The 282,891-nt window shown below is 53.6% G+C and overlaps 3 protein-coding genes and 2 long non-coding RNA genes across 14 annotated transcripts; 2 read left to right on the top strand and 3 right to left on the bottom strand.

Annotated features, from left to right (window-relative positions):
- The first annotated feature begins 43,587 nt into the window (after positions 1-43,587).
- On the top strand, positions 43,588-154,746 carry DNAH17 (dynein axonemal heavy chain 17). 2 transcript variants are annotated; one of them, XM_059907878.1, is made up of 80 exons: positions 43,588-43,932; positions 45,111-45,304; positions 46,064-46,256; positions 46,437-46,536; positions 46,798-46,883; positions 47,087-47,212; positions 47,970-48,122; positions 48,249-48,338; positions 50,055-50,222; positions 50,621-50,737; positions 57,140-57,405; positions 58,149-58,344; positions 60,835-60,981; positions 66,171-66,279; positions 66,599-66,702; positions 68,545-68,685; positions 70,991-71,134; positions 72,980-73,162; positions 75,750-76,004; positions 77,580-77,749; positions 78,214-78,436; positions 80,068-80,184; positions 80,280-80,366; positions 81,759-81,911; positions 84,660-84,908; positions 86,606-86,728; positions 87,639-87,986; positions 88,087-88,178; positions 88,575-88,701; positions 89,468-89,620; positions 91,286-91,411; positions 91,555-91,662; positions 92,292-92,423; positions 92,755-92,915; positions 93,515-93,671; positions 94,766-94,870; positions 96,479-96,636; positions 97,101-97,239; positions 97,420-97,647; positions 98,011-98,148; positions 99,044-99,176; positions 100,795-100,922; positions 101,644-101,792; positions 105,541-105,823; positions 105,924-106,097; positions 106,347-106,554; positions 106,994-107,159; positions 109,604-109,706; positions 110,415-110,562; positions 110,935-111,026; positions 112,145-112,306; positions 112,803-112,967; positions 113,068-113,259; positions 118,457-118,723; positions 119,432-119,593; positions 121,477-121,710; positions 122,893-123,057; positions 124,676-124,771; positions 124,915-125,132; positions 127,490-127,697; positions 127,945-128,060; positions 128,847-129,039; positions 129,326-129,561; positions 130,202-130,324; positions 131,784-131,988; positions 132,562-132,726; positions 133,360-133,500; positions 133,707-133,877; positions 135,422-135,544; positions 136,118-136,311; positions 139,425-139,573; positions 140,374-140,501; positions 142,295-142,522; positions 145,567-145,758; positions 149,428-149,607; positions 149,981-150,163; positions 151,266-151,448; positions 151,841-151,984; positions 152,488-152,713; positions 153,789-154,746. In XM_059907878.1, exons 1-80 carry the CDS (start codon positions 43,588-43,590, stop codon positions 154,034-154,036), a joined length of 13,392 nt encoding a protein of 4,463 aa, XP_059763861.1. In that variant the 3' UTR covers positions 154,037-154,746. The 2 variants fall into 2 exon arrangements, with proteins under 2 accessions (XP_059763861.1, XP_059763862.1); XM_059907879.1 differs by lacking the exons at positions 43,588-43,932; positions 45,111-45,304; positions 46,064-46,256; ... (50 more) ...; positions 118,457-118,723; positions 119,432-119,593 and adding an exon at positions 121,275-121,344 and having other exon boundaries at positions 153,789-154,737.
- On the bottom strand, positions 127,211-192,546 carry PGS1 (phosphatidylglycerophosphate synthase 1). 9 transcript variants are annotated; one of them, XR_009499635.1, is made up of 11 exons: positions 192,390-192,546; positions 183,444-183,633; positions 180,408-180,485; positions 178,191-178,290; positions 177,202-177,391; positions 176,026-176,204; positions 173,491-174,012; positions 163,169-163,317; positions 158,648-158,776; positions 152,404-152,629; positions 152,044-152,313 (listed from the first exon to the last, which is right to left on the bottom strand). XR_009499635.1 is itself a non-coding variant. In XM_059907883.1 (10 exons), the coding sequence occupies exons 1-9, from the start codon at positions 192,527-192,529 to the stop codon at positions 158,657-158,659; spliced, it is 1,668 nt and encodes a 555-aa protein (XP_059763866.1). In that variant the 5' UTR covers positions 192,530-192,546; the 3' UTR covers positions 127,211-127,342; positions 158,648-158,656. The 9 variants fall into 9 exon arrangements, 7 of the variants coding, with proteins under 7 accessions (XP_059763866.1, XP_059763864.1, XP_059763865.1 ...); XM_059907883.1 differs by lacking the exons at positions 152,044-152,313; positions 152,404-152,629 and adding an exon at positions 127,211-127,342; XM_059907881.1 differs by having other exon boundaries at positions 152,044-152,629.
- A 4,067-nt stretch (positions 192,547-196,613) lies between these two features.
- LOC132356073 (uncharacterized) lies at positions 196,614-199,242 on the bottom strand. Its single transcript, XR_009499745.1, has 4 exons — positions 199,203-199,242; positions 198,770-198,870; positions 198,146-198,331; positions 196,614-196,804 (listed from the first exon to the last, which is right to left on the bottom strand). It is a non-coding gene; the product is annotated as an uncharacterized LOC132356073 (long non-coding RNA).
- Positions 199,243-205,429: 6,187 nt separating this feature from the next.
- Positions 205,430-208,669, top strand: SOCS3 (suppressor of cytokine signaling 3). The gene is made up of 2 exons (XM_059907006.1): positions 205,430-205,629; positions 206,191-208,669. Exon 2 carries the CDS (start codon positions 206,279-206,281, stop codon positions 206,993-206,995), a length of 717 nt encoding a protein of 238 aa, XP_059762989.1. The 5' UTR covers positions 205,430-205,629; positions 206,191-206,278; the 3' UTR covers positions 206,996-208,669.
- Positions 208,670-212,021: 3,352 nt separating this feature from the next.
- LOC132354940 (uncharacterized) lies at positions 212,022-220,938 on the bottom strand. The gene is made up of 5 exons (XR_009499472.1): positions 220,604-220,938; positions 217,532-218,800; positions 215,801-216,237; positions 214,122-214,389; positions 212,022-213,588 (listed from the first exon to the last, which is right to left on the bottom strand). It is a non-coding gene; the product is annotated as an uncharacterized LOC132354940 (long non-coding RNA).
- Between the last annotated feature and the right edge of the window lie 61,953 nt (positions 220,939-282,891).

Below are 282,891 nucleotides of genomic sequence, written 5' to 3'. Positions count from 1 at the left end.
AGTCTAATCTAAGTGGGAGTTTAGGGGAAAACCCATTGACACAGTGGGTGTATGTGGCCAGGCTATTTAAGATGGCGCTTTCTCTTGCTCTCTGTACATCCCCTTCTTGACTAGTCCCTGCTTCCCTCACGTGACTACCCAGTCCTCTTCATTCTAGGGCTTCAGTAGTCCCTGGTAACTCATGAGCCCACCTGATGTGAATTCCCCCAATAAACGGTAGCCTTCTTCTCCCCTGAGTAGCCAAGACTACCGCCATGTCCTGCCTGCCATCTGCCACACACAGTGGGGTATCACTCCAGGACCCTTTGTGTAAGATCCCCTATCCAATGAACCATTGATGTCTCTGTGCTCTCTCCAGACTCTTTCTTCAGTCTTGAGGCTGGGCAACTATTGGGTTGGCCAAAAAGTTCGTTCGGGTTTTCCATAACATCTTACAGAAAAACCCAAATGAACTTTTTGCCGACCCAATACAAAGCTTGCAGGCCTGTGGGGTGCAGCCCACCGATGGGTGAAGGACTTTATTTGAATGGATTGCTTATGGGAGATGCAGAGACTAGACCTGTCATTCAAATAATAGTCTGATACAGAATCCGAAATGCAGAGAAAATTCTAAAGACCTGTTGAAAAATGGTGAGAGCTAGAACAAGAATGCAGGAGACCATCTTTAGTTAATTTAGTTGTGGAAGCTGCATCTCTTGACACTGAGCATTTTGGCCACCAAGAGTTCATTGTTTTAGGTTCCTGCTCTCGGCTGCTTGGCTGGGACCATTGACTAAATACATTCTGGATGCTCAGAGTTGGTTCAGGTTCACGAAGAAGGGGACACATGCAAATGTTAGGCTGAGGGACATGGCATAATTGTCCTATCTACACAGTGCCAAAGTCTAAGAGATTATGTCTGTCAACTTTGCCAATCAACATATGACTCCAAGGTCGAATGAGGAAGTGTCTTCAGACGGGGGTGAAGAACAATCTTGTTTTTTTTTTTGTAAGTCAACCATTTATGGTCACTTTCATATGATTGTTCATTGCACAAATAATATTACCCATAAAATCGAACAGAGTCCTGAAATCTGTATGAAGACTATGGTCTAATTCACCAGCAAATCCTTTCTTGATTCAGGATGGAGAGGAATTGGTTTTGAAAGAGGTTGGAATAGTTCATGCAGGTGGAGCCCAGGTTAGCAAGGGGCATCCCAAATGTGTTGGGCCCTGCCTTGTTGAACATTCCCAAAATGCAGAATGACAGGCTGAGTGATAGGGTCATATTGTTCTTAAGAGGCGTATAACCTACAAGAGGCTTGGGTTGATGTGGTCCTAACCCAGCTTAACTCTGAGATAACTTCAGCTCAAAGCTGCATAAAAACCTTAGGACTTTTGCTCCAGTCACAAGAAAATAAGTGGGGCGAGGCTTGACTTTCCACTGCGTAAAGCTGGACAAATAGACGAGGCAGATGTCTGCAGGCATTGGACAACAGGCAACACAGGACTGTAATTTTGAGAGCAGAGAACACATGAGCAGAAACCACCATGCTTGTCTTGGCTTTCTGACTTGGGGGCATTTTTGTGCATGGTTTGGGGAGTGGGTCCCAAGCAGAATGGTGTTCTTGCTGAGAATTGTGTGATGCCAGAGTGGCTGAAATATGCAAATCAGGGTCCCAGAGAAGAGGGATCTGCACAGAGGGGGTGGTTCCAGAGGTCTGCATGGACATTCACTGCAGATCCTTGTGTCTTAGTCCATTTGGGTGGCTAAAACAAAATACAATAGACAGTATATTTACTTCTCACACTTTCAGAGGCTGGAAGTCCAAGATCAAGTTTCTGGCAGCTTTGGTGTCTGGTGAGGGCCTGCTTTCTGGTTCACAGATGGCTGTCTTCTCATTATATCCTCACATGGCAAGGGACAAGGGAGCTCTTGGGGATCTTGTTTGTAAGGGCACTAATCTCATTCAAGAGGGCTCTACCCTCATGACCTAATTACCTTTTATTTTATTATTTTTATTTTTTTAATTGAAGTATAGTTGGTTTACAATGTTGTGTTAATTTCTGCTATACAGCAAAATGATTCAGTTATACATATATATTCCTTTTTTATATTCTTTTCCATTATGGTTTATCACAGGGTATTGAATATAGTTCTTTGTGCTATGCAGTAGGACGTTGTTGTTTATCCCTAGTTACCTTTTAAAGACCTACCTCCAAATACTATCACATTGGGGGAATAGGCTTCAACGTATGAATTTGGAGGAGGCACAGATATTCAGTCTGTTGCACCTTGTCTGAGGGCTGGGCTGTACAGGTGCAGGGTAAGACTCTGTGAGGGCCTAGCAGAGATTGCCTGATGCAGGGCTGAGAACCAAACATGATACTGGAAGTATCATGCTGGGGAGCATTAGTTGGACTTTCAGCCCAGCCAGTGTGGAAAGACTTTGCATTCAGGTGTGACCCCAGAAAGGCCAGGCCTTAGGAGAACTGTATCCTAGGACTATGTTCAAGACAGAAATAGACATGCCCCACAAATGAGAAATCAAGCCTGATAGGACCAAAAGAATCTGCCAGTAATTTAACTACCTGCCAGAAAAAAAAAAAAACAACAACAAAACCCTTAACACTCTTTAAAGGAAGATAACCTAATCCAGATTGCCTACAATGTATTTTCATACTTTCCAGCATATAATCAAAAATAACTAGACTTGCAAAGAAGCAGAAAAGTGTGACTCATACTCAAAAAAAAAAAAAAAAATCAAGTAGAAACAGACCCCAAGATGAACTAATGTTGAAATGAGCAGACAAGGACTTTAAAGCAGCTGTTATAAATATACAATTAGTTGATGTTTAACAAAGCTAGGAAGGTAATTCAGTGGGGGAAAAGGAAAGACTTTCCAACAACTAGGACTGGAACAACTGGATAAACAATGGAAATAAATCAACCTCAACCTCTACCTCATAACATACACAAAGATTATTTCGAGATGGATCATAGACCTAGTCCCAAACCTAAAACTATAAAGCTAAAACTATATCATATAAGAATAGTCTCATGACCTTTGGAGTAAGCAAAGATTTCTTCGAGAGGATGCAAAAAAATACTAAACATAAGATTTTTTTTAAAAAGAATAAATCAGACTTCATCAAACTACAGCCTGGGGGGAAATATTTGAAATACATAGAGCTGGCAAAAAGTGAGAAATAATAACTCGTGGTAGTTTTGATTTGTATTTCCCTGACTCCTGGTTATGATGCACGCTCTTTTGCTTTGCCCATTTGAATTTCCTCCTCTGTGCATTGCCTGTTCATGCCTTTTGACTATTTTCCTTTAGGGTTGTCTTTAAAAAGTCAATTTGTAGGTGTTTTTGTGATGTTAAGTGATATTAAACTTATGCTTACGGGTGTACTACAAGTATTTTTCTAAGTCTAATATTGGCCTTTTGATTTTATTTGTGTTATGTTTTCCAAAATTTTAATTTTATAGAGTCCAATATGTCCATTTTTTCTGTATAGTTTTGAGTTTCTTGTCTTATTTAAGGAGGTTGCCTTTCCTCCAAAATAAATAGTCCCCTAAATTTTCTTCTAATATTTAATTTTAATTTTCTTTCTTTGACCTCTGGATTTTTAATCCATCTAAGGTTCATTTCTGTTTATGTTATGAGGAAAGGATCTAAGTTTATTTTACTCCAGAAAGGTAATTGATAATGCCAACACAACCCATTAATTAAATCATCCTTTTCCCACTGCATTGAGATACCACTTTTATCATGTGTTAAATTCCCAGATATTTTTGGAATGGCTTCTTTTCCTGTGCCAAGAATACTCTTTTCATTACAGTTGTTTCCAAAGGAGCTATTAATAGTTGGTGAGTAAACCTCCCTCATCATTCCTCAGCTTTGAGATGTTCTTGGCTATCCTCAGACATTTATTCTTTCTTAGAAGCATTAAAAATACTTGTTTCTAGTTTGAAAATCACAGATGGGGTCATAAGGCCAGAGAAATACCAAGGCATGCAGCCAAGAGCATAAATGGGAACTGTTGTTTCTCTTCACAACCAGTTTTGTCCATTTACCTGATCCAAGGGCCATTTAGGGGGAAATCCTTTGCAAATCAATTAGAGCAGCTTGCCAGAGAATGGCTGTAGTTGACTGACCACAGCTGATCAGTGGCTCTTGGACAGAATTTTGAGTGATGGTGTCATCCTGAGAGTCTTGGAAGAGCTGCTGGAGGCAGCTGGTGTGGGCAGGGAGCGGGCCTCCGGGCCAGGGACCTTCCTGGTGGTTCTGACCCCCGCCCTCTGGCAGGATCATGTTCTTGTGTCTCCTGGAGATGCCCCTGGGTGTCCTTCTTCTAACTGGACTGACATCAGCCCTCCAGCCCCTGGTGATTCCATCCTCAGCCCTGTTCTCACTACCCTGCTGTCCGGGCATCTCCCCTCACCCTCTGTGACCTCAACTCCATTTCACTGAGGCAGCTGGACGCTAAGATGCTCTTTAGAGCTGAAAGAGAAAAATAATTAACATCAGTCTGCATTGAGCCACGACTTCCTTCTGACACCACAGCCAAACACTGATCTGCGGCAGGTGGCCACTTGGGAACAAAGGGAGAAGTTGGCAGGTCCTTGGGGACAGAACAGGTGCTCCCGCTCAGATCGCCCTTTCTCCCACCTGTCCATCTGCATCTGGTGCAGAGTTAGTGAACAACGGCAGCCTGGCCTTTGTTTGCACTCAGACTCCCTGGTGGACCCGCCCATTTGGTGGCATTGCCTGGTCGTCTGTGCCCCTCATGTAGCTCCTGCACTTCATGGCTACAGCTTGGTCCACATCAGTAACGGAAACCGGGAGGGTCCACCTCCCTCCACTTGAGAACATGGAGTTCTTGTTTATCATCCAAATGACTCAGAATTCCAAGATGTAAGACCTTTAAATAAGAAGGAGAGAGAGCGCACCGGGGTCATAAGGATGATAGAATCCCTGACACAGATTAGTAGAACGATTCTTGATGACCAGTTCTCTTTATTCTCTTCATTGGGTCACTAATTCTCACCTCTCCTCTCTTCCCCCCGCCATGCCCCCGCTTCCACCACCCGACATGGACACCAGTTCCCTCTCCATCATCCTATCTACCCCACGTCACCTCCCCAACACGCACAGGGAAAGGCCTTGCCTTTTACGATTGTTTTCTTTTTTGAAAGAATTTCAAAAGTACAGAAAAGTTACCAAAAATTATTGTATAAAGAACACCTGTATGCCCAGATTTACCTGCTAATATTTCACCCATTTGCTGTGTTATTGTGCGCTCTCTCTCTCTCTTTACCATTTGAGAGGTTACTTGCATACACTCAGTCCTTTAGCTCTAAACCTTTCTGTGTGTAATTCCTAAGAATAAGAATATCCACTTACATAACCATAAAACCACGATATAGTTACCAACATCAGTAAATTTAACACGGATGCAACACTTTTGTCTGATCAACTGTTTGAATTCAAATTTGTCAGTTGACCCAGTACTATCCTTTATAGCATTTTCCCTCCAGTCCAGGATCCAGTCCAGAATCAGGCATTGCATTTAGTTGTCCTGTTTCCTTAGCCTCCTTTAATCTGGAATTCCTATGGCTTTTCTTTTTCTACTATGGCATGGACATTTTTTAAGAGTAACCCCTCACCCCCGCCTTTTAAAAAATAATAGATTGCTCCTCATTTGGGGTACGCCTCACGTTTCCTCATGAGTAGACGGGGGTTATGCATTTTGGGAAGGACCCTGTATAGGGAGTGCTGCATCCAGCAAAGGGCACCCCATCAGGAGGCACGAGGTCCAGCGCCCCTCACTGGTGATGTGGGTGTTGACCGCCTGGTCCACTGCATAACCGCTGTTTCTTTATTCTCCCTGCAGCTAATAGGCAATCAGGGAGGAGATACTTGGAGATGATGCGAGAAATAGAATAGAATATTCTATTTCTCATGAAACCTCCTTCTAGACTTAGCTTCATTGGTGACTCTCACCTGCTCCAGTCTTCACCTGTCAAGCACTTGTACTTTCTATTCTTCCCCAGGGAAGAATAGAAAGTAAAAGTAAAAGCCTCAAGGGCTGTGTCACGGAACTCAGGAGGATGCAGTCATCACCTGGTTTGTCCTTTTGAGGGTTAACTTCGTTAGGAAGTTTTCCCGACGTTGATACACACCCTGATATAACGCACTGCAGAAAAGACCAAGCTCTGGCACAGGCTGACTTGCTTGGATCATCTGAATGTGTCTGTGGTCCTTGGCGATTGAGGCTCTTTGTGTGTTTGCTAAAAGCTATGGGTAGCTTTCCCAGAATTTGCATACATCGTGGATCCACTAAACTTTCTTACAATTTCATTGATGTCCCTTCCTTAAAGCTGGTCTGTGGGCCCCACTATGAGGACCCTGCCAAGCAAAGATACCAAAATGTTTTTTGTCTTGAAGAACTGACGTGCCTTCCTTTTTCACATAGCCAGTATTATCCTGCTGCATTCCTATGTTGTCCTGGCTTCCAGGAAACTTGTAGTAAAATGCAATGTTGTAGCTCAGCCCCAGCCTCCAAAGACTGGGGGAGAACGGAACTTACCTTTAGGCTGGAAGTGCGAAGTCTTGGCACGATCATAGATTCTGTGCTGAAACTCTCCGATGGAACACAGAACATCACAAAATTCATGGTTTCCAGACTGTCAGAGGGAAATGGAAATCACCGGTATGGCCTTCTGGAGGGTGTTCGAGGTTGGAGGAGCTCTCTGCTGCTGGAAGCCCGTCTGCAGTGGCGGAAGCGCCGCCACAGCTACAGGTGTTTTGGAGGCTGGAATGCGGTCTTACGGGCCCTGGATAATCTGAGCATCACTGGGAACACCCACGTGCTCTCTCCCAGGAGAGGATGGAACACTTCGACTGTTGTTGTGAGTGGCTGTTCCCTTGAGCCCCAAAGCAAGAGAGGTGGGAGGTCCAATGTCAGCTGACAGCGCTGAGTGGCCTGGGCTGCGTTTATGGTGTCTGGTGCCATCATGCTTCTGCCTAGCCAGGTCGTGCACCACATAGAGTGTCTGCCACCATGTGAGAGTGAGCGTCAGACTTGGGGACCTAGTCTAGCTGAGGGTTTTCGGGTTCGGGGGAAACGTAGCTGTCCCCTGGTCTATTGATGCTCCGGGTGGCTGCACGTTGCAATGACTCGGGAATTTTTAAAAGGACTGATGGCTGAGTCCCAATTCTAATGTGAATTAAATATGTGAATCTATTAGAAATAGATTCCAATGTGAATCCTGGAAATGGGGTGTGGCCTGGGTTTTGGGGTTTTTTTAAGTCTATTTTTAAAAACAGCTTTATTTAGATATAATTAACACACGATTCAAGCAATTTCAAGTGCGCAATTCAATGGTTTTCAGTAGAGTCACAGGGTTGTATATCCATTATCACAATCTTATCTTAGAACGTTTTTTTTTGCCCCTAAAAGGAATCCCAGACTCATTAGCAGGCACACCCCATTACCACCCCCACTCTTCTCTCAGCCCCAGGCAATCCCCTTTCTCTCTCTAGAGATTTGTCTATTCTGGTCTTTCATATAAAAGGAATATATATGAAGTCATTTATAACTGGCTTATTTCCTAAACATAATGTTTTCAGGGTTCATCCATGTTGTAGCATTCCTTTTTATTGCTGAATACTGTTCTATTGTATGGATGTGCCACGTTTTATGTATCCATTCATCAGTGATTGACCATGTTTTATGTATCCATTCATCAGTGATGGACATTTGGGTTCTTTCCATATCTTGGCTATTGTGAATAATGCTGCTACGAACATTCACATACAAGTTTTTCTGCAGGCACATTCGTTGCCTTAAATTTTACAATTTCCTGTCAATTTATGAATGTCTCAAAAAAAGAAGTTGATTATTACCTCCCACTAATATAGGATAAACCAGCTTCCTCTTGGTAGTATTTGCTTCTCATATTTACTCTCGATCTTTCTGTAATTAAACAGAATCTCTTGTTATTAAAATGTAGCTTGATATCATTTTTTTGGTCCAATCTGATAACCTCTGTCATTTTACTGGCAAATTTAGTCTATTCACAATCATAATTACTATTCTGGATTTGTATCTACCATATTATGAAATTTCTTGTTCCACATTTCATATGTTTTCCTCTTTTCTTGTCTTTTTTTTAAAAATATTTATTTATTTATTTGGCTGCACCAGGTCTTAGTTGAGGCACACGGGATCTTTTAGTTGCAACACGCGAACTCTTAATTGCGGCATGTGGGGTCTAGTTCCCTGACCAGGGATCAAAACTGGGCCCCTGCATTGCAAGCGTGGAGTCTTAGCCACTGAACCACCAAGGAAGTCCCTTTTCTTGTCCTTTTAGTTGAGCTTTCTTTAGTTCATACCTACCACCACTAGTTTGGAAGCTACATAGATTTGTATTCTTTTTTTAGTTAGCCTTACATTGTGAATATTTAGCCTAAAAGGAATGAATATTTCTCATCTACTCTCAGAAAATAGAGGAACCATAGAATATTTCAGCTTCTATCATCTCTCCCATTGTATATTTTAAAAAAAAAAAAAACTTTTTTTGAAACATTCATAAACTGACAGGAAATTGTAAAGATAGTACAGAGAGGTCCTGTGTACACTTCACCCAGTTTTCCCCAGTGGTTACATCTTACATAATTGTAGTATAATATCAAAACCAGGAAATTAACACTCATAAAATGTATGGATAGTCCTCTCATTTTATCAGATATATAAATTTATGTAACCACCACAATCAAGATACAGGAGTGTTCCCTCACCACAAAGATCTCCTTACAGACATCCTTTCATAGTCACACCCATGACCTTGTCCCCTACCACCTGTAATCCCTGGCAAGCACTGATCTGTTTTCCATCTCTATGATGTTGTCATTTTGACAAAATTATATAAAATCACCTTTTATGTGACCCTTGGAGATTGGCCTTTCTACTCAGCATAATGCTCTTGAGATCCAGGTTGTTGTATACATCAGTAATTCCTTCCCTCTTTTTGTTAAGTGCTACTCAACAGTATGGATGCACGAGTTTGTTTAACCATCCTACTTCTACTGTAGGACATTTTGCTTGTTTCTACTTTTTGGCTACTATGAATAAAAATTGCTATAAATAATCATATAAGGTTTTTATGTGGACATAAGTTTTCTTTCTCTAGGATAAATGCCCAAGACTACAGCTGTTGGGTCATATGATAACTGTTTGTTTAGATTTTAAAGAAACTACCAAACTTTTTCAAAGTGACTATGCCATTTTACATTCCCACCAGCCATGTAGAAGGTATCCAGTTTTTCTGCATTTTCAGCATTTGGCATTGACATTATTTTTTATTTTAGCTGTTCTAATAAGTATGCAGTGATAGCTCTTTTTGGTTTTAATATTTCATTTCCCTAATGGTTTAGTTATGTTGAATGTATTTTCATGTCCTTATTTGCCATCCGTTTGCCTCTTCAGTGAACTATTTCTTCATTTTTTGACCTATTTTCTAATTGGATTTATTTTTTTTACTGTTGAATGTTGAGAGTTCTTGATATTTTCTAGATACTGGATACGTGGTTTGCAGATATTTTCTGCCAGTCTTAGCTTGTCTTTTCATCTTCTTAACAAGGTCTTTGAAAGAGCAAACATTTAAAATTTTGATGAAGTCCAATGAATTTTTTCCTTTTTTTTTTTCCCAAAGGTGTTGCTAATCTGAAAGCCATGACGCTGGATGAGTAAAGCCCTCTCCCTGAGCCCGTCTGTCTCCCTGCATCCTCTGACAGCCTGAGTCTGAGAAGAATCCCCCTCACGGGGGGCGAGCTGGCCTTCCTGATGCTTTTCCTATGGGCCCCATTCTCACTGTTTCAGCCATCGAACCAGCCTGACCCTGCTTCCTTTGAACGACTCTTCAGGTATCTGAAATCAGCTTTGTGAGGTTCTTGTCTCCTCTTTTCCAAAGGAAGGGGGTGTCCACTTGCTGGGTCATTAGTTGGTCAGGCTGGATGTGTCAGATGGGCTGGGGATGCTTGGGCCCCTCCTGGCCCCCTCCCTCCACTCAGCACAGCAGGCCCTGGTCAGCCCTGGGGGGTGGACAGAATGAGGAAACCAAGACCCCTTGGTTTGCCTTAAAGAGTCTCTGGTTGTTTGCAAGCTCCGTACATGTTCCCAAATCCTGGCTCATGTGCCCCAAGAGGCCTCGCGGGCAGGCGGGCCACAGGGAAGAGAAAAGCAGGGCCCTGCAAGTGTCACACCTGTGACAGGTGTGAGCCGGACAGGCCTCCATTTGCTCACTTGTGGAGCAAAAGAGGCAGAATCTGCTGTGCAGGTGCCATCAGGGGGACTCAGGAATGCCAGGCCTCCAGCCTACCGCTCAGCACAGAGGGACCTTAGTGACATCATGAGAACAAGGACAAACACGGATGGAGCTCATTCCAAACCAGGCCAGGCTCCAAGCGCATTTAACCTCTCGACAGCCCGGAGCCAGCTCTGCCCGGTGCCTCGTCCCCACAGCTGCAGTGCAGGCCCAGACAGGTGTAGTGATGTGAGCAGTTCACCCGGCAGGTAAGCGGCAGAGACTCTCCCGGCGATGTGGCTGGAGAGTGGGAGCCCGAGGGCACTGGGCTCACTGCCCTCCTGCGTCCACTCATGAGTAGAAGCTGCCTCCTGTCCCAGGTGTGTGTTTGGATCAATGGGTCATCCTGCTTTTCTTCTGAGAACCACATGCACAGACACCAGACCAATGAAGGTCCTGGGTTTGCATCTCTGTGGGGTGGTGTGACTCAGGCAACTCTGCTGCTGGGGCTGGTGAGGGGACGGCGCTCCCCCACGATCACGTTCATCCATCTGACAATTGGGAGACCAGGGAAGAATCTGGCCAAAATGGTAAGTCCTGAGGCTTGTTTGGGAACCATCAGGCCAAGCAAAACCAGATGGGAAACTGTATTTCCAGATCTGCATTCAGATCGCTGTCTTCGTGATTCCTAAAACTGAAGTGTAAACACACAGAAATCCCCACTTGAAGTCTAAAAATGCTGTTCTTATTATTCTTCTAAAGTCCTGAAATTGTGGAGTGTTTTTCTTCCTAGTTCCCCCTCCTTTATTCAAAATATTTTGAATCTTTGCCCCTGGGAATACTGTCTTTTTAAAATCAGAATCTTCAGTTTCCCATCTGGGCTCATGACTAGATAGATTTCCATGTCACTGGGGCCCAGATTTTTCATCTCTAATACCCTCTTCCAGGTGGGCGGCCCCAGACACTTGCCCAGGGCTGCTTTCCGCCCCCCATGCCTGGTCCTGGGGCAGGCTGATGGGTCCCTCCACTACACCTGGCCAGTTCTGGTCACTCCTGATGGCTCTCCCTTCTTGGGGCTGCCAACAAAGCCCCACAAACTGGGGGGCTTAAAACATCTCACACTCTGGAGGCCAGAAGTCCGAAATCAAGGCGTTAGCAGGGCTGTGCTCTCCTTGGAGGTGTAGGGGAGGGTCCTGCCAGGCCTCTTCCAGGCTCTGGTGGCCCCAGGCGTTCCTTGGCTTGTGGCCACATCACCCCAATTCTGTCTCCATCCTCACATGGCCTCATCTGGGTCTGTGTCTCAAATCTCCCTCTGCTTTTATCTTATGAGGACACCAGTCTTTGGATTTGGGCCCCACCCTAAATGGAGTTGGGTTTCATCTCAGAATCCTTTACTTAGTTACATCTGCAAAAACCCTTTTTACAAATGAGGTCATGTAAGGTTCTAGGCAGACAGGACTTGGACGTATCTTTTTTTGAACAACTTTATCGAGATGTAATTCACACGCCATATAATTCACTCATTTAGTGTGCAATTCAATGGTTGTTCGTGTATTACATTAACTTTTTAAAATTGCGGTAAAAACTATACACATATCTGGGGTCACCTCATCTCTCACCTGCTGCACTGGCCATGGGCTTGACTCATGGGCATGGGGTGGGGAGGGGGGCCATTTCCCTTCATTTTCAGTTACTTCCTTGGGTCAGCCTGTATGGCCCTTGGGCTGCCTTTGTGGGCATTGTGTGACAGCCATAGGGCAAAGCCCAGGGCTGACCATGTGATCAGAGGACTGAAGTCCCCCTCACCTCCGCAGGTCCTGGGCATACTTGTGACACCTGAATGGGAAAGGGGGTGATTCCTCAGCGGGATGTTTTGGCTCTGCCCATCTCTCACCCTTGCGGTCCAGGGTCCGTCAGGGGCTCCCTGGTCTGGCCTCTGCATTGTGGTCCCCTGTGCTGCATCCTTCCTGGTTCCCTTCCCTCTTCCTGGAGATGCACCTGGCCTGGCCTGTTCTGTCCAGATAGGTTTGGGCTGGATGGTCACTGATATTGCATTCTGACCCTTTCTGTAAGTGTTGCTCTCTGGGTGACTTATATATATGTTTATGGGGTTTCTTTTTAATACCCCAGGACGTTATTTAAATGATAAGAGACTGTGACACAGAGGCTTTTGCCGAGATTTAGGGCAGGTGGGCATTTTCGTTCCTTTGAAACCTGGCTGCCTCTGCAAGGGGACGGATGCGGCAGCTGAGGAGTAGCTGCTGAACCCCCCGGGGAAGTGCGGATGGGGTGGGGACCACGGGTCACAGAAGTGGTGCTAGGAGGCTGATGAAACAGCTGACAGCTCAGCCCTTCATCACCTGTGAAAATGGCAGGAAAAAAGCAGAATGTTCCATGTCATTTAGCCAGTCCCACATAGCTGATTTTCTGGGGCACTTTAGCCAGGAGGACATGCTCCCGCATTTGCTCTGAGGCCATATTATCTCATGCCTGGGGTTTCAGAAGAGCTGTCACCCTCTGGCTGTACCCATGGCAACGGGAGACCCAGCATCAGGAGCGCTCTCTCAGTGTCTGCATTCAGCACCAAGGGATGTGGAGGGGGGCCCTTTGGGAATAGAGTAGACCCTGGCAGTCATTGGGTCCAGACCCCTCCTTCGAGGGTGTAGCAGGGAGCCACCAACGGAAAGGGCAGGGCCGAGGGAGACCCATCTTCTGACTCCTTGCCGGATCCCCGCTAGTCCTGCAGCTCCTCCCTCACGAGAGGCTTCCGGTACTTTCTCCCTTGATCGGCATTAACTGTCAAGAGGTGCCAACAGCTAAGGGAAGGGAAGGAGAAGAGTCCATAAGACCATGAGAAAGGGGAACCAGAAGGGTTGGAGGAAAGCCAGAATGTTCCAGAATCTGAGGGAAGCAGGGGCTATCCAACGCAGCAAGCAAGTCAGGTTAGATAATTAGCAAATTCAGCATTTGTTTGGAATCCACCTAAAAGATCATCTCTAATTTGAGCTTATTTCTAGGCAACATTCCCTGGACCTAGTAATTCGGAAACAACCTTTCCCTCTGAGATTTTTGTCATTCTGGAGATGTTCTATTATGCAGACAGTGAAGGGAAGCAGCACGATGGATAGAACTTTTTTTTTTCCTAAGCCACGAACCATCCTTGGCTTCTGCAGTTTCTCCCTAGCATTGCAAGGTAGTAGCTCTTGTGCTTTAAGTCTTCCCCAGAAATGTTTAACAATAGCAAAAAATATATAAGCAAACAAAACCCAGACTTATAGCTACAGGCTTGATTTCTACATGGCAGAAGCTAGGTTTCCTTTGTCTTTTATGGCACGTTTCCAGGTCTACGTATTGTCTGGCTTGTGTACCATTGGTTTTTATAAGTTTTGGGATTTGACCTGTTGTGAAAACTATTGTTGCCACATACATACATGTAATTACACCTAATTACTACTTAATATTCTATTTGTTAATTCAACAACCATTTAAGTTTTTTCTGTATCCAAGGCGGTGTGCGGAGCAGTTACAGTTCAATGGGGAAAACAGTGTCCCTGCTCCCAAAGGCACCTGCACAGTATTCCAGGGCAGGGGAATCAGCACATGACGGGAGCATGTGTACATTGTGTTTAGACCAGAGGGGCCAGTGGTCACTTATTTGGAAGGAGTAGGAGGGAGGAGGTCAGAAAGTCTTCCTTGAAGCTAAGCCTCTCTCTGGCCATTCAACATTCTCAAATCCTTTATGCCGTGGTTCTTCTATATTTTATCAGAAAACCTTCAGCAGTAGGTCAGCACCACAAGCTGCCCATCTGCATTTCTCTACCCGGTTGCTGAGCCCCGTGAGAAGCCATCTCATCTGCTAAACATCCAATTTAATTGCTCATAAGTTCCACCTTCCATAAAACACTGAACACATTCAGCCAAGTTCTTTGCCACTTTATAACATGGATCACCTTTCCTCCAGTTTCCAAAGTCAGCTCCATCCCTTTAACTAACTGTCTGTTAATCCCATTCCTGGTCATTCCCCCATGAAAGCAACTTCATGCTCCTCCATCAGTGGCTCTCTTCCCCACTGGCCAGTCTTGGCCCCATGGGGGATTGGTTCATGCCCCTGAACCCCTAGATTTGCACCTGCATGAGTGCTGTGTGGTTTCCCACAGGTGTCCTTTGCTGTGTCTTCAGAGACTTCTCAGTGTGAGAGACACACAGTGCAGAAGAGGCAAAGCACCGTCAGGCTACAAGGCCATGAAGCTTGTGGCTGGAAGGTGGACCACCAGGATGTGAAGAAGACACCAGAGGGTGTGATACGGTCCACCCGTCGCACTGCTCAGATCCACTCATTCCTCACATGACGTCCAATCCATCTCAGAGCCCTCCAGGTGGTGGCAAGAATCAATAGCATTTCAGGTATCTTGGTGTCACCATCAGACTCGATATCCACCAGCCCTCAAAAGTCGGAGTGTCCCCCTTTTCCCAGTGAATACTCTGATAAACGGCTGTAAGTCCATTTAAGGAAGAGTTAAGGGACCTTTATCATAAACAGCTGTGGTGCCAGTGCAGGGGCCCTTTCTCAGGAGGACCAGGGTCCTCCCTTCATCAGTGGGCTCTTGGTCCATGAAACTGACCCAACGTGATTTTCCACTGAATGGCTGATATCAACCTTATGTTCACCAGCTCTAGATTTTTCTCTTAGTTCCACCAGTTCCCTGCCCATCCCAATGGCCTTTTAGCTTTGCTGTCCGTTATAGTTGTTATGTCTACCTGACCGCTGTCCGGTGAGGACTGCCACCTGCCTTCTCCTCTCTGTAATGACATCATCTTCACTGACGCTGGGGTGCCCAGGCCCATGGCTGGTCCCCCACTGTAAACTCCAGGCCCACAGAGGACAGCCAGCCTGGAGCCCCTCAGACATGTCAATGCCTCTCTCACCAATGCATTTCCTATTGCTTTTGTAGAGGGGGTGTCCTTTGAGCTTTGCTGGGGAACACAGGTGGTAAATTCTTTCATCTCACACAACAAAGTCATCCTAACATTGCCCCTTCCCTGAGCCCTCTGTCCCTTACCTCAGTGCTCTGCCAAGGCACTTCCAGCCTCTCTGCCTAATCTACTGCAGGTCATGACGATGCACAAGCTTCATGGACCCATTCCCGGCAGGGTAGTAAGGCAGGCTCCAGGCCTTCTCCAGCCTCTAAACTAAGCTGGTGACTAAACTAAGCTGGAGATGTTCAGTCCAAGTCTGAAGATCTGAGAACCGGGGGGCCGATGGTGTAAGTCCCAGACTGAGTTTGAAGGCCCGAGAATCAGATATCCGAGGGGAGGAGGAGGTGGACGTCCGCACTCAAGCAGAGAGCAAATTCACCTTTCCTCTGCCTTTTTGTTCTACTCAGACCTTCCACAGATTGGATGATGCCCACCCACATCAGGGAGGGCCATCTTCTTTCCTCCGTCCACCAATTCAAATGCTCATCTCTTCCAGAAACACCCTCACAAGACACACACAGAGATCATGTTTGACCAGCTATCTGGGCATCCCTTAGCCCAGCCAAGTTGACACATAAAATTAACCATCACAACAGGTAAACTCACGGTCTGAAGCCCAGAGTTTCCCCCTTCTGCCCCGGTTGGGAAAGAACATTGATAGGTGTTTTCTACTTTGGTTTTCCCCATTATCACTTTGCTGCACAAGGAAGTGGAGAGAGTTTGGGAGACTCAGAGGAACCACCCTCAAAGCACAAAATCCTTACGAAAAGACCAGACTGGGAAGAAATGAAATTTCCAGATCTCGACTCATAGGTTTTCCCCTGATTACTCAACCTAAAGCATTAACCACATTCCAGGTAGAAGAGAATCCATTTTTATTCTAAAGACCCAGCATGTGTTGTGTTTCTGCTATTCTCTCCCCTTCAGTTTTATAAACACCCTGAAAATGACTTACAGACGTAAACATCAATCAGGAACTCTCTCCAGCCTGTATGACAAAATCCAGGGCCGTCTGCAAAGGAAAGTTCTGCTTCCCCATTTTATCGTTGTTTTGATTTCCGAGGGGTCCCCAGGGCATCTGTTTTCCATAACTTCCTGCTTCCTCCAGATGGAATGACCCAGCCAGCCAGCTCCCTCCAAGGAGAGCGTGGGGTCGGTCTGGGGTTCCTTCCCTGCACCTCCTTCCTCACGTTTGGAAAGTTGGAGATTTCCTCTCTGTTTCATGGTTTATGTCAAATATCTGCATATTCAAATCAAACGGACGGCTTTGTGTATTTCAACATTCCTTATCCTAACTTGACTTATCTGACTCTTGAGAGTTGTGGCTGTTTTTGCAAATCACTGAAGAGGGGCAGAAGCAGGTTCTCTAGCTAATGGAAAGGGGAGGAAGGGAGAGCCTCAGACCCCTGCCACCATGAGCAGGCAGACCGCAGACCACAGTGTGTCTTGGGTCCTGGGAGGGCCCCAGGTTCGCTTTTCTGAAGCCCTTTCCCATGCCCACGTGCGGTTTGTTCCCATGTGAAAGAAGCCCCACTGGCGATCGGCAGCTTTCTGCAAGCTTTCCCATGGGGCAGGCATTTCCCCATGTTTCCGGGGCAAAGACAGAGTAAAGTGCCAGGTGCTGAGGTCAGAGTCGACTGTTGGTGCGTTTGTGCATTAGAGAGACAAACCCAGGATAAGTGTGTGAAAGAGCTAAAACCCAGCACTGGGAAAATATACCCAATACTGGCCCTTGAAAGACTGGGTCACTCCCAGCACCTTTAAATGTGAAAAAACGCTCCACGGTTTTAAGGCCCATGCTAACAAGAGCTGTGCTCCTAGGTGAGTCTTGAATCTTCATCAAGTCGATTTAAAATTCAGAGGTTCTCAAAGGCTGTTCAGCGATTCCAGGGTAGGACGCATCACAACAGGAATGAAGCTCACAGAATAAAAGCTCGCCGTCCAGACCAGACAGCTGCTGTTTGATGCCGAGTTTGGTGTCTCGTGGACCGAACCCCAGGATGCAGAGGTAGGAGGCTCTTAGGGATCATCCAGTCTATCGATAAATGAGGACTCAGCCCGCAGACCAGCCCCACCTCCCTGTTAGCTCAGTGCCCTAGGGAAGGGTACCCCATCGCTCTGTGCCTCAGTTTCCTCCTCGGAATCTCATTTCACAAAGATTTTGAGAAATGGACCTTCGTGGACTGCCCCTTCTTGAGGGATCTTGAACTCATGAATAAAGGAAAATGAAGCTGGTCAATATCTTCCCTTCTCCTTTCTCTAGGGAGGGGTCAGCCATAAGGTCTGCAGGCCAAATCAGGCCCCTCTGCCTGTTTTTGGAAGTAGCACTTTATGGGAACACGGCCACACCCATCATCCACATGTTGTCTGTGGTGGCTTCAGAAGTACGATGGCGGAGTTGAGCGGTTGACACAGAGACCATCTGGATTCCAAAGCCTAAACTAGTTACTCTCTGGTCCTTTACAGAAAAAGTGTGCTGGTCCCCAAGACCCCTAAGGTGGCTGTGAACTTAAAGGGGACTTTTGCAGCAGGCCTGCCTCTGTGAAGTCCTGGTAAGACTGGGAGAGGCCGAGAGCTCAGGGTTTTTGTATTTCAGGAAACCCAATCTCCACGGATGCAACCGCAGTGTTCCCAGCACAGCACATAATTGTGTTTTCCCCCCTCTCAGAAAACCATTTAACCAGGAGGCCTGTAAGTCACAGGTGATGAGACCAGCTCTGTCCCCACAGGGCCACGCCCTTGGAAAATGGGAAAGTCATCTCCTTCAGTGTCTGGGCAGAAGATCGGGAAAGAGACCAATTGGGCATGGCCGTGCAGGGCCCGGGGCCACTGGCAGCCAAGGCAAAGGCTTGGGGTGGGGATTGGGGGCTGCAGAAAGGATTCAGGGGCTGGGCGGTCTAGGTTAGGGGCAGGAGAAGGAAGCTGTTCTAGCTTCAACATCTGGGGGCGGCTGCACTGAATGAAGCCCAGAGGGTCCGGTGCATCACCCTTGGACCCTCACAATCCGAGGGGTGTTGGGGCGTACCTCAGTCTTCACCGATTAACGGTGACAAGGGCTCACCACCTACTGCCTTGAGGGGGCCGGCACACCCTTCCCGGCCCCCCGCCATCTCTACAGAAGCACTGGCCTCGCAGGATTCGGGGAAGCAAAGGCAGAGCATCGGCTAGTGGATAAGTGCCCAGCGGTGGGGTCCGTGCTGGTCCTCTGCAAACGCTCCTTCCCGTAGAAGCCAAACTGGCTGCCGAGAGGGGCTTACCATGGGCAGGAGCTGGTGAGTGTCCTCGGAGCCGGACCCTCCCCGGGTGAGCCAGGAAGCCCCGTACTCAGTGAGGAGGGGGCCAAGCCCCAGGGAGGAGCTGAGGAAGTGGCATTCCACTCCGGCTGGAGATGTATTGAGCCGCGTTGAGGAGTGGCGTGGGAGCTGGGCCTGCGTCTTGACTTTTGCTCCAGGAACATGTCATTTTCAATTAAGACCTCTTTGCTTTTACAGTGAGCTCTTTAAACATGGAGTTGTTTTTAATCGTGGCAAAGGGATATGAAATAAGCAGAAGCTGTAGCTCCCTTTTCCATCCCCTCACGACTGAGGGTCCTGAATGGAGCCAGGGAGGGAGAGCTGACCTTCAGCATCCCAAAATGCCAGGCAGAGAGGTGGGAGGTGAGTGGAGCTGGTGCCTGGTGAAGGCCACGGCCAGGAGTGAATGACGGCCTTGCCCTGCTGAGGAATGGGTGCTTCGGCTTTGGGGCATTTTTGGTGACTCTATGAGGGACAGAGTCATGCCTGGATTGCTGGCACAGGCTCGTACAAAGGGAGGGATGTATCGCAGTGATTGTGACCTGAGTGGGGTGAGGGGGCAGCCTGGATCTTGAAGGGGGAGATGGAGGGGCGTCTCTGGGAGCCGGTGCTCCAGTACCGAGGGAGGGTCCGAAGGGGAGCTACCAGCACTCAAATCCCATTGACCCTCACCGTCTGGGCAAGTGCCCTGGATTTACTTCAGTGTTTTCACACCCTCACCATGGAGGCCGCTTTCTCTCTCTCTCTTTTTTTAAAATCGTGGTGAATACATATCATGAAATTTACCATCTTAACTGTTTTAAAGTTAACCATTCAGTGGCATTTAGTACATTCAAAATGTTGTGCAACCATCTCCTCTATCCAGTTCCAGAACTCCTACATCTTCTCAAAAGGAAGCCCTGTACCAAGGAGCAGTCACCCGCGCCTTCCCTGGCAACCACTAATTAATTACTCTCTGTCTCTGTGGATCTGCCTATTCTGGGCATTTCATCCACATGGAATCATACACTATGTGGCTGTGGATTTTTTTAATATCATGTTTTAAAAGATTTCTCCTCCCCACTAAAAACTGGGCCAAATTTCTAAACAGACACCTCGTCAAAGAAGATACACAGATACAAATAAGCACATGAAAAGATGCTCCATATCATATGTCATCAGGGAAGAGGCACTTAAAGCAACAATGAGACACGACTACACGCCCATTAGAATGGCTAAAATCCAGAACACTGACAATACCAAACGCTGGCGAGGATGTGGAACAGCAGGAACTCTCATTCGTTGCTGGTGGGAATACAAAATGGTGCAGCCACTTCGGAAGAGAGTTTGGTGGTTTCTTACAATCCAGCAATCACACTCCTTGGTATTTACCCAAAGGAGTTGAAGACACTGTCACACAAAAACCAATACCCACATGTTTATCACAGCTTTATTCACAGTCACAAAAATTTGGAAGCAACCAAGATGTCCTTCAGTAGGTGATGGATAAATAAACTGTGGTACATTCAGACAATGGAATATTATTCAGTGGTGAGAAGAAGTGAGCTATTAAGTCATAAAAAGACATGGAGGAGGGAACCTTCCATGCATTTTGCCAAGTGAAAGAAACCAATCTGAGAAGGCTACTGTTTGATTCCAACTACAGGACATTCTAGAAAAGGCAAAACTATGGAGACAGTAAATAGATCACTGGTTACCAGGGTTACGGAGGAGGGAGGGATGAATAGGTGGGGGCACAGAGGATATTTAAGGCAGTGAAACTACTCCGTAGGATACTATAGTGGTGAATGCATGGCATCATACATTTGTCCAAACCCGTAGAATGTACAACAACCAAGATGAACCCTAGTGTAAACTATGGACTTCAGAATTAAGAATACTGTGTCAGTATTGACTCATCAATTGTAACAGATATCCCACATGAATACAAGATGTTAATAATAGGAAGAAGAGGGGGTTGACAATGACCTCATATGAATCAGCATGGAGAAGACAAGGACACAAACCGTCAGGATATCATACTTCAGACTGTGGCTGTTTCTCCCACTCCTCAGGACTATCCTAGTCCTCCTGTTTTCTTGTTTATGATGACTACTGGAGCTGAGCTCTTGGGCCTTTAAGTACTCCATGTATAACCTGAGAAACTCCAAGAAATTCCCTTTTTTATTATTTTTTTATTGAAGTATAGTTGACATATAATACTATATTAGTTACAGATGTATGGTATACTGATTCACAGTTTTTAAAGGTTATACTCCATTTATAGTTATTATAAAATATTGTTGTACAATATATCCTTGTAGCTTACTTTATACCCAATAGTTTGTACTTCTTAATCCCCTACCCCTGACTTGCCCCTCCCCCCTTCCCTCTCCCCACTGGTAACCACTAGTTTGTTCTCTATACTATCTGTGTGTCTGCTTCTTTTCTGTTATATTCACTAGTTGTTATTTTTTTAGATTCCAAATATAAGTGATATCATACAGTAAAAAAAAAAAAAAAAAAGAGGGGGTTGAGGGGGCAGTGAGAGGGTAAGAGGCATATAGGAACTCTGTACTTTCTGGTCAATTTTTCTGTAAACCTAAAATTCCCCCCAAAAAAGTCTGTTAATTTAAAAAAATCTCTCTCTGTCATGTCAGAGATCATCAATTAAATAATTGATTTGTTTTCCCGGTTTTATTCAAAGACACATGTAACTGCCCTTCAAAACTTGAAAAAACAAACTCTATCCAGAGCATAGGATCTTGCTATTTTGGTTAGCTTGGGCAGGTTCTCACTGGTAAATGTACTATTTTTTTTTTTTTGCATATTCTTTTCCATTATAGTTTGTTACAAGATACTGAATATAGTTCCCTGTGCTATACAATAGGACCTTGTTGTTTATCTATTATATATATGGTAGTTTTTATCTGCTAATCCCAAACTCTTAATTTATCCCTTCCCCGCACCCCGCTTTCCCCTCTGGTAACCTTAAGTTTGTTTTGTATGTTTGTGAGGCTGTTTCTGTTTTGTAAATAAGTTCATTTGTATCATATTTTGCTCTTTTTTTTTTTTTTTTTTGGTTGTGCCACGTGGCTAGCAGAATCTTAGTTCCCTAACCAGGGATGGAACCTGCGCCCCCTGCAGTGGAAGTATGGAGTCTTAACCACTGGACTGCCAGGAAATTCCCTGTATCATATTTTAGATTCCACATACAAGTGACATCATATGATATTTGCCTTGCTCTGTCTGACTTACTTCACTTAGTATGATAATCTCTATATTCATCCATGTTGCTGCAAACGGCATATCTCATTCTTTTTTATGGCTGAGTAATATTCTATTGTGTATATATATACCACATCTTCTTTATCCATTCATCTGTTGATGGATAGTTAAGTTGCTTCCATGTCTTGGCTATTGTAAATAGTGCTGCCATGAACATTGGGATGCATGTATCTTTTTGAATTAGAGTTTTCTCTGGACATATGCCTAGGAGTGGGATTGCTGGATCATATGGTAACACTATGTTAACTTTTTTAAGGAACCTCCATACTGTATTCCATAATGGCTGCACCAAGTTAAATATACCATTTTTTTGTGTCTTTCATTAAGACCATTTTTTTGTGGGGGAGATGGCTCCAGCCCCCCACACACATACCCCATTTCTATCTCCCCATCTCTGGAACAGGGCTTTGTCTTGAATCACCTGAGGATGGGGTAAATTTAGGTTCTGACGGAGTCACGGAGTGGGCTTGGAGAGTCTTTGTTTCCAGCGGTTTCCCAGGTGGTCCGGTCAGGGGATCACCCTTCAGGTAGGAGGCTCTGGAGTTTGAAGATCTTGAAATAAATCTTCGCGATTAAAGTAGTCCCTTGAGGGGCCAAGCCAGCAGCATTTGGTGAATTGGAATATCAGACTCCAAACATGGCTCCACTAATTACAAAATGGGCGGGGTCCTGAGAAAGTTCCAGACCCCTCTGAGAACCATGAAGGAATTCTTTTGGATTCCTGACAGGTCCCCGGGAACCAGGCAGCCCTGTCGCTTCTGCCGGCAACAACCAGGTTGCCAAGTGGTCTGAGTGTGCCCGGAACCTTCCTGGGTTTCCTTCAGAAAGTCTCAAGTTCTGGCACACAGGGACGGCTGACAACCCAGGATTCTTATTAGTGCTTTCCCACCAGCAAAGAAAGACACAAAAGATAAAAGTGAAACCAGCAGAACGTGTCTCGGTCGGTACTCAGTAGAGCATAGGTTCTTCTGTCTCGGAGCAAAAGGAATTCAGCGAGAGGCAGGGTGACAGGAAAGAGCTTATTAGTATAGGACGCTTGTGAGAGATATAAGCGGTCAGGCAAGGGAGTGCCGCACCGAGAACTTTGTGGCTACATTTTTATAATCAAAGGAAAAGTGGTGAGGGGAAAAAGACCGCCTTCTTCCTCATTCTTGAGTAGACGTCACGCTTCCGTCATCAGTTCCTCCTCCAGGTCGGGCGGGGGAGTTTTCTTGTCCTTACATGGTCAAGCTGACACTGTCATGGTGCAGTGGAAATGAGCGATAACAAATACTAAAATGTGATGTCATCTCAGGTTTCAGTGTAATGTCACCTTTTCCTTATATTTTTGTTTTTAGTGTGAGCAGAGGACCATGTCCTAAAAGTCATTAACTTACTGACCTCGCTGGGCATGATGTGGGTCTCGTGCCACCATTATGTTATTGTTTGGGGGCATGTCTCATGCTTCTGTTGCTAAGCAAGCCTGCTTGGTTTTGTGGTTAAGCAAACCTGCTTTCTTGAACGATCATTAACTTACAGGGGTCTCCCATACTTTTTCCTTTACTTATGATCCTTTAGTGGGATTAACTATTGAATCACCTACTCTGTCTCTTTACTCTGTCCCTATCAAAAGGACTGAGATTCATAGTGCCTTATTGCTTAAGAAGCCTTCAGGGACGGAGGCCAGGCTGGAGGTGACAAATCCCCCAGTCTCAGGAGAGACCAGAGGGGAGCTGGGGATGGCATCCACACAATCGCAGGCGGGTCTCGGCAGCCCTGCCCGTGCTGGTAGCCGCCCTGCTTCCCAGATTACCTGCCCACACCGTAGGAGTCTGGGGGACGCAAGGACAGCCTGGTCACAGCGCAATGACTATCCTTGGGGTAGATTTAGAGACAGATGGGCTGAGTCCAACCACAGGCAGGAAATTTCATTTCCAGACCTCCTTCAAATTCTTCTTTCCTGACTCACTATATTCAAAGAACGTTTTGTTTTGCAAACAAAGCCGAGAAGGCCTTCCAGCAGAGGCCCATCCCCAGGGCCCAGGTATCACTCTCCCTGCCCTGAAGTCTGGAGTTAAACTTGAATCTCAGGCAAACAGGATGATGGTCCGATGGTCGGTGGAAACACAGAGCGTGTGGGAGGAATGGTGCTGTTTCAGTGGTAAAGCCGTCATCTTGCAGCTTTTTGCTACCGTTTTGACTCCCATTTATTACTTAGGGCCCCTGACTTTCACCTTGGAGATATTTTTTTCCAGTATGAGATAATGTAAACTAAGTCATTGAACAGGAGACTACTCTATAACACAGTTTAATTTTTTTTTAGTATCCCAAAGAAAAGGGATCTTTGCACTTTTAAGAAAGAAATCTTTTCTATTTCCAGGTCTCGGGTGGAAGTTGAGCTGTAACGTTTTGGAAACCATTGGAGGGACGCTGGGTCTCTTAAAGGCAGCCTGTCCTTGAACGCCCCCTCCCCCCGAATCCAAAGTGTGCCCAAGTGGACGGCATGATTGATGAGCAGTTAGTGGAGAAAAGGATGGTAGGGGCGGGGCAGGGAGGCAGAGGCCACCTGGCCTGGGACTGGCCCTAGGGCCTCGCAGGACCTCTCCTGGAAGGACAGCAGGGGACATCCAAGGTCTGTCCCCTGAGGGGGACAGTCAGCATGAATGAGCTCGACTGTGAGGTTTTTGGGGTGAGAGCTGCTCTGAGTTCCGGGTCCCTCGGGTGTAGTTCTGCCGCGCGCCCTGCTGTGCGTGGACAGCGTTTATCCCTGAGTCGAATCTGCCCAAATTTCTAGTTTGTTTGTCAGCGACTGTTCCGCTACAATGGGCCAAGGGCGGCAAGACTCTCCTCTGAGGGGCACTGACCCCTCCCGGGCCAGGTTTCCACACCTGTCCACACTTAGACCCGAGGAAAGATGTGAATATCCAGGCGTTTGGCCCTGCCCGCCTGGGGGTGGGGCCAGAGCCCTGAGCTCGGGCAGCTTCCCAGGTGATTCCACTCTGCAGCCATGGGGAGAACCGTAGCCTTTGAAGCACCTGCTCTTCATGTAATCAGTGGGCTCGTTGAAGGGAACCCAGGCCCTGAGGGTGGGTCCTCCTCAAACGTGTATGACCCTAAAGAAAGGAAATAGAGGAGGGCTTGATAGCTAAGGATAGCTGGCTACTTCAAGTGAGTTTACTCGAAACAGAGACTAAAATTTTACTCTAAACCAGTGGTTCTCAACCTCTAGCGTGCATTAGAATCTCCTGGGGGCTTGTTAAAATTCGGATGGCTCCCCCCACCCCCATGTTTCCCCCTCCAGCAGGTCGGGGCGGGCCTGAGCACATTCATCACTAACACACTCCCATATGATGTTGACGCTGCGGTCCAGGGAGCTACTGTGAGAACCACATTCTAGAGAGCGGAAAAAAGTAAAAAGCTTGAGGGAAGCGATTCTTAAAAATGGAAATTACGGAGAGTTTATTTTATCGAACATTTAATGAAAACACAGATTGCAGGTGCCGTCAATTCTTAGAATAAAGGATGAATTAAGTGTGTGCGTTAAGGGGGGAGGGGCATGGGGGGAGGGGCATGGGGGGAGGGGCAGCCTGCGATGCTCCCGGGACTCGGCGGGGCCGCGGCCAGGGCCGGCGTGCGTCAGAGATACACCGGCACCATCCACAGCAGTTTTGAAGGACTCAGGGAGCTGGCAGGAGGGACAGCGCACGGGTCCCAGATGAATCGGAAATGTAAGTGCCTGACGTTAGGTTTTGGTTCCCGAGGCACCCGTTTCAAAAGAGGTCCGTCTTGAACGAACGTAGTGCCAGCTGCATGGTACAGCCGCCTGCCAAACAGCCAGGTAAGGATCAGGCCCCCGCTACCATGAAGCTGCCCTTCCAGAGGGCCCTGGAGGACCTAGATAACCAGGTGCTTAGTGACCCGGCCTCCGGTTTCCTGAGCCCTAATTCTCACCCTTATGCTTCGGTTAGCCCGTGAGTGACCCCTCGAAATCCCAGACACGCCTCCCTTGGACCCTAATAAAGGCAGAGCCTGGGGTCACCTCTCTCCCCACCACCTCGCTGTGTGGCGCCCTGGGCATGCCCTGTACCCTCCAGGACCTGTGAGGGATAAATCTTGTTTCCCCTCCCACCAGATGGAGCCATGGTGAGGGAACCCTCTGTCTGGAGCCTGAGGCTCAACCCTGCCTGCTCCCCAAACTCAGAGCCCCTCCTCAGGCTGAAGCCGGGCAAGGGCTCTTCTTGACCAAACCTTCAGACAGGTTCCCCTGAGCCCTCTTTTCGGCAGGGCTGGTCCAGGGCCTGCCTAAGCCAGTCTCGGCAGAGAATCCTGCTGTGTCACCCCACCCTTGCCATCTGACCAAGCTCCTCGTCCTCACCTTTGATGTCTACTCCTTGACCTGCCTTTAGCAAGAATCCCCCTCCCGTTGTCTCCTTTTAGTAATTTGCCACCTACGGACGCCCTCACTGCTCTCTGCCTGTAAACCCCCAGCTGTCTCCACTGCCCTCGGAGACGAGCACAGCTTTTTCCTCTATCACAACAGGACCGAATAAAACCTGGCTCTCTCGCCTCTAACCAGCGTCCGGGTCCTTTGAGCGCGAGGCCTGTCTGTCAAACGCTTGTTTTCACGGGAGCACTGCCCACGACCCCCTGCCCTGTGCAGGCAGAGGCATTGGGCTGCAAAAGCCTCCCGCTAACCCACTCCCAGCCTGGCTGGCTTGGACTCCAGGCACGTCTGTGCCTTGTGGGCCCTCACCCCGGGGCTTGCTGGACAGAGACCCCGGGCCTCCAGGGTGCCTAGCCTGGAAACTTTGTGGGCCGGAGACGTCTCTCTGGCCACCCTGCCGTCTTTGTGAAGCCCGAGGCCCCTGCTGAGCCAGCCTGGCCGGTGGGGTTCTGCTCTCCCTTTGTGCCCAAGGCCAGGGGCAAGGACACGGCTGGGCAGAGGACAAAGCTGCCTGTCCTCCTGTCCCTGCTGCCGGGAACTCAGCCTGAGGATGTGTAGCAGTGCCAAAGTAGACACAGGGAGGCTGCGTGTGGTGGGGACAGCGACGAGACCCAGATGGCCCAGTCTCCCGCCCACCGCCAGCATCCCCAGCCGAGGAGAATCGTCCTGCGGTTGTATTTAATGATGGGTCACGTCGGTGGAAACTTGTCTTCCAAGTTAATTCAGCAGGAGGAAGAGCTCCCAGGGGACTGTAAGTAGACGGTGAGCCTTTCAGCTCATCCCCCATGGCTGTGACTGTCAGAGCAAAGGAAATGAGGGAACCACGTGTCTCAGCTGGCAGGGTGGACGGTGGCAGAGGGGACGGTGGCCGGCCACCCACTGCTCGGCCCCAAATGCATTTCCCAGTTAGGAAGTGTCTCACGCCGCCTGGCATTTCCGAAGGGCCCGCTGTTTCCCCCACAGTGTGGACATAGCGAAAGCTAATTGTGCCACCTAGAACCTGGGGGTCCTCCCCTGGCTTCTCTGCTCAGGTGGGACTTCAGGTGGGACCCACTGGGCAGCACCTTCCTCCACGTCACTCCTGAGTCTCTCTACTCCAGGCAGGGCGTCCACCCTGAGCCCAAGCCTGTGGTTTCATGGCCAAGGGGACGTCTGCCCGACTCTCTGCCACGTCCACCATTTCACCATCTGATGTTTGGTCCTTTGTGTCTTGGGACACATAGACCCCGGAGGGCACAATTTTGGTGGAAGTTGGACCAGCTAGAACCTTGATCTACAGTTTCAAACTGTTCCTTGGAAGAGTGATGGGGCTTAAAGGAAAGAATGGTTTCATTCTGAACTAAGTTAGGGGAAACGCTGGGTTAGATGAGGTTAAACAGTCTTTGCAGCAGGACTTGTCAGAGCCTTTGTTCCTTCAGTGATGTTTACTGAAGGACTGCCGCAGGCCAGGTACAGGACCAGGTCCTGGGGTGGCCGTGCTCATCAAAAGGGATGGGCCCTAGGAAGAGGGGAGGTGGATAACTGATGCCTAATTAGTGCCTAATTGCAGCTGTCACGGTGATGCAGCGAGCAGTGCTGGGCGCTCAGCGAACAGAGACCGAGGGAGTGAACGGTCCATGGGGGACCCTTGCTGGGAAAGATGCCACAGCTGAGGGTGAGGAGGAATTAGGTGTTTGTGTGCACGTGTGAGTGTGTGTGTGCAGGCATGCAGGATTCTATGCCGGGCAGGAAACCCCTCTCGTGAGCGGGTGTCTTGGAGGAGCTGGAAGAAGCCAGCACGGCTGGGGCATGGGGCATTCGGGTCGAGACTGGGGGGAATGGTGTGAGCGAGCAGGGGCCAAATCCTACAAGGCCCTCGAGGTTTATTTGGATTTTCTCCTAGGAGCACTAGGAAGCTGTTGATGGGTTTTAAGTGTTTTGTTGACATGACAGTTGTCTTTTGTTTTTTTGTTTTTTGTGGGTTTTTTTAAATTTTATTTTATTTATTTTTTTATGTGGCAGGTTCTTATTAGTCATCCATTTTATACACATCGGTGTATACATGTCAATCCCAATCTCCCAATTCATCACACCACCACCACCTCCCCCACCAGTTTCCCCCCTTGGAATCCATACGTTTGTTCTCTACATCTGTGTCTCTATTTCTGCCCTGCAAACCGGTTCATCTGTACCATTTCTCTGGGTTCCACATATATGCATTAATATACAATATTTGTTTTTCTCTTTCTGACTTACTTCACTCTGTATGACCGTCTCTAGATTCATCCACGTCTCTACAAATGACCCAATTTTGTTCCTTTTTATGGCTTAGTAATATTCCATTGTATAGATGTACCACATCTTCTTTATCCATTCGTCTGTCGATGGGCATTTAGGTTGCTTCCATGACCTGGCTATTGTAAATAGTGCTGCAATGAACATTGGGGTGCATGTGTCTTTTTGCATTATGGTTTTCTCTGGGTATATGCCCAGTAGTGGGATTGCTGGGTCATATGGTAATTCTATTTTTAGTTTTTTAAGGAACCTCCATACTGTTCTCCATAGTGGCTGTATCAATTTACATTCCCACCAACAGTGCAAGAGGGTTCCCTTTCCTCCACACCCTCTCCAGCATTTGTTGTTTGTAGATTTTCTGATGATGCCCATTCTAACTGTTGTGAGGTGATACTTCATTGTAGTTTTGATTTGCATTTCTCTAATAATTAGTGATGTTGAGCAGCTTTTCATGTGCTTCTTGGCCATCTGTATGTCTTCTTTGGAGAAATGTCTATTTAGGTCTTCTAGCCATTTTTGGATTGGGTTGTTTGTTTTTTTAATATTGAGCTGCATGAGCTGTTTATATATTTTAGACATTAATCCTTTGTCCATTGATTTGTTTGCAAATATTTTCTCCCATTCTGAGGGTTGTCTTCTCGTCTTGTTTGTAGTTTCCTTTGCTGTGCAAAAGCTTTTAAGTTTCATTAGGTCCCATTTGTTTATTTTTGTTTTTATTTCCATTACTCTAGGAGGTGGATCAAAAACGATCTTGCTGTGATTTATGTCAAAGGGTGTTTTTCCTCTAAGAGTTTTATAGTGTCCAGTCTTACATTTAGGTCTCTAATCCATTTGGAGTTTATTTTTGTGTATGGTGTTAGGGAGTGTTCTAATTTCATTCTTTTACATGTAGCTGTCCAGTTTTCTCTTATTGAAGAGACTGTCTTTTCTCCATTGTATATCCTTGCCTCCTTTGTCATAGATTAGTTGACTATAGGTGTGTGGGTTTATCTCTGGGCTTTCTATCCTGTTCCATTGATCTGTATTTCTGTTTTTGTGCCAGTACCATATTGTCTTGATTACTGTAGCTTTGTAGCGTAGTCTGAAGTCAGGGAGTCTGATTCCTCCAGCTCCATTTTTTTCCCTCCAGACAGCTTTGGCTATTTGGGGTCTTTTGTGTCTCCATACAAATCTTAAGATTTTTTGTTCTCGTTCTGTAAAAAATGCCATTGGTAATTTGATAGGGATTGCATCGAATCTGTAGATTGCTTTGGGTAGTATAGTCATTTTCACAATATTGATTCTTCCAATCCGAGAATATGGTATATCTCTCCATCTGTTTGTATCATCTTTAATTTCTTTCATCAGTGTCTTATAGTTTTCTGCATACAGGTCTTTTGTCACCCTAAGTAGGTTTATTCCTAGGTATTTTATTCTTTTTGTTGCAATGGTAAATGGGAGTGTTTCCTTAATTTCTCTTTCAGATTTTTCATCATTAATGAAGAGATTTCTGTGCATTAATTTTGTATCCTGCAACTTTACCAAATTCATTGATTAGCTCTAGTAGTTTTCTGGTGGCATCTTTAGGATTTTCTATGTATAGTATCATGTCATCTGCAGACAGTGACAGTTTTACTTCTTATTTTCCAATTTATATTCCTTTTATTTCCTTTTCTTCTCTGATTGCCGCGGCTAGGACTTCCAAAACTATGTTGAATAATAGTGGTGAGAGTGGACATCCTTGTTTTTTTCCTGATCTTAGAGGAAATGCTTTCAGTTTTTCACCATTGAGAATGATGTTTGCTGTGGGTTTGTCATATATGGTCTTTGTTATGTTGAGGTAGGTTCCCTCTATGCCCATTTTCTAGAGAGTTTTTATCGTAAATCAGTGTTGAATTTTGTCAAAAGCTTTTTCTGCATCTATTGAGATGATCATATGGTTTTTATTCTTCAATTTGTTAATATGGTTTGTCACATTGATTGATTTGCGTATATTGAAGAATCCTTGCATCCCTGGGATAAATCCCAGTTGATCATGGTGTATGATCCTTTTAATGTGTTGTTGGATTCTGTTTGCTAGTATTTTGTTGAGGATATTTGCGTCTATGTTCATCAGTGATATTGGTCTGTAGTTTTCTTTCTTTGTGACATCTTTGTCTGGTTTTGGTATCAGGGTGATGGTGGCCTCATAGAATGAGTTTGGGAGTGTTCCTCCCTCTGCTATATTTTGGAAGAGTTTGAGAAGGATAGATGTTAGCTCTTCTCTAAATGTTTGATAGAATTCACCTGTGAAGCCATCTGGTCCTGAGCTTTTGTTTGATGGAAGATTTTTAATAGCAGTCTCAATTTCAGCGCTTGTGATTGGTCTGTTTATATTTTCTATTTCTTCCTGGTTCAGTCTGGGAAGGTTGTGCTTTTCTAAGAATTTGTCCATTTCTTCCAGGTTGTCCATTTTATTGGCATATAGTTGCTTGTAGTAATCTCTCATGATCCTTTGTATTTCTGCAGTGTCAGTTGTTACTTCTCCTTTTTCATTTCTAATTCTATTGATTTGAGTCTTCTCCCTTTTTTTCTTGATGAGGCTGGCTAATGGTTTATCAATTTTGTTTATCTTCTTAAAGAACCAGCTTTTAGTTTTATTGATCTTTGCTATTGTTTTCTTTGTTTCTATTTCATTTATTTCTGATCTGATCTTTATGATTTCTTTCCTTCTGCTAACTTTGGGTTTTTTTTTTTTAATTTTTTATTTATTATGTTTATTTTTGGCTGTGTTGGGTCTTCGTTTCTGTGTGAGGGCTTTCTCCAGTTGCGGCGAGTGGGGGCCACTCTTCATCGCGGTGCTCAGGCCTCTCACTATCGCGGCCTCTCTTTTTGCGGAGCAGGGGCTCCAGACGCTCAGGCTCAGTAGTTGTGGCTCACGGGCCCAGTTGCTCCGTGGCATGTGGGATCTTCCCAGACCAGGGCTTGAACCCGTGTCCCCTGCATTGGCAGGCAGACTCTCAACCACTGCGCCACCAGGGAAGCCCTAACTTTGGGTTTTGTTTGTTCTCTTTCTCTAGTTCCTTTAGGTGTAAAGTTAGATTGTTTATTTGAGATTTTTCTTGTTTCTTGAGGTAGGCTTGTATTACTATAAACTTCCTTCTTAGAACTGCTTTTGCTGCATCCCATAGGTTTTGGATCGTCGTGTTTTCATTGTCATTTGTCTCTAGGTATTTTTTGATTTCCTGTTTGATTTCTTCAGTGATCTCTTGGTTATTTAATAATGTATTATTTAGCCTCCATGTGTTTGTGTTTTTTACGTCTTTTTTCCCTGTAATTGATTTCTAATCCCACAGCGTTGTGGTCAGAAAATATTCTTGATATGAGTTCAATTTTCTTAAATTTACTGAGGATTGATTTGTGATCCAAGATGTGATCTTTCGTGGAGAATGTTCCGTGAGCACTTGAGAAGAAAGTGTAATCTGCTGTTTTTGGATGGAATGTCCTATAAATATCAATTAAATCTATCTGGTCTATTGTGTCATTTAAAGCTTGTGTTTCCTTATTAATTTTCTGTTTGGATGATCTGTCCATTGGTGTAAGTGAGGTGTTATAGTCCCCCACTATTACTGTGTTACTGTCAATTTCCTCTTTTATAGCTGTTAACGTTGCCTTATGTATTGAGGTGCTCCTATGTTGGGTGCATATATATTTATAATTGTTATATCTTCTTCTTGGATTGATCCCTGGATCATTATGTAGTGTCCTTCTTTGTTTCGTGTAAGAGTCTTTATTTTAAAGTCGATTTTATCTGATATGAGTATTGCTACTCCAGCTTTCTTTTGATTTCCATTTGCATGGACTATCTTTTTCCATCCACTCTCTTTCAGTCTGTATGTGTCCCTAGGTCTGAAGTGGGTCTCTTGTAGACAGCATATATATGGGTCTTGTTTTTGTATCCATTCAGCAAGCCTGTGTCTTTTGGTTGGAGCATTTAATCCATTCACGTTTAAGGTAATTATTGATATGTATGTTCCTATTACCATTTTCTTAATTGTTTTGGATTTGTTTTTGTAGGTCCTTTTCTTCTCTTGTGTTTCCCACTTAGAGAAGTTCCTTTTTGTTTTTGTAGGTCCTTTTCTTCTCTTGTGTTTCCCACTTAGAGAAGTTCCTTTTTGTTTTTGTAGGTCCTTTTCTTCTCTTGTGCTTCCCACTTAGAGAAGTTCCTTTAGCATTTGTGTAGAGCTGGTTTGGTGGTGCTGAATTCTCTTAGCTTTTGCTTGTCTGTAAAGCTTTTGATTTCTCCATCGAATCTGAATGAGATCCTTGCCGGGTAGAGTAATCTTGGTTGTAGGTTCTTCCCTTTCATCACTTTAAATATGTCCTGCTGCTCCCTTCTGGCTTGTAGAGTTTCTGCTGAGAAATCAGCTGTTAACCTTATGGGAGTTCCCTTGTATGTTATTTGTCGTTTTTCCCTTGCTGCTTTCAATAATTTTTCTTTGTCTTTAATTTTTGCCAATTTGATTACTATGTGTCTCAGCGTGTTTCTCCTTGGGTTTATCCTGTATGGGACTCTCTGCACTTCCTGGATTTGGGTGGCTATTTCCTTTCCCATGTTAGGGAAGTTTTCGACTATAATCTCTTCAAATATTTTCTCCAGTCCTTTCTCTCTCTCTTCTCCTTCTGGGACCCCTATAATGTGAATGTTGTTGCGTTTAATGTTGTCCCAGAGGTCTCTTAGGCTGTCTTCATTTCTTTTCGTTCTTTTTCTTTATTCTGTTCTGCAGCAGTGAATTCCACCATTCTGTCTTCCAGTTCACTTATCTGTTCTTCTGCCTCAGTTATTCTGCTATTGATTCCTTCTAGTGTATTTTTCATTTCAGTTATTGTATTGTTCATCTCTGTTTGTTTATTCTTTAATTCTTCTAGGTCTTTGTTAAACATTTCTTGCTTTTTCACAATCTTTGCCTCCATTCTTTTTCTGAGGTCCTGTATCATCTTAACTATCATTATTCTGAATTCTTTTTCTGGAAGGTTGCCTATCTCCACTTCATTTAGTTGTTTTTCTGGGGTTTTATCTCGTTCCTTTATCTGGTACATAGCCCTCTGCCTTTTCATCTTGTCTATCTTTCTGTGAATGTGGTTTTTGTTCCACAGGCTGTAGGATTGTAGTTCTTCTTGCTTTTGCTGTCTGCCCTCTTGACAGTTGTCTTCTGAAAGATGCTCTGGAGGATGTGCTGCTGGGACAGGAGTGGGTGTGGAGAAGGAGAGAGGGTGTTTGTAGACCCCAGGGTATGGGAGGGGGTAACATGGCTTGGACCAGAGGGCAGTAGCCATGGAGGAAGGTGGTCCTATCCAGAGACGTTGAGGAGGCAGAATTCACTGGTGTCGACAGTGGAAGCCAGGACCCCACTGGTGCCTGAGCAGCTGGCCGGTCATCCACTGGGTCAGCAAAGCCTTAAGGAATACCAGGTGTGGGGGTGTGTGGGAGGAGGTGGGAAGAGGGGGAGAGGTCAGTTTTGTGCACTCTGACTTTGAGGTGCTACTTCCAAATAGCAACCTTGAGCTCTGAGAATGGGTCTAGGCCAGCGTGATGGAGACTGGGTAGTGTCCACAGATTCCCTTCATCCATTCAGTAACCTGTCAACTTAAAAAAACCACACAGTTTAAGAACTGTGAGTTGAGTTTATTCAGTGTCTTATTCAGCAGACTATAACCTGGGAGACAGCCTCTCAGATGGCTCTGAGAAACTGCTCTGAAGAGGTAAGAGAGGAGCCAGGATGTATATGAATTTTTTGCTGGAAAAAACATGTCACATCAAAAGATGACTGCTAATCACAAAGAACAGACATCTCAAGTTAATAATTCTAGTGCTTTTCTTTCTTTTTTTTGGATTCCATCCACTTTATTTTCTTTCAGGGCACACTTTATAGCATTGTATTATAGGAATCAAACAGTATATCAACAAAAAATGTTTTTCTAGAACTTTTCTATGTATGGGAAGATTCAAGAATCTGGGGTGATTGAAATTTTTCTTTAGATATGCATCTTAACTATCTAGGGGCAGCTATCCAAAGCACAGAATGCTTCCTGTTTTTCTCCATCCTCAGTTCCCCTCAGGCATGCAGTCAGTGGGCAGCTACAGTGGCTAAGGGCTTGACCCTTGTAGATCTGGAATGCTGGGCAACCTTTTTCCTTTTCTTTACAAACCCAACCCTCCAAGTCTGGGGGACACATGGATGCCAGGTAGAGACTACACTTCCAGCCTCCCTTGCAGCTAGGTGGCTGTGTGACCAGGCATGGGCCAATAGGGTGTGAGCAGAGTGGCCTGGGCACCATCTGGACTAATCAGTGAAGACATGTCCCTCCTCCCAGTTCCGCTCCTCCTGCATCCCAAGCACAGTGGACAGAGAGAAAGCCAAGTGGGTGTCTTCACGGAAAGAAAGAGAGATGGAGACAGACATTCCAGGCAATTCTTTAGAGAAGGGTGGCCGTGAAGTGAGTGGAAGTAGAAGGCAGGGTGAGTTTGAAGAGGGTTTTCCTCTAAGATGGTAACGGCTTGTTCATTTCTCAAAGATGATGGCAGAAAGAGGTTCAGTGGCAGAGACGAGGATGGGCAGGAGGGGAGGGGACCCAGGGCACGGTAGCAGGGTTCACCTACACGAGAGAGGGCTACAACTCAGTTTTATCAGGTTTGATTGCAGACATTTTAGAAAGTTGGTTCCAATGGTTCCAGTTTTCTACCTGAGGTAAAAGGTGAGGCTGTCTGCTGAGGGGGAGGGGAAAGGTCAGGGACTTGAGAAAAATTAAGACTCAGAGGAATTGTCCTAGAGCACAGTAGAGTGAGCTAACAAAAGTTAATTGAAAACAAAAACAACCAGCAGCAGTCTGACAGTGCGTAGACCAGGTGAGTGTACAGGTGTGTGATTTTTTTCCCCCCAGCAGCACTGAGCCTGGGTACCAGTCCAACAAAGGGACATGGTCAGTATTACCATGGGGCGTAAGGAAAGGACCAGGGGCGAGGTCAGTGCAAGTGTGATACACGATGGCCCTGGGAATCAGAGAGAGGGAGGGATGGAGGAGAAGACAGCAGGGGATGATGGAGGAGGGCAAGCAGAGGCGCCCACAGGAACTGGAGGGACAAATTAAAGCAGGGCCTGGACATGCTGGAAGCAACTGAGGAGGCCAAGGAGCCAGGAGGCCAGGGAGTGATGAGGTTGTCTCTGTGGTCCCTGAAGTCCCCTAGGGGAGGTGGGAAATGAGGATGCAGAGGAATGCCTCCTGACAGTGATCTAGAATCCAGAGTCCTGCATGAGTGCAGATGTCTGGGATGTGGAGGGGGAGGCACAAAAGTGGCATGAGAGCCCGGGTCTCAAAGTGAAGTGGGGATTTGTGTGTGTGGTAAAATGGACTCTGTTGTGCTGGTCTTAGCTTATTAACCACCAGTGTTGTGGTTGGAAAAGCCCTGTGGTTCTTACTGTGATTGCAAGATGCCCTTCAGCAATAACCATCCAGAAACTTGGAAAGAATTAGAAGTTTACTACTTACAAGACCTGGAACATACACAGCACATGTGGGGGCACACAGTGAGGTCATGTGTGTGTGAGGGTGTACCTGAGATTGTGCTTTTATTGGGGTAGAGGGTGGGGGCCTAGGGTTCTGAGGGCTCACTCTTTATTGGTGAACTTAAAACGTTAAGAGTGGGAATTTAAAGCGCAGGAAGAGAAAAAATGAACAAAACCAAAAGCAAGTAGCCCAAATTGTCAGTTATTAAAATCAACCAAGATCTCTAAAACAAAGGAGCCTCAGTTGGGGGGTGGCCTGGCCCTTTATCTAGTCACGTGGCTGGCAATGTGTTGAAGGGGATGCCTCGGCAATGAAAGCTTAATTCAGGCGCTAGCACCACAAAAAAGAAAAAAAAAAAAACTGTCAGGGTTTACACTACATATACATAAAATAAAAGTTACCATTCTGACCATTCTTAAGTGGCATTAAGTACATTCACACTGTGGTGCAACCAATCACCACCCCATCTCCAGAAATTTTTCATCTTCCCAAACCGAAATTCTGTCCCCATGAAACACTAACTCCCCATTCTTCCATCTTCTAGCCTCTGGCAACCTCTATTCTACTTCATGTCTCAATGAATTTGACTACTCCAGGGACCTCATATAAGTTCATTTCCCTGATGAGTTGCATTTCCCTGAAGACTAATGATGTTGAGCATCTTTTCATGTACTTATCAGTCATTTGCATACCTTACTTGGAGAAATGTCTATATCCTTTACCTATTTTTAATTATGTTTGTGTTTTTATTATTGTGTTATGAGTTCTATATATGTTTGGAATACAAGTCCCTTATCAGCTATATGATTTGCAAATATTTTCTGTCATGCTGAGGGGTGTTTTTTCACTTTCTTCATAGTGTCCTTTGAAGCACAAAAGTTTTTAATTCTTCTTTTATTGATATAGTTGATTTACAATGTTGTGTTAATTTCTGCTGTATAGCAAAGTTACTCTGTTATACATATATACACATTCTTTTTAAAATTCTTTTCCATTATGGTTTATCCCAGGACATTGAATATAATTCCCTGTGCTATGCAGTAGGACCTTTTTGTCCATCCATTCTATATGTAACAGTTTGCATCTACTAATCCCAAACTCCCAGTCCAACCCTCCCCAAACCCCTCCCCGTTGGCAACCACAAGTCTGTTCTCTATGTCTGTGAGTCTCTTTCTGCTTTGTAGATAGGTTCATTTGTGCCTATTTTAGAGTCCACATATAAGTGATATCGTATGGTATTTGTCTTTTTCTTTCTGACTTACTTCACTTAGTATGATAATCTCTAGTTGCATCCATGTTGCTGCAAATGGCATTATTTCGTTCTTTTTTATGGCTGAGTAGTATTCCATTGTATGTATGTACCACATTTTTATCCATTCATCTGTCAGTGGACATTTAAGTTGTTTCCATGTCTTGGCTATTGTGAATAGTGCTGCTATGAACATAGGGGTGCGTGTGTCTTTTTGAATTATAGTTTTGTCTGGATATATGCCCAGGAGTGGGATTGCTGGATCATACGGTAATACTAGTTTTAGTTTTCTGAGGAACCTCCATATTGTTTTCCATAGTGGCCGCACCAACTTACATTCTCACCAACACTGTAGGAGGATTCCCTTTGCTCCACACCCCCTCCAGCATTTTTTATTTGTAGACTTTTTAATAATGGCCATTCTGACTTGTGTGAGGTGATACCTCATTATAGTTTTGATTTGCATTTCTTGAATAATTAGTGATATTGAGCATGTTTTCATGTGCCTATTGGCCATCTGTCTGTCTTCTTTGGAGAAATGTCTATTTAGGTCTTCTGCCCATTTTTCGATTGGGTTGTTGGTTTTTCTGTTGTTGTTGAGCCGTATGAGCTGTTTGTATATTTTGGAAATTAAGCTCTTGTTGGTTGCCTCATTTGCAAATGTTTTCTCCCATTCTGTAGGTTGTCTTTTCGTTTTGTTTATGCTTTCTTTTGCTGTGCAAACGCTTATAAGTTTGATTAGGTCCCATTTGTTTATTTTTGCTTTTATTTCTATCACCTTGGGAGACTGACCTAAGAAAACATTGGCATGATTTATGCCGGAGAATATTTTGCCTATGATCCCTTCTAGGAGTTTTATGGTATCATGACTTATATTTAAGTCTTTAAGCCATTTTGAGTTTATTTTTGTGCATGTGTGAGGGTGTGTTCTAACTTCATTGATTTACATGCAGCTGTCCAACTTTCCCAGCAGCATTTGCTGAAGAGACTGTCTTTTCCCATTTTATATCCTTGCCTCCTTTGTCAAAGATTAATTGACCATAGGTGTGTGGGTTTATCTCTGGGCTCTCTATTCTGTTCCATTGATCTGTATGTCTGTTTTTGTGCCAATACCACACTGTTTTCATTACTGTAGCTTTGTAGTATTGTCTGAAGTCTGGGAGCATTATGCTTCCTGCTTTGTTCTTTTTCCTCAGGATTGCTTTGGCAATTCTGGGTCTCTTATGGTTCTGTATAAATTTTAGGATTATTTGTTCTAGTTCTGTGAAAAATGTCATGGGTAATTTGATAGGGATTATGTTAAATCTGTATATTGCTTTGGATAGTATGGCCATTTTAACAATATTAATTCTTCCAATCCATGGGATATCTTTCCATTTCTTTGAATCATCTTTAATTTCTTTTATTAGTGTTTCACAGTTCTCAGCATATAAGTCTTTCACCTCCTTGGTCAGGTTTATCCCTAAGTATTTTACTTTGGGGGGTGTGATTTTAAAAGGTTTTTTTTTTTTTTTTACATTCCCTTTCTGATATTTCATTGTTAAAGAAATGCAACCAATTTCTGTATGTTAATCTTGTATCCTGCTTCCTTGCTGAATTCATTTGTCAGTTCTAGTATTTTTTGTGTGGAGTCTTTAGGGTTTTCTATGTATAGTATCATGTCATCTGCATATAAGGACAGCTTTACCTCTTCCCTTCCAATTTGAATACCTTTTATTTCTTTTTCTTGTCTGACTGCTATGTCTCAAACTTCTAATACTATGTCAAAGAGAAGTGGTGAGAATGGGCATCCTTGTTCCAGATTTTAGCAGAAAGGCTTTCAGCTTTTCACCATCGAGTATTATATTGGTGTGGGTTTGTCATAAAAAGCTTTTATTATGTTGAGATATGGTCCCTCTATACCCACTTTGGTAAAAGTTTTTATCATGAATGGTTGTTGAATTTTGTCAAATGCTTCTTCTGCATCTATTGAGATGATCATGTGGTTTTTGTCTTTTCTTTTGTTGATGTGGTGTATTACATTGATTTTTGCATATGTTGAGCCATCCTTGTGAACTTGGGATGAATCCTACTTGGTCATGGTGTATGATCTTTTTTATGTGTTGTTGTATTCAGTTTGCTAATATTTTGCTGAGATTTTTTGCATCTATATTCATCAAAGATACTGGCCTATAATTTTCTTTTTTGGTGGTATCTTTGTCTGGTTTTGGTATCAGGGTGATGGTGGCTTCATAGAATGTCTTTGGGAGTGTTCCCTCCTCTTCAATCTTTTGGAAGAGTTTGAGAAGGATTAGTAAAATTTCCTCTTTATATGTTTGGTAGAATTTGCCTATGAAGCCATCTGGTCCTGGACTTTTGTTTGTAGGGAGTTGTTTTGGTTACATATTCTATTTAATTTCTAGTGATTTGTCTGTTCAAATTATCTATTTTCCTTGATTCAATTTTGGTGGGCTGTATGTTTCCAGAAAGTTATCCATTTCTTCTAGGTTGTCCAATTTGTTGGCCAATAATTGTTCATAATATTCTCTTATGTTTTTTTTTTTCTTCCCAGTATCAGTTGATGTTTCTCCTCTTTCATTTCTTATTTTGTTTATTTGGGTTCTCTCTCTTTTCTTCTTGGTGAGCCTAGCCACAGGTTTGTCAATTTTGTTTATCCTTTCAAAGAACCAGCTCTTGGTTTTATTGCTTTTTTTTTCTATTTTTTAATCTTTATTTTGTTTCCTCTCTGATATTTATTATTTCCTTCCTTCTGCTGACTTTAAGCTTTGTTAAAAGTTTTTTATTTTGATGAGGCCTAATTTATCTTTTTCTTTGGTCACTTATGCTTTTGGTGTCATATATAAGAAACCATTGCTCATTCAAGGTTATAAAGATCTACTCCTATGCTTTATGCTAAGAGTTTTATAATTTTAGCTCTTACATTTAGGTCTTTGATCCATTTTTTAGTTAATTTTTTAGGTGGTGTGAGGTGAGGGTCCAACTTCATTCCTTTGCATGTGTTCCAATACTATTTATTGAAAAGACTCTTCTTTCCCCAATTGAATTGTCTTTGTACCCTTGTCTAAAATCAGTTGCCCATAATGTATGTGTTTATTTTTGGGCTCATCAATTCTATTCCATTGATCTATCCTTATAGCAGCCACACTCAGTCTTAATTACCATAGCTTTCTAGTAAGTTTTTAAAATAATTTTTTATTGAAGTATAGTTTATTTACAATGTTTCAGGTGTACAGCAAAGTGATTCAGTTATAGATACATATATCTATTCTTTTTCAAATTCTTTTCCATTATAGGTTATTACAAGATATTGAATATAGTTACCTGTGCTGTACAGTAGGTCCTTGTTGTTTATCTGTTTTGTTTTGTTTTGGTTTTTTAAATTTATTTTATTTATTTATTTTTGTCTGTGTTGGGTCTTCGTTGTGGTGCACGGGCTTCTCATTGCAGTGGCTTCTCTTGTTGCAGAGTGCGGGCTCTAGGCGCGTGGGCTTCAGTAATTGTGGCACACAGACTCAGTAGTTGTGGCTTGTGGGCTCTAGAGCACAGGCTCAGTAGTTGTGGCACACGGGCCTAGTTGCTCCGTGGCATGTGGGATCTCCCCGGACTAGGGCTCAACCTGTGTCCCCTGCATTGGCAGGCGGATTCTTAACCCCTGGGCCACCAGGGAAGTCCCTGTTTATCTGTTTTTTATATAGTAATCTGTATCTGTTAATCCCAAATTCCAAACTTATCCCTCCCCCCTTTGGTAACCGTAAGTTTGTTTTCTATGTCTGTGAGTCTATTTCTTTTTTTTTTTTTTTAATATTTATTTATTTATTTATTTATTTATTTATTATTTATTTATTTTTGGCTGTGTTGGGTCTTCGTTGCTGCGTGTGGACCCTCTCCAGTTGCGGCAAGCAGGGGCTACTCTTCGTTGTGGTGCACGGGCTTCTCATTGCGGTGGCCTCTCTTGTTGCAGAGCACGGGCTCCAGGCGCACGGGCTTCAGTAGTTGTGGCACGTGGGCTTCAGTAGTTGTGGCACGTGGGCTCAGTAGTTGTGGCTCACGGGCTCTAGAGCACAGGCTCAGTAGTTACGGCGCACGGGCCCAGTCGCTCCGCGGCATGCGGGATCCTCCTGGACCAGGGATCGAACCCGTATCCCCCGCGTTGGCAGGCAGACTCCCATCCACGGCACCACCAGGGAAGCCCATATTTCTTTTTGTAAATAAGTTCATTTGCATCATTTTTTTAGATTCTACATATACATGATATCATAATGATATTTGTCTTTGTCTGACTTACTTCATTTAGTATGATCATCTCTAGGTCCATCCATGTTGCTGTAAATGGCATTACTTCATTATTTTTTTAATGGCTGAGTAATATTTCCTTGTATATATACCACATTCACCTGTCGATGGACATTTAGGTTGCTTCCATGTCTTGGCTATTGTAAATAGTGCTGCTATGAACTGTAGTAAGTTTTGAAATTGAGAAGTTTTGAAATTGGGAAACTTTGCTGTTTTTTCAAGATTGTCTTTGCTTTTCTTGGTCCCTCAGATTTCCCTAAGAAGTTGAGGATCTGCTTTTCCATTTCTGCAGAAACACAGCTGGGATTTTGACAGGTATTGTGTTGAATCTGTAGATCAGTTTGAGGAGAATTGCCATCTTAACAATATTAAGTCTTCCATTCCATGAACGTGGGATGTCTTTCCATTTATTTGTCTTTAATTTCTTTTAATGATGTTTTGTAGTTTTCAGTGTATAAATCTTGCCCTTCTTTTAAAATTTTATTCCTAAATATTTTATTCTTTTTGGTGTTACTGTAAATGGAAATTGTTTTCTGAATTTCATTATCAGGTTGCAATGAGTATTATACCAGGGTAAGTCAGGATGCATGTTATAATGTCTATGTACCTCTAAAAAACAAAAAGTGTATAATAACCAAGATAATGGGGAGGGAATCAAACAAATCTAGAAGAAGGCAAGAAAGGAAAAGAAAGGGAATCTAGAAGAGGCAAGACAGATAATAAACACTTAATAAGACAATAGCTCTAAACCCCAATATGTTAGTAATTTCATGAAATGAAAATGAACTAAATGTTCAAAGGCAAAGTTTGTTTAATCCAAGAGCCTTTCCACTGTGGTGGGTAATTGACAGTTGTTCATTTGCTACACCACCACTGGTCACTCAGGTCCTGAGAAGGTTCTAGAAGTCCCATTTACCAGGAGACTTGCAGAAGTTCCATGGCAGTTGGTGCCCCTCAAGGGAAGGGAGCCATTTCCTTTACTGGTCTGGGAAAGAGCTGCCCATTGTTTGGCTCTGCTCGCTACCTGAGAAGCCATTTGCTGTCAGCTGTGAGTGGCCATGAATTGTGTGAGGGGTGCTTGGAGGCAAGGTTGAGGAGGCTCCAGAGGACAGAGGTAGAACCCAGGCTACCTGGGTAATGGGTCTACTCTGGTGGACAGAGTAGACCCATTACCCACCCCGGAAGGTGCTCTGTTCCCTGCTCGGGGCCGGTCAGGATTTTGGGCACCCCTTTAAATTTTATGCCCACAGGGAATGCCTCATTTGTCCTGGCCTTTTGGAGCTTCAAGGGTGTCCCCCCAACTCTCCAGTTAACCCTGACCCTACGGGAGAGCCACAAGGGATTCTCCCAGAGGAATGTGAGCAGCTTCTGTGGGGTCCATGGGCACATGATGGGGGCTGGGGGGTGGGAGAGGCTGAAGGGCTGGGCAAAAGTTGGGGTATACTATGGCTGGGGTTAGGACAGGGAGAGTGTGATGAACCCCACACCTGCACATTGGGTCCACCCCCTCCTGTCTGACTTTAGCCCATATCCTGGGGGTGTGATGTCACCTTCCTGGGATCTTTCAACCTGACCCTTTCGTTGCCTCATTTCACCTTTCCCCACCCCGTCACCTTCAGACTATCTTGCTATGATCCTTTCCTTTTCTCCTTTTCCCCAGAGCCCATCTCAACCTTTCCCAGCCTATTAACTTCCTGGTCACAGTTAACACAAGCACACACCACTGCCATGTGGCCCTGTTCCATGGTGATACCCACAGCGGGGCAGAGGGCAGCCATCCAGCCAGAGCAGACAGACACAGCCCCCTGGTCTTCCCTCACCCGCAGCCCACCCATGGCTGAAAACAGTATATTCACGATGACCCTTTCCTTTCTCGATTGGTTAGAACAGGGATTTCAGATGGTTCCAGTGACAGGCAGGAAATGGAGATTCCCCAGGAGACTGTGCTGTGTCCGTGTCTCTGTTCATTTAACAGGTGTAAGTGAACATCAAGATGATGATTACACCAGACGTCAGGTTAGAGTATTTGGAGAGTGTCGCTTCCATCGTCCTAAAGTTCAAGCCGGACAAGTGGAGTAAAATGGTCGGAGCAGAAGAGAACGTGGGTTTGTTCACCGAATTCTTTGAGAAACCGGACGTCCGAGTTCTGGTGCTGACACTCAACCCCGCCGGCATGATCATACCCTGCCTGGGCTTCCCGGCCTCCCTCAAGTCCAAAGGGATGTACTTCATCAAGAAGAAACCTGAGAACATCAGCAAGGACAACTACAAGGACCGTCTGGTCTATGGGGACATAAGCCCCACCCCTGTGGACCAGCTGATCGCCATCGTGGAGGAGGTGGGTGCATCTAGGCCTCGCTGGGGCGGGACAGAGGGCTTAGGAGGAGCAACACCTGTTTCTCATACTTTGAGTGAGTGGCCTTGAGCGCTGCTACCCAGGGAGCAGGTCCAGGGGCCAGCGGCATCTGCATCACCTAGAAGCCGGTCAGGTGTTCGAGAGCTCAGGCCCGGCTGCCCTGACGGCTGAGACAGATCCGCTTTCTAACCTGACCTCCAGCTGATGCTGTGCATGTGAGGGCTGAGTGGCCCTGGCCACCACCTGTCCTCTGTCGAAATCACTAGAACCTCCATACTGCCCTGGGGACATCCCTGCCCATAGCCTCAGAAGGCATGGGCCATTTGAGATCCAGTAGATGGGTTTCCTAGTTCTGAGACTTCAAGCAAAGAAAGGGAACAAGGAGGTGCCACTCTACGTATCTCTCCACTGTTGGCAGGCATGGCAGATGCAGCTCCCTCTGGAGAGTCAGACCAGCCAGAGTTCCAGTGACTTAGCTTTCCTAGTCATCGTTCTCCTCATCTGTGAGATGGGGGCGTGCGTCCCTGCCTTGTGCAGACTCAGGCCACAGGGGCCGCTCAGCCAGGACCCAGGCCAGCCTCCTCTCACATCCACCAAGGCAGCTGGCATGGCCCAAAGCTGGGGCACACGGGTGTTTGTCGTTCTCTGCTCGGGTTGCCCTAACAAAGCACCACAATCTGGAGGCTGCAAGTCCCAGATCAAGGTGTGAGCTGGGCTGGTTCCTTCTGAGGCCTCTCTCCTGGGCGTGTGGACGGCTGTCTTCACATGGCCTTGAGTCTTCATGTGGCCTTCCTTCTGTGCGTGTCTGTGTCCTCATCTCTGCTGAGGACAACGGTCATATTGGGTTAGGGCCCCCCCTTAATCACCTCTCGAAAGGCCCTCTCTCCAAATACAGTCACATCTGGAGGTGCTGGGGCTCCCACATGTGAACTGGGGACGGGGGCACAATTCAGCCTATAGCAGCACTCTGAGGCAGCGCGAAATGTTTGCTTTCAGCCACGAGTGTGCGCTCTTGGGGTCTGCCTTCATGGAGATGGCACAGGGGCTGGGCTGTCGTCACTGGCCTCAGCACCTCGACTGGCCCCACCTCCTTCTGCAACGGGAGAAGGGCTCGGTTCCCCCCGGGACCTGCGCACTGAGGACCCTGCCCCTCCTTTCAGGTCCTCTACTCCCTGTTAAACCAAAGCGAAAACATGAGCGGATGGCCCCGCGTGGTCTCAGAGGACATTGTGAAGCAAGTCCACAAGCTGAAGAACGAGATGTGTGTGATGGGCGGCAAGATCAAGGGGAAGACGCTGCTGCCCATCGCGGAGCACCTGGGCAGTCTGGATGGCACCCTTGAGTCCATGCAGAGGTAGGGACCCGGCCGGGGAGCTGGCTGGAAGGAGGGGCATCTGGTCCCTCACCACCAAGGATAAACTGTCTCACTGAAAACTGGTTTCGGAGCTGACGAAACCGAGGAGGGCAGGATGGTGCCTTTAGGTGCTGAGTCTGAGATCGAAGGCACAAGGACAGAACAGGACGAGACCCTGGAGCCCCCGAGACTCCAGCTCTGGCAACTGCTGGACACCTGTGCTCCAGCCCCTCCTCCGTCAGACACAAGGACTAGGCCAAGGACGTCACATTGTCACATGTCACACAGGAAAGGGGATACCCAGTTTTAGGACGTGGGTACTGAGGGGCAGTGAGGGGCATGGAAGGGATTTTCAGCAGGTGGAGGCTGGGCTTCTAAATCGAGGCTGGGGCATCCCAGTGGCCCACAGAAGCATGAGGACTCCGAGGTGTCGCCTTGCACCTGCCTGAGCGCCATTTGCAACCGCCCAGTGCGTGCGACGCTTGAAGCAAGTTGCAGTGACAGTGTGTTCCTTTACTCCCATCAGAGGGCGACCGCTCCTGCAGGGCTTATCACATGGCAGGTCCTCTAGGCCCCCAGCACATGCCCCATGGTGACCCCAATCAGAACTGCTGGAGGAGCCGTCATGAACGTGGGTTTTATTCCAGAGCTGGCCCTCCTCATCCTCTTTCTTGGGGGCACTGGCATCCCTGGCAACACCCAGCGTTGGTGCAGGGTCTCTCCTGGCTGACAGCCTCTCCCCCCGACTCTGCCCGGCAGGATCCCCTCCTCCCTGGACAACTCGCTGCTGCACGCCATCGAGACCATCGTCATCGACTGGTCCCACCAGATCCGGGATGTGCTGAGCAAAGACTCGGCCCAGGCCCTGCTGGACGGGCTGCACCCCGTGCCCCGAGTTGAGTTTGAGTTCTGGGACGCCCGGCTGATGAACCTCAAGTGCATCCACGAGCAGGTGACGCCTTTTCTGCCCCTGGCGACCGGGCGCCCACTAGAGTCCTCAGCACCCAGCCTCCCCAGGGGGACCCCTGAGGGGACCCGGGTAACCCGCGTGGATCCCTCAGCACCGGCGATGGGGTCAGGCAGCCTTCGTCTAGAATCTGTTGAAAGGTTAATTTTCTTCTTTCCTTCTCAGCTCAACAGGCCCAAAGTGAACAAAATCGTCGAGATCCTGGAAAAAGCCAAAAGCTGCTACTGGCCAGCCCTGCAAAATGTGTATACGAATGTCACTGAGGGTAAGCGGGTGGCCCTATGAGAACACCTCCCCCCTCCAAGAGGAAGGTATCAGCCCCTCCTGGGAGGGGCTGGGCAGGCCCCTTGCTGACCCCGGGGCGGGGGCGGAGCTTCCTCGGGCCCCGCCTTTTTGAGGAAGACCCGTTCTTGAGGCAGTGGGTGTCCATAAACACACAGAGCTGCCCGTCACCATTTCTGACCGTCGGGAGTGGGGTCCGGCTTCCGCTCCCCTGTGGATGAGCCCCTGTTCTTGTTCGGGGCAGGCCTGAAGGAAGCCAACGATATAGTGCTGTATCTGAAGCCTCTGCAGATCTTGTTGGAGGAGATGGAACAGGCTGACTTCACGATGGTATGTTAGCAAGAGAAAGGTCATTTGGCAGGGGCTGGGCTTGTGTCTTGGGGGAGCAGGGGCTGCGGGCTTCCTGGCTGTGGTCGGGCACGAGGGCCTGGCGAGTGCCTCTTCCTTCCCCTTGGGGGTCCCCTCCTGGAGCCGTGGGGAGGGGCGTGCTGAGGTGCTGCGACAAAGCGCCCGCCCGGCCCGTCTCTCCCCAGCTCCCAACCTTCATCGCCAAGGTGCTGTATACCATCTGCTTCATCTGGGCCACGTCCGAGCACTACAATACGCCCTCCAGGGTCCTCGTCATCCTGCAGGAGTTCTGCAACCAGCTCATCGAGATGGTAGCCCACCTGGCCCTGGCCACCTTCCCTGCCTCCTGATTGCCGCCCGCCCCATACCACCCCGTGTTCCCCAGCAGTTTAAAAACAGGCAAAGGTGCTGGTGCAGGGATTTACAGGCTCCGGGCTAAGGCTGGGCCCTCTGGGTGGCCACCCAGGGTTCTCCCAAGACCTGGGCAGTGCCAGCCCAACCTGCCCCACGCCGGGAGTGGGGAGGAAAGAAAGTGGGGCGGCCCACTGAGTCCCAGCACCCCAAGACTCGGCCGGGGGCTTTGTGGGATTTATCTGCTCCGACACCAAGCCTCCTCCCGTCTCCCTCAACACCGATTCCCTTTCCTTCTTCCATTTCACAAGCAGGGGTTACACAGCCTCCAAGGTGTGAGTTGCAGCCTTGTGCCCCTGGGCTGCCTGCGTGTGTTAGAATCATGCTCGCAGCCCTGTCTGCAGGCCCAGAGGGACCTAGTGGCCCAGGATCCCGCAGCCGTAGCAGGACTGCGTTTCTGGGCCCCTAGTCATCTGCCATCAAAATCTGGTTGTGCTGTGGCCTTAGCCCGGCGTGAGGGTCCCAGTGAGAGAAACGGCTCGGGCGCCTGCAAATGCCCCACAGTCAGCAGACGGGCTGGGACCGTGGATGTGTCAGAAGAAGTGGCCCAGGGGCCCGGGGCGGGTCATTCTAACCAGTGAAACAGCTGTGGACAGTGCACCCGGATGTCACCTCTCCGGCTGGTCCGAACTTGGGGACGCCTTCCCTTCTGCCCAGACTCGGACCTACCTGAGTCCCGATGAGGTGCTGAAAGGCCTGCAGGGTGAAACTGTGGAGGTGCTGAGCGGCGTCTCTCTGTCCGTGAACGTCCTAAAGGAGCTGTACCGAGCCTACGAGTTCTGCTGCACCAACATGAAGCTTTTCTTCAAGGTACGGTCTGCTTTGTAGAGAGCGAACCGGGGGAAAGAGGTCAGGGTGATGTTGGCCCCGGCGTTGGACCCCATGGACGTGTCGGAGGCAAACGCAGCCTTTTCTCTCTCTCTCTCTCTCCCCTAGAAAGACAAGGAGCCGGTGCCTTGGGAATTCCCTTCTTCTCTTGCCTTTTCCAGAATAAATTCCTTTTTCCACCGCGTCCAGACCATCGAGGTAATGGTGGAATTTGGCTCACCTCCCCCTGCACCACTCCGGCTGCCCTCACCTTAGGAGAGCCGTGTCTTCCGTCCTTATCTCGCTTGCAAATAGGCTGCCATTAGGGAAATAAAAGTCACACCCAAACGTCTGCGTCATGGGGAAACCGAGTCCCTGGGCCACCTCTGCCAGGCCTGGAGCTGTTAGCCCAGAACAAAGCGACCCATTTTGCTTGCTTTTCCCCTTTCTCCTGCTTTCTGTCTATGAGCAAGTTAATGACAAGGTCAGTGACCCTGGTCAGGAAGCCTGCAGGCCAAGGGGGAGAGAGTTAGTGGGACTAAGTTAGCCCAAGTGAAGATTTAAGAGGGACCCTATTTGGATACATGGAATGACACATGGCAAATTAAAATTTTTAAAAAGGTTCAAAATGGTTTCCTCTGGGGAGAAGAGGTGAGGGGTGAAGGCATGGGTAGGGCAAGAAAGTTTTCCTTTTTGTTTTGTAATCTTTATGGTCTTTTTTTTTTTTTTTTTAACTTTATGCACATTACATCCTTTAAAAAAAAAAAAGGCGGGGTTGGGGGGGAATCATCCTGGAACCATTCATTCACTGGGCAGTGATGTTATGATGGATGCCATCAACAGTGGCTTCAGGAAGGCGTGTCTAGTTCTCATCCACACCCTCTGGGAGGCAAAGCAGGAAGCCCCCTTAAGACTCCCAAATTCCAATCATGGAGTGTTTCTTCATGCCTGAAGGCTCGAGCCCAAGAACTGGAAGGTCCCAGCCAAGTTTCTGGCCAAGTAGCCACTGGTTCCTACATTATAGATTGTGAATCAGGATGACGCCTCTAAGAAAAGAGGGGCTTTTGGGGGTGGGGGAAATGGCCGTGCCAGCCACCCCCTGCCTGAGGGCTGTGCCACCCTCCTTGGGTGTAAGAGCCCCAGAGCTCAGGGCATGAGGATGCTGTTACTTTGCGTTAGGTTTGCTTGGGTTATAGCTCGATACATCTTGGACATCTGGTGGGGGAAGTGGCATCAACCTCGGCACTGGCTTAGGGGAGGGACACGAGTACCCTACGAGCACCTTCCGTCTAAGCAGCACCAGGCACTGGGTCAGGCACCTGGGGGATGCTTGTCATCCTCAAGAAGCCTTCGGGGTCTCGATCGGGGAATAAGAGCTACACACAGAAGCGTTAGATAACGTGATAGGACTGAATGGGGTTAAATGCCAAAAGGAAGAGCACAGATAGCAATTGGGGATTCTGGAAAAGAAGGCACCACCATGGGCTAAAATAGTTGGAACGGCTTCCAGGAGAAGGTGAGGTGAGACCCACACCTCGGAGGGAGTGAGGGAGTGGGATTTACACTCAAACATCCATCAGGCACCCTGTACGTGAGGCCATCAGGAACCACCGCTTGCCTTTCCAACTGCTTCATCCCACAGCTGAGGAAGTGGGGCCCCGGTAAAGTGTGATTTATGTAGAGGCACATTTCGCCCAGTGTTGGGTCAGGACAAGAGCCTGACCTTCACCTCCTCCTCCTCCACGATCACAACTTGGAGATGACTCATGGGACCCTTCCTTCCATCTCTTCTCTGCTACAGCAACAGCTTTGGAGGACATTAACACCAATACACAGAGGGCCCCTCCCTGCCGGGGTCAGAGCTGGATGAGGGACTGAACCGTTGGCGTAGTTAGGAAGATGAACTGACGAGGGTGCTGGGGTTTCCTCCACCAGGACCTTTATAAAACAGCCATCGAGTTTCTGAAGCTGGAGAAGATTGAGCTCGGGGGCGTGAGGGGCAACATCCTCGGAAGCCAGGTCACTCAGATCTATGATGAGGTCTTTGAGCTGGTGAAGGTTTTTGCCGACTGCAAATACGACCCCTTGGACCCTGGAGATTCGGTAAGTCGGGGGCCTTGGCAGGATCGATGGCAAATGCCCCGAGAGTGGGAAGGCATACGGAGGGAGCACGTGTGGCAGAGAAAAAATGGTGCAAAAGATCTGCCCTGGGACTTCCCTGGTGGTCCAGTGGTTAGGACTCTGTGCTGCCAACACAGGGGGCGAGGGTTCGATCCCTGGTCGGGGAACTAAGATCCCACATGCCGCACGGCGAGGCCGAAATATAAACACCAAAAAAAACTGCCTGTGGAGCAGCCTCCAAGACAGTGAGCTAGCTCAGCCCAGATGTAACCTGAATCCTGCCGAGGGGGTGGGGGTGTCCATGGGCATTAGAGTGAGCCCGCCCCCCTGCTTTGCATGCTGGTTACGATTACAAGGTTGGTGTTTTAATTTGCTTTCAGAGTTTTGATGACGATTACGCTGAGTTTGAGACCAAAATTCAAGATCTGGATAGGAGGCTGGCCACGATCTTTTGCCAGGGGTTTGACGACTGCAGTTCTATTGAGTCCTGTGCAAAGGTACGGGCGGGCGGGGACTCTGCATTGACTGGGAGTTCGTCACAGCAGCACCGCGATGCCGAGAACGATTGTAGAGATGGTCTAATCATGCAGCCTCATTCATAGGTGAAGAGCTAGGCCCAGAAAAGGCCAGGGACCTTTCTCGGGGCCTTAGCGCAAGTCAGCAATCATCACCTTGAGTAGCACTGCCACATCTTAGAGTAAGAGAGGAAAGTGAACACGAGGTGGTTATTTTACTGAGTCCTCTTGTGCTCCATTTATCCTTATATGATTCAGTTCCCCCACTACTTATAAGGAACAGAAGTTAGAGAGAGGCAAAATTGCTATAAAAATAAAACACATCCACATTTTGAGCCACTGAGCCACACTGACACTTTCTTCAACATTTGAGACCCAAGAAATAAACACAGTATCATTACGGGGGGCCGTCTCTAGGTGGTGGGGTGATGGCTAATATTTGTCTGTCTTCTGTGTACTTTTCTACAGTTTCCGAGTTGTGTGCATGAAGTGTGTAGTACTTTTACAGTTAGAAAAAAGCTTTGATGTTATAAAAACGTTTTAAAAATAGATTACAGAAAAGCACTAAAATCCCTAGAGAATGTCAACTTGAAAGAGAAACGCAAATGTCCAATACAGACATAGGTTGTTGGTTTAGCCTCTCAAATAATCAGGAAAGTGCAAGTTAGAACAGCAAGGTGCCTTTGTTATGGGTCAAGCTGGCTGGAATTGTGAGGAGCTAGACACTCGTCCCCACTGCTGGTTGGCGCGCCCCTCCCCGAGGATCCCTCAACAGCAGGCACATTGGGGGTCATAGAGACGGGCCCCTGGACCTGCTCGGTCCAAGCTCACAAGGCAGCCGACATTCAGTGCCAACACACCACTGCCAGTTCACCAACTTGCAGGCAGAACACTCAACACCAAGCACATCCTGTCTCTGCAGACAGACCTCTTTCCCTAGGGCACGCTCACCCTGCTATTCCCAGGACAGTCTGGTTTTGAAACAAAGTCCAGCATTTCAGAGAACCCCCCACTTCGGTCCCAGGCAAACCAGGACCCTCACCAAGCAGTCAGGAGGGGCTAAATAAGTGTGGGTGAGAACAGAGTCTGTGTGGTAATCAAATGTTTCGCAACATCAGCCTGTGTTACCTTTCCACTGCTGCCATAACAGATTACCTCAAGGGAAGCCAGCTAATTGAAATAGTAAACTCAGAAGAACATAATGAACAGAGTAAATTTGCAGACCCCTTACTCAAAATAGCAGTGCTCAGAAGTTATGCAGACGTGGTGATTATCGGACTTTCCAGTGTTTTGCATACATCACCGTCTCATCAAATAATTCGGAACTCGGGCATTTACACCCATTCGTCAGAGTCATGAATAGATGGCTTGGGCTGCAGAGACCACTGGTGGGTTTCTCCTGGCTCACGTGGAACTTGTGAGATATAGTTCACACAGCATACAATCCAGCTGTTTAAGGTGTACAGTTAAATGGTTTTTGGTGCATTTAGAGTTGTCCAGCCATCCACAATCAATTTTAGAACATTTTCATCACCCCCAGTCATTCCCCATTTCTCCCCAACCTCCCCAATCTTAGACAATCACTAATCTACTCTATCTCTCTAGATTTGCCTATTCTCACATGGCACTTCTCTAAAACCTTGAATTAGTCACCAGTATTTAAAAATTCAGAGAGTGCACATAAAAATCCAGGTTTTCACTCTTTCTTGGAAAAACAGACCTGGCCACACGGGACACATAGTCCCTCATAGTAACAAGTGGCTGCGGGGGCGGAGCTGTTCCTGACGATAGACAGCACGTCGGTGCTTCAGTTTGCCCCACCCCTCACCACTCCTTATTGCCCTAGCCCAGCATTCGTCATGCCTTTATGTGACCTGCCTTGCCCCTATGATTGAGAGGGGGGATCTCTGCAGGATGTAGTGTGTGTAGCCACAACTCATCTGGACAATAGATGTTGAGTATTTAAGTGGGCAATATATGTATATGCTCGGGCAGCTTTTTTATTTCTCTGTCTAGTTTTATGCATGTTTATCATCCATGACTCTCTGCAGGTCAGAACTATCTCTTCCCCTCACTTTGCAAGCCTCTGGGTTGCTGCCAGTAATGCAATGCCTGGAGGAGATGACCGATAATTAGCACATTACCTCATTTAATTCTCACAAAACCCAAGCTCTTTGCTAAATTCGTTACCTACATTGTCTATCCCATTTCACCAACTCAGACAGGTCAAGAAAGCTACTCAAGGTCACATGACTAGCCAGCAAGTAGGGAAACCAGGGCTCCAAACCAGCTCCAAGGTTCACTGCTGGCAGGATCCCTGTTCTAAACCACTCGTCTGGACAGGCTCCCGTGGCCGGGAAGGCAGTCGGGTTGGCCTAGGTAACATAGGGCAGTGGCCGCTCTTCCAGAGGATGCCGGGGCTGGGCTTCCTGGGGCTGAGTTGGGGACCCAGGAAGCCCGCCACCCCTGAGCACAAAGATCTCTCCTCATGCCAATGCCAGGCTGTCCTTTGCCTTTTAGATTCTTTCAAAAAATGCAAATGCTTGGGGATTTGAAGCTCTGCAAATGTAATGATCAATGAAGTCTTGGATGGAGTTGGTGCTCCAGGCAAAATATCAGTGAATGCAAGTTAATACAGTGCCCCCATGCTGTTCCCTTCTGTGGAACACCCTTCCCCTGGAGCTGCCTCGGGCGCCTCCTTGGAGAGGCCTCCCTCACTTCCTCCTCCAGGCGGGAGCCCTCCCCTCGCTCCGTGCTCCCCTCGCTCCGATCGCCAACACTGACCTGCTCGGTTTTTCTTCTTCGTGCTTGCCCCCTCCCCCGCCCGCCCCGGCATCTGTGGTGTATTGATCTCTATGAGTTTGTCGTCTTCTGAACTAGAATATAAACTCCCCGAGGGCAGGCGCTTGGTTTGGGTTGACTCAGAACCGAGCCCAGCACACAGCAGGTGCTTTGGAGCTTTCCCCGTGGAGGGAACTGGCCCCAGCCGAGGGAGTGGAGCTGTTAACCACTGCTCACTCCCGGGGAAGACCTTAGGCGGAACCGAGAGGCTCTTACCCCCAGGGCTACCCAAGCGCAAAGAGTCCCAAGTAGGGTTTGCAGCCAGTGCTTTAATGCGGAAACACCAGGTCCTCCCCTGTGGTGGGGTCTCCGAGAATTAAGACGATGCTGGAGCTGACGGACCGGGGTGCCAGGCGGTTAGTCCCTCTCGCCTCCTGTGCGGATGGAGCCAGGAGAAGAAGCGCCCCCAGGCCTTCCGCTGGCTGGGTGCCACGTTGTGCTGTCTTCCAGTGATGGGGAAGGAGGTGGGTTGATGTATCCAAACCGAGACGCCTATTCCCCTCGCGATCGAGAGACCGTAGGTCCCCCCTCGGAGGGGAGGAGCTGGTCCAGGAGGAACTCCGGGTGGCACCTGAGGGACTGAAGTCCACTCCCAGGTGCTCAAACTGGCAAACGCCCTTGTTCTACCCCCGGGCGTTCTTGTGAGGAACTTCCGCACTCCTGTCGTGGCCTAAATCGGCTTCTGTACTCCACAAGGTAAAGTCTGTTTCTAACATGGAACTTTATGTCTGTGCTAGATTAGAAAGAAAATAAGGTGGAAAACTCGTGTAAACCACTTCCATCTGCTCATCTTCCTCTCTGCACTGAAAAACATCTCCTTCCCCCTGGACAACCCTGTGCTCTAATTAGGGCAGGCCCTTGGGGTCCCCTCTCTGCCGTCCCCTTGATCCCCTGCATGTTCCCAAGCTGCCTGGATGCTCTTTCTCACTGTCAGTAATTCACACGCAGCCGGGAAAGTTCTAGAGCAATTTTCCACATGAACTCCTCCTGGCAGAAAATGAAATTAACCTCCTTCCTAGTAAGCCAGAGGCCAAAAATCATGTAAACGTGAAATTAAAGGAAGAGGAGTGGGAAGGAAAATAAGTCAAGGGGGTCAGCAACCAATAAGAGGAACATGTTTTTCCCAACTGTTACATGTCAGTTTTCAGAGAAATGACGCTGGTGACCTAATATGTCGGGAGCCCCTCCGCAGGGATCGGTGCTTAGCAACTCGGAGTTGCGGGGTCTTGCCGGCGGTCCGTGGCTGTTCCCTCTGGCTTTCGGGGACCTGAAAATCTTTCCTCCTTTCTCTGCAGCCATTATTCCACTGTTTCCCCAAAAGGCCATTTTTTAGGGACAGTGGTCTTGGTTTTCATACCAAAAACTAGGACACATCTGAGACTTGGGTCCAGCCCTTCCAGGCACCAAGGGCTGCAACCCATTTCCCAGAGAAAATGGGGCCGTGTGGTCTGAGCCCTGATGAATCCCCGTCTGTCTCCAGCAGTGCTCTGCCGCGGGCACCCCCAGGCTCAGGTACTCCTCCCCTGGTGACCTCAGGCTGGCTCGGAGCTGCCCTAACATGTCACGTGTCGCTGTCCAACCCCACGGCCTCTCTCTCCAGGCTGCAGTTAGGGCCCCTCCCTCACCGCTCAGGCTCAGCCCCGGCCTGCGCAGCCCCTGAGGCCTCCCTGGACACCCACCGCTGTGAGAGGATCTTTTAAGAAACTCTCCTCTATGGCCCAATTTGAGCCACCCTCCGATTCCAGCCAACACTCTAACTGAAACACCCAGGTAATTCTACCTTATTCTCTTCTACTAAGCTTTTCTTTTGTTTTACAATTGCCAATGTGTAGCATCCGCAGACCACAGGGTGATGAGCTCCTTACTTGCAGGGTGCTAGGGCATGTTTATGGTTACCACCCTCAGATATGTGAGGTGACGTCCCCCACTGGAGTAATCAGGTCAGGGCCCTCGGGCTGACAGGCCATGCAAAGGACACATCGAAGGGGACCCGGGCTGTCCCGGCTCCTGGGGGAACCAGGCAGCCCACTCTTGAACCCCTGGTGTCACGGCCTGGGAACGTGCCGAGCTCTCCCTGTAATTTCCTCAAACCCCCAGGAGCTGAACTCTCCCGGTCAGCTCTTCCCGCTCTCAACACCTATGCACGATGTCTGGGCCCCGTCCCCACCGCCACCTCCACCTGGTCAGCCCAAGGCTAAACACGGGCCCCTTTGTTGGTGGGTGGAACTGTGTCCTCCAGAGAGAGGGGTTGAAGTCTGGACCCCCGGGGCCTGTGCATTATTGGAAATAGGGTCTGTGCAGATGTAACTGAGATGTAAATTGAGGTCCCACCACAGCAGTGTGCACCTTAATCTGGGGTCTGTGCCAGAAGAAGAGAAGAGACACAGGGAAGGTGGCCCCATGACCAAGGAAGTAGAGGATGGAGTGACGGGTCTACAAGCCGAGGGTTGCCGCCCACCCCCAGGGACCCGGGGGCTGGGACAGACTCTCCTCTGGAGCCTTCAGGGTAGCGCAGCTCTGTCCACCTTGATTGTGGACTTGTTGCCTCCAGGCTGTGAGAGAATAAATTCTGTCGTTGAAGCTGCCCCGTTCGCGGTGCTGTCACGGCAGCCCCAGGACGCTCCTACAGACCCTTCCCCACAGCCAGCACTTGGCGACTTTAGTGCTTTGGGGACCCCACGTGGTTAAGATTGGCCTGCCTCTCACCTAGTTTGTTCCTGTTTTCCCCAGAGCATTTTTCAGAGCAAAATAAACTTCCCCATGGCGGTTTTTCTTGCCTGGGTGGGTCCTTGAGAATCAGTGTTCTTCCTAAAAGGAATAATTCTCATGACTAAGACATTTCTCCCAAGTGAGAGAGTAGCACTGACATATATACACTACCAAGTGTAAAATAGATAGCTAGTGGGAAGCAGCTGCATAGCACGGGGAGATCAGCTCGATGCTTTGTGACGACCTAGAGGGGTGGGATAGGGACGGTGGGAGGGAGGCTCAAGAGGGAGGGGATATGGGGATATATGTATACATATAGCTGATTCACTTTGTTATACAACAGAAACTAACACATTGTAAAGCAATTATACTCCAATAAAGATGTTAAAAAAAAATACAGAAAAAAAAAAAGACATTTCTCCATCTAGTTATAGCGTGTAAGCCCTGGTTATATAAGTGCAGTATTGTGGCTGCTTTTTTTTTTTTTTTTTTTTTCAATCTTTGAAATGGTATTTCTTAAATGTTTAAATCTTCTTTGCCCAAACCCTGATTTCTCCTGGGCCCAGAATAAATTTTTCCAGACCTTGGACCTAGTTTGTACTGTTGGTTTATAAGCTAAGTATGCAGGGACCCAGCGTACATCAACATGGAAATTATCGAGGCGCCCGGTTAGCCAATTGCTACACAGAGAAAGCTTCTTTGTCTAGAAGGCATGTATCTTCCTGCTCCTGAAGGTTGGCTGCACATGGCGTCCCAGACACGCAGCTGCGGGTGACACCGGGGATGGGGCAGGTGGCGGGCTTCGGCGAAGGCACCTCTCTCATTTCTCCCCAGCTCCTGCACATGTATGGCAGCCTCTTGGAACGGCCTCTGATTCTCCCCGAGGTGGTGCCCAGGTACTCGGTCATGCTGGAGCTGTTTGACGCTGAGCTGGACAACACCAAGACCCTGTATGACACCCAGATGGCGGCCTCGGCAGATGGGAACATCCCCCCTATCCATAAAAACATGCCCCCGGTGGCCGGGCAGCTCAAGTGGAGCCTGGAGCTGCAGGAGAGGCTGGAGGCACCCATGAGGGACCTCAAGCTCATCGAGCACCCGTGAGTGATGGCCCCGGGTGGGCAGCGCTCCTCCACAGCTGTGGAGTTTGCGGTGGGCTGCGGGGACGTCTGTCCCAGCTCTGAGGCAGGCCCACGCTCACCATCGGCCAAGCCTTTCCTTCCCAGGGCACGGTCCCAGGAGAGACCCTGACTGTACCTCCCCCTCATCTGGGTGCCTTCCCAGCGGGCATGTCGGGAAGGTGACCTTGGTGGTCACCCTCATGGAAATGAACAAAGACACCCAAATGAGAACAAGCAAAGGCTACTTCCTCGGTGCTGGCCAGAGCAGGGAGTCGGCCACTGTCGCTTGTGTTTGGCAGAGGCTGGAAAGCAGGCAGAGTGGAAGAACCCACAGCAGAACAGAGAAGAGGCTCCCAGTCTCCCGGACTGGAGGCCATCAGCGTGGGGACTGGAGGAGGGTGTCCTGTGTGTTTGGTCGGGAGGCATGTCTGGCTCTCTGGTTGGTCCTAAGTTGGAAGGGAGGACGGACATTAAGGAAGGTGGCAGTTATGAATCAAGTCCTGGCCATTCAGGGCCAATATTACAAGGGTTATCATTTGACTTTCTGGGCTGGTTGCTGCCTGTGAAGGGCATCATCTATGTGTACGTTCAGTGTCTCAGCCTGGAAGAAACAGAGAGCTGGCTGCCTGCTGCATCACCCCAAGGTCTGGCAGGCACGGTTGGGGTGCTAGCGAGGCCCCGAGGGAGACAGCACCTGACCCTCCTCCTAACTCTGATTCCAGGGTCATGTCCAGCGTGGAGGCCAAGCTGATCTACCAGAAATACGATGAGATGGTGGAACTGCTGAGAAGCTACCGTGAGAGGATCTACCAGCAGTGGGCGGCGGGGGTGGACCAGGACTGCCGCTTCACCCTGGGGCAGCCCCTGGTCCAGCGGGACCCCGCCACCAGCCTCGTCCGCGTCAACTTCAGCAAAGCGGTAGGTGTCGTCTGGCTGCAGCATCGAGAGGGTAGCTGGGCCAGAGGCTGTCCCGGGGACCTAGGGTTCCCCACGGGGCAAGCCCACGTGACCCTGAGGCTGACCCCCCCCCCCCCACCAACAGCATGGATTTGTGGGGTTGATGTTTATGTCATATTTAGCTACAGCTTTATTATTCAGGTGTTGCTTAAAGAACGCCCAGGATATATTTAAGATATGAGACAATCGTAGCCTCCTTGAAAATAGCTGGAATGAGGACGCTATTTTATTTTATTTTTTTATTTTTTATTTTTATTTTTTTAACATCTTTATTGGAGTAGAATTGCTTTACAATGGTGTGTTAGTTTCTGCTTTATAACAAAGTGAATCAGTTATACATATACATATGTTCCCATATCTCTTCCCTCTTGCATCTCCCTCCCTCCCACCCTCCCCATCCCACGAGGACGCTATTTTAAAGCTGGGCCGCCTTTCATGGGACCCCAAGAGGAACCATCAATTTGAGAATTTAAAAGAAAAAAAAAAGGTCTTTTCAGGATCTGAATAAGTGGACCCCCTGGTCAAGTCGGGAAGGCTGGAGGGAATCCACACCGTCCAGGGCTAAACCCCAGGTAGTTAACCAAGTACGCGGGCAGAAGCTGGAGCAGCCTGCATCTCTACAAGCACCTGCCTTACGAGAACGCATCTGCCCTGCTCTGAAGTCAGCGGTGATACCAGGAAGGCAGGGAACCCAGATGTGACTTTTCCTCTGAAACCTTCTTTCACCCAAATTCATTCTTTCATTCAACAAATAGTTACTGAGCACCTACTTTGTGTACGTGTTTGGGATAAATTAGTGAACCAACAAAGATCTCTGTCCTTCTGGAGCTTGCCTCCTACAGGGAGAGGGGGAGTGAGAGAGACAGAGAGAGGGGAGAAAGTGGTGGGGGCCCGGTGGAAGGGCCAGGAGAAGAGGGGGAGGGGACGATGAACCAGCATAACGTGTAACACATGAGAACGTGATGGTCGGTACCTCAAAGAATGGGAAAGGCAGGTAAGCGGGGAATGGACAGAGCCGGAGGAAGGCGGCAGGTTGCGGCTTTGGATTCGAGCAGAGACTTGCAGGAGGTGAGGGAGTTGGCCGGCAAAGATGGGAGGAAAGCCTTCGAGGAGAGCAAACAGCTAAAGCAAAGGCCAGGAGGTATGTGTGTGCCTGGTGTGTTGTGGGAGCAGCGAGGAGACCAGTGGGGCCGGGGTGGAGTGAGCAGGGGAGGTGCAGGGAAAGGGGGTGAGGAGAGGATGGAGCACAGAGAGCCTCACGGGCCCTGAAAGGGACTTGGGTCTTTGTTCCGGGCAAGATGGCAGCCGTTGCAGGGTTTCGAGCAGAGGAGGGCCCTGAGCTGATTGATGCTAGGGTCCCCCTAGATGCTGTGTGTGAGTGGACTTGGGGGGAGGGCAAGGCCAGAAGCACAGAGACCACTTAGGAGTGTTTTACTGGAATCCAGGTGAGGGATGATGAGAGGGTGGTGGCCTGGACCAGAGTAGCGGCAGTGAAGGTGCGCAGAAGTTAGATGAGATTTTGATCACAGGGCCGATGAGATCCTAGACAGGTTGGAAATCACGTGTGCAGGAAGAGAGGGGTCAGCCCCAGCATTCTGGGGCTGGGCAACTGGAAGGGGGGAATGGCCATCAGATGAGACAGCGGGTGGAGGCGGCCAGTGGGCAAGACTGCTCTGTTTCAGTCACGTTGAGTTTGACATGTCAACTGGACATCCACATGGAGACGCTGAGTAGGCAGGTAGATACAGGAGTCTCAAGTCAGGAGAGAGACCCGAGTTGGGGACGTGAGCACGGGAATCATTCACACATAGATGGTTCTTAACCCCGTGACGCTGGGTGAGGTCACCAACGTGAGAGCAGATCGAGAGGGACCCCATCCACGGTTCTCCAACACTTAAATCTCAGAAGCATCAGAGAGACTGGTAATGGGGACCAGGAGAGCCTGGTGTCCTGGATGCAAAGAGGGGACCATGTGCCCAGGAGGGGGAGGGACCAGCTGCTGAGATGTCACGTGAGACGGGGCCTGTGAAGTGACCCGTGGATTCAGCAATGTGAAGGTTACTGGGGCCTCCACAAGAACGGTGTTGGCTGAGCAGCGAGGGCAGAAGCTCTGTCGGAAGGGATGCCCTGCTGTTGGTCTCCTGGGCTGTAACCAGGGGGTGGAGAGGGACAAGGGAAGGTCAGACCCTAGGGAGGAGCCTTTCTTTAGACACCTGGGGGGTTAGAATGATGGTGCCCACCACGCTGGTGATGCCAGCACTTCTAGGCATCAGGACCAGTCAGTAGGGTGAAGGCATCGTGATCCTGCCAGTGGAGCCTGTCCCCAATCAGACCTCCTGCCCGCTTTGGGGGCTGTAGAAGCATCCCAGGGACAGACCCTCACTTGTGCTGCCAAGTGCTGTGCCACTGAGGCCACCCCCTGACCTCTTCTGTTCTCTTCATTCACCTTAGCTGGTGGCAGTGCTGAGAGAGGTCAAGTACCTGAACTTCCAGCAACAAAAAGAGATTCCCAGCAGCGCCGAGAACCTGTTCTCACAGTACGAAACCTTCCGGAAGTTCGTGGGCAACTTGGAACTCATTGCCGGCTGGTACAATGAGGTGAGCTGGTGTTGCTTTGTTTTGTTTGCCACGTTGGGGGTTTTGTTTAGAACAAACACAGGTGTACAATCCCCACACAGAATAGAACTGAGAATGTTTTCGTATTTGGAGGTGGTTGGAGCCACCCTCTGGGGAGAACCCATGTCCTCACCTTTTCCACCTTCCAGAGTTGCCTGCGTTCCGTGGCTCGAGACCACGTCACGCCACCTTCGGATCACAGCACCTTTGCTTTTGTTGTCATGTTCCCTTCCTTTGTTCTTCTTGGCTCCCTCTTATAAGGACCTTGCGATCGCATTGGGCCCACCCGATGTCACGGTGCTTAACTGCATCACGTCTGCAAATTCTCTTTTGCCAAGTGCAAGGTGACATAGTCAGAGGTCCTGTGGATTAGGACGTGACGTCTTTGGGGGCCATTATTCAGCCTACCGCAGACACCTCATCCAAAAGGGGCCAATGAGATTCCCTCTCCTTGAACCCTGGGAATTTGGAATTGGGTCCCAGCATCATTCACACCAGAGTCTTGGGGGAGCAGAGAAACCAGAATGAGCGGAAACCCGGGCCGCAGAAGGAAGGGAGCAGGCGGGTGGAGCGGACCACCGGAGAGGCCCCACGAGACAGAGGGGAGCCCGGACGTGCGCTTTGTGGGTCCAGCCCCCGGGGCTCCACCAGCGCACCTCCACGTGACCTGAGCCAGCTTTAGTGGGCTTAGGTTTCTTGCAGCCAACTTGCCCCCAACTGGAGCCACTGTGTGGGACCTGGAATATTTCTGTTTCTGGGTTTTGCATCTCGATCTGTGGGAGAGATGCTTACGCGCTCCCAAATCCCTGATGTGACGGCCCCTTTCCTAGAGCCCTGAGGAGCATGCCTCGGTCGCCTTCCCTGGCCTGTCTTGTAGGGGCCTTGAACTTAACGCCCGGTTCCAACCAGAACGTGGAGAGGGAGATTCCTGTCCTGCCCCTCCCCTGCCTGCTTGTTAAGTGCTCTCTGAGTCGGTAGTAATTGGAGCACAGCTCTACCATGCACCTCCTCCCTATGGTGGCCAGATTTGACCAAGCCCAGGAATTCCCTGCCAAAAAAGAGAATAGTTGGAACATCAAAAGATTCAGGGGCTTCCCTGGTGGCGCAGTGGTTGAGAGTCTGCCTGCCAGTGCAGGGGACACGGGTTCGAGCCCTGGTCTGGGGGGATCCCACATGCCGCGGAGCAACTAGGCCCGTGAGCCACAACTACTGAGCCTGCGCGTCTGGAGCCTGTGCTCCGCAACAAGAGAGACCACGATAGTGAGAGGCCCGCGCACCGCGATGAAGAGTGGCCCCTGCTTGCCGCAACTAGAGAAAGCCCTCGCACAGAAACGAAGACCCAACACAGCCATAAATAAATAAATTTAAAAAAAAAAGATTCAGAGCAAGGCCTTTGGGACACTGAGGAAGCCTCCCGATCTTGCTAGAAGTGACCGCCTCCTACCTGACCGTGAAGTGAAGCACGCCAGGTCATGCCATCACGTGGATTTGTCAAAAAGTATCACTCCCGGGCTTCCCTGGTGGCGCAGTGGTTGAGAATCTGCCTGCCAATGCAGGGCACACGGGTTCGAGCCCTGGTCCGGGAAGACCCCACATGCCGCGGAGCAACTAGGCCCGTGAGCCACAACCACTGAGCCTGCGCGTCTGGAGCCAGTGCTCCGCAACAAGAGAGGCCGCGATAGTGAGAGGCCCGTGCACCGCAATGAAGAGTGGCCCCCGCTCGCCGCAACTAGAGAAAGCCCTCGCACAGGAACGAAGACCCAACACAGCCATAAATAAATAAATAATTAATTAAAAAAAAAAAAAAAAAAGGTATCACTCCCCCACCGCTCACCCTGACACACCCACCACAAAACCAACCATAGACCCATTCCTTAACTCTATTCCACAAATTAGAGCATGGGGGTGATGTAACCTGAAATGTGTTCAAGATAAACTGGAGTAAGCTCATTTTCACTAATTTCATTTTTTAAGATAAAATTTGAATCGACTCACTTATTGGTGCTGCGAACTGTGACAGCCCAGGGCCTGCCTTAAGTGCATTTCCTTGAATTAGCTTTCTCCAGAACCAGCTCTCTTCAGGTTCAAAGAACGCCATGTTCATCCGTTCCCTGGAACGCCTCCCGGCCACGGTGTTTAGGAAGAATGGAAGCCTTAGAGATACAGTCACGTGGAAAAATGTTTGTGGGTTACTTTCAATGCAAGAGCTTTTTTTCTTTTTTAACAATGATGCAATCAGAAACAAACAAAAAAATCCAACAAACGTTATTTAGAATGAAACAAAAAAAATTGATCTTCCACTTCTGAATTTCCAAACAAAACCCAACCAGTCACATGCGGGGGAAGCGTGTTAGCTTCCGCTGTGAATGACATTGTTCTGCTAATAAAAACATTAGACAAGGATGGGGAGTCGGGGAGTGAGACCCAGAGCTCAGTGCCTGCAGTGACCCTTATTACTGATGCCAGCTCCCCTCTCTGGAGATGCTCCTGGTCCCTTAGATGGCGCTTCTTATTCTTAATGTACTTTCTGTTGCCGAGAGAGACCCCAGGCCCCCAGGCTGCTAATGTCTATTAATGTTTGAGCTAGGTAAGTGTTGGAGTGGGGCTTGAAGAAATCTGCTGGGGGGTCTGGGGAAAATGCCCTAAAGGTGTGGATTTATTACATAGGCTGCTGAAAAATAATAAACAGGGCATATTAAATGGATCTCATCGCTGTGAGCTTTGTTTACTCTGGGCAATCACAAAGGCATAATAACATTTAGCTCTTGTCTGGGCTATTTGTGTAATTGTTTAATATTCAAACTCTGATAAATGGAATCAAGATTTCACATTGACTTACTTTATAATTCCGTCAGTGCTTTCTTTTGCTCCTGTCTGGTTTCCACTGGTAATAGCTGTTAAGCTTTATTTCTCTGCCCTACCGTACCTTTCCTAAGAGTTAATTGTCTGAAAAGGAGGACATGGGTGGGGAGGGGGCACCATTTAAAGTACCAAATATATGTCAAGAATTATTGTGAGTGGAGCTGGGAAAACTGGATGGCTACATGTAAAAGAATGAAATTAGAACGCTCCCTAACAGCATACACAGAAATAAACTCAAAATGGATTAGAGACCTAAATGTAAGGCCAGACACTATAAAACTCTTAGAGGAAAACATAGGCAGAACACTCTATGACATAAATCACAGCAAAATCCTTTTTGACCCACCTCCTAGAGAAATGGAAATAAAAACAAAAATAAACAAATGGGACCTAATGAAACTTAAAAGCTTTTGCACAGCAAAGGAAACCATAAACAAGATGAAAAGACAACCCTCAGAATGGGAGAAAATATTTGCAAACGAAACAACTGACAAAGGATTAATCTCCAAAATACACAGGCAGCTCATGCAGCTCAATATCAAAAAAACAAACAACCCAATCCAAAAATAGGCAGAAGACCTAAATAGACATTTCTCCAAAGAAGATATACAGATTGACAACAAACACATGAAAGGATGCTCAACATCACTAATCATTAGAGAAATGCAAATCAAAACTACACTGAGGTATCACCTCACACCGTCAGAATGGCCATCATCAAAAAATCTACAAACAATAAATGCTGTAGAGGGTGTGGAGAAAAGGGAACCCTCTTGCACTGTTGGTGGGAATGTAAATTGATACAGCCACTATGGAGGACAGTATGGAGTTTCCTCAAAAAACTAAAAATAGAACTACCATACGACCCAGCAATCCCACTCCTGGGTGTATACCCTTAGAAAACCATAATTCAAAAAGAGTCATGTACCACAATGTTCATTGCAGCTCTATTTACAATAGCCAAGACATGGAAGCAACCTAAGTGTCCATCGACAGACGAATGGATAAAGATGTGGCACATATATACAATGGAATATTACTCAGCCATAAAAAGAAAGGAAATTGAGTTATTTGTAGTTAGGTGGATGGACCTAGAGACTGTCATACAGAGTGAAGTAAGTCAGAAAGAGAAAAACAAATACCGTATGCTAACAGATATATATAGAATCTTAAAAAAAAATGGTTCTGAAGAACCTAGGGGCAGGACAGGAATAAAGACGCAGATGTAGAGAATGGACTTGAGGACACGGGGAGGGGGAAGGGTAAGCTGGGACAAAGTGAGAGAGTGGCATGGACATATATACACTACCAAATGTAAAATAGATAGCTAGTGGGAAGCAGCCGTATAGCACAGGGAGATCATCTCTGTGCTTTGTGACCACCTAGAGGGGTGGGTGAGGGAGGGTGGGAGGGAGATGCAAGAGGGAAGAGATGTGGGGATGTATGTATATATATAGCTGATTCACTTTGTTATACAGCAGAAACTAACACACCATTGTAAAGCAATTATACTCCAATAAAGATGTTTAAAAAAAAAAAAAAGAATTATTGTGAAAGGCAAATAGCATCTAATGTACAATTTAAATTCTATGTACATCCCTCACTTTAGAGAGTAGACCTGTCCTTGAAAACTTACATGTAAATCAAAATATTGCCAGATAGGACAGTATTCCAAAGCACAACTGGTGCTTGTTATTTAAAGGTGTAATTAATAAAAACTGTATACACACTCTGTCTTTTTTTTTTTTCTGTTCTGTGAATTGAGGTTTTAGAGTGTTACATGAATTTCTTAGCTCAGGGTAGACCTGTATCAAGACTGTATGGAACCTACCCTACCGTTCACTCTGATGATTTAACAAGTGAAACAGCTTCTCCACAGATCCTGGACCTCCTTTGTATAATCACATTTCGAGCCTTAGATCATAGGCAAGGCGATGTTCTGAGAAATGCCCCAGAAGTGTCCCAGTTACCAGTGTGTATTTCTCTGATTTTCTTTTTATGATTCTAAGCCAGATTTTGTAAGTTTTGGATTATGTACACACTGTTTTTGCATTAGTGAATTTCCTTCTCTTTCTACCCCATAACATGGGTGATTAGGAGTTAAGTATATACATAAATCCTTGGTGATAAAAAATAATTTTAAAAGTTGGAATCTCCTGAACTTTGATGTACACATAATTCCCAATTAAATAACACTAACTGTAATTGGTTTGGTTGGTATTGAGTAATAAGCACCCTTACCAGGAGACGATTTTAAATCTGCTTGGATTTGGAACAAAGGCCCTGAAACTGTAGCCCTTGTTTTGCAGATAAAGACCACTGTGAAGGAAGTAGAATTTCCACTGATAAAGTCAGAATTGGAAGCAATCGATGTCAAATTGTTGGACGCTGAGACGACCTTATTCTGGAATGGCAAAGGTACAAAGGCGACATTCATTTCCCCTTAGGTTAAACTTGGGTGAGGGGGATGGAGGGGCGGGTCCAACCTGTCGGGCCGTCTGGAGTTCCTGTGGAATTAGTGATCCGCCTACGTGGGGATAGGGAGGCCCTGTTTCCGAAGAGACACGATGTGCTTTATTCCTCAGCGTTGCCTTTTAGGAAGCTCTCCGCGATTTCCTCTGCTTCAGGCTCCAGAGAAGCGGACAGACTCGCCGAGCATTGTGTTGTGATCATGAGTGTTAAGCCAGCCCTTGCTAAATCGTTCATTTTGTAAGATCCCTTTATGCTTCTATTTTAGGTGTGTTTGAATATATTCAAGAGATGCGAGAAATGCTATACAACTTGCAGAACAGGATACAAAAAGCAAAGCAAAACATAGAGGGGATTTCCCAGGCCATGAAGGTGAGTAACCTGCAAAGCACAGAGCGGGGCTTAAATGGGGACCCCGGAGAGGGTCCTGGGGAAACGGGCCCCCTCGGAGATGATCACGGAAAGTGCCCAAGGCAGTGGGGGCCTGCTGTGTGAGGCTCTGGGCTGTACCATGGTGACGTCAGGGTGGCCCCAAGGCAGAAGAGCCCCTGGTCACTCTGTAGAGCTCCATTCCATTTGGGTCTGTTGAGCTCAGCAGGTGTGTGGGCAGGTCCCCCTGCCAGGCGGGTGCCAGGAACGAAGGTGGGGGTGGAGACGCGCTCAGACTCAGCCCCGCCGGGAGCTCATCCCTCGATGCAGAGCAGCACAGGTCCTTGCTCTCAAGCCTGACCCAGAAAACTGGGGGAAAGCCCTTGCTAGCACTACCCTCCCCCACCACAGTTTGTCATCAGTGCCTGAATTTGCAGACACCTGCCGTGGGCCAGCACTGGTTTGTTCATTAGAAAACACCTCTTCTGTTTTGAGACTCCTTTGGCTTATCACGGTGTGAAACTCTTTCCTTCGTTACAATTGACGTTCTTTTCATCACCATCCACTTAGATTTAACTCAATACATTGTAAGCGAAAGCCATTGCTCACCCCACTTTTTTTCTGATTTTTTTTCTGATTCAGTTTTCATTCGATCAGACTATTTCCTCGAGTAATTGCCTCAGAAAGGGTGCGTTGATGACCTACTTCCTGAGTCCTTGCTTTCCAAAACTATCTTTCTTTGGATCTCACCTATAGCTGTCTTGTCCAAGTAAAGGATTTTTTGATATGGTCCTTTTCTTTCAGTAGTCTAGAAGCATCCCTATATTCGTCTGCTCTGGCTGCCATAACAAAGGACCAGAGGCTGGGCAGCTTAAACAGCAGAAATTTATTGTCTCATAGTCCTGGAGGCTAGAAGTTTCAGATCAAGGTGCCAGCAGGGTTGGTTTCTTCTGAGGCCTCTCTCCTGGGTGTGTAAACGGCCGTCTTCTCCCTGTGTCCTCGCACGGTCGTCCCTCTGTGTCTATGTCCTAATCTCTTCTTATAAGAACACCAGCCATATCGGATTTAGGCCCACCCTAATGACCCCACTTTAATCACCTCTTTAAAGATCTTCTCTCCAAATGCAGTAACATCCTGAGATGTTAGAGGTTAGAACTTCAACATATAAATTTGCGGGAGGAGGCACAGTTCAGGCCACAGCCACCCCTGCTTATAGCCTCAATGTTGAAAAAGCTGACAAAGGTATGACTTCCCTTTGCTGACATATTTGATATTTCCTTTGAAAGATATTTTTTGATTTTCCTGTTCTCTCTGTCCAGAGGTAGGTAGAGTCCTTGGTCATCTTCAGGGTTCAGACACGTCACCAGAGTGTATCCAGACGTGTGTCTCCTTTTGTTAATGTTCCCTGGATCCATAAAGTACTTTCAATCCGAAAATGGCAACCATTCTTCAGCCCCTGGGCGCCTTCTCCAGTCACTCATTCTCTCCTGTGTGTCCCTTTCTGTCCTGGACTCTGAACATCTCCACATGTGTCTCCGGATCCGGCTGCCATGTCCCCTCACCCCCAGCTCCTGAGGTTCCCTGACAAGAGGGTCAGATGCTCCTTCCCCTAGAGGGGCTCCTGACTGGGGAACATGCACAGGGGTCTCTCCGTGGTCCTCCAAGGCCCTGGTTGGTTTTGAGTCACATCATTGGAGGCTCTCTGGCCAACAGTCCTCAGCGGCCCCTCGGCCTCTGCGAGGCCAGCCTAGGATGGGGACACTCACTCTAAAGGCTGTGTAGGAGGAAGTAGGGCCAGAAGCTTTTTCTCCAGACACTTTTCTCCCGCTCACCTTTTCCCTCCAGGACTGGTCGGCCAACCCAATGTTTGAAAGGAAGGACAACAAGAAAGAGGCCCTGTTAGACTTGGACGGGAGGATGGCCAATCTCAACAAGCGCTACACCGCGGTCAAGGACGCCGGCCTGAAGATCCAGTCCATGGTCATGGTAAGGAGCTGCCCGGGAGGGCCTTGCAGAGGCCATGGGCTCTCAGCAGCCAGGGAGGGAGGAGGGAGAGCTCGAGGCTTCAGAAAACGTCAGGCATCTAAGACCTTTAATCCAGGGGTCCCATCTTATAGTAGCAAACCCTGCTAACTGCTCACCTGGAAGCCTGATTCTTCTTGTCACGTGTCTGCCCTCCTCCCCTAAGGGTGTCAGAGCACCCTCCCCCCACCCCACATGAATCGGTGTGGACAAGTGACACCTTCATACCAAGTCCCTGGGAGAAGCTGTATCACGGCTTCCCACCCCTGAGTGTGAGGAAGGCCCGGCAGCACGGGAAGAGAGAGGAGCACGGAATGTGGGTGCCCCGTGGTGTTTGGGTGCCAACACGTTGAAACTGGGATAATGTGCGGACACGTGCCCGCTGGGCTGCCCAGCGTGCAGGTTATTCCTTTCTGCCAGCCGTCTCAAGGGTCCATGGGCCCGGGGCCCCAGGGCACGGGCACGGTCGGAGGGGGATGCAGAATGGGAGCCTCACGTCCCTGGCAGCTCTGCCTGATTCCCGGCAGCATGGGGTTCTCACGCCTTCCTCCGTCCATGGCCACTTTAGCCAGCTTGCATTTTCACCTGTTTCTGAGGCAAATGTGAAAGGTGCAGCTCTGTGTTGGCCTGGAAAGGAGAAAACTGCCCGCCCCCCGCCCCCCCCGCCCCCCGCACCGAGCTCAAGATATTTTCAGGACAGTTTTTCGGGGTTTCCCAGTGCATGGTGCAAATCATTGCTGTGGCCTTAAATGATGGGTCGCCACATCCAGACAGACCAGCAGGCCCCCCGGGAGGAGGGTCTGTGCTGGGCTGTTCTCATGGTGAAGTCATTGATTGGAAGGTCATTGCCTCTGTGGAGTGACTTGACTGGACCAAGAAATATTTTGTCTTGTTTCCAGATTCTCTTCCTTTCCCCTTTGCCCTGGTGCCAGAAGGTCCAACGAAATTAACATGTTAAACTGCAAAAAGGTTATTTGGAAGAGTTAACCGATTAACCTATTAACATTCCCAGATGTGTTGGAAACAACACGGGAGAGATAAATCTAGCTTAGCATTGGGAAGAGGTTCACAGCACACTAGCCCAGCTGGAGGGCGAGCCAGGAGGGAACAGGAACCCCAGTGAGGCAGAGGCCAGCGAGCAATTGACAAGGCTTTGTTATCGCAACATTTGCCAGAGTCCTCTACTCCCATAATAGTCATTTGAACCATTGTTACACTGAAGTTATTTAAGCCTGTGTCTTCTCTCCCCTATTAGAATATAACTGCCTGAGGGTACAGACTGGGTCACAGTCATCTTTGTGTTTTCCTGTAGCACTCAGTGTCTTACAGTTTCATCTCTCCACCAACCCATCCATCCATCCATCCATCCATCCATCCATCCATCCACCCATCCACCCACCCACCCACCCATTCACCCATCCAACCATCTACCCATCCACCCACCCACCCACCCACCCAAACATCCACCCATCCATCCATCCATCCATCCACCCATCCATCCACCCATCCATCCACCCATCCATCCATTCATCCATCCATCCACCCACCCATCCACCCATCCACCCATCCATCCATCCACCCATCCACCCACGCACCCAAACATCCACCCATCCATCCATCCATCCACCCATCCATCCACCCATCCATCCACCCATCCATCCATTCATCCATCCATCCATCCACCCATCCATCCACCCATCCATCCACCCATCCATCCATTCATCCATCCATCCACCCACCCATCCATCCATCCATCCATCCATCCATCCATCCACCCACCCACCCACCAGCTCCTGCTCTGTTCCAGGCATACTACTTAGTGCTAGAGGTATAATGGTGGAAAGGACAGTCAATCCCTGTCCTCGTGATGCTTGGCATCAAGGGGAGGTACAGACCAAAGACAAAATAATTCAGAGTTGTCATCTGTGCCATCACAGGCACAAATAACGAATTGCTAGAGGGAACACAGGTCGGGGGGCAGGGACAGGAACCAGACCTGAGATGAATGGGGGGTGGTCAAGAAGGGCCTTTGTGAGGAGCTGACATTTGAGCTGAAACCTAAAAGATGAGAAGAAGCCACACCTGGCATGAATGGGAGGGAGCAGCCTGTAGGAAGAGCCTGGAGCGTTCAAGAAGCCAAAAGCAGATCCCTGTGTGTGGAGGGTGTGAACAAGGATGAGGGTAGCCCAGGGAATTGTTGAATAAATTGCCTAAAGAGGGAACAAGTGGACCAGTGAAACGACAGCCAGCCATGTGGTTCTGTTTGCAGGAAAATGCGGAACTCTTCAGAGCAAATACGACGAGCCAGTCCTGGAAGGATTATGTCAACTACGTTGACAGCATGGTCTTGGATGAATTTGACCATTTCATTCGCAAGTCTCTAAATTACCTAATGGACAACATGGTTGTAGATGTAAGTTACAAATGTGAGATATATATATGCATATACATATATATGTATTATGATATTATAAATATGAGAAAGGTTTATGCTGGAATCTATAATCTGTGGTTTCCTGATGAAAGAACAGACTGTCATGTTACAAATGAACAGACTTCCCAGGGTGACCAAGTCGTCCCAATTTTAAACCTGAAAGTCCTGCGTCCCAGAACCCTGCTCAGTCCTGGGTGCTCAGGATATCTGGTCCTTAAATATGCTGCAGCTTAAGAGGGCTATAGAACACCTACAGGGATCTGAGTTGTCCTATGCTGCTGCCAGGTGAGGAAAAGCAGGTACCACTGCCCCCTCCTTATGCTGATTGGGGCTGGGAGGTGCCCTCCTATCGGCAACATCAGCCACCAACCCGCTCAACCCTCTGCTGAATTGAGTAGAAGCTTAAACCAGGTCAGCAAAGTAGATTTGCTGGTTAATTGCATCCCAGCCTGTTCTCCAAGAGCTATTTCCTGCCCATGTCCTTTTCACTACAATGGTTCCCAAGTGATTTTGAATACTGCCAGGAGGGCAAGATGAAAGACACTCTCCCCCCCACAGACTACCCGCAGGAAAGGATGGTGGGCACTGCAGTGAGATGCCCTTACACAAGCTGCAGAGGGCAGTTGTCACCAGAAAATCACAGACCCCAGATTCTGTTGATGAAAGTAGTCGGCATTACCAACTGTTAAGTCCCACCAAGCAAGGCACAGTGACACGGTATCAGCAATGAAGGTAGCTAACTTATAGTAAACTTATAAACTAATTTATCACTACAAAGAGAGGAGAGTCACAATCAAAAGCATGATGAGACCCTAATAACAAAGCATCCTCAAAAAATCCCAGGAAGTCCCCGTATTTGCAAGTGGCCAAGCAGTGGGAGCGGACCCCTGAGTCAGAGGCTTTAGAAAAGTCTGGTCACCTGAGTTTGTGACAACTGACCTCTCCCACTTAGCAACTCGCTCAGGCACTAGTGCAGACCGCCCCCTCCTCAGTCCTAGAACCAGGGGTCTCTCAAGCCAGCCACCCACGGGGCCAGCATGGGGCTACGTTTGGAGGAAGATCAGTGGCCGTGGAGCAGGTCCCGAGGCCACCCGTGGGCCTTGGCCCGCACTTTGAGACTCGCCGGTATGTTGGGCGAGCCTCTACCCTGTCCCCTGACACATGAGGCTGCACCTCAGCCTCGCAGCCTCACAAGGGGGACCCTCACAAGAGGGAATAGACAGGGTTGTGGCGTGTGTGCTTTAGAAAGAGAACCTCCAAGGGACATGAGGGCGTGTCCTTTCTGGAGCTCAGCGGAGACCATCCTGCCTGTCCGTGACACTCCCTGCCCCTGCCCCACTGAGCACTGTGGCCACAGCTGCTGCCACTTAAACCTGAGACAGCCGCCGCCCCACGTGCTCTATGTGTTAGCCATCCCTCTAGTCCTCACGGTAACCCAAGGAGATGGGGACAAGGGTTGCCTCTGTTCTATAAAGCAGCTGTACTCATTTTGTATATTTGGGGAAACTGGGAAGCCGAGGGTCTCGCCCAAGGCCACGCAGCTAGACAGTAGCAGATGTGGGCTTTGAACGGAGGTAACGGGTCTCCTCAGCACTCACGATCACTGCTGTATCCCGCCCTGGACACCCAACCTGCACTTGGCCCGATGGCGGTGCATTTGGTTGTGTAGTTCTCGCTCAAGGGCCCTCAGGAAGTGTGTTCTCTGCAGGGGCCCCAGCCAGCAGGAGTTAGCCATATACCTTGTCTGGTGCTGGGGGGAACATCCGGGCACTGAAAATGGTTCAGCCGAGGGCAAGGCTTTGACCCCATGACGGCCTGTTTCAGGAGAGCATCGCACCGCTGTTTGAGGTCCGCATGGAGCTGGATGAGGATGGGCTGGTCTTCAATCCGTCCCTGGAGGTGGGCGGGGACCGAGGCTTCCTGGCGCTGATTGAGAGCCTGGTCACTGACATCTGCAATGCCGCCAAGCTCATCCCCAGGCTGGCCAAGGGCAGGATGAACTACAAGGTCAGTCTGGGCTTGGTACGGCCCCACCCCTTTCCCTGCCACCAACTGCTACCCCTAACGGGTCCTGAGTGTGAAGAGGAGCCCAGAGGCTTCCATTCCATCGGGTTCCCCAGGACAGTGGCCAGGATTTCTCTCTCCACTCCTGAGATCCCATCTTTCTCCCCAGAGCGGCTTCTCCTCGGTCGACCTGGTTTTCATTCCCCTGATGCCTCCCCACCCCCAATAAGACACCAAGTGTGCATCCCCACCCTCCCTGGTATTTCACCCTCTCCCATAATTTAAACGCTGTGACCCTCTGAGCACGCAGGCTCTTTGACAGATGTGCCTTGGGTGGGCTCCCGCAGCCGTTTGCTCTGAATGCATTAAACACCTAACGTGCGTCTGACACGTAAAATGCAGTCAGATCAGATCCTGGGGATGCAAAGGCGTGGGAAATTCAGCCCCTCCCCGCCCCCCGAAGGGAGGTCTGAGAAGGTGTGTTTGTCGGAGCATGGTTTGTGGGGCAGTTAAACTAAAATTGGAAAAGACCTAAATGACCATCAAATACAGGTGTCCTTCAGTAGATTCCGGCCCATCCAGACAAAGGCATCCGGATGAGTCCCAGAAGGGAGCCCGGGATGCAAAGCTGCTCCTGACACGTTTGTTATTAAGTGTTTAAGTTGTGGAACAATGTTTAGAATGTGATTTCATTCGTTTAAACAAAACAAAAGCCTGCCTTCCTCTGGATACACTCCAAACTGTTAAGAGTGCTTGCTTCTGGGAAACAGGATGGGGGTGAGGATGGTAGGAGGACAGGGGATGCCAAGGGAGCTTTTTATTTTATATGCTTCTGCCTCATTTGAACTTTTTGATAATGGGCGCATATTATTTGTAATAACAAATATTTACAGCAAGATGCTCTGTGCTATTAGGGACAGAGGTATGTGTGCATACGTGTGCATGTGTGAGTGAATGTAGTGATGTGAGGACATGACCTGGCAAGGTCAAGGACAGCTTCCCAGAGGAGCTGACATGCGTTCTGAGTCTTGAAGGGTGGAAGGGGATTTCCAGGCAGAGAGAAGGGCTTGAGGATTCCTGAGCCGCAAAAAGATGGTATTTCCGGCCCAAGGGCACGCAGCAAGCTGTTCCACAGCTCAGAATAAAGTGAACTATGCCACCAGTGGTCAGCTCAAGAATAGACCCAACGCAGAGCTGGACTCCCACATGTGCTCCAGAATCTGACAGGATGCGCATCCGGGGCTCCTGCACCCACCCCGGGGTCCTGAGGGGCTTGCCAGGATGAACAGGACGGAACAAAGCAGAATAAGGGTCCCGGTGATCAGGCCACACCCCAGGCTGCGCACGCCCCGCTCTGGTCTCGTTTGTATCCATGAGATTTTAATTTACAGAAGTGACCGAGTGACAAACATGGACAGGTCAGTGCCGTTGATAGAAAACGTTAATGTCACTCACAGTTCCCCTGGAAAGGAAAGCACGGCTGGCTACTCAGGGGCTCGGGGGAAGCAGCAGGTTTGGTCAGAAAGCAGAAGCAGGATGGGGGGCGAAGCCCAGGCCAGAGGCTTTGCTGGGGTTTCTGCGGGAGGGCAAGATAGGACCAGGGAAATGGCTCGGGGCCGGCCGGTCTGCACATCGGCGGCTCAGGGCTATGGCGGTCGTCTCCAGTTATCTGGTACCTGGCCCTGGGTGATGGGGCAGGGGGAACATGGGCTTGGAGTGTGAGGGTTAGTTAGATAAAGTAGGCGGTTGGGAGATTGGCTGGTTTTCACGTGAAAGGCGTGCTCCCACCCCAGCCCTTTGCTCTCTTAGAATTGGCTGTCCCTGTGACGGGCAGTCTCTCCCCAGCCAGCAAGATTTTTTAAGATGCCAAAGCTTCATAAGATACAGGAAATTTAAAAAGCATGGTTAATACACACCCTCCACCTTGAGATTCTCCAGTTACATAAGCCAATCGCTGCCTTTTCGCTAACACCAATTTGGGTTGGGTTTTCTGTCACTTGAAACTCAGAACATCCTGTCCCGCCTGGGCCTCCCGTGCTCCTACTCTGGCCATCCATGTGGTCTCCACTCAGGTCGTCAAACGTCTGCTTCCTCCCAGCACAGGGCCTTTGCATGTGCTTTGTTGCTATTCTTGCTCTTTACCTACAGTCCTTCAGCTCTCAGACCAATGGTCACTTCCTCAGGGAGCGTTCCCCAACCTCCCCCCTGTTACACCTGAATGCAAGGGTCAGAGTCATGATGTCTCGTTTCTGTGATTTTTTTGATGAACATCTGACCCCACTCCTGGGCTGTCTACATCCCCATGAGCCCTGTCGACGCCCCTAGGGCCCCCTCCCCCTGCGTGCACACAGCAGATGCTGAGTAACTACTTAATGAATGAAGCCATGTGTGAATCATCCTAGGGTTTGCCTGGCAAAAGTCACGTCCAGTGTATCTTCTCACGGGAGAACATTGCAAACATTGTTTGCAGATGTCCCCGCGTCCCATCTTGAGAGGTTAGCAACGCTTGCACCAACAGGGAGCCACTCGCCAGGGTGGGGAGACCACGGGCGAAGCGCTCACCCATCTGCGCCCCGCCTGCCCCTTGCAGACCGACCTGGAAGACATGACCGACCTCATAGAGATGCGGGAGGAGATGTCCAGCCTGGTCATCAGCGCCATAAAGGAGGCTGAGGAGTACCAGGACTCCTTTGAGCGCTACGCCTACCTGTGGATGGACAACCCCCAGGAGTTCATGAAGAACTTCCTCACCTATGGGCGCGCCATCAGCCCGGAGGACTTGGACCCCCAGGCCGAGGAGACCCTCCCCAAGATGCCGCCCACCCTCGCCCAGTTCCAGCAGCAGGTGCGTGTGAACCTCACCCACCAGCTTCCTCACCTCCAGAATCCCTGCCGTGGAGGGGCACTGGACTTGATTTAAAACTTGCGTGAACATTTTTTTTTACATTTTTATTTATTTATTTATTTATTTTTGGCTGCGTTGGGTCTTTGTTGCTGCGCGCGGGCTTTCTCTAGTTGCGGCGAGCGGGGGCTACTCTTCGTTGTGGTGCGTGGGCTTATTGCGGTGGCTTCTTTTTGTTGTGGAGCACGGGCTCTAGACATGCAGGCTTCAGTAGTTGTGGCATGCAGGCTTCAGTAGTTGTGGCACGCAAGCTCAGTAGTTGTGGCTGGTGGGCTCTAGAGCACAGGCTCAGTAGCTGTGGTGCACGGGCTTAGTTGCTCCGTGGCATGTGGGCTCTTCCTGGACCAGAGATCGAACCTATGTCCTCTGAATTGGCACGTGGATTCTTAACCACTGCGCCACCACGGAAGTCCAGGGTGAACATTTTTTAAATGTAAGTTTTATTATAATTCAAGTATGGAGAGACCAACAGATCAGCAGACGCCTGCTGTGAAAAGAGAGGTTGTGACTCACGGCTCCCAAGAGGAGGGGGGCACTCCATGCCATGCAGGGCCACGTAGGGCCACGCGGGGAGGCACCAGTGTCGGGCGGGAGGCCGAGGGAATGAGGGGAAAGCATGGCTGAGAGCCTGAACTGTGGTCTTCATGGGAAAGAATGGGCAAGGCGGGGCAAGCAGGCTTAGGATGGGCTAGTTTGAATCATTTCAGTGATTCAGGGGCATACTGGCTGTCCCGGGTTGTCAGGAATCTGGGCCTGGGGTGATTAGGGCAGGTGGACAGTGGCCTGGAGTGTGAGAGCCCCGTAGAGGAGGTGGTTGGGGTGTGAGCTCTGGTCGGTTGTTTGCATATGAAAGGTGTGGTCCTGGGGGGTTGTCTGCCATCTCCAGGACTTAGCCAGCCAGGGGGCAGGGGCAGTCCCTCCAGGGTCAGCGAGGCCCCCAGTGCCAGAGCATCAGTAATATAGAGCATGATGGGAATTCCCTGGCAGTCTGGTGGTTAGGACTCAGCGCTTTCACTGCCATAGCCTGGGTTCGATCTCTGGTCAGGGAACTACGATCCCGCAAGACAAGTGCAGCCAAAAAAACCAGGATATAGAACATGAGAAAACATAGCGAATTTACAAAACTTCACCTCTTTTCCTGAAGCTCAGTGCGGATGACCCAGCCATAGGGGAGATGCACATGGGGTGGGGGGACAGCTGGCTGGTGGAGCTTGAGAGCCCCGAGGACGTGCAGCAGCATAGAGAGTTAAGGGATGCCCCATGGGTGCCTGGGACCCCATTCACCCCTTGAAACTTTCGGCCTGCTCTTTTCAGAAGCCCTGCTGGCCTTGCTTGATGACGTCCCTTTTTGACAGGCTGTCCCGTGTCAGGGATAGACTGCTGGGCCGCAGGGGACCCCGGGGGTGCTGGGAGAAGGAAACTAGTGCATCGTAAGGGCCTCCCCCACACACACGTGCTGTGCTGGCCCCAACCCCTGGTCCTGGCAGCCCGACAGGTGAACGGGGTTGTGTCTTCCAGATCAACTCCTATGAGAAGCTGTATGAGGAGGTGTCCAAGTGCGAGAACACCAAGGTGTTCAACGGCTGGCTGCAGTGTGACTGCCGCCCCTTCAAGCAGGCCCTCCTCAACACCATCAAGCGCTGGAGCCTCATGTTCAAGCGGCACCTGAGCAACCACGTGGTCAACAGGTGGGCACCGGGACCGCTGGCCTGACATTGATCATGCCCCAGAGAGCCATGTGCGAGGGGCACCTGCAGGCGGCCTTCCATGAAGTGTCGGTTGGACACCTCCTCCCCCAAACCGGGTGGGTGTGGAGGTGAAGGTCAGGCTCAGAGGCCGGCAGCCCCACAGAGGGTGGGTCCCAGCAGGAAGGTGTCACCTGGCGGGGCGTGGAGGCCCTGGTCCCTCGGTCATTGCTTCTTTACTGAGCACTTACCGGGTCTGGGCAACAGATGCCAAGGAATCCTTCAGGAGCCCTGAGTCGGACAGGGAAGCCTGGCGTGAAACGTGCGGGTGGTACCTGTGCAGTTACAGGTGGGGTTGGGGCCGGGAGGGGCACGGAGCCAGGAGAGCGTGTAATCCAGCTCTTCTGCCCGGGAGGCCCAGCAAAGGCTGCCCTGAGACGTGGCTCCACGCGGGACTCGCCCACCAGCCTCGCGGACCTAGAAGCCTTCATGAAGGTCTCCAGGGCGGGCTTGACGAAGCCTCTCAAGGAGCGGGATTATGACGGCCTCGTGGAGGTGATGGGGCATCTGATGAAGGTCAAGGAGAGGCAGACGGCCACCGACAACATGTTTGAGCCCCTGAAGCAGACCATCGAGCTGCTCAAGTCCTACGGGGAGGAGATGCCCGAGGAGACGCACGTGAAGCTGCAGGTAAACGGGCCTGGGGGGCCCCCGCTGTGGGAGCTGGAGCTGCCGGCAGGGCCAGAGGAGGGCGGGCTCTTGTGACCCAGAGCCTGCAGGCTAGACCTCCTCTTCTAGACATGGGGTCCCCGCGGAGTGGCAGGGTGGGAGGACAGGGCTCTCTGGAGATGAGGGGACAGTGAGGTGGCCTCCAGAAGTGGGGGAGCAGTAGCTCTTCCATTTGATTGGAGTTTCAATGGATAAAAAGTGCCTTCAAGTCCCACACCTCCTCCTGAGCGCAGCAGGAGCCTGGGCACGAGGGATGGTGGACCGAGAATGGGGTCAGCAGAGACCTGACCGGATGAGGCCAGGGCCGGCGCCCCAGTAGGGCAATGGGGCAGCTGCTCTGGGAATCCCCCAACCCGGAAGGCCCGCAGCCGGCTCTGTCCCCACGTGGGACAGGTGGGCCACAGCAGGGAGGCTGAAGGGGACTTCCAAAAGCCCAGTGCTTTACAGCTAATTCACAGAACGTCAGCTGTCGGTGTCAGAGCAGCTGTATGTGCAGCTGGGCTGGGGCGATGGCAGGGCAGAAGTTGGGTCCTGAAGCCACGGCCCAGCCACCCCCCTGCAGTTTGTCTCCTGCCAGACCCGGCTGCCCACCCCCTTCTCTGCCCTGGCTCTGAGACTGGTCAAACAGGCCTGACTCCCCCTGCCGGGAGGCACTAACTCCAGCCAATGCCCGAGACCCCACAGCACAGGGGTGACAGGCTTGTGGTCGGTGGCCGCGGTGACCTCCACGGCGATCTCGTGCTGCCCAGGCCCTGCTTTAGAGCACGTTGTGTTTTGCCCTAGCTGCCACGCCCGGGGCTCAGCTAAGGACCAGGATTCGAAGCGTTTGTGGCCGGGCCCCAGGGGCTCCAGGGCCATGGACAGGGCGAGTGGTGAGATAAAAATTCTGACAAACATTTGAGGTGTGTCGCTGCCAACAGAGACTGTTAGTTAATCGTAGAAGAATGTGAAACAATGTCTATTTGTGGGTAAAGAATTTGGGGGCTGGGATTTTTTTCTTTAAAATATTTTATAATAAGTACAATATTTGCCCAAGTGTGGAGAACTTGGAAAATACAAAAATTCGTCTGATTGCTAAAGCCGTTCTTGCCATGACAAAATTGTAGAAACGGAGGACAGGTTAGTGGCTGCCCAGGTTGGGGCGGGGGGTGGTGCTGGGTGCTGGTACAAGGAGGTAACACAAGATAGTTCCCTCACGGTGATGGAGAGTGAGGTATGTGGATCGTGGCGGGGGTTACGGAATCTATACATGAGATAAAATTGCCTAGGACTGCACACGCCCACGACGCATGCACTCACACACACACACGTGCGTGCATGCACACAACACACGCACACATGGATTCAGCTTAAAACACAGGGTGAAAACCGACAAGTTCCCTCACCTGCTAACGGAAACGCCCCAGTGTCGGATGCCGGTTTGGGTATCGAGCGTCCGCTTTGTGAGATGCCAGCACCAGCGGAGGCTGGGCGCAGGCACACAGGACTCTCTGTGCTGTTTTTGCAACTCCCCCTGAGTCTGTAATCATTTCACAGTAGAAAATTTTAAAAAGAGCAGGAAAAGGAGTGGTCCTTGGCCTTTGCCTGTGTAGGAACTGCCAGAGCAGTGGACAAACACCAAGAAGCTGGCCATCCAGGTGAAGCAAAACGTGGCACCCCTGCAGGCCAACGAGGTCAGCATCCTGCGACGGAAGTGCCAGCAGTTTGAGGTACCACGGCCTCAGGGGGCGGGGCGGGGCGCAGCATGCACCACAGCTGGGCCCTGGGGCGGGAGCCTGATGGTTTCCACGTGGTCCTCCTGCAGCTCAAGCAGCACGAGTTCAGAGAGAAGTTCAGGCAAGAAGCCCCATTCAGCTTCAGCGACCCCAACCCCTACAAGTCCCTCAATAAGGTACTTTTGCTCAAGGAGGAGATGGGGTAGTAACTCTGGGGACCCTGACACTTTCTCATCCTTCCTCAAGCTGTCATTCTCATGAGCCCAGAAACACGGCCTTGATGGGACTGGGCTCGGGGCCATGCTCATGTGTGTGTTTGTGCGTGTGTGTGCACATCTGAATATCCTACGAGCCTCACAAACCCACCCTGCGGCTCAGCCCCCTCCCCCTCCGAGGTCCCCACGTTCAGCAGTTTGCTGTCCCCTCGGGCTTTGCACTCACCCTGCTCCCTGGCACCTTCTTCTCCCTGACTCGCCACGTGCAGCCGGTGGCCAAGCCTCACCTGTGTCCCCTGGTTCCCACTGCCCAAGTTCATGGTCAGTGTCCAACGTGCAAGCTCCATGGCCCCGGACCTGGCAGCCCATTCAGGCCCAGGCCCCATTGACTTCCACCTGGCAGGGGCGTTTGGGGTGCATGGGGCCTGAGGGGCCCCCCAGGAGCACAGGGGGGGCACCGCAATGCTCCCGGCACAGTGCTCAGCCCCCACTGTGCCCAGACCCCAGCCCACACCTCGACCACACTCTGCAGTACCACAGGCGTGAGCGCAAGGGAACCCCAAGATGTCCTTTAGGGCCACCCCACAGTTTCCCTTCCCCCGAGCCTCTGCTCTTTCCCCTGCTCAGCCTCGAAGCCCACCCTTCCCGGAGGCCAAGATCCTGCCCTTTCTCCATGGGCATTTTCTCAGCCACGCCCCCAATCCACAGCATAGACGCCTCCATTCTCTCCTTTGAGCCCCCCGGACACTTAGCCATGGACGCAGGCTAGGTTCTTTGAAGAGTTCCCCTGTCAAGTCTGTTTAGGAACCATGTCCCTGGTGAGAGAGGCCCGCAAGGCAGGGTGCAAACACTCGGGACCCCCCTATGTACCCAGTTGAGCGTGGTACACACTCCACACCAAAGCTTTCGCAGCTGCCCGCACTTAGTCGTGTGGCTCAGGACGAATCTTCTTTTCCTCCTCATTGCTTATCTAGATTTTTCTAGTTTTCAAAGCAATCAAGCATTACTTATATACATTTTAATACAATACAAATATATACAGTGAGAGAATGGGGGAGATTCTGGGAAGTCAGAAAATGTCAGGAGGAAGTCTGGCGTTCATGCAACGTCCATTAAGAGTCAGTCCTCACACCTGAGCTCGCCGAGATGAGCCACCCTCCCATCAGGGGAGAAGCTGGGGGTGGGCGGGGAGGCCACTGCTCTCCCAGCTGGCAAGTTTGCCGCCACCCTGTGTGCGTGGCGTTGGAGTGCAGCGTACTGATGGCTCTGGGCTTCACTGGGACGTGGCGGGGAAGACGGGGAAGGCTCCACCGGGTGCCGGCACCCTGTTCACCGGCTTCTGCGTGCCCCCAGCAACAAAAGAGCATCGCGGCCATGGAGGGCGTCATGGAGGCTCTGTGCAAATCCGGGAGCCTGTTCGAGGTTACAGTCCCAGACCACAGGCAGCTCAAGGCTTGTCACAAAGAGGTCCGCCAGCTGAAGGAGCTCTGGGACATGATCACCATGGTGAGGGGGGCGCCAAGCCTCAGGGGGCAGGACTGGGGGGGCTCCATGGGCAGCATCCCAGCACCAAGAGGGGGCGCTCCCGTTATCCTTCCGTAACAGCCGCCTTCGATGGTTGATGGGGGCAAAAAGAAGAGTAGGAAGCCTCACTCCTCCTGGTATCTAGGCTGTGTGTCTGCAGCGTATGTGCACGTGTTAGTTCCCCACAGTCTCACCTCTTGGCTCCTCTATTTCCAAAGATATTTTAGCTCTTCTCTCTTTTTATTTTTTATTTCATTTTATTTTGTGTTGGAGTATAGTCAATCAACAGTGTTGTGTTAGTTTCAGGTGTACAGCAAAGTGGTTCAGTTATACACATACGTGTATCTATTCTTTTTCACATTCTTTTCCCATTTACCACAGAGTATTGAGAGGAGTTCCCTGTGCTAGACAGTAGCTCCTTGTTGGTTGTCTTTTTTTTTTTTTTAATAGATAATGGCTTAATTTTTTTTTTTTTTTTTTTTTTTTTTTTGGCCATGCTGCGAGGCATGCAGGATCTTAGTTCCCCGACCAGGGATCGAACCCGTGCCCCCTGCAGTAGAAGCACAGAGTCCTAACCACTGGACCGCCAGGGAAGTCCCTGGTTATCTTTTTTTTTTTTTTAGAGAAATTAAAGTATTTATTCCATATACAATTTAGGGTTTTTTTAAACTTTTTATTTTATATGGGAGTATAGCCGATTAACAATGTTGTGATAGTTTCAGATACACAGCAAAGCGACTCAGCCATACATGTACACGTATCCATTTTATTTGTTTTGTTAATATATTTATTTATTTATTTTTGGCTACGTTGGGTCTTCGTTGCTGCACGCGGGCTTTCTCTAGTTGCGGAGAGCGAGGGCTACTCTTTGTTACAGTGCACGGGCTTCTCATTGCGGTGGCTTCTCTCGTTGCGGAGCACGGGCTCTAGGCACGCAGGCTTCAGTATTTGTGGCACTTGGGCTCAGTAGTTGTGCCTCTCCAGCTCTAGAGCGCAGGCTCAGTAGTTGTGGCGCATGGGCTTAGTTGCTCCGCGGCATTTGGGATCTTCCCTGACCAGGGCTCGAACTCATGTTCCCTGCATTGGCAGGCGGATTCTTAACCACTGCGCCACCAGGGAAGTCCCTACACATATCCATTTTAAATACAGCAGTGTGTACCTGTCAATCCCAAACTCCCAATCTATCCCTCCCCCCTCTTTCCCCCTGGTGACCATAAATTCGTTCTCTGAGTCTGTGTTAACTCTTCTCTCTTGTGCTCTTGAACGAACTTCAGAGTCTCTGACAAATCCTCCTCCCTCCAAAAGAAAACTCTTACGAGTGTAGCTAGAGTTAAATCTACTCCATGAGCTAATCCGGGGAGAATTCCCCTCTTGACGGCCATATTCACTGTCCCCACCCAGGAGCAGGCTCTGTCTTGTCAGTTATCTTATTTTTTTTTATTACATCATAGTAAAATGCTGTGAATGAATGTCTTCATCCTGACCATGCTGAATCTACCTATTTCTCACAGAGAGGGGGAAAAAAATCTTTGGAGCCCCAGGCTACCTCACAACCACCCACAAAGAGAGAGAACCCATCGATGCCTCTCGATGCTTTATTTTTTTTCGCAATTCACAGAATCCAAGTCTCTTGTGCATGAACGACATTACTGAACAGTCGGTGAAGTCAGATCAGGGTGCTGCACTTTCCCTCGATAAACAACACTTAGCGCAGACCCAAGAATACAGGTTACTTTTCCCAGGAGATAACGATAAACATTTCTGGTCAGGGTGTTGCAAGAAAAATTCTCCAAAACAAACTAGCCAGGACAATTTTATGATAACAGGATACAGAGCAGCTTAAACCCACCAGGAAGGGCCATCAGTTCCTGTGGGGATTAAGGTTTCGAGTCTTGGGATCTGCAAAGTAAATCTCTTGTAAACACCCCAATTGTCTGTCTTTATCTGACACGGATGTCTGTCAAGACCGCGTCTTTCCACCCCAGGCCTGTCTCAGCAACCTCTGACCCCCTCCAGGACCGGCCCGTCCAGCTTCACAGCTGTTCTCAGCCTACCCTTAATTAAAGACTGTGGCTTCACAGGGTTCTGTCTCCTCTCTTGGTAGGGTTGTCCCCCAGTAGTGCCTGTGTCTTGTTTCATCCTGTCGTGAGTGAAATTTCTTCTGGTGTTTTTAATCAGTCAGTATAAGCTAGGTTACTCTGCAGTGACAGACAGCCCTAAAAAAAAAAAAAAAAAAAACTCTGTGTAGTTAACCACTGACATGTATTTCTCATTCTCGCAAAGCCCACACTCCAGTTGCAAGCAACCCTTGGGCAGCTCAATGCATGCATCCACCATTGCCAAGGCAGACAGAGGGAACTGTGGGTCAGGCGTTGGCAAGCCAACACTTCTGCCCCCAAGTGTCGGGCATCACCCACATTCCATTGGTCGAGGCAGCTTACATGGCTGCACCAAGAAGTGGGACAGAACTAGATGCTGGTGAGCAGTGACAAGACCCACGTTTTGCCAAACTATCTCTTAACTGCTGACTTTTAAGTTGAATCTTTCATGATAGAACTGGGTTGTTGTGTTTTTTTTCCCCTTGTATCCACCCACTTTACCAAGCTCGGTCATTAGTTCTCAAGACTCCTCATTGGATTTTGCTCCCTGAGAGCAATGGCAGGAAGGTGGCACAGGTGCCTTCCTGAACTGTCCCCAGTAGAGGAGTGAGAGTGAGAGTTTCCATTTCAGGTCAACACCAGCATCGATGACTGGAAGACCACCAAGTGGAAGAACATCAACGCCGAGCAGATGGACCTACACTGTAAGAAGTTCGCCAAGGACGTGAGGTCGTTGGACAAGGAGATGAAGGGCTGGGATGCCTTCGTGGGGCTGGACGACACCGTGAAGAACATGGTCACGTCCCTGCGTGCCGTGAGTGAGCTGCAGAACCCCGCCATCCGGAACCGCCACTGGCAGCAGCTCATGCAGGCCACCCAGGTACCGCACCTCGGGGGAGGAGGGCGCTGCTCCTTGGGAACTCGCTACCGGATGGGCGGGGCTGACGCTGATAAAGCCGGCTTTGAGCATGCTCGGGCTCTGCGCTCAGAGGGGCCCCGCTCCGGGTTGGATGCTCTGCTGTCACCATGTTGAAGTCCTTCATAATTTTTTAACAGGGGACCCCATCATTTTCATTTGCACCAGGCCCCTCAAATTATGCAGCCAGTTCTGGTTGTACGGTGAATGTCCCTGGGGCTCAGGAAGTTTGGGGAGGAGGAATAGCTTCCCGGGTCCCCCATGCGCCACAGGAGCACAGAGTCCTAGCACCCAAATTTTCCCAGGGATATTCCCCAGTGGGGGGTGGGGGTCACTGGCCTTGACACTCACAGAAGGCAAATAGGAACATCCCCACCGTCCGCAAACATTGAACAAAACTCTGTGGAACGGCTACTCTGCAGAGGCCCCACGTAGATACCAAGGATGCAGAGAGACAGAACACGGGCCCTGCTCTCGGGGAAGCGAAGGAGGAAAGAACAGCGTGGGCCACGGGGTTCGGGACGCCGAATGGGATGCTCAGGGGTGGTTCTAGGAGCACAGAGGAGGCAGTCACCTCCACGGCGAGGCAAGAGCTGGAACGGCTTCAGGAGCACACGGGATGTGGCCTGGGCCTTGGCGGGGAGAAGCAGGCAAGCAGAAGGGTTATCCTGAGTACTGAGACCACTGGCCAGCAGGCTCGTGTACCCCCTCCAGGGCCTGGGAGAGACCCCCGGGCGGTGATCAACAAGCAACTAAAACGTCCCAGGAATTGGGCATCACCGAGGACTGTTGAGACCCGGGCAGGTATTTTCCCAACCATGATTGAGAGACACTCGATTCCGTCACTTGGTTAAACCAGTTTCCACGGCAGGCTTGGAATCAGGGCCTGGAAATGTCTGTCTATGTGACAGCGAGAAGGATTTGAGGACTGGGTGACACCATGAAAATACCTGCTATTGTTACTGGAGTAATAGTACCTGTGACTTGGCCACACCTGTTACTAACACGGCAGCTTCCTGAGGTGGTGGATCAGGTCCTGCGACTGCTGTAACAAAGCCCCACACCATGGGGGGGCTTAAAACCACAGAAGTGTACTGTTCCCTGGCTCTGGAGGCCAAAAACCTGAAATCAAGGTGTCGGCAGGACCGTGATCCCTCTGGCAGTCTAGGCGAGGGCCCTTCCCTGCCTCTTCCAGCTTCCGGCGGCCCCAGGCGATCCTTGGCTTGTGGCCGCATCCCTCCAATCCCTGCCTCAGTGGTCACGTGGCCTCTTCTGCATTTCAAATCTCCCTCCCCTTTCTCTGATGAAAACACCTGTCATCGGATTTATGTTCCGTGCAGTTGATCCAGGACGATTTCATCTCAAGATCCTTAACAGCTGCAAAGACTCTATTTCCAAATAAGGTCACATTCTGAGGTCCAGGTGGACATGAATTTGGGGGGGACACTATTCAATCCCCTATCAGTGGACTCTGCTGTTACCAGTTTTACAGGGAGGAGAGGCGAGGCCTGGAGAAGTGACTGCCCAAGTCACGGAGCTTCCAACTGCCGCTGCCATGGCCTGGGTTCCTCCCTCGCCTGCCTCTCCATGAAGGACAAAGCTGTCCCTCAACTGGAGAACATGTGACCTTATGTGGAATGTGCCTATTTTTTTTCCCGTAGGTGAAATTTGAAATGTCAGATGAGACCACCCTGGCAGATTTACTCCAGCTGAACCTACATAAATACGAAGATGAGGTCCGAAACATCGTAGATAAGGCTGTGAAAGAGTCTGGCATGGAAAAGGTATCCTTTGTTGACGGCAAAGTGCGTTTTGTAGGGAATGATGCTGAACCCGAACCACCTGCCTAACCCTACTGAACCCTCCTCTCCTACGAAGCACCCTCATTTGTGGTCCATCCTGCCTCTGCTTTCTGAGAAGCTGAAGTGGGGACGGGGGCAGGAGGGCTGGCCATCAGCCAGTACCTGGGGCAGTTCCAGGACACACGGAAACTCTGGATGACTCCTTTGCAATTCAGACCTCTCTCCTCACCTGTTTTTTGAGTTTGAATTGTCACATTTTGGCTTTCTTTTTTTAACAACCTTATTGAGCTATAAATCACATACCATACCATTCACCCATTTCAAGTGTACAATTCAATGGCTTTTAGCATATTTACAGATATGTGCAACCATCACATATTAGAATTAGTCAATTTTAGAACATTTTCATTTCCTCAAAAAGCAATGAAACCCAGACGCTTTAGCTATGACCCCCCCCCATCTTCTCATGCCCCCCACCCCAGCTCTAAGCAACCACTAACCCACTTTCTGTTTCTATAGGTTTGCCTTTTCTGGACGTTTCATATAAATGGAAACACATAATATGTGGGCTTTTGTGTCTGGCTTCTTTCACTAAGCATGTTTTCAAGTTGCCTTCATGTTGTAGCATGTGCCCGTGCTTCATTCTTTTGTATGGCCAAATAGTATTTCATTATATGAATACACCACATTTTGTTGATCTGTTCATCCACTGAGGGACATTTGGGTTGTTTCCATCTGTTGGCCATTGTAAATAACATTGGAATGAACATTTTGGCTTTCTGAAAAGCCCTTCCTTTCTGAAGGGGTTCCTTCCATGTTCTAGGAAACTCTGGGTCCTTTTCAAGCCCCTCATGCCAGACACTTGCTGACCCGATTTCTGTTCCCCCAAAAGGTGCTGAAAGCCCTAGATAGTACCTGGTCCACCATGGAGTTTGAGCACGAGCGGCACCCGCGGACAGGCACCGTGATGCTCAAGTCGGATGAGGTGCTGGTGGAGACGCTGGAGGACAACCAGGTGCAGCTGCAGAACCTGATGATGTCCAAGTACCTGTCCCACTTCCTGAAGGAGGTGATGAGCTGGCAGCAGAAGCTGTCCACAGCGGACTCGGTCATCTCCATCTGGTTCGAGGTCCAGAGAGCCTGGAGCCACCTGGAGAGCATCTTCATTGGTTCCGAAGACATCCGCGCCCAGCTGCCGGAGGACTCCAAACGCTTCGACGACATCGACCAGGAGTTCAAGGTGAGCACAGCTCTCTCGCTCCTGCCTGGGCACTTTCGGAAATGGCTCCGTGGGAGGAAACGGGGCTCCTGATGCCGTGGCGGTCCCTTTCTCTTCCCAGGCCTTGATGGAGGAGGCGGTGAAAACACCCAACGTGGTCGAAGCCACCAACAAACCTGGTCTCTATGACAAACTTGAGAACCTGAAGAAGAGGTGGGTCCCACACTGTCCAGGCGAGGGGCTTCACTGTGGCAGAAACCCGAGTCGTGCGCCCCTTGCTGGCCAGGACGGGGAGAGCTCCAGGTTGTGGGTTAATACATCCCCTTCCTCAGAGTGCGAGCTCCCAGGCCACATCCTGCCACGCCGGCCACAGAGCGGGCCTTCAGCCTCAGGAGAAGCAATGACTGCAGAGATTAAACTGTACCCCATCATACCTGGGGACACCCACCAGGTCAGGGGCTGGCAGAGAACAAGTGTGGAAGATTTGAATCAAACTGGGGCTGTGAACAGCCTGGGCGTCTCCGGGGCTGTCCGTCCAGCGTGTGGAAGGATGGGCTGGAAAAGACCCTCCATCGAGCAGGACTCAGCAGCCTTGTTTCCTCCCCCAAGGTTGGCCGTGTGTGAAAATGCCTTGGCCGAATATTTAGAGACAAAAAGACTGGCTTTCCCAAGGTTCTACTTTGTCTCCTCAGCCGACCTCCTGGACATTCTCTCCAACGGAAATGACCCCGTGGAGGTAGGTGGGCCCCTGGCACTGTGAAGAGAGGCCGACCTCAGGTGCGGCCTCCGGGCTCCAGGCGGGTCCCTGCTTGGCTCCATGTCCGGGTGGCCCTGGGATGTTGGAGGAGTGTCCACAGGTGTCCCTGTGGCACCTCCACGAGGTCATCCACACCTGAAACCACCCAGGGGCTGGGCCATGACAGAAAGACCTGGGACTGGTCTCAGACCCTGCCCTTGCCTCCCCGAGCCTCATCCGCGTCCTCTGGAAAATGGGTGAGATGCCCGTTTCTGAGAGACATGCCCACTCATCCAAATAAATCCCAGGCACCAGGAAGAAAAGGTCCCTTGAGGTTCCTCTTCTAAAAGAGAGGAGGGTTAGCTACCCCAGCGAAGGGATGTGACTGTATCTTATTCTAATCATGAAGTTCCAGACGCACAAGAAGGTAGCCACAGGATGGCCCACAATTTAGGTTCTGAGCGTCTGACCTAGGGACGCGGGTCCCATGCCCGGGACAGAACCTTCTCAAGGAAAAGAAATCTTCAGGAACAGACATTCGGAAGGTTCCGCCTGAGAGCAGTTTTTGCCATTTGTTGGCTAAGTGCGTTCAGTCAACATCCCAGAGGCAGGGGGTGGGGTGGGGGGATGCGTATAAGCCAAAAAAAAAAAAAAAAAATACTTAAAACCACCCGAGGAAGACCCAGGCTGCGTATCTCCCCCCCCTTTGAACCCCTTGGCTGCAAAATCCAGTGATCCGCACACCCCCCGCCCCTGCCCAATCCAGGTGAGCCGCCACCTGTCCAAGCTCTTCGACAGCCTGTGTAAACTGAAGTTCCGCCTCGATGCCGACGGGAAGCCGCTCAGGTTTGGCCTGGGCATGTACAGCAAGGAGGACGAGTACGTGGCCTTTGACCAGGAGTGTGACCTCTCGGGGCAGGTGCGTGCGTGTGCGGATGGACGCCCCCGCCCCAACCCAGGACGACAGTGCGGCGTGTACAGGGCCACACGGCCTCAGACAGGCTGTCCCCAGCAGCCTGTGACCACCCCTCTGTTCTCTTCCCTCTGCCTCTCAGAACAAATGCTTAAGGGGCTTCTCTATAGAATTTCCAGCACAGCCTTACCTACACAGTATGAGGTGCATTGTGAGAAAAAACAGGAAGAGAAAGGAGGGGAGGGAGGGGGAGAAAAGGTTTATTAATGCCATTGAGTCTTTAGTATTTTATTTATTGTTATTAATGCCAAGGGGTTAGGGTTGGCGGCACCCCGCCCCCCGCTTTTTTTTTTTTTTTTTTAAGAGGAATTTTCCCATTCACTTTTTTTTTTTAATTAATTATTTATTTATTTATTTATTTATATATGGCTGTGCTGGGTCTTCGTTTCTGTGCGAGGGCTTTCTCCAGCTGCGGCAAGTGGGGGCCACTCTTCATCGCGATGCACGGACCTCTCACTATCGCGGCCTCTCTTGTTGCGGAGCACAGGCTCCAGACGCGCAGGCTCAGTAATTGTGGCTCACAGGCCCAGCTGCGCTACGGCATGTGGGATCCTCCCAGACCAGGGCTCGAACCCGTGTCCCCTGCATTGGCAGGCAGACTCTCAACCACTGTGCCACCAGGGAAGCCCCCGCCCCCCGCTTTGAAGGGGGCCACACACACCTGGACCACCCACTTCTCATCCCTGCTTAGCGTAAGGGGCTTTACTGCTTTGATTTAGCAGAGGGGGTCCCTTTGCCTTGGGCAGCCCGGCCCCCTTTCCAGCTCTCCCCCCCACCCCAGGAGGCTGCTCTCTTCTGCTGACAGCAAGCTTCCTGGCTGCCCTCCACACCCCACCTCCCCCAATCTCTTTGCCCAAGTATTGATCAAGCCTCCGAATCGACCTTGACATTAGCCTAAGCAAAAATGTAATTCAGAGGTAAGTCAGCTAGGGGGGTAAAAATCTCATGCAAGAAAACCCGAGCTCCCACAACTTGAATTCGGAGAACCTGGTCAGATGGGGCTGGCAGGCCGGTGACAGGATCCAGTCCTCAGTTTGTTCAGATGCTTCCCACACGAAACTGCTTACAGATGTAACCACGAACTACGGCGAGCTCTGCCTGCACTGTCATAGTTTAAAAGAAAAACCAACCCAATTACCTCATTTGGGTATTCCCCCCCACCCCGGTTGCAGTTAGTTGAAGTTTTGTATTTTAAGATACACACAAGGCTCGTCAGCAAGTTTGTCCACGTGACGATCTAAGACCCTGAGATGATGCACTTGGGGAGCTAGTGGGGGCTCCACTAGTAAGGGGCACGGGGCAGCGGGGCTGGGGGGACAGGCCCCGCGCCTCTGCACGTCAGCACCACTCCATAGGGTCAGACAGAGACTGTCTTCTCCTCTTGATTTTTCTCTGGTTTCCCCTCCCTTCTCTGTGTAGAAACAGTTAATGCACACAAATGCCCAATGCAACTAGTTTTGCGGGTACAGCTGGGCTTGCTGACCACATTTTTCAAGCTGGTCATTACCATTCAAGCTGGTGACAAATGGTAATTTAATTTTTAAATGACAAAGCAAGCCATCGGAATGAGCTGTGCTCACCCCTCTCTGGTCCCTGTGGCTCCGTCCCCAGGTGGAGGTCTGGCTGAACCGGGTGTTGGACAGGATGTGCGCCACCGTCCGCCACGAGATCCCGGAAGCCGTGGTGACCTACGAGGAGAAGCCAAGGGAGCAGTGGATCTTTGACTACCCCGCCCAGGTCTGAGGCTGGGTGGACGGAGCTCACCTGTCCTGGGTTAGCCGCAGTGGGCGGAGAACAGCCACCTTACTGATGTGAACTCTTCTGTCACACTGAGAACGATGCTCACGTTGGCGGGGGGCCGGGGGCCGCTCTGTTTTCAGATTGCGCTCTCATGCACCCAGATCTGGTGGACAACCGAGGTGGGCCTGGCGTTTGCCAGGCTGGAGGAAGGCTATGAAAACGCCATCAAAGATTACAACAAGAAACAGGTGTGTGCCCCCATCCCATGTCCATCCAAAGCTTCTTGCTCTGAGGTGCCCCCTTCTGCCACTGCCATTTCTGAGGGTCAAAAGCAACCAAATACTGGCACCCCGCCTCAACATCCTTCTGCCCAAGAGTAACCGCTTTAGAAGTACATGACTTTAATTCTCTCTTTTGATTTAACTTTTTAAAAGATTCTTGCTTAGAAATTTAGAAACTAAAGATAATTTAAAAAATAAAAGCGAAAGCAACCAAAAACCCCACCACCCATATATAACCCCGTCAACAAATTCTTATCTAACATTCTAATCTCTTTGTGTGCATATAATCGATTCCTAGGCAAAAATATATAAACTGTCCACACAGCTTTAAAATCCTGGTTTTACATAATGTCCACCGGCTTTCACGGCATCAGATCTTCTTCTACACCATTTTTAGTGGCTCCTTGATATTCCATGGGGGGGCCTGTTCCCCAGCGTACCCCACCCCCAGTCGGGGGATAGCGAGAGCTTCTTTCTGTGTTTTGTTGTTGTGAACAAGAGCACGGGGGTCCTCCCTACCCGACCGTGGGGCACCCGCCCAGCCCGGAGCCTGCCCCGCGACCGGTGTCCCAGCCGAGGTGCCTTCACTCCTGCAGATCAGTCAGCTGAATGCACTCATCAGCCTGCTTGTGGGAAACCTCAACGCCGGGGACAGGATGAAGATCATGACCATCTGTACCATCGACGTCCACGCCCGGGATGTGGTCGCCAAGATGATCACCGCCAAGGCACGGGCGCCGGGAAGGGCCGGGAACCCTGCTGGGGTCTGGTGCCTGGGACTCCAGCCCACGCCCCCGTCCCAGTTATCGCTGCTTCATCCTGGGTTGAGGGAGGCGGGTGACACTGCTCCGGGCAGAGGCTACCCCCTCCTTCATCCCTTAGTCTCACCCCTGGTAAGCGATTGGACAAGCAGCCCAATCAGGGGCGCCCATGGTTCAGCGAGACTCAGTGGCACACGGAGTTAGGCTTGACGTGGGCACCACGGGAGGAGCAGGAGGCCGGGGAGCTCCCCCGGGGTCAGGGACCACCAGGAGGCAAACCGACCTGCTCCTCCCGCAGGTGGAGAGCTCCCAGGCCTTCACCTGGCAGTCCCAGCTGCGGCACCGCTGGGATGAGGAGAAGAAGCACTGCTTTGCCAACATCTGCGATGCCCAGATCCAGTACTCGTACGAGTACCTGGGCAACACCCCACGGCTCGTCATCACCCCGCTCACCGACAGGTGAGGACGCACCGGCCGCCTTCCTGCCTGGCCCTGAGCAACGCACACTGTTCTCTGGGCTCTTCCCCGTGAGTCCTTGCGCTGTCAGACCCGAACGTGCCCTGCTGAGGCTGACGGGTCCGGGCATTTGGGTCAGATTCAGTCCTGCTACCGGCCAGGCAGCCAGACCCGGGGGCCATGGTCTTATTCCCTCCCTCCGACACTGGCTGTACAGCTTTGGGGGCGTTGCTCAGCCTCTCTGAGGACCCGCGAAGTGGGGACGTTATTTTATAAATCCTCAGCAGCTCGTTGAGGGTCAAGCGAGTCATTTAACAGCAAAAAGCACTCAGACCAGCAGCAGCTCAGAGCGAACCATCAGTGCCTGTGATGTGACTCTTACATTAGGCAGTGCCCTCCTCCTCTGACGCCCTGCTGGGTACAGCCCCCATGTGGCATCCGCCCCTGCAAGACGGTGTCTGCTCTTTGGTGACGTCACAAGTGCTTCCCACCGGCTCCCTTTGGTGCCTCCTTGGGGCTCGGGGGGTGTCACTGAACCACAGTGAAAGGAAGTGGGTGGCTGTGGGGTTGCCGTCCGCGAGGTGATCGGAGGTCCTTTGCAGATGCTACATAACCTTGACCCAGTCCCTCCACCTGATCATGGGCGGAGCCCCCGCTGGCCCCGCCGGGACTGGCAAGACGGAGACGACCAAGGACCTGGGCAGAGCCCTGGGCACCATGGTCTACGTCTTCAACTGCTCCGAACAGATGGACTACAAGGTACACATCCCAGGCCCGGGGGGGCCTGACGGCCCCAGGGAGGACCACCCAGGGCCCCCCTCAGAAGGCACAGCCTCCACGCCCCAACTGAGCTCTAGATGTGTGGGCACCGCAGGCCGGACCCAGGCAGGAGGCACCAGCTCCCCAGTCTGCTGACGGCGTCCACCAGACGGACAGGCTGAGGAGTGGTGCCCCCACTGGCGGCCTTGGCCCTCCTGGGAGGCTGGGCCTCTGCAGCATGACCAGCGTGTCTGGTAGAGGCTCTCAGGGTGGGCACAACCAGCCCCAAACGTCCTGCCTCCCCCCGGGGAGGTAACCCCTCCCAACCTACATCCCAAGCTTGTCCCCGGCAACTGGGGGCACCAGACAGAGTGAGCACCTTTGAGGGCTTGCGGGGCGGGGTAGCATGAGGGGTGGGTATAGGGTACGGGCCGGGTCCTAGCGGTCACTGGAGACTTTGCAGGACAGCCACAGTTCTCAAAGGGCCCAGAAGACAGGTGACCATGGAGGTCAGGTCAGAGCAGCCCCTGGGGGGCGGGGGGGCACTGAGATCAGGAGCTCAGGCCTGCAGGGGACCTCCCTGCCCCACCCCCATCAGAGCCCCACAGTCCAGGGGACCCCATCTTGAGGTTGAGGGTGGGGACAGCTGCCCCGTCTGACTCTCAAGGCCACAGCCCACACCGGCCTCCTGGGTTTTAGATAAGTGAAATCTGAAGCTGGATCCTCCCAGAAGGAATCCTGTATATAAACGTTGAAGAATCATCCTGATTATCCAGCTGGGGCCTGCCGTCCGTCCCCCTACCTTAGAGGGAAGCCCCCTCTCTTGTGTGCTAGTGGAAAATGCAAGGGCTGAACTTTACACAAACTCGCTTATCTGAGCCCAGGCAAAGCCCCCATGCCAGGGAGTGTCTGGGCTCTTCCTGGCACCTGGCCCCGGGGCAGTATTAACCCTCCCAGGGAGTGAACATCCTGCCTCTAGCCTTCTGAGGGCCCCAAAGTTCCCAAGCCTGACCCTCGGCCAGGGGGCTGATGGGGCAGGTAGGGGCTCCCGGCAGGGCTCTCCACGCGTGCTTCTCCCATCTCACCCTTTCTAGTCCTGTGGCAATATCTACAAGGGCCTGGCCCAGACCGGAGCCTGGGGCTGCTTCGATGAGTTTAATCGAATCTCCGTGGAGGTCTTGTCTGTGATCGCCGTACAGGTAGGGCCCGCGTGGTCTCTGGGTCACGTACGGGAACTCACTGCCCTGCCGGCTTGGGGCTCGTCAGCTTTCCTGTGGGGTCAGGTCAGCCTCACTGAGTTGGGGGTGTGGCACAAAGGTGAGCGGGACCCCAGCGCTGTCCTTCAGGGGCCCACAGTCTGGTGGGGCACACAGAAGGAAAACAGTAAGGATAAGACCCAGTGGCACATATGTAACCGAATACAGACGAGGGGATAATCAGTTTTGCCTAGGGGACCAGGACAGAGGGCTTTGTCTCAATTACCAATGGAGCTGGGCATTGAAGGATGTCTAGGAGTTTATCAGTTAGACAAGGGTGCTGGGAGGGAGAGAAGGAAGAAATGAGCCCGAGTATTTTGGGAACACCCATGACAGAGTGCAGGACTGCCTAGTTCTGGGCTTTATTTGAACTCTCTGTGCCTTCATCTTCTAATCTGTAGAATGGGTCTGCTGGCAGGATTAGGGGTGAGTGCAGGTAGCTGGCCTCCTCCACTGTTGTTTCCCCACCTCGGCATAGACATGGAACTATCCCCAAGCCCTGGGGCTGGAGGTCAGTACGGCAAAGAGAGGACGAGGGCAGCCAGTGCCCCCTGGACCCATGGGCGATGCTGACGGCTGCCTTGGGGACCCCCGCCCCCAAAGTCAGTGCACAGACCCCAGGATAATTACGTAGAGCTCTGTTGACTCAGATGGAGGAGCAGGAACTGGAACGGAACATTAGGAGAGGCTCCATGTGGAGGGGAGGGGTCCCACCGCCAGCCCCTGTCCTGCTGGCCTGTGAGCCGCACGCTGCAGACCAGTCTGGGAGGAAAGTCCTGGACAACTAGGCGTGAGCTTTGCTCCAAAGCCCCAGGCTCGTAGGTCAGGGCTTAAACTGTGGCTGCAGGGCGCCCTCCAGTGGTGGCTTGGAGGTTTGCAGCTGCTCAGCACCACCGAGGGTCAAAGGCAGCTAATGGTCCCTGAATTCAGATTTCACCTGGGGCTGACTTTCTGATGTGGGGATGGCTACCCATCAGCCCTCCCACGGGTCACACTGCCCAAGCAGGAACGGGACACACAGAACGGCTAGGGGGTGGAACGCCACTCAGTAATATCAAGGAACAACCACAACCTGGAGGAATCCCCAGGGCGTCTCGCTGAGTGACCAAAGCCCGTCTCAGATGACACACTGTACCATCCCGCTTACTAACGTTCACGAAAGACAGAATCACAGAAACGGGAGCAGATGAGTGGTTGCAGGGGGTCAGGGGAGGGCAGGGTGGGAGAATGGTGGGGGTGGCTATAGAGGGTGACAACACCTGAGGTCACGGAAATGTCCCATCATCTCCACATTGCTGTCCTGGCGGTGATGCTGCACTACGGTCACCCTTGGGCGCCGGGGAGGGGCCCATGGGATCCCCTCCACGTTCGTTCTTACAACTGCATGTCAATCTACAATTGTATCAAAGTTTAAAGTTTGATTTAAAAAAAGAAAAATCAGGAAGGTCCTCTGCAAATTCACAGCCACACGCTTTAGCACAAACGAAGATCTGTCCAGCCTGTCGAAGGTGGTCATTCCCACGTGAACGCGTCTGTGTACACGCTGTTTAGGTAAAATGTATCCAAGATGCAATTCGGGCCAAGAAAAAAACGTTTAATTTCCTGGGAGAGATGATAAGCCTCATCCCCACTGTTGGCCTCTTCATCACCATGAACCCCGGGTACGCCGGACGTACGGAGCTGCCTGAGAACTTAAAGGCCTTGTTCAGGTGTGTAGTGGGTGGGGATGGCATGAGGAAGTGCCCAGGAGGGTGCTGCGGAGGGCAGAGGGCGAGGCTGACCAGAGGGGGCTGTGGGAGAGGAGGAGTCTGGAGACAAGACCCGAGTGAGAGGGACCAGCCCGCCAGGGCCTCTGACACGTGGGGTGGAGGTCCCGTTTCAGGCACAACCGGCCAGGGAGGGAGGACAGGTCTCAGGTGACTCTCAGAGGAGTTGAGTAAAGGGATGCAGGGCCTGGAGACGCCCCCTGCAGGGTGTAGGAGGAACAAGCGAAGCGGGGAACGGAGCCAAGCGGCGGGTGGGGGCCTGGGAACCCGGCTCCGCACCTAGACTCTCAGCCTGTGACGCTGTGCTCCTCCTGGCAGGTGAGGTGTGCCTCTAGGTGACAAGGGGCAGGTGGGGGCATGGTTGGAAGAGGGGGAGAAGCCAAGGCAGGCCCTGCTGACCCCCTCAGGCCCTGCGCCATGGTGGTCCCCGACTTTGAACTGATATGCGAGATCATGCTGGTGTCTGAGGGCTTTCTGGAGGCCCGCCTTCTGGCCAGGAAGTTCATCACGCTCTACACCTTGTGCAGAGAGCTGCTGTCGAAGCAGGTGCGTGACAACGTCCTGGGCCCGCAGAGCTGGGGTCGGCAGGGGTTACAAACGCAGGTGGCCCGGACGCCTCCCAGACAGCCTGGTGGAGCCTCCACGCGTCCCAGCGGCAGGCGGGCCTCGGTCCCAGCGCCCCCGCCGGCGCGCTCACGCCCGCCCGCCCCTGCCCTCCACTCGCAGGATCATTATGACTGGGGCCTGCGAGCCATCAAGTCTGTGCTGGTGGTGGCCGGCTCCCTGAAGAGGGGCGACCCCAGCCGGGCAGAGGACCAGGTGCTGATGAGGGCGCTCAGGGACTTCAACATCCCCAAGATCGTCACCGACGACCTGCCCGTGTTCATGGGGCTCATCGGGGACCTCTTCCCCGCCATGGACGTGCCTCGGAAACGGGACCTGAATTTTGAGAAGGTGGGTACAGCCAGGGTCACGCCGGTCACCTGCCTAAGTGGCAGGTACCACACTGGGGTGGTGGTCACGTCTGCCAGCCGGCAATGGCCACACACGCACGGCTCCCTCTGCCCCGAGGAACGTCCTGAGGCTACAGGTTGCCTCTCCAGCCCCTCTTGCAACTCTGGGGGCATCGGGAGAGGAAGTGGAGGGTGCTTTGGGCAAACCCATTCCCCGCACGGGGTTCTCGGTAGCACCCACGGCAGAGCACGTAAACATCCCCATGGGCAGGGCCGCTGTTCCCTTCTGGTCTCTCCGCTGGGCAGGGGGCTCCCTCGCGCTGCACGGCGGTCCCAGCGCCCCGTTCCCACACGCCTGCCCCAGGTCATCAAGCAGAGCATCGTGGAGCTCAAGCTGCAGGCGGAGGACAGCTTCGTGCTGAAGGTGGTGCAGCTGGAGGAACTGCTGCAAGTCAGGCACTCGGTGTTCGTCATCGGGAACGCGGGCAGTGGCAAGTCCCAGGTACATGCCCACCCGGGGACCCAGCCCAGTGCAACCCCGGGCGGAAGGGTGTCAGGGACCGGGAAGGAAGCTGTGACGGGGAGCCGGGGGCGGAGGAGGAGGCGAGGAGTGGCCAGCGGACGCTGGTCCCACGATGAGGCCCTTCTCCCAGGCCCTCCCCTCTTCCTGCTCCTTCCCCCTCGATATCAGTCACCCCGCCTCTCTGCAGCCAACCCCCCACCCTCCTGTCCCCCCCCCCCCGCCCCCTACCATTGCCTGGGGCACGGTGGAAAGCAGAGGGTGGCGGCCAACGTGACTGATAGCTATAACGTCGGAAAATTCTAAACCAGCCGAGTATTCAGCTAGCCGCCCACAGGATGGACTATTATGCTATTATTAAAGATCATTTCCAAAGACGATGTAACATGAGGGACGCTCACTGCAAGTTATTTTTAAAAGGCAGAAACTGTACGAACCAGTTCTCTAAAAAGGAATGTGTATATGTATGTCTACACATATACCCATGGGAAACATCCTCAGATGTCCTCAGAAACCCTTTTCTCTGGAGGGGGAAGAATTACAGGTAGTTTCCTTCCTTTAATTTTTCCTTCGGCGAGCACGTTACTTTTATTATCAGGGAACTAGTATGAATTTCACCCGGTCTGGGCACAAGTAGCCCTCCGCCGCGCACAGACGGGAACAGTCGCAGGGCGTCTTCCCGGCCTGTGGGTTTCAGCGTCTTCCTGGACGTTGTTTGGGGGTCGCAACTCACCTGCGTGTCGCCAGAGCAAAGCAGGCCCAGAGCAGGGATTCTGCCTGTGGGTCTTCAAGGGCCCTTGGAGCTCACACGAGGGCCCTAGCGCAGGGTCTGGGTGCGGGATGTGGCCCTGCGTGAGCAGCCCCCGCCTCGGCGCAGGTCCTCAAGTCTCTGAACAAGACCTATCAGAACCTGCAGAGGAAGCCGGTCGCCGTGGACCTGGACCCCAAGGCCGTCACCTGTGACGAGCTCTTCGGCATCATCAACCCGGTGACCAGGGAGTGGAAAGATGGTAATGGGAGCAGCTTCCCCGGCAGGGCCGAGAGGGCGAGGGCTCGGAGCAGGCGTCCCAGGCCTGGGTCCACGGCGGGCCCGCTTTGTCGTGGCCGCTCGGCCGGCCTCTGTGCAGTGAGCACGTGGCCGAGCCCCCGAGGGAGACCCTCAGCGGGTCCAGCTGCGGTGAGGGGGCCCCACACATACGCGTGGTGCATAACGATGGTGCTTGTGGAGAGCAGGAAGATCACAGACGGGGGCTGGTTCCCTCTCCCAGGCGGGAGGAACCGGGGAAGCCATGGACACCGTAGCGTCAGCACACATGCCTCAAGCAAGGCTGAGGGGAGACGGGGCCCCCACCCCATGGTCCACAGGAGGAGAGCCCTGAAGTGCAGGCTGGAGCCTCGGGTGCTGGGAATGGTGTTTCTCTGGGGAAGGGTCTTGATGAGATCTGTGCTTTATATAAAAAAAAAAAAAACTCGGGACATTGGAGAAAGGACAGGTGAGGGGCTAGGGAAGATGGGGGGCCCCAAGGGTGGTCCAGGCGGAGGAAGGGGCACTGGAGGGGTTGGAAGAGGCGGGTGTGTACTGCTTGCCAGGGGACCATCCCCACCCCCGCCCCACCCAAGCTTCCATGCGTCCCCCTCCCGGGACAGGAATCCAGGGGGGTTCTGCTCCAGTCTCCCCTCTGTGAGAGGCCCCCCGCCTGCCACATCCCCCTCTGCCCCTCTCCCTGCTTTCTTTTTGTGACTTGGCATCTATTTCCGCACGTGTATCTTGCGTCGTCACCCCCTCCACTGGGATGCAAGCTCTGTGGGGTGGGCAGGGGCTTCAGTTGTCCCCACACCCCCTGCTCTGAGCCTCTTTTTTTTTTTTCCTGTTTTGTTTTTAATTAATTAATTTTATTTATTTTATTTTTGGCTGCGTTGAGTCTTCATTGCTGCATGCGGGCTTTCTCTAGTTGCGGCGAGTGGGGGCTACTCTCCGTTGCGGTGCGCGGGCTTCTCATTGCGGTGGCTTCTGTTGTGGAGCACGGGCTCTAGGCACGTGGGCTTCAGTAGCTGTGGCACGTGGGCTCAGTAGTTGTGGCTCACGGACTGTAGAGCGCAGGCTCAGTAGTTGTGGCGCACGGGCTTAGTTGCTCCGCGGCACGTGGGATCCTCTCGGGCCAAGGATCGAACCCCTGTCCCCTGAATTGGCAGGCGGATTCTCATCCACTGCGCCACCAGGGAAGTCCCTGAGCCTGACTCTTTAAGACCACTCAGCAAACCTTTATTGAGTGAATGAATGAAAGAGGGAAGGGATGAGTGAAGGGATGCAGGGCGGGGCAGTGGCCTTCCACGTAGGGCTGTTGAATCTGAGAACTGGACCAAACTTGGGGGGGATGTTGGGGGGCAGGGTCAGGGGTGGAGTCACAAAGGTGGGTCCTCAGGGTCAGGAGGAGGGCAGGAAATGAGCCAGGTCCCCTCCTGTCTGAGGGCCTCCGCTGTCCCTCTGAAGTAGGGCACTGGCCACCTCTGAGAGAGAGGCCAGTGTTGGCCCAGAGGGGACAAGAGGGGGTGAGCTCGGTCTCAGCCCCTGTGGCCCCAGGGAGAGCCTCCCAGAGCTGGACCTGACAGAGCCACCGCCGCCCACAGGCCTCTTCTCCACCATCATGCGGGACCTGGCCAACATCCCTCACGACGGCCCCAAGTGGATCGTCCTGGACGGGGACATAGACCCCATGTGGATCGAGTCCCTCAACACCGTCATGGATGACAACAAGGTACAAGGGGCCCCTGGATCCCAGAGCTGACCCCCCAAGAACGGCAGTAACGTGGGGGAGGGGAGCATGTGGGACATGCCACATGTCTCGCCTGCTGCACTCAGCAGACAGGACCCGCTGTGCATGGGGATTCAGGAGGGGGCCTGCCTGGAGTTCTGCGCAAAGCGTTATGGATGAGGGAAAGCCCCCCCCCCCATCACAAGACGCATTCCTCGCAGGATGCAGGCCCACGTGCACCCGGCTCACCTGCTTTTTGGCCGCAGCGTGGGCAAAGGATGCAGGTGTAGAGAGCGTTCCTGTCTGACTGACACGTGGCACGATGTCGGAGGGGTAGCTAATATCTTGGAAGGCACGGACAGTGTTGAGAATTATCTAGAAGCAGTTTAAGAAAGTGATTCTCAACTGGGTGGAGGAGGGAACCCCAGAATTCCTGGGGAGGGGTCGGGGTCATGGTTTGAAAGGCCAATTTAGCCTCAGAGTGAAGTCCTACGTCATCCACGCACATCTGGACGCTCTCCATGGCCCTGGGGTGGGAGGGGCCGGGGGGGCTGGCATCGAGGACGGCAGGGAGTCGCTGGATTAGGGAAGCTGGTTGGTGGCTGGCGGGGGTATGGGGGGTGTCCCCGACTTCCTCCTCCTCCTCTTCTGAGATGTGACCTGTGAAACCCTCAGGACAAGGGTGCTTTGGGGCTGAAACCCACAGGCCTGTGTCCCTCACTAGGTCCTCACCCTGGCCAGCAATGAGCGGATCCCCCTGAACCGCACCATGCGGCTGGTGTTCGAGATCAGCCACCTGAGGACGGCCACACCGGCCACCGTCTCCAGAGCCGGCATTCTGTACATCAACCCGGCCGACCTAGGGTGGAACCCGTGAGTTGGGCTTTTGTTCTCCTGCTCCAAACTATGCAGAGAAAAAGGAGGGCATTGGCATTTCAGAGTTTCCTGTGTATGCATTCATTCATTCACCTACTCGTTCACTCATACGATAAATACCTTGTGCTGGGCCCTCCCCAGGCAGCAGCGTGGGGGCAATGAAAGGATGCGGGACAGACGTGTGAATAAGTGATGTCATGCATGGCGACTCTGCATCACGGCAACTAACGAAACAGAAGTTTGTACCACATGCAGGGAACTCTGAGGAGGAGGGAGGGAGGGTCTGGGCCTGTTGTGGAGACAGGAAGTCTTCCTGGAGGAGCTGGAGTTGGGGCTGACCCCCGAGAGGAGAAGGAGCTTTCCAGGTAGACAGGGGAAAGCATTCCAAGTGAGAACCAACATTTAAGGGGCATCAGGGCGAGAGTGTGAGGTTCCCGGGAACTGGCGGTGGTCCGGTGTTCGTGGATGGAGCGTGAGGCGTGAGGATTCTCCTGGCAGGAAGGGACTGACCCTCCAGGGCTGGCACAGGGGCCCCTTCTGACGTGACGAGGACAGTTCATGGCAGCAGATGACGGGTGGCCACTGGCGACAGGGGAGGAGGGATGGATGTGAGAAATGTGTGAAACCTTAAGAAATGGAAGGCTTGCCATTGATCCTGGAGGCATGTTTTTGTACTTGGACACATGGCTAGTAATTTATATGCCAGGACATCCTGCGTGGTCTTGAGTAGAAACCCCAGTGCAACATTCTGGGACTGACAGGCTCAGGAGAAACACCTTGGCTGCATTCATTCAGTCGTCCACTTCATTCATTCATTCATTCAACCAGTGCTTTCAGCGCACCTGCTGTGTGTCTGACCCTCGGATGCCCCGTGCTGGGGAAACTGGGTCTCCCGGAGAGATGTGGAAAGTGGTAAGAGATGTTGGGAGGAAGAAGAATCCTTGAAGGATTCGAGAAGGAACAGGTAGAAGGGAAACCAGGGAGGTGACGTCCCACATAGCCAGGGAGGAAAAAGCTTCAGGAGGGAAGCAGCGTCGAGAGGATCACGTCCGGAGGGTCAAGGAGCCAAGGACAGAAAGTTGCCACTGGATTTGGCAGCTGGGAGCTCACCATTAATTCAGGAAGAACAGCTTCCTGGCGCGACAGGGGCAGAAGCCAGATGGCAATTCGTGCAGGAGGAATTGGGAGGAGGCCCTGGTAATGAGGGTCTTTCTGGAAATGTCTCGTAGCAGCTGGGGCAAGATGAGCAGGCATGGGTGTTTCCAGGCACAGGCAAGTGTGCCGGTGGGGAGAGAGGGGGAAGAGGAGAGTTCATGCTCGATGCGTCTGTGCATCGAGTGGGAAGTGAGACCGCCGTCTCCCGATGCAGCGAGGCGGGGGCTGGGGGGGTACGTGAGCGCAGTGACCCTGCAGGGACAGAACCAGAGCTGGCCTGACCTACAGGGGCCTGGGGGCCGCTGAGACCCAGCACCACTATGCCGCCTTCTCCAGCAACACCTGTCATCCTGCTTTGTTAGTGTCCTGTGGCTGCCATGACAAAGGACCACAAACCGGGCAGCTTCAAACAATGGAAGTTTTTTCTCTACTGGTTCTGGAGGCCGGAAGTCTGAAATCAGGTGTTGGAAGGGTTGGTTCCTTCTGGAAGCTCTGAGGGGGAATCTCTTCTAGGGCTTCTCCCCCAGCTTCTGGTGTTGCTGGCAATCCTTGGCTTGTAGACACATCACCCCATCACACAGCCACCTTTCTGAGTCTCACGTGGTCTTCCCTCTGCACATGCCTCTGTGTCCTAATTTCCCTCTTCTCATAAGGACCAGTCATTGGATCAGGGCCCACCCTCATCCAGGATGCACCATCTCGAGATCCTTATTTTGATTACATCTGCAAACACCCTTTTTCCAAATAAGGCCACATTCATAGACTGGGGGTGGACTTGTCTTTTGAGGGGCCCCCATTCTGCCCACTATACATGTCTGGGCGTTTCCAGGGTGGGCAGCAGACAAGGCAAGAGAACTGGAGCAAAGTCTGAGCGGGGGCCGCTAAGACGCAAGAGTACGGGAAGGAGACGGTGGGGCCGAGGGGCGCCCAGTGGACGCTCAGCGGGGGCGGGAAGGAGAGCGGAAGATCAGCAGGGGTGGGCAGGGGCGGGACCCGAAGGCTCACCCTTCAGCCGGGAGCGGTTCTTGGGGCTCCAGAGGGATAACCAAGAGAGTGAGTGGCATCCTGGGGACCAGGAGGAGACCCGGGTTTTGCTGGAGAGAACTGGAGAGGCTGAGAGCCTGCTCAGGGCCCCCAGCCCAGAGAAAGAGCAGCCCTCCAGCAGCGGCAGCCATGACTCAAGGCAGGGGTGGCCGAGCGTATCCAGGAGGGGGAGGTGAAGCAAAGCTCCAGGGCCAGAGGGGCCCCGTGGCCTCTGGGGACAGGGCAGGAGCCTGCAGGGAAGCCACTCGTCCTCCCGGGGTCCGGGTCTGGGTCTGGGTGTGGGTCGGCTTTCCAGATCAAAGCCAGTGCGCACATTTGCATGCACTAAATGTCTCTAACAAGGCAAAATTTAAAATTTGATATATCCGCCTTCAAGATAGAAGGCAAATGCAGCAGTCTATGTATAGATTTGCACATTGGTCTCCATTCTGAAGACAAACTGTATTTGGAATTCAGTTCTCAACTGCACTGTGTTTGCTTGTGGACGTAGAGTGTTTAAAGGTTTGCTCTGTTACCTAGTGAACCCAGGGGCAACGGGGCAGAGTTTTTGAGCTCTTGGTTCTCTGTTCTGCTAGGGGTGCAGTAAGAGGCAGAGCTTCCAGAACATGCGCTCACTTGCAGAAAGGCATGTCTGCTGGGGCTGCGGAGGGCAGGCAAGCTGCGTTGGGTAACGCGAGCTTCACTGCTTACGTTTTGGGCATCCTAGAAAGGACAGCTCACTGAGCTCGTCAGCCCGCAAGGGAGCCGGACGCTCTTTACGCTTTTAGCAGGCACTTGTTTAGCACTTACCGTGGACCAGGCTCCCCTCTGTGAGCTTTAAAAATATCAGCCCAGGTAGTCCTTCAAATATGGGAGTGACTATCACCACTCCCATTTACGGATGAGAAACCTGAGACCCACACACGTTGAGTAACTTGCTCGAGGCCATGGCTGGCCACGCTAGAGCCCACTCAAGCCAGGCAGTCGGGCTCTAGAATCCACACCCCTCACAGCCGTGGTGGGCCACCTCTATGCCACCCACTCCAGAGATGTATGTGTGCCAGGCAACCCAACATGGCTCCTCAGGAATGCCTGTTGTATTGGTTTGGACTCTTCCATTAAATGTGTCAATTGGCTCAATTCACCATGTATGCTTCAGGCATGGCTGGATCCAGGAGTCCAGATAATGCGATGATGTGTCCCTGCTCCTCTCCTTTCCTTTCCCTTTTCTTCCCTTCCCTTCCCATCCCCTCCCTCTCTCTCCCCCAGATGATGTTATGAAACTTCTCTCTCCTCTCCTCTTCTCCTATATCCAGCTCTACTGTCCTCAGTATTATCTGCATTTGGGGGTAGGAAGGATGGCTCCCAGTTGTTCTCGGAGGACAGCACCCCACAGCTAGAATCCCAGGGAAAGAGCACACCCTCATCAGATCCTCTTAAGGTCTGGGACCGGCCCCATCACCAGGCAGGAGTACCAGAATCACGTGGAAGCGTTCACCAAGCGGAGGGTCGCCAGGGGGACCCAACGTGGCGGCCCAGTCCTCCAGCACCTCCCCGTCTTCCCCAGGGTGGTGAGCAGCTGGATAGAGAGGCGCAAGGTGCAGTCGGAAAAGGCCAACCTGATGATCCTCTTTGACAAGTACCTGCCCACCTGCCTGGACAAGCTTCGCGTCGGGTTTAAGAAGATCACTCCGGTGCCCGAGATCACGGTCATCCAGGTGATCCTGTACCTGCTCGAGTGCCTCCTTACAGAGAAGAACGCACCACCCGACTCTGCCAAGGAGCTGTACGAGCTCTACTTCGTGTTCGCCTGCTTCTGGGCCTTCGGAGGGGCCATGTTCCAGGACCAGGTGAGCAGCCGGCCGCGGCGGGTGCCTGGCCAGCCAGACTCGGTCTCCCGGCATCCCTCTCAGCTGGGCCATTTCTGTGCTTTATTTTGTTTCCCAACAGCTTGTAGATTATCGGGTCGAGTTCAGCCGATGGTGGATCAACGAGTTTAAGACAATCAAGTTCCCCTCGCAGGGAACGATCTTTGACTACTACATAGATCCCGACACCAAAAAGTTCCTGCCGTGGACGGACAAGGTGCCCCGCTTCGAGCTGGACCCTGATGTCCCGCTGCAGGTAACTGCCCAGAGCGGTGCCGATTTATGACGATTTAGGAGCAGGACTCAGAGCCCCATCCCACTCGCTTCTCAATGGGATGTCCAGTCGCAAACGGTTTTCAACAATAGGACCTTTCAAGTAAGACTGGGGATTTGACAAACTGTCCAGGTCTGCAAGTTTGTTGGGAAGGTAGGAATTGGAGGCTCGGGTGTGTCTGGGGTTACAGCTCCTCCCTCTCCCCCCCCATCCTCCTGCCCCCTCCCCCAGGCCTCACTGGTGCACACCACGGAAACCATCCGCATCCGCTACTTCATGGACCTGCTCGTGGAGAAGTCGTGCCCCGTGATGCTGGTGGGGAACGCAGGGACGGGCAAGTCGGTGCTGATGGGGGACAAGCTGGACAGCCTGAGCACAGACGACTACTTAGTGCAGGCCGTGCCCTTCAACTTTTACACGACCTCGGCTATGCTGCAGGGTGAGGTTGAGGACAAGCGTGGGTCCTCACGGCCTGGCCTCGACATACCCAATCACTCTCATCCGACGCGCGCGACTGCCTCCCAGTCCCACCCTGACGTTCCTCACAGCGCCTTCTTACTGCAGACCCGGGAGCTGGCCAGCTGCCTCTCCACTTCCCGTGCCCCCACCCACTGCTCTCTATGCCCAGAGCAGGGGGACGAGGGTGGCAGATCCCACAGGGAGCTCCGCTCCTAACCAGTCTCAGGTGGCCCTGACGTCGATGAGCGCAAGGTTCCTGTGTCCCTGCCTGGAGCCAGTGGTGCCCACCACCCTCTCCTTTACTCCTGAGGTGGCTGGAGTCCAACCCGCCTGTCTTTGGTGCCCCCAGGGCTACCCTTTGGGCCACCGCCTCTGAGATCTACCAGGCACCGTGGTAGTCACCCCATTCCCTTCCCTAGGTGTTCTCGAAAAGCCGCTGGAGAAGAAATCAGGGCGGAATTACGGGCCACCAGGCACCAAGAAGCTGGTCTACTTCATCGACGACATGAACATGCCCGAGGTGGACAAGTACGGGACGGTGGCCCCGCACACCCTCCTCCGGCAGCACATGGACCACAGGCACTGGTGAGTGGGGGCGGGGGAGGGGTTTGCCACAGGGAGGATGCAGGGCTGGGACACAGGACCACGCTGATGGGGTCACAGGTCTGGGGAGACGTGGGGGGTCAAGGTCTCCTCCTCTCAAACATTCCGCAAATACGCCCTGGGCATCTGCCAGGCCCCGGGCTGGCGGCTGTGGCCTGCAGTTCCATGGAGCAGGGACAGACAGGTACCCCTCCGATTGAAGTGTCCATATGGCAGAGAAGACAGAGGGGTGCAGTTCCAGGGTGAAGGGAGCAGTCACAGAGGACCCCAGCGGCTGGGTCAGAGACCCGGGGTGGGAGGAGGCAGCTGGGAGCTCCATTACTGGCCTTAGTGTCAATACTTTGGAGGGAGAGCATCTCGGGCACAGCAGATGCCATGGGCAGAGGGAGTGTGGCCCCTGGATGGGGCCATAGGAGCCCAGCGTGGCTGGAGCATGAGAGCCAGAGGGAGAGGGTGCCCGGGGCAGGGGCGGCCAGACCCCAAGACTCATGGACCACTGGACAGAGAACACTTTCTCCCAAGGGCAACGGAAAGCCGAGGGTGTCATGTTTACATTTGCAGTCTGGAAAGGTCAGAACATTCAGTGTGGTTAAAACAAGTATCACTTGAAAGAAGTGTGCCATGATGACCTGGCAAGTGGCCCAGGCCAAACCTGGGGGTTTTGAGACCAAAGGAACCCGAGAAATCTCATCAGAAGTCAGTGAGGGGATGCGTGGTGCCTGCCCCTTACTGCCGAGAAATAGGGCACAGAGGGGATAAGTGGCCTGCTGGCGGTCACAGCCCTGATGAGAGGCCCAGCTGGAAGTCAAGCCCACATGTCTGACTCCATGGCTGGCCTTTCCCCGCGACATGACACCGACGCCAGGGCTCACGGGCTGTAGGAACCCAGCAAGGACAGCAGTGAAGCCATGGGGGCTATGGGTTGTGATGTGGGAACAGGGCGTTAGGGATGGCTCCCTGGGGAGGGGACAGAGCTGGGCCGGGGCGGGACGCACTTGAAGTGCAGCCCTGCGAGAGCTCGACATCTGTGAGGACATGAAAGTGGTGTGGGACAGCCAGGGCCCAGGACAGGTCTGGGGAGGGACAGGGCAGGAGGCCGAGGGCAAAGCAGGAGGGATACGTGAGGGCTGCCCGCACCCCCTCGGGAGGATCTGCTGGGAGGCCCAGGAGGGCCCAGGGGTGGTCCCTCACTCTCCCGGGCCCTGGTTGCATGCTCTCGACATGGGCTCACCAGGTCGTGCATCCTTGCAAAAGTTACAAAACTAAGATGTGGTGTACTCTTCTTTAAGAGGGCCCTAAGAGCTGTGAAGCTTCAGCCCTGGGTCCACACCTGCCCTGGAGTTTGTCCTGAAGAATCTCTCTAGGAGGGGGAGGCATAGTCAGATTTGGAAGATCCCTCTAGAATTTCAGATAAAGGGGCCCCACAAGCAACAGGGAAGGCTGGACTGTTCAGAGGCTCTGTCAGCAAGCGCAGGAGAAACAGCAGCACAGAGCAGCCCGACCACCTAGATCAGGCGGGCCCCACGTGGAGGGCAGACCCACAAGCCAAAGGAGAAACTGCCATGTGGGTGGAAGAAAGTGTGACCCGGGGAAAGGTGGGGAGTGGGAAGGACTTCTCAAAGCTAGGCTTCAAAAGCATAGACCAGAAGACCGAAGAATGGTTACTTCGACTTACCTGAGAACTGAGGAACATTGTTCACCAAGAGACACCATGGGCAAGCACAATATGGAGTTGACGGGAGAAATTACTTGCAATGCCTGACACTGGCAGTGGATTCATATGTGGGGCATACAAGGAATCCCCACAGATCCACAAGGGCCGGCACCAACTCCCAACAGAAAACAAAACAAAACAGTGGGGGGAAAAGCCAAAAGGTAAAAGGCACATGAAAGATGCAAAAGCTCTTTATAGCCTTTGACCTCGTCTGAGCCCCTGGAAGTGTTAGCAGTGCCCTGGCATCGAGGAAACTCTTCAGCTTATTTGATCATCGTCACCATCATCATCCTTGATAATTAGAGTGATAATGGGGGTGGTGGTAAACATTTATGGAACCTTTGCTCTATTTCAGGTGCCCTTCTAAGTTTATTTTCATGCATTAGCTCCATTCGTCCTCATAATGACCCATTGCACAGATAGGAATACTGAGGCACAGAGGGGTTAGCCAGCCTCCCCAGAGTCATGATGCTACTGAATGGAGGAGCTGGAACATAAACCCAGACCTGAACACTGAGCCACTCCGTTGCCTCCTGTTTCAAAATTTTTCTTAAAAGCATGAAGTACAATTGGCCATTTCACATGTAATTGTTATTTTGAGGTTTATTTTTTTTTTTTTAACCGTATGCAGGGCAGTACTGGGGTGGGTGGGGAGCCGGGGGTGGCTCCTGGGGGCCAGCAGCAGGACATTACGCTGGCCTTGCCCGCGCAGGTATGACCGACAGAAGCTGACACTGAAGGACGTCCATAACTGTCAGTACGTGGCATGCATGAACCCCACTGCTGGATCCTTCACCATCGACCCCAGGCTTCAGGTAGGCAGAACCCAGCCTCATCTCTGTCAGCTGCAGGAGTCGAGGCTCACTTTGGCAAATGAGAAGGAAAGCATTGATTTGGGATTGTGGGGCAGTGGGCTGGCATTCCCTGGAGAACGTCCCAGCCTTTCAGAAGATGTCAGGACATTCCCAGTGGGTGGGGGAGGGGGGGGGTGTTGAGAGGCTAGCCAGCTCTCCCTGTGAGCCCGTAGGGCTGCCAGACTTACTTAGCAAATAAAAATACAGATGCCTGCTCAAATCTGAATTTCAGATAAACAGCCAATCATGCCCCATACGATGTTTGAGACATATTTGTACTAAAAAAAAAAAATTTTTTTTCCTATGTGAAATTCAGATTTAACAGGAAATCCTGTACTCTATCTGCAACACCACCCAGGCAGGACCTCACCTCTGAATTACCAAAGCAGATGGAGACCTGGAATTTAAATCCAGGCTGCGCTCTGAGGCACTCTTTGGCCTCCTCCAAGTTTTTTCTGGAGAGCATGACACGAATTTGGCTGTTTGAGATGTAATCAATATTTAAGGGGGCTTTACCACACACGTGGCATGAGGAGGGAACCTGTCCATTCTGACCATGCCCACAAGACATTAGGCGATGAGGACAGAGTCTGCTCCCCAGGAAGGCGGCCCCGCCCCAAGCTGGTCCCTACGAGCAGCCTGACCAGGGCCTCTGGTTGTTCCGGGCAGCGCCACTTCTGTGTGTTTGCCGTGAACTTCCCGGGCCAGGAGGCTCTCGTGAGCATCTACAGCACCATCCTGGCCCAGCACCTGACCTATCGATCGGTCCCCATGGCAGTCCAGAAGATGAGCAGCCATCTGGTGGCCTCCGCCCTGGGTAAGCTGACCTGCCTCGCCCCCTCTCCTGTCAGTGAGACCCGCTGCTTTATGGGGCTGACGGAGGCTTCATACTTTCCCCTGGTAAATATTTTGTTTATACTTCCAAGTCAATATTTTTTTTAACGATGCTGTTGAGGTATTGTGAAGTCCAGTTGCTTGAGGGGGAGGCAGAGGATAGGAAATTCAGTATACAGAAGCAATTTACATGTCAGTAGAGTAGCGAACTTCCTCCCTCCTCAGCTCTGCAGATTTCTTACTTAAATTGTCAGCATCTCACAGTCCATTTGCTTTAGAAACTACAGCTTAAGCTTTGCGCTTCCTGAGGCCATTAAGAGTGTGCAAGAATCGATGTGTCTTTTTCCTGTAACAGCCCTGCACCAGAAAGTGACATCAACATTTCTTCCCACAGCCATTAAGTTTCATTATGTCTTCAACCTCAGGGACCTCTCCAATATTTTCCAGGTACTGCTTTTAGCGCTATTGTCATGTCACCTTATGGCCAAGGCCTGACCCACAGATGCTCTCCTCCTCTGCTGCTCTCAGGAGAGAAAGCAAAGTGATCTATGGACTGATGACAGTGATGATGTTGATGAGGATGGTGACCGTGGTGATAGTGATAATGATGGTGATGATGGTGACCGTGGTGATGATAATGGTGATAGTGATGATGACGATAATGATGGTGATGATGATAGTGGTAGTGATGGTGATGATGGTGGTCGTAATGATGGTGATGACGGTGGGGATGTTGATAACGATGGTGATGATGATGGTGATGGTGGTGGTGATCGTTGTACTCTTGATGGTGATGATGGTGGTGATGATGTTTCCTCTTATGTATTGACTGAGCTAGCCGATGGGTTTGGCCACTTACATCCCCATTTTCTCCTCCAAACAACATGTAACGCTCGTATATCCCCATTTTACAGATGGGAAGTCTAAGGCTCCCCCCACTTTAAGTGTCAGCTCAAATGTCGTGCCCTCAGGAGGCCCTCATCCCCACACACTCTGTCTCACGGTCCCTGTTTATGTCATTCATAGCACACATCACAATGTGTAATTACCTTGCGATTTTGTCTGGTTACATCTCCCCACTAGAAGGCAAACTCCATGAAGGCAGGGTCAGTCCCATCATCACTGTGTTCCCAGAGCCCATAACAGGGGCCTGGAAGAAAAGCACCTGTTGAACTTGCCAGGTCACTTGGTTAGTAAACGGCCAAGCCAGGACTGGCACAGCCCAAGCTCACCGGCCACTCCATGGCCTCCCGTAGTCGGGTTTCTGCCTGATCAGCCCCTTTGTCCCTTTCTCCACCGCCCACCCCCTTAGAGGGGGCAGCCCTTAACCCTGTCTCGTGAGGAGAATCCCCCCACGTCTCTCAGGCCACAGACACACCCTCCAGCCTCCAGGATTTGCACGGCCTTGGCAGTCCGTGGCTTCCTGGACCTCAAATGGACACTGTACCACAGCCTAAAGGGTCATCCCCTGGGGAAGCAGCCACTTTCTCGTTTAATCCACATGCGGTGCTCGGCTTGCCTCCGGGACACAGCTCAGGATGCCGACCGTCCCGCATCTGGGGCAGGGGCTCCTGTTCTCCACCACAGAGATCCTGAAAATCCCACTAGACCTCGTCCGCCTCTGGCTGCACGAAGCCGAACGTGTGTACGGCGACAAGATGGTGGACGAGAAGGACCAGGAGACGCTGCGGAGGGTCACCGTCGCTTCCACCAAGAAGTTCTTCGACGTATGTCAGGCCACCGTGTCCCCCTGCCAAGCCCAGGAAGGCTCCGAGGGGCAGAGTGTCGGGGCCCCGTGACAATCCCCGCCCCCCTGCAAGGGCCCTGGGGTGGGGATGGGAAGGACCACGTTGGGTCCCACGAGATGACTCTGCCACGTGGGTGTGGCCCGAGCGAGGAGGAGTGGGGCCCTCGACAGGTCAGGATGTGAAGACCTCCCTCTAGCCGCTGGGCACAGACAGCTCTGCTGGGGTCGACGTGCTCCGCTGGTGTGTCCGGGGTTTTCGTGGTAGAATCATTTTTCTGGACTCTCAGTTCGTTCCCGATGTGGCAGGGACCAGGGGATTTTGCCCAGTGGTTTGCAGGGCCCCTGGTAGCAGCAGTGTGGGCCCCTGCAGACGTGGCTTGAGATCCTGAGGCCGCCGGGCAAGGTGCTGGGGGTGCTGTTCGTGATCTGTGTGCCTGAGGCAGCGACAACAGAACCATCTCGTCTCTGACGTCTAGGATCTTGGTGAAGAGCTCTTATTCGCTAAACCCAATATCTACTGCCACTTTGCTCACGGGATCGGCGATCCCAAATACCTGCCGGTGACTGACGTGGCTCCTCTGAACAGGCTCCTGGTGGAAGTCCTGGACAGTTACAACGAGGTCAACGCAGTCATGAACCTGGTGAGCGGGGCTCAAGCAGGCAGCAGGGGGGTGGGGAGGGACGAGGGAGGCGTGTCTGCACGGTGAGACGCCCGGGGTCTCTCTGGTCTGGTCTCTTCAGGTGCTGTTTGAGGACGCGGTGGCCCACATCTGCAGGATCAACCGCATCCTGGAGTCCCCACGGGGCAACGCCCTGCTGGTAGGGGTGGGCGGCAGCGGCAAGCAGAGCCTCTCCCGCCTGGCCGCATACATCAGCGCGCTGGACGTGTTCCAGATCACCCTCAAGAAGGGCTACGGGATCCCAGACCTCAAGGTGAGATGTCGCCTCTCAATAAGCCGCCCTTCGGGAGGGGGAGCGGAGAAGAGTCTCCCCACTCCCATTCCCAAAACGAAGCATCCAGCGCAGAGAACGTGAAGGTCACCAGCAGGGTGTTTATCTTAGACGGTAAAGGCCAGGGACACATTTGGCCGGTGCCCACGGCCATGTGACGAAGGTAGAAGGAAGTGTGGGTTTCTGGTAGATTAGAGCCAGTAGAGAGTCACCTCAGATAATAGCGGCAAAGAGATTTGGTTCTCGTCTCTGGTCATCAAATCGTGCCGCATCTTTCCCAGTTTTCCAGATTAAATAATTCAGAACCGGTACTCACTAGCTGTCTGACTACCTGCTCAGGGTTCTGGGAGGCTGCTTTTTTGAATTAATCAAATAAATATGAGCTTGACTCAGGTCTCCCATCCCCAGGACGTGCCGCCGAGGCTTTTTATTGATTCCTTTTTCCCGAAAATTTGCTCTCTCGGGGACCTGTGTGCTAGTCATACACGATTAGTCTACAGCGTACTATTGTTGTGTCTCAGATTAGAGCTGAAATTGACTGGACCACGTCACACGGCTCATCTCTCTTTGCCTTGGTGTCGAGGCTGCTTCTGTGGGCCAGGACAATGCCAGACCCAGGGGACCCTCCCCTCCGCTCACGGCTCCGAGGCAGTTGCTGGCCAGGTTGCCTTAGGGGGATGGTCTGGACCCCTGCCAGAGCCTGGCACCCTGGGACCTCAGCAGGAGGGGGTGGTCTGCGGGCAGAGGCCCCGGGAAGGACGATGGGGACGGTGGGCTAGGTCTCAGCCCTGCTCTCCCGACAATGCCAAGCAGGCTGTGCCAGGGACAGGAGCCCCCAGGTAACGTCCGGCTTCCCATCGCCCCCAGCGCGTTCTACTCTTCCTATCAAAGGGCTGGCCAGCTGGCTGTATTTTTAAAATGCCAGCCTTAAGGGAGAGGCCTCCCTAATGTAGGTTCTGCCAGGCACCGCCTCCTGAACTGACCCGGCCCGTCATGGGTCTTAGCGGTGCTCAGCTAAGCCAAGCGAGTGGGTTCGCACCGACTCCCCGAGTGCGTTCAGGGTGGTTAGAACCCTCGCATCTGGAGCTGTATAGCTGTGCTGAGTTGTCTCCACTGAAAAAGTTTCTAGTCTATTAGCTTAATTGTGTTGCTTTATTTTCTTTTTTTAAAGCTTCTTTCTTTCTTTCTTTCTTTCTTTCTTTCTTTCTTTCTTTCTGGCTGTGTTGGGTCTTCGTTTCTGTGCGAGGGCTTTCTCTAGTTGCGGCGAGCGGGGGCCACTCTTCATCACAGTGCGCGGCGGGCCTCTCACTGTCGCGGCCTCTCTTGTTGCGGAGCACAAGCTCCAGACGCGCAGGCTCAGTAGTTGTGGCTCACGGGCCTAGTTGCTCCGCGGCATGTGGGATCTTCCCAGACCAGGGCTCAAACCCGTGTCGCCTGAATTGGCAGGCAGATTCTCAACCACTGCGCCACCAAGGACGCCCTTGCTTTATTTTCTTGATTGCATCATACTATTTGCCCTGTCCCTGTGAGGATTTTGTTGGCCTCACTTTGGGGCCAACTGTGGCAGCTGTTGTTTTATCCCCGGCATTAGCTGCAGCAACTCTGTGATCTGTTTCATCACAATTCATTGCTCCTACGCCCGTGACGAGCTGGCTTTGTACTCCTCATTTGTTATCATTTATTAAGTATTTATTATTATATTTGTTATTTATTAAGTAGCTTCTGTGGATTCGGAAGTAAGGACAGCCATAAAGAGGGCTATAGGATCTTGCATCGGACCTTGCGTCATATTAGGGGAAGCAGACTCCTGAACAGTTATAAGATGTATTATTATTGTTCTAATGATAGTGTCACAGTAAGAAGTTAACAATGTATATGTTATTAGCGTAACAGATGCGTTCATGATGATGTAACATTATTATAAAGTCGTACCATAAGCCACGGGCACCCACTGGAGTTTGGAGATGCAGCGGGAAAAGGGTCAGGATCCAAACCCAAGGGCCATCGTGTGCCTCATGGAAAATCCTGGACTTGGTCCCAAGAAAACAAGATACTGTCAAGGTCATTTGCGCGGAGGAGGGGCAGGATATGGTGGTGTTCTGGGACAGAGTGGGGGATGGCTTGAAGACAGCAGAGATCGCTCAGGGGTGACGGCTAGCGGGGTACCACGGAGCCCCGGTGACCCCACGGAGGCTGGAACCAGGCAGTGCAACAAGAAGGGAGGAGGGAGAGACGGAGCTAGACCCTCGTCATGGGTGAGCGTGAGGAGTGGGGGCTTAGCTGGACTCCCACCTGCTGGGTCCCCAGGCCAGGCAGTGGCATGCTTTTGACCTTTGTGAGCCCTCTCCCCGAGGCCCAAGTAGTAGCCCAGAGAGCTGGGCCGGACCCTCTGGAGAAATGCTTTAAGCTGAGTGAGGGGCCAGGCCCATGTCTCGGCAGCTCGGGCAGTCCCCTTGACCTTCAGCAAATGCTGAACGGGGAGGGCGCTTGCCTTCCTGCAGCCGGCAAGGCGGAATGAGGAGAGCGCCCGGCCACACCTCTTCGACCCTCTTCCTTGAGACTCACCCCCAAACCTGGGCTCCGTGTTCCTTCCTCTCTGCCAGCAATGACGATGGCTGCAAGGGGCCCCGGAAGTGTGTCCCGGCCAGAGGGGAGCGGGCACCCTGCTCTGTTACCACCAGTCCCTAGATGCACCCAGACGCAGGTGTCCAGACCCGCTCCCTCCTCCTCGATGGTGAGTGAGGAGGGGACCCCCGGAGCTGAGCTTGTGGGGCTGACCGTGACGTTGGCAGCGGGAGCAATTACTGACACGATGTCTCCCTCAAGCAGACAGGAAATGAGGACTGGGCTGGGGGCAAGGGCGGCTGAGACTCCAGTGCCAGGAGAAACCAAGATAACGTGCGGCCTCGTGTGCGTGGGCGTCAGAGGAATTGAGGGGACGCCTGGCAGGAGATGGCCAAGGTGCGCTGGGACCTGTGGGGCTGGGAAGTGCAGGAGAGGGTGGGAGGTGGAGATCTCGGCCCCTCAGCCTGAGAGCATGGGGCTGGAGGAGTCCCTGCCAGAGAGGTGGAGAGGCTGAGGAGGACGGGGTCCCGGGGCAAGTAGCGGTCAGCAGGGACGGAGCAAGCGCCACAGCAGGAAGGCCAGAGAGGGCCGAGCTTCACGACAGTCAAGGCCACAGAGGCTCCAGGCAGGACAGTGGGCTGCGGCTGAGGAGAGGCCCTGAGGTCTTGGCCGGAGCAGGTTCCCCTGGGGGCCCCAGGAGAGAGCCCGGCAGCAGGAGCCAAAGAGAAAGGGCGGCGACCAGGAGGCGCAGCAAATCCCGATTATCCAAGAGAGGAGCGAGCGGGATGGGGAAGAGCGGTGCTGCAGGCCCGGAACCACCACGCCAGCCCTCGGCCTTTAGGGACCATCGGTCTTTCCAGAATGTTCCGCTCTGACATGGGTCCCTGCAGCAACTAGCTTCCCTCGCTCCAAGCAGATCCCTTGCCTCAGCCAGTCGAACCGGATTCAAAAGCTGAACTTGGTGGAACTTCGCGGCCCTTCCCAAATTCAGTCATTCCCAAACCACAGGAGGGAGGAACACTCAGGGGTCAGCGTGACAGCGGTGCACGTTGAGCCCGCACCAGCCGGGAGCTGCCCTCTGTCGTGCAGCCGCCACACTCGCCTCCCCCAGGACGACCGCCGGGCTCACGCGCGCAACGCAGCTCCCGCGTTTAGATACGTACGGCTGATTCCGGCGTTGTCGGCCCCCAGCCCACATCCATGATGGGCTGTAAAATGGGAGGAGTGATGTGCCTCAACACCAAGTCCCCGCCGCCTCTCCAAGCAGGACCTGCCTTGGAGGCCATGCCCGAAGGCGCGACCAGGGCTCGGATCCCACCTGAGGCCTCCGCTCTCCCAGGCTCAGGGCTTCCCTTTGATTTGTTTTTTAAGCTTGTCCAAAAAACCTGGAATTTGGAGCTTGCCTTTTGACCCCAGTTATACCCCTGTCAACTCCAGCTGAGGGACCTTGGTGATGTTTCTCTCTGAACAGATGTCAGGGAGGTGTGCTGCTTCCAAAGGGCAGAAGAGAGCTACTCGGGATGCCTACAATGGACATTTTAAAGCCTTTAAAATAATTACAGAGGCTCTCAGGTCTTATTTAAAAATTAGACGGTAAAGAAAAGCAAATCACCAAACCCCTGAAAATTCGCATTCATACTTGGATGACACTCACAGACATTTTAATATATATTTACACGTTATACATGTAAATTGGCATACTTTTCAAACATAGCAAGCTATTCATACTGCTCTGTAACATGCTTTTTTTTTTTTTTTTTACTATTCTCCTTCATTTATTCATCCAAAATTACCATGCAATTGTTTTGTCAAGTTATTTCTTTAAAACCTACTAGTAACGTGATAGGAGTTATGATAAGCAGAGGGTATACTTCGAGGCTTATTCATTCTTTCCAGCCTCCCCGTCCCAGCCTGTGGTGTATTTATTCGGGACCTCTTCCAGGGTCTTCATTTAAGCTTTTTATTCCTTTTTTTTGTGGTAAAGCATACACAACACAAAATTTACCATTTTAACCACATCATTCAGGGGCATTAATACGTTCACATAGTTGTGCCACCATCCCCACCATCCATCTCCAGAACTTTCTCATCTTCCCAAACAGAAACTCTGTCCCCATGAAACACTAACTCCCCCTCCCCACTCCCCACAGTCCCTGGCACCCACCGTTCTACTTTCTGTCTCCATGAATCCGACTCTGCCAGGGACCCCGTATGAGTGGAATCCTACTCATATGAGGACAAATCCTATTTGTCCTTTTGTGACTGGCTGATTTCACTAAGCATAATGTCTTCTAGGTTCCTCTGTGTTGTAGCATGGTCAGAATTTCCTTCCTTCTTAAGGCATAATAATATCCCACTGTGTGAACGGACTCCATTGTGTTTGTCCATCCACCCGTCGAGGGACGCCCAGAGTGCTTCCACTTTGGACCTGTGGCGAGTAGAGCCGCCACAAGCCTGGGTGTCCTCCACTGAAGGCCCTGGGTCTCCATCTACAGACCCTGCCCATTTCTTACGGAGCTGATCTCCGGGTGCCCCCGTCTGGGTGGTGGTGGAAGATGCTTCTATGCGAGCATCTTCTTGGCAAGACCTCTGAGGGTGTCCTCCTCGGGTCCAGCTCGACCTCGGCGCCCAGTACATCAAGTCGGCCGTGAAGAATGTTCCCTCGGTGTTCCTGATGACGGACTCCCAGGTGGCCGAGGAGCAGTTTCTGGTACTGATCAATGACCTGCTGGCTTCGGGGGAGATCCCGGGGCTGTTTACGGACGACGAGGTGGAGAACATCATCTCCTCCGTGCGGCCGCAAGTGAAGTCCCTGGGCCTGACGGACACCCGGGAGGCGTGCTGGAAATTCTTCATTGAGAAAGTGCGCAGGCACCTGAAGGTAGGGGGTCCCGGGCTTGGTGGGGGGGCGGTCCCAGGGACCTTCTAAGGACTGGTTCTTCACTCGGGGAGGAGTCAGGGGCTGTTCCCGCACAGGAAATGGAAAACTGTTAGGAGAGTATGGTGGGCTGCCTGATGGAGGTGGGCTGTTAGAAGTGCCTTGTGGCCAAAAGAAGTGATTTCTATATGCATATCCCCCCCCGCCATAGAGCACGTTTAAATAGATTAGTTCACCTTGACCTTCAACATTCCCCCTTGGGGAAGCTAGCTGAGCTACCCAAGTTAGACCGAGAGCACTTTGGGTCCTTCCTCATCTGTGACCAGTAGGGCAGCTGCCCCTGGCCAGGTGGCCCTGCTCTCATTGCTCCCTCCCCCCAAGGACCAGACCTGCTAAAGGACCATAGCCCTCCCTGTTCTGGGACCTCACCTGCCCAGTGTGGATGTCCACGCCCCACTCCCTCCTGCACCCAGCCCTCCTTCCCCCTTTGTGGGGCCACCTCAGGAGGGCTCGGGGCTCCCCTGCACCCTCACCTCGTGATGCGATGGCCACACTGCCAGCTCGGACCTGGGAATGTTCTCCCCACCCCCGCACTTGGAGACGGACACCATGCAGAGAGCTTTTCCTTCTAAAGGGGCTTTCTGCAAAAGCAGCGCGATTCGGCCCCAGCACTGCCGTCCCCCAACCAGCAGCAACTGTGTCTACTTCTAGGTAATCCTGTGTTTCTCCCCCGTGGGATCTGTCCTGCGTGTACGAGCGAGAAAATTCCCTGCCGTGGTCAACTGCACAGCCATCGACTGGTTCCATGAGTGGCCAGAGGACGCCCTGGTGTCCGTCAGCGCTCGCTTCCTTGAGGACACCGAGGGGATTCAGGTGAGTCATGGGGCACAGAGTCGGGAGGGAGAGGTCCCCGTCGGGCCGGGAGTGGGGTGAGGCAGCTGAGGCACTCGCCTTGGGTGCAAAACTTAAGGGGGCACCAAAAACTTAATCAAGATCAGTGATGTTTTAATGCAGTATTTTAAAAAATCAACATTAATGCTGAAATGCTCAAAAATATCAAAATTATAAACAAAGACAGGCTGCCGTTTGTTGGTTTTGTGGCCCCGAGTTACTGTGCCAGGGGAACGGTCGTTTCAATCAGCGGGGGGTTCCGGGCCTCATATGGCCGTGGGCCCACAGGGCTGGTTCTGGGGGATCCCACGTGCGAACGGATTGAGCAGCTCGGGCTTTGAACATAGTCCCAGATTGGAGCCGACTGCAGAGCCCATATTTACTTTGATAAGTGTATACAGGCGCACACTTCTTTCTCTTGCCTTGGGCTCCAACATGGCTCTGCCCCCAGGGCTCTGCCCAGGGCTGCTGCCTCACCTTTGACCTGCCTTTTATAGGGCATGACAAGTAAGACGGGATGATATAAGCCTTCTTTTCTTTTCTTTTTTTTCTTTTTTTTTTCCTTTTCCTTTACAGTGTCTTTTTAATTTTTTTTTTAAAGGCTCTTTTTTTTAACATTTTATTCATTTATTTATTTTATTTTTTGGCTGCGCCATGTGTTAGTTGCGGCACGCAGGATCTTCTTTGTGGCGCACGGGCTTCTCTCTAGTTGTGGCATGCGGATTTTCTCTCTCTAGTTGTGGCCCACGGGTTCCAGAGCACGTGGGCTATGTAGTTTGCGGCACGCAGGTTCGCTAGTTGAGGCGCACGAGCTCAGTAGTTGCGTGCAGGCTTAGTTGCCCTGTGGCATATGGGATCCTAGTTTCCTGACAGGGGATCGAACCCACGTCCCCTGCATTGGAAGGCAGATTCTTTACCACTGGACCACCAAGGAAGTCCCTACAGTGTCTTTCTTTTATTGAAAGACGGTGCCCGCATTCACCGTTTGTGCTCATTGCTGGCCTAGAAATGGGCATTAACCTGTGACCCAGCTGATGCAAGTGATATGCAGGCCTAGAATAAATCCCACGTGGTTATAGTGTCTGATTTATTTTGAACACATATTCAGTTATTAAGTGGAATAAAATAAGCCTGAAATTAACGTCTTCTCTAGTTTTTAAAGATGGGTAAAACCCCCCGCTTATCACTGTTAGAGCATTCAGTTGCAGGCCAAGCCTTCCCAGAAATGCCGCCATCACGTGTCCTCCACACCCCGAGTGCCTGTAGAGGTGGGGGCCTCCTGGGACCGGCGAATGGCCCCACCACTGGCACCAGCGAGGGCTGCAGAGTAGATGCCGAAGAAGCGTGTGTCGGATGAACACATTCCCAAATTAACCTGAATTACACTTAATATCCCTTGAACAATTCCTGGGGCAAAGCTCCCAGTGCCTGTCTTCGGGCAGGTGGGGCAGGCCCAGGTGGTGGGGCCGTGACCCTGGCATGGACGCGGGCCAGAGGGGGCTGGGAAAGGAGTTACTAAAACCCCAGGGTCTGGAACAGGAAATGTCCGATAAATGCTTGCAGAAATTACCTGGTTATCCAAGCATGTTGAATATGCAAGCGTGTGAGTCAGAGAGAGAACAGTAATAACCTTGGCTGTGACGGGGCCCCTTGGTGGTGCAATGCCACCGTCGCCCATGAGAGCCCTGCAGGCCTTGTTGTCTTGAGCCTCGTTTGACAGCTGAACCGCCAAGGTTGAGAGAGGGGGTACCACTCATCCAGGGTCCTCAGCGAGGAAGGGAACCCACCTTGTGGTCCACTGTGGCCAGCAGCCTCCTCTTCCACCAGGGCACCGGGGAATGAATGGTTCTGTCTTGTCTTTGTAGCCGGAAGTTAAGGCCTCCATCAGCCTCTTCATGTCCTATGTGCACACGACCGTCAATGAGATGTCCAAGGTATACCTCGCCACTGAGAGGCGCTACAACTACACCACGCCCAAAACCTTCCTGGAACAGATCAAACTGTACCAGAACCTACTGGCCAAGAAGAGGATGGAGCTGGCCGCCAAAATCGAGAGGCTGGAGAACGGGCTGATGAAGCTGCAGAGCACAGCCTCTCAGGTAGGAGAGCTGGGGCCTCGGGATGCGCTTCCGGAACCTTCCCCCAGGCATGTGACCCAAAGTAAGGGGACCGGGACCCCTGCCTCGGAGAAACTTCCACTGGCAAACCAGAGCAAGTATACGGGTTTTAACCTAGACGGTGGATCCCAAACGCCTTCCGGATGCTGATGTTATGACGGGTGCTTCCCAGGGGTCCTGCATCTGGTGGGGTTTGCTCATCCAGTCAAGTGCAGCCCGTGGAGGTGGGTCCATCCTGGAGCCCCATTCACACGGCGGTGCCCAGATGGAAGAGCATCTGCCGTACTTTCACGCCGTGTTAATTTTTAAGTTTTCTGCCTGGTTTTAAATGTCCTCCGTGGTGTAGCCCCGGCTCCCTCTTTATTGCCCACTGTTGGCATCTCCGCGGGAGCCTGGTAAACAGCTGCCGCAGGCCTTGGAGCTGCAAAAGCACAGGTGGAGGGTGGCCCCTGACACGGGCTGCTGCACGGACCCAAGGCCACCCCATGGGGGCGGAGAGGGGGACACGGTGGTGGGGCTGTCCATTCCTCGGACAGAGCTTGCCAGAGCCAACAAGCAGCCTGCTCCGTCCCTGGATAGGAACAAGGGAGAAGCCCGGCTCAGCAGGCATTTCTCTTTCCTCAAATGTACCTTCTGGGATTGGTCCTGGGACACAGGAAATGCACCCAGGAGAGGGCGGTTACAGCAACGGAGTGGCCTCCTTGCGCTGGAAATCATCCAGATGGGGAAGGGTGTCCCAGCCCATCACTTACCACTTCCCAGAACTCCCTCCGCCTGGCTGCCTAGGGCCTCGCCCGAGTGCCCGAGGGAGCTTTTTATCCCCGGCTCCCGACTCTCACGGCCCCATCGGCCTCCCCAGAACTCCTCAGCACCCTGCCTCTGCTGACATTGTTTTTATCCAGCCACCTTGATTGCCACCTCCTTGAACAACAGGAATGGGTCTTATACTTGCGACCCTGTGTATATAGTCGGTGCTCAGTAAATACTTACCTTGGAGAAGTTGAAAAAGCACTTAGAAATGCGTCACAGGGAGTGGTGAGCAACCGGCAGGCCTGCTGTTCTGCTCGGCCCCGCGGCTCCCGTGGCCACCAGCCCGGCCGAGTAGGGGGCAGCGTGCGGTGGCCGGGGCCCCAGCCTACCTGTCTCCCTTACCTCCTCCTCTAGGTGGATGATTTAAAAGCCAAGCTGGCGATTCAGGAGGCTGAGCTCAAGCAGAAAAACGAGAATGCGGACAAGCTGATCCACGTGGTGGGTGTGGAAACAGAGAAAGTCAGCAAAGAGAAAGCCATTGCTGATGAGGAAGAAATCAAGGTGGAGGTCATCAACAAGGTGGGCAGACGGGCAGCGGCATGTGGCTCTGCTCAGCTGGGCCCCTTCCCCTAGTGGCCAGTATCTCCTATGGGCCCGGGCAAACCAGCAGAAACCCCGCAGGGAGGGCATCTCTCCCAGGCGCAGGGCCCCCAGCTCAGCAGAGGGCTGCCCTCCCAGGCCCCAGCAGTGGCATCTCCTGAGCTGGTGAGAAATGCGGGTTCCCAGGCCCCAGCTCTGCTGAATCAGGTCTGCATCTTAGTGAGATGCCGGTGGCCTGCGAGCACGTTAATGCTTGAGAAGCCGTCCGCGGAGTCCTGGTCCTCAGACTTGCTGCACTAGGAGCCCCGAGATGTTCCAGTGCCACTGGCCCTGGCGGACTCCACGCTGAAGGTTCATGTGCTTGGGTTGATTTCTCATCGCCTTTTCCTGCATGCCTTTTTTGTCATTAGTCATGCATCTGTGTGAGTGTCTAAATTAAGAGTCCCAGTAATTGTCCGCTGTCTCTTGAGAGGGAGGACAGCAGCAAGTCATTTCTTTGCCTGAGACAGCCTCCTTCCAAGGCCAACAGGAGGGGGACCTGAGCCCTTCCCTTCCCACCAGTGCTGGAGTGGGGAGGGTCCCGGGCCAGGTGGGGCAGCTGGGAGCTCTGCTCCATCCCTCATTGTAACCTGCGTGACCACGGCCCTGTTAGGGTGGTTGGTAATGTGCCCGAGGTCTCAAAATTAGCAAGTGACATAGTCAGGATCCAAGCCAGGACCCACACCTGCACCCTGAACTCGGGGACCTGCCGTCTGATACTCACATGCAGCTGTTACCATCTGGGTGCCCACCCCTCTCCAACCCCTGATCCAGAAACGGCCCAATCAGGCATGCTCCAGGGAAGCCTGGAGCTTCCCAGCACCACCGGCCAAGTCAGTGCCTTCCATGCCCTGTTCCCTGAGTCGTGTCCCACACGTCCCTAAAGTAAGGTACGGAATGGGATTCTCCAGGAGGTGTTCTGCAGAGAGACCCTCTTCTTTCTGTCCTCCTTCCTCCTTGCCTGGCAAAAGCTCCCAGCCCCGACTGGCTTCTTCATCTCTGTTGTCACGCAGGTGCTACTCCTGATTGATAGGTACCAAGCTTCTCCTGATCTGTCTGCCTGGTGCCTGGAGGCTCAAAGGGGTTCTTCCCGACCCAAAGAGCGAATGCATGCATGAATGAATGAATGCATGCATGCGTGAATGAAGATGTTCTCACTTTAAGGGGAGGATGGGCTGCACCTCTGAAATGGCCCATCCTGGAGGGATGACACAGGGGCACCAAGAAATAAGGCCTCAAAGCCAGGGAGTGGCCTGTGTGGCCCCAGGTTTCCCCTCTGGTCCTGGAAGCTGGAGCCAAGAGAAGGAACAGTTCCCCTCCCTGAATCCCAGGTCAGCTGACACCCAGCTCCTTCTAACCTGAGTGTTTCGGGGCAAAGGAGGCAAGGCGGGGAAAGGCGGGCTTCAGACGGTGACCCAGCAAGCGAGAGCGAAGGGCAACTCCCCTCCTCACCCCTCCTCATCCCTCCTTGCCCCCTCACACCGCCCAGGGCCCCCCCTTCACACACGCCCCCCAGATGGACCCCTGCACCCATCTTTCCCATCTGCCTTCCTTCCAGAATGTTGCTGAGAAACAAAAAGCTTGTGAAACAGACCTGGCCAAGGCAGAGCCGGCCCTACTGGCCGCGCAGGAGGCCCTTGACACTCTGAATAAGGTGAGGGCAGGAGGGGGAAGAAACGGGGAGCACGACGCCTGAGAAGAGAGGAAGAGAGGAGACGCCGTGGGGTCATCACCAGGGGCCTCCTGGTCCTGCTCGGGGCTAAATCCCCATTCTAGTCTGTCCGTCTGTCTTTGCAGAACAACCTGACAGAGCTGAAGTCCTTCGGGTCCCCCCCAGACGCCGTGGTCAATGTCACGGCCGCCGTGATGATTCTGACTGCACCCGGGGGCAAGATCCCCAAGGACAAGAGCTGGAAAGCTGCGAAAATCATGATGGGCAAAGTGGACACCTTCCTGGACTCCTTGAAAAAGTTTGACAAGGAGCACATCCCCGAGGCCTGCCTGAAAGCATTTAAGTGAGTTGGGGCTCGGCTGCCCCCATGGGGTCAGCTCCGTCCTCGTCCTGTTGGGAGCGCATCACGTCCAGGCACTGTGTGGTCCCGCCTGCCCCTGGCCTGCATGGTCCCAAGGGAAGTCTATGTTTGCTGGGGTGGGCAGGGTCTTGGGCGGCACAGGGTCTTGGGTGGCACAGAACGAGGTGGGACCCCCAAAGACAGCAGGCAGCAGTCTGGGCGAATCTGCCTGCCCCTGAGCTGCCCAGGCGTCAAGGTGAAGCATGATGCCAAGCTTGTGGGGAGCCTCATCACCCTCTGTCTCCCCAACCTTGCCCAGGGGGTGGGGGGTGAGCTGGTCCCTTAAATGGGGGGAGGGCAGGGGTGGATTGGTGGGTGGGGTCGGAGGGGGGCTTAGGTGGCCTGCCCACCCCCTTGGTGGTGCTGTGTGCAGGGATCATGCACAGGACCCTCCCTGCTTTTGCTCCAACACCTCAGAAGAGGCAGTTGGGTTTTAGCCTTTTTGTATCTTTTTGTTCATAATTTGCCCCAACTGTGCACGCATGTATTATTTTTAGTTCTTTATAGTTTCTTTGTATTTTGCTGCTTGAGGAGATATTTGTCCAGGTACAAGCACTCCAGCAAAGGGTCCTAGTGGGACTTGGGAAGGGTGTACAGGGGGGACCCCCACGTTTTGACCCATAAATCCAATGCGCTAGCATTGGTGAGCACTGCACTTGTGAACACTCTTTGCCTGGCCGTCCCCTGGCAACCCGATTTCAGGGCCGACCTGACCTGACCCCAACTGAGAAAGGGAGCCCCTCGCATGACCCCAGGTGAGACTCCAACCTCTCTCAGCTCCATCTGTTGAGGAAGAGGGCTGGACGATCGAAAAACATTTGATGACTAAGGAGTAGTTTAAAGTTTAAGAGAAAAGACAAGAAAAACACAGACCCACCTCCAGGGAGCAGCCTGTGTCAACATTTGGCCTATTTCCTTTCAGTCTTTTTTCTCAAGTTTTTTTCCCCTAGTTGAAAGAATACTGTGTATATGCAATTATCTGTTCTGCTTTTTATCTTTTACTTAACATCATGGGAGAAAAAAGACTTTTCCCTATGTTGTCAAAACACTTGATCAGCTTGATTTTTTGCTGCAGATGAACCGTAATTTACTTACTATACCTGCATTGCTGAGGGTTTAGGCTGTCTCCGTTTCTGCCGTCATAAATAACGCCATGATAAATGTCTTCTCCTTGTCACCCAGCAAACTTCTCAACTGTCACCTCCCCATGCTGTCTGGAGTGTGCTTAAAAGACGCAGACCCGTTGTACTATTTGCCAAATGAAGCGTAAAATATGCCAGAGTGAGGAGGTGATGGGCCGTGTTCCCCACCTAAATTCAAATCACACTTCAATTATTATTTTGAACTGTCCGTTTAGAATTCTTCCTGCAGACAGCTCAGTCTGCTGTGCTCAATGACGTTGCCATTATTTTAAAAACTCTAGTTAAGATGCTCTAGTTTCTAGAGCATCTTAACTGCATCTATGGGCATTTTTCCTCGTCCCTCTAGTACAATAACACCTACAACATCACCCCTTTTTCTTTTTAACATCACCTCTTGTAACTCTCATCCTTAGAGCCTTAGCCTCACTGGTGATCCCTGAAAACTGGGCACTGAGCTGAGGGGACGCAGAAGTGGCCCGTTGTGTGTGTGGGGTGCGGGGGAGCGGGGGTGGCTTCTGGGGCAGCCTGGCTCTGTGTGAATCCCCGCACTGCCCAGTCCAAGCTGTGTCACCTTGGGAGAGACACTCAGCCTCTCTGGGCCTGTTGCCCAGAGTCAGATGGGGTGAGGACACGTGCCAGGGCAGGGGCGGCTTCAGGACCTGACATATGGGCAGCACTCAGAACAGCACCTGACACGCGGCCCCTGATGTGAGAACTTGGTAAAGAAACCCTGGTTCCAACACTTCCTGTCGGCGTTACTCTGGGCAAGTTGCTGACCCCCCCGAACCCCAGTCTTCTTGCCTGGGACTGGAGTTGTTGCAGAATGAAAATGAGACCAGCCATATAAAGCAGCAGGAACAGAGAGGATAACAAAAAAAAAAACACAGGTTTTCTTCCATCATCTAAAATATAGGACTTGAAATCACTACTTCCGTTCCCCGTCACCCTCCAAATTCTACTCCAGAGGCCAGAATTCCGAGTTTCATTCTTTTCTTCTTCTTTCTGTAATCACTAAGATACAAAAAAAAAAAAAAAGTTAAATGTGCTCGCCGTCCCGTTGCTTGTAATGGGCGCCGGAGCCGCGGACGGATGCGGAGCTGGAGGCGGGACGGGGCTGGCGGGAGGTCTGCGTCCTCAGCGCCCGCTGTCCTGCTCCAGGCCCTACCAAGGCAACCCGACGTTCGACCCCGAGTTCATCCGCTCCAAGTCCACGGCCGCCGCGGGCCTGTGCTCCTGGTGCATCAACATCGTCCGCTTCTACGAGGTCTACTGCGACGTGGCCCCCAAGAGGCAGGCCCTGGAGGAGGCCAACGCGGAGCTGGCCGAGGCACAGGGGAAGCTCTCCCGCATCAAAAACAAGATCGCTGTGAGTGCTGTCTGCAGGCACGGCTGGTCCGTGTCTCCGTTGGAGAGGGGTCGGCACCGCCCCCGTCATGAATTCTGGAGCAGCGCAGGAGCACGCAGGCCGATGTGGGGACCTGATCACCCCCGAGGCTGCCGGCCTCGGCCGTGTTCCCGGCCCTCCCAGGGCTCGGCTGCTCCCACTCCCGGGAGGGGAGCTGGGGACACCCAGCGTTGCCCGATTTCAGGGCCCGTCTGTCTTGTTCCTTCAGGAACTCAACGCCAACCTGAGCAACCTGACGTCGGCATTTGAAAAAGCGACAGCCGAGAAAATCAAGTGTCAGCAGGAGGCTGATGCCACCAATAGTGTGATCTCGCTGGCTAACAGGTGCCTTACTCCCTCCGAGGGACCCCTCCTGTCCTCAGACGCCGCCCCCCGAAAGGGACGGGCCCACAGAATGGCCTTTCGGGGGGGGGAGGGGGGCTATGCCCCAGGTGGAGGCAGCAAGGCCCCCAGCCCCCACTTTCTGATACACAAAGTGATAAGATAAACCCCGGGAGGCCCCCAGGCTGTGTGCCTGGCCTCCCGTGGGATGTGGACTCACCTCTACCAAGGTGAAGTGGTCTTTGGTCCCTGGGAAGGAGGGCTGCTCGGAGGATGGTTAAGCCGGACCTCAGGCTAATCAAGCACAAACCTGTCAACGCTCTCAGACTCCTGGTGTGCCATTTAGGGTCAGGGACCAGCCCTCGAGCCGGCGGCCTGAGAAGCCTGAGGCACACCCTGGAGTCCCCACTCCACACAGGGCCAGGTGGCCGCCTCCGGACTTCCCACTGCCCCACGCGCGTGCTCAGTGGTGTCCTGGCAGCAGCACGTGGGTGATGTGGTCAAACAGCCTCGGCGTCCACGTGACGTCGGCACCGTGGGGAAGGGAAACTCGGCGTTCCCAACCGCCTCCAGAAAGCATTAGTTTTGCTTCCCTCAAGCGTTTATTCCCCAAAACTTCCCCCAGAGCATGTTTTTTCCTGAACCGCCGAGCAGAGTAAGCATTTGAAACCGGAAGGTCCCTGGCGTGTTACAGGCGGAGGCACGCCTTGCCCGGTCCTCCGGTCCATCCTCTCTCCCACCCGACACACGTGCTTCTCTTTCGCCCACTGACCCCTGTCCCCATCTCAGGCTGGTAGGAGGACTAGCATCAGAAAACACCCGCTGGGCCGAGTCGGTGGAGAACTTCAAAAGCCAGGGGGTCACGCTGTGTGGGGACGTCCTGCTGATTTCCGCCTTCGTCTCCTACGTGGGCTACTTCACCAAGAAATATCGAAATGAGCTAATGGAGAGGTTTTGGATCCCTTACATACATCAGTTAAAGGTAGGGGATCCTGTCGCATCCATCACTCAGGACCTTTGGGGAGGTCCCCGGCAGGGCAGCCCCAGCCAGGTGGCACCTTCGCTCCTGCGATGCAGGCTCCAGCCACTGAGGATGTAGACGGTGGCCCTGTGAGGCCGATGCCGACATCCCTTCTGGCCGGGTTCCAAGCTGCTCCTCAGGGCGATGCGAATGGCTGTCTTCCCCCACGCAGCCCGGCGGCCCACGTGTTGTTCGGAGAGCCGCCTTCCGCTGAGCGCTGAGTAAGGCCACATCGCCCCCTCGGCAGGTCCCCATCCCGATCACAGAAGGTCTGGATCCCTTGAGCCTGCTGACCGACGATGCAGACGTGGCCACTTGGAACAACCAGGGGCTCCCCAGCGACCGCATGTCCACAGAGAATGCCACCATCCTGTGCAACACGGAGCGCTGGCCCCTCTTCGTGGACGCCCAGCTGCAGGGCATCAAGTGGATCAAAAACAAATATGGCAGCGAGCTGAAGGCCATCCGCCTGGGACAGAAGAGGTGCTGGGCCGTGGCGGGTGGGGTAGGGGCTCCAGAGGTGGCGGGCGGCCGGCCGGGCCACGGTGCTGGGAAGTCCACCTGGGGCCTTTCATACTCGCTAAATGGATGGATGGGTCTTTGAAAACAAACACTGACCCACGTGTGGATTCTTTTAGTACTTGGCCCTGGGCAGCAGCGCGGGGAGTAAAGAATTAAACTCGGGGCTCCTCTCTCCCCCGTTACCTGCGGCTCCCGCTGGGGGACAGCACTGGCCTCGGCTCCTGCCTGCGATGGTCCTGCCTGGTCATTTGCCAGCCGGGAGGCTGCGGGTGGTCATCTTCCCATCTCTCATCGTCATAGATGAGAAGCAATGGCCGTGACAAAGCTGCACTGGGAGCCTTCCCAGTGTGCTGGGCAGTGAGAGGAGACGCAGCTGTGGAACGTTTGGCTCAATAGCCATGAAGCGGCTCCACGTTCGCCTCCCCTCCTGTCAGCCTGGGGCTGATTTACGCAGAAGGCCTGAGCGCCTCTCGGGAAGGAGGCATTTGGGAGAGGAATGAGCTGTTGGCCCCTCGGTCACCCCTCTCGGTCGCCTCTGGGGCAGGCACTTGCGCCATCACCGGGCCCCAGGGTGTTCACGGCCCCTGTGCTGTGCCCACAGCTACCTGGATATCATCGAGCAGGCCATCTCAGAAGGGCACACCTTGCTCATCGAGAACATTGGCGAGACCGTGGACCCGGTTCTGGACCCTCTGCTGGGCAGGAACACAATCAAAAAGGGAAAGTGAGTGGCAGCGTCCACCTCCGCGGGTTCACCCACGTGATCGTCCTCAGTGCTGAGGTCTGGCCTCGGACTGAGAGAAAGGGCGGGGCATTTCCTTTCCTGGGAGGAAGCAGGGGCTTCAGCAAAATGCACGAAGGGACCCCCAGCTCCCAGGGGAGAGACTGGCAACTGCGGGGCTACACCAACAGTTTATTAGCGACTGCCTGCAGATCGCGATCCTTAACGGTCATCTTTTTTTTTTTTCCATGCATTTTGCAAATCTTGAGTATTCCTTTCTATTCAGGTGAGATTCACATAACATAATATTAACCAAAAGTGACCAATTCAGTGGCATCTAGGACACTGGTGCCTGGCTTCTTTCACTGAGTATCTTTTCCCAGTTCATCTGAGCTGTAGCAAGTATCCATACCTCATTCTTTCTTGTGGCTGAATAATACTCCATTGTGTGGACCTGCCACATTTTGTTTACCCGTTCACTGGTTGATGCATTGAGCTTGTATTACTTTTTTTTTTTTTTTGGCTGCACCATGTGGCTTATGGGATTTTAGTTCCCCGACCAGGGATCGAATAACCTGGGCCCTTGGCAGTGAGAGTTCGGAGTCCTAACCACTGGACCACCAGGGAATTCCCTGTATTGCTCTTCTAATATAAACATTTAAATCAACTTTAAAAATGTAAAGGTCGGAGTTGATCTGAGCCACCTATAAATGCAGGGGTGCAGGCAGAAGCCCAGAACAGAGGTGACATAAATGTGCTGATGTCCTAGACTCTGAGAAGGGCCTGGCGTGAGTAGTGATACCCAGGGCTGAAGTTAGAGGCCCCCCAAAATGTGAGCTCGGCCAGAAAGGGGAGAGCAGAGTGGGGAGCCGGAGAGAAGCGACCCCCCCAGTGGGTGAGCCGACCCGGGTTCCCACACTGGCGGCTCATCAGATTCACCTGGGGAGCTCCAGGGATGTCCCGGTGTTCTGAATTGGGATGTCAACATCTTTCTGATGTTAATGGCTTTGGGGTGGAGCCCAGGCCAGAGTGTTTTTGCAGAGGCTTCCAGATGAATAAGATGTGCAGCCAGAGTCAAGTAAATGCCCCTAAAATAATCAGAACAAACCGGCCAGAAAGAGAGCAGGTGCATTTTCTAGAAGGGCCGGTCACAGCCCAGAGAGGGATGGGTTTTTTTGTTTTTTTGGTTTTTTCCAAGTTGCAGATTATTTATTAATCAGTGTAAACCCCAGCACAATATGCCAACATGATTTCGTGCATTTAGAGGGGAAATACTTCTCGGTTAAGTGGAAAATTGTGCCGATGGCTTCTGGAAGACCTTTATTCTAAGCAGCTTTATAGTGAAACATTTCGTTGAGAAGTCTGGACCTTCCTCCCAGGCTGGCGGGAAAGGCAGTCTGTCTGTGCTGCCATCCCTTGGTCACCGGGGGCCCTCCTAACCCCTCCCTCCGCCGACCGCCAGGTTCATTAAGATCGGCGACAAAGAGGTGGAGTTCCACCCCAACTTCCGCTTGATCCTGCACACCAAGTACTTCAACCCCCACTACAAGCCTGAGATGCAGGCCCAGTGCACCCTGATCAACTTCCTGGTCACCAGGGACGGGCTCGAGGACCAGCTCTTGGCCGCCGTGGTGGCCAAAGAGCGCCCGGATCTGGAGCAGCTGAAGGTATGTCGAGACAGGAGGAGCAGGGCAGGCAGCTCAGAGACAGCAGGGGGCAGGTCACCGTGACCGCAGCGTCTGGCGGCTTTGAAGGTGCCCTGCTAGTCACACTGAGTGTGTTTGGTACGACAGAATGAGTCACTCCTCCTCCCCGGCTGCCTCCCGAATCTAATTCTAAATCAAGTGATGGCTTCACTGAAAGAACAGGAGTCACAGCGGTGCCCGGGCTGCCCTAAAGCACCGAACTCCTGCCCCACGAGAATGTCTCTGCTGCCGGCCCCTGTGTACCAGGCCCTTCCTTGGTTGGCTGAGCCATACACGTGGGCTCACAGGGGTCCCAGGCCCCACTCATGTCCCATGGTCCCCACGTCCTTGCTGCACAGCTGCCCATGACAAGCAGCTGCAAGGCCCCCCTACCCTGCTTGGGGGCCTCCACTCCGGCCCCTTTCTTCCAGGCCTGCCGTGTTCCTCCCGTTCCGAGTCCCGGGGCTTGGCCCTGAGCCCCCCGAGCCCCCCAGCTGGAGGACCAGGCCGTGCCAGCGACTGATTTCCCTTCCCGGGTCTCTGCCCCTCCTGCAGGCGAACCTCACCAAGTCTCAGAATGAATTTAAGATTGTTCTGAAAGAGCTGGAAGATTCTCTGCTGGCCCGTCTGTCGGCCGCATCGGGGAACTTTCTGGGAGACACAGCCTTAGTTGAGAATCTGGAGACCACCAAACACACGGCCAGCGAGATTGAGGAAAAGGTACAAGACCATCTTGGGGGCTACCGCCTCGCCTCCCCCAGCCGGAGCACACAGGGGGCATGGGAGCTGGGCGGATGGTCACTGAGAAGAGAAGCCGTAGCCACATGGGGGTCCCTGGGGGCCCGGGGCAGGGTCAAGGGGCATGGAAGCCCGCCAGGCACATCTTCATCCATTCCTCTGTCGATGGACATTTAAGTTATTTCCATGCCTTGGCTATTGTGAATAGTGCTGCCACGAACATAGGGGTGCATGTATCTTTCTGAATTATAGTTTTGCCTGGATATATGCCCAGGAGTGGGATTGCTGAATTAGACGGTAGTTCTATTTTCAGTTTTCTGAGGAACCTCCATACTGTTCTCCATAGTGGCTGCAACCACCAACTTACATTCCCACCAACAGTGTAGGAGGGTTCCCTTTTCTCCACGCCCTCTCCAGCATTTGTTATTTGTAGACTTTTTAATGAAGGCCATTCTGACTGGTATGAGGTGATATCTCACTGTGGTTTTGATTTGCATTTCTCTAATTATTAGTGATGTTGAGCAGCTTTTCATGTGCCTGTTGGCCATCTGTCTGTCTTCTTTGGAGAAATGTCTACATAGGTCTTCTGCCCATTTTTTGATTGTTTGCTTTGAGGTGCAAGAGGCAAAAATCACAGAAGTTAAAATCAACGAGGCGAGAGAGAACTATCGGCCAGCTGCGGAGAGGGCGTCCCTGCTGTACTTCATCCTGAACGACCTCAACAAGATCAACCCCATCTACCAGTTCTCGCTCAAGGTGCGGCTGCATCCGGGCCCGGGGTCTGGGGCCACTGGGGCCCAGGCTGCAGGTGGGCTTGGGGGGCGGGAGCCAGGGCACCAGGCCTGACCAGCACCGGCACCCGGGTCCGAGCAGTGCCCCAGAGCCCGCGTGGGCAGCACGGAGCAGCCTCGCAGCCCACCCGCAAAAGCCCCCTGCATTCGGTGACCCCCCCCAACAACCAGGCCTTCAACGTGGTGTTCGAGAAGGCCATCCAGAAGACCGCCCCTGCCGACGAGGTCAAACAGCGCGTGATCAACCTGACGGACGAGATCACCTACTCCGTGTACATGTACACGGCCCGCGGGCTCTTCGAGCGAGACAAACTCATCTTCCTTGCACAGCTGGCATTTCAGGTAACATCTGGCCTCGATGCCCCATGTGTGGTCCCTGGACCGGCAGCACCGGAGCCCCGTGGGGTGAGCTGGGGGAGAGTGGGGGTGGGGGTTGGAAATGCAGATTCTCAGGCTCCGGCTCAGACCCAGTGGATCCAAACCTGCATTTTTAACAATATGCGGAACACACCTGGGCTCTTGAGTTGGTACCAGGGAAGGTGTCCCAGTGGGAGCCACTGAAGAGGAGGTCAGTTAAAGAGAGACGTCATTCTAGTCCCTTGAAGTCATGCCGAGCCGACAGTCCCGCCTCAGCGGTTAGCCCGCTGTGGATGGGAAAGAAAGGTACTAACGAGTAAACATCCCCCCTGTTTTTACAGACCTGCTGAAATATTTAAAGATTTTGGTTCCACTAAATTGATAAACAGCCTCTCTGCCACTTTGTTTGCACCGTGTTATAAGTGTTGTTGGGAACACGGATTTCATAGCTAGCTGGGGCATCAGTGTCAACCAAGCTTTCCATCCAAACTCCAACTTGGAATTAGGGGTCCAGGTTAAGGAGGTTTCTGTTCCATGTGAATCTCTGAGTAACGGGTTCACTGTTTCTCTCCCTGCTAAGAGGGCGTCAAGGTAAGTTTCCTTGATGCTCCCCCTAATTTTCCAGAGTAGAATGTATTCTTTTCAGGCCCAAAGAACTTTTTATTTTACTAAGATAAAAAAAAAAAAGAGACCCTGACTCAGGGGAAACTCTCTGTGGAGTCTGGGAAAGCAGCCGTGTGAGCTCCTGACTGGGGAGGTTACAGTGACCACGGCCCCGGCTCCCCTGCTGTCCATCTGAGATGGAGGGGCTGGGCCAGTTGCCCAATGAGCCACTTCAGTGACCAAGACAGGGCCTGCTAGAAGCCCAGAGAGGTTGTGCGCACAAGTGGCAAGATGACTTCAAATGTGACCAGAAAACGTATATACCCAAAAGAATTGAAAACATGTATTCAAACAAATACATGCATGTAAACATTCATGGCAGCATTATTCACAACAGCCAAAAGGCAGAAACAACCCAAATGTCCAACGACAGACTATTGGGTAAACAAGATGTGGTCTCTCCGTACACTGGCCCATTATTTGTCCATAAAAAGAATGAAGCACTGACACACGCTACAACACGGATGAACCTTGAAAACACGCTCAGATGCAAAAGGCCTCGTGTTGTATGATTCCATTTACTGGAAATGTCCAGAACAGGCAAGTCTGTAGAGACAGAGAGTAGACTGATGGTTGCCTGAGGGTGGGACTGCTGAAGGGTAGGGGCTTTGCCTCTGGGGTGATGAAAAAGCTCTGCACCTGGACAGCGGTGATGGTTGTACAACAGTGTGAATGCACTAAATGCCACTGGATTTTAGACTGTAACAGGGTTAAAATGGTACATTTTTATGCTGTGTGTATTGTACCACAATTTAAAAACAAACAAGGTGCTGACCCCAAAGGGGCAGGACAGTGCTTCCCCTGCAGGCAAGGGGTGTGAGCCCCTGTTGTAGGACAACATCTAAGCGAGCCCCACGGCCCCTCAGGTCTTGTCCATGAAGAAGGAGCTGAACCCGGTGGAGCTGGATTTCCTTCTGCGGTTCCCGTTCAAGGCCGGGGTCGTGTCACCCGTGGACTTCCTGCAGCATCAGGGATGGGGCGGCATCAAGGTTGGCCTTCAGACTTGAACACTGTGTTCTCTCCCCACCTCGCGGCCTCTCCTGCTCGCCCTGGACATGTCTACAAGGTGCTCCCGGCCGTAACATTCAGTAGAACGTGGAGGCCTCAGAGGTGGGACCAGGCCCTGCTGGGCTGCCTGCCAGCTCACGGGGATTTTGCTGTCCTACTGCAACGCAGCAACTTCACCATCACGTCCCTGCAGGCGGCAAGCTGAGCCGCGATGGGCCCCAGGGTGTGTCCAGGGGTCGCCCCTCCACCGCTTCCCCTCACTTCCAGGAAAATGCAAAGTGTCAAGGCTACTCCTCAGAATCCTGGGGCCCTCACTGTGTCAGTTCAGACAGACCAGAGGAAGGCGGCCCCCTGGGATGAGCAGGGCCCCTGTTGCAGAGCCCCCGAGAAGCAGCCAGGAGTCGCATCCCCGATCAGATTCCTCCCTCGTCCCAGCCATTCATCCCCAGCCGCTCATGGTTTGAGCGACAGGCCCCAGGGTCATGCTTTTCCCGGAGCCCGCGGGGAAGGCGCCCACCGGGACGGGGGAGAGCTGAAAGGCCGTCTGCCCCCAGGCCCTCTCGGAGATGGATGAGTTCAAGAACCTGGATAGCGACATCGAGGGATCCGCCAAGCGGTGGAAGAAGCTCGTGGAGTCAGAAGCCCCCGAAAAGGAGATCTTCCCCAAGGAGTGGAAGAACAAAACGGCGCTGCAGAAGCTGTGCATGGTGAGGTGCATGCGGCCCGACCGCATGACCTACGCCGTCAAGTGAGTGCCCCCATCCCCACCCCACCCCCGCCCCAGCCTGGGCCTGGGCCTGGGCCTGGGCCTGGGCCTGGGCCTGGGCCTCAGGGCTGGGGAGTGGGAGCCTCGACCACATAGTGGACGGGATCCCATCCCACCCACCAATTCCCGTTCTGAGTTCTCGTAGCTCTGGGGTCTCCGAAGGTGGCCAACAGGAACCCCCGCCTCCCCTGACCCTGGGTGAGGAGAGGCGCCCCGAGATAAGCGACGGGAAGATAAAACTCCCCGGGTTGGCCACCAAGATTTTAAAAAAGCCTGTGCGCGCTGCCAGTGCAGGGGACACGGGTTCCAGCCCTGGTCCGGGAAGGTCCCACATGCTGCAGAGCAACTAAGCCCGTGCGCCACAACTCCTGAGCCTGTGCTCTAGAGCCTGTGAGCCACAACTACTGAGCCTGCGAGCCACAACTACTGAGCCCGTGTGCCGCAACTACTGAAGCCCGCGCACCTAGAGCCCATGCACCGCAACAAGAGAAGCCACCGCAATGAGAATCCCGCGCATCACAACGTAGAGTAGCCCCCGCTCACCACAACTAGAGAAAGCCCGCGTGCAGCAACGAAGACCCAATGCAGCCAAAAATAAATAAATAAATAAATAAATTTATTTAAAAAAAAAAAAAGCCTGGGCGCGAATGACCTCCGAGGCCACGACCACGCGGGGTCCTTTAAGGATGCTGTGGGGAGAAAACAGTGGCAGAGCCATCAGCATCCGAGAACTTTCATGGCCTCAGTGGCTGGATTTAAAGTAAATCTTTTATTTTTACGGCTCGTTTGCAAAGAGAACCATTCTGCTTTCGTGAACAATCTCTCCGGACCTGAAACGCCTCCAGGACTGGAAACTTACCATCGGGTTTCAGCTCCCATTCCTTTCACTCCCCAAAGCACAGAAAGACTTCAGGAATATCAACAGCTGTAACATCTGCACGTCTGGCCCGGGCAGGCCATGGCGTCATGGGGGAGGGAGGGAATGAAACAGGCCCCATTCTCAGAGGGGCATCTTGGTTTTCCGTTTGTCCTAGTGGCCTGAAAGCCACCAGATTTCCCAAAAGACGCCCACGTCCCTAATAGAATTCCCCTCTGACAAAGCAGAGGCCTGACTCACACCCACTGGTTGTTCACAGATGTGTGTTTCTGTTCTGCTTTGTTTTCCCGGGACTGAAGAGGAAAGGGACCACAAGGGGTTCTGGGTGCAGGAGGGGAGCGGGTGGAGTGAAGCAAGAAATCACGTCACGAGGGAGAGTGGAGCTGGTCCAGGGAGAAAGCAGGAAGGCGTCCCGGGAAGGTCAGACACAGTGTGGGGAAGGCCAAGGCGAAGGGCACTGAGCATCTAGGGGGACACCGCCCACCGGGCGAGCTGAGCACGTGTCCAGACCCACGGCCCCCAGAGCACTCTTGAGAGTCACCCGAGTCACCACGGCAGAAAACACATCGGGACCGCGTGGGCGACTGCAAACGCCAGGCGAACCCAAGTCATGCTCTGCGACGGTCGCGAGGAAAGCAGATTCACCTCCCGAATCAAACATGGCAGTGGAGCTCAGGAGCAAGGAAATTCAACTCCAAGTCCACGGCGAATAGGAATAACAAACAGTCGTCAAGAGAGTGGGTGCCAGACGCGCTCAGAGCCTTCCCCCCCAACCCCGGGTTCACTCCGCCCTCCGCCAACCCCTCGAGCCGGGCACCTCCCCTCCTCCGGGTCCACAGGCCCAGGGAGGGTAACTCGCCCATGGCGGGGCGGGGTGCTGGCAACGGGCTCCCCAGAACAGCAGCCTGGGTCTGTAGCACCTGCCAGCGTGCAAGCCGCTGGGGGCGGCTCCAGCACCCCTGTGCCCAGGACACAGCGCCAGGAGCAGCGGAGCCCGAACGGAACCAGGCGCCCACTATGCTGCATCATCACTTCAGCCGCAGAGAATGACCATGTGGCCCGGCCACGTCAGGAGCAGCAGGGAGCTCGTGACATTCCTGCCCCAGGCAGGACCTGTACCTTCTAGAATTCCTTCCCGGGCAAGGATATTAGCACTGACATTCCAGGTCAATTCCAAAGGCCAGAATCAAGCACAACCAGGGGCCTTGAGCAGGAGCCCCCCCACCGGCCTGTGGTCAGCACTGGCTCAGGAGTCTGTACAGAAGCCAGCAAAGGCCAGACCGGGGAGCGAATGACAGGTATCATTCCCACGGGAGTGGGAAGGCCCGCCTGGCACCCGCCCGCAGACTCCCCGTTGACTCAGAGGGAAGCTTCTATGTGAACAGGTCCACCCACGGGTCTCCACGAGGCTCAGAGCGCTCAGATTGCCGACTCCTTGGGCATAAGTGCGTCCTCTCCAGGGAGGCTGCCATCGTCCTTCTTTCAAAGACCGCACTGGACATAAGTTTAGCTACTGTGGTTCATTCAGATACAGTGAGCTCGGCCACCTGTGGTCAAGGGAGAGGGGCAGAGAGCTGAGATCCCAAGGTCACCCTAAGAGGGGCCTCGACTGACCCCAGCCTTATCAGGGTCAAGATAGAGTTTGGGGCTTGGAACAGAGAGGTGCTTATGTAAAGAGAAGTTTGGGTTTTTCCTGTGACTTTCCTGATGATCAATGTTTTGCGGTCCTTGGAGCTCACCAAAGCGACTCTAATGCACGTGTCCTTCCTCCTCAGAGCCCCCGTCGGGGGAGATCCTCAGGACGCAGAGGCCGATCTAGGTTCTGCCCCTTGTTGCTGCCCTGGTCTGGAGAGCAGATAGGAAGTGTGTGGGAAACAGGAAGTCACTAGAAACTGATCCCTTCCTTGGGAGCGCTGAGGTGTGGTCATCTGGAACGCTTGCGGCCCGGATTCCCTCCCGGTTGACCTTGCACGCCTTTGAAAGTGCAGGTGGCATCAGCTGGCTGAGAGCCTCGCACCCGTCTGTGCACAGGTGGCCGGGAGCAAAGGTTGTCCAGCGCGAACACCGCCAAATACCACACACGCTCCCCCCCACCATCCCTGCCTGCAGGAGGCCCCTGTAGAGACCGCCTTTCCAGCTAGAGGCCCTTCTCTGCCTAAGAAAGTCCCCCAGAAAAATGGTCCCTGCCCCTGGGTCTGACCAAGCGTGTCCCCCTCAGGAACTTTGTGGAGGAGAAGATGGGCAGCAAGTTCGTGGAGGGCCGGAGCGTTGAGTTCTCCAAGTCCTACGAGGAGAGCAGCCCCTCCACCCCCATCTTCTTCATCCTCTCCCCGGGCGCTGACCCCCTGAAGGACGTGGAGGCCCTGGGTAAGTGCAGCCGGGTCTGGAGAGAAGCGAGTCCAAACCGCAGAGAGACGGCCCTTCACGCCCACTAGCAGGGCAGGTATCAGACACACGGAAATGACAGGGGTCGGGAGGATGTGGAGAGACGGGGGCCTGTGCACTGCTGGTGGGAACGTGAGCAGGTGGTCCCTCCCTAAGTCACACATCGAGTCACCACATGTCCCGGCAATTCCACTCCTGGGGACGTTCCCAACGGAGCCGAGAACAGGTGTCCAAACAAACAGGTCCCCTCACAACGGCCAAAAGGTAGATCCAACCCACACGTCCACCAGCTGATGAATGGCTGATGGCAAAGTGGTAAATTCATAAAAGGGAACGAAGCACTGACACAGGCTACACCGTGGACAGAACGAGAAGACACTGTGCCGAAGGCAGGAAGCTAGACACAAAAGGATCCACGTTATACGATTCCTTGTATCTGAAACGTCCAGAACTGGGGAATCCGTAGAGGCAGAAGGCAGATTAGTGGTTGCCAGGGGCTGGGGCGGGAACAGGATGCAGAATGACTGTTTAATGGGTACAGGGCTTCCTTCTGGGGCGATAAAATGTCCTGGAACCAGATAAACAGTCGCACGACACTGAATTGTTAAATGTCCCTAAATCGTACACTTTAAGATGGCTTTTAAAGTGGTACATTTGATGTTATGTGTATTTTACCACCATCTTAAAAGGGGGAGGGTGTGGAATTCCCAGCTGTGGATCACAGAAGCTCCATTGTTGTCATTCAGCCGTCCCCATGCTTTTCCTGTTTTCCTTTCCTTTAGGGAAAAAATTGGGATTTACCATAGACAACGGGAAACTCCATAACGTGTCCCTGGGGCAGGGACAAGAGGTGGTAGCGGAGAATGCCCTGGACATGGCTGTGGAGAAGGGACACTGGGTCATTCTGCAGGTACGGGGGTGGGTGGCACCCGTGCCTCTTGGGCGAGGGCTCCCAGCCTCAGCGCCCGCGGGGCTTGGCCTGAAGGCCTGAAAGAAAGCAGGTTATGGGATTCGCGTTCACAGGCGTGGCTGGGAATCCTACAGCCCCTGAAGGAGGGGGCAGGAGGCGCCCACGCCAAGCACAGCTCTGCCTGGGTTGGCAGGTGGTATGAGGCACCACCACTGAACGTGTGGATTCTTCAGCAGTGAGAAAGGCATCCCCTCCTCCCCCTTGTTGGCTCAACTGCCCCTCCTCGGTCCTGCAGCCTCTCCAAGCACCACCCCCCCCCCGACCACCGCCAGGGCCCGGCTGGCCCCACTGCAGGCCCGCCTCGGCTTCCGCAGACCCCACGGCATGGCTGATCTCAGTCCACAGGGCCTAGCCTGGTCCCATGCGGGGACCTCAGCTTCGAGTCATTTCTTTCTGTTCATTTCCTTTTACAACATGATCGCCCTGACAAGTCCAGTTACCATCTGTCACCAAAGACATTACCTCATATTCCCCACACTGTACATTTCATTCCTGTGACTCTTCTATTTTGTAACTGGAAGTGTGTACCTCTTAATCGCCCGCACCTATTTCTCTCCTCCCCCCACCCCTCTGGCAGCCACCTGTTTGTGCTCTGTATCTGTGACTCTCTGTTTTGCTATGTTTGTTCATCTGTTTTGCTTTTTAGATTCCATGTACAAGTGAAATCATACAGTATTTGTCTTTCTCTGTCTGACTTATTTCACTTAGCATTGTATTCTCTAGGTCCGGCCATGTTGTCGCAGGTGGCAAAATTTCATTCTCTTTTATGGCTAGTATTCCATTGTGTATATACACCGCATCTTCTTTACCCACTCACCTGTTGATGGGCACTTAAGTTGCTCCCACATCTTGGCAATTGTGAATAATGCTCCTATGAACATAGGGGTGCACGTATCTTTTGGAATCAGTGTTTTCATTTTCTTTGGATAAATACCCAGAATTGGAATTACTGGATGACACGGTAGTTCTATTTTTCATTTTGTGAGGCGCCTCCAAACTGTTTTCCATAGTGGCTGCGCCAATTTACAATCCCACCAACAGTGCACGAGGGTTCTCTTTTCTCCAAGTCATTTCTTTTTTTTTTTTTATTAATGTATTTATTTATTATTTTTGGCTGCGTTGGGTCTTTGTTGCTGCGTGCGGGCTTTCTCTAGTTGCGGCGAGCGGGGGCTACTCTTCGTTGCGGTGCGCGGGCTTCTCATTGCGGTGGCTTCTCTTGTTGTGGAGCACGGGCTCTAGGGCGCACGGGCTTCAGCAGTTGTGGCACATGGGCTCAGTAGTTGTGGCTCACGGGCTCTAGAGCGCAGGCTCAGTAGTTGTGGCGCACGGGCTTAGTTGCTCCGCAGCATGTGGGATCTTCCCAGACCAGGGCTCAAACCCGTGTCCCCTGCGTTGGCAGGTGGATTCTTAACCACTGCGCCACCAGGGAAGTCCCTCCAAGTCATTTCTTTTTACCCAAGCCTCTCAGAGGAGGGGTGGGGACCATATAATCTCAGCCCTTATGCCGGTGGAGGGCGGGAAGGACTCGCCACAAGGCTGGAGGTCCTGAACGAACTGAGAACAAGCTTCAACTCTGGGGCCTCAGTTGCTCAGTGAAATTATCGAGCGTGGCCAGCGCCCCGGGAAGGGCGGACAGCGGGGTGGGGAGTGCGGGTGCCACTGGGGAGGGGCCTGCCCTGTGGGCCCGGGGTGGGGAGGAGTGAGCGGGCACTTAGCCCTGGTCTTGGCCGCAGAACATCCACCTGGTGGCCCGCTGGCTGAGCGCCCTGGACAAGAAGCTGGAGCGCTACAGCGTCGGCAGCCACGATGACTACCGCGTGTTCCTCAGTGCCGAGCCGGCCCCCGGCCCCGAGTCCCACATCATCCCCCAGGGCATCCTGGAGAACGCCATCAAAATCACCAACGAGCCGCCCACGGGCATGTATGCCAACCTGCACAAGGCCCTGGACCTCTTCACCCAGGTAGCGTGGCCTCCCCCCGTGCCCCGCGCCTGGCCCAGCGTCAGCGCCTGCCGGTTCTCTCCCACCCACGCCACCCCCAACGCGCACACACTCCTTGAGCCACAAAATGAACAGATCCCCGAAGGACTGTGCAAAATGCAACTGATCTAAAGTGCCTGGCGCACAGCTTCATAGAGCAGAAATGTGTATCGCCCATCAGTTTCATGACCTGCACGTCAGCCCCGGTAAGTGCGGGCCGGGTCCTCGGTTTGTCCGAGCACCTTAGGAAGGGGCCAAGCTCCCGAGGTGGTTCCCTGAGGGCCATTCAGCCTCGCTGGGGCCACAGTGCCGCCCAGACCCCTGCTCTCACTCCCCGTGAGACGCGATGCTGTGGGAAGGCCGGGTGCGGAGGGGATGGGGCCGCAGCGCCCAGTTGGAGGGCGGTGGTGACAGACGGGAGGGCGGTAGTGCCCGCCGCACAGGACTCCGTGCTCTGGTCCCAGGCCCAGTCTTCCTCCCTCGACAAGTAGGCCCCACTGCCTTGTGGAGGGGCGCCGGGTGCCCTGGCCCTCCAGGGTGGGTAGGGGGGCCTCGGCCTGCCTGTCCACGCTGTGTCTGCCTGGACCTTTGTTCACGTGACTCCTCCCCCGTCCAAACCTCCCAGCCCCCAACCTGCCAGGTGTGTAGCCTTCCCTGGCACCCCTGCTCCCCTCCGCAAATCCCTAGCATCTGTGTCCATTCTTTTGGTACCTGATCTTCATCTGTTCTATACTAGAACTTTCTGGGTGCACGCATTTGGTCTCCCAAGTGAGTCTAAAACCGTTTTGAAGAAGAAACCCCGTATTCTCCGATAATACCCAACAAAGATCTACGTATGGAGCACATTGTGCCAATGTTGCGTAACGTCTATATCTGATCTCTTTAATTTATGTGACAATATCTGAGTCATCCACTAACCACTCCCTATGGGCTTAAAGGACCCACCAAGGTCAGAGTGTAAAGTCACAGAGAATGGAAAGCAGGAAAACAGATGTGCAGACCGGGTCCTTCCTCCAAACAGTACGTCCGTGTGCCCAGGATGTGGTAGGCTCAGGGAACAAACAATGAACAAGATCCGTTATGCGGGTGACTGGCCTGAGTCTGGTGAGGGGCGTGGATGCGTTCACAGGAGTGAGAACAGGGTGTGATGCACGTGTGGGGACATGCACGGAGCCCCAGGGCGACGCAGCTCACACTGGGGGCCGCAGGCCGGTGCGGGGTCCCAGAGCTGTTTGCTGCTGTCTGTGCTGAGTCAGCACGGAGGTGGAGAGGAGGCATGCGGTGAATTCTGTAGCATTTCGACATCGCTGTCAATCCGAGCACGTGATCCGTTTTTCATTTCTATCATATTTTGCTAAAATATCAGTCCGTGATGGAGTGGGGGAGGGTGGCGAGGTCGGCAGGAAGCTGGTCCCCCACTTGCAGGAGTCTGGGGCCTGCTCCAGGCCGCAGAGTGGCTCCCGAGCCAGGCTTGGCCGGGAGGTGGGTGTCGAGGTAGAGACAGCTGACGCCCGAGGGGCAAGCAACAGAAAATGCAACAGCCTCTGGGCCCGGGGAGCAGCTCCCCACAGTGCGTGGAGCCCGCTGGGGCCTCTGGCAGGGGACATGGGGGCCGGGAGAACGCAGAGGGGCTGCTGGGCTTTGCGGAGGTGCTCTGGCTGCTTGGAGTCAGCGGGAAGCGCAGTTGCTGTCGGGCAGGAGCGAGGAGGGGCCGCCCGGCTGAGGACAGGCGAGCGGGGACGTGGCCGGGGCTTGCTGAGGTGCCCGAGGGCTCCCTAACTCTGTGCATCACCTAAGGCGTCTGCGAAGATCGGAAGGGAAGCCATGAGGAAAGCTGGGCCCTGTTGCTTCCTGACGGGACCCTCCCAAGATCGGGGGCCCACTGCCTTCACAGAGTTTCACAGGAAGAGGCAGTAGTGGCTGGGACGCACCCAGACCATCCTCGGGCACCCCTGTGACCACAGAGCCCAGAGGCCCGGGAGGCCAGTGATGAGCGCTCCAGCCAGAGGGAAGTCTCTGGAGGCAGACGGAACCCGCCAGGCCTTCCCTTGTCCTCGGGCCCAGCGGGTTCCTCCCTCTGGTTGGCTGTCTCAGTCTGCAGCCTTTCACGGCCGATGTCTGGAAGGGTCCAGCCAGGCCTGTCTCCTGGGCCCACAGCTGACAGGTGACGGCGCCATCTCTATGATAGGCATTGAGGAAGGACCTGGGGGGGACGTTAGGGTGATGGAGCCCCCCATGTGGGCCCCTCCCTTTCCATGTTTGCTGGAGGGGACCCCAGCCGGGCATCTGTGTCAGGGCTTCCATGGAATCAGGACAGGGCCCCTCCCTTGTTACACCTGGTGCATTTTTTCCTGGCACTTTTCCCCACGATGACCATTTGATAGGTGTCTGTCCCCTGGTCCAGCTTTCTGGCCGCCGTGCCTGCTGCCCCCACAGAGCACCCGGCCACTGGGAGGCACTCATAGGGCTGAGCGGGTGAAGAGGAGCCCAGCTTAACTTCCAGAAGCCTCTGTGTTCAGAGGCACCCACTTAGCAAAGACTAATCCGTTAAAGTCGCACAAACCCAGAGAGAACTGGGCTTCAGAATTTGGGCTGGGTTGGCCTTTCCCTGGGGCCACCTGCTTTCAGAAAGGGTTTGCTCAGCATCGCCTCCTCCTTTACAGATCGTTTTTGGCAAGTTTGGGGTACTGCTTGTGTGTAGATGATGGAGAACGTTGATGATTGCGGGGGAATTATATTGGGGAATATTTTATTAGGAAGATGTATCAATAATTTGACTTGTAACCAATACTTAAAGTGATACAGCTGCATTTCTGAAGGAAGCAAGGACAAGAAAGCGCGTCCTCTACCCTACTCTACAGGTCGGGAGAGACTCGGGAAACCAGCTCAGAGCAGTCGATGGCCTTAGGTCCCACCCCTCATCCCCACCTGCACCCCCCAGCGAAGCAGCTGGCAAAGACGGCCCTGGTCCTGCCCGGGCCGTCTGTGCGGACCCTGCCTGATCCGGGGTGCCTGCCCTCCTGCAGGACACACTGGAGATGTGCACCAAGGAGATGGAGTTCAAGTGCATCCTCTTCGCCCTGTGCTACTTCCACGCTGTGGTGGCCCAGAGGCGCAAGTTTGGGGCCCAGGGCTGGAACAGGTCGTACCCCTTCAACAACGGGGACCTCACCATCTCCATCAACGTGCTCTACAACTACCTGGAGGCCAACCCCAAGGTAAGGGCCCACCTGGAGCCCAGCTGGGTGGTCCTCCCGCCCTGCCTTCCTTTCAATTATTCTGTCTCACATTTAAGAGACACTGAATAGGTTTCATAAGCCAAAGAAAATCTGAAAACGTGCGACTCCTCTGTGACCCCAGCAATCTGATATAACGGTCACCACCCAGGCCCTGGCCACCACCTCCAGCAGTTCTCAGCCGTCTGGCAATTTCTCTAACTCCACGGGAGTCAGTATCTTTGGGGACCTGCCAGTCCTGCACCCGAATAGGGATTCCCCCAGAAAGGCCAGACCCCCGCCAGCGTGAGCCGAGAGAAGACACAAAAGGGCTGCCTGGGCCACACGCCTTGCCGACAGAACGCAGGTTCAGAGGGAAGGCCAAAAAAAAAATCTCCCTGGAGACACGGAACGCTTCCTTTCATTTGTGTTGAAAATTAAAACCAATGTGTCAGGTGCTACGCAAGCCGCGAGGGCTGCAGCAAGGCGGCTCCATGGCCGGAGGGCCTGTCTGCGGGCCCAGAGGGGAGACTCACGCCCCAGGTGGGGTGAATCCCGCTGCGAGCCCCGCCTCCAGATGTGGCCGCCCCCTCGGGAACTGAGAGCCGGCCGTTCTCCCCGCCTGACGTGGCTCCTCTTGGGATCTTACGTGGAGCGTGGCGCTGGCACAGGACCTGTCTCCGTGACCCCCAGGGGGAGGCAGAAGGGAACCCCGTAAGCCCTGGGCTCCTCCTTGCTCCTGCGGCCGGCGCCTTCCTACACCAACAGACGTAGACGTTCAGCTTACCCAGGAGGCTCCCGAGAACCTGCCCAGGGCGCCTGGACACACCCCTGCGTCACGCCCTCCCTGTCCCAGCGCCCCAGGGCCAAGGCGCCCGCCGCTTTGGGGCACGGTGGGCGCCCCAGGGGCCTGGCTAGAGGCCTGAGGCTCACACACCCCCTCCAAGCTTTGGGGACTGAGTGACCAGGGGCGGAGGGTGTCCCGCCCATTGTAACAAAGCTCAGACGCACTGGGAGGGGAGACCTGGGCCAGCTGCCCCCAGACCCCGGAGGAAGACGACCTCCCAGGACGGCCGCCACCCCAGCCTGAGCCTGGAATGTTGTTTGCTTAGTTCCTGGCCAAACACCGGAAGTCGGCCCTCCTCCAGGGAGGGGGACAGTGGTCTCCGTGGGCAGGTGCCGGGGGTCACTTCGCCTATGACAGGGTCTGAGCTGAATGCCGGTGGCACATCTTACAACACGCGCAAGAAGATGTGAAGAAAGAATTTCCTCATCACAGCAGCTTCGTCAGAGCAGTTCTCTCCGGGGTGATTCGAGTGGGAGGAGCAGTCTTGCTAGAAGTTTCTAACGACATTTACACAGACGCTTCCCTCGTTACACACCCACAGAACCCTAGTTGGGTAAGAAACTGCTCGAGAACGCACACCGTGTGCTCCAGTGACCGGCGGGGTGAGGCGTGAGTGACACTCGGCGTCCCGCTCAGCAGTGTGTGATCAGGCCGGGGCCCCAGGCCTGCGGCAGCCTGACCTGCCCTTTGTCTGAGCTCGCGGCAGGGAGGCAACGATGAATAACCTCCTGTGAGGATGTCGCCCTCGGCCTGCGACGAGCCAGTCCGTCCTCCCGACTCTGAGCAAGTGAGCAAGTCGACTCAGGCTCTGAGGGCGAGGCCTGGCAACATGTCTCTGACAAGCGCTCTGGGGACTCCATCCGGCAGGTGTGGGCACACGGACGGCACCCGCCCCCCCCGGGGGTTAGTCCCACTGCCCCGCATCCCAGGAGGCAGCCCACGGGGGCCGGAGACGCAAACTGGGGTGTACCCGGCCCCACTTTGCAGGAGAAACAGAAGCTGTCCCCGAAGCAAATATGCAAAATGCAGAAAAGGCAGCTCGGCACATACCCAAGATAACCAAACAGAGAGAAAAACTGCAGTCACAAGATGATGATCAAGAGGATATTAATGGTTTGGTTTGTTTTGTTTATTTATTTATTTATTTTTGTCTGCGTTGGGTCTTCGTTGCTGCGCGCGGGCTTTCTCTAGTTGCAGTGAGCGGGGACTACTCTTCATTGTGGTGCGCGGGCTTCTTATTGCAGTGGCTTCTCTTGTTGTGGAGCACGGGCTCTAGACGCGCGGGCTCAGTAGTTGTGGCTCGCGGGCTCTAGAGCGCGGGCTCAATAGTTGTGGCGCACGGGCTTAGCTGCTCCGCGGCATGTGGGATCTCCCCGGACCAGGGCTGGAAGCCGTGTCCCCTGCGTTGGCAGGCGGATTCTTAACCACTGTGCCCCGCCTGGGAAGCCCCAATATTAATGTTTTAAGTCAAAGTTCATGAGAGCACATCAGACACTTGATAAATCAGCAAGTTCTTATTCAGTTAACTTCAACTTGCCCGCATTTGGTAAACAGCGGCCATCCAGGCAGGGCACTGTGGGAGTTACATAAATGCCCACCTTGCCCTTAAAGAGCCACAATCCTCAGAGAAACTTGTGTGTGTGCTGTGCTGCCCAGCGCGTCAGCTGCCGCCACATGTGACATGCAGCAAGTCCCAGCGGAGGGGAACGAGACACTGGATTTCAAAAGCTTGGTCTAAAAAAAAGAACGTAAAATACCTTATTCGTAGTTTTTATGCTGAGTGCCTGTTGGAACAATCTTTCTACTTAAGTGGCTGCTGGAAAATCTGAAGTTACGTACGTGGCTGCCCCGTGTGGCTCCCACTGCTGGCCAGCGCTGTGCAGGAGCAGCGACGTGCTGGGACCGGGGAGGGGAATGGGTTCCTGGCTTTGTGGAGGGGCTGCACTCGAGCCGCTCTGGAGGAGGAGCACGGTCGTGGCCATGTGGTGGCCAAAGGAGCGGCATCCCAGGCTGAGGGCACAGCGTGGAAGCAGAGGCAGAACACAGGGCAGTGAGAGTGGCCGAGGGTGGGATGCACGGAGAGACCCGGCCGCCAGGGGGCGCACTTGCGTGCACTGCCCCGTTTGGTCCGGTTCCCTCGGGCCCGGGAGCCAAGGTTCTGGCGGGGAGGCTACTTGCTGGAGCTGGCTGTGCCACCGAGACCTCAGGGGCACGCATGGGCAAGGCTACTGGAGTATAATCGGAACCAGGGCCCTTTGGGGGATCAGAAGGTAGACCCACTCGATAGATCCTGAAGGCACGACGAACTGGACGTGATTCATGGCCAGAAAGATCTACGGTGCCCAAGAGCCAACACCCCATCCACAAAGAGTTACCGCTCTTGCTGGAGACAGCAGTGAAGGGAAAGGTCACAGGTGGCTCCACACTTCCATTTCCAAGCGTGGGGAACAAAGGGGGCACGGGCAGAGGGAGCGTGTGGGAGCTGGGGGGAGGGCCTGCGGGGTCTGCAGTGCCGGTGCTGGGGTCAGGGAGGTCACGTCAAGGGAGAGCGAAGAGGGGCGGGCACAGGGCCGGGCCGTCCTGGCTGGGGGTGGAGTGGAGGCAGGGGAAACTGGCAAGCCCCTGGTGCAAGGAGCCCGGCAGGAAGAGGGTCGAGGAGGAGCTGGTGGCCGAGTCGGGGGAGAGGAAAGGCCAGGCTTGGGCCTGGTGACCGAGGGTAGCAGGTGACCCTGCAGACCTGGTGGAGGCAGGGGTGACAGGAGGGGCTGGCAGACCCAGAAAGGAGCAGGGCACAGGGTCCCCTGACGGCCGCCGCCCTTCTGAAGGTGCCCTGGGACGATCTCCGCTACCTCTTTGGGGAAATCATGTACGGCGGCCACATCACCGACGACTGGGACCGCCGGCTCTGCAGGACGTACCTGGAGGAGTACATCCGGGCGGAGATGCTGGAGGGAGAGATCCTGCTGGCCCCGGGCTTTCAGATCCCCCCCAACCTGGACTACAAGGTGAGGGCTCCTTCCAGGGAAGGGTAACACATTAAACACGAGCTGCCTCTGTGACTTACAGCACAGACCTTAAAGAGGTCCATGCCGTCCCGCCGGCTCCCTGGCCAGAGCCTCCGTCGCAGATGGACCACCAATAAGCAAGCGGACAGGCAACCCAAATTAGAGGGCTTGAAAGGCAGCCTCCATGGAGGAGTGTGGAAACTTCCTCTGTGTGGCTGGGGAGCAGCCCCAAAAGGGGCTCAGGGAAATGAGGTTTGGTACAGAGGGCAAGACGTGGACAGAACGTTCTGGGACGCGATGCTTAATAAACGGGGGACACGGGTTCCGGCTCGCACAGCTCTCCCTGCTTACCCAGCCCCCACCCCTTTTGCAGGGTTACCACGAATATGTCGACGAGAACCTGCCCCCCGAAAGCCCCTACCTGTACGGCCTGCACCCCAATGCAGAGATTGGCTTCCTGACGGTCACCTCGGAGAAGCTGTTCCGCACTGTCCTGGAAATGCAGCCCAAAGAAGCCGACTCGGGAGCCGGCACCGGGGTGTCTCGCGAGGAGAAGGTAGGAGCCTGACTACCCATCCGCCAACGGAGGAAGGGCAGGGCCTGGGACCTGGGGGTGCAGCGATCGGCAGCAGCCCCTGGGAACTTGTCAGCAACCTCATCGGGCCCCGCTCCAGACCTCGGGGGGTAGGAGAGCCTGCAAGCGGGCTGCTGCAGCCCAGACGGAGCACCAAGGGCTGAGCTAGAGAGAGGCGGGCACCTCCGCGTACTCGCCGAGCAACCTCCCTCCCCGCGGCTCCGGCTTCACCGGCTGGGCGCCAGAGAGTGCCTGCCCTGCAGCCCCGCGAACACGAGGGCGGCAGCCGGAGTCCTGGGCGGGCAGCGCGTGTGGCTCAGGCAGGGCAGGCTAGACGCTTAAACCAGTCCCTCCAGAAGTGCTTAGGTGAGCCTGGGGGACAGAGCCCATGAACACTCACCGCAATAGCACAGCGCAGACAACGTAAGAGCATTTGATAAATTCCCCGCTGTCAGGGTTACCTCTGCCGTCTCAAGAGGCATCGGCACCTTGGCACTTTTTAAAATATTCCGGACAAGCTCTACTAAAAATTACCCAACTATTGGGCTTCCCGGTTAAGTAGACCAAATTCTTGACTGGAAGACTCTCAGTGCGCTGAGGCCCCCTGACCTTTTCTTTGTCTGATGATTGAAACCAGAGACCTACTGATGGCGCTCTGGTGGCAGTGGTGTTCGTGACCACCATGTGGGCCACCCCTTGAGAGGGTGTGACCAGCACGGTCCCTGCAGACAGCCCACACCAAGGAAAAGGTCACAACCCCACGGCCACCAGGGGATGTGATGGGGGAGGGAAGCAGTGCATTCAGGGATGTCTGAAGGCACCAGGCTAGGGCAGCCTGATGCTCCCGTGGCCAGAGCCATATGGCCTTGACAACGAAGCCAGAACACTAAAGCCTGATGGCCAAGATTACCTTTCCCTGATCAAACGCGGGGCTGCGCCTCCGTGATCCCGTTTTTCTGGCAACTCCACCTGCCTTGCTCCTGGGCTCGGAGTTGAACGTCGGGGTAGCACCCGGGCCCTGGCGCTGGGGGAGGGCTGGGGTTGCGGGCACAGTGACACGGGCTGGCTGGGGGCTGGCTTCCAGGTGAAGGCCATACTGGATGAGATCCTGGAGAAGATCCCAGAGACCTTCAACATGGCCGAGATCATGGCCAAGGCCACCGAGAAGACCCCCTACGTGGTTGTCGCCTTCCAAGAATGTGAGAGAATGAACGTCCTGACCAACGAAATGCGCCGCTCACTGAAGGAGCTGAACCTGGGGCTGAAGGTAAAAACAGGGGTGGCAGGACCTGGGGTGTGACTTGAGACGCGGGCTGACCACCGCAGGCTGACTTCCCTTGGCCACAAGACCAACAAGCCCCAGGCCGCTGGGCCTCGGCATCTCGAGTTCCCCGGTCTGGAGGAGTGGGCACCTCAGGGCACCTGCAGATGCATCCAGGTGGCCATGGACGCCATCTGGACTGTTCCCTGGCAGGAAACCCTGGTGTGGCCACCACAGGGCATCTGCAGGGGCACTGCACAGACCCACGTCAACTCACGGCACGGGGGGGTGGGGGGGGGGGAGCTCGCCTACCTGAGAGCAGGTGAAACAAGCCATAGGACTGACCGGGTCTGCGTCTGTGCCGAGCGCCCCAGCACCCCTGTCTGCGTGTCCCTCAGGGAGAACTGACCATCACGACCGACATGGAAGACCTGTCCACGGCTCTGTTCTACGACACTGTGCCCGACACGTGGGTGGCCCGGGCCTACCCCTCGAGGATGGGCCTGGCGGCCTGGTATGCCGACCTCCTGCTCCGCATCCGGGTAAGGACAGGCTTCTGGGGAGCCGCTGCCCTGACTCTCAGCAAACCTGCCGCCAGGGCCTGAGGAGTGAGGCTGGGGGGGGGGGGGGGGGGGGAACGTGCAGCCCCGTCAGAGGCCTGGAGGCCCCTGCTGGCCTGGCCTCGGTCGGAGCACAGCCGGAAGGGCCTGGGCCACACCACGGGCACGCAGGCCCGACAACGCGGGAACTTCCTCCCCGAAGGAAGCCAAGGGCGAGCGCGAAGCAAGAGCAGCTTCTGTGGCCACAGACGCAGAGGCCCTCCCAGCAGAGCCCAGGAGGCTCCAGGGACGCCCGTCAGGGGAGCCACCTCCTGGGGGAGAGCGAGAGCAGCAGCCTCTTTCAGACCCAAATCCTCTCAATCGTGAGCCCCCCTCCTGGACCCTGCTCTCCCCGTCCAGACCGTGAAGGGGCGTCTCGGGCAGGCGGCCGTCCTCTGTGCGGAGGCGGGGAGGCTCTAGCACGGCCCCGCTCCCGTCCCCTGCAGGAGCTCGAGGCCTGGACGACGGACTTCGCACTGCCTACCACCGTGTGGCTGGCCGGCTTCTTCAACCCGCAGTCCTTCCTCACGGCCATCATGCAGTCCACGGCCAGGAAGAACGAGTGGCCGCTGGACAAGATGTGTCTGTCTGTGGAGGTGACCAAGAAGAACCGGGAGGACGTGAGCGCGCCCCCCCGGGAGGGCGCCTACGTGTACGGGCTCTTCATGGAAGGTAACGGGCACCGGCAGGGGAAGCACGGGGGGCGTGTGGGCTCACAGCGGGCTGAGGAGCCCCAGCCACGCGCCGGCCTACGCTCGGCTCTGCTGCGGTACAGGCTCGCCCTCAGACCTGAGCCCCCGCTTTGAGGCCATGAGGAGCTCAGCCCTGGAGCCCAGGACAGGCATACGTTCTGGGGGTGAGGGTCCAGGAGCCCACCTCTGTCAGGGCTACTGCCCAACCACCCCACCCCCAAGGCACAGGTTCAAGGGCAGGGAGGCCCGGCCGGCCCCCTCCCCTGAGCCCCGTGCGAGGGCATCACATGGCCAGGTCCCAGCAGCAGGGGGGGGCGCGAGGCTGGCACTCATTCAGCTCCGCCCACGTCATCCCTGTCCCGCACCGGGTAAGGTCAGACAGGACCAGCCGGCAGGCCCACTCTGAGTTGAGTGCCAGCGACTCCCCCACCCTCCTGAGCGACTGATGTCACCCCTTTACCCCCCCGCCCCCCGTGCCCACATCACCAAAGACAAACACAGCGGCAACCATTCTCCATGTTTATTTTGGAATTACAGACAGGAAATCTACGCATCATTAAATAGGGTGAGTAGAAATAAGTCTGGTTCAAGGCAATAACAGAAGTATGTGCATATACATATTTCTACTGTGCAGGTACACGTAGGACAGTCGCTACATAGGAAGGGAAGCGGGGAGCTTTAATCTGTCATTCTCAGCTGGAGTTGTTATGATTTCCTGCCACTGAAATGAACAAGGCTGACACATGAGGCTCTGAAACCACCACGCACGTAGACAATGGAGCCCAGCGCTTTAGGGCTGATCTGTCCCTCAGAGGTGCACAGCGAGACACACAGGCAGTCACGCCGTGCACACGACCCCCACCCCGTCCTCTGCCTACAGCCCCCCCTGCAGCAATTCCTGTGCAGTCCAGGCCCTGGCACCTGGCCTATCTCTGCAGGGGTGCGAGTGCAAGCCAGGCCCCTCCCCTCCCCCACTGCCAGCACGACAGATGGGAACCGGGAACCAGTCACCTCACCCTGGGCCACCCTGACCCTCGGCCGTGCTGTCCCTGCAGGAGCTCGCTGGGACACCCAGACGGGAGTCATCGCCGAAGCGCGGCTGAAAGAGCTGACGCCGGCCATGCCCGTCATCTTCATTAAGGCCATCCCTGTGGACCGCATGGAGACCAAGAACATCTATGAGTGTCCCGTGTACAAAACACGCATCCGCGGCCCCACCTACGTCTGGACCTTTAACCTGAAGACCAAAGAGAAGGCAGCAAAGTGGATCCTGGCAGCCGTGGCGCTGCTCCTACAGGTCTAGCTGGAGCCCCGGGTCCCGCCGCGAGGCCCATGCTGCCTGGGGCCAGGTCCTGGCTGCAACTTCAAATTTACAGTTAGGAACTCAGCCTTGCAACTATCACTTATTTTCACAGGAACTGATGATTGCTTTTTTGTTCTCCTAAATAATCGAGGCACTTTATAACCATGCACATCTAGACTAGCCAGAGGGTGGAGGGCAGCCTGGGAGAGGAGGTGTGGATTGGATTAAAACAATGAAGCCACTTAGCCAGGTCTGTCTGATTCACTTGAGCCGGCCTTCAGCCTGATGGCCACCAGGGGCCTGGCACAGGCTTGGGGGTGAGGCCCCAGTTCCCAGCAGCCAGGGGAGCATCCCAGGAACCAAACCCCCAAATCCTGACTTCCCACAGGGTCAGTTGGGTTTATCTTTTCCCACCAGTGGCATGTAGGGTTAGAGCTGGAGGCAGTCACACCCTTGCCTGATGCTACCTGCAAACACCCACCACTAAGGGCCAGGGTGTTCCATTCCCGTACGAACAGGAGCGGCCACTGCCACAGACACTGTCCCCTAAAGCACTATTCCTTCTCTCAAGCAAGAAAACCTCCCTCGATTATGGTAATGCCGCCTCCCTGCCCCAGAATTCTGAAAAGCAAACTATTCCATGGAGGGGCCATTTCCATACAGCTCAAGTGCTTCCCTGTCAACTGCCCACTTTCTGAAATTGCTGGGAACGGGAGGGACCACTTTAAACACGTCTGTGTCCTGGGAGGTCATGATAAATGGTCGTCCCCTCTTAGTTCTGGGCAGCATCTTCGTTGTCTTTTGTCTCCCTCCCCTCTCCCCACCATCAGTTCTCACTTCCTGCCACCAAAGTAGACTTTAAAACAAAGTCTATAACAGTAGACAAAGAAGGGCATTATATAACGATAAATGGATCAATACAAGAAGACAATATAACGTTCATTAAACATATATGCACCTAATATAGAAGCACCTAAATGTATAAGGCAAATATTAACAGATGTAAAGGGAGAAATTGACAATAACACAACTAATAGCAGGGGACTTTAACACCCCTTTAAATCAATGCACAGATCATCCAGAAAATCAATAAGGAAACAGTAGTCTCAAATGACACGTTAGGTCATTTGGACTTAATAGATAACTGGAGCACATTCCATCCAAAAGCAGAATACACATTCTTCTCAAGTGCACATGGAACGTTCACCAGGATGGATCACGTGCTAGGCCACAAAACAAGACTTGACAGATTTAAGAGTACAGAAATTATATCAAGCATTTTTTTCCAACCAGAACAGTATAAAACTAGAAAGCAATTCTAGGAAGAAAAATGGGAAAAATACAAACACACGGAGACTAAACAACATGCTACCAAAAAAAACCAATGGGTTAATGAAGAAATCAAAAAGGAAATCAGAAAATACTTCGAGACAAACAAAAATAAAAACACAACTTTCCAACATCTATGGGATGCAGCAAAACCAGTTCTAAGAGGGAAGTTCATAGCGATACAGGCCTACCTCAAGAAACAAGAAAAATCTCAAACAACCTAACCCACCATCTAGGAATTAATTAGAAGTGGAATATGAAGAACAAACAAAGCCCAAATCAGCAGAAGAGGGACGGCTGCTCAGCAGCCAAGACACCCTGACTTCCAAAAAGGTGAGCTTATCCGCAGGCGCTGCGCCCCAGGGCTAAGCGCTGCAGCACCACAGCGGGCACACGGAGGCCAGGGCACAGGCGACAGGGCTAAGGAGAGGTGGTACACACACACACACGCCAGCAGGGAAGGGACCAGAGGTGGCCCGCCTCGTCTGGCCTCATTCTGTGAGCTCCTGCTCCAAAGGGGAGCAGGTGGCTACCGCGGTGCTGGTCCAGGGCTGCCCTGGGACAGGCCCCCATCTGACGGACCCAGGTAATGGGTGCAGACAAAATGAGACGACGATGAACTGGAAAACCAGGGGTACAGGAAGGCAGCTAGCAGGGCCCACAGACTCCAGTGGGGGCCCACAGGCTGGCACCTCGGTGTTTCCTAGCTTCAAAGCAGAGTAAAGCAAGCACCACACCCCCCGCCCCAACCTGGCCTCCTCCTGAGTTCAACTTGATGCTGAAGTAGTTTTGTGAAAACTTTTTACCAAGTATTCACCCAATCCATGGGTGAAGAAGAGGTCCTAGAAGCCCTAACTCCGAGGCCAATAATTTACAACAATCCTGGGGCCTGGTGGGGCTAAGAGGGAAAAGGAAAAACGTCCCTCAAATCCTCCCTCCCTGGGGCCTAGAGAATCCACCCCTTTGGAAGGCCGGCGTCCTGCCCCCAGAGCCTGGCCACCGGGCAACACACCTCTGCTGGCCAGGAGGGGTCACTGTAGCCCTTCGTGTCCAAGCTGGAGGGCCAGGAGAGCCACCACTCTCACTGGAGGACATAAAATTGCCAGTGGCCACCAGGCAACTCATTTTAATCCCTGGTAATAACCACAAAACGGGGAGATTTTCCAGTTTTGCCTTTAGAGCCTGAAATAAAACATTTATTCCACACTCTACACATGGTGGGTAGATGACAAAATTCTCTTCGAACTTTGCGAGAGACGATTCACCTTGCTTGGAGTTGCAATCCAGCCTTGGGGAGACAGGGCCTGGGACAAAAGCTATGCTGCGTCTGAAGGTGCCGTGACGCCCGCGGCAGTCCTGGTGGGTGGAAGGGTAGGGCCCTGGCTGGGGCGAGCGCCCGTGGGGAGAGGGAGAGGGAGGGCCCCCGCCCAGGACCGTCCCGAAGGCAACCGGCAGAGACAAAGCGAGCAGCGCGCAAAGGGAGCAGCCGCGGATTGCTCAAGCCCGGCCGTGGCACAATGCTCGCTCTGGCCCCACAGCATCTGCAGGAATGCGAACGCTGTTTACCGAAAGCCTCTCTCCAAACAGAAACCCAGTGCCCCGGCACATTCTTTTGGCTTCCCTCCTCTCACTGTCCCACAGGACAATTTAATAACTGGTTTGGAGGCAAACAGTGTTAACTGATGTGCTGCTGCCCCCAGGCAGCGTGGCGTGGCCACTGCTCCACCCAACTCCAGACCACGAAAGCCTGCAGATCTGCCCGGGCCCAGAGGAGGGGCTGTGGCGCTCCGCCTCGGACGAGGTGCCCCCGGCGCCGGCGCCCCACGCGCACAGCAAGGTGGCGCGGGCTAGGCCAGCCACGGCCTCCCAGGACCCACGGACGAACGCGACCGTCAGAGCCACCAGCCCTTTGGAGGGAGACACGTGAAGCTGCCTCCAGAGCAGGTGGGCAGGGATGGAATCCCGTCTGCTCCCCTCAGCCCCCAGGATGAGCTGCCGTGCCCTGGGGCTGCGAGGCCTTCTCTCTGGGCAAGGTTCAATCAAGCACCTGAAGGTGTGGGGGACTGGGCAGGGAGCTTCTGAAATCTGCTCCTGGAGACACTGGGGGCGGCGCAGGAGCACACGGGTAGAGATCAGAAGAAACAGGTAAAAGAGTCAAAAGTGGCTGCTAGGGGGAAGGAAGGGCAGCTGCATCTTGTTGGCCTTTCGGTATTATTTTACTCTCTAAATCCGCATGTTATTTGAATGAAATTTAAAGTAATTAAAATGCTGAGAAAAAAAAAGAAACAAAATTTTTTAAAGTGAGGCTGAAAAGAGAACCACTGCACCAGGCCGCAGGGGACGCGGGCCGCACACAGTGCCAACGCGGACGACGCTCGGCCGCCCAACCCTTTATCCTTGTCCTCCCGCCTCCTCTCTCCCTTCCCCACAGGCCAAAGGCCCAACCATTCCCATCCCCCACCCCCACCCCTCAGCGTGGGCTGGACCAGCAAAGTCCGGCCCAGAACATCCCACCCGGGAGACTGATCCCATCTGGGGCCGCATGGGGGGAGGTCAGGGTCTAAAGGGATCTGGAACCCACAGGGTGACTCAGGAGAGACCCCACCTCCGACGGCAGCCACACCCTGCCTGGCCTCCCGGCGTCCGAACAGCCAAGGGACAGCTCAGGTGAGGCCTCGTCCCGTCCCCCTGTGGGACACGGCCAGAGGCCCGGCCGCTAGGGGAAGGCTCCTGGGCGGGCGGAGCACGTCCTGCTACCAGCTGCCAGCACGACAGCATCTCATCTCCGCAAGCGCACGTCACAGAAACGTCAGGAAGATGAGGCAGCAGCCCCGGGGCCTCTCATGCTGGCGGCTGCAGCGGCCCAGGGCAGCAAGCCAGGACGCTCCCGACCAAGAGCGCTGCCCCTCCGCTCCCACTGCCTTCGGAACGGCGTGCTCAGTGGCGAGGAGGGGGCGCAGAATCTACCTCTGTACCCGGCGGCCACCAGGCCCTCACCCCAGGGCCGCCTCCGGCCCCCGGGGACGGGAGACCATAAGCGGGCCCCACAATGCTGACCGCACCACAGCCCCAGGACGTGGCAGAAGGTAAAAGCGCTGCCTCACTTAGCACCAGGCTCCCAAAACCTTGACAACCACCCATGAGCCCAGACATACACCCCTGGACATGTAACCAAGAAAGGACGAAAGGGCCCTGGAGTCCCTGCGAGAGGCCCCGGGGACCCTGGCTGGGGGGAGCCCCCTGTCCCCCTAGTGATCCCCTGGGAAACCGCACAGTCAGTACCTGCTGTTCTCAGAAGAAGTTCTTGATCAGTGGAGTCACCATCTTCACCCACAGCTTCACCTGCCGGCTCGGCTGCTCAAAGGTGGCGGAGGACACCACGCCGGACCTCAGGTAGAGCTGTTCTTGCTCCTGGGGAAGAGGAACAGACAGGAGTTAGGGGTCGGCTCCAGCACCGGGGTACGCAGCCTGCCGGCCCAGGGCTCCACGGGGGCCCCAGCGCAGGTCGCCCCTGTACACATTCCTTAGAAAAGCTAAGAAGCCAGTGTGTTTAAATTCTTAAGACCAAGCAAGACGTGTGTGGGACAGGCAATTTAGAGCTGAAGAAATACAGCTGGTGGAAAAAATATTTAAAAGTTCGCCCTCACTAAATGAGGTAGTGCCAATTAAAATAATGAGATTTTCTTTAAATGAGACACAGTTTTTTCTTCTCTCAAACTGGCAAAAAGTTGTTTTGTAACATCACCGCCCTCTGCTGATGAAGGCCGAGGGAACAGGCACTCTCGGACACTGCTGATGGAATGAATGGAAAGGGGGCTCGAATCATCTGTCTGTAGAGCAATTTGGCAACAAGTACCAAAAGCCTTAAAAAGCTCCACTTGCAAGAGTTTATCCCAAGAAAATAACTATGCACTAAGATTTTTGTGTACTGATATTTATCACACCAACATTTATGACAGAGAAAACCTGGAAACCCCCTAAATGTCCACCAACCAGCTAATTAAATATAATAAACCCATATGACAAATCAGCATTCACCATAAGATAATCATACTCTAGAAAAACATTTACTTAACGATACGGGAAAGTGCACAATATATTAAGTGAAAGACACTGGATATGAGTTAACATACACAATATAATCCTACTTTTCGTTAAGAAGGAAAAAACAAGTCACACCTCTCCATATGCACACAGAACAAGACAGACAAGGAGCAATCAAAACGATTTCAGTGACTCTCTCTGGATGAAAGGGTTAGCGTCTTGTAACTTTTCTCGATTCTTACAATGAACGATTATTACTTTCATATTTAAAAACAAGTTAAAAAACACTGATATAAGCCTCGTCTTAAATTGTGTTTAGAATCTGTGAGAGGAGAAACTGCCTCTTTTTTAAACATTACACTCTACAAGTGCTGTGTTTCCTTAATAAGGTATCGAAGCTTTCAAAGGGCAAAAGGCAGCAGTCAGGGAATGTGATTCTGTTTCCACCACCAGGAGTGGTGACATCCCTCTCTGAACCTTCCGTCCCTTTTATCTATAAAATACTGACTTATCCCACACTATGGTGAGGATCCCCCAACGCTGGCTTTGCAAACACCCTTCCCACTGCGGGACCAGGAGCCCCAAGGGGACAGTGGATGCCGCCGCGCCATCCCACTGGGCGCTGGACGCTCTCTTCTCCGGGGGCAGGAACGGAAGCCACGTCCCTGGCAAACTCCTCTGACCCAGTGAGGACAGGGGACGAAGGACACCACGCCCTCCAGGACACCGCAGAATTTGTCCACAGCTCTTCCCGTCACGGGCTGGGGAAACCTAGCGCCCGACTTCCCATCTTCCCGCACATTTTCTGCGCTCACTCCCTTGTGAGTGGTGCTCCCAGGGCCGGGCTCCCTGGCGCTTCAGGCCTGAGCAGACTCTGCCGGCCGCCCGCTGACCGCAGCTGGCTGGGCCTCGTGGAGGAGCCAGCCTCGGTCTCGGGGGGCTGCTCTGCAGAAGCCTCCACAGACCCGGCTCCAGCTTTATGTTTTCCAATGAATACACAGCCAAGATTTCAATTAAGTTACCAGAAACACTTGAGTTTCCTCACAGACTCCACACGGGGATGGAGAAGGAAGTCAGCTGGTCGAGGTTACAATGCTGTTCAAGGGAGTCTTTCTTAGGTCACAAGTGGTAAACCGTGTCCTCTGAACAAAACCTGGAAGCTTTCAGTTTTTATTGTACGTACTAAGTGAAGGGAGGGACTTCGGATTCGGATAAAAATATCTCCCCACTCCGGTGCCCAGTGTGACATGAACAGGGCCCTTCCCTGGGTCCCAAGGAGGACTCCAGAGGCAGCTTCTGAGAGCAGGGACCCGGGCAGCTGGGGCTTTAGGGACTTTCTGGGCTCGGGGAAGGCTGTGTGGCTGGGCAGTCCCAGTATATAAATACACAGGTGGAGTTATCCAGAAATGCATTTTTGCATTTCAAAGGCAGAGAAATCAACGTGGCTCTAAAGAACGGAAGGACTGCAGTGGCATGAACTGCCACCCTCCCACCATCAAAAGCCGCTGGGATTCAGGTTTGGGAAGAAAAAGAAAATATCCCAAATATGTCATTTGGGAAAGCAGCTCCTGACCACAACCAGCCTAGCTTTTCTCAAGACCCAGGATGTGGGTTCAGTCCCCTTACTCAGGAAGTGGGGGAGAGCGGCCGGCACCAGGACCCTGGGCAGAGACTCGCTCCGCCAAATCAGCCCAGACCCACAGAGACCTGGTCCTCGGCAGAGGCCACATTCACACTGACCACTCGCTACCGACTGAGGAAACCCGGCTCTCAGCAACGGAGGCGAAAGTCCAGGAGACCCCTCTGTTCCTCTCAACCCAGCCCGCTCTGAGGCCGGCCGGCCCCTACTGGAACCTCCTCGGTCATTTGCTGGAAGCCTCACCATAGCATCTGTGATCTGCTGAGCAGATCAGATTCTCCCGCTGGCCACCCAGAGCCCGACCGCTGCCACTTCCTCTCGGCCCTGGTTGTGAAGCCCTTCCCGGCACCAAGGCCCCAACTCAGTCACTGACAAGATTCCCAGATCGCAGGAGGCAGATCCCGGGGAACAAGGCAGTTACCATTTCCTCGTCCATCAACAAAGGCTCCAACAATTTCGCAACAGTAGTTCCCAAACACAAGAATAAAAGCTTAACTCAGTCTATACGCTTCTGAGGGCTGGCCTACGGCAGTGTTATCTACATTCCCATGACTCAGGAGGGAAGCTGGCACCTTCCCTGGAAAGGCTTTGTTGTCAAGGTCACAAATTTGTGAGCCCAAAGGATCATCTAGGTCTCACATACACAAGTGCTGTGCTTGCATTCTCGAAAGTTCATCGGCACTGCTGCAGGCGCTCAAATGCGAAGATTCACACAGAAGCACTAACAACTTTCAGTTATTCTCGACTTTAAACAGAAAGACCATCATGAAAGGAGGCCGAGACCGCTGCCCCTTTGGGAGTCACTGCCACGTTCCTATCCCAGGGAGCAAAGGGTGCTCTCCCCTGCCCCCCCTCCCCGACCTGAGCGTGGGTCTCCAGCAGCCGGCAGCAGGGGCTCAGGGTCCTGTCCCCCGTGACTCTCCAGCCCCACCTCAGAAGAAAGGGCCGCTCTCCCGTGAGCCGTGCCGGGAAGTCTCTTCCCAGGGGAGCGGGAGGTCCTCGGCAACATAACGCGCCCACCGAGCCAGACAAAGCAAGTTCGGTTCTCTCTCAGGCTCTAGGTCCCCGCTCTCAAGAAAAATGCCTGCCTTCCCCTCTCACAACTGTAAGGAAAGAAATCCTATTACAACTAGGAGCGTGACAAAAACAACACAGAAATTCCAAGACACCTTGGAAACAGGGGCCTGCCTTGCCCAACCTCCGTCCCCTGACACGGGCAGGAGGCGAGGCAGCCGCGACCTTCCACTGTGTCCCGCCCACCACCGGCCCCCACTAACATGCCACAAGGGGCCCCTGCGCCTGGCCAGGCACACCTCTGAGCAGTCCCTCCACCATCTCCTCTGTAGGTCAATCCCAAACCAGATCATTACCAAGTGAAACAATCTGAAATAAAATAAATAGGATTCAAGGTCTCAGCACCATAGGATCGTGCATGCTGACTCAAGGGCACAGACAGAAATCTGTGAATGGGACTGCCAGAACGCTTGCAACAGCTTAGCTCCCCATGAACCATCTCTGTCTGCACGGGCCTCTAAGTTCATTCTAAGGTTTGGCTCTTTTTTCCGGGTTCTCTGTCTCCACGTGCAGAGACTCTGGCTCCCTGCGTGCCCCTTCTGCCTGGGTGGCAGCCCTGCCTCCTACCTCTCCCTCCCCCGACTCTGAAGCACCTCCTGGGGAGGGTCTTCATCAGAAATGACCGAGGCCACCTGAAGCTCTTCCCTAGCGGACCCAGGTCCTGTGTAACCTTGGCCCCTTACCCCCTCTCACAGTTGGTCCACAGTCTCGGAAGAGGCTGGGAACCAGCGCTGTATTCACATGCCGGTGAGAACAGCGTTCTCCTCCCGTGCAGGGAAAGAAGATGTCCTCCAGGATGTAAGGCGGGGGGGGGCCCTGCAGGGCAAGAGCGAGCTCCGGGCTGGAGGCACAAGGGCCCGGGCTTCGAAGGACAGCCCCGCGGCAGGTGTCCCTCAGGACCGGCCACCAGGACACGCGAGAGGACGCCGGTTCTTTCCGACACTGCACAGCCCCCGGCAGGAGACGATGGCAGAGGCAGCCCTCAGGGACCTGGCACCCAGCTATGCCCCCCCACCCCCCAGGAGGTCCCACCTGCCCCAACCAACCTGGTGAAGCTGCTGCTGCAGGGCCCGGCTCTCCGTCACAATGGCGATCTGGGCCTCCAGGTCCCGGTGAACTGACCTGTACCCAAAATTAGGAGAGCCAATCAACGTGAGACAGGGCAGGCTGCTCCCTGCCAGGTACAGCCAGAGGCCTGCAGGGAAAAGGAAACGTGCAGACAGGAAGTGAGCACAGCAGCTGCCACAGCCTCTCCAGTCGCGCTCCAACCTAAGAGGAAAGCAGCCCCCCACGGGGTTTGCGTGAACAAGACACCGAGGGGACGGGCGAAGCTGGGGCCACGTCTGCCCAGCCCAGGGTGCTGCCAGGAGGCGCAGGGACCACAGCGTCTGCGGGGCGGCCCAGCCCTAGGGACGCTCACTGGGACGGCTCCCCTTTCTGCCGCATGGCACGCTGTGGCCTCTTTTCCCGACAGGGCAAGAAGTGGGTTCTTAAAAGGACGCTGGTGATGCCCGTGCTCAGGCTCTGTTCTCACCCCCACCCACCCCGCGATGCTACCAGAGCCCCTCCCAGAGAGCGCAGGACCTCTAATCCCCACTCTCCGAACTGCCTCAGCCACGTCCTGGCCACCATCCAGCCTCCCCTGTCCTTCCGCAGGCCCGGAGGGAAAGCAGCCCAGCAGAGCTCAGGGCACACCTGCCAGCTGACCCGTGGGCTCGGGAACAGAGATGCTTTCACCTAAGCCAGCAGACATGGGGCGGTTATGGGCTCGACGAAGGACTGGGTTTCAGAGCAAGCTACTTGGCAAAGCAGGCCGTAAGCAGCCTGTGGGGTGGAGGGCATCTGTCCTTCTTCCTAGAACTGGCATGAGGATGCCCCCACCACAACCCTTGCAAGAGCAGAGGGCAGAGAAGCAAGGGGACTGGTCCAGCTCCCATTTCCTCCCAGAGGAGCGCTCCGTGGGCCCCTGAGTCACAGCTCTCAATGTCTGGGCTCCTACGGGATTTTGTCCCAAATCTCTTAAGGTGGAGCCTGGGTCTCACCGAGCTATTAAGGGTCCCTGCAAGGGGAGGAGCAGCCCAGCACGGGCCCTTTAAGAGGGTTTTGGGGTGGGGGACAGCCGATAGAGCCCCGGCCTGAAAACAGAGCTCAGGTTACTCCACGCTGCATCTACCTGCTGCATCTACCAGCTGCATCGACCTGAAGACGAGCTGGGCCCTGCCTCCCCAGGGCCACTCGACTCTCCCTCGCTCAGACTGCTGACTGCGAAGCCCACCGGGGCGCCAGAAATGAGCCTGCTGGGGGCTCGGGGCTTTAGGCCAGAGAGACGAGAGGTCACGAGAGGCCAGCGCACGAGAGAACCTGGGAGGCCCTGTCCGTTTCAGTCCCACCCCAGAGAACACTGCTTTCCCCTTTTTTGCTAGAAAATGAGCCAGTTCATACCACAGACAGAGGAACAAGCAGGGCTCGGTGCGAGCAGCCACGCGGTAGTGGCTCCTGCCTTGCCTCCCACCCTCCCCCAGCCCTGGGAACTCGCCGTCTCTGACAACACCACGGCGACATCTCTGTAACGAACGTGGTGGATTCTCTCAGAATCCTACATGTCACCTGAAGCACGGCGGGCAGGTCCTCTGCTTTGCACCCCATTCCATCCCCTCCGAGTTCCAGGCCCCATCAGGACTACTTCTCCTAAAAAGACTATTCCCCAAACCTAACCTCTCAAGGACATCTGCTGCCCAGACTTCCTTCCTCCTACGGCGAGCCCAGGCTTGCGGCTGGCCTCCATCTTTCCCTCCACGCTGCACCAAGAACGCCCAGGCCAGGACACCCAGTGTGGCCACGTCAGTCCCAGGCTCCTCTGCAGGCCACCCTGCACAGGGCCGGCCTCCTCACGCCCTCCCACCACCACGGGTCTCTCCCCTGCCAACGTGACCCTTTCAAAGGGCACACGGGCACGCAGGAGCAAGGCAAGCAAACCAACAACATGTCACACACACCAAGCTCCTAAAATAGAAGGCCATTTCCTAACTCTCACTCAGAACAAGAGCATTTCCAAGAACGTCTTGGGTAAGAGATGACGACTCTCTGCTGCCTGTTCCTGTAATACGCCTGCCACCCCCCCAACACACATACACACAGGGGCCACATCAAAGCCACTTGCTTGCCCGTGTGTATCGTTCGATCGACTGTAGCCCGCTCCGCTGGGCCGCTGCATGTAAGCAACCGTGTGGCTCACCTTAGCACGCGGCCAGACCGCGCGGGTGGGCAGGCTGGCCCTGGCACTCTGCTCCAGATGCCCAGGGAGGTCCGAGCCTCCTCCTCTGCAGCAAAGGCCCTCCATCTGCACTAGACTCAGCTGCCCCGCCCCAGCCCTCCATAAGCCCAGGGCTGGGCGGGACAAGGCGAGATCTCCACCTGTCGTTACTGTTCCAACTCTTCTTTTTCTCAATGTATTTTTTTTTAATTTTTATTTATTTATTTATTCATTCATTCATTCATTTATGGCTGTGTTGGGTCTTCGTTTCTGTGCGAGGGCTTTCTATAGTTGCGGCAAGCGGGGGCCACTCTTCATCGCGGTGCGCGGGCCTCTCACTGTAGCGGCCTCTCTTGTTGCGGAGCACAGGCTCCAGACGCGCAGGCTCAGCAATTGTGGCTCACAGGCCTAGTTGCTCCGCGGCATGTGGGATCCTCCCAGACCAGAGCTCGAACCCGTGTCCCCTGCATTGGCAGGCAGATTCTCAACCACTGCGCCACCAGGGAAGCCCTCAATGTATTTTATTTTATTATTTCATATATTTTTTTTGGCTGCACCACGCGGCTTGCAGGATCTTAGTTCCCCAACCAGGGATCAAACCCGTGCCCCCTGCAGTGGAAGCTCGGAGTCCTAACCACTGGATCCCCAGGGAGTTCCCTGTTCCAACTCTTCTGATGCCAAGACTGGCCCCTGAAAGACACTGGGTCTGCTTGGTGCTACCTGCCCAGCTGGCTGGCCCAAGCCCACTCAGAGAGGGGACAGGTGAGAGCCAGGACTAGGGAGGCCCAACACCCACATGGGTGACGTGGGATTAGGCTGGTGTAAATCACTTGCCACCATGACCCTGTGTCCCTCCAAGGCTCCCAGACCACAGGGTCTGGCAGGGAAGGTGGGAAGGGCCTAGTCTTACACGTACTTATTTGTAAAATCTGCCTAAACGCAGACCGCTCCCTCTCAAGGCAACCTACGGGTCAGCCATCAGAGGCAGGCAGCCCATCTCAGCTCGGCCCGCAACTCCCCAGTATGGACCACTGCTTCTCAACCTGTTTTCATTCCTGATCCCTGAAGGAGCTTTTTAGCCCTGCTGAACACTTTTTCAGCACCCTCCCCAAGAACCAGCCTCTGCTCCGTGGGGTACCATCAACCCTGTTGGTTATGTATGACATACACCTATTTCTTCTCTTTTCTCTCTTCCCTGCCACCTCTGCCTCCCTCAGCTTCTTTCCTCTCTGGCCCAGGGTGGACTTCAGGTGAGTGCTTGGATTAAAGAGACAGCGCTTTTTTAACCTACTGACTACTTTGGTGAGGCCTGCAATCACCCAACCAACTTTCCCTGTAGTCTCATTTCCACGGTCTTTCTCCATCAAAAAGAAAATGAAGGGGGCTTCCCTGGTGGCGCAGTGGTTGAGAATCTGCCTGCCAATGCAGGAGACACGGGTTCGAGCCCTGGTCTGGGAAGATCCCACATGCCGCGGAGCAACTGAGCCCGTGAGCCACAACTACTGAGCCTGCGCGTCTGGAGCCTGTGCCCCGCAACAAGAGAGGCCGCGACAGTGAGAGGCCCGCGCACCGCGATGAAGAGTGGCCCCCGCTCGCCGCAACTAGAGAAAGCCCTCGCACAAAAACGAAGACCCAACACAGCCAAAAATAAATAAATAAATAAATTTAAAAAAAAAAAAAAAAGAGTTCTTTAAAAAAAAAAAAAGAAAATGAAGACCATAAATGGCGAGACGGCCACCCTTTGGCGTGCCGTGACGGGGTGGGGGTTAGCGCAGCGTGGGAAGCCAGAGGGGGATGCCACGTGGTGCCACCAGCAGCTCCACATGATGCCCACAACCTCAGAGAGCCCGGGACAGGGGGGCCGCTATGAACAAGAGTCCTTCTAGATTGAAGATCACCAAGTCAGGAGTTTTTAGCTATTGGTCTCTGCCCTGAAGACAACTGGGAAATTCTCACTCGGGGAGGCCCTCCCAAGAGGCCCCTTTTGAGCTCCTGAGCCGTCAGAACCTCCGGCCAGACACACACTGCCACTCAGGATGTCAGGGCAAATACACACAAAGGGTGAGACTGCCGGGCAGGGACTCATTGTCGGGAAACACAGCACTTCCCAGCCTGGCCATAAACCTGTTATCAAGCCCCAAGTCCTCATTCCAGGGCCCGACCTTTGGGCCCAACACCTCCAGCATTCCAGGAACCGGTGGATCAGGGAGAGACTCTGCAGCAGCAAGGACAGCACAGGATGAGAGAGGGTGCCTTTGGTGAGGGGGGAGGGGGGCACTGAACTTCAGCACCGGGGACAGCGGGTCTCACCACAAAGGGAGCGTGCCGTGGGTACAGAGATGACTGGACTTGCAGGCCAACAACTTCCGCTGCCTCCCAGCTCTGCAATGAGACATCCTGCCCCATGCCCTGGCCTCCTCTTTAGGGAGAGAGACACCTGCTTCCGCTCTGCTCACGCCGACGGTCCTTCACAGTCCCAGCATCATGCCCCAGATAGCCCCAGGCTGCCCGCAGCCCTGGCTCACCCTGGCCTCCAAGCCCCTTCCAACCTCAGTGCCCATCCTCCACTCTGCCCACCCTGGCCCAGGGGGTGTCCTTCAAGCCTAGTGTAGTCTCGGGGCTCCACGCTTCTGTTCCCTCTGCCCGGACCTCTCCTGCCCAGGGGTCTCTGCTCAGTGTCACCTCCTCAGAGAGGCCCCATCTAACAGACCCCCATCAACCTGGAGCCCCCTCCTGCTCTGGTCTTCTTCAAAGCCCTTTCCACGACCTGACACTGTATTTGGACAGATTCATCCACTTATTATCTGCTTCCCAGTAACCTACACCTTATGAGGACAGGGAGTTAGTCTAGTCCCCAGTGGTTTATCCCCAATGCCCTGAATGCTGCCTGGCACACAGCAGGCCCTCAATAAATACTTGTTTGAACAAAATAAATAAAATGAGGATAAAAACACCTCTTCCAACAAATGATTAAGTATAAAAAGGCCTTGAGGTTCTACAGCAGGAACACATGAACATTTCAGGTTAGAGACCTTCTTTGAGGATCTCTCCACGAAAAATTCAAAATTATGCACCCCTCCCTCTCCTCCCCCCCCCAATATTCTGCAATAAATTTCAGAGGGTTCTCAGATCCCTGTAAAAACAAGAAGGGACAGAAGACATCACAGTCCGACCCTCAGATGAATAAATAAGCATCACCTATTCTGAGGCCAGAACAGAACCAAAACACTCCAAGAGGCCCGGAGGCTGATGCCTGCTCGGTCGAAGGTGAGCGGCACTGCCCCAGGCACACCCCCATCCCCAGGTGAGAACTGCCTCATGTGTGCCCCACAAACAGGGTGGAGCTGCCCTGGTTCTCACTACAAGTTCACCTTTGGGCCCCATGCCAAAGTGGCCTATCGGGAAGGCAGTAAAAATAGTGACAATTCTCACAATCATTAACAGATTCCTCTGTCAGCAGGAGCCAGAAATCTCTTAATCCAATGGCCCTGCCCCGCCCTCGCCACACACATCGTGCTGTTAATGCTGGAATATTGCATCCAGATGAAATCAAAGTCAACATCTTAACAGCAGGCAGAGCCCACGTCCCCCAGCACGGATGTGGCCCTTGCTCTCACAGCAAGAAATCCCATGATGGTGCATACACCACCTCTCAGCCCCCTCCTCTCCATGGAGCGGAAAGCTAAGGAGATGCGAGAACTAGGCTTGATACACTTCATACTCACTCAGACTCCCCTGAAGTCGCTGCCTCTCCAAGACCTAAAGAGGTTAGTTCATTGGCACAAGGTAGACAGAGCACGCACAACCGCTGACAAAGCCATCCTGCTGCTGGTCCCCTGTACCCTACTCTCAACCAGGACCAAGTTTAAAAGGGGAACCCCTGGAAGCAACTGAGATGTTGTTCAGTAGGCGAGAGGATAAACCGTGGTCCGTCCATACAATGGAATACATTCAGCGCTAAAAAGAAATGACCTATCAAGCCATGAATAGACATGGAAGAAACTTCAATGCATGGTAAGTGAAAGAAGCCTGTCTGAAAAGGCTTCAGGCTGTATGATTCCAACTATATAATATTCCAGAAATGGCAAAACTATGGCGACAATAAAAAAAAAATCTACGGTTGCCCAGGGCGGAGGCTGGGGGTAGGGGGGAGATAGGCAGAGCACAAGAACACAGAGGGGGGGCTCCCCTGGTGGCGCAGGGGTTAAGAATCCTCCCGCCAACGCAGGGGACACGGGTTCCAGCCCTGGTCCGGGAAGATCCCACATGCTGCACAGCAACTAAGCCCGTGCGCCACAACTACTGAGCCTGCGCTCTAGAGCCTGCGTGCCACAACTACTGAGCCCGTGTGCCACAACTACTGAAGCCCACGCGCCTAGAGCCTGTGCTCCGCAATGAGAGAAGCCACCGCAACGAGAAGCCCGCACGCAGCAACGAAGAGTAGCCCCCGCTCACCGCAACTAGAGAAAGCCCGTGCGCAGCAACAAAGACCCAACACAGCCAAAAATAAACAAGTAGAATAAATTTATTAAAAACAAACAAACAAACAAACAAAAAAAGAGCACAGAGGGATTTTAGGGTAGCGAAACTACTCTGTACATTTGTCCAAACCCACAGAACGTACACCACCAAGATGAACGCTGATGTAAACTGTGGACTTGGGGTGACAATCACGCGTCTCCGTGGGTTCATCAATTATAATAAATGTAGTGGGGGGCCTGTGCATGTGTTGGGGGGCAGGGAGAACACGGGAACTCTCTGTACCTTCCTCTCAGTTTTGCTGTGCACCTAACACTGCTCTAAAAAACCTAAGTCTTTAAACTCCAGCTGAGCTGGTGGTGCTCCCCGTTAGGTTGGAATGCTCCCCCGCTCCCAGAACGCTGTCCCACCTCACTCACCAGGTGAGGAACGAAGGCCGGGCAACAGGAAGCTGACAAACCATCAATCAGAAGAGCTGCCAACTGACGGATGTCGAAGGTGGACCCCTACCCTCCCACACCCCCAAAGCCCTCCTGAGGCCAAGCAGATGCTGGTAAGACTTCCAGGTTCAGTGTCGCCCTTCACTGACCCACGGGGAGATCAGCAACAAAACTATAGGTGAGGAGGATGCCCTCCTCGCCACGGGTCCCAGCCCTCCGACGCCACGCATGGCGTCCCCGCCACCACCCCCGGGACTCCGCTCCTCGCCCATGAACCGCACGGTCATTTCACAGAAACTCGAACACGTGCATGTCGCCATTCCCTCCTGAGTACAATCCAAAGCCATCGGCCCGGCTGACACGGAAGTTGAACCTGGTCCCTCCACTTGTGCCAAAGGTAAATCTGGGCTGAGAACCAGGCTTCGAGACTCCCATCCTGGTAACCTCTCCACCACATCGTGCTTACCCACGGTCTCCTTGGCATATCACATACGCGCCCTTTGCAAAACTCCAAATAAAAACTAACTAACCAGACGGACCACATTGCCAAAGCGGTCGCTAGTACATGCCTTTAAAGACTGGAAGGTCCCTCTGGTTCTTTGAAGCAGCTCAACTTACTACAATGGGATATATATTCAAGTCTGCTAGGAAATCAACAGAGTAGCCGGTGAGGCGGCCTCCACTCAGGCTGCTGGGCAGAACCAGCGCTGCTCCAGCCGAGCACGCACCCCTGCTCCACGCTCCTGGCGACACTCGGTGAGCAGAAAACAACAGGGTACACCCCAGGCCTCGGGACCTCCCGTCACCAGACTGCACTGCTATCCACTAGCACCCGTGGACCGGCGTGGCCGCTGCCCACGAGAAGGCTGTTTCTCCCCACCTCGCCTGCCGGCGTCCACAGGCCTGGACCGAGCGGAGCTTTCCTGCATCGCCTTGCACGTGGCCACCAGCAGGTTCAACACACAGTCAGGGCCCAGAGCCTCGGGCTGCCTGACTCCCAGAGGCGTGTGGCACTGACGGCGCTCTCGGACGGCAAGGATCTGGAAGTAGGAACACGTCACCCAAGGGCTTCTGGGAGCAGGAGGAGCCGAGATCAGCCCCGGCCTGCCCTGCGGGAGCCTGGGGAAGGGAACTGTAGTACAGGCTACTCAGCCGTGGGGAAGAACTTTCCGGGGCCCAAACGCAGACACACCGCTTGCACCCAGCATGGCCCCTTCACAGGGCAGGCAGTCGGTAGATGGTCCGCCACTCCACAGCCCAAACCCAGCGCCACCTGTGCTGCCTGCTCCTTGTCCTAGGTTGCTTTGGGGGAAGTGACCGTCAAAAGATGAGCCAGAAAGGGGGGCTGACTTAAGACCCCCCACTATCGAGCACAGCCACTAAGCAGAGAAGGGCCTGGCCTCTCATTTCAGCACTGAGTGACCTGACCTTTGGCTCCTGCCGTTAGGGTGAGGCGTCTCCTGCGCAGAAGCCCCTCTCCACGTGCCCCGTCGTGCTCTCCCCCTCCCCCTCTACTGCACACACCCTGGGATTCCTGGCCTTCCCCACTAAGCCCGCTGCCAGGTTGCAGGGCTCCACCCGCAGCAGGGCGGGCGTGCGGCAGGAGGGAGCGGCTGGAGCATGCCAGTCCGGGAAAAGGCGAGACACACTGGAAAAGCCGGTTGGGTGTTTCTGTTTCAACGGTAACTGGGGAGTCACCGCACGTTTATCAGCGCAGCTTCACGGAAATAACCCACAGCACACTCAGAACTGATGAGCCAGGCTGCACTGGGGGCCCCAAAGTGACAAGGGACCCCCCGCACCGACCCAGCCACAGGGCAGACGAGGAGCCGGGCACACAGGTCCCCTCAGAGCTCAAAGCTCCTCCCACTACCCAGCTCTCTGTCTCCACTACCCCACCCCAGGCACTACTGTTATTCTCAGAAGTAACACAGCCAATCCTAAAATGCCTTCCACACCCCCGTGGGCTGGCCTGCCTGCCCGGAGACACCTAACCACCGGCCGGGCTTAGCCCATGACACATCCAGGATTGGTACAATGGCAGAGCTCACTTCCCACACCAGGCAATGTCACCTGCCCGAGCAGGCACGCAGGCCTCACAGTCGCAAGTGGAAACCACCCAATCCCAGAGGGCTGGACCCACGAGGCCTAGGGTGGCCTGGGGGGATTTCCTAGCATACCCCCAGATGGAAACCAATGGTTTAAGGAAACAAGAGTCCAACCTGAGGGTTCAAAGTGACCTCAAGTCTAAACAACATAGATGAGTGGCCGTGACAACACCATCCCCCTCCCACCTCGCTCAGGCTCTCCGGAAGCCCCCAGGACCAGCGCAGGAGCAAAATGGGTCTCTGAACCACCAGCAAGAAGTCAGGAAAGCCAGGCACTTCAGTCGGGGCTTGGGGTCCCCACGCTGTCTACTATTCCTTTAGACACAGGACTAACCGAGTTGGCCATGGGGTCTCCCGGAGCACAGAAAGGAGCGGTCACACCCGAGCGGCAGGTGCCCTCGGCATGGAGGAGCAGCCGGTGGTCCCACTGCTAAGCACAGGGTTCTAAACCCGTTTGTTCACATCGTGGCTATCCCCTGGGATTGTGCCACATGTGGGCTGCTCCACGGATGCACACAACTGTGCAAGAGAGACCATTACAATATGCAATTCACACTCTGACCGACCCTGGGGCAGTCCTGTACCTGTCAACATTCTAAGTAGATAGCCTCAGTTTTCTCAGCTATAAAAAAAAAAAAACACGAAGGTTTGGCACATAGGGGAAAAAACAGGACTGGTGAGGAAGGGACTGAAAAAGTGGGCTGTCTGATGCCGAACAAATGATCCCTAACGAATCCTCTCTGTCCCCAAGAAGGGCAGGGCCAATGCGGGAGAACTCGGATGATCACAGAAAGACTAAAGCACATGCCTCTTCATCTATTTGAGGGGAGAGGTTACGTGTACGTTTTTTAAAACAGCCCCCCAAACGATCTGAGTTTGTAAGTTCTGGGAGAGACCTTGCATAACTGAAAGGCACATAAATGCGATGACTGTGAGGCACCCGCAGGGTTGTCATGAAGACAGACGGGGGAGGGGCAGGGCTCTACCAGGCAGGCACCGGCACCACGGGCGCTAACAAGTGGGCCAGCTCGCCCACCCCCGGCTGTCCCGCATGGGGGCCGTCCTCTGGCCAGCCGGCTGCCACGTACCTTTGGCATGAAATGTCCAGCCCCTCCGCCAGTACTCCTGCAGCTGGACCCGCTCCTGCTGCCCCAGGCTGCACACCTCACTGTAGAACTGCCGCTCAATGTGCACGTAGGCGGCCGGGATGGCACCTGCCACCCCCTTGGCCCCGAAGAAGCCGTTCACCTCCGGCGAGGCCAGCAGGATTTGGTACTCGGCTCGCGTGCCCAAGACCAGGTCCATGTAGGCCTGGGTCAGGTTGAAGTAGCCGGTGGTGAGGTAGACCTTAGCGCCTCGCTCGGCCTCTGTCAGCAGGGTCTCCGTGACAATCTCATCGATCTGAATCTCAAAGGGCTTCATCTGGATCAATGGGTAAATCCAGGTGTCTGGGGCTGGTCTCCGGTCTCCAGCGGCTGCTGCATCTTCCTGGGTTAAGAGGGAGTTGCTGTGGAAGGTCTGGGCGTGCAGCATCTGCTGGCGGGTCCTGGCTGAGTTGATCACATCCATAACCCTCTTATTGGCTGCCTTGCAATACGCAGCCCGGTCACCTAGAGGGAGACATGGCAAAGGGGAGTCAGGAGCAGAGAATGGAGGCTCTGGACTCCCATTCAGCACGGAAGACACACCACATGGCACGTGACAGGCAAGCACAGATGCCACAACTGATCCTTCACCAAACACGTCTCGATTGAGCACAAGACACCGGGCCCATGGGAGGCTCCTCTGTGGACAGAAATGCCCGAAAAAGGGTCTTGCCACAAGAAGCCTGCACTCAGTGGGAAATGAAAAGGCCTCTACCAATCCACTTACAAAAAGTTCAGAAACAGACAAGACTAGTTGAGGGTGACGGTAGTCAGGACAGTGGGCACACTGGGGGGGTCATGCCCGGCTAGGGACCCGAGGGGGCTTCTGGGAGCCAACCCACTATGAACACGTACATAAGCTGCACACCCGTGACTGGTGTGCATGTTACACGTCAGAAAGAACATGTGTCCGACAGAGACACGTTTAAGTATGACCAGAGAGCAGGAGAGCGAGCCACAAAGGGTCAGAGGTGAACAGGCAGGCTCTGGGCCTTGTTTTCACACGGACACCAGTGACGAGTGGCTGCAGGGACACAATGAAGGGAAAAGAAGTGAGTCTAAATGCTATCACTAGATGATAAGAGAGTTAATGAGCTAAGCATCCAACTCAAGAAGTTAGGAGGAAACACAACAGGAAAAGCCAAAAACTACAGTACAAGGAAGGACATTATATAAAGCAGAAATTAACAGAATGAAAACAACAATATAAAATATAAAAATGGGAACTTCAACATCATCAAAAGTTGATTCTCTGAAAAAACTGACAGAATAGCAAGCCTTGGGCAGGGCTGATCAACAAGAGAGAGATGGGCAGCACGACTGTCCTGGTCACCGCTCACGTGCTCTGGGCTGGGAACAGGCACACATGCCCGAGTGCCTTCCAGGGCCGGGCAGCAGCCCAGAGAAGGAATGTTGCTTGCGGGGACCCCCCCTTGCTGACGGCGGCCACCACGGGGGCCGCTCACTCACTGCTTCTCTTGAGCTGCCCTGGTCCCGAACACGGCTGTGCCCAGCCCCCCACGCCCTCTGAGCGTGCTGACTCTCAATTCTTCCCCGAATGGGGGCCCTTTTTTCTGCATATTCATGCCAGGCCTGTTAAGTTAGATCAGGGGTCAGCCAGTGTTTCCTGTACAGGCCAGACAGTAAATATTTCAGGCTTTGTGAGCCAGAGGGTAAAATTGAGAACACTACGTAGGTACTCATATAATGAAAGAGAAAACAGACTTCCATAAATTTTTATTGTTGAAATGTAAAACATAATAGTAATTATTATACTACTCTATAGCACATAGGCGTAGTGGCAGCAGGCAGGGCAGGCACACAGATCGCGGCTGGCCCCACAGTGCACGGATCCCCAGGCCCCTGGGACAGGGTTCCCACCAGACATCCCCACTCAGATGCTTCCTTTCTGGCTCTTCTCCTCACATTGGCTAGGTTTAACCCGTTCCCCACATTGCTGACACGGTCGCAAATTCAGCAGCAGGCCTCCTTAAAGGCCACCAGGAATCCACGGCCACAAGAATCACAGGAATGCAAATAGCCCGGGAATGCCAGCTGCCAGGGTTTGCGTTTCCAGTGAGCAGGGCCGAGGACTCTCCCACTTCACGTTCCAGGCAGGAGGCCGCAGACCTCAATGGAGCCAGGAGCCACAGACCCTCTGTGCTCCAGAGTCACGGGAGGTGGCCCTGAGGGGGGTGGCCATTTAGCAGGCCGCTTCCTGTAAGTGCAGGGCAGGCTCCCGGCTCACTCCCGTGGGCACCCAGACCCGAAGCCCACAGTCCCACCTTCCCCGGCGGCTCCCTCACCCGCAGAGCATGACCGATAGCCAGTGAGTCACATCTGTCTGGCTCCAAAGACAAAAGCAGAACAAGGCTCTGCCACCCAAGTCTCCTAAACCCGTGGCAAGGCCACCAAAGGCTTGCCCTCCTCACCCTCACCACCCCCAGGCTCGGGAGGGCGAGGAGCCCGGGACCCTACCTTTGTAAGGATGCACCATCCCCTCCACCACCTGCACCGTGTCATCCCCCCGCAACTGCAGGGACACGTCCCCCACCGCGTCCACCAGCTCCGTGAAGAAGTCTGCAATCTCAGGACAGTCCTGCAAGAACACGTAGCGGTCCTGCCGGTTGGTGAAGTAGGAGTCACTCAGGTTTGCGCTACAGGGAGGAAAGCGGCAGGTGAGGACTCAGGCGATAGGGTGCGACAGCAAGTCCTGGGGACCCCGGTCTCAGGGTCACCAGCAGGAGCAGGGGAGCAACCAACTCGGATCAGGACGCACCAGCAGCAGCAGGCAATTAACAAACAGCTACTGAGGGGCTTCCCTGGTGGCGCAGTGGGTAAGAATCCGCCTGCCAATGCAGGGGACACGGATTCGAGCCCTGGCCCGGGAAGATCCCACATGCTGCGGAGCAACTAAGCCCGTGCGCCACAACTACTGAGCCCGCGTGCCTAGAGCCCGTGCTCCGCAATAAGAGAAACCACCGCAATGAAAAGCCAGCTCACAGCAAGGAAGAGTAGCCCCCGCTCACCGCAACTAGAGAAAGCCCACGTGCAGCAACAAAGGCCCAACGCAGCAAAAAATAAATAAATAAATAGATAAAATAAAATAAAACAAACAGCTACTGAGCCTGGCCGCTCACGAGAGGTGGGCGAGAGTGACACTAAGGTGACACAGAGGAGTGACCGCAAGGCCCTCCCCTCACCGAGCTGACCACCGAGAGGAGATGCGGACACTTACAGAGCCAAGGACCATTCGGGCTCGGCCCCAGTGTCCCCCAAAGGGCCTGGATTCCCACCCGGCCCTACCTGACAAAGTTATTTGTCCTCTCGGTTTTCTTGTGTACAAAGTGAGGGAAAGACCACGCGGGGTACAGTGCGCATTAGCTGAGACAGTACACGAGGGGCTCACCCAGGAGCAAGCACAGAGTAAGGGCTCAGTAAACCACGGCCAGCTTTCAGTCGCCCTTCGTGGCTTCCAGCTTCCGTGGCAGACAGGACACCGGGAAGACGTCGAGAGAGCTAGGCAACCAGACTAAACACGTACCAGCAGGTCCTCGAAGGCTCGAGGGGACGGACTCTGCCTTCTCCGCGTTCTGCTGGTTTCTGCCCTGGAGAATATTAAGGGAGATCCCTGACAGAAGGCAGCCAACTCACCCGCTCAGGATGACGCTGTTGTCGAAGAGGTACACCTTGATGTGCTGGAGGCCGATGGTCTCGTTGAAGCGCTCGGGGATGAGGAGCCGGAGGAGCCCACGGAGGTTAGGCGTGTGGAAGAGCGAGACTCGGACCTGTTCTGGAAACCTCTGCAGGAGTGGGAGCAGCATCGTGCGAGAGTTTTTCCTTCCTGAAGACGCGGGCAAGCAGGAGGGAAAGGGCGGCAGAGTCACACCAGGAAAAACACGCAGCCGCCAGCGCAGCACCACCCACCAAGGGCCTGCGCAGCTGTCCAAGTCGGACTGCCGGGAGCTGTTTTCAGCCAGAGGGGCTCCGGGAAGCTTCTACCTGGACACCCACCACATCTCGGGGCAGGACTGAGCGGCCCGTGTAGCGGACATCCGCTCTTCTAGCCCCACAGCACCCGTCTACCCGCCTCCTGGTAACTGCGCCCAATCTCCTCCTGGGGGCGCCACCCAGCCCCGCCCTCCCATTTCTGCTCCGGGTGAAGATGACTCTGACCACCCTGGCTCTGGGAAGGCACGCAGGCCCAGGCTGGGCCGGTCAGCACACTCAGGAGCCCCGGCACTGAGCCCAAGGCAGGCCGCGCAGGAGCTCCAGGCTGACCATGAGGGAAGCAGATGCTCTTCCAATGGACAAGATGCGGCAAGATGGGCCTGGGACTGCCAGAGGCTGCCGCGAGGAGCCAGACAATGAAGCCAGCCCAAAGGTCCAAGCCCCAGATCACGACCCACCCGAACCAGGTCAGACGTGGAAGTCAAAACAATTCTCTTTTTCCCAAAGTCATTTTTACTTGGACTGTCGGTCACTTGCCACAGACAGAATCCTGACGGACAGGCCGTCCTGGGCCAGCCCAGACGGGCTTCAAACAGCCTTGCTGCTGGCTGAGGACAGGGCGGTGAGGGTGTAACGCCTCGTTCTTCCTGAATGAGGAAGAATCAGGGGGCCAGGGAGGGCGTCAGACCTACCTCTTGAGCCCCGCGTGAAGTCTAAGAGAATGGACACCCTGAGGTCGGAAGGAAACTTCGCCTGGAGTGACTTTTCTAGAGTGCTTTCCAGGCAATTCACCTGCCAAGAAAAGACCCCAAAAGAACAGAAATGAAAGACCTGAAAAGATGGTTATGTATTAAAGGAATGAACCAACCTGTCAGCTAATGCCCCCACGGTCCTCTTTGAAAACACACACATATACACAAGCATGTACACGCACACACCAGCCACGCTTGCCCAGAAGCCAACGCTGCAAAACCTCTTCACCTGAGGCCAGCGCAGGAACCATAATCAGAAGACACGGCGTCTGCGGCCCGGGCCTGGCAGAAAGAGGGCTCTGGGGGTCAGGGACGCGGTGCCCAAGGGTCTGGACCTCGCCGCTCTTGAAAACACTAAGACACAAGCTCCCACACACGTTCCAGTGGATCATCCTTACAGGCACACAACGAACAGCGCCCCACACATGGAGAGCACTCGGTAAATACTCGCTGAACGAATAAATCCAAGACGCAACCTGCCCACTGCCACTCTCCACAGGCTGGACGTGGCATTCTTCTCCCAGGAGAACAAACACGCTTCCCAAGCTGGCAGCTAAGAGCACGTCCTGAAAGCGGGGCAGCCTTTCCTCAGACAGGAAGGGAAGGGGTGGGCTCCCTCCTGCCCCCCACCCTTCCCCCTCGCCCTCTACCACAGCCCCTGTTCTCTTCCAGCTCCGCCCTGGGGGTTTCTGAACAAGGCAAACCAAGAAACAACACTTGCTATGGGCAAGGGTCCATCTCACTCCCTCCGAGTAGAGAGCCATCCAGGGACTCCGACAACGCAACGACCTCACTCACACTCACTTCAGCTCAACCTACAGACTCTGCACTGGGCTCATCCTACAAGAAGCCCCCACTGCACAACGGGTGACGTCTGCTCCTTCCCAGCCCCGCGTGTCTCGTTGGAAGGGACAAGCACGGCATGACAGCAAGTCTAGGTGGAGCCAGGCTGGCCACAGACCCGCACCCGACACCAGCCCTGGGCGAAAGCAACGGCCAGCTCGACCTGCAATGCTGGCTCCTCTGTCTAATACAGACTCAGAAAGCCTTCTCTATAAAGGACCAGAGAGTAAATATCTTGGGCTTTGCAGGTCAGATGGTCCCTGTCACAGTTACTCAGTTCAGCCACTGTAGCAAGAAAGCAGCCATAGACAAAACAAAAATTAATGAGAGTCACTATGTTCCAACAAAGCTTTATTTATGGACACAGAAATCTGAATTTCACATGCTTTTCATGTGACACAGTTACTACTCCTCTTTTCATTTTTTGCCAAACATTGAAAATGTAAAGCAGAGGACACAGGTTTGAGCCCTGGTCCAGGAAGATCCCACATGGGGGAAGATCTAGGTGCGCGAGCTTCAGTAGTCATGGCTCGCGGGCTCTAGAACGCAGGCTCAGTAGTTGTGGCGCACGGGCAGAGCAACTAAGCCCGTGCGCCACAACTACTGAGCCTGCACTCTAGAGCCCGTGAGCCACGACTACTGAAGCCCGCGCACCTAGAGCCCGTGCTCCGCAACAAGAGAAGCCACCGCAATGAGAAGCCTGCGCGCCACAACGAAGAGTAGCCCTCGCTCGCCACAACTAGAGAAAGCCTGAGCGCAGCAACAAAGACCCAACGCAGCCAAAAATTAAATAAATAAATAAATAAATAAATAAGTTTATTTAAAAAAAGAGAGAAGCCACCGCAATGAGAAGCCCGTGCACCGCAACGAAGAGTAGCCCCCGCTCACCGCAACTAGAGAAAGCCTGCGAAGACCCAACGCGGCCAAAAATAAATAAATAAATAAATTTATTTTTAAAAAAGAAAATGTGAACACCATCCTTAGCCCATAGGCCACACATAAATAGGCAGTGGCCAGATTTGGCCTGCGGGTCACAATTCTCGGAGCCCCAGCTTGGCAGACAGATGGCCTATGGCCCCCTGTGCAGGGTGAGGAGGACACGGGCCAGCGAGGTCAGAAGGCCCAGGATCACATCTCCCTGCACCCCTAGCTGATCCTCCTGACGTGCCCCAGAATCTGGGGCAACAAGCACAAAAGCTGGCCTGAGACGCAGGCCAAGGAGGGCGGCTCTACCCCAACTCCACGGCTCTGCACAGCCCGAGGTTTTAGGGTGACTCACTACTGCCAGTAGGACCACCCCTGCTTAAACCTTACCAGTTCCTGTTCCAAAGGACCTGTCCCCAGGTAGAGGGACGCCATCACGACCCGCCTCTTGGCTACTTTTATCTGCCCCTGAAGAGAAGAAACAATTCAAAATTCATAATCACCATTTTCATAGTTCACTGAGAAAGATACAGTCCTTTGATATTGGAGGCAAATAACACTCCAAGCTGAACTATCCTGTTTCTTCACCAATTAATATTTAAAGCAAGCCCCAAATGTGTGTGGTAACCTACCAGATAAGGACCCACAACCCTAATTTAAAATACTCAGCCTGAAAGTAAGGCATGATCTAGCCATGCTATAAGATACAGCACAGCCACGAAAAGAACGAAGATCTGTGCACACTGACCTGAGGGGATGTCCACAGCGCACTGCAGGGACAGAAGCAAATCACTGAACAGAACGTAAACCATGCTCCCCCGTCACCACCCCATGCACACCTGTACAGGTGTAGGTGTGTGTGTGTGTGTGTGTGTGTGTGTGTGTGTGTGTGTGTGTGTCCAAGGAGCAGAGCCAGACGAGGGAGTGCGGGGGCAAACTTGCACTCCAGCCCCGTCTGCACAGCTGGGGTTTTAAAATGAGCATGTAATTTTTCTTTAAATAAATTTATTTATGTTTATTTTTGGCTGCGTTGGGTCTTCATCACTGCACGCGGGCTTTCTCTAGTTGTGGTGAGCGGGGGCTACTCTTCATTGCGGTGCACGAGCTTCTCATTGTGGTGGCTTCTCTTGTTGCAGACCACGGGCTCTAGGCACGCGGGCTTCAGTAGTTGTGGCACGCGGGCTCAGTAGCTCTAGAGCACAGGCACAGTAGTTGTGGAGCACAGGCTTAGCTGCTCCGCGGCATGTGGGATCTTCCCGGACCAGGGCTCGAACCCGTGTCACCTGCATTGGCAGGCGGATTCTTAACCACTGCGCCACCAGGGAAGTCTCAAGTATGCAATAGTTTTGAGATGCAGACAGACAGGTACCTAGCTAGACACACAAACAGAACACACCAACATTCGAAGATGATGCGTCAGTCCGAAGATGATGTGTCAGTCCCAATAGCCAGCGTCCTCTCCCTAGACCTGCTCCAGCCATGGGAGGGCACCGGACCGCTCACCAGCGCAGCCAGGCCCCAGAGGAGGTCAAGAGCAGGAAGAAGGGCAACACCACCCTCAGGGCAAGCTGGAGAGGGCACCGGGGAGGCAGGACACACGAACGTGCTGGCTTTCCCACGTGGCCCCCACAGCCTGCACCGTCGATGGAGGAAGAGGGGCATCTTGACTAGATAAACACACCAACACACCACTGGGAAAGGCTTATATGCAAGGAACAAACAAAAGAATCTCCTATGTTTGCTGTTTCCTTCGTTTTGTTATTTATTCAGATGGTTGCTTGTGGGGAAAGTGAGTATGAAGACAGGAAAGAGAGGAAAACAAGTAAGGTGTGAGGCAATCAAGTTCGGGCAGCAAAAGTCTACGCAGTTGTTTGCCATGGCGCCAGGTCCTCTGGTACAAGCTCAGCTGTCACGAAGGCGTGGGCCCAGGCAGAAACCACGCTGCACTCTCTTCTCAGGGAACACGGGCCACTCTGTCCCAGGAAGAAACACATCCCGCTCCACAAAGAACTTGCCGGAGAACCCGCCCATGACTCAGTGCAGAAGGCAGGGAACGGTGGCCTCGGCTTCTTCCTGGCCTGCTGGGCTGAGCCCCTCACGTCCCTCCTGGCTGCCACAGCCCCACGCACCCCGAGCAGGTGCGCCGCGTGGCCTCACCTCCAGGCCAGGGGACCCCCATGTGGAGACTCAGTCCATCCTTCACCCGGAGTTGATTGGGACACTAAGAACCACCTCCTTTGAAAAACCTGTTTCTTCAAGCCAAGCAGAGAACCAAGTAGGAGCAAAGAGCAAACAGCCTCAGCATCAGTTCTACACAAACAAGGACACACAGGAGAGTCAAGCAGTGTAGGGAAGTGGGAGAGAGCATGCACGTATGTGCGCGCGCGCGCGCGCACACACACACACACACACACACACACACACACACACAGCATACTGGAACAAGCCAGCCGGAAATTAAGCTAAGAGTGGATCTACAGAACAACAGGGCAAAGGAGAGAAAATGTGCAAGCATTCAAATGAACTAGAGTTTGTTGTGCAGAAAAAGGAACATCTACATGTATTTCCTGTTATGTCCCAGCTCTCCTCCTGACCGCATCATACCTTAATTCTAACATCATTGAATTAATACAAACTCAGAATTCATGTAACTAAAAATTAATTAGCGTTTAATTACTTCATTCCGATTAGCAGTTTAACCACAGATAACTAGACGTGGCATGAACACCTGACTAATATATTGAAAGTTGAACCCCTCCCAAATGCAAAGTTTAGCATCTCTACCAAGAGAGAGAAGGTACAAACTTTAGACAGAATTACGGAAAAGAACCAGGATCACGAGAGCTAAAACCAGACATCCAGACTTTCCAGTTACCTGTAGATACTCTCCACTGAATTGAGAGGCTCCCGGCCACTTCCTACATATCAAATCCCATCCATAGGTCGTTATGTCTCCACTTGCTGTCGTCTACTTTATGGAGCTACTGTGTGTTGGAGACGGTGCCGGGGCAGGAGTCTGCCGTGCCCTAACCAGAATGAGGTTCGTTCCCTCCCAGACGTCCTCAGCGGGGACGTCCCTGCTGAGGTCTCCAAGCTCTCACTAACCTCCCGTCTAGCCTACATCTCCAACACGGAACGAAGGGAATCAATCTGTCCACAAGAACCAAAACCTAGGACCTGACCCTCAGTGCCCGCAAGCTCTGAGCTGCTCCACCTGAAACATCAGCCACCCAGGGGAGCTTCTGATCACAGCTCAACTCAGCCATCTGTGAAGCTGAAACCTAACAGGTGGAACCCACAGGAATGAGCTGAGCAGCCAGCAAAAGTTTCTAGAACAGAAGGTGCTTCAGCCCAGGACTCAGCCAACCTTATGCCCCCAAACCTCTAATTCCATGTTTGACCCTCTCTCTCCTAGACACAACTTACCTTCATGAGCTCAAAAAACTCTGCAGGTGAAGAAAGCACCCTGACGTGAGAGCTGGAGACTCCAAACTCTGGAACCAGGTTTCTGATCCACTGGAAGCGATGCACGCCCTCCGGACACAGGCAGCAAGGAGGCGAGGTGACATGGGGGACAGCTGGAGACAGCAAAGGAGCCAACAACAGCCATGGTGGCCTGGGGAAAGAGACATACAAAGGGTCACACTTCTCAAATACTTCCTCACAACTCTCTCTCAGCTCCTGTGGGCAAATAAGAAATTTTTTGGGGGGGAGGGGGGGCGGTGGGCGAACTTCAGATTTCCTAGACCATCTTAAGTGAGCCCCAGTCAAACTCTGCAAAAGAATTTTTCAGCCCCTACAAGTTGAGCAACTTAAGAAGTGCCAAAGCCTATGGATAAACCCCAAACTTTACGCTGATTCCAAACAACTCAAAATTTAGAGCAGCCACAAGTAAACTCAAAAAAGCCATCGCCTGGTTAATGCCCACAACGAACCCACCTGCAGAAAGCTGCCAAAGGCTGCCTGCAAGGGCAGGTCTGGTCTCAGTCTGGTGAGTACAACCCAGACCCCCGGTTGTCTGACTGATGAGATAAATGGGCTTTTATTCAAGGAAGGACCCAAAAAAAATTAAGTTTTCTCTTTAATACTAGGATACAGAGAGAAAAGCTGGCGCTGGAAGAGGTCATCTCAAGAGGGGCCAGCAGTGACAACAACTGCCCCTTCACCCCTGGACACATTCTCCTCAGAGGTCACGCCCCGTCTCTGGCTGGTTCCCATCCACTGAGGCCAAGACCGCAGTAAACGGTCCCCTGCCCGCTGAGCCTCATCTCTGTCCGGATGACAAGACACCTGCGGGGGCCGGGGGAGGGCAGCGCACACCCAGAGCCCCACACCGACCAGCCCCTCATCCGGCTTCCAGCAAAGAGCAGCAGGAAAATCCTTTTCAGCGTGTGACCTTCACCACGGCCTCAAGAGGGGCTCTAGGGAAAGGACGCTTAAACACCCCAAGGCCTGAAGGGCCACAAATTCCAGGAAGATGATTTCATTCACTTGCCTCCTGATAAAACGCTGAATCTTCCCAGGGTTCCTGAATGTCCCTACACACACGCCAGATGGCCCGCAGCTGTGCTTCCCAGAAAGCCCACCGGGCTGTCACGGAGACTCACTGCCAAGAAAAGTTTAGTCAGCGGGTGGAAGACAGCGGGTCTGGACCCTGGGAAGCCAGGGTTCACCGTGGGCCTCCGAGCAGAGGTGGGGACCGCACTCCCGGGCATCAGCTTGCTACACTTCTCCTCTGGCTTCTGGGTAACAAGCAGCAAATTAAAAGCCCAGACGTGTAAACAAGAGACTGCGGCCTCGATTTCCCCAAAATGGAGGCCATGCTCCTGCTGTGCTCAAGGCTACCTTCCAGAGGGGAGAGGGAGCGCCTTCAGTCCAACGGAAAACCATGAGAACGGGAAAGGTGCACAACAGTCTATCAACGTGAAGCCACAAAGGGGGCCTAAAGTCTAACGTTCATTAATTAAACATAGTCTGTCTGAGGAGGAAAACCCCACAGCACTGTAAGATCTACTGAACTCCCAATCTCACAGCACTTATCGCTCAGACCATATAAAAAATATCCAGGGCATCGCCTGCACCCCAGGCCACGCAGTCAGTCCCCACGCGTTCTTCAGGTGAGCCAACAGTCTCAGAGCCGCTCCCAAAAAGGAAGATGAGGAAACACCTCTTTGGCACACAGCAACCCAGAAGAGGGCAAGTGCCAACTTGGGCCTCAATCCAAGTTGGTGTACGGGGGAGGCACGGCCGGCCTGGGCACCACTGCCGGCAAACCTGGTGGCCTCACCAGCATACACACCTGAAATCATCTAAGAACACAAAAGAAAATGCTAAGGCTAACTAAGGAAAGGTCAAAATATACATCCAGTGCATGTACTTCAAGTGACCAAAAAGGGGAGCTGCTGATGCCTGAGCTGCTGGGGAGGCCTCACAAAACCCTCCCTCCCAATGGGCTTTGATTGCCCAGTGGGATTCAGACAGGAAGTGCGGGGGCTCCAGGCGAGGAGAGGTGCAAACAAAGGGAAGAGGCAGGAACTGCCAAAACGCACCAGCGCCAGAAAAACCCAGGAGGGGCTCAACAGGCAGTCCAGAGAAGACACACAGCGACTGTACGGGGCTCGGGCCCCCGCCACCCGGGAGAGGGGCTTGGCAGGACAGGCTTGGCCTTGGGCCACCGCAGGCAGGTTGCGGGCCTGTCGGGCAGCTCTCCTGGGAAGCTTTAGTCCAAGTCCAGATCAGGGCCTCAGTCCAAGATCTGCTGAGGGCTTTTTTATGTTGCTTCCTGTTTAACCTGTGTACTGACAGGTTTATTTTTGTTAGAGAGGAGAAGAACTGAAAGCCAATTAGGTTTCAGGGATTCATCGTGGAGGAGACCCAACCCTCGAGTGGTTAACTTCACACTCCAAAGAGGAAGGTGCTTGGAAAAGGAGCACAGAGTTTTATAAAGGCCCCACAAGGTCGGCACAGGTGGGGAGACCACATCCAGACCCCAGACACTCAAAATCTAACTGCAGCACCTGGGCCGGAGCACAAGCAGCCAGCCCCCATGGGAGCCAGTGCAGGGGCCCACGTTCTCCGTGCATCTCAGCCAGATCCCCACGGGGGCGAGTTCCCGCTTTCCATGACGGACGCCTGGGAATCTTCTCAGAAAACACTTCTCCCCGTGCCAGCCACAGCCCCTGCTGCACGGTAATCCCAGCCTCCAGGGGCCGACCACCTGCAAAAGCAATTCCCCCCCTCCAGGCAGCTGTCCCAGGTCAAAACCCTAACCCCCAAGAGACAGGAGGAGGCAGGGAGCTGTGGTTACTCTACAAAAAAAGCAGGGCTGTCACACTCACCATTTAGAGAACTAAACAAACACATACACAATTTCCATATCTAGGCCTGCACTCCCCTGAATCATCTCTTTCTAGATACCATCTAGCTCCCATTTCTAGTTACAGGGAGGAGGAAGTGGCAGGGGCTGGGGGGCCAGATAATAAGGTTCTGCCGCCCTCTCACTCCTTTATTCCGGATTATCAAGGAAGTTTGGAGGACAGGGCTAGGGCCAGAGCAGGGGCGCGCCCTGGTACTCGAACTCAGGCAAGCCTAACTACTTTGCTACAGCCCTCAGCCGGTGGCAGAGGCGGCAACAACAGTGCAAAACAATCCTCAGCCCACAATTCTGAAGGTGAAACTGACAGCATCCTCTCCAAAGGGTGGGCTCCAGCCACCACCCACACAGACACCTGACTCTGGGGAAAGGTTCAGCCAGGTGATTTAGGGCTTCCTGTGAAATTTGCAGACAAATTCCCTGAGCTGGAGAGTGGGCTGGGCCTAAGTGCTGAGGACCGCTGACCTGGGGCCACTCCCTCCACCTGGAGAGGGGCCTGGGGGAATGGGGTGAGAGGATGGGGGGGTGACTCTAGGAGGGCACAGTGAGTATGGAGGGGGAGGGCGGTGGGGAAGAGAGGGAAGTTTCTTCCCAGCATCTCTAAAAGGAATCCATGTCTGGACTGCCTTGACCAAGAACAGCATGCAGTAACACTCTTGTCCATGGTCCAGGGGCCACCATTAAAGCAGGGACAGCAGAAGCCTGCCCTAGACAGGACGATGCACCCACCCGACTCATGAGAGGCACAGGACAGCAGCGGGACTTGAGTTCAGAGTAGCCAGCCAAGCCGGAAGAGCGAGAGCAGAACGGCTGCTGAGAGGCCGCGAACACAGCTATGTGCAAGGGAAGCTTCAGGAGACGGGAGAAGGCATTTCTCCTTTGTGTGCGGAGACAGGAGTTTTCCATTCCACCAAACATTCTGAAGCTGCAAGTGCTCCATGGAAAAATACTGCCACACCTTGCATTCTCCGTTCGTCAGGATGCACAACAGTGCGCCTGGAGGTCCAACCGAGCTCTCACGGGGGCAGTGGAGGTGCTACTAAGGAAAGGCAACACCAGAGAACTCCACCTGGGTCTGCACTTCACCTCCACCAGGCCCCACACAGCTCTCACGGCTTCAGAGGACACAGGTGCTTCCCCCGGGGCCACAGTGGTGTCACCCACCCCATGGGACACGAGGAAGCAGGCCCACCTCCTAGCATCTTTTCAAAACAGGGTCTGCAGGGCTTTGAAGGAAGAAAATGGTGATGCCGGAGGACTGTCTCCTACACTAACCACAAATCCACCGTGGACGGCACAAGAGTTCTGTCCCCTGTACCACACCAGGGCACTACTTAAGTGTCCTGCACTCAGGGTCATGGTCTAAAGGTCCACAAGCTCTCCGGGGACTATAAGATTCGTGGTACACACTCTGTGGTTTGTATCCCACCCAAATCTGTACAAAACGACGAAACAAGAAAGTTTTTAAAAGAAACTGAGCTCTCCGGATTGCCATATTTTCAGAAACTACTTTTTAAGAAAAACCCACCCTCCCCCCGTCACACACATTTAAACGTAAAGAGGTGAAGTGATGAGAAAAGACCAAGTCATAACACTTCCTGAAAAAGGCTCGAAAAACTACACGAAAGGACGAGACTTCCTGCAGCCCCAGCAGCAGGCAGCCCTTCCTGACTAACGCAAGACCTAAACCCAAGTAAGGGAAATGAGTGTGAATTCCCGTAGGTCACAGAAGACCAAGGGCCGCTGAACTCCCACAAGTCCGGCACGAGGCCGGGGCTGCCAGCATGTGGCAACACGCTGACTCTCCTCTTGGCCTGTCCAAAAGAAAGTCGATTACATCTAGGGGCTAGAAACCTAACATACACTTATAACCCACAACACACCTCCGTAGCCAAAGGCACCAGGCATAGCCAAGTGCCTACGGAGAACGACTCACACGTTCTACTAATCCAAACTGCTGCAACCAGCCTGACTTCCCGGCAGTGAAAACGACTCGTTTACATTACTCAGATCACGTGTTTACAAGGGCATTATCTATCAGACAGCTTCAATCCCAGGCTAGTTTCTATCCACCAGCACACAGCTGGCTGACCAGCCTAATTCAGCAGCAGCAGCAATGTGCTCAGAGGGTACTCAGGTTAATATGAACCTAATAAAGCTACAATTTACAAGTCAGTCAGCTGCAAATCTTATTTTAATTCTCTGCAAGATCGAATTTGAATTATTTGGGGAAATCATGCTTTGATTCTAAATATCCCCCCTCCCACCCATTCTACTGCTATAATACAAGAGGTGGCGCTACTGAACTCTAATGAATAAGGAGGACTGGGTCCCAGCATCAGAAAACTCAGAGAAAAAGTAATTTCTGGAAATCTGGTGGTCCCTCAGAGTAGAAACCACTAAGAAGTTGAGTAAGAGTATGTTGAGCTGGCATTACAAGGTAAGGAAACCTAATAAAAAGAACAGTTTGCTGGTTATGTTTCCCTCTTACACTCAGGAAAGTTAGGACACCCCACCACCACCCCCCCCCACACACACACACATACACACACCTAGAATAAAGAAAATAGAACTTGGGTTTCAAAAATAAAGACTTTTCTGCACACATAGCTCAAATTGAAAATAGTTTTAAAAAAAGAAAAAGGAGACCACGGAGAAAATATTTCCTTGTATGGCAGCAAACTCGGTTAGGAACTAACGCCCTCTTGACACATTTTCCACCAGGTCTCATACTCCAAATAACAAGTCAATTCTGTGTAGTCTGATGACTCCAAGAAACTACCTGAAGTTTCTGTCTTCCTCTCCTGAGCGCCGGATCTGCCCTTCACCTGAACAGTGAGCGCCTCCACTTGGACCCACCTGGATACTAATTGACATGCCCCGAACTCACCTTATCGTCATCCCCCAAACCTGGTCCTCTTTCTCGCTCCCTGTTTTAGTGAAGCATGCCACCACCCATGTGGTTACCCGAGTCAGAAGCATGACCTACCTCCTCAGCACCCCCTACACAACCCCCCCCAGGGCTGATTCCAGCCCAGCCCTCCCTTCTCCTCCCACTGTCCATGACTTCATACAAGCCCTGCCCCCTCAGGCCTAGACCATTATCAAGAGAAATTGTACAGGGACTCTCAGAGCTTGCCTTGCTCGGTCTCAGCCCAGCTCCTCTCGCTCCCTCCCGTCCCTCCTCAGTACGCAGTCGGCTCCTGGAAACGGTTTGAGTACCTGTGGCACCTCAGAGCTGCTTTCCGCTGCTGCCACCATCAGCCTACATCACTCACTATCCTTCCTTGAACACTGGCTCCCCACTTCCTCACCTAGCCCACTCCTACACGCCTCCAAAACACAGCTCCAAGATCACCACCACGAGGGAGCCTTCTGTGACTTCCCAGGTGTGCCTTAGTGCCGCCACGACCTTTCCTACCTTACTTTACTATTGTCTGTTTATGGGTCTGAGCACCTTGAAGGTAGGACTATGTATGTTTCCTTGGTACCTAGCACAGCATAGCAGTGCTCTATACACGCATGCTGAATAAGTGAATGAATCCAGCTGTCCATGGTAATGAGTCAGATGCCTGCTTAAGAAAAAACAGCAGTATTTCCAAATCACTAATTAGAAGTAATTTTTTTAAATTAATTAATTTATGGCTGCTTTGGGTCTTTGTTGCTGCGCACGGGCTTTCTCTAGTTGCAGTGAGCGGGGGGCTACTCTTTGTTGCAGTGCACGGGAGTCTCATTGCCGTGGCTTCTCTTGTTGCAGCACGGGCTCTAGGTGCGTGGGCTTCAGTAGTCGTGGTGCACAGGCTCAGCAGTTGTGGCTCACGGGCTCTAGAGCGCAGGCTCAGTAGCTGTGGCGCACGGGTTTAGGTGCCCCGCGGCATGTGGGATCTTCCCGGACCAGGGCTCGAACCCGCGTCCCCTGCATTGGCAGGCAGAGTCTTAACCACTGCGCCACCGGGGAAGCCCCTAGAAGTAATTTTAAATAGAGTTCTCTGTCACTATGGCTATCTCTAACTGAAAGGAAACCACTGCAGTAAAGAACTGTTCCCTCTCACCACTCCCCTTGCTAGTCACGAGGATTCACCAGGCACTCCAACAGTTGAGTCAGACCGGCAAGCTAAAATCTAAAATAAGTTCATGACTACACAGAACTATTATCAATGAATCGATGATCAGAGTTACAAGAAACCACATCATTCGGGGAATGAGGACTTGGCTGGTGCAACTGAACAATGGAGAAGAAACGAAAGTCAGCAGCCACTGGAGGTGAGTGGCCATACAGACATGAGTAACCCCAAACACCCAGGCCACAAAGAAGCAGAAAAAATCTGCAAACCGAGTAAGGCAAAGAAAGGGTCAGAACCCCACAGTATTGTAGTAATACTGCTCATAACATTTATCCTCCGTCCTAGCGCAGGCATCACCTCCAAGGATTATAAGACGCAAATTTCTGACATTTGTGTTTCTATGTCTGTGATTTAACTGAGTTCCTGGTTTAATTTTTGACCCAGAGTCTTAACCAACTTAATCAAAAAGAAATATGGAGCCACAAGTCCTGCATCCACTAATGCTATTTACAAAAAAGACTTTTAAGAAGTCTATTTAGACTATCCCCACGGCCACACTGCCCTCTCTCCCCACAGAAAAACACACAAGAGAAATGTCTTTCTTAAAAGAATTTGTGGCGATTGCCCCAACAGCCTTTAGTAATCAACTCCAATGTTAAACAGTGATTAGTCATGAAGTGCTTTTCTGTATAGTTTAAATACATACAAGGGAAATGACAAAATGGCCTAAACATCTCGTCCTTGAGAACATTTTTTGAAACTTTAAACCAAATTTCTCAGTGGTTTGATACCAGGACGTAGAAGTCATCTGACTTCACTACCCACTGGAATAAAAAGGTCTTTGCTAAGCACGAATTACAGAGGACGGAGGCCACCTCTTCTACACCCCACTCCCACCGGGTTCACTGATGTGAAACTTAAAGCCGTTCTGATCAGTAAGCTTCCAGGAGTTCCGTCCTGGGCTGATTCTATCACAAAAAGTTCCCCTAAGTCAAACCTGAATTTTTGCTGAAAATCTTCCAAAGTAACCCAATAAAAAGCAGGTTCCTTTCCATACCTAGAATCAGCACACATGACTGGACCACAGATCTCTCTACCAAAGGCCAGAAGGTCACATCTCACCCTAGTAGCAGATAAAAATTTAAGGCGCAAACTCTGCAAAAGGACGCAGTTCCAAGATTTTTTTTCTTAAGAAACAAGTGTAAGGCTCGAGTCTCTCCAACAAGAAAACTATTTGCACGTAAGTCTTTTTTTTTTTTTTTTTTTTTTTTTTTAATATTAGTAACAGCAGCAGGCCTCTTAGGTCAGCATGTACTTGGCAAATGTTTACTTCGAAAGACCACTGCCTGAACGAACTGCTTCAAAGCCTACTTCACTATTTCCATAACTCACTTCAGTACTTTTCCAAAACACAGGCCCTTTGCAAAGTGTAAAAGGGGTTTCACGTGGTTCCTCTTCCCTGGCCTGAGTGTTCCAGACTCAGAATTGCTTCACAGCCCTCTCTGGCAGGATGTGAGAAATGTTGCAGGCACAGAATCCCAGCAGGGCTGATTCACTCCCGTCAAGTCACCTCGCAGCTAGGATTACTTAAGGAAAAGACACCTCCGGACCCAAACAGTGTCTCTCGCGAAGACTCTCCAACACACACACCCCGGGGCCCAAAGCCACGCACGAACTCATCCCCCCGCCCCGGGTGTGCACACACAGCCCTTTCGCTCCAGCGTACGAGGACGGAGGCCGGGCTCGCCCCCCGCAGGCCCGGGCCGGCCCCACCGACCTCGGGCGGGGGCCCCCTCCCCGGGAAGGCCGGCGGCGAGGCGGGACTGCGGGAGCCGGGCGGGCCCGCGCGCGGGGACACGGAGAGCTCACCGCGACGCCGGGGGCGCCGGATGAGGGTCGGGGCCGGGCGCGCCCTCAGCCCCACCGCTCTCTCACCTCCTGCGCCGGCGGTCCCGGTTCCTGCCGAGTCGGTCGGACAGGCGCCCCAGGAGAGCGGCCAGCCCGGGGCGGCCAGGCAGGAGGCCCAGCAGCCGCCTCCAGAACACCGGCCCCGCCGCCGCAGCCGCCGCCGCCATGGAGATTCGCCGCTTCCGCTTCCGGCGCGCGAGAACTTTATTGACAACCGCGCGCGCGAACACGGGCGGCGCGCGGGAGCCTCGAGGGGAGGCGGACCCACCCCGCAGCCTCCGTTTCCCGCCAGGGGGGCGCAGGTGTGCTGTGCGCAGGGGCCAGGCCGTGGAGGAGCAGGGCGCGGGCACCAGCATCCCCTGACTCGGTCTCGATACCGGATGGGGGTGGAGAGTGAGGGACATCACCTGTCAGACCCCACGACCAAGTTCAGGCTGGACCTGACAGGCCGAGCCCCTGCTCCAAGGTGTTAGCTAAGATGTGCAGAAGTGGGTGACCGTTGACTCACCCGGGCGCACTGAGAACGGAAAATCCCCATCAGACCCAGGCGGGACCATCTTTCACCTTGTCAGCCCCGGGCCTGCAGCTCCAGGGCACAGAGAAGCTCACCCAGTCTAGGTGCAGTAAAGACCCCTCCATCCTCCCCATGCGCCCAAATGCATACACACGCTGTAACCCCGCCCCTGGGAACTACGGCTCCATGGCCAAAGAGGCTGAGGGAGCTCATCCCTACAGCCAAGAACACTTTTTTGTAGCTGATTTTAAAAAGGTAACAGATGACTCTCATCTGTATCATGTGGTTCCTTGGCAGGATCCACATAGGCTGGGACTTGGAAACTGGAAAAGCTGTAGGAGATAATCATATCCTACTTATGGCGGGGAGGGGAGGTGTTGTGTGGTTAAAAGGATATGGACACACAGGATACAAAACATTCCGAATTCTGCTTTCAACAAATTACCCGAGGAAATGAATTACACATTCCCTACAAGAATGTTCATCTCAGCGTTGTTCATATCAAAAGTCTGGAAGCAATCAACACTGGGGAGTTGGTTAAATAATGGTAAATCACTATGTTGGAAGACCGTGCATTCATTAAAAAAAAGTATGTTCTAGAAGAATGGTTAATGGGAGTTCCCTGGCAGTCCAGTGGTTAGGACTCCGTGCTTTTACTGCCATGGCCCTGGGGTTCAATCCCTGGTTGGGGCACTAAGATCTCAGAAGCCGATCCTGCAAGCCACGCGGTGTGGCCGAAAAAAAAAAAAAGAATGGTTAATGAGGGCTTCCCTGGTGGCACAGTGGTTAAGAATCCGCCTGCCAAGGCAGGGGACACGGGTTCGAACCCTGGTCCAGGAAGATCCCACACGCCACGGAGCAACTAAGCCTGTGTGCCACAACTGCTGAGCCTGAGCTCTAGAGCCCGCAAGCCACAACTACTGAGCCCACACACCGCAACTACTGAAGCCCACGCGCCTAGAGCCCATGCTCCGCAACAAGAGAAGCCACCACATTGAGAAGCCTGTGCACCACAATGAAGAGTAGCCCCCGTTTGCCACTAGAGAAAACCCATGCACAGCAACGAAGACCCAATGCAGCAAAAATAAAATAAATAAATTTATTAAAAAAAAGAATGGTTAATGAAATTAAGAGTAAAATCCAGATTTCAAAGAGTGGTATAGAGCTTATCCCATTTTGTTAAAAATTTGAGAGTGTGGGTACAGACAGACTGAAACTAAATATACCAAAATGTTAACATTGGTTATTTGGTGCTATTTAAGAATTTCCAAATTGTTTACAATCAGAGAGTACTTCAGATTTTAATTTTTCCTTTAAGTTCAGATAGCTTTACAAATACAGGGTGGAATTTGATTCAACTCTTCCAAGTTAGAAGTGGTGAATCATCAAATTGCCTAATTTCCAGGAACTAGAATGAAACTATCCCTTGCTTGGTTCTACTTTTGCACCATGCCTGGCACAGGGTAGTTGCAGGGCCAAGGTGCTGAATGGCTGCACCATGATGCTGGGCAATGAGTACCACGTGGGCCACAAGAGCATCCTAACCATCCTGAAAAGAGCTGGCAGCTTCTTTTCGCAATGTGATGCTTTGCTGGATAAGGTATTAAGTGAGACAAGCAACCATAGTACCATCCCACTGGGAATTTCTGATCTAAAGTAAACTATAGTAGCACACAGAGATATTGACAGTACGGTAAGTTAAACTAAGGAGTATTTACATTAAGTATAAACAGCAGACAATGACCCCAGTCCTTTCTGAAGCCACACACTGAGAGCCTCTGGCCTTCCTGGCTACTTTGAAACAGTCAGAGCTACAACAAGAGTGGGGCAACTACGACTTTGCCCTACAACACACACATTTAGAGTTGCAAAAATTTTAAATAATGGTTTTCAGGGATTGAGCAATTTTTTAGATGGTTACATTTTTACATGATGACAGCACGCAAACACTGTTTCCTCCAAGAAGTCTCATCTGGGCTAGTTAGGGAGAATAAGTAGAGGAGATAGTCATGCTCTCAGCTAACACAGGTGGCCCAGAAAGTCTTCCTGGGAGCACCCCCAAGCTGCTTGGAGGACAGGCAGTCTGGGCAGACACGACGACAGCTGCTGGGGGTTCTCAAGTCACACCTTGATGACCCCAGACGAGAAAGCATCTGTTCTCTGAAGCCCCTCGGTGGCTCGGAAGCCCATCCGCTGAGTCCCCCTCATCCTCCTGTCTGCACCCACTGCCTTCTCGTTAGTCTGCTTGCTTCTTCCCAAACAGGAGGTGCCAGGGTGAGAATGACAGGGTCGATGGACTGATGACCGAGATCATGTCTTCCCAAACGGAAAAGGAAACCCATTCATGAAAAGAAGAGTTGACGTCAGGGAGTGGTGGGCTGCTGCCCGTGATAGCGGGGCTGCTCTCCCAGGCAGGAAACACCAGGAAATCCTGAGCCAAGGGCCCGTGCCTCACTGTCTGTGATTCACTCCCTGGACCGAAAATCATGCCAGTGTAAGAGGAAGGCCCCTCCTTCCAGAGCTTGCTTTGTGAGCGAGGGTCTCTCCCAAACACAGGGCTATTGCAAATTCAGGAGGGAGGAAGGGGCTGGCCAGCCCACCTCCTGCCTTGGTGATGAGAAACTCTCCTAGGTTAGTTTGACCTGGAGGCTGCTGGGCTGTTTCTGAGGATCACACTCTAGTTTTGTAGGGAATGCAGCCTAGGTACTAAGGATGGCATGAAACCAGCCTTGGGGCCACAGCCTGCATCCCCCTCCATTCTTCTACTCCGTCACCGCCCGGCCTCACCAGCCTGGCCTTTTTACCACCCTTCAAACTCCCCACACACATTGCTGCCCTAGGATCTCTGTGTTAGTTGTTCTGTCCGCTTACAATGTCCTCCACCACTGACCCCCAACCCCCCATCCTTCGGAGCTCTGTCCAAAGCTCGCCCTCCCCTAGAAAGGCCCTCCTGGCCCCATAACAGGATTTTATTTTCTTTCTATTAAGAACTGTGATCTAATCTTATTCATTGGTTGATTGCCGTGTCTTTTGTCTTCCTGCCCCCCCCCGCCCCCAAATGTGAGGCCTTAGAGCACTGAGGCACTGAGCACCCAGAAGAGGACCTGGCACCAGAAGCCGACTCATTCATGCTGGTTTGATAAATGCATGCATGGCAGGAGGTGTGAGCTCTGGAGCCTCCCGGCTGCAGGAGGGAACCAGCCAGTTTGTGCTTTTCCACCAAGGGTGGGGCGATGGTGGCTTGGCCTCCTGGGATTTTACTGACCTGCTGCCACAGATCACTTTGCAAATGTGGCAGCTCACAGAGCCCTCGGTCTCCCTTCAGGCCACCAGCCCTTTCCCTGCCTTCATTCTCCCTGGGATATGCTCTCCCCACTGAGCTGTTACCCTGATCTTTTCCAGCCCTTGATACTCTTCCCCCCCCAGAACTAAGACCTGACCCCAGTCCTCCCTGGCATGAGACAGGCTTCTGTTCCCCCAGAGCAGAGATTGCCAAATGTTTTCTTAAAGGGCTCAGTGGTAAATATTTCACACGTTGGGGGCCAGTCTCAGTGGCAACTACTCAAGTCTGGTGCAAAAGCCACAAGCAGTAGAAATGAGTGTGGTTGTATTTTCAATAAAACTTTATTTACAAAAGCATCCTGCCAGCCCTGCACCATAGTTTGCCAACGTCTGTTTCAGAAAATGGCTTTTCCCTGGGCTGCAGCAGTGGACCTGGCATGGGCCCCACCGGGCTTGTATGGCCCTAAAACAGGGAGAGATGGGGTCTTCTGGCACCAGGGACCTGAGGAAGTTGGAGTTGCGGGCTGTGAAGAACAAATTGGCCAAGCACTGAGTTCAAACCAGCAACCTCGCTGGTAGGGGTGGAGAAGCGGTCAAGGTTCTTGCATTTGTCATTTAAACTTTTCAGTGTCAAAAATCTTGTCATCTGCAAAACAAAATACCTATTGCTCAATGGCTCTCTTGCCACAAAGAGGCCCAGGATAATCTGGCATTTCATCAGCAAGAAGTCAGAGCCCAAATTTCTGGAAATGCCTCCTGGGCAGAGCAAGCCAGTTTGCTTCTCTGGCCCGGTGAGAGATAAATGCAGCTCTCAGCTTCAGGGGAATCTCAGCCGCTTGTGGTGTGGCAGGCAGCCAGCGCCACCCCAACCAGGAGCTGCAGGCCTCCTCGTGATCCAGCAGCCCAGCCCGTGGGGAGACACGGCGGCCCGTGGCCAGTTATGTCCCAGGGAATCCCAGGCTCCCCAGGAGCCACTTGGGTGGCGGAGGTGAGCTGCTGGGGGGGCTTCCTGGCAAAACCCCACCCTGCCCCACCTTCCTCTGCTTCTCCCTGCCCAGCCCTCATGGTGATTTGAAACAAGAGGCTAGGTGTGCCCCAGGACTGGCACCAGAGTCTCCAGCAGGACAAGTCTCCTTGTTGAGATGAGGCCAAATCAGACCAGGCCCCAGCAGCTGGGAGAAGAGGCTCCGACTCCCAGGCTCAGGCTTGATTTATTTCCAGTCTCCTGGAAGTTAGGAAAGAGACTCAAAGGAAATCCCCCAAAGTCAATCGTCCTTCTTACCCCTTAGCCTAGAGAGGTGGGAAGAGAGAAGCCAGGTAGAGTTGCCACATCCATGCCTGCAGCTCCTGGCAGGAAAGGGAGTTGGGGGAGGGCGGTCATCCTGGGTGGTGGGCTATGCTGAGCTGGAGAGCCCAGGTCCCATCTAGAGGGCCCACCAGACCGGCCAGATTGTTCCCCAAAAGCCCCCAATTCAAATGTGGATGTGAAATTGCCAGATTTTTAAATGTTGTCTCAAAAATGTTAAATTCTGTACAGGTCAACCAATGCATCTGTGGGCTTCATTCAGCCTGTAGCTCACCACTTCACAGGCATCTTTTGATCTTTAAAAAAAAAAAAAAAAAAAGGGCTTCCCTGGTGGCGCAGTGGTTGAGAGTCTGCCTGCCAATGCAGGGGACACGGGTTCGAGCCCTGGTCTGGGAAGATCCCACATGCCACGGAGCAACTAGGCCCGTGAGCCACAACTGCTGAGCCCGCGCGTCTGGAGCTTGTGCTCCTCAACAAGAGAGGCCACGACAGTGAGAGGCCCGCGCACCGCGATGAAGAGTGGCCCCCACTTGCCACGGCTTGAGGGGGCCCACGCGCAGAAACGAGGACCCAACACAGCCGAAAATGGATAAATAAATAAATAAATAATTTAAAAAAAAAAAAATGCCCCAGATACCACAGGAGGAAGGGTAACTGTAGAAGGTCATAGTTCATCTGTACCTTTTGCCTTTTGAATGTTGAACCATGAGGCTGTCCTGCCTGTTCGTGAAACATCTTTTCGCTTTACAAAGTTCCAGAAGTCAGAGGTTGTGCCTGACCCACCTCCCACAGTAGAATGGAGTAGAATATTCCATCTTCTCTGCTCGTAGCTGCCTCAGGTTGAGCTCAGAAGCTGGGGACTAAGGCCTTTAGTGGGTGGGCGGGAGAGTGAGAAATGAGACAGAAGTGGACAGTGGGAAAGATGCTTGGTGGCAGAGCCCAGGCGCCCTGATGCTGGTGGTGCACCTGTCGCAGACTCTGCTTGCTCCTAGCGCCTACAAGCTGGGAGACATGGGGAGGTGACCTCTCCAGACCTCGGCTTCCCATCAGTCTGCACGTGTCCCTTCCTCAGGGGTTCCCTTCAGATGTCTCCCCCTATAGACTCGGTGTCCCCATAATATGCTCACACAGCCCCTGTGACTTCTCCTGCAGAGTACTTAGCACAGTCGAAATTAATTAATCATGACATCAATTGTGGGAGAACCTTGTACTTCTGGAAAGAATCTAAGCCCCATGAGGGCCCAGAGTGATAAATTCCAAGCATCCAAACCAATCTCTGACACATAGTAGGTGCTCAAAAGTTACCTCTTAAAGAAATGAATGAATGAGGACTTCTCTGGCAGTCCAGTATTTAAGACTTCACGCTTTCAATGCAGGGGACACGGGTTCGATCCCTGGTCAGGCAACTAAGACCCCCCATGTCGTGGGGCGTTGTCCAAAAAAAAAAAAAAAAAAAAAGGAATGAACGGATGAATGGTTTTGTAAAGTAGGTCTTGCAGGAGCAAGAAGTGACTCTGAGTAGGTCCACTTAACCCAGAAATCTGCACTGCCACCAGCATTTTGTTTATAATTATCGGGGTCTTATGAAATCCTGGGCAGGGGGCAGTTCACGTACCCAGGTGAAGACACTCTGAACTCCATTCATGTGAGGCCAGGTGAGTGCAGCAGGGGCAAGAGGCAAGGTGGAAAGCAAGGGAATCGGAGAGCCAGCCCCCAATGTCATACCTTAGAATCTCACCTCTGTCCCTGCTGGAGACTCCCACCTCCCACTCCTTCTGAGTCACTTCTCTGCCATCCCAGCTGGTTCCAGACCTTGGGAGCCTGCGAGAGGATACATCACATCCCTTTGAACTTGTCCAAGAATCAGTGCGTGCCAATGTGTGCTTCAAATTCAGAGGAGCCAGGGACCTTCCTAGGGGTGTCACACACCTGGATGGGGGACTCAGGAGGTTTTCGTGGCAACCCTGCCACTGCAGGGAGCCTGAGTGCAGGGCCAGGAGGTCAGTTGAGATGCTGCGTGCACGCCCGGGGAGAGAGGGTGAGCAGACCTGACCCAGGAGCCCGGTAGGTCGAGGGCTGCCCACTGCCGTGCTCCAGCAGCCAGCCCAGCTGGCTACTGTAGGGCAAGCCGGACCCTTGCATCCACCTGGTCCCCCACCCATCCTGGCTCTCCAAGGGCGTCTGGAGCCCAGGAGCCTGCCTCCATCCTCACCCCCCTGCCGGCTCTCCCTCTCGGGGCACTGCCACTTCAGCTCCAGGCGCCGGGCCAGGCCTCATTTGCATTACAGCCCAGATGGTTCACCACAGCCTCGCTTCCCAGAACTGCCCGCTACCCCGGTGTCTGTTCCCGGGCGCAGGAAAGGGCACGGGTGCATGCACAGTGGCCGCTTCAGAGCAAACAGAGACTATTCCCATCCCAGCTCAGGACAGAGCAGGGCTGGTTGGTTTGGGGTCAGGGGAGATAGCTGGCTAGACGCTAACGCCCCTCCTTTTCTACCCCCGACTCCGAACTTGGAACAGATGTGGATTCTTCTTCGAGCGGTGGAAGAAACTTCTCCCCCCTCCCAGATACCCGACACACACTTTGTACTCTCCAGGCCCTCCTAGAGTCACCCTCCCACCCCCTACCCCCTACCCCCTACCCCCTCTGTGGGTGGAGGACTGGGGCCCCCGGGCAGGGGTCTGAGCTCAGACCCAGCCCAAGTGCCAGAAGGGAGAGGAATCTGAGAAGGCAGGGTGGGTAAGTGGGTGGGTGGGTTGGTAAAGTGTTTTCTTTCCCTCCCTCGGCACTTTTTCTGGGAAATGCCAGAGGCCAGCTGGGCCTGGAATGTCAGAAAGAACTCCTCCACTGCTCACAGACATCTGAGCCATAAACCTTTTCATTAGCTCTGCCGCCCCTCCCGGCAGAAACAAAGGCCTGCAAACTGGAATGGCGCTTCCAGCTGTGGGCCATTGTCCAGGCCTCCCCCGCCCGCCCCTCAGGATTGTCTAAAGCAGGAAAGAGAGAGGTCGGGGTCAGCCTGGTATGCGACCCTTGGACCTTTCCTCCTGCACAGGAAAGGTCATCCCTGCCATTGCCCTGCGGCTAGCAGGGCCGGTTCCCACCATCAGTCCTGGTGGGCAGGGGCTTCAGCTAAGAGGGGCTAAGATGCCCAAGGAAGCCCAGCCCTGGGAGAGACTCACTGGGGCAGCGAGGGGCAGGGCTTCCAAGAGGTCAGGTGAGACACACCCCACCCCCATCTTCTCCAAATTGTCCAAGAGAAAGGGGGGCAGGAGAGGAGAGACCTCATTGCCTCCTGCCTATTTCCTGTAACCATCAGCACTAGCCTATGAAGCTCCAAAGGGAAGGAACCACAGTCTTTTCCCCACCACTGTATCCCCAGGCTTCCCCAACTAACTGGCATGTAGTAGAAGCACAATCAACGTGGGATAAGTAATATCAGGCCACTGGGCAGTTGAACCCAGGGTGCCTCCTTGTGCAGTAGAAAGCCCATCAGTCTTGAGACAGAGGGAGGCCTTGGGCTTGGTGTTGAGCAACTCCTGTGGTCTGAGGCCAGTCTCCTAACCCATCTGGCTGCAAAGGCAGCCACCAAACAGAACAACGGCAACGTTAGTGCCCACGCCCAGGCTGGCTCCCGGAGGACACGGAGATCATGTGTGCAAGTATGGGACCTTGTGTTCACCAAGACGTGCCAGAGCTTCCTGCAACCACCCCACGGGCACCAGCATTCCCATCTGAGAGGCTTGGGCAAGAGCTCATCATCTGTCACACACCATGAGTAAGTGAAGCCCCACGGGCAGCTGAAACCGCTGTGTACTTCCCCTCCATCATGAATGAATATCTTTATTATCTTTATGACCAAGCACCTTTGCCTGGAAATGGGATTCTGACTTCATAAGAAATTCTGCAAAGGGAGAGATTCTGAAAAGGCAGGAGGCTCCTAAATCCCGTAGCCAGGGAAACAGCGTGGAGGGGCAGAGGGGCCAGACCTGGATAATGGTTTCTCACCTCTACCCATCCCCAGCAGACAGGCAAAGTGCCTTAGGTCAGGTCTGCCCTGGTCTGGGCATCTCTCTTGCCTGGAAGAAGGTGTCTGGGAGCGGGCCCTGTATTGTCCCGATCTCTCCTCCCTGACTTTTCCAGCAAAGTTTGAGTCTTCACTCCCTTTGTCTTCTGATTAGCAGGCCTAATAGTCTCCATCAACCACACAGGGGCTTCTAAACCCTCCTTCCCAGCTAAACAGCTGCTCCTGAGCCCTTCAGGAAAAAACCAAAAGCTACTCTAGAAGAAAGCAGTCAGTAGTATCTAAAAATGATGGAAAACAGAAGTCAACACAATCCCTTATTTAAAGAGCCATTGAGCACTTTCTATGTACCAGTTTCTAGGCTTCCATAGGAAAAAAAAAAAATCAACTATAGTCCTTTTCCTCTAGGTTATCAGTGGATGAGTAGGGCATGTTTGTCAGCATAGAAAGAGCTACCCTGGAAGCTTAGACTGATCTCTGCCAAATCTTAGAGGAAAAGTAGAAATCAGCCAAGGTGTGGAAGGTAGTTCCACCCAGAGGGAAGCAAACGTGCAAAGACCCAGGCCTGGGGAATGTTTTGGACACAGCCTGGAGCTCCATGTAGCTGGAGCTTGAAGTGTCAGTGGGGCAGAGGCAGCTGATTAAGCTAAGAGGGAGCAGAGAGCCTTAGACGTATACTCACTGAGAGGTTTGGATCGCCACAAAGGCAATGGGAACCCCCTGGAGATATTAGAAAGCCAAAGGGAAACTTGGTGACTGGCTGAACCGTTTGAAGACAAGCAGCTTTTTGGAATGTATCTTATATAGGAGATATATAGCTCTCCAAAACATAAAGCCATTTATAGCCATATCCATCTCCTAGTAGCCCAAGCTGCAGCAGCTCAACCCTCCTCTCCTCCCTCTCCCCAAAGACTCCGCAGTGCTTTCAAAATAATTATAGCTAACATAAATTGAGCATTTAATATGTGCAAGGCACTATCCTAAGCATTTTGCCTGCATTGGCTCAGTCCTCACAACCACCTGATGAAGTAGGTACTATTATCAGCCCGTTTTACAAGTAAGGAAACCGATGCACAGCTGGGAAAGTCAGTGGCCCAAAGTCATACAGCTACTGGGTTTTGGAGCCCGGACAGCAGTTCAGTCTCCTGAGTCAGTACGCAGGGAGCCCTGCCCCTCCCCAGCAGGACAGCTTCTTTCAGGCCCCTGGGCATGCATGATGACCCTGCCCTTCCTCTCTGCTCTTTAAATCATCCAGGTACTCTTGGGCCCACTCTATGCTCCCCGCCAGTCATGCAGCCTTTGCTGCTGGCTCTTGGCAGAGCCCAGGCTCACTTGGGTACCATGCTGTTGACATTAGGACTTACCTATTTCAGAGGTATGAGTCTCTCCAACCAGACCGGGGAATCCCAAGCTCAGGGGCTGTTTCTTCCTCTTTATCTCTCCCGCCCCCACTTCTGACCCCCTCTCTCCCCAAGAATGAATTATCACAGTCTCATAGGATCATAATTACAACCACTTCTTTCTCGTGACGCTCAACACTTGGGGGTCCCATGTCCCCTCACCTCCCCTGTATCCCTGCAGGATTCACCCAGCACTTCTGTGTTCCCAGCGCTTTGCCCCATGCCTGGCAAAGGTAGGCACTCAATGAGGGTTTTTGGAACAGATGAATGAATCTAACTTGTGTCAGAGCCTTATAATTTACAAAGCAGTTGCTCATCCATTAACTCAAGGGCTATTCCTTGTGAGTCTTCCTTGTCCTCCATGGGGCTCAGCACAGAAGTAGATGGTCATGGTGCAGCCTCCTAAGCAATGGATGCGAAAAAGAATGAACTCCTGATTCTACAGAGAAGGAGAATCCATTTCATTAGCCCGCAAGTATCTGGAGGGCAAAGACTAGGTCTTATTCGTCATTATATTTCAATGCCCAGCACAATGTCTGGTACATAGAGTCCAATATTTGTGAAATGTGTTGAATAAATCAATTTCCCCCTCTGCAGAAGTAACAAGACTTCCTCCTGACTACTGCTCTCCTAACAGAATCCAAAGGGAGAATTGGACTGAATTACTTCCATGTCTAGCACATTTTGATGTGCAGAATCTTTTCTTGTCTTTTTAATCTCAGATCTCTGATGGGAAAAGATTATTATTCCTACTTTACGGATGGCAAAGCTGAATTCCAGAGAGACTGGGTGTCCTGACCACATCTCACTTAGTCCCCTGACATCTGTGGGGGAGAGAAGTGATGGCACAGACCGAAGACACAGCGGCAAGTTGAAGGCACAGTGAGGTGCCTATCAGCTCCTAGAGAAGCAGAGGAGCCAGGTCTCTGAGTTCTAAACTCCCGAGGATCTCTCCCTTCCCTTCTGACTCCTTATCTTCTGTGGTATGGCATCTGGGAAAAGGGCAGCGTCCAAAGCTCTCAGCCCCTGCGTCCTGAGAGATGACGATCCAAGTGCCACTTAAGCTAGTTCTCAGGTGTCTCCAGCACCCCACTGCCCGTTTGGGGACAGATGGCAAAACTTTCCATCCTTTGTAAAGCTGGCCCTGGTTAGCTCAAACCACCCACATCCACGCCAACGTGACCAAGAACAGATCCGTTGTTCACCTCAATCACCTCCTCTTCTCACCCCCGGGGAGAGGTGGGGCCCCGACACTCAGAGGGGGCGCACATTCTAGGCGGTCCCGGGCTCTCTGGAAGCGGGCTGAACTGAAAACTGCTTTCCGGAAATCCTCCACTGCTGGACTTTTATTCCCAGGTCTAATTCCAGACTGTGATGTGAATTCTCCTCGGTCCCCCGAGAAGGTCCCCCCCGCCCCAGCTCCTGAGCCAGCCTCCCCACCGCCCCTTCGGGTTCCCGTTCCAGGGCTTGGGGCGCGGGGTGGGGGGCGAGCAACACCAAACTCCGCTCCAACTAGCAGACCCCAGGGCGCCCTCTAGCGGACGCGGGGCGCGGGGTGGGGCCATCGCTCGCCCGCGGGCCAGTCCCGCCGCGTTAAGAGCACCTGGCCGGACCCACACCTCACCTGGCAGGTTTGGAGACCCAGAAGTGCGAAAGCGGTTGTTGTTTGCGTTTGTGTTTTTTTGGTGGTGGGAGGCGGCACCCGTGTTGGCGTCGGCAAAGAACCTAGCAGTGGGCCGATGGGCTGAGGCCGGACAGCAGCCACTCAGGCTGCGTCCCCTCCACCCTCAGGACTCCCGGCTTCACCTCGGGGACATGCCCACAGGTGACTGTCGCGCGTCCCCACCGCCCCGGGCTCCCAGGTCCGGCCCCAGTTTCGCGGCCCGGCCTTGGGGTGTCCCCAGTTCCCCTGAGGCAGGCATGGGCCTCCTGGGGCCGCGATCGGGATCTCGGGCGGGCGCGGGAGGGCGAGGGGGGTCTCCCCGCGAGGTCCGAGAAAAGGGAAGGGGAGCCGGGAGCCTCTCCCGCTCGGCCTCCTGGAACTGCCCGCGCTCCGGGAGCGGCGCCCCCGCCTCTGCCAGAAACTGGCCTTCTTAGAAGGGAGGGGGAAAGTGTGAATGAGAAGTTGGGGGCGGAGCGCGCGCGGGGGAGGGGCCGCTGCCAGGAACGCGCCGCCGGGGCTGGCGCCTAGCCCGCCGGCCGCCCCGGCTGCCTCGCGTTGCGCTTTGTCTCTGCGCGCGTCTCTGCGGGTCTCTGGCCCTGCTCGCGGCCCGCCCTCGGTCGCCCGCGGCCCCTCCCTCCCATCCGCGCACAGCCTTTCATTGCTGCGAGTAGTGACTAAACATTACAAGAAGGCCGGCCGCGCAGTTCCAGGAATCGGGGGGCGGGGCGCCGCGGCCGCGTATATACCCGCGAGCGCGGCCTCAGCGCCGGCTCCGACTCGGACTCCCCGCGCCGCCGTCGCCGCCGCCGCGACTCCGGCCCCGCACGCCGCCCGGCCGGCCCAGCTCCCGCCGCGATCCCTCGCCTCGCCCCCGCCCGGCCAGCCCGGGGGCGCGCAGGGGGCAGGGCGGGCGTCCCGGCGAAGCCCGAGGGACGCGCGCGCGAGGCCCCTTTGTGGACTTCACGACCGCCAACATCTGGGCGCAGCGCGGGCCACCGCTGGCCACCGCACCGCCGCCGCGCCTTGGGGACCGTAGGAGGGGCAGCCCCAAGGCCAGAGACTTCGGTTTGGGACCAGGTAGGAAGGAGGGGCGCGGCGTGGAGGTGGGGGGGGGGGGCGGTTCGCTAGTCCCGGGAGCTTTTCCCGGTTTCCCCTCCCCTTCCCGGGTCATTCCCGGCAGGGAGGGGACGAGATAGGGGGCAGAGCGGATGGAAGCCGGAGATCCCAGGTTCCCGGAATACCCAGGCTGGGGCCCTCGGGCTTCTCGTGTCCTCTCCCTACCCCCATGCCTCGGATTTCTTTCTCCGTCCCTGCCGCCCGGGGCCACCGGACTGAGCGGCGCCCAGAGCGTCCCGGGGGCCCTTCTCCCGCTCCCCACCCCGGCCACGCTCCTGGAGACCCAACTTCCGCGCCCGAGTTTCCCACTCGGCGCCTTCCCAGTGCGCGCTGGGGAAAGGGCTGCCTGGAGGCGGGGGCTGGGCGGGCTCCATGGGGTGTCTGGGTCGGAACGAGGGCCCAGGAGAGCGCCTCCGGGGCAGCTGGTGTCCCGGCCGCTCGGCGGAGGCAGGGGAGCCGGGGTGGGCCGGGCGCGCTGGAGGGTTCCGGGTACTCACGCGGCGCGCGCCTTCCTCCCCGCAGCCCCCCGGGATGCGGTAGCGGCCGCTGTGCGGAGGCCGCCGAGCAGCTGCAGCCGCCGCCGCGCAGATCCACGCTGGCTCCGTGCGCCATGGTCACCCACAGCAAGTTTCCCGCCGCCGGGATGAGCCGCCCCCTGGACACCAGCCTGCGCCTCAAGACCTTCAGCTCCAAGAGCGAGTACCAGCTGGTGGTGAACGCAGTGCGCAAGCTGCAGGAGAGCGGCTTCTACTGGAGCGCCGTGACGGGCGGCGAGGCGAACCTGCTGCTCAGCGCCGAGCCCGCCGGCACCTTCCTCATACGCGACAGCTCGGATCAGCGCCACTTCTTCACGCTCAGCGTCAAGACGCAGTCGGGGACCAAGAACCTGCGCATCCAGTGCGAGGGGGGCAGCTTCTCGCTGCAGAGCGATCCTCGGAGCACGCAGCCAGTGCCCCGCTTCGACTGCGTGCTCAAGCTGGTGCATCACTACATGCCGCCCTCCGGCGCCCCCTCCTTCTCCTCGCCCCCAGCTGAACCCTCCTCCTCGCCCCCAACTGAACCCTCCTCCTCCTCGCCCTCCTCCGAGGTGCCCGAGCAGCCGTCCACCCAGCCGCTCCCGGGGAGCCCCCCCAGGAGAGCCTATTACATCTACTCGGGGGGCGAGAAGATCCCTCTGGTGCTGAGCCGGCCCCTCTCCTCCAACGTGGCCACTCTGCAACATCTCTGTCGCAAGACCGTTAACGGCCACCTGGACTCCTATGAGAAAGTCACCCAGCTGCCTGGGCCCATTCGGGAGTTCCTGGACCAGTACGATGCCCCCCTTTAGAGAGCAAAGGGCAGGGGTAGGGGCTAGGGGCCCGGGTCCCCTCTCCTCCATGGCACATGGCATAAGCACAAGAATCCAGCCGTGAGAGTCCTGCAGCTCTGGGTGAGCTAGGGGGCGGACAGGCCCCTCCCTCCGGTCCTCCCCCCGCAGAACTGGGCGGGTGGTACCTGGAATGTGTTTGAGGGGAGGGGGAGAGCCACCTGAGCGCCCCTCCCCCACGCCAGCTTCTCCGGAGGAGCCGGCTGGCCCAGGGGGACCACAGCAACGACCTCAGTGGATTCTCTCTCCTCTCCCGCTTTCTCCACCCCCCTGCGCTTCCAAACAGGGGACACTGCGGGCGTGTTGAACTGGTGAGAACTGCCGGGGAATCTTCGAACTTTCCAACGGAACTTGTTTGCTCTTTGATTTGGTTTAAAACAGAGCTTTAAACCTGAGCAGGTCGCAGGCCTGGAAGAGGGTGGACGAGAGAGAGGGCGCCTCAGGGGCCCAGGGCTACCGGCTGGCCAAGGAAATGGTCACCCCCATCGCCCAGCCCAGGTGAGGAGGGTGGCCGCCTGCTCCACCTCTGGCACTGGGGAGAAGGGCAAGGGGTGACCTGAAGGGGACCTTTCCGCTCCCCCTCTCCCTCCCCCTTCGGACAGCCCACCAGAAACACAGGTCCTACAGTCCGTCTAATGCCGGAGAGCCCAGGGCCCTTCCCCCGTTTTAAGGGGGGAGTGGCATTTGGAAGGGGATGGATGGGCTGGTCAATTCTTCTTTCCCCACCCGTGCTATACCTTTCAGCACCTGGGGGATGGGGCTGGAGGAGATGGAGGAGATGAGCCACCTTTGACCCCAGATCCTGGACAGAGAAGATGGGGGATTCTACTTTGTGCCTCCTGACTATATCTGGCTAGGAGATTTGCCTTAAATGCTCCCTGTCCCATGGATAGGGACTGGCACACAAGAAGCCACACACTCAGCCAATCCAGGCAGAGGCCAAGAGATTCTCAGAGGGGCATACACCGGCTACACACCATTTGGCGGGGGAGGTCGGAGAGGGATGGGGGGAGCAGAGATCCCTGCCTTTCACCTGAGCGCAGGAAGAATGCCAGCCCAGTTGGTACTGGCCGGCCAGTGGTGCCTGGGCTCTGGCCAGAGCAGAGCCACCAGGCTCCACAGCCCTCCCAGACCCTGCACAGCCCTCCCTCCTCACCCTGGGGGACTGGCACAGACAGGAAGTCATCGAGAGGCCCTGCCACCCAGCTGCTCCCGCTCTGCCATAGCACTGATCAGTGAAAACTTACAGGAATGTAGCGGGGATGGAATTACCTGGAACTGTTCTTTTTTGGGGAAAACTAAACACACAAAGTTTTCTGTGTCAGGTATTGGGCTGGATGGGGCAGCTGTGTGTTGGGGTGTTTTTTGTTTTTTTTTTTTCCTGTTATTTTGTTTGGGTTTCGTTTTTGTTTTTTAATAATGTTTACAATCTGCCTCAATCACTCTGTCTTTTATAAAGATTCCACCTCCAGTCCTCTCCCCTCCCCCCACCCAGGCCTTCGAGGCTGATAGGAGATGCTTGAAGAACTTAACAAAATACCAATCCAAGTCAAACTTTGCACATATTTATATTTATATTCAAAAAAGAAACATTTCAGTAATTTATAATAAAGAGCACTATTTTTTAATGAAAAACCTGACTTGAGCCTTTCTCCCCCGCCCCTTCTGCCTTGCTTGCTCTTTCACCCACACCTACACTCTCCATCAGAGGGCGGCGGCTCTACCCCCTTGCTGCCCTGGCGCTCCTCGTGATGGAATCAAACTCGGCTTCACGTCACTGACAAGCTAAGGCAGCCACCTAGACTGTACCGAGAGGGGTAATTCCTGCTAGTCTGATTCAGATCTGACCAGAATATGCAAAGCAAGTTCGAAGGAAGCGCTTCAAAGGGCTTGCAGGGAGTATAAGCTGAGCTGTGGTCAAAGCTTTTAGAGGCTCCAAGCTATTAGAGGCGCTAGGCTCCTTGGCAGGGAGGTGTTCCGAGAAAGCCCAGACTATGGGGTCCTGGCGGTGACCCATGACCTAAGCACAGCCGGGTCCACGGGAGGTGGGGGGAGGGGGAATCCCGATGCAAACCCTGCACGCAGTGGGGCCCTCCCCAGGGGTAGGAGCCCCAGCCTGAGAAGTGGATGGGGCCACATGCCTCCCAATAAGAGCAGCCATCTATTCACCTATTTTCAGCCACTCCCACCCTCCGGGCACTCAGAGACCACCTGGGTTGGTGGTCACCTTCCCAGCCACCCCTACCAGGCTGGTGTTATCACCGCATATTCTCAGACCCAACTGTGTGCTCCATGGGAGCAGGGACTTGGACTGGTCACTTCTGATGCCTAGAACGGTGCTCAGTAAATATTTGTTGGCTGAGTGGGAGCGGCATCTCAGGTTCACAGAGGTTAAGCAACCTGCCCAAGGACACACCTCTTGGGAATGTGGGAAAGACACAGGTTAGGAATCTGGGAGCCTTTGATTTTTCCAAAGCCCAGGAACTCTCTCTGCCTCCCTTAAGTAAGCACAAAGTATATGCCCGGGGTTGCCCCTAGATAGGTCCCCCCTGCAAAGTCAAGAGGTTGGTAACCGCCCCCCGCCCCCCCACATACACACTCAGCACTAGGGTTCTGCTAAAAAGACAAACTAAAAGTGCCTGCTCTGTGACATTTTCCTTCCATGCTTCTTCCTCCCCCAAGGCCCTAAGCCTGACAGCTGGATGAGTGTTCTCCCCAAGTCAGGGGCCCCATCCCCTCCTCTGCCTCAGATGCCTGAAACAAATGCCAGAGCCCTCTTCCTGGCCCCTGATAAGCTGCTCAGGAATCAGTGTCCAAAAGGCAACTGAGAGTAAATAAACAAAGTCGTTTTTCTTTCCCATTTCCTGGACTTTTGGGGAAAATAACCTAAAGTGACGAGAAAGGGCCAGGCCAAGCATGAGACCGCTGAGTAGACAGAGCACGTTAGGAACCACACCAGAGAGACTACCACCTCTGGAACTGGGAATGCAGACCCAGGCAAGGTCACCTTCCCAGAGCACAAGGTCAGGTGAGGGGACCCAGTGGGGCCTGGCTCCCCAGTGCCTCGTAGGAGGACGAGAGCCCGGGAGACTTTTGGTAGGCTCTTCCCCACCCCGCCATCTGCTGGCCTGACAGCCTCCATGGAACCTTGGAACCCAGAGCACACGAAGGCCCCGTCCTTGGCCCAGAAGGCAGCTGTTTAGCCAGGATGTCCAGTGTTTAGAGGGTGCTAACGAAAGGGCTTGCAGGGGGGAAGTGGCTCTCCCTACCCCTTGGAGGTTGAACTCAGAGGCAGAAGACCCCTGACTCTTTTCCCTCGCTGCCCACCCCACCCTTCTTCCTTCCCATAGGTCTCTCCATTTTCAGACCACAGATCGGACCAACCTTCTGGTTTGCAGACAAGTCAAAGTGACTCCCAGAGAAGGAAAGCAACTTACTGGACTTCACACAGCAAGCGAACGGCAACATCAGGACAAGAATCTCTCAGACTGCTCTGCTCACCAGCACTTTTCCCTGTTTTCCCTCCTCATACCAACCCGTGTTGCAGAAGTCTTTCTGTACTTCTCAGTCCTTTCAGAGGCAGACACCGCTCCTCCAAAGGACTTTGTGGGCGACCCTCTGTCCTGGCCGCCAGAGGAGGGGTGCGCCTGGTTCGCAGATTTGCTAAAAAGCGTCCTGCAGGGCATGGGGAAGAGTCTTTGCGGCTTGAGCCTCAAAGGGGGTTAAGCACAGGGGGTTAAGCCCAGCTGTGGGTCCCTGGCCAACAGAAAGGGAGGAGATGGAGCTCCCCAGACCGTGGGCCCTATTACCCTGCTTCAAGCGTTGTAGGAATCCACCCCCAAGAGGTCTTTATCCTCTCCCCGGTGGTGCTGTTTTTTGGGCAGGCCTCCTGATGAGTTAGAGCCAGGAACGGGAACTCTGAGGCCTGCTCTGGGGGAGCGAAGGAAGGAGGCCACAGACAGGGGAGCTGGAGATGGAAAATAAGCGGGCACGTGTGTCCTAGTCTAAGGATGTTTAGGAGGGGGCACCGCCGGAGTACCAGGCAGAGAGAGAGAGAGAGAGAGAGAGAGAGAGAGAGAGAGAGGGCAGAGTCAAATAGCCACAGAGGGAGTCTAAGCAGAGACAGAAGCCTGCGGGGTGGGGGACAATGTGCACAGGGGCGGACCGGGAAGACCGAGACCGAGGTGGGAAGAACCCGGTCCCGGGCGCACCTTCCCGCGCCGCGTCCCGCCCCCTCCGGTTCGGGCGGCCGCCGGGCGAGCGGGCAGGCGGGCGCGTCGCTCTGGAGGCCGGCCTCTGCCAGGAAGAGTCACTTCCCGGACACCGCGGGAGCCCTGACGGAGCTATGCGAAGAATGTCCGCGCGGAGCCTGGCGGGTGGCATCTCACGGGCCCGCGCCGCCGCCGCCGCCGCCGCAGCGGCCCAGCCGAGAGTGAGCTCGGAGGGCAGGTCACGCCCCCGCCACGCCCCCGCCACGCCCCCGCCGCCCGCGGAGCGGTCGCCATGGCAACGGAATTACAGGCGCAGAGTGCTGTTTATTCTCAGCCGAGTGCCAGGAAATTCGGCCGGGAGGCTGCCAGGCGCACCTCCCTGGGGTGGGGGGCGGGAGAGGGAGGAGAGAGGATGGACCGGCGCGCCCGGGGCTTCTGGGGAGAGGGAGGGAGGGAGGGAGGGAGGCAGTCCTTCGTCCCTGGGGGTCACTGACCCCTCCGAGGGGAGGCTGCTCAGAAAACCCTGACTGTTTGCCGGCCATGAGTGGATCAAGTTTTCCCAGGGGAGCCGAGATCCCCCACCCCCACCCCCAGGCCGGCAGCCCCTTCCCCCCCAGACCACTGTCCTTGGAGCCCCCCAGCCCCTGCCTGTCAGTCACTCATTCACTCACTCATTCATTCATTCACTCACTCAGCAAGTACCCATTAACACATCCTGTGTGTCAGGGGATTGATTGTGAACAAGACAAGGCCCTGCTCCTCCTGCTCTCCAGAGATTTAGTGGAAGTGACAGACACTAGTTAAAATGTAAATAAAATAAACAGACTGCTATTTGTGCCGCAAAGACTCATCTTTAAGTCACATTTCCAGTACCTCGAACATCCACAGTCCTGTCTCATCCTCAGGCATGGTGACCAGCTTGTCCTGGGTTAGTATCCCTGAATGTCCAGGACATTTGATCACCCTTCCCTTGGGTCACACATCCATTTCAGTGATAGTGAAAGTGAGACTTGGATTACAAGGGCAGTTATTCCAGGGTCATGGAGCTCATTAGAGAGAGCCGGAGGTCCTACCTGAGAATACACGGCTTTTTGGGCTCAACCCTTCTCACCTCCCAGAGCTGCCCCCCTCCCAAGGCTCATGAAAGCCAAAGAACCACCTGCGGCTAGCCCCGAGGGAGTGGATGAAATTGCTGATTCCCGGACTCCAAGCCCAGCTTTTCTGAATCAGAAGCCCCAAGGAGAGTGGGGAATCTCAATACTCAACACCTCCTCAGGTGACTCTGCGACCACTCGCTTCCTTTGGGGAAGACAAGCCTGGATCCTCCTCACTTCCTGGGACAGGGAATTTCCTCCTTGAACCTTGACTAAGCCAGAGCTGGGAAATCAGCAGGGAGGGAAGGCCCAGGATCACTGCCCACACTGGGGCAAGTGCAGACAAGTGCAGCCCTTCCCTCTGCTGGGCTCCAGCCCCTGGGCCCCAGGCTGAGGATGGCAGGGGGAGGGGGATGGTGCTCCTTCCCCCAGTGCTGAGCCCTCCCAGCTGTGCTGTGCTGGGAACAGGCCAGGCATTTGTGAAACCCTGGGTTAGCCTGACCCACTGTCATGAGGACTGCCTGTGGAAGCTGGCGCGGGGAGGGGGATGGAGGGCTGTTCCCAGAAGTGGGGAGAACTCTGGACTTCCCACTCCTGAGTGCTCCGGATTGCAGCACAGCCTTAAGCAACAGCAGTGGCCTGGAAGGCTGCATTGCAGAGAGAATCAGAGGCCCCCGGCTCTCATCTGAAGAGAAGCCAGGGCTCTGAATACTAAAACTGCACGCTTTCCTCGTAAATACGATCACAGCTGCTATTCGTTGTAATAATCAGGCCCAGCCTTAGAGAAAGGTGGAAAACCTAGACTTAAAAGAAGAAGCAAACAATGCAAGCTCGTTATCTACATTACACAAGAAAATGTTTCCTCTCTTTCACCTCCCCTCCCCCAAATCTCAAATCTTCTTTTCATACAGAAAATGCTATTTGGTATCCATAACGTTCAGGATGATGAAGGTATAGACATGAAACATAAAACCCATGAGGATCCGGTCCTCCAGGAGGCTGGTGTGATGTGTACACAACCACAGGGGGTGCTATTCACAGTATGATCTTTGTGGGTGGGGGTCCCACGATGTTGTGTGATGGGGGCTGCAGTGTTTCTGAGCTTTAGGGTGCATGAGTACCTGGTGCTTACCTGCCCAGTGTCCCAGGTGATATCAGTGCAGGTGGGAGCCCCGTTCTGGGCACTGTGACCAATGCTGGAGAGATCACTGCCGACGAGGAAACATTCAGACTTCAAGAGGCTTACAGTCTGAAAGGGGAACCAGACGTGAAAACCAAGAAGTATCCTAAAAAGGAATGAGTATAAAAATAAAATGGTATACAGGGTACAGCTGGAGGCCCCCAGGAGGAAATGACCTACAGTGGTTTCCCAGAAGAGGTGACTCTGGTGATGGGAAACAGCAGGTGTTCCCTTGGCAGGCGTGGGACAGTGGGGCATTCTAATGATCAGAAACAGGGAAATGGCCAAAAAAGGGAAAAGAAGACTTTGGGGAACTTCAAGACGTTTGGTGTGTCCCCATCAGGCACTTCCATGCCAGGCTCATCTTCTAAAAATACTGCTTTCATCATCATGTCACACACACAGCCCTTCCCCATAAGATGCACACTGGTTCCCATGGCACTTTCCTCTAAGCCGCTTCCAATACATTCAGACTCTCACCCTAGAGGAAAGCTCATTGTTTTCAACTCCCCCACCCACTCCACTTCACACTGGGAGACTTACTTCCTCCCATCAAGGTGGTCTCCTTACCTGCCCACCATAGGCTTCACACCTGTGCTCACCTGTGAGCCCGTTTCACATCGGGGTTATCCCACCAGCCCAGACAGCCCTTCTCCCTCTTCCAATTCTGCCTCTCTTTGGTGGTTGCCAGTTTCCTCCAGACTGGAATATGAACTCTTTGAAGGAAGAACTCTCTTATTCATTCCTTCGATGATAACTTATTGAATGCCTACTCTGCACCAGGCACTGGATCTTCCAGTTTTTTACATTCATCACAAAATCCGGCAGTCGGTGGCGCCCAGTGGAAGCCCACCAAATGCTTGACCCCAACTGTACAAAAGAAGGAAATGTCTTTAAATAAAGGGGTTTCTGGAGTCGTTAAAATATGATTTAAATCGTTTACAACTTTTACTTCGGGAAGCAAATAGGCATCTTTTATTTTTAATACCTTGTGTTGGCATGAATAGCACTTTTGTTTTTTTCAAAACACATCCTATAATATATTATCTCGCTCTTCCCTCCTTATATAACTCGGAGGTAAGTGAGGCAGCTCAAATGGAATATGTTGCGTTTTCCAGATGAGCAAACTAAGGTGTCAAGGGATTTAGGCGTGCCTCAAGTCACACAGACGATTAGTGGAAGGAGCAGACTTAGAACACTGATCACCTGCCCTTTCCACCACTACCTGCACCTGTGTGTGTGAGAGTCCCCACCATCCAGGACCTCCATTTAGCAGCTACTGTGAAGGCCCCCCAAGGGACCCAAATGGCAGCTGGATCCACACTTGGCTCTCATCAGAGACCAGTCAGCCCTGGGGGACAGTCCTGGGGCTGCCATTCCATCCGTGGAGACTTCGGGTGGTTGCAGGGAACGCCAGGGTCATCCCATCTCCCCGCGGCTGGGAGCCTCAGACGTTCAGGGCTGCTGTTCCCAATGGACGTAGAATTGCCAAGGAAACTCCAGCGAGACCTCTGGCCAACCCAATGTGCAGAGTTTTGCGTAAAGCCTCAGAGAACCCCAATATCACTCTAAACTATTCCTTCTGGAAGCTGGGGGAGGGATGAGATGACCTCTATGTCCCCTTCTGCAATACAGTTCTATAAAAAGGCAGCTGGAGGGAAAGGAGCCAGCTTGGGAGGGAGGCAGGCTGGCTTTTGAGCGTGGTCCCCTAGCCATTTGCTGCCCTTTTCAGTGTTCCTTGGCACCTGGTGAAAGTAGGCAAGGGGGTCTGGCGGGAAGGCCACCCAGAAGCTATTCAGAGACCAGCCAGCATTGCCCAATCAGGGGGTGGGGACAGTCAATGGAATACTGCCCTACACACTGGGGTTTCCCCACTGGACTCCTCAGGCCATCACTCCAGGGGTTGGCTGGGAACTCAGCAAGGACCCTGACCAGGCTCTGGCCAGAGCCCTGGAGTGGAGGGGAGGAGCCTGCAGGCATCCTGCCAGGCCTCTCCAGCCTTAGAGAAGGAGCTGAGAAGGTCAGCCAAGGGGCCCAGCTGCAACAAGAGACCTTGTGCCCACACCAGGGTAAGGACTGAGCTGGTCCATCCTGAGTGGGGGAGGGGAGGGGCCTCAACCCTGGCAGAATATACAAGGCCCTGGGACCATCAGGCCAGGCTCTGTCACTGGTAGGAGAGACATCTGGAGAGGAAGCAATTAAAAGGGCCAGATGCCCGGTAGAGGCTGCAGGCCCCCGAGAGAAAGATGGAGAAATGGCCAGAGATGCCTGGAGGACTTACTGGATGTGCCCGGGCTGGGCACGTTGCTGCACGCACAAGCTGCTCAGCACATTTTGAGCTCCGTCTGTAAACGCAACGCCCAGTACCATCCCTCCGAAGTGCGCTGTAGATGAGCTTTCCATGGGGTGATGCGTGATGGTGAATCACCCCAGTCTAGCTTCCCACTGTGAGCAACACAGCTAACTGGGAGATGACTGACCAGGATTCGGCGGCGAGGTGATGGCAGGGGTCCGAGCTTTCCTCTGGGAGGAGAAAGCTGGCCTGAACCAGGATCACAGGTGTTCTTGGCCTTGGAGGGGGGATTCGAGCAACTGAGTCAGCCTGCCCAGGACTCTGCTCTCTGGTCTCAGGGGCCCTCCCTGCTGGTCTCTGGAGGGTTCAGTGGGAAACAGACAAGGACTGCACGAGAATGCTGTTGGGCTTGGTCTCCCCCTGGCCTGTGGAGTAAGAATAAAGAAACGTTCACCATCCCATAGGTCCTCTTCTTGGCCCCGACCCTGCAGGGAAAGAACCTTCACCCACATATTTTATTTATTTCACATACTTTCGTGGCCTGCTTCTGATGCGCCAAGCACTATTCTAAGCACATGAAAGGTAGGAACAGGGTTTCCCTGGTGGCGCAGTAGTTGAGAATCAGCCTGCCGATGCAGGGGACACGGGTTCGAGCCCTGGTCTGGGAAGATCCCACACGCCGCGGAGCAACTAGGCCCGTGAGACACAACTACTGAGCCTGCGCGTCTGGAGCTTGTGCTCCGCAACAAGAGAGGCCGCGACAGTGAGAGGCCCGCGCACGGCGATGAAGAGTGGCCTCTGCTCGCCGCAACTAGAGAAAGCCCTCGCACAGAAACGAAGACCCAACACAGCCATAAATAAATAAATAAATAAATAAATAAATAAATAAATTTTTAAAAATAGTAGGTAAACATATATATATATATAAAAAAAAAAGCAAGGTAGGAACATTTCTTGGAGCATTTAATTCTCCAGCAACCCCATGAGTTAGTTCCTATTATTGTCCCCATTTTTATAGTGGAGGGAACTACAGAACAGGGATGTAATGTGACGTGCCTAAGGTCACACAGCTAACCAGGAGCAGAGCTGGGTCCAAACCCAGGCAGTTGGGCTGCAGCATCCCTGCCCATGGCCAGCATCTGCCAACCCTTCCGAGACACCGGACATGGGCACAGGAGCCCGGGACCGGCAGAGGGCAGAGCGCCACTGTGTGGCAGGAAAGCTGGGTGTGTGTCCCAGATCACTGCTTCCTGGCAAATGACCTTAGGCGGGTACTTAACAGTCTTGCCCTGGTTCTTAATCTATACACAGGGATCTCAACAAAACCCACTTCATGGATTGTCGTGAGGTAGAGACAAGACCATGTCACAGGTTTAGTATTATTAGCAGGTTCTCCCTGGGACCAGCAAGATTCAAAATGACCTCCCACATTCACCCCCATCCAACCCCCCACACCCCTGCTATGAGGAAAGTGGAGCCTGGCAAGGCTTGGCCACCATTTCCCGTCCCGGGTGGGAGGAGGATGCTTAGGAAGTGTTCCTTCCTGTCTCCTCCTTGGTCTCTTCCAAGCCTTTCCTTTCTGTGCCCTGCTGCATTTCCTTCTTGTTTTCCACAACTGCCCTCTGTTTGACATTTGGTGCTTGTATGAGTTTCCTGGGGCTGCTATAACAAAGGTCCACAAACTAGGGGGTTTAAAACAACAGAAACAGATTTTCTCACCATCCTGGAGGACAGAGGTCCCAAATCAAGATATCAGCAGGGCCATGTGCCCTCTGAAGTCTCTAGGGGGGGAATCCTTCCCGGCCTCTCCCCAGCATTTGGTGATCACCAGCAATCCTTAGCGTTCCTTGGCTTGTAGACGCATCACTCCAGTTTTTGCCTCTGTCTTCACATGGCTGTCTTCCCCGTGTTCCTATGACTAAATCTCCCTCTTCTTGTATCCAGTCATTGGATTAGGACCCAAACATATCTAGTATGACTTCATCTTTAACTACATCTGCAAAGACCCTATTTCCAAATAAGGTCACAAGCACAGACTCCACATAGACATGAATTTGGGGTATACTATTCAACCCTGTTACTGCTGGTTGGTCCTGCAGGATCTAAAATTAAGAACATTTTTTTTTCTTTCCTTGCGTTTTCCAGGAAGAGCCTAACAAATGTGTCTTTCTTTGCTCTTGGGCAGAGGAACAAGAGGAAGGCCCCATTATACTCCATCCAAGACAACTTGAGCAAAGGATAGGCTTCAAAGGTGCCCAGGGATGGGCCCAGCAGATGGCCTGGCCAAGGGCAGGGCTGAGAGGCGGTCTGCACAGCCAAGGGCAGTGCCTCTTGGGGAGGAGGGAGCGTGAGTCTGTAGCCTGCTTGGCATGGCCTGGTCCTCTACAGACATTGCCTCATTTAGCTGCAGGGATGCTTCCTATGTTTCTCTGGTGAAGAGCTTCAGTATTAGCAACCTCAGATGACTCTACACACAAGAAAGAACATCCTCTAGAAAGCTTATTTTGAGCTTCCCTGTGCAAAAGACAGGGGAAGGTGACGCCTCGGGGCTGGGCGTGGGAAATCTGGCCAGTGCCACAGTTCCTTGGCAATGTCACCTAGGGAAAAGTCCAGGGGATGCCCAACAGCCAGCTCTTTGCAAAGCCCTGGGTTATCTGATGGTGAAGTGGACACAGGAGCGGGGCAGCCTCCATCCCTCAGATGTTCCAGACAACCAGGTTAGAGAGAGCTGGGGCTATGAAGTTAAGGGACTCTCATCTGCATCTTTCATCCCGGCATCATTATCATCATCGGAGAGGAAGCGTGATGAAGAAAGCTCCAGGTGGTCTGTTAGAGCTGAAAGGAGAGTTCTCAGGTCCTCCCCTCAACCAGGGCCTGCAGCACCTTCTCTCTGCCCCCTCGGCCCCTCACCTACAACTGGAGACTCCGGGCAAATCTCTGGCCCTGAGAGGCTTTCTGGGGCATCCAGGTCCGTCTGACATCTAGAGCCTGGGAAAGGAGAGAGGGAGGGTGCCAAGAAGGCATGGGGTTATGCTTTTACCTGAACCACAGGAAGGGGACCGCCCTACCCCAGCATACCCGCAGCTGCTCTTCCAGGGACGGGAAGTCAGCTGAGTACCGAGCAAACAGCGTGCCTGGGGGGAGGGGTTCAGACACCTGGGCGGTCCGCTGGGCCATCCACTACTCTTCCGGGCCACACTGGTTCCCACACTCAGGAGGCCAGACGGAATGGGGGTTAAGAGCCTGGGTTTTCATACTGGTTCAGTTTGCCTCCTCAAAGTTAGGAGACCAGGGCAGGTCTCTGAATCTGCTCCCCATCTGTGACAATGGGGATAATAACGGTCCCCACTTCCTTGGGTTGTTCTCATAGATCAGTGAGCGAACAGCCACGTTGCCCAGGACATAGTGAGTGCTGGGTCAACACTGGCTGCTCTGATGCCCCTGGGAAGGGGCTGAGCCCTGGACCAACTATTTCTTGCAAATAATCTGGCATTTAACTAGTGGCCTGACCTGCTTAGGGGAGAAATGGCGCCCTCTTGGCAGGCCCACCTGGTCTAGTAAGTCTCCTTGGGAAAGCAGTCATGCCTATCTCCACTTCACACACTGCATGAGCTCTCCCTACACCAGGGCCCCTCTCTGGCTGGCCTGCCCAACCACAGGACAATCAGGCTTTTAGCCAGGCAGTTACAGTAAGCCAGGCCCGCCCTTCCTTACATGGGGTACCACTGCTCCCCGGCCCTGAGCCTCGGTTCCCAGAGAGGAGACAAAGGGGGATCAAGAGCCCCTTACCAGCCTGGTATGCCAGGGTTGGCTCTTAACCCCACCCCCAGGACGTGCTGGTTTTCCCAGCGATTTCCAGGGGCCGCTTAGTCCTGGCAACCAACTGGTCCAAGCTGCAAAGGGCAGCTGAAGCAGCAACTAATGTTCAGGAGAGGCTGACTCACTTCAGCCAGGCTGGGCCCTCTGTTAATATTCTTGGACCTCAGCCTGGGATTCCTGCAGGTTCCGACAGCAAGTTGAACCATCCTTTTGTATAAGGCGGGTTCCAAGGTAACCCTGAGGGGAAAGGAGGTGGGGAGAGCCCTGGCAGGGGTGTTGATCCACCCGAAGCTCCAGGCCTGGGGGATGGGATGTTGACCAGGAGGACCTAACTGATCCCAGGCCTGATTGAGGAGGGAGGGGGGAGAAGGGAAAGAGGACCCCATCTACAGTGCACAGGGCACATTACATAATTATTCTATTTTAATCACAACCACCCTGTATGGTAGCTATGACTAATCGCTGGTTAATAGATAAGGAAACTGAGGCTGGGAGAGGTTAAGGAGGTTAGCGGGTGGGTGGAGGTCGGTGAGGGGTGGTGGCTGCATGGGCAAAAAGTGACGTCAGGCACCTTTTAGACTCTCAGCCTCAGGGTCCAAGGAGGGTAACAGCGGGGAGCCTGTGCTGGTTCCCCCCCCCCCCGCGAGGCGCACCTCTTGGTGGGCAGGGCAGGCACAGAGCCTCCTCAGGACACCCTGGTCCAGGACTGCATCTGACTGGGCCACCGCGGGGGCGGGGGGCGGGCTCGGGTTGGGGTGTCCCTGGAGGCGGGTCTCTACCACCCTTCCCCCGCCGGCGGGATCTCCCGACTCCCCTGCCCGGGCGGGGCCCCGCGCCAGGACACGGACCAGGACCGGACCGGGACCTCGGTCCGGACGCGCCTCGGCTTCACCCCCCCCCCCCCCCGGTGCGTGCCCATGGCAACCGCTCCTCTCCGGGCCACGTTTAAAGGGGAAGTGTACACACACGCACTTGCCCCATCGCGCCGCCAGCTGCGGATTCCTCAGCCCTTCCATCAGCGCGGCCGGCCCCCGACGACGGGCTTCCTCGCGGACTGTGAGGTCAGCGCCCCGCCCCGCCGCCCCGCGGCTGGCCCAGCGCCCGGCTTCCCGGCTCCCGGTCCCCGATCCCTGCCGCGCACCCGGGTGCCCGTTCCCCGGCGCGTCCCCGAGCTGCGGCGGTCCCTTGCGCCCGCCGCCCGCCTTCCCCGGGCCTCCAGGCCGAGCCCTATTTCGGGCGCTGGCGCCGCGGGCCGGGGCAGCCCTGCCCGGAAGGGAGGCTATTCTGGGCCGGGCAGCCCGAGCAGCTGCGGCCCCAGGGCTTCCCGGCAGGGTGCGCGCCCGGGACAGAGGGCACGCTGGGGCAGGGCTCCCTTCCCTCCCCACCGCCCCACCTTCCTCCCAGGCCGCGCCCAGCTCCCTCCTCTATTTTGGCCAGACCCAGGTCCTTCCCTAGGCCGGGAACATTCTCTGGTGCCAGGTCACTGACAGAATGTCCAGAGCCTGTGGCCACGGTGCTCCCTCATCAGTGCCCACCACACAGGTGCTGGCGCCTGAGCCTCTCCGCCCCTCTGCTCCCATCTCTCGGTCTGGGGTGGTCTTCCCAGCACCCTGTGCTTGCCTGGGCACAGCCAGTGTCCCCATGTGTCCCATTTGCCTGCCCTGACTATCGCCCATCACCTATGTGTCCATATGGTTCAGTGTTGAATTCCCAGTGCCCGGCACAGGATGGGTGCCCCCCAAATGGTCATTAAATGAAAGTTGTTAAACTGTCACATTGAGGACACCAAACTCCAGCCCCTTGGGAATTTTTTACATCCTATCCAGCTAACCCATCTGATGAGCATATGCTCCAGCTGCCCCCTGGATCCCTTCCCCCACCAGAGGGAGTGGCCGCTTCCATGGGTAGCCTGGGCTTGGTGGTTGAAGCCTTGAGCATCTGCACATGTGGCCCTGGTCCCCTTGGGTCTACTCTGTAACCTTAGGACCCATTGCTGGACTCATCAGGGCCACACTCTTCCATCTATGAACCAAGATAAGAATATCTGTGGCCTATCCCACATCATGGTTGTAAGGAGACAAAATATATGTGACACCATCAGAATGCAAGTCACAGCCATTATCTAACCTAACCGAAATCCCGTCTGAGCACACTCAGGAAAGGGAAGAGGAGGGAAACTAACATTGCCAAATTCTCTGCTAGGTGTTTTATTTATTTTTTAAAAAAATTTTTAGGTGTTTTAAATACGTCATGTTGTTTAGCCCAGCACTAATCAAACTTTGTCAGCACAAGCCACTTGGATCTTGTTAAAATGCGGAGGCCCTGAGATGCTGCATTTCCAACCAGCCCCAGGTGGTCTTCATCCCGCCAGCACCATGTGCACCACGTTAGAAGAAGAGAGGGGGAATCGACAGAGCGGTCCACACAGCGGTCCTCCTGGTGTTCAGATGAAGCATTTGAGGTTTAAAGAGATTAAGTGGCTTGCTTCAGTAACAAGGCCAGCACCCAGGCCCAGCTGGCCCACAGAATGTCCTCTGCCCCTCGAGCCTTAGCTGCTGGGTCCTCAGATGCCCCACTTTTAGCCCCAGGCTTTTCCCCCCTGCAGTTTACGCCCCGCAGCTTTTCTTTCAAATTATCACACTAATACCTGTGAGTAAAACACGTGTACCAAATGTATACTTAAACTCAGTGAAAATAAATTAAAAATCAATTGTATGTTAATAAAAAATAAAACTTATCCCCATGCCCAATTCCTCTCACCTCACTCCCCAGAAAAAGAAATACGGTCTACAGGACTTCCCTGGAAGTCCAGTGGTTAAGACTCCGCACTTCCAATGCAGGGGGCACGGGTTCAGTCTCTGGTCGGGGAACTAAGATCCCACATGCCGCGTGGAGTGGCCAGAAAATAAAGTAAAATAAAAGTCATCTTAAAAAAAAAAAAAAGGAATATGGTCTACAGTTTACTGCCGATGCTTTATGGTGCCATATAGTTTTGTTTACACCGTGGGTTGGCCAGGGTTAACACTGTGGGATATGGGTAAAAGGTCAGGCAAAAAGCCACCAGACCTGGGATGGAAATCATGTGAGAGAGAGAGAGAGAGAGAGAGAGAGAGAGAGAGAGAGAGCAAGCAAGAGAGGGAAGAAAGTGTGGTTCAAATATGGGCCCAGGAAGAGTCAGGAAACCACTTTCTCCCCAGGGCCCTTTACTTCCATCTTTCAGGGCAAGCTGGAACAGGTGAGGGGAAACCCAGCTACACGGGCACCCTGGCTCATGAATAAGTAACAGCCACCCGATGCTTTGACTCACTCGTCAATAGATGGTTGACTTCCTGACAGAGAGGCTAGCGCCTTCACACTGACACGTGTAAGTGAACGGGTAATCAATTGACAATTAATTACAAGTGGAAGTGACTGGGAATCCAGAACTGCTCATTCAAAACTCCGTGGGGAAGGAAGGCCGCGTTTTCCAGATGTGCGTCTGTGTCAAAGGCCAGAGCTGCAGCGGAAATACTCCAAGTGGTGTCCTAGTTTCGTGAAAGAATAGCATTTGCCCAGTCTTGAGGGGGCTTACTGTCTGGGGGGGCAGTGGCCCTGGGGCCAGAGCGTGTGGGAACTTGGCTGGCGAGGTCAGGTCCTGGTCCCGCCAGCCACTCACTGCCGGTGAGGATGGGGACACCCTGCAGAGGGCCCTGGATCCCTGGCCTGATACTTGGTAGGTGCTCAAGGTGGGGGTGGGGAGGGGGGTTACTCCTTTCCCCCTCCTTTCACCTGCTTAGCCCCACTGGGTGCCCCAAATCTATTCCTCAATTCTGGGGCTGAAAAGAGGCTTAACAAGTCTAGTTTCCCTTCAAGACAAACATTTCTTCAGACTTGGGTAATTGGGGAAAAGTCACAGGTCTCATTTCTGAGAGGGAAGGAGGCCCACACCATGGGGGCAGGGCTGGGTGAGAAGGGGAGGGAGGACTGGGAAATCTCACGGCTCTCACTTCTGCTTTGCGGGTTATGGGCGCTGAGCTGCCCATAGCCGTCTCCTCTCATAACTTCCTCTGAAGAGCCCACTGACCATTTGCATATGTCTCATTGAAATTCCCGATCAGAGCTCACCGTCTCCTCCCCTCGGCCCCCAGAGGGTAGCTGGAACTTCACTGGGGAACCAAAGACTGGGGACAAGTGGCCGTGGGACAGCACTGATAGCCCCAAACCTTCCCCGGCTGATTCACCCTTATTCAGTAGATGGACCATTTTTCCTAGAATGTTGCAACAGGGGTATTAGGGTTTTTCCAGAACTTTCCACCCTCGATGACCCAACTCTGAACCCCTCAAGTGGAACTCAAGATGACTCTCACTGGCAAGGGCTGGGCACTTGCCCTCTGACCTTGGTGTCCCCTCCGTTTTATGCTTTCTCACAGAGCAGAGCTCAGTCTCCTGAGAACGGCCTCATTGTGCATCCAGCCATGCACACAGCAGGCTCTTGGCCTGTGTTTTGCTTTCTTAATACATATTTGTTGAATGGATGGGATGACTAGAAATCACCTACCCCTGATGAAGAAACAGGAAGGCAACACCGCTTTAAAATTCTTTAAAAAAAAAAAAAAAAAAACTATCCTGATTTTACCCGCTTCATCTTTATGCGCCTTCATTTTACGTTGTTAGCTCTCCAATTCCAAACCTAAGTTCTTAGTCATTAGATTCTAAGCTCTTTGAGGGCAAGCCAATTCTCATCTATCTTTTCTCTCCCCAATCCCCGGTTCATAGTCACATAGTCGATGCCCAGTAGATTTTGTTATATTGGATCACGTTGCCTTTCTTAGCCATTATTTAGTAAGGCAACCCCTTATAGAGCCAGGCATGGCATCAACAGTTAATCTTGGGCCGAGTTGACCGATCACAGTGGCGGTGGGGATGATGATGGTCTTTATTCCAGTGAAGAGGCTGATGTTTGAGCTCCAGGAAAGGAATTTTCCTTCTTTCTTTCTTTCTTTTTTTTTTTTTTAATATTTATTTATTTATTTGGCTGTGCCGGGTCTTAGTTGCGGCATGCAGGATCTTCATTGCGGCATGCAGGATCTTTAGTTACGGCATGCATGCGGGATCTAGTTCCCTGACCAGGGATCAAAGTTGGGCCCCCTGCATTGGGAGCGTGGAGTCTCAACTTCTGGACCACCAGGGAAGTCCCCAGGAAAGGTATTTCATTGTGGGGGTCACTTGCACGTGATTTCCTATGGGTTAATGATAGCTAAGGAGAGAGACACTGGGATTTGTCAGATGGGTTCCCTAGACTTTAGGGGACGTTTTTCCAAAAAGTTCAGGGAAACTCTGGCCCAAAAAAGCTATAGGCCCTAGGAGTGAAAATGGGTCAAGGAAAATCATGAACTAGGAAAAAAAAATCCACAGATCAGACAATCTAATCGCAAGTGAGCTCTATGAGAAAAGAGTGCTGGTGGCTGGGGTACTAAATAAAACACTTCTAAGGACTTGCCTGGCGGTCCAGTGATTAGGACTTGGCGCTTTTCACCGCCGGGGCCCGGGTTCAATCCCTGGGCAGGGAACTAGCCGCATGGCGAGGGCAAAAAAAAACAACAAAAAAACACTTCTAGGGAACTGAGGTCATATTTCAAAAAGATAAGGAGAGAAGAGGGAGGAAGGGAAGGAGGGAGGGCTCTCCACCACCAGTGACCCCTCAGGGGCAGACCCCGTCCTTAGGGGAGAAGACTGAATTGTGTCCAGTAAAGGAAGAGGAGAGAGAGAACTGCCTTGATTGAGCACCTACTGTGTACCGGCCCATCCCCACACTCTGTCAATCTCACCCAAGCACTAAAGAGCAGGGGCTTTCCTATCTTTCTCACGAGGGAGCCACACCCTCACCCCTTCCCCAGATGGCCTCCCAAGGCCATGCGGACCTGCTCCAAGCTTACCTGCTTCTCAATCAAATTCAGAAAGGAAGGAGGGCCGGGGGAGGCTAAGAGAGAACTGAAGTCAGAGACGGGAGAGGAGACCGACCGTGAGAGTGGGCAGGGAGGCTCTGAATCAACTCGTGTCAGCCCAGGGCAAGGCCATCACCATCCTGGGACCGTGGGGATGGGTGGGGGGAGCTCACAACCCTGGCTGCACTTTCTCTCATCCCTGAGATTGGGCGAGGGACCAGAAGATGGGCAAACCAGGCCCCACTGGGGCAGAAACCAGACTTCGGGAACTAGAAACCAGCGAGTATGATGTTAATCACCAGCAAAACTCTAGAATGAATCATTAAATAAATTCGTTTATTCATGCCCTTAGTCAACAAATATTTACGGAGTGTGTCTAAGTACAAGCTACTGTGTTAGGTATTACATTGGGGTGGACTGCTCCCTAAAGAATCTTAGGGGCTACAAGCAGGGAGAAGATAGTGTATAATTATTGTAGTGGAAATAGGTTCACATGAGAAGTATAGATAAACACTGTGGGGATTCAGAGGATACTTAGAAAAGGCAGAGTATAAGATCTGAACTTGTTTCAGGCAAGGAACAAGACATGTTCATAATAGGTTTATGTAGCAAGGTTTATAAAGGCAAAAAAATTGGAATCCAGTAATGTAGGGTCTGTTGAATAGATATCCTGATAATGGAATACTACACAGCCAATCAAAATAGTTTAGCTGTACACTTATTCATATGTGAAGATATTCAGAAAACATTAGTAAGTTAAAGAAGCAGATAACAAAAGAGTATTTAGGTATGATGGCATTTTTATGAGTTTTTTGGCATACATACCTCTAGATGTTTTTAGAAACTTGTAGAAATATATACCAAAATGTTTGAAGTGCTTATCTCGGCCTAGGGAGATTTGGAATGCTTTACAATTCTTTTTCATCTATCTGGAAGTGATAATAAAATGAATACTGACTATCTTTTTTTCAAGGATAAAAAAAAAATTTTTAACTTACTATTAGCAACTCAGGCCAAATAAGTCCTTTCTTCTTTGACAGGATTGTCAGATCATAGAAATACTATGGATAGGGAATTCCCTGTTCCCTGGCAATTCAGTGTTTAGGACTCCACGCTTCCACTGCAGGGGGCCCAGGTTCGATCCCTGGTCGGGGAAATAAGATTCCGCAAGCCATGCAGCTCGGCCAAAAAAAAGAAAATTGCTATGGATATAGAATACCTTGATTCCATTAGAACATTTGGCTTTCTGTGATCGCCTTATGGAAGACATTGAAAAAGGTAGCCTTGAAAATAGCACGGTTAGGTTGTAGCAGGTAGAAAGAATTACTAAAAACAAAACAAAAAGCATAGGACTTCCCTGGTGGGCCGGTGGTTAAGTGTGCTTCCACTGAAGGGGGTGAGGGTTTGATCCCTGGTCAGGGAAGTTCCACATGCGGCGGTGCAGCCAAAAAGGAAAAAAAAAAAAAAAAAAGTAATTGTATGGGACTTCCCTGGCCATCCAGTGGTTGAGACTCCACGCTTCCACTGCCGGGGACATGGGTTCGATGCCTGATGGGGGAACTAAGAGCCCGCCTGCCTCACAGTGTGGCCAAAACACAAATAAACAAACAAACAAAAAACCAAAAAAAGCAATTGATTAGGAAACAATGTCCATCTGGAGGTAAGTCTTTAGAGATGTGCCACAAGTCTCTGGCCTTGCGAAATATTTTCACCCGTGACCTGGATGAAGACCATGAAAGCATATGACCAGATTTTCAGATAAAACAAAGTCAGGGGGTGGGGGGGATAATCCAACTCATCTGGATTCAAAAATGATGACAGGCTGGAACAATAGCTTGAAAGAGACAGATGAGATTGAAAAGGATTGAATAAATAGTCCTGAATCAGATGCCCCAGGGGCCCTAGAACTGGGGGGCCTCGGAGGAAAGACGTGGAAGTATGAAAACTCACATTCTGTGAGGGGCAGGATGTTTCCCTGAGAGAAGAGAAGGATGATGGTTTCACCAGCTAGTTGACAGTCATGGGAAGATGGCTTCCCCTCAGATCAAAGAACAAGGGAAGTATCCAAGAGGCTGATTTCAACTCAGTACAATGAAAGGGGAAACAGCGTTCCTCTGAATGCCAGGTACTCAGAGCACTGTCTCATCCAGCTGTCCCAAGAACGCACCCCATTGTCCCTGCAGGAACCTGGGACTGTAGGGGTCCGAGAGCCTGCCGTCGACAGGACTGCTCCAGCAGAGGCCGGCTCACCCCCGGGAGGCTGGACCAGAGGACACCCAGCTCCCTTTCCAACTGGCTGGGAGCACCTCCCCTGGGTCTGTTTGCACCAAGGAAGTGGGAAGTGACCCTGCAAAGCCGAGACGGGGCCCTTGAGTGGGGGTGGCCCGAGGGAAGCCACCACTGGCCGACTGGCTGTTGGAGAAATGACAATAGCCTGCCTGATGACAGCACAGAGGAGGGCAGGCAAGGGAAGGAGAGAAAACAAAAGAAACAAACAAACAAAATACAGAAAGAAAAAGAAAGGAAAAAAAACAAAAATAATAAAATGAAGAAACAAACAAAAAAAACAGAAAAAAAAGGGAAGGAGGCAAAGACGGAACAGAATGGAAAATCAAAAGCGAGAAAGAGGAGCAAAGGGAAACACACAGGAGAGGGACAGTCGGGAACAGGGGAACAGATCGGGCAAGTGAGCGGCTAGGAGGCTGCAGAGGAAGCCAGAGAGAGACTGGCCTGGAGGTGGGCACCGGCACCAGGCAGCCCCGGAAGGGATCTCTCACCCACCAAGCGGGGTAAGAGGAACAGGCGCAGGGTAGGTGTGGGTGGGGTTTGGGGCCAAGGACTGGTGCTGGGCCTGAGTCACCCTCGATCAGACACTCAGTCTGCCTGAAGCCATGCCCGGGCACCCGACGTGTCAGGGAGTGCGGAGTGCTGGGAGGCTTAGGAAAATAAGGAAGCCCTCCTCCCGGCCACCCTCCTGAACCACCCTGGAGCTGGTAGACAAAGTGTGGACACAGGAAAGGCCACGAAGAGTCAAGGAGAACGCACAGCCCACCTCAAGGAGTGATAAAGGCGGGGTGGACTCTGGAGTCAGGAAGACGCGAGTTCAAATCCAGACTTGGTGCTATGTAGCCTCCAGAAGTTCCTTAACGTCTCTGAGCCTCAGTCTCCCTCTGTGTTATGAGGATACATGAGACAGCAGATGTGCAAGCACTGGGTCACTTTTATGACCACCCTCATAAATGTGTTCATGCCTTAATTTTGAAGCGAGTAATCCCAGCCCTAAGTGAGAAGAAAAGCTGAAACGGTCAGGGTGTCTTGGAGGGAAGACACAGCCTGGGCCCTGAGCAACCTTCGTTCACTAACTAGTCCAGGTGCTGGTTTTGAACCCACCGATCAGAGAGTAGACAGGTTCCCAGCACAGGTCTCCAAGGCAAGCGGGAAATGCCATAGAGCTTGAGCCTTCACAGGCTGGAAGGGCCTGGGCCCCGGGGACCTGGGCACCCGGGTGTCTGTGTGACTTCTGGGTGCTAACAAGGTCCCTGGTGAAGGCACCTGGCTGGGGCATCTGACAGGGTTGGGGACCGTGGCAGCGGCTGCCAGCTTTGCAGACAGTGGGGAATCCTTAAGGAGTGTCCAGCATTGCCCACATGCCCACAGATGGCCATGAAACGCCATAGGCTGTGGGCAGAGCTGGCAGAGGGCAAGTTCAGCCAGCCCCCAGGGGGCCCAGCTGGCGGAGTGCTCCAGGCCCGGCCTCTAGAGTGGCACTCCCTGGGCACATCACTGTGGGGCGCAGACCCCCCTCTCTGGGGGCCGTGTCTGACCTGGGGCATCAGCTGCTGTCCCAGCCTCCAGGTGGGAGGGGGCAGAGCCATCCATGAGTCACCGTGCCCACTTCCTGCCACATGGAAGCCATGGCTGAGTCACCGGCCCCCCAAAGGGAAAGACTGGCCACAGGCCGGAAAGCTGGAGCCCTATGGTGGCAGGAGTGGTGCAGGGGGGCTGGCACTGTGGTGCCACTGCTGCCCTGTCCCACGGCCGAGGTGCCTCCTGCAGAACCTGGGGTCCTCCAAGTAGCACCGACCCGCCGCCAGCAGGACTGGCTCTTTGCTGGTATTTCCACATCCCCCAACCCCCGGCAATAATAATTGTATCATGCCCTTCAAAACAAAACAAAACAGAAAAGCCCAACTTTTTGTTTTGAAATAACTTCAGGCTTACAGAAAAGTTTCAAAAATACTACAAAAAATTACCGTATACGCTTCACCCAAATATCCCAAATGTTAACATTATACCACGTTTGTGTTACCATTTTCTTTCCCCCTCTCTCCCCATTTTTCCCCTAGGCCATTTGAGAGTAAGTTGCAGACATGATGCCTCTTTCCCCTGAAACACTTCGGCGTGTGTGTCCTAAAAACAAGGGCATGTCTTACAGAATCAACATCAATGTCAGGAAAGGGACTTTGCAGCAGATGCTTTTTATGTGCCTTCTCAGATGCTCCTGGCCTACAGGGTCAGCCCTGGTGGGGGTCTCCACCTAGCCGCACCTGGCGGGGGTCCAGCACCCCAAGCTCTTCCCTCCCGCCCCGCCTGGAGTGCTGAAGGACCACTCGGCATCCGTGAAGTCTGGGATGTCAATTTGCTGGAGGGTGAAGCCATGTATAAATTCTCCCTTCCTCCCGGCATCTGTGCTCCGGTCCATTTTATTCAGCCTCTTGGAAGACATCCCAGGAGACAGCAATCAGTCACATTACATTCTCAGGGGCCGGCTGTCACACAGGGCCTTGCACTCAGAAGAAAGCCCCGTGCTTGGGGTTTAGTGCTCTGCAGTCACCTTGAAATTCTTCATAATTCTATCTTTCAATCTGTGTTTTCTACAGATGGAACGATGGAGCTTGCACTGGGGATTGCACCTCGGCTCTCACGTGGTCCTGCCTCCCGCCTTCCAGGGATGGGTTCTTGGTCACGGCTCTCCCATCCCCGACCGGAGACCCCTGCAACCAGCATCCCAGCCTTACTGCTCCCCGAGCCCTTTGTCAGCATCCCCCTCAGTGGGTACTGTTCTGCTACCCATTTTACACATGAGATAACAGAGTCTCAGAGAGGTTAACTTGCCCAAGGTCCACCAGCAATTAATGAAGCTGGATTCAAACCCAGCTCTTCCTGCTCTGAAGCCCGCGCTGTCACTCAGCCACTGACCTGGTTGTTTATGAGGTCTCTCCTCTGATCACCTAGAAGCAGTGTAATTGATCTCATTCTGTGCACCACGCTGGGACTGTAGATGCAAGAAAAAGCATAGGACTTGGAGCTGGGAGTTAGGTTGCTGAGACCCATGGGAGTGACGCTGGCACTTTAGGCCACGTGGGGCCAGGACAGGCTCTCCGAGGTGGCCGAGCCGGGGCTGGGCCTGGGCCAGTGCTGTGTTCTTTCCTGAGGCCCAGTTCGCATCTCTACCAGCTGCAGAAAGCGGGTCTGAGTCATCGGAGTCCCCGTCCCTGACTCCTCACCCCATACATCGTGCATTCCGGTCCCCGGATCTCGGCAAAACCCCACTAATTTCTTAGTTCTCCCCACCCTCTTCCCTAAAAGAAATCAAAATTTCAAGCTGGGGAGGAGGTCACTTGATCCAAGCTCTTCAGTCTGCAAACGGAGGACGTGGGTTTCAGACGCTTGCATCTGGGTGGAATTCCAACCCTGCACCAATCAACCTCTCAATGTTCTCCTGACTGGGGCTGATAATAGTAGTAACTAACTTACAGGAAGAATCCCCGGGACCATGAAATACAAGGGCCTTCTAGAGAGAGCTCCAGTGGTTGCACCTGACACTTTGTGACACCATTACCCACTGGACAGAGGCACTATTAGCTTCCCCACTTTACAGAGGAGGAAACAGAGGCTCAGAGAGGTTAAGTAACCTGTCTAAGGCAGCCCAGCTAGCAAAGCAGAGCCAAGGTCTACCAGACAACTGTGCAGAGCAACCACCCTTCCCACCAAGTGCTGGCCCAGAGGAGCAGCGGGCACTGGCCGCCCGCCCGGGGCTCCCAGAGTCCAGGGCTGCAGCCATCCCACAGAGGCCAGCCCGAAGGAGCAAGGAAACCGACCCCCTCCAGATAAACAAAGCACTTCCTCCCCATAGCCTGGGCCCAGAAGGAGGAGGTGCCCTGCACAACTGTTTATAGAGACAGATGTTTGGGACGGAAAAAGAGAGACAGCCCTCCTCCATCCCCATGGAGACAGAGGAAGTTTGCAACTTGGGCAGAGGCAACTGGAATTGAAAAAGGAGAAGGGGAAAGAAGGGAGGGAACCAGATCTGACCCGCTGGAAACAGTCTGACATTTTCAGATGCTGGTGCCTAACAAAGAGGCGTTGCCTTGGCAACCAAGCCTGCGGCCCCGGGGCTGCCAATCCCAGCTGGACCTGGGGCCAGAGCCAGAAGATAAATAAGCACACGTGGGATAAATACCGCCGAAGAGCAAATAAATAAGCACATACACACCTAGGGGCCTCTCAGCCCAGGGGCCTCCAAGGGACCACCACAAAGTGGGGAGGCTACTCATGGCCCCCTCTCCTTCTCTCCTTCCTTCCTCTCTCCTTTCATCCCTCTTTATTTTCTTCCATCCCCTCTCTCTCCATCATTCTATCCCTCCCTCCCTCCTTCCCTCTCTCTCTCTCTCTTCCCCCACCTCCTTCCTTCCTCCTTCCTTAGTCCCTCCTTTCTTTCCTTCCTTTCTTCCTTCCTTCCTCCCTCCCTAGGTGTTCAACCGTGCTCCTGCCCCAGCCTAGGAACCACATACCCATCTTGCTGGTGGCAGCTGGCAGATGGTTCCCAGCACAGCTGAGAGCAGAGGACTGCTTTTGCAGTAGAGTGAGGCCCCCGGGGGGCCCAGCATAGCCATGTCTTCTCTCTCTCTGGCTGGAGACCCTGGGCATTTCAGGCTGTAGTTATGGGGAAGGAGGGGGGAGAACGGGAAGAGCTTCGGACTTCTCCTAAGGAATCTGGTTCCTCAGAATTCCTCTGCCTGGCTCTGCAGCCCCTTCTTCTGCACTCACTCCCCATTGTCATCTCACTGCCCCCAAAGCCGTGATGTCCACTGCGGGATCTACCCTGTGGCTACCAGCAAGCTGACCTCTCCCAAGACCCTGTTGCCTCACTACACCCCCATCACCGGAATCCCAGCCTTCTCCTCCTCCAGCCCCACTGGATGATCCTGGTCTCTCTCCTCCTTGCCTCTCTCCAGGGGAGAGGGGAGGGGGCGGATGGGGGAACGTCTGATGAACTCTGGCCGAGGAGATGGGAATCCCTGAGGCCAGGATGTTCTGTGGGAAAGAGCTAGAAGGGAGAGCTGAGCTGCAGTGGTCCTGGGGTCAGGGCCTGCCAGTCCAAAGGAGGGGCCCGTACCTTCCTGCCCTCAACCTCAGAAACCTCCCGAGATGTCCCATGATGGGAAGGCAGGCCACAGCTGGACCACATGTTTATCCAGCCTGGCCCGCCCAGGAGTGCACCCCAATTCCCAGGCTGACGACGGGACTGGAAGGTGTCATGGTAATCATCCCCCTTTGATACGTGGGGAGATTAACACTTGGCAATAAGGGCTGGGCTGGAGGCCGAGTAGAGGCCTTGGCCAGTGGGGACGTGTCCACAGCTGGTGGGGAGGGGAGGACAGCTGTTGCAGGCTGTGTTACGGGTGGCTCAGATGGGAGGCTGAGGAGGGGCGACGGGTGACTACGGAATGGGATCCATTGTTCCTGGGTCTAGCCCTGGGAAGGAAGCCCAGAATCGAGTCACAAAGAAGGCCACCATACGGAAGGACAGGGGCCTTTGGGAGGACAGAGGCTGTTGGGAGCCTCCATCAGCTGCCGAGCAAGCCTGGTACCCAGGATGAAAGGCAGGCTGGGCTCCCTGATGTCTCGAGAAGACTGGCCACACCTTCTAGAAGCCTAGCTTCAGGACAGAGGCCCAGGACCAGGCCCTTGCTGCCCGGCCACCCAGGAAGCAGTCTGCAGGCTCAATTCCTCCTCTGTCCCAGCTAGCTGGGTGACCCTGGGCAGGTTACTTAACCTCTCTGGGCTTCAGTTACCTTGTCTATAAAATGGAGATAATAGCTATGTCTCACTCAGATGTTGCGAAGATCAAAAGAGACAATATGTAGGAAGCACGCTTACTTGTCAAACACTCATTGAGCACCTACTGTGTGCCAGGCTCAGTCCTGGGCTGTCTATTAGGAAAGAAGTAGTGCAGGGCATTGTGGGTATGTCCAACGGGATGTTCCCACCTGGTCAGGGAAGGGATGTGTCAGCTGTAGCCTAAGGAGGATTTAGCCAAGGGGGCAGCCTAGAACAGGGGGGCAGCAAACTGTAGCCCACAGGCCAAATCCAACTTTGCCACCTGTTTTGGTTCAGCCCATGAACAAAGAATGTTTCTACATTTTTAAACAGTTGAAAAACAAACCAAAAGAATACTACTTCATGACATGTGAAAATTATATGAAATTCAAATTTCAATGTCCATAAATAAAGTTTTATTAGAACACAGCCACACGCATTGGTTTGTTAATTCTCTATGTCTACTTTTCATGCTACAATGGCAGAGACGCAAATAAGGACCACCTGGCCCTTTTCAGAAAAAGTTTGCTGACCCCTGGCCTTGGGAAATCATGTTCAAAGGCCAGGGGGTGAGAGAGAGAAAAACTTTCTGGGCCCTGGGAGAAGCCCACTGGGGATGGAGTGGAGCGATGGAGAGATTGCAGGTTGGCAGTAGGGGGAGGGAGGCCACAGAGATGACCCGCCCACCATATCCCAGCCAGGAGAGGACAAGAGCTGAGGGTGGGTAGGCTCTGCTCAACTGCCACCAGCCGGGTGCCAACCTGCACAAGCCTGCTGGGGAGGGGGAGGAGAGGAGGGAGCGGGAGGAAAAGAGGGAGGGGGAGAGAGCTCCCTAGTCCTATCACCAGGAAGCAAGGAGCTGCCCATGGGGCCATGGGAAGGCTTGGAAATCAGAACATTCCCTGTCCTTTCCAAGTAAACTGGGAGAACTCTCTCCTTCTGTGGAACTTGACTACGCCTTCCTCTCTCAGGAGGCCAAGACTGGGCTCAGGGCTCAGGGAGGGAGGGATGGGGAGGGTACCAGAAGCTGCTGTCCTTATTCCAGGGAGGCCCCAGTAAGGCCCAGGGGGTATTCCCTCTACTTCTCTCCACTCCTGCTCAGCCAGAGCTGGAGGGATGCCGACACAGCAGATGGAGGGCCGTCCCAGGGGCCTGGTGTGGGCCCACATCTGGCCAGGGGATGCCGAGGTCACATGGCCTTCGGATGAGGGCAGAAGGGCATCAATGTTCAAGGATCCCCTTAGGAGGCTGGGACCATGGGGGGCTCTCAAGGGACCCTGGGCATCTATGGGGCAAACCATCTAGCTGGGGGAGAGTGCTGCCTTCTGCCATCCCAACGCACTTGGGGGCTGCAAGATTGGGCTTAGGCAGGAAGAGTGGTACAAGCCCACGAGGTTGGGTGGAGGTGCTTCTCCTTTGCGTGGCGTTGGGAGCCGGCCTTTCACTGGAGTGCGCGGGAGAGATGGATTCCTCCAGGGGTCTCCCCTCACCACACACAGACCTGCAAACCAGGGGTGGCGGGGGTCAGGCCTCCTCAAGAAGCCGCCTTTGTGCATTTGTCTCCGAGCTCCCTTCCAGAGGTGGGGCCCCTGGGTAGCTGCCTGAGGACTAGACCCCAGGCCACCTCCTCCCCTGAGTATCTGGGACCAGTTAGAGTGACTCTATCAAGCCCTGACCCTCAGTCGTCTCAGTCGTCTTTGCTGCAGGCAGAGGGACTGGGGTGGGGGTGAGTCGCGGGAAATGCAGGTCCATTCCTACGACAGGGCTGCAGGAGAACAGATTCCTTCGGTTAGACGGGGAGAGCTGGCTGGAGGCAGGGATTCCTGCTGCTCGGGCTGAGCCTGCCTCCGGGCCTGACTTCACAGGCTCCCTCCTCCTCCGGCCTCCTCGGCAGCACAGCTGCAAGGAGCGGGAGCCTGCGACCTCAGCCCTCCTTGCTCCCCCCCCACCCCCGTCCCGGGCAGCAGGCCCTCCCCAGGCGCTGGGAGGCCTCCATCGGCAGGGCCGAGGCTCCAGGCCAGGTCTCCCGCCCTCTCCGCTGCGCCGAACCCAGTGGGCTCCATCACCCGGGGGAGCCCCACCTCCCGCCATCCTTGGCCGGGGAACCGGAACGCTCAAGTCCCTAGATGTCGCCTCACTCTTCACAGCACCTCCCAGCCAAGGTCCCCACCCTGGCCCTTTCCCACTCCTCCCTCCCTCTCTCCGAACTTCCTAAAGCCCCTCCCCTGCCTGCCTGCAAGTCACCTGACTGGGTCGCTGGAGCCCAGCCCCACCCGGATTCCCCACCCAACTCTCCCAGCTCTGGAAACGCCCGAGAGCCACTTGACGGCTTGAGAGCCGCCCCAGTGCTGCCAGCCCTCATCCAGTCCCAGCTGCACGCTCGCCCTCCAAGAACGTGCACACACCCACACAGGTGCACGCACACACGTGTACATAACGCACGCACGGTGCACACAGGAGTGCACACGCGCCCACCTGTGCACATGCAATGCACGGTCATGGCTGCAACATACACACATAGACACGTGCACACGTTCACGTGTGCCTGCACATGCACGCGCACGCACACACACTCTTGCACCATCCAGTTGGTTTCACACCCCATGCTCCTTCCTCCCAGGCTCCTGCAATGCTCCTTCTTGCATCTCGAATCCCCTCCAGGGGCCTGCACTTGTGACTTGGGGTCAACGTGAGCTCCCCAAGGCTCTTTCCAAAATGGCACCCGCCTCACCCCTCAGGACAGTTGCACTCTCCTGCTCCCAGGAACTGGCATCTTAGGCTACAATCCATTTTTTGCAGCTGAGATGAAAAAAAGCAAAAACCAGTCCCCTATCCCTGTCCAATATTGGTGAATGACTGGGGGGAGGGGGAGATCCCTGCCCACAAGGCTCAGTTCCACTGGGAAAGGGACTTTCCTTAGAAGGAGCAGAGGCATCTTGTATCAGCTCTTAACGATTTGGGAAGGGAAGCTGAATAGCTCTTTACTGTAATTCGAACAACTAAATTATTCATCGAGAGCGGCTGACAGAGATTGGACAGTGACCAGGGAGCCAGGAGACCCCGGCCCAGCCCCGTGACCCAGGCCTGTGGCCACCTCCCTGCTCCTGGGGGGCTAGTGAGAGGGGTCTGGGAAGACGGGGGCCCCAGGGGTCCCGCACGCACCGAGTCCATCTGGGAGGTGGGGAGGGGGGTGGGGGGAGACTGAATCGAAGGGCGCTGGCCATGTGGGGAGCTACAGGGCCCCTGGCCCCTCAGGGACTTGTCTTAATGGAGGGGTCTCACCTGCTCTGGCCAGACGGACCCCAGGTCACAGCAGGCTGGCACTGTCCTGAGAGGCCAGGTGCGCAGGGGCCTGGCTCCCCTATGCCATCCCCTTCCTCAGCCTGGAACCTTCCCTGCTGCCCTCAGAGGTTTGGGCTGGAGGGGGCATGCCCCAGAGCCCTGCCCATAGCTGAGGCCTGGCCTCCTCCTCCCACAGGAGGCTCGGGATGGGGAGGCAGGGAACAGGTGGCCATGAGATCCCATCCCTCAAATTCAAAACACAGCCCAGCTGCTCATCACCCCGGCTCTGGGCACAAGGAGGAACAGTGGGCGAGAAAGGCTTCCCCCTGCTCTCCTGCCCTGCTTGGTTGGGCCTCCCCAGACACCCCCTCAGCCTGTGGCCCTCCCCAGACACCCCCTCAGCCTGTGGCCCTGTACTCTGATGGGGAGGGAGCCAGGGACAGAGAGCTCGGAATGAAGTCCTCAAGCAATTGGTTGGGGGCCCAGCTCTGTCAGTCCCAGCGGAGGGAGTGACTGGAGGAGCAGGGGAAGGTGGGAGGATGGAGTGTCCGGTAACATCCTCTTAGGTCTCCTAGCAGGAGTCTCCTTTCCCCACGAGCTTGGGGGCGGGGGAGGCTTTCTCTCTTTCTCTGCTCGTCTTCCCTCCCGCCCACGACGCCCGGATCTGGCAGGTGCTCTGTAAACACGAATGGAACGAATGAACGCACGAACGATGCAAACGGGGACCGAAGGATGGAAGGCGAGCGATGCGTGAGTGCGCATGCGTGGGGCCACAGCCTCGGCGAGGGAGGCGAGGCAGCGGAGCAGGAGGGGAGAGTCGGGAGAGGACGAGAGGAAAGTAAGGGAGAAGGAGAAAAACAAGGGGGAGCCTCGTGGTGTCAGAGAACGTGCTGAGACGGGAGGTTAAAGTCAGTGTCCCCGGAGGGGGGACAGGGAGGGGCGGAGGGGGGCAGGGGAAGAGGGCGCAGCCTTTTGGAAAGTGGAGCCCTGGGGGCAGCACGTGCTGACTCACCCGCCTGCCTTCAATTTTCCCTGTTTCCTGGGGATTCTCATTTTATTTTCGGGAAAGCTGCCTGCTCCGTGACTAATTTGTTCTTAAACAAACCAAACCCAGGCGGTGGGGAGGCTGGGCGGGGCCTGAGTCACTCTCCGCCCAGGGGGACCACACCTCAGCTCTGGGCCTGGCTTCCCCCCAGCTCCTGGGGGCCCCTCAGCCCTGGCCTGAAGGTGGCTCCGATGCTCCCTGATGGGGACACCCTGGGTTTCTAGGGATCCCAGGCTGCTGAGTGAGCACCCTGACTGTCCACTGCCCAGCACAGAGTCGACGCTCAGTTCATGTTTGTTGACTGACTAACTGACTGACTCTTTGGTCCCTTGTTCTTCTCTCTCATCAACTCCTCCTTGAACCCTTCCTCTGCCCTGAAGCCCTTCAGTTTGGTGACACAGGTTTTTACTAACAGTTACCCTTCACCAGAACCATACCCTAAGCTAGACACACAATAAATTCCTTCAGTCTGAATCTACATATCCTTGTCTGGCCCCTTGGGATGTGCTTCTAGCTGCTTTGCCATTTAGGGTGGCTCAGGGGTGTCCATCTGGCAGCAGAGCCAAATCAGGGGGCAGCCTGCAACCCAGGCTTGCCGCTAGGCAGGGGGGGAGATGCTGCTCCCTCAGGTTTACAGAAGAGGCCACTGAGGCTTAGAGAGGCCCGAGGTCACTAAGCCAGGAAGCAGCAGATGCAAGATTTGAACCCAGACCTCAGAGCACCTCCCAGTATAGTATAGCCTGTCATCTGCTACCCTCCACTGAAGTAGGATCCAGAGCCCCAAAGACACCTCAGCCTTGGGCCTGGTGGGGCAGGATGATATAGACCCCAATGGGAGGATCAGGGTGAGAGTGGGGATGTTTTCTCCAACTCCAGGTCCAGCCCAGATGCAGCCACTAAAATAAACCCAGGTCTCGGAAGGCGGGTCGTATTCAAGACAAGCCACTGGCATATGGAAAGAAACACAACCTCTCTATTTCTACTCTTTATCTCATCCTTTGAAAATTTCAACTTTTGTGGGTACATGATATATAAACCCAGTCATAGGGTGCCTATGGTTTATAAATAAATAAATCCACAAACTCTGGAACATTTTCTGAAGGGGAGAAACAGCCCCCCACCCCAGTCGGCTGCACCGGGGGACTCACGCATAGTAGGTGCCCAATAAACATTCTGTGCCTGAAGGTGTGCCAAGCGGTTCTGGTTGGGAGGCAGCGGGTAGGGGGTTCTTACTGCGTCGGGAGACCGGCCCCGCCGGCCCATCATGGGGCCCGGGCCCACCTGCAACCTCGAGGGACGCGGCTCCGGCCGGCCCCGCCCCCTCCCGGCGCGGCACCACCCCCCTCGGCGCGGCCCCGAGGTTACCCGGAAAGGAGGCGGGCTCGCCTCTCAGCAGCTGAGATACCGCCCCACGGCTTCCCCCGCGGGTCCCCCTCCGCCTCCCGCCCGTCCGCCCGGCGGCGCGCCGGATCCCCTGGGGCTGACCCGCGCCCCGGGCGGCCCTGCGGGGGCGGCAGCCCGCGGGCGCCGCGGTGCCCAGCCCGGCCCTCGGGCGAGGCGGCCCGGGGCTGCAGTCACCGAGCGGCTCCTCGCCAGCGAGCACGTTTCCAGGAAGCACGCGCGGAGCCGGCTCGAGTTCCCGACAGCCGGCCGGGCGCGGGTGCGCAGAGAGGCTGCGTCTACACCAGCGATCAATGCGCGGCCGGCTCTCCCCCCGCCGCGCGCAGCGGCAAGGGTGCCTGGGCTCATTTCAGGGGTGGCTCCCATGCTCCCTTCTTGGTGGGCAGGTCGCTTCGCCTCCTTGCCTGTCTTTAAAATGAGAGTGCCAGTCAGCCCCACCCCAGAGCCGTGAGCATCAGCGGTGCAAGGGCCCAGGACCGTGCCGGCCGAGCCCTCAGAAATCGCCGCTTTTATTGCTACAGAACAAATCCGAGCGCAGACCTCGCGGGCCAGGCCCACTGACCTGCAGTTGAACCAGCCAGCTCCTCTCCCTTAACTAGAACTACTCTCTTCCCCCTCCTCGCTTTTTTTAAGGGGTTCGAGTGATCAGCAAATATTCCCTTGGAAAAAAACTCCTTAAAAGAAGGCGAGCAGGGATTGCTCTAGTCAAGGGCTGGGGGCCTCCGATTTGCCTTCCTAACACGGAGGCTCGCGGTTATGGGGAGGCTAGGAATGACGGGGTGCGGGGCAAGGAGGCGCGGGTGCCCTCGGATCAGCTCAGCTCGGGCTTCGGGAAGTGCCCGAGAAGGGCTTCAGCTCAGCTCACTGGCCCCCACTCCTGATTTAGGAGGCTGGTGGGGAGAGGGAGAGAAGGAGGGAGAGGAGAAAGACGGGGTGGAAGACCTTTGGGAAGGCGCAGGGGTGGCACCCACCCTGCTGGGGAGGTCTGACAGGGGAACAGAGGAGGGGGCTGCAGGGCCTTCCCCTCCCCCCCTCCCCGGGCTAACTTTGGGACCTAAAGCACTAAGGAGCGAGAGGCAGGGGGCGGGGCTCCTGCTCTTACTGGGCCACCTGTGTCAGCCCCTGGTTTCCCACAAGACAGAAAGGGGGGTTCTACTGGAGCCAGGCAGCAAAGTCAGAGTAGGAACCCTAAGGCTGCTCAGCCCTGCACAGGGTCCCCCCCCTCCCCCTTCCCCTCCCCCCCCCCCCAGGTGGCTCTCTGCTCACCTGGATGGGGAAAGAGGCCTAGATCTGGGAGGAAACCTGGATCTGAGCCCCCACCCCCAACCGCCTTAGAGCCCACCAGGCTCAGGGTCCTGCTTCACAGGGATGGCAGTGTGGAGGGGAGACCCCAGGGATCCTCAGCAGGATCAGGAGCCTGGGGCTGGGCAAGTTTGGGGGTGTTTGTGATGGGATAGTAAGAAGTGTTGCTGTGAATTCACCTCAGGGTGTCTGGAAGTGGCAGATTGGGGACCTGAGTCCCTTGATGTTAGTTGCAGGCAGGGTTCCTTTGAGGGGGACTCTGGTCTCAGGCCAGGCATGTGGGCAGGCTTTTCGAGGCGCTGTCCTGCTCCAAGGTCCAAGCAGGGTTACCCTCCTGCCCTAAGCCTTCCTGTCTTCTTCATCCTGCCTGGAGTGCATCCATTCATGCATTCACTCAGATTCACGCATGCATTCATTCATTCATCCATTCATGCGTTCACTCATTCATCCATTCATGCATTCATTCACAGATTCACTTCACACATTCATTCACCCATCCATTCATGCAATCATTCAGTCTCTCATCCCACCTGTGCTGAGTGCCCCTGGTGGGTCAGGCACAGGCTAAATCTGGAGATACCATGAAGGAGCTCTGACGTGGTGGACGGGGAGCTCCCCTTTCAAGCCTGGGCAGACATGAGCACAGGGGAGAAGCCCCTAAGCCCAACTTTGGCACCAAAAATAAATTCTTTTAATGGAAATTTGTACTGAGATCAATGTAGATTCACAGGCAGTTGTAAGCAGTAACAGAAAGATCTCTTTGCTCAGTTCCCCCAATGGTAACACTTTTCAAAGCTACATACAATATCACACCCAGCACATTGGCCTTCATGCAATTTGTCCACCTTATTCCGAGTTTTATTTGCATTCGTTTGGGTGTGGGTCTGGTTGATATAATCCTATCACCTGTGTCTGCCACCAGTCGAGATGCTGAGTAGTGTCACCACCGTGTCATCACCGCAAGGACCCCATGCATGACCCTGTGCATGACCCGGCATCCCCCAGCCCCCAGTGCCTGGCCATATGTGAATTCTGAGCAGCAAGTAGGAGGCATTACTCTCACCCTCCCCTCCCCCAGCCCTTGCCGGCTGTGTTTGGTGCCTCAACCTCCCCTCAAGGGCAGTGTGTCAGGCGTCTCCCATCCCTGGCCTGGCACAGTACCTGGCCTGCACTAAGTGTTTGTGGGAGGAGGGGGCTGTATCCAAATCAGTGACCTGGAGGACAGGCTTGCCCTGAGGAGGGTGTATAGTATGCTATGGTTTGTGGGGGAAGGAAGTGTGTGTGTGTGTGTGTGTGTGTGTGTGTGTGTGTGTATGTTTGTATATGCATGAAACATTCAAAACCAACTGTTTGCTTCTGGGAGGGGCAGTAGGTGGCGGGAGAAGGGGGGAGATGTATTCGTTTCTTATGTCTACTGTAACAAATTAGCGGCTTCAAACAATATAAATTTATTATCTTACAGTTCTGGAGGCCAGAAGTCTAAGATGAGCCCGTAGGGCTGTGCTCCTTCTGAAGGCCCTAGGGGAGAATCTGTTTCCTTGCATTTTCCAGCTTTTAGAGGCTGCCTATATTCCTTGGCTCATGGCCCCTTTGTTATAGACTGAATGTCTGTGTCCCCCCAAAATTCATATGTTGAAGCCCTAACCTCCAATGTGATGGTATCTGGAGGTGGGGTCTTTGGGAAGTGATCAGGGTTACATGAGGTCATGAGGGTGGGCAGCCTTTATGATGGCAGCCCGAGCTAAGACACTCCTTCGCCATCTTCAAAGCCATTAGACGGCATCTTCTCATCTCTTCCTGACCTCATGCCTCCCACTTGTAAGGACCCTTGTGATTACATTTACATCTACCCAGATGATCCAGGATCACCTTCCATCCCAAGGTCCTTAAACTTTTTTTAAAAAATAAATCTATTTATTTATTTATCTATTTTTGGCTGCGCTGGGTCTTTGTTGCTGCGCTCGGGCTTTCCCTAGTTGCGGTGAGCGGGGGCTACTCTTTGTTGCGGTGCGCGGGCTTCTCATTGCGGTGGCTTCTCTTGTTGCAGAGCATGGGCTCTAGGCACGCGGCCTTCAGTAGCTGTGGCTCATGGGCTCTAGAGCGCAGGCTCAGTAGTTGCGGCACACGGGCTTAGTTGCTCCGCGGCATGTGGGATCTTCCCAGCCCAGGGCTCGAACCCGTGTCCCCTGCATTGGCAGGCGGATTCTTAACCACTGCACCACCAGGGAAGCCCCCAAGGTCCTTAAACTTAATCACACCTGCAAAGTCCCTTTTGCTAACTAAGGTAACATAGTCACAGGTGTCTGGGATTCGGTGTGGACATTATTCAGCCAACTCTTTTCACATCTGAATTGTGAACCATATGAATAGATGACCTATTCAAAATACAATGTCAACTAAACAAACAAAAGAGACCCAAGGTGAGGCGAGGTGCCCAGGACACGGGGAGAAAGCTCTGAGATCGACCCCTTCCTGGGCCTCGGTCTCTCCTCTGAGTGAGGGAATGAGGCAGCATGAATCTGGGACCAGTGGGACCGTGAGGGCTGATTCAACCTCCCAGAGCCTCAGGCTTCTTCCTGTTCAGTGGGGATGGTGACACTTCCTTTCCTCCTAGGGCTGTTGTGAGGATTAAAACACTGAGTACAAATCATCCCAAAGTAACCGGTGGTTGTGGGAAAGCTGGTGGCAGAGCCACCTGCCAGCTTTGTGTTCATAGTAACCTGCTGTACTCCCCCCAGCAGAGAGAAAGCAGTGCTCCACCCATGTCCCACGTTTCTGCAAAGGCTCCTCATGGTCCCCTCCCCCTGTGGCACCTGGCAGTCCCCTCCCCCTACTGAGACCCGGCTCCCTGGGACAGCATCCCAGCCACGCCTGGCATCTCATCCCTACTCCCAGTCATGGAGGTGGCAGGGGAGGCTCAGGAACTGACAGCATATGACCCTGGAGTCAGGCGGAACTGGTTTGGAACCCAGTTCTGTCCCCAGACTGGCCATCCACTGCCTTTGTCTGCCCAGCGCCCCTTCCCCTTCTTTCGGTAAAAGCCCCCCAGTAGGCACTTCTCCACCATTCTTGGTCTTTGCGGCTCATTGATGGGGCTGACCTCCCCCATCCCCTGGAGGGGGGAAGGACCCAGGATGGCCGCATCAGAACATGCACACCCTTGCTGGTCCCAGCATGGGGACAAGACCCAAGCAGCCCCACGGCCAGTCTGGACTTTGTCCAGAGCTGCTGCAGCCATTTTTGTCACCACTAGTGAGAGCCTGCCTGTGAGTGAAGCCAGCAGAATGGAGAGATGCAGAGAGACAGGGTTTAGGTGACACCACTGGCGAATCTGGATCCAGTGGTGCCTGAAGCCCAGCTCTCATCCTGTGCATTATTATGTGAACCAGTATCATAACCCCCTTCTAACTGCTTAAGCCAGTGTAAGTTGGCTTCACACAGTCCTAACAGTTGTTAGTTAAATGACCCTGGGCATTTCGCATATGTTCTGTGCCTCAGGACATATAGTCAATGACAAAATAATACATGCTCATATGGTTGTTGTGATACTTATATAAGATAATGAATTAAATTACCTAATTAGGCACATAGTAAGCTCAGTTGTTATATGATACGAGAGTTATTATTTTGTAGGAGTTGGGTTAGAGCTGCGTTAATCAAAAGAATAAGCATGACACAAATGAGACTGTGCCATCTTACCAGGGAGAAAAGCCTAATTATTGAGAAACCAGCCATACCGGACTGAGATCGGAACACCTGTGTTGGGAGGCAGACACCCTCTCCCTCTCCAGAGCCAGCAAGACTCCGGCAGGAGGAAACCCCCAACAGCATCTGTGGACACACGCTAAGGCGACCCCAGAGCATCACATTTGTGTATAGTCTCCTCTTTGTGAGTGTGGGCAGAACCTAGGACTAGCTTCCCACCAACAGAATACGGTAACGGGGATAGGATCTCGCTCCCGCGATTACCGTATATTATGTAAGACACCATCTTACAGCCTGGAGCTAGAGCCTCGGTTCTTCTTCCCGGGGGCTTCTCCATGGGGTAGTTTGAGTATCCTCATGGAATGGTGACTGGCTCCCCCGAGAGCAAGTGAGCCAAAAGACCACGATGGAAGAGGCTACGCTTTACAACCTTGCTCTGGAAATCACACGCTTCCACTTTGTTGTATTCTATTGGTCACACAGATTGGCCTGACTCAGTGTGGGAGTGGCTACTGAGGGTGTGAATACCAGGAAATGGTATCACTGGGGCCATCTTGGAGACTGGCCGCCATACAAGGGATGGCAGTAGGGACAGGGGCTGGTGGGGCCTTGGAGAGGGCTATGGAAGGAAGACCCAGGCACTTGAAAAGCTAGAGCACATCCCAATGCCCTAAAGTGTGAGGCCACCCCCGGTTCCTTCCTAAAGCAGTTCAGGGAATGAGCTGATTCAGGGAAGAAAATCACAGCTCCCAGTCTTGCTTCTCCGAATAGGGACGTGGACCCCCCCAGGGAACTGGAGTCCTGCAAGGGGAGGGGTACCCCATCCAGGCCACCCCTCTTTGCTGCGTGGTCCCGGCTGGTAACTCCCTTCTCTGAGCTTCTGTCTCACCACTCTCCATGCAGATCAGCTTATCTCTCCCTCAGTGTAGAGACAGGGGAACTGGGGAGGGGAGACGGGGGTTAAGATCTACCGCGTGCTGCCATGGATGGCCCTCTACAGCGCTCTCCCATTCAACCCTGAATGACTCCCATGCTGGGTGCCCTCCAACCACATGATCTAGATGAGGGAAACCGAGGCTCAGAGGTCCCTAGGTGAGTGGGGTGGAGACTGGGGAAGACTCCGCCCTGATGTCCTCAGGTGGTCGGATCAAGGCTCCTGCACCCAGGGCCCCCTCCCTGGACTGAGCTGGGACTCAAGGGAGGAAAGAGGGAAGGAAATGGTCTGGGGAGGTCAGTGCCTGGCAGGGGGTGTGGGGCTGAGGCTGGGAGAGGGTTGGAAGCCCTGCCCAAGGCACTCCGAGACCCAGGCTCTGACGCTGCTGGCCAGCCTGCTGGCTGCCAGCCTTCCCCCCATTGATCTGGGGAGTTCAGGCTCACATCTCTGGCTGCACAGTCTTCCTGGAGCCATCCTGCTGCCTCCTTTGGGGCCAGCCCAACCTGGCTGCAGCAGGGAGGCCCCCAGTGGAAGGAGGAGGGTGGCCAGCACACTTCCAGCCAGCTGGATATTCAGATCTCCTCTGCCCACTAGAAGGCCCTGGGCTCAAGGTCCCGGAAAAGATCTGCCTACTTCAAGGAGAGGGTCCAGCAGGAGTGCTGAGGCCAGATTTGAGCAGGGAAGAAAGCTTGTGGACCTGGAATCCCAGGGCAGAGAACAGGATAATCTCCTGGTCACGTAGGTCAGGTAGACCCAATGTGCCCCACGAGAGGATTCTGAAGGCTGGCTGGGGAGCCCTGAGGAATGATACAGGAGAGGGCGCAGAAGTGAGGAAAAGCTGAGGCGTCCCCTACAGAGCCCGGGAGGGCCACTTCGGCCACGCCCTCTGGGCTCCCTGCCCGGGCTGAGTCCCACCGAGCCCCGAGTGCCACCCATGCATCCTCAGCACGGCCCCACGGGCAGGATTATTCCCACTCCCTGTGGAGCAGCCGTGAGAGGTAAAGTTGCCCACTTCACTCCCTCCCCACAGAGTTGCAGATTCCGGATCTAACATGAAGGCTGACCTCTGGGAGGACCGTGCTCACCGCTTCCCGTGTATGACCTCATCCAAACATGAGAACTAGGAGGCTGGAACTGGTACAGACCCCAAGTCATAGATGAAAGGCCCAGAGGCATCCTGTCATGTGCCCAGGTCCCCACTGCCACTTGGTGCCAGGATTAACATCCAGGCGTCCCACAGTAGCCAAAAGGTGGGAGCAACCCAAGCACCCACAGACGGATGAATAGATAAACAAAACGTACCCTAACCACACAGGGGCCTCTTAGTCCAGTGGAATCTTAAAGAGGAAGGAAACTCTGATACATGCGACGACACGGATGACCTTGAAGACACTATGGTCAGTGAAGTAAGCCGGTCACAGAAGGACAAATACTGTAGGATTCTACTTAACACGGGGTATTCAGAATAATCAAATCCACGGAGACAGAAAGTAGACTGGAGGTTGCCAGGGGCCCGTGGGGAGGGAGGACGGGGAGTTAGTGTTGCCGGGTAGAGTTTTCAGCTGGGCAAGATGAAAGCGTTCTGGAGATGGACGGTGGCGATGGCGGCACAGTGACATGAATGTGCTTTATGCTACTGGACACTTAAAAGAGGTTAAAATGGCAAATTTTACGTTATGTGTACTTTACCACAATAAAAAATATTAAATGAAAACAAAAAACCCCAGGCATCGATCTCGGTATCCATGGCGCAACCACCAGACTTCACGAGACTGGCTGCTGAGTCCAGACCTTTGCTTCTCCCTGTCCTCACAGTCCTGGGGCAGCGGGATGAGGACCCCACAATCCGGGAGTCTTGAAGATGTTCTGGAACAAACTCCGAGGGCAGCTGTCCCTCGGGGCCGATCGGTAGCGGACTAGGCAGCCAGACCCAAACTGTCCCTCCCCTCGATGGATGCAGATCCCGAATCTAATACAAAGGCTGACCTCTGGGAAGACAGTGCACATTGCACCCCTCGGGGCATCCCCACAGAGAAGACAGGGCACGCCCACGCCCTTCACACCCACCTACACACCCGGGGATACTCAGGCAGACGAAGGCCTCTGATTCCTGGTTTCAATGCAGTGCACACACAGAGGCCCCCTCCCCCAGGTCCCTTGAGCTTCCAGAACAGCACAGGGGAAAGGGGATCCTTGCCCCACAGGAGCCCCGCTTCCCCCATACCATCCTGCCCATCTCAACTGCTGCCCCAAATAAGAGATCAAGTGACCCCAAACATGGGCGCCATGGCACCAGGCTCAAGGCAGGCCAGGGCCAAGACCTATACAGAGACCGCCTAGAAATAGGAGGCCGAAGAATGCAGTGGGCAGCTTGGCAGAAAGACAGACAGAGCTGCCGGGCTTCCAGTAACACGCTGGCCCTGCCCTGACCTCGCCCACCAGCCCAGAGACTCAGCCAATGGATGCCCGGGCCTGGGCGCCAGCTCCCAGCTGCGCCCGGCCCAGCACAGCTGCTGCAGGGCCCTCCTGGTCACCGCCCCCTGCCCCCCGGTGACAACAGGACAGGAACTGGATCCCTGTCCTCTCAGGGTTCCAGCCATGCCGGGAAGGGGGTATCTTTAGCTTGCCTTCCTGGAAGCCCACTGGCTCCCGTCCCACCATGGCCCAGCAGCATCGCCTCCAAGCCCAGGCCACCTCCCCTTCCAGCACCAATTCCCTGGAAGAGGAGCAGCCGCCCCAGAAAGGTCTGCTTGGCTGTCTCATCCCCCGCCCGGCTCAGGACCCCGTGCCCAGCCTGACCTGAGTCAGCTGACCCCAGTCCTTCTCTCACCCCTTCGTGAAGCTGCTGCACGGGGGCATTGGCCCAAACACGCAACCCCCCCATCTAATTAGAGGACCTTAAATAGGATCCAGGTGAGAGGGGATGGGGGTGGCCTGGGGTCACTACACACAGGGGCAGGACAAGGCCCGGGGCTGTTCCCAACAACGCCAGTCTGTCTTCCTGGCAGCAGGGTCTGAATCACAACCTGAACAGCTGTCCATGAAGTGACCTGGGGAGGGGCTCCTACCCGCACACCTCCTGATGCAGGGCTGGGCAAAGTCGGGGTGCCGCTTTGAGAAAGTCAGAGTCTGGAAAACGAAGGAGAGGGAGGGACACGTTTGCCAGGGCCACGGGGCTGCTGGGAGCAGCCAGAGGAGAATCGCTGGAGTCTCTAGAGGGAAGAAACAGGACCCTGCGGGAAGAGGGCCTGGGGCTGGACAGGTGATAAGGAGCTGAGTCAGCCACAGGGCGGAGAGGACTGGCCCATCCTCAAGCTGCAGGGTGGCCCTGGGGCCTCGAAATGGGCTGAGGGTGCAGTGAGCCCCTGGCCCAGGAATGAGACCAGGCAGGTCAGGCCTGGCCTCACTTGCAGGCCCAGAGAAGACACTCCAGCCTGGATCCCTGGATCGTTAAACCAAGACCATGTTTGGTCCACTCTCGTGTGGGGTGCTGAGACTCCAATGGAGGGAAGATTGAGAAAGTCATTCTGTCTGCCCCTGTCCCTCTCCCAGGGGCTTGTAGTTTGTGGGGGAAGGGAAGGCAGAGGGAGCAAGTAAAAAGAGAAACAGTGAGCGCCCACTTAGCTGCAATGCAGGCAGAGAGCAAGAAATGTCAGAAAAAAGGAGTAAAGCAAAATGCCTCCGAGCAAAGGTGAGGGAGTTTGCAGCTGGTGGAGGAGAAGCTCAGGAAGCCTTCAGGGAGGAGGTGGCACTAGGAGGCCTGACAGGGTGAATGCAGAGCGATGGATGGCAGACATGGGGTCAGGGGGCACAGTGCATGGAACAGCATAAAAGGATGGGAGGTGTGCAACGCTCAGGCCTGTGATTTCAGCCACAAGTAACAAAACAGATTTAAGTCATAAAGACAATCACTGTGGGGGTTTTATTTGGTTTTTTCTTTTAAAATATTTTTATCTTTTTTTTTATACAATTTTAAAAGTTATACTCCATTTACATTTATTATAAAATACTGGCTATATTCCCCGTGTTGTACAATACATCCTTGTAGCCTCTTTTACAACAATCATTGTTTATATAACAAAAAAATCCAGAGGTTAAGGGTTCCAGGGCTGGTTAACAGCTCAAGGATATTGGTAAGGGCCCAAGTTCTTTCTATCCTTCCATGTCACCAGTTTAGGGTGACCAACCATCCTGTTGCCCAAGACTTTCCCAGTTTTAGTGCTGAAAGTCTTGCATCCTGAGTAATCAAATCCAGACTTTTAGTTATTCTAGTACTGAAGATGCTGCTTCTCAGGGGCACAATATAGTTGCCACAGCTCCAGGCATCACACTCTCATGAAATGACAGTGCACTAAGCAAGAGGAAACGGGGTGCAAGCAAAAACATATTTCTCCTTGAACTTCTCAGAAGCCTACAGAGACACTCCCCTTACGTTTCATTGGCAGGCCTGGGTCTCAGGGTCACCCTGGACCCATCACTGGCAAAAGAACAGGGGGTTGGTATGACTGGCTAGGCCCCATCACTGTTCATCCCTGGGGCCAGGACTCTGTTAGTGAGGAGGAAGGGGGTAGGGCTCCCTGGTGGCACGCAACGGCGTGAGGACTGGTTGGAAAAGCCACACTGGGGGACTCAGCCTGCTCCGAGTGCCAGCTCTGGCCCTTCATGGCAGGTTACCTGTGCTTGGTGAGTTTCACACTCTTCACCTGAAATAGGGGGACACTAAGAGTGGCTGTCCTTGCAGAATCTTGGGAAGAGCTAATTAAATCACGAAGAAGAGCGTTGAGTGCAGCGTCTGGCAAACACAAAAGAGGATGGCAGCTGGTGTCGGTGTAGACCAGCCATGCCCACCGCTTTCAGTTCAGTTCCCAAGACTGCTGATGCTGCAGCACAGACCCCCTGCTCTGGGGCCTCAGTCTCCCCTCTCTGGAGGAGGGTGTGTGGGAGGGTGGGTGAGGAAGGGTCTTCAAGGGGAGCCTTGAATCTGCTCCACTGAATCTTGTTCTTCCTGTACAAGTCTTTTCGTTTATGTAGGATTATTTCTTTGAGCTGTTTTCCCAGAAGTGCAAATATTCAATCAAAGAGAATGGACTTTGAAATGATGCTTTATTTTAAATTATGTATGTAATTGATGATCCTTGTAGAAAATTAGAACACACAGAGAAGCAGAAAAACTAATATTAAAACCATCTGGTTGGGTTTCCCTGGTGGCGCAGTGGTTAAGAATCCATCTGCCAATGCAGGAGACACGGGTTCAAGCCCTGGTCTGGGAAGATCCCACGTGCCGCAGAGCAACTAAGCCCGTGCGCCACAACTACTGAGCCTGTGCTCTAGAGCCCGCGAGCCACAACTACTGAAGCCCATGCGCCTGGAGCCCGTGCTCTGCAGCAAGAGAAGCCACCGCAATGAGAAGCCCGCGCACCGCAACGAAGAGAACCCCCGGCTCGCCGCAGCTAGAGAAAGCCCGCGTGCATCAACGAAGACCCAACCCAGACAAAAATAAATAAATAAATAAATAAATAAATAAATAAATAAATAAATAAAACCACCTGGTTGACTTTTTTTTTTTAAATTAATTTATTTATATTTTGGCTGCGTCGGGTCTTCGTTGCTGCGCTTCTCATTGCGGTGGCTTCTCTTGCTGTGGAGCAGGGGCTCTAGGCGCGTGGGCTTCAGTTGTTGTGGTGCACGGGCTCAGTAGTTATGGCTCGAGGGCTTAGTTGCTCCGCGGCATGTGGGATCTTCCCGGACCAGGGCTCGAACCCGTGTCCCCTGCCTTGGCAGGCGGATTCTCAACCACTGGGCCACCAGGGAAGTCCGTGACTTTTTATTTTTGGAAAAAGTAAATCATTTTTAAACGCAGGCCCATTTGGGGAAAGAAGTGACTTGTGCCTCACCTCAGTCCTGATGCAGGCCCCCAACCTGGCCAACCAGGGGGCCAGGGATTCACCTTCTCGGGCTGAGCTGGAGGAGGGAGAAGTTGGAGTGCTCTGGCCACAGTGGACTCAAGAAGTGCCCAGAGGAGGGGCAGGGGAGCGGGGTGTGAGAGACATAGGCTGGGCCCCTGGTGGACCCCCGGGTGAAGCAGGGGCAAGGGAAGGTGCAGGGTTTCACTGGGGCTGAGAGAGTGGGGCTCACACTCACAGAGGGGCTGGATGGTGGAGTGGAGCCATGGGGGGTCTGGAAGCAGAAGAAATGGAGCATCTTGAGCTGGGAATGCACTAGTGAGGCTGGAGTCCAAGGAGGCAGGGGAGAGAAGAGGCCGAATCCCGTAGTGCCTGGGGAGCCCTGGGAAGGAGCTTGGGTTATTTCCCCCATGTAACCTGCCAACTTCGGAGCCAAATAACAGAATAACCAAGTGTATGATCAGATTTGTGGTTTTTTTTTTTTAATTTTTCTTTTCTTTGGCCACACCGTGCAGCATGCGGGATCTTAGTTCCCCGACCTTGGATCGAACCTGAGCCCCCTGCAGTGGAAGTGCAGAGTCTTAACCACTGGACCCCCAGGGAAGTCCCGATTTGTGTTTTAGAAAGATCACCTCTCCTGCTGTCGGGAGGAAACCCCAAGGGGAGTGAGGAAGGAGGGCCAGGTGGTTCTGCAGCTGAGAAGCAGAGGGACCAGGACCAGAGAGAGTGAGGAGGCTCTGGCTTCTGGATCTACCCGGAAGGCAGAGCTGGCCTCACTGCTGGATTGAATGTGGGATGCAAGAGGAAGACAGGGGTCAAGGACAAAGGCACTGCCGGGGGCCTGATAACTGGCAGCATGGAGTTGCCTGGAAGACTACGGGACGGGGGCGAGGGGAATGTGGTTAGAGCAGTGCCACCAGTGGCTGGATGCTGACGGATGCCAGGACTCTGTTGGGCTAGTTCCATGTCAACACTGGACCAGCAACCCAAGCTCCACACCCAGCAGAGTGAAGCAGCTGCTTTTTGTTTTTTAATCTTTTTTTTTTTTTTAACTGAAATACAACATATATACAGAAAATGCAGAAATCCCAAGGGTGCAGGTGGGTCAGTTTTTAAACTTAACACGCCTATAACCAGCACCCAGGTCAACCGAATATCACCAGCACCCCAGAAGCCCTCTAGTAACCTTCCCAAGATATTCATAACCACTCCCTGGACTTCTAACGCTGTATCCTTTTTTCCTTTTTTTGGGACTTTTTACGTTGATGGAATCATACAGTGTGAGCTCTTTTCTGCCTGGCTTCTTTCGCTACCATCATGTTGGAGAGATCCGCCCATACTGATAACGCAGGCCCTTGTTTGTTCCCATTGCTGGGTGGCTGAGTCAACATTTATTTATCCATCCTTCTCCTGTGGACGTTCGGGTCATTTCCACTTTGAGGTATTACATACAGGTAGTGTCGCAATGAACATTCTAGTCCATATCTGAGCACACACCTGGGAATGGAATCGCTGGGTCGTGGGCTATGAATAGATTCGGCTCTAGCAGGTACTTCGAAGCAGTTTCCAAAGTGGTACGTCAGTGTAGCTCCCATCAGAAAGAATGAGAGTTCCATGTGCTCTAGGTCTTCACCAGTGCGAGGGGTCTCCTGTCCTTTTCACTGTAGCCATTCTGCAGGGTGGGCAGTGGTAGTCCACTGTGGATTTAATTTGTGAGCCCTTTTTTGGTTTACTAGCCATTTGCCACGTGGGCATCCCCTTTGCCAAGTGCCTCTTCGAATCTTTTGCCCGTTTTCCTTTTGTACCCTCTGTCTAACCGATGTGCTTTATATATTCTTTATATATATAATCTGGGTCCTTTGACAACTGTATGCAGTGCGGTGGTCTCCTTCCACTTGCGACTGGTCTTTTGCTCTCTTACTAGCCAGGCGGAGGCTAGGGATGGCTCAGGGGACTTCAGCACCTCTCCCAAATGTCCACCAGGCCTCCCCAAAGAATATTCCATCTGAGTCCCAGACAAGCAGGTCCAAGGTCCCCGAGCCCCAGCTCTCCCTGGAGGGCAGCCCTCTAACCCCCTTTGTAGAATCTTCATAGAAACTCAGGGACTGTCATTGTCCATAGCTAAGCAAGCGTGTGTCTATCCGGACTGTATCCAGAAGAAGAGGTAGGGGTCCAGGCTTAGACCTGAGCATGTCCCCAGTTCCTCCGCTGCAAGCACCTGAGCGGGGCTTTCTGTACATATATGGGCAGAGATCTGGGGGCTGTAGACCCCCAGGAATCCTATGCCCTCTCCCGAGGCAGTTCCCTTGACAGCTCACTCCTTGTGGCTATTTCACACCAGCAGGGACCTTTTCTGTCTCCTTACACATCCCTGCCTTTTTCGTTCACGGATGAACATAAAACCACATCCATTTCCAGGCCACCCAGCCTCGCCAGCTGGGCCACCTTGCACATGAGTGGGACCCTCTCCAGTGCAGGTCCTCTCTCTCATGCCGGGGACCGTCCCTCCTCCCCTCTCACTGTCACCTCCCCAGCAGTCTTCCCTCTACCTCCCACTGCCCACCCCAGACCAAACATACTGGGCCATCTCCCGTCTCATAATCTCTCCCAGGACCCCACACGACGCCCCTCTCCCTACCCCCTCGACAGAGAAACTCCCTGAAATTGGCATCTGTGTCCCTCCCCCCTCCACACACAGCCTCTCCTCAGCCCACTCAGGCTGGCTTGTGTCCTCACCGCACTTGTCAAGGTTGCCAAAGAGCCACCCCTCGTCCCATCCTGGTCCCCTAGCGTCTGCAGCAGCATCTGACACCGCCGGTCCCATCCTCCTCTCAGACCCACACACTCTCCCAGGGTTTTTTCCTCCCACACCGAGCAATTCTCAGTGACACCAGCTAGCCATCCTACAATTTAACTCAATTCTGACACTGTTTACCTGGAGATCCCACAGGTTAAGGGCTCAGTCCCACGAGACTGCCCCCCACTTCAGATACCAATCACAAGTGGTAGGTCCCTGGGTTACCCACAGCTTCCGTGTAACTTGCCGACGAGGCAGAGGTTCCCATGACCTCCTCCTCGATTATTCGTTAGAACATCTCACAGAACTCAGGGAAACACTAACATTTACCAGTTTCTTATATAATACACGACATGAAAGCACACAGATGAACAGTCAACAGAGAGACACACAGGGTGAGGTTTGGAAGGGTCCCAAGCACAGGAGCTTCTGTCCCCATTGGGGTGGTCACAGCCCAGAAGATCCCCAAACCCTGCCCTTCGGGGGTTTTTCTGGAGGCTTCCTCACGAAGCCGTGATGGATCATTAACCCCATTCCCAGTCCCTCTTCCCTTCCCGGAGGCTGGGGGATGGGCTGCACGCTCCCAGCTTCTAACATGGCCCGGTCTTTCTGGTGATCAGTCCCCACCCAGAGTCGCCTGGGTGACTATCGCCCAGGAAATTCCAAGAGATTTAGGAGCTCTGCGGGCAGGAACCAGGGTCAAAGACCAAATATTAGAACAAAAGATAATCCGAGTGCCCTTAGCACTTAGGAAGTTACCAGGGTTTTAGGTGCATTGTGCCAAGAACTGGGGTCGGAGACCAACATATATAATATATAGTCATAATATTAAATATACATATATTTCTATTCACACAGATTCCCCTCACCTTTTCTTTTTTTTTTTTTTTTTTGGCCATGCCGCGCAGCTTGCAGAATCTTAGTTCCCCAACCAGGGATCGAACCCAGGCCCCCGGCAGCGAAAGCAACGAGTCTTAACCACTGCACCACCAGGGAAGTCCCATCCCCTCACCATTTCAAACACCACAAAAGGGAAGATAGATGCAGGAAGCAGCATTCTTTTTTTTATTTATTTATTTTTTAATTTATTTCATTTATTTATTTTGGCTGTGTTGGGTCTGCGCCGCTGCGCGCGGGCTCCCTCCAATTGCGGCAAGCGGGGGCCACTCTCCATTGCAGTGCGCGGGCCTCCCCCGCTGCAGAGCACGGGCTCCAGACGCGTGGGCTTCAGCAGCTGCAGCATGTGGGCTCAGCAGTCGCGGCCCACGGGCTCCAGAGCACAGGCCGAGCAGCCGTGGCGCACGAGCTCAGCTGCCCCGCGGCACGTGGGATCCTCCCGGACCAGGGATCGAACCCATACTCCCCGCACCGGCAGGCGGCCTCTCAACCACCGCGCCACCAGGGAAGCCCCAGCATTCTCTTTTAAACGGTACGAAGTACAGCGTATGCGAAGTGTCCCCACTGCAGTGCTCCCCGGGGTTTCTCACAAACTCAGCCCAGGACCAGCGTCACCGTCCAGGCAGCTAACCCCTAAGATTGTGTGTTTGGGGCGTTGGCCTGGCAACCTGGCCAAACCCATGACTGGCCTTAATCCTGAGATATTCTCCCCATTTAAGGAGTGAGGCCTCGTCCTGTGGTCACACACAGGGGACGGCAGCTGGGGAACGGGCTGATGGCTGAGATTGGCACACACTTCGCCACCTGGTGTCTACGTGTCCCGGGAGCTTCGCAGAGTCCAGCGTCCAGCGTTCCCATGTTCCCAGCTGTGCCTCGCCCTCGAGGGGAGTCGTCTTTGTAGTTTATGCTCCATGTGCCTCCTGCACCAATTATGGTCCCTCACTGGCCCCTTGAAGGCCTCCATCCCTTGGAGCATCCCTTGGAGGATCTCTCATGCCCTCCCTCGACACATCATTACCTGTGTCCGTCTTGCCCCTATGAGATTGCCCTGAGGTCAAGCAGGGCAAGCTGGTGTGGACTTGAAGACCCTCTGGCAGAGGGATTCTGGAGAGACCCCAAGGGGCGTGGGCTGAAGCAGGGGTTTCCAATGTGTGTTCCTGGGCAGAGATGGCAGAGAATTCCGGGGGTCAGGACTTGGTGCACATTGAGTTGGGGAATAACGGATCCAAGACTAAGGGTAGAAAGGTCAGGAAAGCAAAATGGCAGATCTAGGGTCAGTATTAGTATTCTCTTGAGTCAGAATGTTCCAGAAATCAAGTGGGCTGGCTGCCTCGCCCAGCAGCAGGCTCCCCGTGGGGGGGCACTCAAGGAGGGACTGACTCCTCCTGGGAATACAGAATCCTGCTAGGATGCTCTGGATCGCAAGGACACAAAAAAAACAAGTCCCACCCAGCTTAGACCTCGAGGGGCAGTGATTGGCTCACGTATCTGAGTCATCCAGGGTCCCGGGAAGGGGCCTCCACCAGAGGGGCAGCCGTGAAAGGGTCCGTGCTTCCTGGGAACCTGCTCTGTCCTCCCAGGCTCTCCTGCATGGTGGAAAGATGCCTTTAAGCAGCCCCAGGGCCTGCGCCTCTAGGTCCAAATCCAACAGAAAATGAACACATTTAGCTACTGCCAGCTAAAGCAGAAGTCTGGGATTTACATCTTACGGGGTCCATCTGCCCTGAGTTGGGATCTATGTCCTGAATTACTGTGACCAAGGGACTGAGATATTATTAAACTGGCTTACACCAATCAAGGCTCACCCCTGTGGGTGGAGCTAGGTCAATGGGGAAAGTGGATGGTGGGGAGGAAAGCAACAAATGTCCACTCTAAGAGGGGGTTGGGTGGATACTAAAACTTCTATGATTATAAACGCCCAGAGGACACATGTAGTGGCACAGGGTGTCCATATGATAGATGTTTAATAAATGATTGTTGAGTGAATAAAGGAAAGAAAGGAAGGATGGAAGAAAGGGAGGAAAGGAGGGAGGAAGGGAAGGAAGGAAGGGCAGATTAAGAGTAGAGGGTCCCAGTGACAAGGAGAGAGTTCCTTCTGAGCTGCAGCTGAAGCCTGCTCTTCCCTGGGAGGAAGCCAAGCCAAAGGTGGAGAATGAAGCAGGAGGGTGAGACCCACGGGAGGCAATTGCTTGCACCACCAAGCAATGGTATGGGGCCTAAGTGGAGAGGGCAGAAGTGACCTGAGATGAGGTGGGCTGACCAGGGCTGATCTTGGGAGCTGTGGCCCCGACACTCCTTTGAAGTCCATCTCGGCCAACTTGGCAAACCCGGAGGTGAATTTTCGAATCAGAGAAGGGTGGGGCAGGTGTGAGGGACACAGGCTGCTGTGGGTAGGAGGCCAGGTGGAAGGGACCGGCTCCCATTCCCTCCTACCCAGTGACCTCAAGCCCCCCTCGGCTGGTCTGTAACAGGCGAGTACCCACGGCACCTGGGGAGGCCTCGGGGGCTCCGGGGAGACCTCGGAGAGCCTCCAGCTCTGGTTGCTCTCCTGGCCAGGACACGGCCTGTTCCCAGAATACTGCCTGCCCCAAAGGCCATTCACCCTGGCCGGTCAGGCTGGGCCAAGGGCAGGGGCCCAGCCCAGGAACCAGGGGTGAAGAATGAAAGGTGCCAGCTGGAAGGCCCTGCGTGCCCACACGGGCTGCCGGATGCGGATGCTGTAGGTGCTCAGAGATGCAGGTCTGGAGGCGAGTGGACAGTCTGAGGGGAGCCGGACACAGGCTTCCGCTTGGAAACATGAGAATTTCTCTTTCCAGATGGTGCAGTGCTTAGCCTAAGGCGCCAGACGTTGGCCTCGGGGCTCCCACCAGGGTGAAGAGGCGGGTGCCGGGGAGGCCCAGAAAGCTTAACAGATGGTGGAGGCCGAGATCCCTGCTAACAACCCAGGGTGAACGGGTGTGGGCTCAGAGATGGCACCACTGCAACTGGGGGACCCAGAGGCCTTCCGCCTTCAGCCACGGTTTAGGGGGAGCGACTGACCCGGATGCCGAGTGAGTGTGAGGCCGAGAAAGAAGGGCTGCCCCTTGGGGAGAGGAGGTCCTGCGGCCTGGGGAGGGCCACCTCTGCTGTTCTTTGCACACTTTTCATACGGAGGTGGCGCCTTGCCTGCTGCACCCGATGACGCAGGGATGGGGCAGCGACAGAGACAGGAGAGCTGGCCCAGCTGCTGCATGTGCAGGGTCCAGTGTAGAGCAAAAATGCAGGGCCCCGGGGTCAGAAAGTATTGAGAACTTCAAGATGGGGACAGCAGAGCATTAAGCCCGGCACAGGGTCCTTCTGGGCACACCCAGAGGGAAGAAGAGGAGAAAAGTCCGTGGTGGGGGAGCCAGGACATTACAACCGGCAACTTAGGGGCACACAGTATACATACCAAGGTCCTGAGGCCACATGCCAAGGGTCCTAACAAGAGCCCTGGAGTCTGCCTCCCTTTCCATCTCCTGTCTCAGTTAAGCCTCTAAATAATGCCCCTCCCACCCCAGATAGCTGTCATTAGTTCCATCTTACAGAGGAGGAAGCGAGGCTTGGAGGTGAAGAGACTCAGGGGCATGCAACAAAGAGCTGTCTCAGGCCTGTGCTCCCCTCCCCAGAATTTTGGGGGCCAAGCCCTGACTCCCCCTCACTGGGTTCAGATCCCAGCGCTGGCCTTACCACAGCTCTGGCAAGTTATTCAGGCTCTCTGGGCCTCAGTTTCTTCATCTGTAAAATGGATCTTGTATTAATAGCCCCTACCCTCCATAGGGTTATTTCTCATAATATACACAGAATGCTCAGCAACAGCACTGGCCATAGCAAAGGCCCCCAGTACGTGTCCTCCATTGGACCCACTGTGGTTCTTATCTGCTGAACTTCCTCCCCGGTGCCAGCTCCCACAATACCCCCCAGCTTCTAAGTAAGTCTCAGCCACCATCGAGTCAACAGACTTCCACCTGCAGGAAGCCAGACCACTGCCCATCGCCCAGGTAGGGGACACACACACACACACACACACACACACACACACACACTTTCTCCTGCACACACTCACCCCCTTTAGCCCGCCGCTCTCACCGCGGCTGTGCCGGGCGGCTGCACCCAGTGGCTTTGGTGGAGCACAAAGCTGGGCCGAGAAGGTCTCCCTCTAGTGGCCCCAGAAACAGCAGCTGCTCGCTTGGGCCTGACGCCAGACCCTTAGCAGTAGGCAGCAGGAAATGTGCTTTGACCCCAGGCTGAAGCGGAATCCCGAGGGGCCCCAGCTCCCTCTCAGCGCCCAGTCCGGCAGGGACACCTGCCTTCGGTGCACTCATTCATCTGCGCGTTGGGAACCCAGCACTTGCCAGGAGCAGCCCCAGCCGGAGGCTCAAATCTCAGAGCAGAACGACAAGGTCGGAGACCTCCAGAGAGTCCCAGGCTGTGGGGAGCAGAACAGGTCACTGGCAGGTGCTGAGTGCCACGCCAGGCTCACACCAGATCCAGAGCATCAGAGGGATGAGCACAGCGGGGTTGGCGCCCCACAGCCCCCGACATCGCACAAAAGGAGAGAAGAAGGGCGGGAAAAGCACTGCAGCCCCTGGAGGCAAGAAGCTGAGGAATGTTTGGCACTCTAGGCAGTTGGGCTTTGCTGAAATGTAAGGAGGCTGGGGGTGCAGGAAGAGAGCGGGCGGGAGGGGTGAGTTGACACCACGCAGAGTGGGCATAACACGGACCAATGAAAGAAAACGAGTGAACGGTGGGCTTTGCCACCCTTGTATCACACGAGTGCCTCGGCCATTTCTGACAATAGATTCCAAGGCACGTTTCCCCAACCTGCTGATTCGGACTCAGCAGGAAAGAAGCTGGAGAACCCATATGTTGACCAGCAGCGCACGTAATTCTGAGATCAAGTCTGGAAATTACCAGGGTTCTCTGTGGCACCGTCAAATTGCCTGCGAAGGCCCCAGGCCCGAGATTCTGAGCTGGGGCTTCTGGGGTGAGCCCCGGAAGCTGCCTGTGTAACAAACACCCCAGATTCCAGGGCAGGAGGTGCGGCTGCACTCTGGGGACTCAGGAGGGACCCCAGGGCTAACGGTTTAGGAGGGAACTAACCCAGGCTCTGGTGACCTCAGCCACTCCCGCACTCTCTGGGCCTCTGGTCCCACTCGGGAGAGGAGACACCCTGTCCCCAGCCTGCTCCAAAGGTGGTGATGGGCACAGACCAGGCTGGGGACCTGCGGCTCCTGCCTTTACCACGGAACAGCCGCGTGTCCAGACAGCCTTCCTCGCCTCTCTGAGACTCGGCTTCTGCACAGCCAGATGGGACCGTAAAAGCCCATGTGCTCTTATGAAGCTTCTTTTTTCTCTTCTTTTAAAAAAATTGTGGTAAAATACACATACCATAAGAGTTGCCATTTTTTTTTAAATTGCCATTTTAACCATTTTTAAGTGTTTTAACTCAGTAGCATTAAGTGTGTTCCCATTGTTGTGTAACCATCACAACCATCCATTTCCAGAACTTTTGCAATTTCCCACATGAAATCTCTATCCCCATTTAACACTAACTCTCCATTCCCCCCTGCCTCAGCCTCTGGTACCCACCATTTTACTTTCTGTCACTATGAATTTGACTGCTTTAGATGCCTCATAGAAGTGGAATCATACAGCACTTGTCCTTCTGTGATTGGTTGATTTCACTGAGCATGTCCTCAAGGTGCATCCATGTTGCAGACTGTGTCAGAATTTCCATCCTTTTCAAAGCCGAATAATATTCCATTGTGTGGATGGACCACATGGTCCCCAGGGTCATCTCCTACTTGATCCCATCCATGGGGCTGGTGCTTCTCAACTTTTCCATCTTGCCTCCCAACTGGGAATAATAATAATAATAATAATAATGTTACTTAAACTGACCCCCCCCAAAAAAATATGTCCACCAAGAAGCTATGAATGTGATCTCATTTGGAAAAAGGGTCTTTGAGGATGCAATTAAGTTACGAATCTGAATGAGGTCATCTGGATTAGGGTGAACCCTAAATCCAATGACAAGTGTCCTGAGAGGAGGGGCAAGATGGCCGAGTAGAAGGACCTTGAGCCCACCTCCTCTCCCGAGCACACCAAAATCACAAATAACTGCTGAACAACCAACAATAAAAAAGACTGGAACCTACCAAAGAAGATATTCTACATCCAAAGACATAAAGAAGAAACCACAATGACAAGTATCCTTATAAGAGACAGGAGACAGATGCAGAGACACAGAGAGACCTGAGACCACAGAGGCAGAGATGAGAGGGATGCGGCCACAAGCTAAGCAACACCTGTGGCATCAGAAGCTGGAAGAGATGAGGAAGAATGCTCCCCTTGAGCCTTTGGAGGGAGCGAGACCCTCCTGACACCTCGATTTCAGACTTCTGGCCTCCAAAACCAGGCAGAATCAATTTCCATTGATAAAAGCCACCCAACTTGTAGTTTGTTCTGGCAGCCCCAGGAAACCAACACAGGGATCATCCACACGGAGGCCACTGCATGCCCTGGTGACCAGCCCTTCCAAGTCAGTGTTTTTGGTCCCATTTCACAGGCCATGGAGGCTCTCCAGGCGGCCTGCAAAGAAGTTGCTTCATCCTTTTGAAGTCTGCCCAGGGAACCCTGACTGCTAGGTCGGGCTCCTGATCCCGTCAGTTGAATCAGGGGAGACACAGAGAGACCACTTTTTCCGAGAAGGATGTTTTATGCGTTTTACAGGCATTCTTTTATTATGTTTATTATTTACGGCCAGTTTTGGGGACATAAAATTGCAGCTGTATTGTTGGGAGTAAATTTTATTTCCATGGCTTTAAAACACAAATGAACAGTAACCCCATTAGTAGCTGAATATTGTCATAATTCTGCAGAATATAAATTTTACTGCAATAATAATTGTAAAATACCAAGAACCCATTGCAGCAAAATTTGGGGGAATAAATGTTATTGTTGGGCCCCAAACAGTAACCGATAATTCCACTCTGGCTGCAAAGGAGCCTCATACTGGAGAGCATGAAATGTTCTGGGTAGGTAACTATAAAGCACCAACACTGAGGGAATATTTAAAAACTGCAGTGGTGTGGCTGGGAATCCATTTTATGCCTCTGACACAAATACAACAAATGGTTCCCTTTGCAGTTAAATTTTCAATCATCCTGCTGACAAGAATTTTTTTACTGCTGCTATTGTGAAGCTATAAAAGGCAAAAAGAAGTCATTTCAGCTCCAGGAAAGGTGGAATGATAAAAATGCAGCTTCGGGCTTCCCTGGTGGCGCAGTGGTTGAGAATCTGCCTGCCAATGCAGGGGACACGGGTTCGAGCCCTGGTCTGGGAAGATCCCACACGCCGCGGAGCGACTAGGCCCGTGAGCCACAATTACTGAGCCTGCGCGTCTGGAGCCTGTGCTCCGCAACGGGAGAGGCCGCGACAGTGAGAGGCCCGCGCACCGCGATGAAGAGTGGCCCCCGCTTGCCGCAACTAGAGAAAGCCCTCGCACAGAAACGAAGACCCAACACAGTCATAAATAAATAAATAAATAAATAAATAAATAAATAAAAATGCAGCTTCCATGCAAGAAATCTTATGGGCTGGATGGGACTATGGGTGCCAGATAAAAGACAAGATGCTCAGTTAAATGTGAATTTCACGCTTCTGTCTGCTGTGCTGTCCCAGCCCCTAGAACAGCACCTGGCACATAACAGGCACCGAGCAGATGGTTCCGGAACAGATGAATGAAGGAAGGAGAGAGGGAACAGCCTGCTTCACACTGGCCATCTCTGGGCATCATTCTTCATCATGGAGGCGGAACCACCATTTGCCGGCCCATCACCTGTTGGTGCTGTGTCCCTCTGCCTGCTCCTTGTCTCCCCACTGGGATTAAATCCTCTGAAAGCTGCCACTGCACCTCCCTCCTCACAGCCCCGGCCCCACCTGCCCGGAGACCCTGCACACCGTAGGTGTCCCTGCATCTCTGCTGCCACAGCTGCTGGTGGGGACAGGCCAGCAGCTGCAGGCACCGGCTTGAGTGGCTCTTCTCACCTGGAGTGGGGTCCCTGGTGGAGGCGGGGCCCCCTCCTCATGTGCTTTGCATATGCTTTGCATAAACACTACCCTTGGTGGGAGTTTAAAGATCTCTCTCCACCACTGCTGGAGCTTGAATTCTGGTGCAGTCAGAGAAAGGGCCTTTTGTGCATCCCCAGGCGGGAAGGGGCAGGGGGGCGGGCGGGCGCTGTGGCCAAGGTGAGGGTCCTCAGGGCAACCTGCTCCCTGGGGCTGGGCGAGGCTTGCCATGCCAGCCAGAGGGCCAATGCAGGGCCCTGGAGAAATGGGAGAGTCCAGACGCCCACCCCTGCTCACGCTGGGCCTGGGAAGGTGGGCACAAAGCAGACTGGCCCCAGGACCCCACAGGGCTGGCCCCTGAAGCACAGAGGGCAGATGTCCTCCCTGGGGGTTCCTAGGGGACCGACTCCACCCCCAGAGCTGGCCCATCTCCCAGAGGCCAGGTCACAGGGTGAAACTTCTGGCCACAGAGAGGGTGGGGATGGAGGCTTTGTCCCCAGATGCTGTGCCTTCCTTCCTCTTTCTGGGAAAGGAGAGGCCGCCCTGTAGGCCCTGGGAACCTGCCCAAAAGTCTCCCCCGAGGCCACTCCCGGCTCCCTGCACCTGAGTGGTGGGGAGGGGGGGTGGAGTGGGCAGGGGCAAGTAGCACCCACCTCTAAGGGTGAGCCCCAGATCCCAGGGAGCACAGATGACGGAGGGGGTCGGGAGGGAGTGTCAGCTCAGCGGGCAGCACTGCCACCTCTGCCACGTCCCCTCTGCCACCTCTGCCACGTCCCCTCTGCCACGCCCCCGCGGAGTGGCGGTGAGAGGCCAGGTCCCCCAGGGGAGGGTCACAGGGAGCTCTGGTGAAGAGCCCTGGCCACCAGCCTGGGAAATGCCCTCTCCCTTTCATGCCCAGCAGGCCCTTGGACGGAGGCCTCCCAAGGGGCACCTCCCTCGCAAGGGCCACCTGCCCCCTCGGGGCAGGCAGGGAGCAGCATTCATGGGGCGGGGCTGCGTGGGGCTGTGGGCTGGCAGGCGCTCACTTCAGGCCTGGCTGGGACGGCATCTGGGCTGGTGGTGAGGTTGGGAAAGGGGGCAGGGGGCTTCCCCCGACCCCTCAGCAGGCTGCACCAACCCGGGCAGGATCCCTCACTGGCCCCTGCTTCTCTTCCCAGCTGTCATGAGAATGGTCCTGCTGTACCTGTCATCTTCCAGGGAGGGGTGAGCCCGGGATTCAAGCGCAAGGGGAGGGGGAGGACTGTGGGGAGGAGGGAGAGGACTGCGGGGAGGAGGGGGAGGAGAGGAGCTTGGTTGGGAGGCGAGCAGGTGGGAGACAGGCGAGGGGAGGGGGTGGCCCTGGGCAGGCAGAAGCTGGCGCCTTACCCCGTGTTCTGTCATTACCGGAATCGAGGAGGGCCTCCTGGGGTCTCAGCAGAGCTGCCTGCTGGGAAGTCCCTGCCTCAGAGGCCCCTCCACCCCTCCCACAGGCCCAGCTGTGCCCGCTGCCCCAGCCTGGCCCCTCTCCTGGTTCCTCTGCAGGTGATCCCCTGTGGCCCTGAGGCTCGGGGTGGGCACCCACGCCAGCTGGCTCTGCCCCTCTCGAAGGAGGCCTCCTCCTCCTCCTCCACTTAGTTTACAGGACACCAGGCACTGACGCCCAGGCTTCTGGGCCACGCAGGGAGCAGAAAACCCCTGCTGAAGGGTGGGTGGGGCCGTGGGCACTGAGCAGGTGGGAGGCCCTGCCTGGCCTGCCTGCCTCTGAGCCCCCAGCAGGCAGGCTCTCCTCCGTGTCACTTCTGCCCACGAGATCCACCCAGCAAACCCGTTCCACAAGGAGCTCGATAACAGGCCAAGGCCCTGGGGACCAGGCCAAGGGGCAGGGTTTTAACTGAAATCTAGCAGTTTATCTGAACACAGTCAGCTTATTGGTGAGTAGGGGGTGGGCAGCTTCCTTCTCAACCCCCCTTCCCAGAAGGAAGGAAGTCCATATTTTTAGATGCCACAGCAGCCCTTTTGGGCAATGAGCTCCTCTTCCCAAGATGCTATCAGCCTCCAAATGCCTCATCTTGGGAGAGAAGGAAGGAGTCTCAGTGCCTTCTCTCCTCCCAGTCTCTCCTGCACCTTGGTGCTGTCCAGAACCCTGACACCAGTTCTCCAAGTCTTGGGCCAAGGGAACAGGCAGGCCTCCCCTGGCAGTGACCTGACAACGCCCACCCTACCCAGGCAGGGGCCCAAGGTCACGGCTCAGGTGTAGACCTGCCTTTGAACCCTAGCTATGTGCCTCTGGGCAAGTCACCTAATCCACCCTAGCCTCACCCTACACTGTGCGTCAAAGCACCCCCCCGACTGGGTTGTTGGGGGGTTGAAGTGGGATGGTGCTCAGGAGTGAAGAGCCTGGCTTGCAGTAAGCTCTCAGCACATGTTAGGTAGAACCACAGGGCACTTGCCGCTAAACCCACCCTAACTAGTACCAGTTACAAGAAACAGAAACCCACCTCAAAAGAGAGCTCAAGTCAAAAGGAGATTGAAACACAAACCAAAACCACTATTAGACACTACTTCATACCCATTAAGATGGCTATGATGAAGAAAGAATGAATGAAAGGAAGGAAGGAAGGAAGAAAGAAAGAAAGAAAGAAAGAAGGAAAGAGAGGGAGAGAAGGAAAGAAAGAAAGAAAGAAAGAAAGAAAGAAAGAAAGAAAGAAAGAAAGAAAGAAAGAAAGAAAGAAAAGAAAGAAAAGAGAAAAGGAAGGAAGAAAGAAGGGAAAAAACAAAATTGGAACCCTTGTGCATTGCTAAAAGGAATGTAAAATGGTGCAGCCACTGTGGAAAACAGTATGGCAGTTCCTCAAAAAGTTAAACATAGAATTATTATATGATCCAGCAATTCCACTTCTGTGTATACACCCCAAAGAACTGAAAGCAGCATCTCAAACAGATACTTGTACACCCAATGTTCACAGCAGCATTATTCAAAATAGTCAAAAGGTAGAAGCAACCCAAGTATCCATCAATGGCAGAATGGATAAACAAAATATGGTCTATACATACAATGGAATATTATTCAGCCTTAAAAAGGAAGGAAATTCTGACACACACTACAACATGAGTGGACCTTGAAAACATTATGCTATGTAAAATAAACCAGTCACAAAAGGACAAATATTGTGTAATTTCTCCTAGATGAGGTACCTAGAATAGTCAAATTCATAGAGATAGAAAGCAGAATAGTGGTTGCACGGGCCTGGGGGAGGGGAGAATGGGGGGTTAGTGTCTAATGGGGACAGAGTTTCAGTTTAGGACGATGAAAGCGTTCTGGAGATGGATGGTGGTGATGATTGCAGAGCAATGTGAATATCCCTAATGCCACTAAACTGCACACTTTAAAATGGTTAAAATGGTAAATTTCATGTTATGCATACTTTACCTCAATTTTTTAAAAGTTTAAAAACATCTTACCGAGGAAAAAAAAGCAGATCAGACAAATATAAGAAGATATTTACAGTTATGGAATCTGGGTGATGTTCTATGGGGATTTGCTATGCCCATCTGCCTACTTTTGTTTTCTATAATTTATTTATTTTATTTATTTTTGGCTGCGTTGGGTCTTCGTTGGTGCGCGCGGGCCTTCTCTAGTTGTGGAGAGTGTGGGCTACTCTTCATTGCGGTGCGCATGCTTATTGTGGTGGCTTCTCTTGTTGCAGAGCACAGGCTCTAGGCTCACAGGCTTCAGTAGTTGTGGCACGCGGGCTCAGTAGTCGTGGCACACGGGCTTAGTTGCTCCACGGCATGTGGGATCTTCCTGGACCAGGGATCGAACCCGTGTCTCCTGCATTGGCAGGCAGATTCTTAACCACTGCGCCACCAGGGAAGCCCTACTTTTGTTTTCTGATTTTTAAAAAACTTTTAACAATTATTATGATCACTTTCTTTTTTAAAAAAATTTTATTTTTGGCTGTGTTGGGTCTTCGTTGCTGCGCACAGGCTTTCTCTAGTTGCGGCGAGTGAGGGCTACTCTTCGTTGTGATGCACGGGCTTCTTATTGTGGTGGCTTCTCTTGTTGCAGAGCACGGGCTCTACGCACGTGGGTTTCAGTAGTTGCAGCACTTGGGCTCAGTAGTTGCGGCACGTGGGCTCAGTAGTTGGGGCTCGCCAGCTCTAGATGCAGGCTCAGTAGTTGTGGTGCACGGGCTTAGTTGCTCCGCAGCATGTGGGATCTTCCCGGACCAGGGATCGAACCCGTGTCCCCTGCATTGGCAGGCGGATTCTTAACCACTGTGCCACCAGGGAAGTCCCCAAAACTATTTTCATAATAAAACTAAAAATAAAAAAGAGGGAATTGAGTTATCAGTCCTGCCTCTTCACTCCCTTCTAGCAGAGTTATGCATCCATATCCTTGACGTTGGGCATAGCCATCTGTCTTAGTTTGTATAAAGTACCATACACTGGGTGGCTTATAAACAACAGAAATTTCTCAGTTTGGGAGGCTGGAAATCCAAAATCAAGGGGCCAGCATGGTCAGGCTCTGGTGAGAACCCTCTTCCTGGTTCATAGTTGGCACCTTCTCACTGTGTGCTCACATGGGGAAAGTGGCTGGGGAGGTCTGTGGGGTCTCTTTTATAAAAACACTGATCCCATTCATGAGACTGGAGCCCTCACCACCTACCAAAGGCTCCACCTCCAAATACCATCATATTTGAGGGTTAGGATTTCAACATCTGAATTTTCGGGGGACACAAACCTTCAGACCAGAGAGCCCTGTGACTTGCGTTGACCAATGGGATGGCAGTGATATGCACTGAGCAGACTTGAAATGCGCCTGCACAAGGAACCTGCTCTCTTGCATGGCTGAAACGGCCCCAGAAAGAACACACTGAGGGGCTCTTGCTGGTCTAAGGAGGACAAGAAACATGTGGAGCAAACCTGGACCCAACCCACAGCCCGGAGCCGAGCCTGGATCTGCTGAACCCCAGCAAGCTCACAGACATGACAGCAAAAAATCAACGCCTACTGTGCAATGCCACTGAGAATGTGGGGCTGTTTGTTATAGGGCCTAATTATGGCAGTAGCTGACTGATACAGGGAGTTTCTCATGGAACACAAGAAAAGTCACTAGTCTGTATTGCATCTGATAGACAGGTGCTCTCTGGTTAAGACAAGCAGAAAAGTAGCTTATGGGTGTACTGGTTAGCACTGAACAGCCTGCATAGAATAGCACTGCTGGACCCTCACTGCATGCTGTCTGACCCTACCATAGGCCCCGGGAAGGCTGTCTGGACACCAAGCAACCAAGAGGACAAATGTCCACCACCAGCGGGAGTGCAGGGAGGGGCTGGAGGCGGGCTTGGGCTCTCAGCTCTGCCTCTGCTCCTTCCTGGGACGCAGACTTCATCACACAGGCTCCTCCTCACCCCCTGGGCCCTGTGCATCCACATGCACCAGCTTCCCAGGCTTCAGCCACCTTGAGGGAGACCTGCTTCTCTTCCTCAGCTGAAGAATCCCTTAGGTGAGGTGCCCATGAGCTCCCACCATAACCCTGCTGAGGGCAGGGAGGGAGGTTCCCGGAGGTGAGGAAGAGGAGAAGGCAGGGGAAGCAATAGGTGTCACTCCGGGGGTGGGGGGGTGTCTCATAGACGTGGGCTCAAGCCTCCGCTCGGACATTCACTCACTTGTGACTTGGGGTCATTGTCTAAGTCAGGTGTGATATGAAAGTCAGTTGTTCGACAACCTCACTCGTAGAACTGCTAGGATGTATGGAAACCCCTGGCACGTAGCAGATGCTCAAGAAAAGGAGACAAACAGCAATGCTGACAGCAGCTCTGGAAGGAGAGCTGAGTGCATGGGGAGGGCTGCCGACAGGAGCTGTAGGTTGGGAGGGCGCACACACCCACTGAGCTGTGCTCAATGCCCCCCAACTCTGCCCGCATCCCCCGCTTGTTAAACGCAACAGGAGGCAGAGGAAGAGGGAACCCACTGACGTGGACCATAGGGCAGCCTTCCGGTCACAGAGCAGGCGGGGGGTGTTGGGGTGTGGAAAGATGACAGGGGATATCTGGCCGGGGACATCCAGTTCCCTGAGGGCTGCCCAAGTGAGAGCCCTTCACTGTGCTTCCTGAGCTCTCCCCTCACTCGCGGACACACGTTGTCATTTGAGGTGTCCCCTGGGGTCATCTCCAACCCTCTGTCCCCTCATCTCCAGGTCCATGAGTCAGTCAGTTCCATCCCCCTTTCCTCCTCCCCACAGATCAGAGCTGTCCCGGCCTCTCCATCCCCACTGTGGTGGTCTCGGCCCAGCCCCGCCGCCATGGCTCATCTGGACCAAGCACTCTGGTCTCCAAACAGCCCCCCAGCCGCATCTCCCCTCCCCAGCCCGTGTGCCCCACGGCTGCACGGCTGGGTTTCTAAGGCAGGTCTCCCCGTGCCTGCAGGTGCCTGCTCTCCCATTCACTGAGGTCCAGAGGCCACAGAGGCAGGTGCTGACACCCCCCCCCAACCCTGCGCAGTGCTCAGGGCCCCCACCTCCCGTGGGGATCACAGATGCAGCACAGCATGGGTCCTCGAGCCAGTCAAAAGGGGGTGTGAGCCCAGCTTTGTCACTCAGTTTCCTCACATTCATTCGTTCACTCATTCATTCAACAAACCCTCATCTGTGCTAGGTTCTGCCCTGAGCTCTGCAGACCCATCAGGGAACAAGTCCACGCCCCTACCTTCATGGGCTCTACACTGAAGGGTAAGGGAGTTAGTCCTTGTAATGTGCTTAGGACGGGGCCTGGCGTGGAATAAAGGCTACAGAGATGTTTGCTGTTATTATGAATTGCCAGCACCCACCTAGCAAGCCAACCGTCTCCAGGCTGACAGCGTCCCGCCCTCCTTGGTCTCGCAGATGCCCGGATGTTTACACGTCTGAACCCACCGCCACAGCTTGGAGGGCTGGACCGCTGCCTATTTTCCTGTCACCCCCTAGGCCCACACAGGGGCTGGGGCACAGTGGGTGTGCTGGACTCAGCGGAGAGAGACCCATGGAGCCCAGAGCCAGCCCACAGGTCCCCTGCGGTGGGGTGCCTCTGCCCCGAGGGACATGGGACCGTGCCCAGAGCCTGGCCCCAGGACAGGAGTCCAGCGTGCTGGGCAAGTGCTCCCAACATTGGGACATGCCCTGTCCCCACTCCTTGGCGGGAGGGAGGTCCCTACTTGCCTCTTGGAAGATAAATGAAGCAGAGCTGGGGCGGAGGGGCAGAACCGTGCAGCGAGGGGCCAGCGAGTAGGGGCTCGCAGCCTGCACCCTTCTCTGGGCGAAGGCAAAGGCTGAACCCTGGTGGTGCTGAGGGAACCCAGAGCGCAAATTCCACATCTAGCTGTGGGCCGGCACAGGCACAGTCGGGGAGCCTTCCCTTCGTCATCTGCAGCAAAGCATTTACAGTCAATAAACAGGCTAATTAATTCTCTTCAAAGACCTCTCAATTATTCATCCTGGGCTACAGACAGAATAATTAGAGCATCGCCCACTCACAGCTCTGAAAGTGGAAGCAGGCTGGGCCACAGAGCTGAGCCCCCTGGGCCCGCACGGCCTCAGGGGTCCCCAGGGGCCCCTCCCCCATAGAGACAAGGCAGGCTTTATCCCTGGGGCCCAGCAGGATGGAACCTCTCTTCTTCCTCAAACTTGCAAGCAGCCCAGATCATTACCCTCACTTCTCAGGGGAGGGAGGCAAGAACCCAAGCAGTCAGTGACTTCTTTTGCCCAACAGCCCATCAGAGCAGACCTATGGACACAAAGCCAGGCTCCGGGCATGCAGCCTCCCTTGGGGGGCTGCCAGGTGTGGGCAGTGGGGCTGCTGGACTTGAGCTGAGCCCTCTCTGCCTCTAGGAGAGAGCTCTGTGCTGGGAGGAGGGGCAGAGGAGGGAGAGGGGAGAGCGAATCCACCAGCAACTGCAGGCCAGGCTAGGTAGGTCTGCTGCCCCACCAACTGCAGTGGAAGGCACCCTTGGGCGGCTGGAGCCCAGCGGGGACCCTGGGGTTCCACCAGGAGCAGTCCTGGCGCCCCAGCAAGACTTCTCCAAGGCAGCAACGGTGGGGAGCTAGCTTCCCTTCTCCACTCCAACTTCCTGGAGTTGCTGAAGTCCCATCCTGGGGCCCTGAGGGGAGAGGGCAGCCGGCCTGCCCCTGTCCACCTTCTCCTCTCCAGCCCAGGTCCCCCACTGCCAGCTCTCACTCCCCTGACTCCCCCAAAGAGCATCGGCTGGCCGGCAGGAGAATGGTTAACTCCTAGCCGCTCCCAGACCGCGCCGAGTAGGGGGTGGGGGGCCGGGGGCGTGCCTGTCGGGAAGTATGGATTTCTGCAGTGGTTTTACTGGAAAAGCTGTAGCTGTAGGTGGGAGGGGGTCACCATGGCAACTTCTGGCTATGGGAACAGGTTGGCTGGTGGGAACCAATTCTTCCAGGGGCCCAAGGGGGCCCGGCTGGCGCTTGGCACCCGGGAGGGGGGGCCCTCGGCTGCCTCCCGGAGGATCCTCACTTCTTGGGGTGGCACAGAGACCCTACCCAACCTGGAATTACCGCCTTCCCCGCCTCCCTCCAGCAACACTCCCCAGGGCTGGGCCCCAGACTCAGCCACCCTGCCCCCACCCGCTGAAGCGCGCCCCACACCCGAGCTGTTAATCGATGAACCAATTACCCAGGGCTGCCTGGAACTCGCGGGAATCTCCCTCTGAAAGAGCTTTACCTCTGGAGACATCCTCGACTCCGAGGCCTGGGGTGAAACTCGGGGAATGCCATGGCTGAGACTCCCCTTCCCTGGCCCTGCCCAACCAAGGGAGTCTAGATTCCAGGGGGCCCAAGAGCTCACCCCAACGCGGCCCCCACCCAGCCCCGACCGGGAAGATTCCGCCCAAAGCGGCAAGTTCAAGGAAGTCCTCCCCAACCCCAGCATAAACATGCACACCCTCTCTGCAAGGGACAAGGGCCCCCGCCCCCCCCCGGAAGCCCCAGATGGGGAGGGGGAAGGCAGCCTCCAGGCACAGGGGGCTCCTGGGTGCACCTCCAAACCTCGATGCCCTCTGCCCCCGTGGACCTCCAGGCAGCTGGGGTAGATGCCACCCAGCGCCCCTCCCCATCGCGGGCGCCCCCTACCCCCAGCCAGATCTCCCGTCGGGACCCTCTGCCGAGCCTTCCCAGGCCGCTGATTCAGCCCTCGGCCCCAGAGGGCCTCATGGGTGCGGCTGGGACGAGGGTTAGGCTGGCTGGGTACTGCCGGTGGGGGGAGTCGGTGGGGCTCCCGGGCCCTCCATGCTCAGGTTCCTGGGGGCTCGGAGGATTGGCCTCGGAGACCCCCCTGCAAATCCTGCAAGCATGGGGGGGGGGCGGGTGCAAGGAGGGGTGTGTGCACAGGAGGCGCTTCCAGGAATCTCCAGTGGGGCTGCCCAAACGGCCAGGAATAGAGGGCATATACAGGGCATAAGCAGCTCGGGGGACCAACTGGGGAGGGGGGCCAAGTGAAGGGGCAGGCCCGGCCCACTACCCTCCCATTGCTCTAGGAAAGACCACCCGCCTGAGTCCACGTGGGCACCAATCCCTGCTCTGCTGGAGGTCCTTAGGTTGATGACTCCTCTGAACCTCAGTTTCCTCATCTGTAAAATGGGCAGGAAATGTCTCCAGGGGATGGTGAGCACTAAAGAAGACCATAATGCCCCAGCTCGTTAACAGGTGCGGGATCCCAAGGTCACGCCCATTCTCTTCTCCTGCCACCTCTACCAGGAAAGAGCAGGGACCCTTCTTAAGGCTTCCTGGGTTGCTGCTGAAAGATGTGGTTCTCCACCCTCCTTCGTGTCCACCAGGGACTCACCGGGGAGAACTGGCTCCCCGGAGGGGCGCCCCCTGTTATCTGGATCCGGGCAGGTCAGAGCCCACAGAGGTTAAGCCGCCCCAGGTGTTAATTCCTGCAGGCCGGATACCCGTTGCGGTTTCCCAACGCCCATCAGGGCCTGAAAGAATCAAAGCGACCGTGAATGGGGTCCTTCCTTCCCTCACCCCCGGGCTGACTTAGGGGATGCCTAAACTAGCTTCCCCCGGCTCCCCACTGCTCCTCCACAGTCCCCTCCCCGCCCCCGCTCCTGCCCTGGGCTTCCACCTCGCCCGCTCTCTCTCGGATCTGCCGAATCCCGATAAAACATTTGGGGGAGATAAGTGCTGCGTATAAATAATTAAGACCACATGCATATTCGCCAACAGAAAGAAAGTTTAAAACCCCCATTCCGGGAACAGCTGCCTGCGTGGGGCCGGGTGGGACTGCCGAGGCCCACCCCTACCCCAGTTGAAGCCCGCCCCCTCTTACCCCGCCTTGCTCCTTGCAGAGGGTCTGCCGGGGCTCCTTCCCCAGAGAGCCCCTCCCCCAACCCAGGGGGACTGTCTCCCTGCTTGGCCCAGAGTGGGCCGGGAGAGGGTGGCAGAGGGGCTCTGAGCCCAACGGTGGGGTGAGGGAGACTAGCACCACCATGGGGGTGGCCCTCACACACCCTCAGAGGCCAAGCCCCTAGGCAGGATCCGCCACCCCAAGGCCAAGCACCCATGGGTGCTCAATAAACATTTACAGAATAAACGAATGAATGAGCCAGCAAACTAACTGACCCCAGGTTTCAGGGGAGTGTCTGTCCTGAGCTCTGGCAGAGGGCAAGCAGCCCTCATCCTCCACCAGCTGCTGGCAGACACCTTGCCCAGGTGCAGCTTGAGGGCCTTAGGTGAGAAGGCTGGAAGAACTTCCAGAGGGAGTCAGGCCACAGGCCAGGAGAGTGGAACTGCCCTCCCACCCCCCCACCCCCACAGGAGGGCCAGCACAGGATGGCGCAGGGCTAAAGGGAGGCTTGCCCTGCTGTGCCCCTGCTCAAGAACCTGCCACGGCTCCCTCCTGACAGCACTGTCTAATGTCTGTGCTGGATCTGTCCCCCGGTAGCCTGGCCTCTCCCCTCAAATCCTGTCTCTCTCCGGGTCCACTTCCCATCTTCGGAAGGAAGGCTCTCACACCCCTCTACTCTTGCTTTTCTCATCCACATCTATTCTGGTATTTCCTTAACAGCCATCATGTTCCAAGCCCCATGCTGGGATCCAGAGAACAAAAGACACAGGTCTTGCCCTCAAGTGGCCTGCAGCCCAGTGAGGGACACTGGCAAGTGACTGGTAACAAGGCCTGCTCTGAGGTAAGCCAGGTGCAGAGGAAACAGGGAGAAAAAGGTGTGTCTTGGCAGAGGGTTGAGGGCTATCATGGAAAGCTTCCTGGAGGAGGAGACAAGCTAAGCTGAGTCTGGAAGACAGATGGGATTCCTCCAAGTGCAGAAGGGAAGCAAGTCCTGGGGGGGGTGCCTCCAGGCGCTTCCAGCACTGCCCCCTACTGGCTCTACACACACCTGTGGTGCTCGCAGCCAGACCTTTAAGGTATGGGTTCCAGTACTTACTTACCAGCAAGTTACCCCCCGGGACCTCAGTTTCCTCATCTGTAAAATGGGGATCATGGTCCCGGCCATGCAGAGCTCCTTGTGATCTATCCTTGGCCCTCTGTCATCGGCAGGAGACAAAGCACCCTACCCCAGCACCCAGCACCGGCTGGTAAAACTAACAGGTGCCCAGTAGATATTGACTGGTAGATGGATTGAGGACCTCAGCATTTTCTTCCTGATCTTCCTTCCCCGGCACCAACAAATCCCGGCAGGGAGCACTAGCCTCTGCTCACCCAGCACTTGGGGAAACGCACTTACACTCCAGATCACTGGCATCTTGTACTGTCACCCACCCACCTGACCAGGAACATGTGATGGCACAAGCTGTGCCCTGCCCCTGTTCTGGGCCCCGCAGGAGCGTGACAAATATTTGTTTATGGAGTTAAGCGCTCTAGTAACAAAGCTCCTCCCAGGCACCCAGGGCTGGAGAGACAGGTGGGTGTGCTCAGAAGGTGCCACTCCTGCGTGCTGCCCTCCATCCTGAGCAAGGGGTTCTTGGGTTCCTGATCAGAGGGCCCAGCCATGGCTGCCTCTCCCACACCCCGTGCCAGGGCAAGCTCAGTCTTGTCTCTGTTCCAGATGGGAGGAAGTGCCCACCAGAGGGAGGCCTGAGCCCCATCTATGCCCATGACACCTGCTGGTCCTCAGACCTACCCCCGCATCACCCCCATCAAGCCAGCTTGAGACTTTTCACTGACGCCAGCCCTCCAAGTCCCCGAATGTAGGACCTTCCTTCATCCTGCCATCCTGGACTTCGAGCTCAGTAGGAAAGGGCCCAGGATAAAAGATCATAAGCCCTAAGAGACAGTGACCTTCAAACCCTCTCACTGTTTGGATCATGCACCCTCTCATAAGAAATATTTGAACTCATAACTCCATATGAGCTCATAACTATATATGTACAGTTATTTATAGGTTTCAAGTTTCCATGACTGTATGAATCTATTACTTGCATTATAAAATATTCACAAAAGATAGACATTTTAAAAGGACGAAATGTAAATCCTAAGCATAAAGTTCTCCTCCCCACCCCAGTAGATTATCCTGTGTGTCCCACTTTGGAGACCAAAGTCAGGGAGAGGCCTCTTGGACTCCCCAGCTAAGATGGGGTCCTTGGCAGCTCCCCCGCTTTGGCCCATTCCCCAGCCTCACGTCCCAACCTTCCTCCTTCCCAAAGACTCCCCCTCTGAACTCTGCCACCATGAAGACCTGCTTTCCCTGATGCCAGTCATCCTGTCGGAAGCTGGGGAGTCAAGCCCAGGATGTGCAGGGGGCCCCCCAAAAAGGGCCATCTCCCATCCTCTGCAGGGCTGCCAGGGGAAGAGAAATTAGACTAGTCTGTGGCACAGGGGACAGAAACAGGCCCACTGGGGACAAAATAACAGAAGGATTAGGGTTCCTTATAAGACAAACTTCCTGCAGTTCGGGCACAGAGGAAGGGTGCTTTTCACTACTAGACGACCGGGTTCCAATTGTACCTCTGGGTAAATGACTGATGGAGGGGCTGTCTCTAGGGCATGAGGCAGGTGTGCCATCACCAGGAATACCGTTTGTAAACAAGGTAGGATCTACACCCAGGGCGCCGGATGTCTGTTCCTGGATTCAGAGCCCGGTGGACGCTGGGCCGCCATTCTCGCCCACACCCCCGTGACCTTGCAACTCCTCTGGGGTAGCTGGGGAGGCCCACCCCGGGTGCACATGGCAGGGGAGCCGTGGAATTCTGCAGCGGAAGCCCTTTCCCATCCTTGCCCCTGCGGATAAGGCCCAGGGAAGCTCTCGGGCAGCGGACCCCAAAGCCCCGACTCCTGTCCATGTGAGTCCTGTCCAGGTCTGCTCTCCAGAACCTTGTTTGCGCTTCCTTCTCACACAGGCTCTGGCCCCGGTGGCTGCAGGAGCAGGGAATGGGGAAGCAGGGGAGGTCAGATGGGAGGTGCTCTCCGTGGGTACTCTGCCCAGCCGAGGGGCAAGCGGAGGAGCCCGGCCGCCCACCACGCAGCACCTGGACCCCCAGCCTCCGAGCCTGTGGCCCCTCGCCCTCGGGTCCTCCACCCCCAGCACAGGGTCAGCATCTGCGGAGCCGGTCCCACCCCAGACAGGCCGCCAAGCCCATGCCCGGCATCTGACCCCTCTGTGTTCCCCGCCGGGTGGGCTGAGGGGCCAGAGCAGAGGCCCCGGGAACAGGCGAGGGCCCGGCCGGCACGGAGCTGACCCTGCGCCTCGGCCCGGCCAAGTAACAGGAAGCAAGAGGCCGATGCCGGTAAGAGAGCAGATTCGAGAGATTAGCGGTCTGCTGCCTGATCTGAAGCTGCCTGGAGTTGGAGGACAAGTTACTGGAAGGAGGAGGAAGCTGCCGCAGTAAATAACGCCAGGCCCCCAACGCTGGCCTCCCGCTGCCGGGGCCCAGCCGGGGCCTGGGGGCTGGCGGGGGCAGAAGGCGCAAGGGGTCTGCCCTGGTCACAGCCAGAGCCGGGGGGACCTGGGAAGGCGGGGAGTCCAGAGGGTCCCCTGGGCCCAGCTGGCGGGTCCTGAAACTCAGGGAGTCTCCAAAGCTCTACACCCCGCTCTCTCCTGCTCCTACTGCCTGTGCACACCCAGCCCCCCCACCCCAGGGAGGCCCTTGAAGTGGGGACCCAGCCCTGGGCTTGCTTGGCTCCCCCCACAATCCTCCCTGCCCCCACCCCAAAGTGATTCCTGGAAGGCTGGCTGCTTCCCAGCAGAATGGAGGGCGCCCTGGGGGTACTGTCCCAGCGGATTTCCCAGGACTCCAGCCGCTCGGCCCACCCTCCTGCCAGGCTTCACCCTGGGCTGTTCTGTCCCCCGAGGTCCCCCAGGCCCCTGAGGAGCCCTTAAGACCCAGAGCTCCCTGTGGCCCAACCCCTGGAGCCCAAGGTGTGGGTGCTTCTGTGGAAGGGGTCGGACCCTGACCCAGCACCCCAATCCCGAGAGGCTGAGCCCCCCAGCCTTGCACACTCTGGGAGGGGCCCTGAGAGGCAGCAGAGGCCTCCCACCCGCACAGGGGTCACGGAGCTGAAAGGCCTGTCCAAGGCCACCTTTGTCCCCAAAGCCTTGGTGGCATGTGCCTCCCATCTTCCCTTTCACTTCCGACCAAGATCTTCCCCAGCCCCATCTCAACTGCTGCCTCCCCCAGTCAGGACACTCCGATTCCCACTCTGACCCAGGCAGAACCCCAGTGCACGCCTGGGCCACGCCTGGGGTGGAGGGAATGCAGCCCCCATGTCACACGGGAACCTTCTCTCCGAGCTGCAGTTTCCACACCACAGGACAAGCAAGTGGCTCAACTTAATGGGAAAGCTGAACTTCCAAACTTCAGAAGACGATTAGGAGAATGTCGGCATGACCTTGAGGAAAGGAAGGTGTTCTTAAACAAGACATTAATCATGGGACTTCCCTGGTGGTGCAGTGGTTAAGAATCCGCCTGCCAATACAGGCGACATGGGTTTGAGCCCTGGTCCGGGAAGATCCCACATGCCGCGGAACAACTAAGCCCGTGCGCCACAACTACTGAGCCTGGGCTCTAGAGCCCTTGAGCCACAACTACTGAGCCCGTGTGCCACAACTACTGAAGCCCGTGCGCTGTAGGGGCCGTGCTCCACAACAAAGAGAAGCCACTGCAGTGAGAAGCCCGTGCACTGCAACAAAGCATAGCCCCCACTCGCCACAACTAGAGAGAGCCCTCGCGCAGCAGCGAAGACCCAACACAGCCAAAAATAAGTAAATAAATAAATTTATATTAAAAAAAAAGACATCAATCATAAGGTGGAGGCGGGATTTAATTACAGCAAACAAAGAGCTTGTAATCTATCAAGAATTCCACAAAAGTGAAAAGACAATCCGTAAAAAGGGGGAAATTTTTTTGCCATACACATAACTAACAAGGGTTAGTATCCAGCATATGGAAATAACCGACAAAACAATTCAAAGAGACTTAACCAGGCTCCTCAAAGGAGTGGAATCTGAATGGCTAAGACCTAAGCAAAGGTGCTCAAGTTGGTCAGTTATCAGAAAGAGCAGATTAAAATCACAAGAAACCGCCACACGTCCACCAGAATGACTAAAGTTTTAAAGTCTGACGATGCGGAGTGATGGTGAGAACGACAAGCAGTGGGTACCACGGCGGCGGCGTTTAAATCATTTCAGCCACTTTGGGGAAGGTCTGGGAGTGTCTAGTAAGGAGGAGATAAGGACTGCTGCCTCAGCAGTTCCTTCCCAGGCGTTTGCCCTGCAGAAATGTGTGCACTTGTGCCCCAGGGAACACGAGCGTGAATGTGCCTGCTCACAGCAGGGCTGTTTGGAAACCAAGTCTGAAAACAGCCAAAGGTCCCAAAATGGTAGAATGGAGAAATAAACCATGGCACACAGTGGAAAACCGCACAGCCGTGGCAAGAACAAGCTACAGCTGCAACACGGATGACTCTGGCAGGCGGAGGGTCAAAAAAGGAGGCAGGCACACAAAGGCACACATGACCCAATTCATAGCAAATCCAAAACCTAGCAGTACTCGGCTATGACTAAGGACCCATCCATGGTGGCAAAACCATACAGCAAGGCAGGTAATAAGCATAAAAGTCAGGCTGCAGCATAACTTCTGGCAGAGGGAAAGGGCTGTGCATAGCAAGGAAACTTACTGGAATCCTGGCCGTGTTCTATTTCTTGATCTGAGTGGCAACGACATGGGAGTTCGTTTTACATTTATTTGTAAAACTGTACAAATATGCTTCATGCGATTTTCTGTATTATGCTGTGTGATAGCTCATTACTTTTTCAAAAACACAAGTGCATCTGAGCCCCCACTGGACCAGGCACTGGGAATCCGCACCCAGACTTGCACCCAGCCCTGCTCCCGGCACTCATGGTCCAGGAGCTCGTGGAATGAGGATGCAAGCTCTGTGGTTTCCCCTTGGCCAGCACAGCGTGGGGTCTCCTGGCTACCATAACCTCAAGCTGACCACGGGCTGCCGGCTGAGCCCGCCTGCTGAGCAGTGAGGCGCAGCCCCCCACTGCTCCCGTTCTCTCCTGGTCCCCCACCCTGTTTGGAATTCCAGAGGTGGCTCTGGAGGGAACCCCTCTGATGCACTGTCCCGTTTCCCTCCCCAGTGGGGGAGGCACAGGGGCTTGAACAGGCCCCTCCCATCCCCGACCCTCCCTCCCACCAGCACATATGACCTTGACATGCTGTGCCCGGCCAGGGCCCCCAGGCCCAGCGCTCTGTCCCTTGTCACCCCCAAGTCTTCAGAGATGATGCTACAAAGAGCTTTCCCTCGACTCCCAGGCTGTTGGGCCTGGACCCAGGCCAGCGCCCTATAGATCCTGCAGGCTCAGGGCCAAGAGGATAGGATGGGAAGGACATCTCCCCAACCTGTTTACAGGACCCAGGCCGCTATCTCCAGCTCCAATCTGCTGCCTTCCTTTATCTCAGTGGGGCCAGCCCCGGGTTCCCAGCAGTGGCCTCGCCGCCACTCACTTCCTGCCAGCAGCCCAGCGTTACAGGAATACTACGCACACTGAACTTGGCTCGTGCGTGTGTGTGTGTGTGTGTGTGTGTGTGTGTGTGAGTGTGCCCACACCCCAGAGCCTGCCCCTGGAGGGGTGCCAGAGAGCCTGGGGGTGCCGCAAGAGGCAGCCACCCCAGGACTCATATCTCGCTCCCCCGACAGCCCGCCCCCTGTCCTCCCACTGCTCTGGGTAGGCCAGGGAAGGGGCTACCTCGGGGACCCCCAGCTTTCCCCGGCATTTGTTCCTCATCCACTCCCGCCCCCTCCTGCACAAGGCCCCACAGCCCGCTACGGTCAGAGCTCCTGACGGGGCTCCCCGCCTCACACCACAGTGTCCGCACTGCCTGGGGGTCCCTGGGGTCAGGGGAAGTTGGGCCATGTGTCCCCCTCATCTTCCATTCAACTGGAATTACCGAGTGCTGTGGGCTGGGCTGGGCACACAGGACACCTCGAAGGCCAAGAGTGTCCCATCCCTGCCTATAACCTGCGGTCAGTGACAAGAAGAGATCCTACCTGCGCCCCAGAAGGAGAGCCACCTCCCTCCCCTGCTGGACCAGGGTCAGGGAGCTTCCCGGCAGGAGCGTCTCAGCTGAGACAAGAAGACAGAGACGGTGCTAACCAGGGACACGTGCTGCTGACTGGGGGGGTTTCCGGGCAGAAGGAACAGCAGGTGCAAAGATGTCCGGGTGAGAAGGAGGCCAGCACATTCGGGGAAGCAGAAAGGCTGCAGCAGTGTGAGGGAGGTAGCTGCGAGGAGGGGCTGCATCTGGGAGCGGGAGCCCAAGCCGGCTTGACCCAGGGCAGTGGCTATGGGGTGGTGGGGGGTCTGCATGGAGGCAGGAGAGGACCCCATGACCTCCGGGGTGGCAGCTGGGGAGGGGGCTGGACTTGCCCTCTGAGAAGAGGGGGGAGGGAAGGGGATCAGCTCAGAGACCTGGGGGTGGGGGGAGGGGCAAGCAAGGCTGGCTGCACCAGGGGCTTCTGGCTTCTCATGCTGGGACCTGTGAACTGTCCCCAGCTTACCAACAGGGTGACTCAGATCTCAGACACACACTCCAGGGACACACACACACACACACATACACACAAGTACACAGGCATACATATGTATACACGGGTACACACACACACAGGCACACACACGTACCCACCCCCACACAAACACACACACATGTACAGGCACACCTCATTTTATTGCGCTTCACAGACATTGCTTTTTTTTTTTTTTTAACATATTGAAGGTTTGCAGCAACCCTGCATCAAGCAAGTCTATCGGCGCCATTTTTCCAAGAGCATTTGCTCACTTTGTGTCTCTGTGTCACATTTTGGTAATTCTCCCAATATTTCAAACCCTCCACCAGCAAAAAGATTATGACCCACTGAAGGCTCAGATGATGGTTAGCAATTTTAGTAATAAAATATTTTTAATTAAGGTATATACATTGTTTTTAGACATAATGCTATTGCACACTTTTTAAAATCTTTTTACTTTTTCATATTTTATTCCTTATATTGATAGGTTAAGAAAGTAAAATCTTCCTAAGTACTGATTCACAGATTATGCTTATAAGCGGCACACAAAACATTCAGTTTCACAAACAGTAATATCCAATGATCCCCTTAAATGCAATTTTAATCCTTACTTTAAGTGCAAGAAGAATACAATAAGCTAAATACACACAAAACCTGTATATGCTGAACTACAAAAGTGGTTTCCATAGCCACACATGGTCTTCACATTTCCACAATGAACAAGTACTAACAAATATGTTAATAAAACACTACCCCAAACGCTTATCCTACTGTCAGCTTTTTCAGCAGTGCCATTCCTGCTACTGAAAGCACTTAGTATTTTTTTAATAATTTTTGAATTTTACTTAATTTTTTTATACAGCAGGTTCTTATTAGTCATCAATTTTATACACATCAGTGTATACATGTCAATCCCAATCGCCCAATTCATCACACCACCACCCCACAACCCCGCGGCTTTCCCCCGTTGGTGTCCATACATTTGTTGTCTACATCTGTGTCTCAATTTCTGCCCTGCAAACTGGTTCATCTGTACCATTTTTCTAGGTTCCACATATATGCGTTAATATACGATATTTGTTTTTCTCTTTCTGACTTACTTCACTCTGTATGACAGTCTCTAGATCTATACACGTCTCAACAAATGACCCAGTTTCGTTCCTTTTTATGGCTGAGCAATATTCCTTTGTATATATGTACCACATCTTCTTTATCCATTCGTCTTGTCGATGGGCATTTAGGTTGCTTCCATGACCTGGCTATTGTAAATAGTGTTGCAATTAACATTGGGGTGCATGTGTCTTTTTGAATTATGGTTTTCTCTGGGTATATGCCCAGTAGTGGGATTGCTGGGTCATATGGTAATTCTACTTTTACTTTTTTAAGGAACCTCCATACTGTTCTCCATAGTGGCTGTATCAGTTTACATTCCCACCAACAGTGCAAGAGGGTTCCCTTTTCTCCACACCCTCTCCAGCATTTGTTGTTTGTAGATTTTCTGATGAAGCCCATTCTAACTGGTGTGAGGTGATACCTCATTGTAGTTTTGATTTGCATTTCTCTAATAAAAAGTGATGTTGAGCAGCTTTTCATGTGCTTCTTGGCCATCTGTATGTCTTCTTTGGAGAAATGTCTATTTAGGTCTTCTGCCCATTTTTGGATTGGGTTGTTTGTTTTTTTAATATTGAGCTGCATGAGCTGTTTATATATTTTGGAGATTAATCCTTTGTCCATTGATTCGTTTGCAAATATTTTCTCGCATTCTAGGGGCTGTCTTTTCGTCTTGTTTATGGTTTCCTTTGCTGTGCAAAAGCTTTTAAGTTTCATTAGGTCCCATTTGTTTATTTCTGTCTTTATTTCCATTA

Source organism: Balaenoptera ricei, chromosome 20 (assembly GCF_028023285.1).
Source record: "Balaenoptera ricei isolate mBalRic1 chromosome 20, mBalRic1.hap2, whole genome shotgun sequence".
Classification (NCBI taxonomy): domain Eukaryota; kingdom Metazoa; phylum Chordata; class Mammalia; order Artiodactyla; family Balaenopteridae; genus Balaenoptera; species Balaenoptera ricei.
The sequence above is the reverse complement of the archived record's forward strand: the minus strand, read 5'-3'. Positions and strand labels throughout refer to the sequence as shown.

Excerpts from the sequence above, each read along its gene's own strand:
- DNAH17 (XM_059907878.1), top strand. The coding sequence starts at position 43,588 with ATGATGATTACACCAGACGTCAGGTTAGAGTATTTGGAGAGTGTCGCT. Across the intron at positions 46,257-46,436 it reads TCAAGTGCATCCACGAGCAG|CTCAACAGGCCCAAAGTGAA; the intron begins GTGACGCCTTTT and ends TTTCCTTCTCAG. Across the intron at positions 127,698-127,944 it reads GCATCAAAAACAAGATCGCT|GAACTCAACGCCAACCTGAG; the intron begins GTGAGTGCTGTC and ends TTGTTCCTTCAG.
- PGS1 (XM_059907883.1), bottom strand. The coding sequence starts at position 192,529 with ATGGCGGCGGCGGCTGCGGCGGCGGGGCCGGTGTTCTGGAGGCGGCTG. Across the intron at positions 180,486-183,443 it reads AGTTTTTTGAGCTCATGAAG|GGGCAGATAAAAGTAGCCAA; the intron begins GTAAGTTGTGTC and ends TCTTCTCTTCAG. Across the intron at positions 158,777-163,168 it reads TGCAGCAGCAGCTTCACCAG|GAGCAAGAACAGCTCTACCT; the intron begins GTTGGTTGGGGC and ends CCTCTTCCCCAG.
- SOCS3 (XM_059907006.1), top strand. The coding sequence starts at position 206,279 with ATGGTCACCCACAGCAAGTTTCCCGCCGCCGGGATGAGCCGCCCCCTG.